This window comes from Thamnophis elegans, chromosome 6 (genome assembly GCF_009769535.1).
Source record: "Thamnophis elegans isolate rThaEle1 chromosome 6, rThaEle1.pri, whole genome shotgun sequence".
Classification (NCBI taxonomy): Eukaryota; Metazoa; Chordata; class Lepidosauria; order Squamata; family Colubridae; genus Thamnophis; species Thamnophis elegans.
Window position 1 is genome coordinate 20213 of NC_045546.1, and position 271735 is coordinate 291947.

General features: G+C 56.1%; 18 protein-coding genes across 21 annotated transcripts in view; 11 read left to right on the forward strand and 7 right to left on the reverse strand.

Annotated features, from left to right (window-relative positions):
• The first annotated feature begins 15024 nt into the window (after nucleotides 1–15024).
• DCHS1 (dachsous cadherin-related 1) lies at nucleotides 15025–47938 on the forward strand. The gene is made up of 21 exons (XM_032220070.1): nucleotides 15025–15221; nucleotides 17128–18945; nucleotides 25380–25568; nucleotides 25841–26072; nucleotides 26195–26431; nucleotides 26901–27905; nucleotides 28043–28230; nucleotides 28479–28575; nucleotides 29898–30055; nucleotides 30167–31004; nucleotides 31399–31638; nucleotides 32198–32323; nucleotides 33470–33679; nucleotides 33984–34847; nucleotides 35741–35854; nucleotides 41091–41302; nucleotides 41402–41556; nucleotides 42211–42341; nucleotides 42533–42819; nucleotides 43305–43443; nucleotides 43613–47938. The coding sequence occupies exons 2-21, from the start codon at nucleotides 17209–17211 to the stop codon at nucleotides 46162–46164; spliced, it is 9711 nt and encodes a 3236-aa protein (XP_032075961.1). The 5' UTR covers nucleotides 15025–15221; nucleotides 17128–17208; the 3' UTR covers nucleotides 46165–47938.
• Nucleotides 47939–54245: 6307 nt separating this feature from the next.
• On the forward strand, nucleotides 54246–60793 carry TPP1 (tripeptidyl peptidase 1). The gene is made up of 12 exons (XM_032219818.1): nucleotides 54246–54516; nucleotides 54649–54788; nucleotides 55229–55379; nucleotides 55476–55597; nucleotides 55724–55917; nucleotides 56068–56266; nucleotides 56542–56730; nucleotides 58197–58269; nucleotides 58539–58659; nucleotides 58847–59005; nucleotides 59116–59253; nucleotides 59433–60793. The coding sequence occupies exons 1-12, from the start codon at nucleotides 54311–54313 to the stop codon at nucleotides 59568–59570; spliced, it is 1830 nt and encodes a 609-aa protein (XP_032075709.1). The 5' UTR covers nucleotides 54246–54310; the 3' UTR covers nucleotides 59571–60793.
• A 1014-nt stretch (nucleotides 60794–61807) lies between these two features.
• Nucleotides 61808–62890, forward strand: TAF10 (TATA-box binding protein associated factor 10). The gene is made up of 5 exons (XM_032219983.1): nucleotides 61808–62042; nucleotides 62130–62323; nucleotides 62397–62461; nucleotides 62540–62654; nucleotides 62755–62890. The coding sequence occupies exons 1-5, from the start codon at nucleotides 61850–61852 to the stop codon at nucleotides 62842–62844; spliced, it is 657 nt and encodes a 218-aa protein (XP_032075874.1). The 5' UTR covers nucleotides 61808–61849; the 3' UTR covers nucleotides 62845–62890.
• Nucleotides 62891–63398: 508 nt separating this feature from the next.
• ILK (integrin linked kinase) lies at nucleotides 63399–69752 on the reverse strand. Its single transcript, XM_032219383.1, has 12 exons — nucleotides 69578–69752; nucleotides 69051–69216; nucleotides 68866–68961; nucleotides 68660–68756; nucleotides 66859–66942; nucleotides 66673–66758; nucleotides 66457–66566; nucleotides 66210–66337; nucleotides 64337–64458; nucleotides 64153–64252; nucleotides 63927–64057; nucleotides 63399–63847 (listed from the first exon to the last, which is right to left on the reverse strand). Exons 1-12 carry the CDS (start codon nucleotides 69664–69666, stop codon nucleotides 63698–63700), a joined length of 1359 nt encoding a protein of 452 aa, XP_032075274.1. The 5' UTR covers nucleotides 69667–69752; the 3' UTR covers nucleotides 63399–63697.
• Nucleotides 69753–69775: 23 nt separating this feature from the next.
• Nucleotides 69776–72357, forward strand: RRP8 (ribosomal RNA processing 8). 2 transcript variants are annotated; one of them, XM_032219385.1, is made up of 6 exons: nucleotides 69776–70146; nucleotides 70566–71016; nucleotides 71628–71757; nucleotides 71835–71941; nucleotides 72023–72119; nucleotides 72190–72357. In XM_032219385.1, the coding sequence occupies exons 1-6, from the start codon at nucleotides 69882–69884 to the stop codon at nucleotides 72310–72312; spliced, it is 1173 nt and encodes a 390-aa protein (XP_032075276.1). In that variant the 5' UTR covers nucleotides 69776–69881; the 3' UTR covers nucleotides 72313–72357. The 2 variants fall into 2 exon arrangements, with proteins under 2 accessions (XP_032075276.1, XP_032075275.1); XM_032219384.1 differs by having other exon boundaries at nucleotides 72023–72357.
• On the forward strand, nucleotides 72353–77214 carry LOC116510036 (F-box/WD repeat-containing protein 7-like). Its single transcript, XM_032219382.1, has 12 exons — nucleotides 72353–72564; nucleotides 72654–73127; nucleotides 73324–73409; nucleotides 73497–73635; nucleotides 73799–73933; nucleotides 74602–74725; nucleotides 74824–74960; nucleotides 75397–75510; nucleotides 75592–75773; nucleotides 75873–76098; nucleotides 76226–76436; nucleotides 76773–77214. Exons 1-12 carry the CDS (start codon nucleotides 72448–72450, stop codon nucleotides 77039–77041), a joined length of 2214 nt encoding a protein of 737 aa, XP_032075273.1. The 5' UTR covers nucleotides 72353–72447; the 3' UTR covers nucleotides 77042–77214.
• Nucleotides 77215–77271: 57 nt separating this feature from the next.
• DNHD1 (dynein heavy chain domain 1) lies at nucleotides 77272–129257 on the reverse strand. The gene is made up of 42 exons (XM_032219381.1): nucleotides 129131–129257; nucleotides 128851–129036; nucleotides 128391–128594; nucleotides 128144–128254; nucleotides 127652–127808; nucleotides 125409–125660; nucleotides 125094–125237; nucleotides 124847–124928; nucleotides 124282–124547; nucleotides 121554–121797; nucleotides 121307–121464; nucleotides 114181–114306; nucleotides 113491–113767; nucleotides 113270–113397; nucleotides 112731–112929; nucleotides 112457–112548; nucleotides 112139–112355; nucleotides 111749–111874; nucleotides 107696–107793; nucleotides 104596–107602; nucleotides 104370–104502; nucleotides 101364–101556; nucleotides 100972–101275; nucleotides 99155–100871; nucleotides 98851–99059; nucleotides 98114–98318; nucleotides 97383–97485; nucleotides 93979–94128; nucleotides 87620–87802; nucleotides 85770–86201; nucleotides 85255–85696; nucleotides 85030–85176; nucleotides 84711–84926; nucleotides 82849–83027; nucleotides 81262–82230; nucleotides 80999–81173; nucleotides 80831–80917; nucleotides 80491–80692; nucleotides 78753–78844; nucleotides 78510–78662; nucleotides 77714–78432; nucleotides 77272–77634 (listed from the first exon to the last, which is right to left on the reverse strand). The coding sequence occupies exons 1-42, from the start codon at nucleotides 129184–129186 to the stop codon at nucleotides 77290–77292; spliced, it is 13485 nt and encodes a 4494-aa protein (XP_032075272.1). The 5' UTR covers nucleotides 129187–129257; the 3' UTR covers nucleotides 77272–77289.
• Nucleotides 129258–130625: 1368 nt separating this feature from the next.
• Nucleotides 130626–132321, reverse strand: TIMM10B (translocase of inner mitochondrial membrane 10B). Its single transcript, XM_032219387.1, has 3 exons — nucleotides 132237–132321; nucleotides 132041–132136; nucleotides 130626–131913 (listed from the first exon to the last, which is right to left on the reverse strand). The coding sequence occupies exons 1-3, from the start codon at nucleotides 132273–132275 to the stop codon at nucleotides 131743–131745; spliced, it is 306 nt and encodes a 101-aa protein (XP_032075278.1). The 5' UTR covers nucleotides 132276–132321; the 3' UTR covers nucleotides 130626–131742.
• Nucleotides 132319–138462, forward strand: ARFIP2 (ADP ribosylation factor interacting protein 2). The gene is made up of 9 exons (XM_032219386.1): nucleotides 132319–132404; nucleotides 132766–132873; nucleotides 133948–134056; nucleotides 134377–134472; nucleotides 134616–134749; nucleotides 136319–136540; nucleotides 137115–137272; nucleotides 137364–137538; nucleotides 137645–138462. The coding sequence occupies exons 2-9, from the start codon at nucleotides 132775–132777 to the stop codon at nucleotides 137798–137800; spliced, it is 1149 nt and encodes a 382-aa protein (XP_032075277.1). The 5' UTR covers nucleotides 132319–132404; nucleotides 132766–132774; the 3' UTR covers nucleotides 137801–138462.
• A 3916-nt stretch (nucleotides 138463–142378) lies between these two features.
• LOC116510526 (FH2 domain-containing protein 1-like) lies at nucleotides 142379–150837 on the forward strand. Its single transcript, XM_032220124.1, has 10 exons — nucleotides 142379–143363; nucleotides 146505–146566; nucleotides 146654–146756; nucleotides 146839–146924; nucleotides 147008–147108; nucleotides 147311–147381; nucleotides 147600–147707; nucleotides 149568–149638; nucleotides 149793–150072; nucleotides 150223–150837. Exons 1-10 carry the CDS (start codon nucleotides 142974–142976, stop codon nucleotides 150769–150771), a joined length of 1821 nt encoding a protein of 606 aa, XP_032076015.1. The 5' UTR covers nucleotides 142379–142973; the 3' UTR covers nucleotides 150772–150837.
• A 13558-nt stretch (nucleotides 150838–164395) lies between these two features.
• On the forward strand, nucleotides 164396–173929 carry TRIM3 (tripartite motif containing 3). Of its 3 annotated transcripts, none has more exons than XM_032219887.1 (11): nucleotides 164396–164650; nucleotides 165144–165319; nucleotides 167807–168047; nucleotides 168298–168449; nucleotides 168558–168738; nucleotides 168990–169916; nucleotides 170002–170169; nucleotides 170550–170718; nucleotides 171458–171528; nucleotides 171919–172059; nucleotides 172744–173929. In XM_032219887.1, the coding sequence occupies exons 2-11, from the start codon at nucleotides 165189–165191 to the stop codon at nucleotides 172894–172896; spliced, it is 2334 nt and encodes a 777-aa protein (XP_032075778.1). In that variant the 5' UTR covers nucleotides 164396–164650; nucleotides 165144–165188; the 3' UTR covers nucleotides 172897–173929. The 3 variants fall into 3 exon arrangements, with proteins under 3 accessions (XP_032075778.1, XP_032075776.1, XP_032075777.1); XM_032219886.1 differs by lacking the exon at nucleotides 164396–164650 and having other exon boundaries at nucleotides 164982–165319; nucleotides 168990–169713; nucleotides 169813–169916; XM_032219885.1 differs by lacking the exon at nucleotides 164396–164650 and having other exon boundaries at nucleotides 164980–165319.
• A 10124-nt stretch (nucleotides 173930–184053) lies between these two features.
• HPX (hemopexin) lies at nucleotides 184054–188225 on the forward strand. Its single transcript, XM_032219578.1, has 9 exons — nucleotides 184054–184189; nucleotides 184432–184508; nucleotides 184900–185126; nucleotides 185287–185440; nucleotides 185569–185781; nucleotides 185986–186102; nucleotides 186401–186531; nucleotides 186773–186917; nucleotides 187923–188225. The coding sequence occupies exons 1-9, from the start codon at nucleotides 184125–184127 to the stop codon at nucleotides 188204–188206; spliced, it is 1413 nt and encodes a 470-aa protein (XP_032075469.1). The 5' UTR covers nucleotides 184054–184124; the 3' UTR covers nucleotides 188207–188225.
• A 152-nt stretch (nucleotides 188226–188377) lies between these two features.
• On the reverse strand, nucleotides 188378–191611 carry LOC116510150. The gene is made up of 2 exons (XM_032219579.1): nucleotides 190885–191611; nucleotides 188378–189624 (listed from the first exon to the last, which is right to left on the reverse strand). Exon 2 carries the CDS (start codon nucleotides 189614–189616, stop codon nucleotides 188462–188464), a length of 1155 nt encoding a protein of 384 aa, XP_032075470.1. The 5' UTR covers nucleotides 189617–189624; nucleotides 190885–191611; the 3' UTR covers nucleotides 188378–188461.
• Nucleotides 191612–207787: 16176 nt separating this feature from the next.
• LOC116510183 (amyloid-beta A4 precursor protein-binding family B member 1-like) lies at nucleotides 207788–210696 on the forward strand. The gene is given in 7 exon segments (XM_032219653.1): nucleotides 207788–207991; nucleotides 209465–209559; nucleotides 209950–210176; nucleotides 210178–210368; nucleotides 210370–210418; nucleotides 210420–210518; nucleotides 210520–210696. Coding segments are annotated over 6 exon segments (828 nt in total). The 5' UTR covers nucleotides 207788–207991; nucleotides 209465–209474.
• A 1723-nt stretch (nucleotides 210697–212419) lies between these two features.
• Nucleotides 212420–219664, forward strand: LOC116509993 (amyloid-beta A4 precursor protein-binding family B member 1-like). Its single transcript, XM_032219312.1, is given in 16 exon segments — nucleotides 212420–212515; nucleotides 213658–213714; nucleotides 213796–213876; nucleotides 214268–214331; nucleotides 214664–214775; nucleotides 214778–214797; nucleotides 214948–215008; nucleotides 215011–215068; nucleotides 215870–215984; nucleotides 217413–217497; nucleotides 217986–218069; nucleotides 218617–218732; nucleotides 218844–219020; nucleotides 219269–219326; nucleotides 219329–219367; nucleotides 219370–219664. Coding segments are annotated over 12 exon segments (1107 nt in total). The 5' UTR covers nucleotides 212420–212515; nucleotides 213658–213714; nucleotides 213796–213876; nucleotides 214268–214331; nucleotides 214664–214696; the 3' UTR covers nucleotides 219585–219664.
• Nucleotides 219665–220210: 546 nt separating this feature from the next.
• Nucleotides 220211–254153, reverse strand: SMPD1 (sphingomyelin phosphodiesterase 1). The gene is given in 12 exon segments (XM_032219654.1): nucleotides 220211–220970; nucleotides 220973–221128; nucleotides 221223–221285; nucleotides 221288–221328; nucleotides 221330–221362; nucleotides 222012–222088; nucleotides 222260–222318; nucleotides 222321–222430; nucleotides 224075–224555; nucleotides 224558–224834; nucleotides 226995–227489; nucleotides 253986–254153. Coding segments are annotated over 12 exon segments (2205 nt in total). The 3' UTR covers nucleotides 220211–220725.
• Nucleotides 254154–255436: 1283 nt separating this feature from the next.
• On the reverse strand, nucleotides 255437–261938 carry CCKBR (cholecystokinin B receptor). Its single transcript, XM_032219655.1, has 5 exons — nucleotides 261848–261938; nucleotides 260794–261045; nucleotides 260386–260638; nucleotides 258681–258808; nucleotides 255437–256641 (listed from the first exon to the last, which is right to left on the reverse strand). Exons 1-5 carry the CDS (start codon nucleotides 261936–261938, stop codon nucleotides 256103–256105), a joined length of 1263 nt encoding a protein of 420 aa, XP_032075546.1. The 3' UTR covers nucleotides 255437–256102.
• A 5068-nt stretch (nucleotides 261939–267006) lies between these two features.
• CNGA4 (cyclic nucleotide gated channel subunit alpha 4) overlaps nucleotides 267007–271735 on the reverse strand; it is a 9466-nt gene continuing 4737 nt past the window's right edge. Inside the window, exons 4-6 of the mRNA XM_032219656.1 lie at nucleotides 269786–270781; nucleotides 268477–268820; nucleotides 267007–267024 (exon numbers count right to left, since the gene is read on the reverse strand). Of these exons, the coding sequence (XP_032075547.1) occupies nucleotides 267007–267024; nucleotides 268477–268820; nucleotides 269786–270781 (1358 nt within the window). The remainder of the gene's footprint in view (nucleotides 267025–268476; nucleotides 268821–269785; nucleotides 270782–271735) is intronic.

Here is a 271735-nt window from a genome sequence, read left to right on the forward strand (position 1 = left end):
GAGGGGGGGGGGAGAATCCTGGCGTGGGTAACGTTGCCAGTTTCTCCAGTCTCTTTCCTCCTCCCCCCTTCTCTCTTCCAAAAATGTTTGACCCCAATAATCAGGTAATTCACTCCGCTGGGGTTTTCTCATCGGGCCCCGGTGCTGATAGCCTCTCCATTCTCCTTCATCGCCCCCTCTGCTTTCCCCACAGTACCTTTGGCTCCAATAGTCAGGGACTTCACTCGCCTGAGGTTTTCTCACAGCACCTGGCTCCAGCGAAGTTTGTGGAGGTGGTCTTTGGGTGAGCCCAGCATTCCAGCTTGTCTCTATCTCTCTTTGCCCCGCTGAAATTGACCAACGGGGTGGGGGGGAAGGTTCAGGCTGACTGGAAATTTGCAGTTGAAATAAATCTTCGTGCAAAGGTCGGTCAGACGGGCTGGGCTGGTGTAACGAAAGGTCGGGAGGTCCTAGTTCACTGGAATCCCCTCCAGCTGCGCCCTCTTCCTCTCTGGTCGGAGAAGACATTCTTTCCCTTCTCGGTAGACGTAAATCTCCTGGAAAGGGATATATTCAGATCTTGCTTCTTGTCAAGGCCCACTCCACTCCATAATTAGGAAAGAAGACTAAGAGACTCCATGGGTTGGAAATCCAAAGTACTTTTACTAATTATAAATGGTAAGCGAGCAGTAGTGAAGCAAGATCTGAATAATATGGCGCGAAAGCAATTGATATATAGGGAAACCCGTTCCCCCCCCTAGGATCAAAGCTCCAGTCCAATCATAAGTCCTTCAAATGTCAGGTGTGAGATAACTTCAAAAAGACAGGCCGAAGATGGAATGTGTAGGCCGTTGATGCAGGCGGGAAACACGTACGCATGCGTAATCCCACCGACTGGTACATCCTAGAACATTCCTCCAGCACATCAATTAAATCCCTCCCACATACACGCCCCCCCCTCCCCGTTTCATGGCAGCTGAAGCAACAGCAAAGCAGAAGCTGACAAGAACAGTCTGGAGATAAAGTTGATCACACCTGTGGATGCCCTTGACAGACCTGGGACAGGGCTGGTGCATCCATCCTTGTGCTCCTTGATACCTTTGACCACAGTATTCAGCTGCGGAGTTGGGAGAGCGAGGTGGTCAGATCCTTACTCGGTGGTCAGTCTCCGTCAGTGTGGGCAGGAGGGCAAGGGATCATGCCCATGGACCCTTATTTGTGGCGCCCCACAGATGTCAATGCTCTCCCCTTCTAGCTACATGAATTTGCTGGGCGAGCTCCATGTTTTTTATTCCCCAACTGTCTTGTAGGCAAGTTTAACCACCAAGTCCTGCCTGGTCCAACCAGTGAGCTGCAGAGGTGCCATTGCGACAGATGCCTGTGGAGTCCCCTTGGCCATGCCAGAGGCGTCGGTGTTGTCTTGCAAAAGGCAGCCGCTGCTTTCAGAAGGACATGGGAGGACACAGGGGTTGACATTTGGGGGCTGCAGAAGTGTTAGCAGTTTGGAATTCGATGAAGGTGAACTGCAAGATCTCCAATTAGTTTTACATTGCACGTCTGTCTATGATTGCCATGATTGCTAATGGAGATATTGGTTTGGCTTGACATCTGTTTTACGTAGAGTAATCTATTTTAGGTTCTTCAGCATCTGCTTTCATTTGGAGTCTATGACGCAAACTGAAACTCTCTTCAGGGCTGCTATGAATGTCACGAAGTTCTCTGAAACTCCAGCACCCCTTTTCCTCTTTCTGAAAGACACACTGTTTTGCTGCAAAAACGCAAATGTTATGCTTGGTAAAAGGCCTCAATCCATCAGCTCATCTTGGTTCGGATACTAGGAGGGTGGGAAACAGGGAGGCTCGCCATCCCTCCAAAAGAGAATTAGACAATGGTGGAGGGAAGGGCTGGCCAAAACCTACCCCTAGATTCTTCCCTTCAAATCGCATCTCTCTGGATTCCCTCTTCTGCTTCTCCCACCTGCTACGCTGACTTTCTGCTTTAAAATCTGATACGGTAGGTACCACATTTATCTCCCAACTGTATTATTTTTACGAATAACTCATGGCAGCAGATATCTCGCAACATGTGCCCGCTCCTATTTCCCCCCAACAGGAACAAATCTGAGAGGAGGGTTGGGCTGCGAGAGTGACTGACACAGCTGATCAAGCGGGAGTAGAACTTACCATCTCCCGATCTCTAGCCTGCACCTTCATGGCTAGACCAAGGTGCTTCTCGCGAGGAGGAAAATGGTAATTTTACCCCGTTTGCTGCTTCCATTTTATCCCTTTCTCCAGTTCTGTCCATTTGAATGCAGTTTAGAAAAATAATTTGCAGAAAGTATTGCCAAGAAGTTAACCCTGTCCTAGAATTCCATGAGTTGGAAAGGGCTGAGAGCAGCCAGTGCTCACTTGCAGGAGACCCTTCCCGACACTCACGAAGCCACTTAAAGGCAGCAACTGCCTTGGGTTGCAAGTGAGAAGGCGGGGAGGGGGGGGAACCCACCCAACTGTGGGGAGGAGGAAGCCCTTAAGACTAAATCAGTGAATGGATGACAGGGTTCCCCCCCCTCCCCTGGGCTTTTGAGGGGGGGGGGGACGATGACCTTTGTATCCTTTCAGATACAAAGCGTTTTCTACTTTATGAAATACCCGTTTGAAAAAATACTTGTTTCTTACATGTAATATAAGTGCAACATTTATTTATTACATTCACATGGCTGCCCCTCAAAAAATAGTACTTCTAAGCGGTATGCAAAATCACTGAAACAGCAAACAAACTAAAAACGATCACTATAAAATGATTAAAAACAAAATCATAAATATAAAATTATTAAAAATTGTTAAACATCACAATATTGTTAAATACTTAAATTATACGAACCACAATGCAGAGAAATTGAATATCAACCCATTGTGGAGCAATCTGATTTCCCGAGGTGGGGGACAGAACCCAGCCCTCCCATAAAGCCTGAAGGTCTCACCGGAGTTTGCGGGATTCCCAAGATATTAACGGATGGTGGAGCCAACCTGCCTGGGGCAAGAGGGTTCCGTAGGGCGGGTGTCGCGGCAGAGAGGACCCACGTCCTGGGACCCATCAAATGCAGGCCCCTTGCAGTGGGGACCCATCTTGTGCCTCCTCTGTCAGAGCCAGAACGAAGACTGGAGCATCCTCAGTTGCCAAGCGCAAGGCTGGAGCGCTTCCAGCGGTTTGTTGGGGGTGGGTGGATTGCGTGGAAGAGGCACCAATCTGATCAGCCCGCTTGGCAATGCCCTCCACCCCCGCGGCCAGTCAGCGGCCCGCCCTCTCCTCCGCCTCTGGTCCTCCGGATGGCGTCCCTTCTCATTGCAGCAGCCAAGCCTCTACCTCCGTCCTTCCCAGTGCCCACTGGTATGGCTGTTGGAAATGAAGGCTTTGGTTTCATTTTGTTAGTTCTGTAGGCCGCAAAATCTTAAGGTGGAAAGCAGAAGTAGTAATAAACTGAACTGAATGGGGCGGGCAGCCTTCTCCACACACGCAACACACACTCCCTAGCAGTTGCCTCCTCCTCCTCCCGGTTTCAAGCAACATTCAAGCCAGCCCAGGCAGGGCTAAGGGTCTCCTAGGCAGGGAGGTGGCCCAAAAAGTGCTCCCATTCAATCCACAGAAGGAGGGTGTGCATTTTCAAACCAAAAATAGGCACTAGGAACCCATCTGGTTCCACCCACCACCCATCCCTACATAGCCTCCAAATGCATTGCTTGGCATCACAGAGAGATGAGGGGTTTCATGGAACAACTGAGAAAGAGAGAAGACGTACTTTTTAAAAGCAAAGTTATAACCAGAAGCCAACACAGATCATGCCAAACAAATCTTATTACATTTTTTGAGAAAGTGACTAAATTAGTGGACCAGTGAAACTCGGGGGACAAAATATATTTAGATTTCAGTATTTGTCAAAGTAGGCCACAGCCTTCTTGGTAAGCTAAAAAAAATATGGGTTTGATAGCGTCACCATCAGATGGATTGTAACTGGTAAATTTAACATATAGACCTCAATGGAGCTACAGCTACATGGAAGACAATAAGCAGTGGGATAGCAGCTTCCCTCTTATGCTCAGTACTCTTCAACATCTTCATACACGATTTCGATGTGTATGGGAATAAAAGGGAAAGTCATTAAATTTGCAGGTGACACCAGGAGTAGCCAACACACCCCACAAAATAGGCTCAAGATACAGATGGATCTCGAGATACTTGGCCAGTGGGCTCTATAGCTAACAAAATGAAATTCAGTGTAGAGAAAAATAAGGTTTTACACTTAGGCAAGAAAATCAAATGTACATGTACAGATTAGGTGAAACCCGGCTTAATACTGGTAGCAGTAATTCTGAGAGGAATCTTGGGAGTCCTAGTGGACAATCACTTAATTATGAGCCAGCAGTTTGCAGCAGCAAGCAAAAAAGCCAGATTGCATAATCAGAGGGATAAAATCCAAGTTCACAAGAAGTGTTAATACCGCTTTATAGCGCCTTAGTGAGACCACACTTGGAATACTGCATCTATTTTTGGTCACCATATTATAAAAATATATAGAGGCTCTGGAAAGAGTGCAGAAAAGACAACAAACATGATTAGGGGACTGGATGCTAAAATATATGAAGAATAGTTGCAGGAATTGGGCTTGTCCAGCCTAGTGAAAAGAAGGACTAAGGGTGACATGATAGCAGTCTTCCAATATTTGAGGGGCTGCCACAAAGAAGAGTGCGTGAACCTATTCTCCAAAGCACCGGAAGGCAAAACAAGAAGCAACAGATGGAAAGTAATCAAGGAGAGAACCAACCTAAAACTAAGAAGAAATTTCCTAACAGTGGGAACTATTGCCTCTAGAAGTTGTGGGTGCTCCTTCACTGGAGGCTTTTAAGAAGAGACTGGACAGCCACTTGTCTGGAAGGGTGTGGGGTCTATTGCTTGTCCAGAGGGTTGGACTAAAAGACCTCCAAAGTCCCTTCCAACACTGTTATTCTATCTATACTGTTTCCTGCCAAGCAATGCATTCTGTCTTAAATGCTCACATACCAACTATGTAATGATATGTTCTATAGATTGTGTTATATCAACATCAAACTGATTGGTCTGCAGTTGTCCAGATCTTCTAATCTAATAGTTGTTATTGTGTAATCCATTGTCATTATATCTATCCCTTATGACTTCTCGAAAATGATATTTACGCTTTCTTTCCAGATCCTCAAGTTAATTCTTCTGGAGACTTAATCTCATTGTGGTAGCCACATGTTTTCTAAGAACCAGTATTGTGAACATACTATGCTTGAACAAATAAGTCTGCAAAATAATTTGTTTTGTATGATCAGCTGGGGTCAAGTGCATCCACAACCCTCAGTGGGTCTGTTCTGCATTGTGTCACCTGAAGGAGGCACCGCAATGGGGCTGGTCCTGAACGCAGCGGCCCAAGCATGATGGGCACGTCTCTGCTTCATGAGTTGCCAGTTGTTGTTTTTTTTCTGGGTGGAATTGAAGGTGCTGGTCACTATCTATCAAAGCCTACATGCTGCAGGGCCTGGTTTCTCAAGGAAATCTCACTCCCACAGCATCTGCCCTGCTGGTTTGACCTGGCAGGGTTGGTGTGATCCAGGCTCTGTGGATTAAACAAGGACCCTGGAAGTGCCCTTTCTTTGCTGCAGCACCTGCCCCCTGAAATGAGGCTGCCCCAGGTTTACATGACTCCCGCTGACTGGCATTTTCAGGGGCCCTGAAGATCTGACTCTTCGCCCAGGCCTCTGGCAAGCGTGTCTGACTGTTCTTTATTCCTTTCCCTCCCTCCCTCCTTCTGCCGTTCACTTGTCTTGTGGTGCTCTTGTGTTTTACTTTTGATCATTTTAAAACATTTTTAACCATTATAAACTATCCAGAGTCATTGGGAGTCAGGCGGCCTATAAATGTATTCTCATCCTGGAGCTTTTGATCCTTTGGCTAATTGTGGCCCTTTCTGGATCCACTGAAGATGCCTTGACAGATTCTGTGCTATCTCGTTGCTGTCAGTTCTTAGCAATTGCAACCAGAGAGATTATCCAACACAGTATGTTCCTGATCCTTCGAGTCTTTTGTCTCACACACAGACACACATACGCACCTTCCTCCTATCCAAGGGACTCATCCAAGGCTATTCTGCTCCTCCTGCCCATCACAGATGGCCTTGAACCCCACTCCCCAAAGGCTTGCTATAGCCATGTCCCAGCTGCATCCTCTGAAACAGAGCTGGCCCCCAGCTGCGAGGGGATGCCCGGTGGCAGAAGGGTCAGCCTGGGGCAGAGGAGGTGCGACTAAGAATGAGTGGGCCCAGATGGGTGCACCAGGAGCATCAGAGGAGATCCCTCCGATGAGGCCGAGGGGCCTTCGAGGATGAGTGGGGGGGGGGGGGGCTCCAGCTCAGCTGGCAACAGTCCCTGGAGTAGAGGCAGCTCCCTCTCAGTGCTGACATCATGTATCAGCACAATGTTTTGATTAAAATATTAGCACGAGAATATCTCCGTCAAGCACACTATCTGGCAGCTGCCCAGCCATCAGGGTGAGCCAGTTGGTGATTCCCAGTGAACAGCAAGCTTGTAAAGGGCTTTTGTGCAGAATGTCAAGGAGATAAACTGTGTGTGTGAATCTTTTTAATGAAACCAGGCCTCTTTGTTTTAGTGTGCAGGGCTGCCGCTGTCAGTCGCCATAGCTACAGGGTGAGCCTGGAAAACCAGCAAGAGGACATTTGGGAGACCAGGCCCCCTCCCCAAACGGCCACCTCCTAGAACTCCCTGGGCCTCCATTTCTTGCAACCGTGCCAGCTACAAATTATAGCCTGCTTCTCTCTACCCTTCTGAATATGAAGGAAGAAGCAGCCATGTTGGTGTCCTTGAACTGCATTCAGACGTTGCAGCCATTCCAGAGCGCAGAAGCGGAGGCTGCACTGGGCTCCCCCGTTGCGCTCCAGTAATGCTGCTCCCTTGCAAGTTGCACTGCTTCACAGGGCACTTTAAGGTGCTAGTTACCCCCCATTTATTTCTTCATTTTGGGTGCCTTCGAGTCAGCCTGAACTAGTTTTCTTGGTAAGATTTTGGAAGAGGTTTGCCATTGACACTTCTTTCTAGGGCTGAAGGAGGCAGGCCAAGGTCAACTAGCTGGCTGCATGCCCAAGATGGAAGTAGAACTCCCTGTCTGGAAGTAGAACTGACTGTCTGGCAAGTTGTCCCCTGTAGGGTTGGGCTATTAGTAGGAAAGTGAGTCTCGGGTTGGCTCTGCTCACCCCACCAGTTCTGGCAGGGAGGGCTGCTCTGAGTCCCCCCCCTCCATGAAGCAATGGCATTTTGCTGAATTCTGGAGTTGCACCTTGTCTATTGCAACACCTGCCCTGTACCCCCAAAAATGTGAACGGCCCTACCGGTTAGTCTTCCTTAAGGCACTGAAGGCATGGCGGTTCCCCCAGGCCTTTTGGCTGGGATGTTAACGAGCTCCCCAACTGGTTTTGTGCTAAATTGGGGTTGTTTGTTGACCCAGGACCTTGATTTAAGTGGATGACTAATTGATTATTTTATTGTTCTTTGGATTTAACTTTTTATATGCCACCAGAATCATTGCTGTGAGATGGTGGCCATTTAAATTGTTTAAATAAATATATGTTGAAAATATGCCACCTCTTAGGTCTTCAAATACTGTTTTTGAAACATGGAACCTGGGCCATTCCCTGTGGCCTCTGCCTCAGTGTAAATCCTCTGCCTTGGGCTGGTGCAAATGGATATAGCAGAAGACAACAACAGTGGAAGAACTTGCCAATCAAAGTGAGTTTTGAAGGAGTAAAATAAACTGAAAACGAATTAAAGTATGTCCTGACTGTTCCTCTTTAAAGGAGATATAAAACGCTTAAGGTATGAAAGAACCAGATTAAGTTTGAAAATACAATAGCAATAGCACTTATATACCACTTCACAGTGCTTTACAGCCCTCTCTAAGCGGTTTCACAGAGTTAGCATATTGCCCCCAACAATCTGGATCCTCATTTTACTGACATTGGAAGGATGAAAGGATGAGTAAATCTTGAGCCTGGTGAGATTTGAACTCCCGAATTGCAGGCAGCTGGCAGTTAGCAGAAGTAGCCTGCAGTACTACATTCTAACCACTGTGCCACCACATCCTGAAGACACAGTAACTCATGACAGAGGATCAGACTGGTTAGATATCTGATCCTGGGTTTTGTTTTCTCCACTTTTTCTATATTTTCTGAAAATAAGTGTGATTTGTCTCTTTTTGCTACATGGGGGGCAAATTCAAGAGCTTCACATTTTTGTAGGGTGCTGGTGCCACGGCGCAGCTGGGCCTGTGGTCAAGGCCTGTCTTCCTCCTGCCAACCCCAGCCTGGGAGGGAGACTAACCTCTATGAGGAGCCTTCCATGCTTGGCTGATTTCTATTCATGGATGTTTGGGGTGGGTTTCTCAGTCATAATTGTCCCAGCTTTCTTCTTTTTCTTTGAAGACGTTTTGCTTCTCATCCTAAGGCAGAAGCTTGTCCACCCCAAGGATAAAACGCCCAACACAAACTGAGCAACATGGTGTATGCAGTACAATCCAGTGAGCCATGTGTAGAATGGCTTTGGGGAAACAAAGCAGACACTTCATAAATGCATGGCACAATATAGGAGAACAAACCCATCAGGGCAACCCATCTGCATTTAAAATACCAAGGAAACACCTTTGAAGACAGCAAAGTCCACATTCTGGACCGAGAGGAATGCTGGTTTGAAAGAGGGGTCAAAGAGGCCATCTGTGTCAAAACTGAACAGCCCTCTCTCAACAGAGAGGGAGGGATACAATATCACCTGTCTCCAGTCTATAACACAGTCCTTTCAACGGTTCCAAGAAAGCTTCACACCCATTTGCACCACCCAGGTGATCCTAAGGACAAGGATGCAAATGACCAGTTGTCTTCAAGGAATATAAATCCTTCCATTCCCCACCATCCTGTCAGAGCTGAAGAAGCTTCTTGGATGAGAAGAGAAACGTCTTCAAAGGAAAACAAGAAACTCCAGTTGTCTCTTGAAAAAGCACCTTTGGGATAAGATAGGGCAACATTCACTTAGCAACAGAAATTTTGGGCTCAACTGTGGTCACAAGTGAAGGACTACCTGAACGTCCACAGCATTTTGCTAGTCCACTAATTTAGTCACTTTGTCAAAGAATGCAGTAATATTTGTTTTGCATGATCTGTTTTTGACAAACCTGTGTTGGTTTCTAGTAATAGCTTTGCTTGCTTTGAGGTGTTTGCAGATCCGTTGCTTAATTATCACTTCCAGGATCTTCCCAGGTACTGACGTGTGGCATTGGATGATCCTATTTTCAGCTCTTTTAAAATCTAAGACTTTGGTGTCACTATGTTCTTCTATTGCTTGTGTTTAGGTTATGTTGAATTCTAATATGACATGGTCGCTCTCACCCAAGGTTCTTGCAGTTTCAACTCTCTCTTCTTCTCTGTTTGTAAGTATTAAGTCCAGTACGGCTGTCCCTCTAGTTTCCTCTTCTACCTTTTAGACAACAAAGTTGTCAGCTAGGTTGGGAACCTATTGGATTTCTCACTTGGTGAAGAATTAGTTTTCCAATTGATATCAAGGTAATTGAAGTCCCCCATTACTATTGCAGTGTGTGTTTCCTACATATGTTTTTTAGTTGGTTGGCGAAAAGGATATCTATTTTTTTCTGCTTGGTTGGGTGGCCTATAGTATACCCGTATGGCCATGTCATTCTTTTTTTATTTTATGTTGACCCATATGCAACTTGGCAGTGATCATCTTCTCATGCTGGCTGTCCTTGTCAGTTCCTCTAAGGTACCTGTGGGATGTTGATAGTAGTAATCTCCAACTTTTCAAAATCTGCCCATTGACATACTTTAGCATAGCACCTTGAGGCTGGAATCTATTTCGGAATTCAAAGATTTGGGGAGACTTTATTTTTCTATCTCTTTTTTCATTTTGAGGTTTTTACAAATGTTGTTGAATTACTGTTTCTTGCTCTTCTAATAATTCTCGGAAATTCCTTCCTGAGGTCTTTGCCTTTCTTGCCTTTGGTTTCTCTTCAATTCTTGGACATTTCCACAGTTTGTTTGGATACTCAGTTTGCTTTCTCCTGTTATTCATCTTTCTTTTCCTAGCTGAAAGAGACAAGAAAGATAAATAACAGGAAAAAGCAAAACTGGAGGAGACGAGACAGCTTCTTCTTCTTTTTAATTATTTTTAAACAAACAAGAACAAACAAAAATGTAAAACACATACATCCTTCTTCCATTTCATATAGTATGTCATTTGATTACAAGATTTTGTGTGTCCTTTCCATGGTTACCACTCGCAATTATATATCAAGTCACAAATTGTTCATTTGGTAAACATAGATACATTATTGTTATGTGTCAATTTTTCAATTAAAATTATTATTCCTTAATTTTAAACAAGGTATTCTAAATATTGAATCCATACATACAACATTATTTTGCATAATAATTCAACTCCAATTATTATTCCTACATTTTAAACAGAATATTATATATATTAAAATCATACATCCATTTCATTGTTCTAATCTGTTTAATAATGCTAAACCTTTATAGTATTCCATGTATCATTCTATTATTCTTAAAATATAAAAAGTTCTCCCACTTTTCCCATTATCATGATTTTTTATCTAACAATTGATAAAACAAATCCCAAACCTTGTAAAATTGTTCATCTTCTTGTTCTCTAATTTCAAATGTCAATTTACTCATTTTGGCACATTCCATATTTTTTTAAATAATTTCCTCCTGCATTGATAATTTCTCATTTTGAGAATTTGTTGCAAATACAATTCTAGCTGCTGTTAAAACATTTACAATCAAATATTTCAAATTTCTATTATATATTTCTGGTATAATTCCCAATAAAAAAATATCTGGTTTTAAGTGTTTATATGTTTTTGTGTCATTTTCTCCAACCACATGTGAATCTTAGTCCAATATCTTTTAGCTTCTGCGCAAGTCCACCACATATGGTAATATGAACCTGATGTCTGATGACATTTCCAACACTTTTCTGATTTATTCTTGAACATTCTTGCTATTCTCGTCGGGGGTAGATGCCACCTGTAAAACATCTTATACAAATTTTCTTTATATGCTGTTGACATTGTCATTTTGTAACTTTGAAACCACAATTTTTGCCACTTCTCTAGTTCAATCCCATGCCCAAAATTTTCCCCCCAAGCTATCATAGTTCCTTTAACTTGTTCTTCTAATCTAACCTCCAGTAAGTGTCCATAAAGTTTTGTAATTACTTTTTCATCAGTACCCATCAAACTTTTATCTAACTCCGTCATTTTATCATAAAAACCTTCCTCTTTGCAATCCTTGTCATCTCTAGCTTGTATTTGCACATACGAAAACCAATTCATCTTTATACCTTCCTTTTCCAGTTCTTGCATAGATTTAAGTTCACCCTCTGCATTCAATATTTCACCATATCTAACTGTTTGTTCCCTTTTGTATATTATTGCGTATGAAAAGGCTTCAATAGTTGATAGGCAGACTGGAATTTTTAAATAATATTGTCTTTTAATCTTCTCCCAATTTAGTAGCAAGGCCTCCCGTAGGTAATGTCGTCTGAAATACCCCCGTGTTTTAGTTCCCTTGTACCATAAAAAGGCCATGCCATCCCAGCAATAGATCATGTCTTTCAAGGGTCAATAATCTGGTATTCCTTAGTGTTATCCATTCTTTAACCCACTGCCTGATGATATAGTTCCCAATTGGGTAGGCCCAATCCTCCTCTTATTCTTGCATCTTGTAAAATTTTTAGTTTTATTCTTGCTTTCCCCCCCTGCCATATGTACCTCAACACTATTTTACTTAAGTCATCAAAATAATTGGAATCGTCTGGAACAGATATAAAATTCTAGGTAAAATGTTAATTTTAATTGTAGATATTCTCCCAATCATGGATCTTCAGATACATCGCGATCTGTTGTTTGAGTTTACTATAGTATAGTTATGAGCCAAGGTGGCGCAGTGGTTAAATGCAGCACTGCAGGCTACTGCTAGATCAGCAGTTCAGCGGTTCAAATCTCACCGGCTCAGGGTTGACTCAGCCTTCCATCCTTCCGAGGTGGGTAAAATGAGGACCCAGATTGTTGTTGGGGGCGATATGCTGACTCTCTGTAAACCGCTTAGAGAGGGCTGAAAGCCCTATGAAGCACTATATAAGTCCACTGCTATAGTTGTCTTTAAGAGTGCTATTTCTTGCTGTTAAATATATCGCCAAATATTTAACCTTGTTCGTGACTTGCATCTCCAAGATTTCCACCAACTCTTCTTTTTGTCTTGTTGACATATTCTTTGTCAAGATCTTCGTTTTGTCGTTATTTATTTTTAATCATGCTACTTTCCCATATTCTTCTATTCTTTCTATCAATTTAGGTGCTGTTTCTAATGGCTCCTCTAGGATGAAGGCCAAGTCATCTGCGAATGCTTGTAGCTTGTATTCTTCCTTTTTGATTTTCATTCCTTTTATTTCTTTTCCTTCTCTGACATTCCTATTTAAAACTTCTAACGTTAAGGCAAAAAGTAATGGTGATAATGGGCAGCCTTGTCTCGTCCCTTTCTTTATTTCAATAGACTCTGCCAGATCCCCATTTATCATTACCTCAGCTGTTTGTTTATAATATATAGTTTGTATGGCTTTAGTAAATTTCTCACCAAAGCCCATCTGTTCCAGTTGTAACAGCATAAAGCGCCAATTCAGGTTGTCAAATGCCTTCTGAGCATCCAAAAACATCAATGCCAATTGTGACAGCTTCTTCTTTAAGCTCATTACACCGATTCCAAGCAAATCCTGATGTTCTTGTAGAGTATATGGCGGTTATATGCTCAAGACCATCTTATGGAAAGGGGCCAATTTTCCTTTTCCCCTTTGCTAAATTTGAAATGTGAACAGTTCATGATCAGCTCCACAGGCAGCTCCCTCGTCTAATTACGGTATTTTTGGAGTACTATAAGACGCATCTTTTCCCCCCAAAAAAGAGGGTGAAAATTTGGGTGCGTCTTATACACTAAATGTAGCCCTGCCCGGCCACCGGACCCCACCCTTTGGCCTCTGCCTCCCAGTTATTTACCTCCTTGCAGCAAATGGGAAAATCGGGCTTGCGGAGGTGGCAATAGACTATAGCAATCCCTGCAGCCTGAAACAGCTGATCATCTGGAAGCCATGCTGAAGCTGAAATTGAAAGTGAGATGGGCTGTTTACTGTTAGGGGCAAATTGCTGGGAGGCAATTTTTTTTCTTCTTCTAATCAGGCTAAACTGAAACACACTGTTTGCTATAAGGAGGTAAGACCAGGTGGGGGGTGGGGGGGGGAACCTGGGAGCTCTTGATGGGTGACATCTCTGCTTCACCTAGCTGTGAAGAGAGGAACAAGCGAGTGTATGTGTGTAAGGAAACTCCACCTCACCCCCCCCCCCCGCCCTGCAAGCGGTATCTTTGTTTCCTTGCTCTGGGAAAGAGAAAGAAAACATATCCTGGACCCCCAGCAAGAGGCTGTCACTGGAGGTGCTGCCAGGGACCCCACGGAGGCACAGAGCGGGTAACAGGTCCCTCTGTCACAATCCTAACCGTGTGTGTGTGTGTGTGTGTGTGTGTGTGTGTGTCGCTTTCCCTTTGCTTCAATGCCTGTTTGGAGTTTTGGACTGCAGAAAGGGCAGCTTCTTGTTGCTATTATTAGACATACATCCTGCCCTTACTTTGTACAACTCATGCATGGATAACACTCCTATCTTCCCCACAACCAACCCCACCCACTCCCACACTGAGAGGTGTACTGGACTGAGAAGGATTGGGCCAAGGTCACCCAGCCGCTTGGCTGGAGGACCCTTGAGTATTCATCAGGAAGCACCTCCCAGCACAGAGCCCTGGGGTGGGGTGGGGCTGAAATCCTGCTCATCTCCTGGCAAGGCCATAAGGGTATGGGCACTGGCTCCATTCTCTGCCTTCTGGAGATGCCTTTTCCATTTCCACTTCCCAGCCAGGGTCCAACCTAGGAGTAATTCGTTGTCTCCCAGCCAAGCACCAATCAAGGGTTGCAGGTTTCCCTAAGCCAGGGTTCCCCTGAGCCGTGGGCAGCAATCCATCCCCTGAGGGGCTGCCCAAGTAGCAGGCAGGACATCTGACCAGAAGGACAGAAGAGCTTTCAGAGAGCCGCAGAAGAGAGCAGCTATAGGGAGCCTCCGAGGGGCAGTCAGATTCGCATGAAGCCTTCCCACAAGCTCAACTTGGTTGAAAGGGCCAGGCCTTCCCGGGCTCAGTGAGGGGACTCACTGGCAGCCGCCAGCTCTCTCACCCCCTCTCTCCCTCAGGTTGTTTTGAATCTCTGGGCTGAAGCGCAAGATGTGGTTGTGTGCTGACTGGGGAGAGGGCGGAGGGACGGAAGGGGTGCTGGGTTTGGTTGTTCGAACTGATGGGTGGCTGCTAACATCCAGTGCGATGAAAAAGAAGGAAATAAGTAACATCTGGAGGCGAAATCTTCCCCTCGAAAAACAGGCAGGAGGAATTGCCAGTTTTCGTCCGGTCCTCGGGATCCACAACTACACATTACTGACAAAAAATGCGGCCGGGGTGGCGTCCAGTCTCCTTCCCTCACCGGCCCCACTCGGCTGCCCAACATCTAGCGGGCAACTTCTCCATTCAAACGCCGCCAACCGAAGCGAGGCGAGGAGTCAGCGGAGCGAAGGGGGAGGGGGGGGTCTGAGCATGTGATGCTGTGCGGCTTTTCCATCCACTCGCACCTCCGAGGAGAGCAGGCGGCAGGGGGCCCGAGTCTCGGGCTCCAGATGAGCCCCACAGCAGCTCCCTGGCTCCGAGGGCGCAGACCTCCCGCCGCCGCCCAGCCTCTCTTCTCCGCCGAGGAGTTGAGGGGTGGGAACTGACTGGCGGAGGGGGGGATGGAGGGGAGGGGGCGCGGCGCCACGGCGAAAGAAGGGCCGGGCAGGAGCGGAGCGAGCGGGCGAGGCAGCGCGGCTCGGGTTTCACTGGAGCCCCGCTCGCTCGTTCTCTCGTCGCTCGCTCCACGATTCTCCCACCCAGTCCGACTTCAGCCTCTGCCCAGCCGAACAGGCATCAAGCGGCGGCGGCCTCTCCTCGTCGCGGGACCGCGTCGCCGACTACAGGAGCGCCAGGCGGATGGCCAGCAAAGACGATGGACGTAGGTGACCGGGATGCCGGGACGCGTCCCCAGCAATCCGCCTTCGTTCGCTCGCTCGCTCGTGTTGCAGCCGGGAGGGAAGGGAAGCAGCCGCTGGGCTCTCCTGGGGACGGGCTGGGAGGAGGGGAGCAGGATCGCCCTCGGGCTCTGAGCTCTTCTCGCCCCGGGTCCAGCTTCGGCTCCTTCGGTCTCGGCCACCGCGGCAGCCTGATTCTTCCCTGCCGTCGGGTCCGTCATCGGAAGCGAAGCGCCGCTCGCACAGGCCCCGCCAAGGACGGGCTGGCGGGGGCTCACGTTTCACAGGCCGGCCCGGAACCGCCCCGGCCGCTCTCGTTCGCCCCCCGCCCCGGCGATCGACGCTGGGCTAATTGGAAGCAGCTGTGGCGCTGGGCGCCTCCGCGCCTGCTGCAGCTGAGGTCGCGCCTGGCCGTCCCCTCGGGCCGGCGGCGGCTGTGGCAGGGAGGGCGGGGGAAGCACCGGCGGCGGGGCTCCCGGGCGCGGAGATCAGCCCGGAGTGGCGGAGCCCAAGCCGCCATTTGCCCACCCGACGGAGAGGAGAGGCTACGCAAAGGTGCGGCCAGAGCTTCCCACAAAAGGCAGGCAGCGCTCTTTGCCCCCCCGCCGGCTGGTCTCCTCGGCTGCGGCGGGTCTGGCCGAGGAGGGGTGGCGGTCCCGCGGGCGGGGGCTTCGCGGAGCTCCCCGAACAAGAAGGACTCGCTGCTACGGCTGGAGGGGGGATGAGGACCGAGACGCGCCTCCCGATCTGGCTCGGGTGCCCACCCGCCACAGGCACGAGCTTCCGGCGAGAATGCCGGTCAGAGCCGGCTCGTCCCCTGGCTGCGGCGGCCGCGCGTGCCTGCTCTGCCGTGCGCCCTCCCCGCCTGGGCCGCCGAACCAGGAGGGGCGCGCCCTCCATCGGGCCGGAGCCTCCGCCTGGCCGGGCAGGCGGGGATTCTTTCAAGCCCGGCCAAGTATGAGCTCAGGCGCGCGGCTCTAGTCGCGCAGACCGCTAAGGCAGCTTTGCCCGGAGTGCGAGCCGCGGCGGGGCCTCCACGCGGGAGGGGGCGTGGGCAGCCCCTATTCCTGGGGCCGCAGCCAGCTCCGCTCCGTCCCCTCCCTCCCTCCCGCAGCCTTGCAGTGAGAGGGAGCGACGGCAGGGGGAGCGAGTTGTGGGCCGGAGCCAGGGAGCCGCAGACAAAGGGAAAGAGGGGCGCGCGCGCGCGAGCGCAAGGAAAGCCGAAACAAAGGGGTCCGTGGCCATGCTCGCCCGCCCGCCCACCGAGGGGCTTTGCGCGATCGCTGGAGTCCGGGCTGGCCGACGCGGGCTGCTGGGCCTCCGCAGCTGCGAGAACTACCGCTCTGTGGCTTCCCGCAGTCTGGCAGGCAGCGGTTCTGGGGGACGAGGGGGGTCTCCATCGCCACTTTCGCTGGCCGGCATGAGACGCCCCAAAGATCCGCTGCCTTGCGGCTGGAGCGCCTGGCGGGCGGTGTAGCTGGAGGACAGGCAGCCCTTTCCCCACTGCTCAGAGAGCCCAGCGCCCACCTTTCGGACATCCGGGAGGGGAGGGGGACTGAGTGCTACCTGCAACAGGGCCTGGCTCTAACCCAACAAGGCTCTTCGCGGTAATTAGTTGAGAAAAAGGGACCCCAAGCAGCTGCCCCCACTCCCCTACCCATCCACATATCTTCCCTAAGTAGGTGCCAGTCTTGGCAGATTAATTGCCTGGATCAGAATGGAGATACCGGGAAGGGATTTGGGGAGACGTGAGTGATGAATGAGGAGGAGGCTCACCCCATGTCCCAGTAGCCCATCAGCTCTTACCTCATTTGCTGTGCCCCTCCAAGTGCTGCATTCCCCCCCCCCAATCAACTCTGGTCCTGACCACCTTTCTTTGCATCCCTGCAGGATTAAGGTGCCTGTCCCCCCAAGTGGACCCCGCAGTTCTTCCCAGGCACCCTCCAAAAGAGCTCCAGGGGGCAGCTGAGGATGGGGCCACTTGCCCTAGTTTTGCTGCTGCTGCTGCTGCCGCTGCTTGGGGGTCGTTGCATGGCAGTGCCAGGCACTCTGGACCTGCAAGTCGATGAGGAGATGCCCACAGGCACCATCATTGGTGACATCAGTGCAGGCCTGCCCACAGGCACCACCAGCTATATGTACTTCATTTCTGCCCAGGAGGGCAGCGGTGTTGCCACAGATCTTGAGATTGATGAGAACACGGGCATTATCAAGACAGCAGGGGTGCTGGACCACGAAAGCCGTGACCACTACAGTTTTATTGCTGTCACCCCAGATGGTGCCACTGTGGAAGTCAACATCCAGGTAAATGATATCAATGACCATGCCCCCACCTTTCCTAAGCAGCGGGCTGCCCTCTTCATCCCGGAACACACCCACCCCGGCAGCCACTTCCCTTTGGATCCTGCCTTTGACGCAGACAGCAATCTGCTCGGCACCCAGGGCTACGCAATCAAGGCGGGGAATGTGGGCCAGGCTTTCCAGCTGGAGACGCGCCGCGGACCCAACGGGGTCTTGCACCCAGAGCTGGTAGTGAGCAGCATTCTAGACCGCGAGATCCGGTCAGCCTTCACCTTGCTTCTTGAGGCCTATGATGGCGGATCCCCCCCAAGGAGCTCCCAAATGACTTTGGAGGTATCTGTCCAAGATGTTAACGACAACGCGCCAGCCTTCAACCAGAGCCGCTACCATACGCTCATCCCAGAAAACTTGCTCCCTGGCAGCAGCATCCTCCAGGTCTTTGCCTGTGATGCTGACGAGGGAGACAATGGGGCAGTGGTGTACGAGATTAACCGTCGGCAGAGCGACCCAGATCAGTTTTTCACCATCGATGCATCCACGGGAGTAATCAAGCTCAACAAGGGACTAGACTATGAACTCCGGAAAGTGCATGAGCTGGTGGTGCAGGCCCGGGACAAGGCCATCCACCCAGAGGTTTCCACAGCCTTCGTTACCATCCAGGTCCGGGATTACAATGACAACCAGCCCACCATGACAATTATCTTCCTCAGCGAGGATGGCTCCCCACGCATCTCCGAAGGGGCTCAGCCCGGCCAATTTGTGGCCCGCATTTCCGTCTCTGACCCTGACTACGGAGAATACGCCAATGTCAACGTCTCCTTGGAGGGGGGCGAGGGGAAATTTGCTCTCACAACCAAAGATAATATCATCTACTTGATCTGTGTGGACCAAATGCTCGACCGTGAGGAGCGGGATTCTTACGAGCTGCGAGTCACGGCCACAGACGCTGGAACTCCCCCTCTGCGGGCTGAGTCGGCTTTCGTGCTGCAGGTGACGGATATCAACGACAATCCTCCTCTCTTTGATGTCCAGGAGTATGAACAGAGCGTCCCTGAGGTGGTTTACCCGGGCAGCTTTGTCCTGCAAGTGACTGCCCGTGACAAAGACCAAGGGCCCAACGGGGAGATCCATTACAGTATCTTGCACAACCACCACTCCCACTCCCACTGGTTTGCCATTGACCCGGCCACTGGCATCGTCACCACTGCTTCCGCCTTGGATTATGAGACCGACCCGCAGCCCCGGCTGACTGTGCTGGCCACTGACCGTGGCAAGCCCCCGCTCTCCTCTACTACAGTAGTCCTTGTCACCCTGCAGGATGTAAATGATAATGAGCCTGTCTTTGAAAGTAACTTCTACAATATTTCCTTGAAGGAGAACGTGTCCTCCGGCACCTGCTTCCTCCAGGTGAGCAAAGATCAGGACGCGGTTAGAAGCCACCCGTCTTGGGGGAAAACGGGCTTCCTCAGGGCAGGAGGGATGTCTTGGGTAGTAAAGGCAGCTTCTCAGCACATGGCTCCTGACTTTGCTGGCGCATGCAGAGGTGGACTCTGGATGCTGTTTCTGAAGCTCACACAGCCTCTGCTCGGCACTGCTGGACTGCCTCGGGCTGCTGGTTCTCCTTGGTGGAGATTCCCTGGCCGTTCCTCAGCTTCCTAGGAGCCACCGCTCACAAACGTTGGATGTGTAGATAGATAGATAGATAGATAGATAGATAGATAGATAGATAGATAGATAGATAGATAGATAGATAGATGTGTGTGTGTGTGTACGCATGCACGCGCGAACACACACACACGCACACTGTTTTAGACCGTAGAGGGATATGGTGCTTTGGGAGCAGTGGAAAAGTGATCGTGTTAAATTCATTGCCAGCAGATGTGGTGACCGTTACTCAGATGGTCCACAAGGGAGGCCGGAGCGAGTGGGAGTGAAGGCTTAGAAGGTGGAAGAGGCTGCTTCTCTTAAGGTAGCAGGACCTAAAGGTTGTGGGTGGGGACAAGACAGTGGAGAAGGGTTCCCTGCCCTCTGCCTCCAGCTCCATTATGGCAGCCCAAGGAGCCCAGCCTGCCAGCCTCCTGCCATGCCTTGCTGGTGGAAAGGACCACAGGAAGGAAACCTCGTTGTGTCAGTGTTGCATCCTCCGGCCTTTGGGGCACTGTTGATGCACGCATAATCCTCCCTTCATCCATCTTTGATCATAGTTTTAGTTTTTGAGATTTGGCTGGCCTCTTGGCCCTGCATTTCTGTGTTAATTTTCACAGTTAGATGGAATTTATTAATTTTAACCACCTTTGGTCTTCCTCAGTTTTATCTTTTGTTTTTTCCAATTGCAGAGTGTACCATGTGTTTCTTTTGTTTCCTTTGCTTTGTACCCAAGAAGAATGTACGCCTGGCCCCAATCCTGCACTTTTGGGAGCCAAATTTCTGGAACATCTTTCCCATCCCCTCCTCCCCCTCCCCTCTCCTTCTCTCCTCTCCCAGTCTGCAGCCCTCTCTCTCTCTCTCTGACACTCCCTCCCCCTCCTTGAGAGATTCCTTCTGCCTCTGGAGTGTATTTGGTGTTACAGGAAGGACTTTTTGGCTTTCCTGTGTAAATCCCTCTCCAGTTCCTTGTTAGGCAGAGGCCCAGCTACAACTGATCGCCAGTCGTGTGAGATAACCCCAGACATGAGCGTTGTTGAGCCCATTTATCTTGGCTTAAATGCCACAGTCGGGTGTTTGCTACTACTAGAATCCCTTCCCCACGTTGGGCTCAAGTTAGAAAGGATCCACCAGAGGAGGGTCACGGTGGTACAAAGCCTAGTGAAGCTGGTTCCTGACGAGTCAGAATCGGAACTGAATCTGCAAACAGCTGTAACCCAGGATCTTCTTTAACAAGCCAGAGTCATTTCTGCAGATGACAAAGCTGAACTTGGTTTCTTCCTCCAATTGTTGGTCCAGGGAGCCTCCTGCAAATTATGGCAGATAAAGGATGAGTTTCCTTCAGCATTTGTGGGAACCGTTTTGATTTCAAGGTTTTTTTTTATTTGAGAGGAGATTAAGGTATCTGTATGTTTTGTGGGGTGTGCATTTGGGGTATGTCACATTTTTGTAGTGAGCCGAGGTGGCGCAGTGGTTAGAGTGCAGTACTGCAGGCTACTTTAGCTGACTGCAGTTCGGCGGTTCTAATCTCACCGGCTCAGGGTTGACTCAGCCTTCCATCCTTCCGAGGTGGGTGAAATGAGGACCCAGACTGTGGGGGCGATATGCTGACTCTGTAAACCGCTTAGAGAGGGCTGAAAGCCCTATGAAGCGGTATATAAGTCTAACTGCTATTGCTATTTCTAATGGTAGAATATTCTCTGTGAAGACCACCTACCACAACGATAATACAACCGAGAACGGCATCTGCCTGCGAAAGCAAGCAAGGCCATGTTGGGGAACATATGGCCCCAAACAAACGTTTGGCAGACCTGCAGCTCCCCAAAATTGCACTGCCAAGGAGCCCAGATATCAGCAACAGCAGAACCAGTGAGTTGTCAGGAAGGCTGGAAGAAGGCTGGGAAGGGCAGCATCGCTGTTAGGGACAAATAGACCATCCCTGTTTCCTATTCCCAGCCTTAAAAACTCCTTTCAAATCCTAAATTTAACACTCAAGGGTCAAAAACAATTTAGTAACATCCCTCAAGTCCTGTTGGGACTATTGATTGGGAAGCTCCCCTATGACACACTGTCCACCCTGCTTGCTGTCCCTCTGTAGATGAAGCTTCCCCCCTCCAGTTTTCCCAGCCGAGGAGGCGTGGTGGTGGTGGCAGAGAGCCTGCGCTGGCCTTTCCCAGCCAACTTGCCTCCAATGAGCAACCTGGTTTTTTTTTGGGGGGGGGGGGAAGGTGGGCATCTTTGTCCTTTTGCTTTTTGCAGCGTTTAGAAGGATCACAGCCAAGATGGGGCTGCAAAAGGAATTTGGATTTCCCTAAATTGTAGTAGGAAGTAACCACATTTGCCAAATACCCCCTAGGAAAGCACACCCCTGTGTCAAAGAGGCACCACAACAACATGCATGTGCCCACTCTGAAGCTCCTTGCCAAACCCTTCTGGTGCCTCCTGAATGGAAGATTGATGGCACGACTCCTGTGCCAGGCCAAGGAAGGGCCAGCTTTTGTTGAAAGAGGCACTGAGCAGTAGATCCCAGAACGTCCCTGGGGACCCATAAAACCCCTAAAACCAGCCAGACGAACAAATGCAGGACTCCAAAAGAGGACAGTCCAAAGAGCACCCGAAATTTCCACCACCACCCCAAGAAGCATCCTCTGGCTGAGCTTCCACACACACACACCCCAGTTCCTATGTATGAACCATTTCTCAAGAGGTTTGCACTCCCTGATTCGGTCTCTTCATTAATTTATATTTATTTAGTTATCCAATTTATGTAGCCATCAATTACAGGGGGTGACTCTGGGTGGCAAATAGAGTTAAAATAGTAACAAACAGTAACGAACATTATACAGCCTCAAACACAGGCAGCCGAGAAACAACCTAAACAACTGTCCCGCAGGTGCTTCTCCAAGAGGCATCTGGACTTTCCGATTTTTCTTTGAAGACATTTTGCTTCTTATCCAGAAGCTTCTTCAGCTCTGATTGGATAGTGAGGAATGGAAGGATTTATACTCCTTGACAGACAGTCGTCACCGGCTGAAGAATGAGAAGCAAAAGGTCTCTAAAAGAAAAACCAGAAAGTCCAGATGCCTCTTGAACAAGCACCTGTGGGAGAACCGGGACCTGGATGAGTGAGGATCTCCACCGACAGCCCAAAAAACGTACACAACCGAGAAGCCCTTTAGAAAGAGGGCAATCTCCAATTCAACTCCCTGAGGTGGCTCCTGGCTGCGTTGACGAGAGTCCGGTTGCTGTGGAGCCACAGGGCACAGGGGTCATGGTGCCAGGGTACGATAATCATGGTGCCAGGCTACGGGAGTAGTGCCAGGGTACAAGGACCCAGCCCAAGAGGGGGCTGCATTAAGAGTTTTGCTGCTAATCCATCCTCCCTTTGCTGAATGAAATGGGCTCTCCTGCAGAGAGTTTGAACCTTGTCGTCTCCTCCTCTTCTTCTTCTGTTGCTGCTTCTCCCTCTCCTCCTCCTTCCCTTCCTCCTCCTCCTCCTCCTCCTCCTCCTCCTCCTCCTCCTCCTCCTCCTCCTCCTCCTCCCCCTCCTCCCTCTCCTCCTCCTCCTCCTCCCTCTTTGGTGTAGCTTCTGGTCCGGAGGCCTTCAGGCACACGGCTGGCTGTTGCAAGGGAGGCATCTCTCCAGCACCAATGCCGCTGCTTTCATTTCTCCCGGGGCAGCTTCCTTTTCTGACCCAGCCATGCAGGCCATCCGCTTCCTGGCTGACCCCAGAGGCCAACGGCCTGAAGCTGGAAGCTAGCCCTTCCTGAAATAGCCCCGCTGTTTTTAGCCACTTGGCATCTGTGCCAGGCCCAAGGAGGGCAGCTGCCAGAGAGGCTGGGCAGGGAGCCTGCGTGGGTTTGCTGACCACACTGGCGCCAGTGCTCCCACCGCTCTCGAGCCTGAACCAAAGCCAGATGTGGATCTGTGGCGTTTGCACATCTGTAGAGCGGGGCCTCTTGGGCAGCCTGCCATTCGGCGCCTCAGGGATGGGGTGGGCCAGGCCAGCAGGCAAGGTAGGAATTGCTGCTGGAGAAAAAGCTGCAAAATGTTTGGTAAAATGAGTCCGAGGCTGGTTCTTGCAGAGGGCAGTTGGGAGCCGGTCGCTCTTGCCCGACTAAGAGAAGTGGCAGGAAATCCGGGAAGGGGTGGGGGCGAATGTGCTGAGCTGGGAAAGGAAGGGCTCCCCTCGGAGCAATCGGTTCAAATGATTTCCGTAGGTTTTACTGCTATTAAAAAAACGGAAAGGCCCCGGGTGTCCTGCCAGAGGCTACTGTGAAAGCTGAAAAACATCCGGTTGTGCCCCACCGACCACGAACGTTGATGGGATGGCAGCAGAAGCTGAGAACTATTTACCGGCATGCCTAGAGAAAAATTTGGGGAGTTTTAAGGTTTATGTGTCCCATGAAAATGAAGAAAGCGAAATAATATTTGGTGGTTCTTCCAGTCACACAGGCACAGTAGGTCAACTTTTCTCTGGCTCTCCCTTGCAGGGAGCATAAATGCCCCGGCCTCCGTGCACGGGATGACCTTGCGGTCGGGGTGGGGGGTGGGGTTTGTTCCGATGGAAGGGCAACTTCAAGTCCTTCAAGTTGGTGGGGCAGCCCGGAGAACCGAGGCTAGCAACGGGCCAAGCCCCAGAGGGCCACCCTGGAGGTCACCGTTCCCGGGTCTCCTTGGCCTAAGGGGCCTCTGGTGGCCTCGTGCAGACGGCCTGGGACTGACCGGAGGGTGACCAGGCAATGGGCTGCCCTGGAGGCCCTTCTCTTAGCTAGGGCAGCTCTGCAGGAGAACGAGGAGGTCCCAGGCAGTTGGCCCTACCCTGATGAGCTCAGGAGAGCAGGGCCCAGAAGAGGCTGGCCTTTTCCTCCCGTCTCCCCCTGCCCCAAACAGCTCCCCCTACCCTCTCCCGCCTAGCAGTTGGGAGTGGCAAAAGGGTCGCTTCTGGATGATGGGCTTCCCCTGCCATCAGGGCTCGGAACCCTAAATGGCCTCTTTCCCCAAGAGAGCCCTAACCAGCAGTCCTCGAGGGGGGGGGTATGGCTTAGTGGGATGGGGAGTCCAGTCTGGGCCCTCCAAGGCTTATGCACAAAACACTGTGTGGCAAAAGTGGAGTGAGCTTGGGCTCCATAGACAGGAGGGCCTCCATCCCAAACCTCCTGCCTGGGGGGGTGGGGGGTGGGCGGGCTTCAGCCTCTATTCTACCAGACCAAAGCAGGTCTGCCCTGCGTTGCCCACAGGAGAGGTCCCATTGCAACCCCCCCTCCTCTTCCCTCCTGCTCCCCTCCCCCCCAGCAGAGACACGGGCTCCTTCAGGCTACGGGCTCCGTCCTTTCTAAGCAGGGAGGAATCCCCTCCGCTGAGCCTTTCTGGCAGGGGATCTCTTCTTGGGGATCGACTTGTCCAGGGATTTCTGGTGGCCTCCCATTCCAGAACCAGCTGCATCAGGTCCAGCTTCTTTCTTTAAGACAAAAATCAGCTCCGGGGGGGGGGGGGCTGTCAACTGCAAACTCCTATTTGTCCCTTTTGTGTCTGGTCTCCCTTCCCATGTTGTAATATTCATTCCCATAGGCTCCTTCCTGTCAGCTGGCCACGCTTGGGGGCTCCCTTCCTCTTCCTGATGGGTAGAAGCCCCCTCCCAGCCAACCCACTGGAACCAATGTGGGAAGGCTGGAGTGGGGGCATGAGGGGGCCCAGAGTGAGCGGACTGGGTGAGCCCTTCCCTCTTCAGATGCTGGATGCCTCCCAGAGTTCCTGGGACCTGGTCGCTTTCAGATGATATGGGCCCTGTGGGGAAAGAGGGGTGTCTGTGTGTGTGTGTGTGTGTGTGTGTTTGTGTGTGTCCCTGTTAGCAAAGTCCCTTGCTATAATCTGCATCGCTGAAGGAGCCCCTCCTCTTCCAAGTTATCTCAATATTGGAACGGAGAGGGAAACTCCCCTCCCTCCCCCATGCCCCCACCCCATTGCAAGGTGTGTTTGTGTGTGTGTGTGTGTGTGTGTGTGACAGAGAGAGGGAGGGAGGGAACACAGAGGCTGTCCTGGCTTGGGAGAAATCCTCCAGTCCTCTGATAGTTTTCCCAGCAGAACCCAGGGAGATTGGGGGGTGGGCACAACAAGGGTCGCTTAGCAAGGTGGGGCTGACCCTTGGCATCTTCCCATCTGGTGGGTCAGCGTGGTGCTTCCGCTTTTGCCACAGATCATGGCCACGGATGCAGACAGTGGCTCCTTGGGAAGCATCTCTTATACTCTGGGAACGGGGCTCGGCAGCCTGGTTCCTTCTGCGTTCCTTCTTGGCGAAGATACCGGCCAGCTCTGCACTACCCAAGGCCTGGACCGGGACGAGGGCCCTTCTGCCTACGATTTTACAGTCACAGCCGTTGACGGGGTGAGCATCCAGAAGGAGTTGAGCAGCTTCAGAAAGGCATTCTAGGCTCAGGGGTGAACCCCTCCGCAAAAGGCTTGTGGGGTACCAGAAGCGGGGTGTACAGAGGGTTCCTCAGAAACCCTAAAAGCTGTCAGCCGTTTCAGTACTTTCACAGTGCCAAGCAGAAGGCATAAGCCGGCACCCCATCAGAGGCCTCTGGAGAGCGCCACTAGGGCGGCCGAGAGCGGTGCTTCTCTTGGCATCTCTTCCAGAGGGTCTTTCCTCTCTCCCAGGGTGGTCTCAGCTCCACAGCCTATGTGAAGATCTTTTTGGAAGACGTCAATGACAACGCACCGGCCTTCTACCCCCTTGAGTACGCTGCCAGCATCAGCACCCAAAGCCAGCCGGGTTCTGCCGTTCTGCGCGTCACTGCCCAGGATAAGGACGAGGGCCTGCACGGGCGAGTGACCTACCGCATTGCCAATGGCAACATGCTGACCGTTTTTGCCATCAACCCTGATACTGGTACCGCATGGCAGGGAGCGGGACCTCTTGCTGGCTCTCTGGCAGGATAGGCTGCCAATCCTTCTTGCAAGGGAGCCTGGATCTCTTCCCATCCTTACAGCTTGCTTTCCTCCATTGTGCAGGTGTCATTTCGTTGCGGAGGCCGCTCAGTGGCAAGACCAACCTGTTGGTGCAGCTGGAGGTAGAGGCAGAAGACGGAGGAGGGCTGGCAGCCCAGCCAAAGGCTCAGGTCAACATCAGCATCGTGGCAGGCACTGTCTCCCCTCCGAGCTTTGAGCGGGTCCAGTATTACTTTACAGTCCCAGAGGATACCCGGCCGGGCAGCAGCGTGGGATCCATCCATGCATACAATGTCCAAGGTAAATCTTCCACACCTTGCTTAGTGAGCTTATGTAGGTCGCCCCCCTCTTTCCCAGAGTATTGGGGTGGGTGTCCATTGAGGAATCAGGAAGCTCCCATTCAGTTCACGAAATCTCCCCAGAGTAGTGCGATGAACCTGGCAGACAGGGGCTCCTAGCTGCTGCTCCCTTCCCCTGCTTCCAGTCCCATGTCCGACTTACAGGAAGCGACTCTCTCGTGGCAGAGTCCTGCCTGGCACAGGCTTCCAGAGGGAAGTGCACCTGAGCTGCTCCTTGTGTTTAATGCATGCGCTCAGTGCCATGTCTGTTCAGATGTGGTTCAAGTTAGCTCCCAAAGATGTCCCAAAGGAAAGGAAGCACTGGGAATGAGGAGACCTTTCAGGGAGGGAGGGAGGGAGATCAAGGGTGGAATGTGGAGAGTTTGGGCACTGCGACATTAGTTCAGTGGTGATCTTCTTCATCTCTCCAGGCCAAACGGACAGTGTGTTTTACTCCATTTCTTCTGGGGACCCCCAGGGCCACTTCTCCATTGACCCCAGCTCGGGACAGCTGCACACTAACCTGGCCCTGGACCACGAAGCTCAGTCCATTCTGATCCTGGAGGTCCAGGCCCGCAGCGGTTCCCCACCCGCATACAGCAGTGCCCGGGTGCAGATCACTGTCTCTGACGTCAATGACAACCCCCCCCGCTTCCCCTCATCCTCTGACTCCGTGTCGCTGCCAGAGGGGACAGCTCTGGGCAACGTTATCTACACTGTGCAGGCTGAGGACCCTGATAGTGGAGCCAATGGACAAGTGCACTTTGAGCTGGCCTCCCGTGGAACGGCTGTCTTCGGCGTGGAACGACTGTCAGGGAAGGTGCGGCTGATGGGGGCCCTTCATCAGGAGAGCCTCAGCCCTTACAAGCTTCTCATTCTGGCACAGGACGGAGGGACCCCGCGACTCAGTGCCACGTTCACCCTCCTAGTCCATGTGCAGACTGAAGACCAGCTGGGCCCCCTCTTTGATACCCTCACCTACCGAGTGGAAGTGCGGGAGGGAGTGCCGGTGGGCACCCATTTTTTGCAAGTGAGGGCCCTGGCCCGGGAGCACGGTGCCTTCTTTGCCTACCATCTGCGTGCAGATGGCGATGCCACCAGCTTTGGGATTGCACCTGACACAGGGTGGCTGCATGTGCGTCGGACTCTTGACAGGGAGGTGCAAGAGCTGTACGTACTGACTGTCTTGGCTGTAGCTGGAGAGGGCGAAGGGCGCCAGACAGGGACCAGCACAGTCCAGGTCACCATCACAGATGAGAATGACAACAGTCCTCGTCTGAGCGAGGAGCGTTACTTCTTCACGGTGGTGGAGAACTGGCCCGCTGGTAGCAGTGTGGGCCGGGTGATAGCCACCGACTCGGATGCTGGGTCCAACAGCCGCCTGACCTTCCGCCTGGTGCCACACGAGGGCCATTTCCTCATCCACACTCAGACTGGTGAGAGGATTCTGAGGGAGGGAGGGGGGGAGAACCAAGCCTGGATGTTCCCGCTGAGCAGCGTCTGTGTGCAAGTGAGGCTTTCCTGCAGAAGAACCGCCAGCCTGAAGGACTCTGTCCACCTGCTTTGTTTGCAGGTGAGTTGAGCATTCGGAAGAGCCTTGACCGGGAGCAGCAAAGCAGCTATCAGTTGCAAGTCCTGGTACAAGATGGGGGGACGCCACCCCGCAGCACCACAGGGACAATCTACGTCACTGTGCTGGATGAAAACGACAACGCTCCGGGCTTTCTGCATGTGGCTGAGGGACGTGAACTTCTCCTGCAGGTCAGGGGACTGAGGGGTCATCTCTTAGCAGGGGGCTCGGATTCTTGGGGATAGGGGGGAAACCCTGGCAGTTGGGTTGGGGGTCCGACCAAGCCATCCTAGCTTCTTTGAAAGCACTGAAGAGCAGGTGGGCTTCCTTGCACACCAACACGCCAGGTCCCTGGGAAACTGCCTTACTGGCCAGGAGGGCATGAAGAGGAGTCAGCGGTCAGTTCCGGCTCCCCATTTATCATCTTTCTGTCCATCAGGTTCTGGAAGATAAGCCAGCTGGGCTGCTGGTGGCCGCCCTGCAGGCCAAGGACCCAGATAAGGGTGAGAATGGAACCGTCTTCTACACGCTGTCAGGTGAGGAGTCTTAGTGAGCTTACCGTCTCAAGCAGTCTTCCCCACCACTGCTAGCCCCCAAGCATTGGGCTGGCCTCTGGGCGATGGAAGCAGAAGGAAGGGAACCGATGCCTGCTCCCTTATCATGGCCTCTTCTGCTTCGCCCTTGGTGAAGATGTCCGCTTGGGTAGGGGAGAGGCAAGTGGGTTAATCGCAATCCGGAAGGAGGGGAAGCCCCTCGCTGTGGACGAGGGAAGGCCTGAAGTGGTTCTGGGGAGGGAAAGCTTCCCATTGGCTGTCTGGAGATTTGGTCCAAGTGATGGGCAGGGAGGGTGAGATGAGATGTGGCCTCTCCCGGCAGAGCTCTCCTTCCAGGGCCAGGAGGTGAATGGCCACCAGCCAGGCTTCTCCCTTCCCTTCAGTCCCCTTCTCAAAAAGATGGGAGGGGGGAGGAGTTTTGGAATTGCAGCTCTAGCCATTGGGAAGCCAGCAGACCCCATCCTGGTTCTCAGGAGTGAAAGTGCCGGGCATCATGCAGAGGAAGAGGGTTTTAATGAAAGATCCCCTTTTGAAATCAAACCTCCTGATGTCAAATGTTTCTGATCAGAAGGAAGGCAGCCAGCCTGTCTCTCTGCTCTCCTTGCTTCCTCTCTTCCTGGCCTGATCCTGACTGGGGAAACGTGTGGAAGATCAGCCAGAAGCCTATCCGGTTCTTGCTTTGTCCACCAGTTGGCCAATTGACTGGCTGGACTCCACTCCCCAGTGACCCTGGGCTTACAGCCGCCCGGAGTCCTCCGGGAGTGGGCGGCATACAAGACTAATAAACAACAAGAGGCCCCTTTGGCTCCTTGTACTCATACAGATCGGGGGTGGGGGGCACACAGCAGGAATATTCCACCCATTCAAGGCTCTCTCTCCGTTTGGCCCCAGTTCCTCTAGGGCGCTTGGCTGACCTATTAGGCATCACGGGAAAAATGGCCCTTCCACCTGCTGCCCCTAAAAGCCACCAAGGGCACAGAGGCACAATGGCAGCCAGCATCCAAGGTGGCCTCCAGCTGAGCTGCCCCTTTGGTTTTTCCGAGCCTCCCAAGGAAAGCGTTGCTGTGCCCGTTAGAGGCAGGCGATGGTCACGTTTGCCCTGGCCCTGGAGCAGAAGAGGGAAAGGCAGGGATCCTTTCAGACTGGCCCTTTGAAGCGGCCCTTCTGGCTCAAGGGGGCTGCCATGGAGCTGGGTCTCGGGCACGGCCGCTTGGTCTCGCCCTCCTGATGGAGAAGCCAGATCCAGCCATTTCTTCCCCCGCTTGGCTTCTCCAGGTGGCCACATTTCCTTCCTTCCCTGGCAGGTGCCTGGGCAGAACACTTCTCCCTGCACGTGTCTACGGGAGAGCTGCGCACAGCCACCCCTTTGCGGCAAGCTGACCAGGGAGAATATCTTTTCACTGTCACCGCAAGTGACCGAGGCGCCATTCGCAGGAGTACAACGGCCACGCTGCGCATTCAGGTACATGCAGAGCTTCTAGGGAACCTGGTAGCCCTCAGTTCCTTGCTTGGAAGCTTCTCCTCTTCCTTCCCTAATGCTCTTCCTCCCCCTCCCTCCCCCCTCCCTCCATAGGTTGTCTCTTCCAGCCATGTTCTCCCCCGCCCTGAAACAACCGTGCTGACTTTCTATGCCATGGAGGGCCTGCCACCTGGCTCCAGCATTGGCTCGGTGGCTCCCCTGGAGCCATCCCCCCATGGGCAAGTAACCTACATGCTGGTGGGGGGGAACAATGGAGATGGTTTCTTTGTCGTGGACACTAGCACGGGTGAGATCTACTTGGCGCAAGAACTGGACTATGAAGCGGAGAGACGGCATACCCTGCATGTGAGCGTGGAGGACTCGTGGCGCGGTTATCCCAGCCAGCACCTGCTCCTGGTTGAGATCCATGTGCAGGACAGCAATGACCACAGCCCCACCTGGCCCCAGGACCCTCTCACAGTAGTGGTGTCGGAGAGCGCTACCCCGGACCTTGCCCTCTTCACTTTCCAGGCCCTGGATGGCGACGGTCCCGGTCCCAACAGCCAACTGCGCTATAGCCTCCTGCGGCAGGACCTCCTGCAGCCCGTCTTCCAGCTGGATGCCGTCACGGGGGAGCTGAGCCTGCAGGCCCCTCTGGACCGAGAGAGCCAGTCCGCCTTCCTGCTGGCTGTCATGGCGACAGACCAAGCCCACAATGTCAGCCAGCGCCATTCTGCCATCGTGACTGCTCACATCTTCATCATGGACGAGAACGACAATGCGCCTGAGTTCCTTTCTCCACCAAGAGTCAGTGTTCCTGAGGATCAACCAACAGGCTTTCTGGTGCTGCAGGTGGTGGCCAGAGACCAGGATATGGGCGAGAATGGGCGAGTCAGTTACTTGTTGCGAGCGGGGAACCCTGATGGCCAATTCCACCTCAATCCCAGCACAGGTAGGCAGCAGAAGTGGGCAGAAAAGGTGGAGCGTGTATTTCCCAGGGCTGGTCTCGGGGAGTGGCCTTTAGCGAAACGGTCCATGCCAGTGTGGAGTTCTCACCTTGGAGAACAGCCTGCCAGCCGTGAGAGCTGTTGGGAAACCACCTCAACTTCTCCAAGAACATAATTATTCCCTCACCAGGTTAAGTGTCCTTGCCCATCATGCTGGCCAGTTCAGTGCTTACAGTCTGAACGCACTGCCCTGTGCTGGCAAGTACTGCCAAGGGATACACCAGCCAAGGCCCTTTCTGCTATCAGTCCCCCTCCAACCGCCTGCCTCCTGGGGCACAACGTCTGCCCAGATGTGCAGAACAAGCTGCCCTGCTTTGTTCCCTCTTGCTCTCTTCTTAGGGGCATTGTCCATTGTGCGGGCTCTGGACCGGGAAGAAGTATCTCAGCATAACTTGACCGTGGTGGCCACAGATCACGGATCCCCACGGCACACCACTACACAGCTCCTGTTAGTGCAGGTGCTGGATGTGAACGATGAAACACCGACCTTTGAAAAGAGCATCTATGAAGGCCAGGTGGCTGAAAACCTTCCTGCTGGCGTTCCAGTGCTGCAACTCCATGCCACGGACCAGGACCTTGGTAGGAATCTCATCTGTCCCGGGAGATGGGAAAGGCTCAAAGACCGTCCCAGGCAGCAGAGCCACTTTCCTTGCCCAGCTGGGCCCTTCCTTGGCCCCGAGCCCCCGAGATGCCCCTAGGGGAGGCTGCAGGGACACCTGCTGCCCAGGGGACGTCCTTCGGCTAGACAGTCACAACATCCAAAGCAAAGTGTCGGATTTGGTCTTGAGCCTGTCAGCATATGTAGCAGGGTCCCCTGTGCTCCCCATGGGGAGACCGAGCAATCCAACAAGGAGATGTACCCTCCAGTGACCGATGAGGCCTACGTCCAGCTGCAGAGACTGGTCTTCCAGAGGGACAGAAGTCTCCTCTCGGCCACATGGTCTTGAATGGTCTCGGCTTAAATGGGAAGCACAAAAGGGCAAGCCATGAATCTTGGCAAAGCCTCTTCCCACCTTTGAAAAGGGTTGGTGGTCCTCCTTGCCTTGCAGTCAGCTGGTCCGTGTAGTGATGGATCGCTGTGATTAAGAGGGTTCCCACAAGCCTGGAAAAAGGAGACCCTTTCCCCTTTCCTGCACAGGGACCAATGGCCAGGTGACATACGGCGGCATCGCTGGGGATGACTTCACGATTGACCCCCACACAGGCCTGATCAGCACTCTAGGCCCTTTGGATCATGAGGAGCGAGCTGAACACCTCCTAACAGGTAATGGACCTCTGGAAGGAAGGCCTGTAGCGGGCTGGGGGGAGGTGTAGCTGTCCTCTTTCCTGGGTCCTTCTTCATTAGCAGGCTGCCCCCTCTTTTGGCAACAGAAGTCTTGACTGAAAGCTAGACTCTGTGAACAGGGACTGCACACCTGGCTTTGGATGGTCCTTGTGCACAAAACCTCACCTTTGTCAGATTAAATTCCCCAGTGCTAGAGGGGAAATTAGCTGCTCCAGACGGCATTTTCAGGGCTGCTTTCCCCCAATACAGGACTTGCTTTCCACCGCCTGCGTCTTTCCTTTGCATATAAGGAGATGCCCACAGCAGCATCCACCAAGGGATAACTTGATGCAGGGCCTGAGTGAACATAAACCATCATCCTCCCCACTGGCGCCCAAGGCAGCTGCCAGTTGAGGTGCACAGGGCTCTAACAGCAGGACATCAAAGTAATGTCTAAAATGACATTTTCTGTGTTATTTTGGAGTCTTTGGTGCTCTCTGAGCTTGCCGGTTTGCTTGCAAACATACAGTATTGTTAGCTGAGTAGATGGGGGGGGGGGGGTTGCTTTGGCTTCTTGCGTGTATACTGCAGCTTGCAATGTCAATATTTCAGGCGTGCATTTCTCCACTTGGTAGTCCCCTGATGTGACATTTTTTTCTGCTTGTTTGGTGTTAGTCCTTGTGTAACTGGATGTCAGCTGCTGCAGTGATGAGTTCTGGCCTGTTTGTTTCCTTCATAGCAGTGTGTGAATATGGGTTTATTTGTCTATAGGTGGCTGATTTGTCTGAATGCCAGATTTCCAGAAATTCCCCAGCACTTTTGGATTTGGCTGGCTCTAGGCTGGTCACAGTTTCCCAGTTTTTTCTTATACTCCAGTGCGTCTTATAGTCCGAAAAATATGGCAACTAATGATGTTTCCTAGTCTGGTTAAGGAAATATCTGCAAAGAGAGCAGAAGGACTTCACAGTTCAAGCTTGAGCTTCATGTATTCTGTTCTATTGGAGATAATTACTTTTGGAGCAGTTATTCTACTGGAGATAGTAAGCAGCTTTTGGTGTAGCTTCAGAGTTACCCAGCACAGAATTCTGGGGCAGAGAAAGTTGGGGCCAATATGTGCCGTGCCGACCCTTCTGTCTCTTCCTGCAGTGTATGCCCAGGATGGGGGCCTGCCCCCCCGCCAGGCCAAGGCCACCGTGCGTGTCCTTGTGGTGGATGAGAATGACCATGCCCCCGTCTTCCAGAATGATGCGTACTCTCTGGCTGTGCCAGAGAACCAGAGCCACGAGAAGCTACTCACCCTGCGTGCCACAGACCACGATGCAGGGGACAATGGACGCATCTCTTACTCACTGGCAGGTAAATGAGGAATGGGAGCTCAACGGCAGGCAGCATCCCACAAGAAACCCGGGATCTTTGGGCTGGAAGGTACGGAATTCTCACTATTCTTAGTTTTGTTGATGATTTTATTTGGGTATCATCTTCAACCAAGAATCTTAACCAGGTGGCACAATTTACAGATACCCTAAAATAAGTAAATAATAGATTTTTTGGAAACTGGACCTTTATGCTTGCCTTGTAATCGAGTAGTGTTTTGGGAAAATAACCCTTAGCCTTAGTCTTGGCCTAAGAGCTCTCAATGCCTCCATCCTTCTCTCTGCAGCTGGGGACCCCGAAGAGGACTTTGCTCTGGACCCTTTGACTGGCCAGCTGTCCATCGTGCGAGGGCTGGATCGGGAACGCAAAGCCACCTACATGCTGACCACCCAAGCATGTGACAATGGCTCTCCTGCCAGGTGTGCCAGCACAGCCATTGAAGTTCAGGTGCTAGATCTGAACGACAACACTCCCCACTTCCTGCAAGAGGCCTACACTGCAGAGGTGCCCGAGGACCTGCCTGTGGGAGCCCCCGTTCTGCAACTCAAGGCACGCGATCCGGACGAAGGCAACAACGGACGGATTTCCTATTTCCTGGCAAACGAGTCACTGGGAGCCTTCCAGGTGGAGCCGCAAACAGGCCGCCTGTACAGCACCCAGCCGCTCGACCGGGAACGTCAGGCCACCTACCGCTTCCAGGGCTTGGCCGTGGATTCTTCCCCTTCAGCCCCCAGGAGCGCCTCCGCAGCCATCATGGTCACTGTCCAGGATGTGAACGACCATGTCCCATCCTTCCCCCTCAGCCCACTCGCCGTCACCCTGCCCCGTCACACACCGCCCAAGAGAGTGGTGGCCACTTTGCGTGCAGAGGACCATGATGCTGGGGCCAACGCCTCCATCCTGTATCGTTTTGCTGCACCTGCCCCGGCCTTCGCCATCAACACGTACACTGGGGCCATCCAGCTGCTGCAGCCCCTGGGGAGCCTCAGCCAGCGCCAGCGGACACTGTTTGTCCTGGCCAGTGACCTGGGACATCCCCCCCTCTCCTCCATTGGCGTGGTGGTCATTCATCTGCAGGACGAGAGCCACCAGGGAGTGCACTTTCCACGCAGCACCAGCGATGTGGTCCTTCCTGAGAATGCTGCCCCAGGTACTGCCAAGGGCACAGGCCTTGTCTGCGAGTGGGGAGCTTTGGGGGGGGGGATGTCCCAAGTGGCAGACCGAGACAGAAGCCCAGCACCAAGCTGAGCTGGGATCTGGCTTGGCAGAATGGCTGCCGCCTCCCGGATATCTTGAGGCCTCTGCCCTGATGTGGAGGGAAGAGCTGATCCTTCTCACTCCAGGAGCCTCTGTAGAGGCATTCATGTAAGGTAGGTACAGGGTGGAAAAGAAAGAAATGGGGAAGAAACCCCAAGTTAAAATCCGATTCTTCACTTACAACTGTTTGTTCAGCAAGAGTTTGAAATTATGACAGCACTGAATGAAGGGACTGACCTGCCCAAAGTTAAAGCTGCTGCAGTGTCCAATTCAGTCGCTTTTTGGGTCCATCTACTCTTACGACCAACTGCAGGAATGCTGCAGCCCCCTCCCCCCCCCCGGGGACCTGTCTTCATCCCTATCCCCCCACTGGGCCCTGCAGTCCTCGGCCCTCCTTAGCAGAGCAGTTCTCTGTCGGGAAGCAGCCGATCTGCCATGCAGCCTTTCTGCACAGAGATTGTGTGGCGCCATCCCAGGAGTGGGTTCCCTTTTGTTGGGAGTGGCCGCAATTCAATTTTCCTGATTTACTTTTGGTGGTTGCTTCTTAGAGAGGTTCAGATGGCGGGTGGGACCTTTAGATCCACGGGTGTTACTACTGATTGACTGATTGGTTGATTTTCCAATTTCTTTCTTTTCCACACTGTACCTACTTTACATATGTTCCTTTTTTCTAGCTGATGCATTGTCCTCTGCTCCATGGAAGCCAGGTCACAACCCCCCCCCTCCCATGGGCTTTTTGCACCCCCATCCCTCCCAATTCCTGACTGATGCCAACTGTCCTTCCAGGCACACTGGTGCTGAGCACCCCGGCCAGGCACACCGCAGGATCATCCGGCCAGATCACCTACAGCATTGTGAGTGGCAACGAGAATGGCGCCTTCCGGATCCAGGCCGACTCAGGTACTGGGCAGGGCTGGGGGGTGGGGGAGTGCTGAGAAAGAATCTCTCCCTCCAGAGAGGAGGGCAGGGGAATCCTCCCCCGAGGGCATTTTCCGGACCAGGCAGCACAGGTCCCAGCTGAGAAGGAGCCAAGCTGCCCATTAGGGGCCCTGAGTGGCTCTGGGCCCCAAAGAGGGCAGAGAACTGAGTCTCTCTCCTGCATCCACATAGGTTTAGGTCAACAACACGCTACGAAGAGCATTGCCAGCAGGATTTATATCATTTATCCATGCATTAAGAAATCAAGCGGCCTTTGCATGTCCTGCAAATCCTGTTCTCTGCTCAGAGTTTCACCGTTTACTAAGAACATTAATTATTACTCCAATATTTTCAGATGGGATTCACTTCAGTCTTATGCTACTTTTATCGTATTCAGCAACAAACCTTCAACTTCGTATCAAATCAGCAAGCCCACAAGCAGTCCTCTGGCTTCCCCCATGGACATTTCCACGGAGGTGCCTTAATAAGAAAGGAAGCCTTGCATTGCCAGCCTTCAGGTCCATCTTGCTTGCCCCAGCAAGGACAAGTCACCCCTTGGGCAGACGGGAGGGGGAGGCTGGAGCACCTGTCATTGTCCCTAGCCAAGGAGGCTCTGGGGAAGGCAGTCACCAAGAGCTGCCAAAGTGGCATCTTTTCCTTCCGTGATGCCATTCTGCCAAAAAGCTCCCTCTCGGCTGGCTGGCCAGCACTCGGGTGAGCTGATGGCCAGGCACCCCCGCTCTCTGCCCTGAGCATCCATGGTGCTTGGAGGGCTACACTGCCATGTCATGTTTTGTTCAGAGCGGAATAGTCAAATGCCAGCTTCTTCCCCTGGTCCGCCTTCTTCTTCTTCTTCTTCTTCTTGTGCCATATCTGTCATCGGACGTTGGTGATCATTTTTGTCAATAGCCACATGAAAAAGTCCTGCCGAGTTTTGTCCAAGCCAGTTCCTTAGGTTTTGAAGCCATAATGTTCTTCTTCCATGATGTTCTGCCTTCACCCAATGAAATTAGAATCTGGCAGAATCAGGGCAGAAAAAAGGAAATGTGGTTTTGCACGATGCTTAGTTCAACTTTGGAATTCTTTAGTACAAGATTTGGTGCTCAAAGCAGCTTGATAGGCTTCTAAAAACTGTTGGACCGATTCATGGAAATGACAGGGATCAGAAACTGCCTGCCTGGATGTCCATGAGGAAGCCTCTGAGGGGCCCCTGCGGGAGAGCAGTGAGCTTCCTTGGGCAATCAGAGGCTCACTGGAGAACAGGCTGCTGGCCGGGATAGGCCAGGGGTCATATCCAGTGGGGCCCGGCTTCTAGGTCGTCGTCTTCTGCCCGGTCTCCCCTTCTAGCTAGCTCAGGTGAAAAGCAGAACCACAAAACCATGGTCCTCTTTTCCGCAGTTCTCCAAAGATCAGAGTGGAAAGTGGTCAGTGCCAGCTTTCCTGGCATGGCAGGGACGGGGCTGAGAAGCAGGAGACTGCACCACCGTGGCCAAAATGGAGAAAGCCCTTGAAATCCAGAAACGGGCTTCCTTCCCACCCTGAGATCCCAGCAACTGAAGGTGGAAAAGCTCTCTTAATCTCATGCTGCCCTTCCAGGCATTTTGCTGAGTTTGGCAGAAGCTCCGTCACAGGTCGGTTTCGCTCTAAGCAAACGTGTGGCCCGGTTCAGTGTAGGCTTTGATACTTGACCAAGGCTGCTTTGCCAGGCAGCCTGGAGCCCCCGGCCTGTTTGAGACACGTTGCCCACCCAGCTGCCTTTTGGCGTAAACACTCTGGACGCAGCACGGAGAGGGAGGGGGGCTGAATGAATCCGCGGCTTCCTTGAGGTCTTCAGGCTGGAAGATCTTCCTGAGCTGCTTGGCTGAGTGGCTGGAGGACGCAGGTAGGAGCAGCTCCCTCCAACCCTTCTGTCCCCCCCACAAAGGGTCACTTTTTCCACGTCTTCTCCGCTGGAACTATGTCAGAAGGGGCTTCACGTGATCCAAGAGTAAAGGCTGCATTTTCAGAACATGACAGTTCTCTTCTGTGCCATGCATGCACATACATGTGTGCTAGTGACCATGTATGATTAATACGTGTCTGACTGTGACACTTGCACCTTCCAAGAGCCCCCTGCCCCACCCTTTCCGGACTGGCTGACTTGGCTCCCCTAGCTGCTACAGCAGGGGTGTCAAATTCAATCACACCGAGGACGGCATCGTGGTTGGGTTTGACGTTGTGGTGCCAGGGTGGGCATGGCCACTCAACATCACTTGTGTCGGGGGCTCCTGTGGTGGTCCGAGTGAGCTCTGTTTTCAGCTGCAACAGCCTCCTGCAACCTTCTGCGAGTGAAAACCGCAGCTCAGGAGCTCCGTTTCTGCTGGCAGAGGCACCGCGGGCCAGTCCTTTGCTGTTTCCAGGGCGACCCCGCGGCCCTTGAGATCTAAGCACCCTGCAGGCTGGCTATGGGTCCCGGGCCTTGAGTTTGACACCCCTGCGCTAGAAAGAGACCTGGTGGGACATGCACAGAGAGGGACCCACCAGTGTCCCACTCTGGCCTGGAACTCTACCCAGGGCCCCTCCCTTTGAACCCTGCACCAACTATTTTATTTGGTGTTTCTAGCTCTTTTGATGCAAGACAGAGAGGAGATTCCTAGTTAGATGAACCAGATGATTTTCACTGGCCATCTGTTGTTTTCTAAACTCTGCGACCTCGGGGGTCACCTCTCTACCCTGCTGCTTCCAGAACTATCCCCCGTGGTGGGGGCGGGGAGGGAAGTTTTTGCGTGTGCACACATGGGTGCAAATGAGCCTGAGAGCAAGAGAAGAGACAGCCAAAGGGAGAGGAAGATGACAGAGGAGGCCTGAAGCCTAAGAGGCAGCTTTGAGGGTCATGAACCCATTTGGATCGTGCTGTTAAATGTGTGGGGGCCCCTTTACCTCCCTCCTGCACATCTTAAGCCTTTGGTCTTGAGCTGCTCTGCCTGTCCAGAGAGAACCTAGCGAGCTCCAGGCTCAGGAGCAGGAGAGGCCTTTGCTTCAACCCCTTCCCTCCCCCCTCCGGCTGGGAAGCCCTTTCCTCAGCTCCCTCGGCCGCACTTGCCTGCAGCCACGGGTCACTCATCCTGCTTGCCCAGATGGCTGTCAACCAATGTTCCCTCTAAGCTGCGCGGCCGCGCACATGGCAACAAAACACCGCGCAGCAGTTTCCGACTGCCGCGCAGTGGTTTTTGTGGGACGCCTTCCACAATAATAGGAGAGGAGAGCCAGCCAGGAGACAGCAATCAGTTCTAGGTCCACAAGGCAGAAAGTAGCTGACAGAAGGGGTGTGGGGGTTGGGGGAAGGCATGGGGCGGGCTCCCAGCAGCGGCTGCTCGGATTTGCCATTTGCGAGAGAGAGGGAGGGAGGGTGGGAGAGAGAAAGCGCGTGCATGTGTATCCCTCCTTCCTTCAGCCTAACACTCTCGCTGGCATCCCGGCCAGACGAGAGGGACTGCAGAGGGTCTCCTTGAGTCTAGGGCAGCGAGTCATTTGATGGGAAAGTCGCCTCTTGGAAGGAATGACCCAGCTTCGTCTCTCCTGCCTCTTCGCTTCTCCGTTTGGTCGTTGGGTGGCAGATCGAAAGCGGGAGCTTCCAAGAGGCAAGTTTCCCATCGAATGACTCGAGGAGACTTGAGGAGATCCTCTGCAGTCCCTCTCGTCTGGCCAGGATACCAGCAAGAGTGTTGGGCTGAAGGAAGGAGAGATTTTCTCTCTCTCTCTCTCTCATTTGTTAATGGGCAGACTTAGCACTTTGTTAAGTTTGCTTCTCTGTCTGTTGTGTATATATACATGTCTCCATGGATGCAATTGTGCAAGCATTTTTTTTCCTCTTTAAAAGAATTTTTGGATTTCTCCTCACCAAACCTTTAAGACTGAAAGAGTTAGAGTTGAAATATAAAGAGTATCAATCACCATACTGTTAGATTGATAGCCAATTATGGACTATTTTGATTATATCCTCCTTAGAAAGAATATGCTACTGTATGATTGAGAAAAAGATCAAACTTCATTCCATGGAAACCCAACAAAGTTCATAGGGAGGGGTTTCTTTCTACGATGGGCTTCTTGGGTCAACAGTGAATATCAATTATCAAAAATGTAGGTAGAAAGTTAAGCAGGCAATAGGCAATTACAAAAAGGGAAGCCAACTTTCTGAATTCTGTTTCTTTGCACTTAGTGACTTATAAATAGACTAATCTTCTGAAAACCTGACCTAAATTACTATATATTTTAAATAGCTGTAAAGCTATGCTGAAAAAGTTGTTCTCAAGGTATTGTGATAAATTTAATAAAAAGAAGGGAATTCTTGATAAACGTAAGGAGAAATGGGAATATTGGATAGTAAATGGACAAATTAAATTACCAATCAAAGAGAATAGTTGCACCTCAGTGTTGAAATGAGATGTTCACTCTTATTTTTTCCTCTTCCTCTCTTCTCTCTCTGTCTCTCTCATCCTTTCTTTGTCTCTCTTCTCTTTCTACTTCTTTTTCATTCTTCCTTCACTTTCTCTCTCCTTCTCCCTTCTCTCTCCTCTTTGTCTGTCTCTCTCATCCTCTTTCTCTTTGTCTCTCTTTTCTTTCTCTCTCCTTTTCCATTCTTCTGTCACTTTCGCTCTCCTTCTCCCTTCTCTCTCCTCCTTGTCTCTTTCTGTCTCTCTCACCCTCTTTCTCTTTGTCTCTCTTTCTCTCTCCTTCTTTCCCACTCTTCTGTCACTTTCTCTCTCCTTCTCTGTCTCTTTCTGACTCTCTTCCCTCTTTTTTCTTTCTCTCTCCCACTCTTTTATTACTTTCTATCGCCCGACCTGTCCCCATACTTATCTTCAATTGATCATGTTTGCAACAATTTACCTTTTCTAAATAGGCGCAGTTCCCTTACCGGATCCCTCGCTCACTCTCACACACACACACTCATGCACGCACAAAACCATTTTTCTCCATTCCAATTCAGATCCTATAAATCAATTGTTCTGTGAAACATCTGTGAAAAAAATTCAGGTGCTCAGGCATGAAAATGTGCCGCTCAAACACTATATTTTTCCGCACACACTGAAAAAATATTAGAGGGGGACCTTGCTGCCAATCCCACTCAGCTTCTGGCAGGGTTGGGCATGCACGGCCAAGGCTGCCCAGCCGCCCATCGGGATCTTCAGCGACCTTTTTGCTGGCCTGCAGCCTCGCCTTGTCTCCCTCCCTCCAGGGGTGATTTCTGTCTCCAACGCTGAAGGGCTGGACTTCGAGCTGCAGCCGCGCTTGCGCCTGGTGCTGCAAGCCGAGTCCCCCGCCTCCTTCGGTTTCATGGCCATCATCGTCAACCTGCAGGATGTGAACGACAACCAGCCACACTTCCAGCTGCAGAACTACGTGGCCTTCGTTGGGGAGGCCCAGGGCTACGACTTGCCGGTCATCCAGGTACTCTGGGGAAAGCAGGCGCTGCTCCTGGGGGCTGGAGGAGGAGTGGTGGGGGGAATCCTTTCTGGGGTGGCGGTGCTTATGCTTCTGTGGCTGCAGGTCGTAGCCAACGATTTGGATCAAGGACCCAACGGCCAGGTGGTTTACAGGATCAACCAGACGCAGCCCATGGATGGGCTCTACCGCATCAATGCCCAGACGGGAGCCATCACCACCGCAGCCATTCTGGACAGGGAGATCTGGGCCCAAACTCGGTGAGTCAGCCTCCTGCTTCCAGCCAGCCCCAGCAATTCTGCAGAAGACCTGTGGGGTGGGCTGCCTGGGAGCCAGCGGGCGAGGCTCTACCCAGTGGGCAGCTGAACCTTGGGCAGTCCACTTAATCAGTCAGTGTTGGGCTCAGGGAGGGTCCGTGGTGAGTCACCCCCCCGCCCAAACAAACCGTGCTGCAAGCTTAGGTCCAGGCAACTGAGCACTGCTGGGGTTCAGACCATGAAAAGGCGGTGGAGGTGTAAAAGGTGCTCCATTGCAAAAGCCATGCTCAGGCTGCCTGGCACACACTAACAAAGTACATGTTTCTCACAACCTATGCTGCCTGTAGCCCACCGGGGAAGGGGCTTCACAAAACCTTGGAAGAACTGCTGGCACAAAGCTTCGTAGCGGGCCAACCTGGGCTGGAGGGCATGGCAGAGTCTCTTTCCAAGTAGCAGCTCTGGGTGGCCCCAGATCCCAGAGAAATGGAGTTGGAACCCAACTTGATCAATGCTGTGGGTGAACACAACAGTGGACCCCTAGCTGAAAGAACAGTGGGGGTGGGGGTGCCATACAAGCCCTGGAATATGGACTCCTGGGGTAGCCTGAACTGGGCCTCCCAGCCCACAAAACCTCTCAGAGAGCCCTATTTCCCACAGGCTGGTGCTGACAGCGACGGACAGAGGGCACCCTCCCCTTGTGGGCTCAGCCACCCTCACGGTGGTGGTGATGGATCTCAATGACAATAGTCCCACCATCCCTGCACCCTGGGAAGTGCGGATAGCAGAGGGTAAGTGGTGGGAAGGAGGAAGAGACCCTGCCCAAGGGCCCCTCTGTGGCGACTGGAGCAGTCTTATTCCACTGGAAACTCACTGCACACCCTTTGGGCCTCCCTTTGGGCCCACACTTCCCAGAGATGGCTTACTGAGTCCCCTCGCAAAGCCCAAATCCCTTAATTGAATTCCTCCATTGCTCCTGCAGACACCTTGCTCGGCACTGAGATCACCATGGTGACTGGGAACGATGTGGACTGTGGACCGCAGCTCATCTACGCACTCTTCCTGGACAGCGGCAACACCAGGACCTTCAGCATCCTACCCTACGGGGGCCACATTATGCTAACAGAGCCTCTGGACTACGAGCAGCGTAGCCGTTACACCCTCACTGTGCGCGCTTCCGATTCCCATCATGAAGCAGAGGCCAACGTCACGGTGCTAGTGGAGGATGTGAACGACAACGCTCCCACCTTTAGCCAGGCGCTCTACCAGGTACCTGCCTTCCCACCTCTCCAGGTCCAAGGTGGCTCTGGAGAGGCAGTGGCCCACTGTCCCTCCAGCAGAGGCCATTTCTGGAGTGGCGATCCTCCCGTCCAAAGAGGGGAATGGCTAGAAGAAAGAGAAAAAGAGCAGCAGGTGGTCTCTTCTCTTCCCAAACTGAGAGCAGGAATGGAAATGGCTCTCCTCTGCTTGGGGTGGAAGGAGGTTTTCCTGTGCCCTCAAAAGCTTTCAGCTCCACGAATGGAAGCCTTAAAGCGAAGTAGCCCAGACAATAGAACCAATGGTAGACCACTAGGGTCAATAGAAGAAATGGGGTGTGTGTGTGGGGGCTTTGCGTAGTATCCAGCTTGGTCTTGAGAGCATCCTGCCCAGGGATGGGAAAGGGGTGCCCCAGCTGTTCCAGGAGTCATGCCTGATGCCCAGCAAATGCCAGTAAGTGGCAGCCAAAACAGCCATGTTTTGCACTGCCCCTGCAGGTGCTCGTCCCAGAACAAACCCCTGCCGGCACTCCCCTCCTGACTCTCAGCGCCACGGACCTGGACTCGGGCACCAACGGGGAAGTCACCTATAAGCTGCTGACAGAAAGCGATCTTGTGGCCATCCATGCAAACAATGGTATGTGCTCAGGGAGACCCCATGCTGGTTTGGGAGCAGGAAGGACAGTCCTAGCTTCCCTCATGTTCTACTGGGGGGTCCCGGGGTTGGGTGCAAAGGGCTGTGACCCCAGCCGCTCCCCCCAGGGTCTTCTCTCCAAATTCTGACTGTTTCTTCTACTGACTCACAGGAACCTTGTTCACCACCCAGCGCCTGATGCTGGAGATGGAACGTCCTACGATGGATTTAGTAGTGGAAGCTTGTGATAAGGGTCTGCCCAGCCTCTCGGCCTGGGCCTCTGTGCAGATCCAGGTCCTGGATGTGAATGACCACAGACCTCAATTCTTGAAGCCTCAGTACAACGCCTCTGTGACAGAGGACCTGCGTCCAGGAACGATCCTGCTGACCCTGCAAGCCACAGATGCGGATGTGACTCGGGACAATGCGGCTCTGGATTACACTATTGTGAGTGGGAACAGCGGCCATGCTTTCCAGCTGGAGGGCCACGTGGGCGAGGCCAGCGCCTTGGTCCTGATTGAACCCCTTGACTTTGAGGGTGTGGCCCTCTACAATCTCACTGTGGCAGTGGCGGACCGAGGTGTGCCCCAGCACAGTGCCATAGTGCCCGTGGTCCTCACCGTGCTGGACGTGAATGACAACCCACCTGTATTTGGCCGCTCTGCTTATCATATGGCTGTGAGTGAGAGCACCATGCCTGGCACAGAACTGCTGCGGGTGGCAGCCCATGACCCCGACTTGGGCCCCCATGGCCACGTGCACTACAGCATCAGCTCCGGGGACCCCGGTGGGCTCTTCCAGCTGCATCCGTCCTCGGGAGCACTTCGCCTGGTCAAGACTCTGGACTGTGAGAAGCGGACCCAGCACAGCCTGGTGATTCAGGCCTCAGATGGAGCCGGTGGGCATTTTGCCCTGGCCTCCGTGACTGTGGAGGTGAAGGACGTGAATGACAACCTTCCCTACTTTCCGATAGACATGCTGAGCACCAGCCTGAGGGAAAACCTTCCTCCAGGAAGCCTGGTCACCACCGTCCGTGCGGTGGACCCTGATGCTGGGGTCTTTGGGGAGCTGCATTATGCTCTTCTGCAGGCAGAGGACTGGGGTGCCTTTGACATCAACAGCAGCTCCGGGGAGCTCCATTCGCGCCTGCCCTTTGACTATGAGCGCAGCAAGGCTTTCCAGCTGCTTGTGCAGGCCACGGATGCAGGCAATGGCTCTGCGACAGTCACAGTGCGCGTCTTGGTCACAGGGGAAGATGAGTATGACCCTGTCTTCCTCAGCTCAAGCTTCCACTTTGATGTTCCAGAGGGAGCGCATCGGGGCCAAAGTATAGGGCACGTGATGGCCACGGATGAGGATGAGGGCCCGGATGGAGTAGTCCTCTATGCCCTGACCAAGCCATCCCCATTCTTTGAGATCAACCAAACGAGTGGGATCCTGTATCTGCGGATGGACAGCCAGGTGCCTTCAGGGGGGCCCACCAAGTCGGAACCACGGCAAATGGTCCTGGAAGTACAAGCCCACAGTCCCCTACGTGCCTCTCGGTCAGCCTCCACTCAGGTCACCATTGATGTGACGCACACGGCCTTTGGTTTGGTGCCCGATCTCAATTTGCTGCTGGTGATAGCGGTGGCTGCCTCGCTTAGCGTGGTGGTGGTGCTGGCCGCCGTGGCCATTGTGCTCGCTCTCCTCCGGTCACAGCAGGTCCGTGGCCATAAGGAGGCCACTTTGGCACACGTGCATAGTGGCTCCCTGCAAAAATTGGGCCACGCAGACCCAGCCCTGCCTGGTGGGGACAGTCTGTACAATGAGGCACTGCCTGGCTATGGCACAGATCCTGGGGGGGCCTACACCACGAGAGGGGGATCACTGGACCCATCCCACTCAAGCGGGCGAGGCTCAGCTGAAGCTGCCGAGGATGACGAGATCCGTATGATCAACGAATGCCCCCGCATGTCCAGTGTCACGTCTTCCCTGCAGGAGCATCTCGTGGCACGCGGGCCTGATTCTGGCATCCAGACAGATGCTGACCGCCTTTCTGACATCTCCTGTGAACCAGCCACGCTTGATGCCACCCACTGGTTCAAGAACAGGAAGGGGCCAAGTCTGCTGCTTCCTGGGCAGCCTCCGCAGCTCTATCGGGACGACGGCGGCAGCAGTGGGGCCTACCTGGGCTCTGGCTGCGGCCTCAGCGTCCCCTCCACAAAGGACTACACTTTCCCTGAGGACGGGAAGCCCTGTGTGGATGGCTCCCTGACCGCCATTGTGGCGAGTGACGAAGAGCTGCGTGGCAGCTACAATTGGGACTATCTCCTGAACTGGTGTCCTCAGTTCCAGCCGCTGGCCAGCGTGTTCACCGAGATCGCCCGCCTCAAGGATGAGAGCTCCCTGCGCAAGCCCTTTCCTGCCAAGCCCAAGCCCCGCATTGACCCCCCTCCCCTCATCACTTCCGTGGCTCACCCCGGGGCCAAGTCGGTGCCCCCCAAACCAGCGGTTGGCCGGGCCTTCCCCCATCTGTCCTCCCTCCGACGGTCCCCCATCAGCCACGAGGGCTCCCTCTCCTCGGCAGCCATGTCTCCCAGCTTCTCCCCTTCCCTCTCTCCCCTGGCTGCCCGGTCCCCCATGGTGTCCCCCTTCGGGATCTCCCAGGGGCCCACCGCCTCTTCCACCATAAGCATCGAGCACTCCTTGGAGGCCCCCGAAGAGGCGGAACTTCGCATTTAGGGCCAGCTCAGGAGTCGCCCCTGGCAGCAGCTGGGCACAGTGGCCTGAGCAGCAGCCCCGGGGGAGGATTCCAGCCTTGCCTTGGCTGGCTCTGCCCTGCGTGGGGTCCCTACTGCTCCCTGGCCTCTGGGGAGGGAAGCTGCAGATCGAGGGAGGCTTTTTGCGTGGGGCCTGCCTGTCAGTGGGCTCTACTTCCAAGAGCACATTTCCCTTGTGGCACATGGGCTGGGATGCTCTGCTGGCAGTCCAGCCTTGGCCGAGGGAAGGCCACTCACACCAACCCCACATCCCTGGGACTTTGGCCCTCGCCCCTTTCAGGAAGCAGAGGCAGCACGATGACCCGGCCCCCTCTCACGGCCACCCTGACCCCAAAGAAACCCCCCCCCCATTCCAATTCAGGAAGATTGTATGGTGTTCTGGAGTGCAACATGATGCCCTGCCAGTCCAGCCCTGCTGGCAGCAATAACTCTTTCCCAAAAGGTGTGGTGCGGACGGTGGGAATCAATGGTACTAATCGACATAGAGCAATAATAACGCCCTCTGGCTCCCCCCTCCCCCAACAGCAGTTTGGAGCGAGCGCAGGGCATCTGGGGAGGTGGAAGCAACCGCTTCAGAGGCAGACCAGGCTCCCTCTGTCTCATCCCAACGGACGTCCCGAGGAACATGGCCCCGCAGGAGAATGGGATCCTCTGGGTCCCTTCCTGATCTCTGCTCTGGGCTTCTGCTGGCCTTTCTACGCCCAAGGGCTCCGGTTGGAAGAGCCAAGGGGATGGGAAGGAGGGTGATGGTGGTGCAGATTTCCCTTCCAATGGTTGGTCCCCACTTCCTGCTGCCTCCAGAGGGCGTTGCACACTGAGCTCCGGGCTCTTCCTGCAGGGGATGCGATGGGGGTTGAATCCTAGAAGGGCTGATGGAGGTGAGGGGGTCCTGTATCCTTTCCACCTAAAGAACCCTTTTTCTGCACCTTCGCTCCTGTCACGCAGGCACAACCTGAAGTTGGCCAAGCTCATTTCAGCTTGCCACTCCGGTGGGGGGAGGGGAGGGGGGGGCTCTTATTTATTGTCCTGTTTTCTCTCTGTATCCTTTTGCGTGTGGCTGGACAGCCCAAGTGGTGGGCACTGCCCATCCTGGTCCTCCTGCTGCTGATAGGCCAGAACCCAAGTGCCAAGTTCTTGATATAATTAATGCCTTAATAATAAACCATGCCATGTAACCAGAGCTCTCGTCTCCATAGGTCGGAGTGGAGAAGCAGCTGGGGAGGCAGTCCAGCTGGGCTCCTGGGTCCCGGGGTGCCAGATGAGCCCACTTGCCCTGGGGAAGAGGGTGCCAGGAAGCAGAAGGACACCCTGGCTGGCACTGCTGCTGTGGACCCTCTTCCACCAGGAGCTCCCCTGCCCCGTGCTTTTCACAGGCGCAGCTAGAAAGCAACTTATTTTGGGCTTTGGGGGGGGGGGCATCTGGGAAAGTTCATTCAGAAAAAGACGTCAGGCTGAGACTGGAAAGCCAACGCATGTTGAATAAGAGGCGTTAAAAAGAAAATCTGTTGAACAAATAGCAATTTCCACATAGTCATCTGGTGAACGTAAAACACCAATCGATCACTTGAGATTTAATATAATTTTGCAGATCTTTGCTATCTAGCAACAATGGGTGCTGCTGCTGCTATTACAACTACTTACCATGTAAATGGAGTAAAATATTATTTATTTAATTATGCCGCCATCTCACTGCAAAGTAACTCTGGGCTGAGAAACGGAAACGTCCAACCGTAAAGCTTAAGATCTTAGGAGAGCAGATGAACCAGGGGGGCCTTTTTGAAATTCCTAATAAAAATGGAAGCCACAGGAGATGCCAGAATATGAAGGCTGCTGCCCAGGGTGCCAAATGGTCCAGAGCCAGCCAATCTGACCACCGCCTCCTCCTGTCGAGAATTGCCATGTGCCACCTGCAGGGCTGCCCTTGGAGGCCACCCGAAACCTTCAGCCTGGACAGTAATGGGTGCCAATCAATGTAATTGCACAGCACCCCCGTGGTGAAAGCTGCTCAAGGCCCCACTTGGCTTCAGAGTGTAAGGGGGCTGGAGCCACTGTTCGAACCCACCGGGTGGTGGCAAGGGTGATGAATATTCCTCCACCCTTACTTTGTTTGCAGAGAGCTACTCGACCCCGTTTCGGGTGACTTAGTAAATCAGAGGTTTCTTTAAGGGCCTCTGTGAGGAATATGCTAAACATCTGATGGATGAAATCACCCAGAATTTCCATGGTTCCCTGGGAGGGTTCTCTGGTGGCTGTTTGGCCACCTCTGTGTTAGATCCATACCTTTCCTGGCAGGTCAAAGCTGCCCAGGAAACAGGGGGGGGGGGAGAATATGTTCTTCCGTTAAGAGAGAGGAGGTGGTATGAAGAAGGAGGCAGCCCACTTCTCAAGGGGCCATTGCTTGATCCAGCCCATCTGGACAGTTGTTATCCAGGCTCCCAAGGTTGGAGAAGCTGGGTCACGCTAGTTCCAGGGGACTCCGGATGAAACAGGTTATCTGGGCTCAGACCAAGGTAGGGGACCAAGAGGGAGCTTGGATCATACTCTTGGACGACCTGCTAGGCGCGAGAAGGCGTAGTACTTGCAGCTTTGCTCTTGGCCTCTCAGCGACCTTCAGCATCAGCAACCACAGCATCTTTTTGGACTGGTTTTGGGGGTTGGTGGTGGGAAGCACCGTGTTGTGCTGCCTCGCTGTCCTTGGAAGCCAGTTCCAGGAGGAAGGCCCAGCCCACAGCCCCTCTTTTGTAGGGGCCGCAGGGCTCCACCCTTTCTCCCCTCCTGATTAAGACCTGCATGAGAGATGCTGGGGAGCAGCTCTGATGGTTTGGGGTAAAATATCACTAAGCCTGTGGAACTATTCCCCATTTTACATCTCTGCCCCAGAGGCCCAAGTGGTGCTATGGGCCTCCTGCCCCAGGGTGTGGTGGCTGAGGGGGCCTGGGTGAGGCACAAAGGGCTTCAGTGCCACTCAAGCACGTCTGGGTGACTTTTCCACCTTTGGTCTTGGATGGAGTGACATGGACTCAGACGGTGCGCAAGCTATGGATCCCGCCTACCAGTTGCGTTAACAACCGTGGATTGTAACATTCCTCTCAGCTGCGGTGCACATTTTAATTTATGTTTGCCACAAAGTTACTTCTTAAGGTGGATAATCATGCAAATTGAATAAAATAAATTGAGGATGCCAATCTTTAAAGCATTCTATGGCACAGGATGCGGGAGTCTTCGGGATCCCCTGCCCTCTTTTTCCCTCCATCTGCTAAGAATCCGTTCCTCTGGGGATCTCCCACAGGGACTCTCCCTTGGAGGTCTTTTTCAGTCACTGTCCCGCTTTCTGTGGAGTTGCATTTCCTCTGAGCTCAACGCTCTTGAATTTCCCAAAAGCAATTAATGCTGACAAGCGAGGCCTAGAGGGAAAGGCAAGGGGGTCGGCCAAACCTTTTGAACAAGGTGGCCACGATGGCCAGCTGCTAAAAGCCCAGGTATGCCAGGCAGCCTCATCCACTCATTGAAGAGGGCGAAGGCCAGAGAAGGAGTGTGTGCCAGGGCTGCATGCAGCCCCTTTGTATCTAAATTAAATGTTGTGAGGAATGCAGCCTCCGAAGATGGAGACATTGGATTTAAAGTTGCTGAGAGAACACCAACATCCTCAGGTATTCTGGAGATTGGTTAGCTAGAAGTGGGGAAGGCTGGTGAGCTTTTTTACTTCATGCTAACACAGAGGTGGGGAAAGCTTTCCATTTTCCCCTCAAACCCCAAAGTGCACATGTGGGGATAAGGGTAACGATAGACATTATGCTTTATTTATTCATATTGCATAGCCACGTCTTTGTGATGCTGAGCTCCTCACAGTTAAGACATCAAATCTTGCTAGGACACTTTCTCGCTTTAATTTTGGACGCCAGTAATTCACAATCTGCTCCACAGTTTGCAACAGGCAAAGTCCTGGCTGACAGAATCTGCTTCTCTTTCTGAAATGTCCATTGGACTCTAAGGTGGTTCCTACAGAGATGTCCATGTGTAGAGTCTACGTATTCTGATGCAGATGTAGCCAATTAACAACTTGGTCAACATACTCACCGTACTACTTACTGTCCTGTTCAATTTCCCCTGCGATCCCATGTTCCGCTGCCAGTTCCCTCTTAACAGCACCAATTTTTTTTCTTGGCGCTGCATTTGGTATTTGCCATAGAACTCTCCAGTATTTTCCTTTATTGCATTGGCAGTAGATGCCTGCGAAATGACCCTCGTGCATCATCACAAAATCTCCAGAACCATAAAGCCTACAAACTTCCATTTTGCCACCTACGTCCCTCTTGGCTTCTATGCACTCACTAAGAAAGGATTTTTTGAAATGACCATCAAAACATTAGTATTTCCTGTATCATTAACACGCTCTGATGATAAGGAGTTCTAGTCCTCCTCCCCACTGAAAAGAAATCTCTTCCAAACACCAGCAGAGGACTTTCACTTTCACAGCAGCAAGCAGCTTTACTACAGAACAGTTGAGCTAAGCCACGCCCAGGCTCCTTCCTGTCTCCTTGCTCACACAGCAAATACTGTTTGAGTTTCCAAACACCCCACAACTCTCTCACACATCGACAGGATGCTAGCCAGATGAACACTGATGGATGCTGGTAGGCAGAGGCAGATTTCCGCCCCGCCTTATTTTCCTCCTCAGTTCAGACGAATCTATTCCTTCTACTGTAAAACCAGTTAAAGGGAAAAGAAGCAAAAAACGCAGAAAAAAATTTACAGATGTGATTAGAAAAACACAAGTAAGGGAAGCTGCACACAAGTATCGTCAAACTCATCCTCAAGTAGACAGGCTGTAAAAAAAGTATACATCTAATAACCCCTACATTAATCAGTCACAAATGAGATCAATGCCTGGACTAATATGTATTTGTCTGGTTTTAAATAATATTGATTACTCCAGGGACAGGGTTGTCAATCTCAGACCTGTCACCCTGCGCTTGGTGCCGTGCTCTAAAGTGGCAGGACGAGAGTCCCAGGATGTGCTGCAGTGGCAGTAAAGTCCAGCTCCCACCCCTTCAGCCCTACCCTGAACGCTTACACAGCCTTCTCACCCATCGGCATCCAATGGCAAAGCACTTTCTTTCTGCTGTCAGGAAGTACAACGGACGCTTCCAAATGAATCTTTTGGAGCCAGAGAGCTGAAGGAGGGAAAATTTATGCCAACATTCAAAGTTCAGGGGCAGGTCTACCACAGGATAGGGAGTATCACGGCGGGCTCTCTCAGCAGCAGCCTTCATTTCTCCAGATAGGCTTTGTTGGCGATGATGACAATGAGAGGGACATCCGTTGTGGAATCTACCCAGGCATTAATCCACAACTGGTTAGCCAACTGAAGAAGTTGCTGCGTGAACACGTACAAGTACATCCTGGAACTTAAGGCTGCTGTTCGCTCTGTCCCCAGGGGCCACAAGGACTTCCAAGTGCTGACCAATGCCGATAGGAAGCCTTCTGGAGAGCACCGAGGTGGTTTCAATGCCCCCATGACATAGCGAAGCCCGGGAGTCCCGCCGACTGGTAATTATGTAACACTAACCTTCACTAGATGGCCACTACAGCTAGTCCTTGACTTACAACCACCATTGAGCCACAAATTTCAATTGCCAAGCAAAGTAAGTTGTTATGTGAGCTGTGCCCCAAGTTAAATGAATTGGGCTTCCCCAGACTTTCCTCGTCATAAGTTTCCAAATGGGCATCACATGACCCTGAGACTCTGTGGCTGTCATGAATATGAACCAGTTGCCAGGCACCCAAATTTTGATCACGTGACCTGTAACGGCCACAAGACCGAAAAAGCGTCCTAAGTCACTTCCCCCCCCCCGTGCCGTTGCAGCTTGTCAGTAAAGCGAATGGTTGTAAGTCGTGGCCCACCTGTGATCTCCGAGCAATAGCTGAGCACCTTTTTGGTGATCTTCTTCTAGAATACACTCGACACACCATTCCTTTATATGATTGCACGTCCTGAATGGTACATTATGTACTATAATTTTGCTCACTCGCTTTATTTCTAAAAAAAAAGTCAACGGTGTTATGCTTTCTTTCAACTTTGACCATTTCAAGTTATTTTTGATGCTGGCATCTCACAACTGGACACATCTGCACAGAGCTCAGTGGGCCTTTCACCGGTCACTCTCTGCTTGCAATTCCCTCCCCTTCCTTCCTTCCACGTCTTCAACTCCAGACCCCTCGTGGCTTCCAACCTGGGAAGCCCCAACATCTGCTACGTAAACTTATCTTAAAGGAAGACAGCCATCCAATTTTCTTGGAAACTGTCACCATGTGTAGGTCTCATCCCAGGTTGGATTTTAGACATTTCCCTCTTCAGCTGGATTGTCTATCCTCACATCTGCAGAGCCCCCCTGCCCTCACCCCCCCCCCCCCGTTGGTGGAGTAGCCCAAGGCTTCCCCCTTCTCCTTTGGGCTTAACCATCAACAACCGGCCATTGTTGTTGTCAAGGTCCATGAAGCTGGGAAGGGAATGGTGGCGCTGATCAGAGGGCACAGAACGGCAAGAGGGAAAGTTAATTCCTCGCGAGAGGGGGAGGTTTACTGCACAGCCCTTTCGGCAGTTCCAAGAAGGCTCCAGACCCATTTTCACCACTCAGGTGACCCTGAGGAAAGAAATAAACCTCCAAGGGGCCTCAACGACCTTCCAAAAGGACGCAAAGGACCAGCTGTCTGCAAGGAGTATAAATCCTTCCATTCCCCACCATCCAGTCAGAGTTGAAGAAGCTTCTTGGATGAGAAGCGAAACGTCTTCAAAGGAAAAAAATCCAGAAAGTCCAGTTGCTTCTTGAAAAAGCACCCTTGGGTCCTCGCAAGAGGGGAACAACATTCAAAATCGTGGCAAATTGGTGGACGTGGCTGCAAATAAGAGCCAATCCGTTGCAAACATCCAAAAACATAAATTGGGCAATATTTCTTGTGAAAAAGACCTTGGAAGAGGAGCTACTGGCAGCGCAATGAGTCCCCGGTGTGATGGGGATGTCGCAAAGGCAAGGGAAATATACTCGGCTGCAGATAAGCTTCAAATCTCAGGAACCAAAAGAGCAATTCCAGAGAGCCAATTCTCTCTTTTTGCACCAGGTCCCACCTGGTATAAACGGTGTCCCCATCCTCAAATGGGCCAGCTGGAAGAGGGCCAAGGCCGCCTCCATGGAGGCTCAGGCAACCTCTCCAGGGAAAGAGCCCCCCACAGGCCCCGTCTGCCAGAGAGGGACCCTCCTGACGAGGTCCAGGGAGGTGGGCCAGACGACAGCTCCTCCTCAGTCCTAGCCCCCTTTCACCAGACTCTGTCCTCTGCCCAGAGGCCCAAACCCAGAATTAAGGGGGAATTTCCTGTCTCCAGAGGTTGGGGGTGCCCCAACGCCGGAGGTTTTCTAGAATAGACTGGACAGCCATTTCTCCAGAAGGGCAGAGGGTCTCCTGCTCCAGCAGGGAGTCGGACTAGATGACCTCCAAGGTACTCGGTAGTTTGGAGCTGAGCTGCGGGTGGAAGTGAGAATACCTGGGAATAAAGGAGAAGCGCAACGGGGAAGAGCAACAGAAGGCCTGTGAGCTCTGCTTGGTGACCGGCAGTCCAGTCGCTCTCAAGCCCAGATGGATCCCGGGCGGGGCCTACCCGAGTCCTCCGGCGAGCCAGGCACCCCCGCCATCCCAGCGCTACGCAGGAGACGCCGATCCTCCGAGCCCTGCCCGCCTTCTCCGGCCACCGCGGCTCCCCGAGCGCTGCAGCGGAGCTTCGGGCTCCCTCTCCCCGGGAATGAACGTGCACCCCACCCCCCGCCGCAGCCCCGCAGGGCGCGTTACCGGAGGCGGGACGCGGGGCGGGGGGGCATCGCCGCTGCTGCCCGAAGGGGGGAACCGCAACTGCGGAAGGGGGACGGCTGCTCCGTTCAATGAGTTCCGGCCGAGCGACGGCTCCAGAGGCGGAGGAGCCTCCCCAGCGCCCGCCGACAGGAGGAGCCGGAGCCTCGGCGCAGCCTCTGAGAACGCGCAAAGGGCCGCCGGTCTCCGCCCCCCGCCCGCTCCGTCACCTGACAGTCGGCGCCTGACTCTGGGCAGCCTTGGCCAGGATGGCGCGGTCGGAGCCCCGGGAAGAGGCGAGAGCAGCGGCCGCCCACGGCGCTTGCCTGGATCCGCCACCCCGCCCCGGCTCGTCCGGCCGAGCCCGCTTGTTGCTGCTGCTGCTGCTGCTGCTACTCTGGCCAGCCTTCCTCCGCTCCGCCGCCGCCGCCGCCGCCGCCGCCGCCCGGGCTCCGGAGCCGGACCAGCCCTTCCGGTGAGCGAGGCGCTGGAGGGGGAAGCCGGGTGTGTGTGTGCTGCGGGCTTTGACGGCCCGGGACATCAGGCCGTTCCGGTCACACTGCGGCTGGATCCTTCCCGGCCCGTGACCGCCTCCGCCTCCTCCCAGGGTCCCCGACGGCTGGAGGTCTCTGGGCCGCGTGGCCCCCGCCGAGCAGCTGAGCCTGACCTTTGCGCTTCGGCAGCGGAACGTGGAGCGGCTGAGCGAGCTGGTGCGCCGCGTCTCCTCGCCCGACTCGCCCGACTCCGGTACCGGCTGGGGAGGAGGGACCTCCGCCCCCCTGTGAGAGCGGCTTCCGGCCCGGGGGCCCTAGAAGCGGGAGGGGGGGTCTAGTTGAGAAGGCTCGACCCCCCAGCCGTCGCCTACGCCTGGGGAAGCCGGGTCGTAGCCCCAACTGTGCCCCAGGAGGGCAGCCCGGGACTTCGCTTGTCCAGCCGGCAGCCGCCTCCTTCCTGGGGGTGGGGTCATCGGGGCTCCTTTCGGTTGGCATTTTAGAGGCCCGTCCAGCCTTGGACAAGCCCTTCCGCAGGGGGCACCGGAGTCTCTGCTGCCCTGCGGGGACTGCTCACCTGGGAGAGCTCCCCGAGGGAGCGGGGAGGGGCACAGCCCCCTCCCTTACCGCCTGTGGGCCCTGAGGGACAGGCCCACCCCCTGAAGGCATGTCTCTCCCCCCCCACCCTTTGCCTAGGGCACTTCCTCTCCCTGGCAGAAGTGAGTTCCTTCGTCTCCCCCTCCCCCCTGACGCTGGGCAGCGTGGAGAAGTGGCTGGCGGCTCATGGGGTCTGGGACTGCCAGAAGGTCAGCACCCTGGACTTCCTGCAGTGCTCGGTGCCAGCCAGGTGAGTTGGGTCGTGGCTGGGGAGGCCGGCCGGCCGGCCAGCCTGCAGAAGGACAGGGGGAGGGTCCGTGGCTGAGCTCTGGATTTCTGTCTGCAGCACTGCTGAGCAGCTCCTCCCGGGGGCCCAGTTCCACCGTTACGAGAAGGACGCTCGCAGGGTCATAAGGTCCCCTCTGCCTTACCTGCTTGATCCGGAGCTAGTGGACCACGTGGATTTCGGTAAGGGGCCTTTAGTGGGGAAGGACTGGGGCAGCCGAGCCAGGGACCCTCTCCTGACGTTTTGCTGGGAAGGGCTCGTCTGCCGTAGGTGACCACGGCCTCCTTTTCCATCTTGCCCCTTCTAAGTGGGGGGGCTGCACCGTTTCCCAGCCGAACGGAAGGTGGTGAGCCGGGCCTGGGCTGCAGAGAAGTCGCCATCAGGAGGGGACGGGCGGTCCAGCTTCCATTTGGGCGTGACACCGGCTGTGCTCCGCCAGCGATACAACCTGACCCACGTGGATGCAGGCAACTTCTCGCGCAACAGCCAGGCCTGCGCCCAGGTAGGGGCCCAGCCCATCTGCTGGGCATTTGGAGGGCAGGGGGCTGGCAGGCTCCTCTCGGGCCAGGCTTGGCCGTCTCTGTGCCCGGCGTGCTCATCTGGGTTCTGCCGAAGAGCAACCTCTGAGCCTCCATGGCTTCTTCCCTGCCAGTTCCTGGAGCAATACTTCCACCCGGCCGACCTGGCTGAGTTCATGCAGCTCTTTGGCAGCAAGTTCCCCCACCGCTCCCGGGTTGACCAAGTCGTTGGGCCCAAGGGCTCTGGCTCAGCTGGCATAGAGGCCAGCCTGGACGTGGAGTACCTCATGAGCACAGGGGCCAACATTTCCACCTGGGTCTTCAGCAATGCAGGTATTCTCCCCTCCCTTGGCCAGGGGCGGCTCTCTTGCCCAGCTGGGAACACCAGTGAGCACCTGCCAGAAGACGGTGGCCGTGTCTCCTGTGCCACTGCTGCTATGGGGGGTGAGGGGCAGGGGAGGAGCAGCAGGGGTCTGGCTGCCCTGTTTGGGCTCACCTATGTGCAGGGACCGGGGGGGGGGCAGGGGCTGTGGGGAAGGGGCTTTATGGAGGTGGTGAGGGTTGCCTGGTCGAAGGGCAGCTCCTCCTCCTCCTCCTCCTCCTGCCAGGTCGCCACGAGAGCCAGGAGCCCTTCCTGCAGTGGCTGCTCCTGCTCAGCAACACCAGTGGGCTGCCATGGGTCCACACGGTCAGCTATGGGGACGATGAGGCCAGCCTCTCTCAGGCCTACATGAAGCGGGTAAACATCGAGTTCATGAAGGCTGCCGCCCGCGGCCTGAGCATCCTCTTTGCCTCAGGTACGTGCAGCCCCCGCCCCCCCGCTCCCGAGGCTGGGGGCAAAGGGTCGCCAGCCCCATGCCCAGGTGCCGCTGCAGGGCAGCTGCGCCAAGGCGAGCAGTGGGAGGCAAGCCCTTACCAGGGTAGAGCTTCTGGCAGGTCACCTTCTCCTCTCCCACTGCCAGTTGGCCTGGGGTCCAGACCGAGGGGGGGGGGGTGTTTCCACACTGGAGGGGGTTGTTGGATTGATGGCAGACTACACTTCCCTTCCCACACCTTGTACCCTGCTTTCCAAACACCCATCGTTTTGGTTATCATATCTAGAGAGATAAGATAGGTAACTTTTATAGTCATTGTAAGTGTAAGCACACTATCACACATTAAAAATGAAATTCTGTTGCCTGCTCTCAAAAGAATTAGATTAGATTAGATTTAGATTTAACTTTATTTGTATGCCGCCCTTTTCCCTGAGGGGACTCAGGGCGGCTCACAATTCAAGGGAAGGGAAGGACAAACAAGTGTGTGGGAAGTGTGTGCTGTTTTTGATTGTGACCTGTCAAAACCGCGGTCCACAAAAGCGCGATCGACGAAAGCGCGTACCTGACGTCATCAGCAGCGCGACGAAAAAAATTGAAATAAAAATAAAATTAAAGCAAGCCGATTCACATAAAGGTAAGGGTTAGGGTTAGGGTTAGGTTTAGAGCGTTAGGGTTACGTTTAGCGTTAGGTTAAGGGTTAGGTTTAGGGTTAGATTTAGGGTTAGGTTAAGGGTTAGGTTTAGGGTTAGGTTTGGGGGGGTTAGGGTAAGGTTTTCGCTTTAATTTTACATTTTTCGATCACAGCGTGATGTTTTTGTCGCGCTGTGATGACGTCAAATGCACGCTTTCGTCGAGCGCGATTTTGTCCTCCGCGGTTTTGTGGTGGAACCGTTTTTGATAGGTTGGACTGTTTCATCCCTTTGTGTAAAGACAGATGCAAAACATGAGTTAAATAGTTCTGCTTTCTCCCTGTTGCTTGTCACCTTCTTGCCACTTTCTCCCAGCAACGGACCAATTGTTTCCTTAACTTTTTTCCTTGTTTTTAACATGTTGGAAGAAGCTTTTTGTTGTTGTTATTTTTTACTTTTGTGGCAAGCCTTTCTTCATTGTGAGCCTTAGCTTTCCTCCCTTCATCTTTACAGGCTCGGGCTATTTGCTGATATTCTGCCTTAGTTATGCCCCCCCCCCTTTCCACTTTTTACCCTATACACACGCACACACACACATGCACACACACGGTTTCATTGTGTTATTTTTCATTATTTTACTATCCTATTATTTTACTTCCGTTCACATTCTTTTCATTTTTTCCTTTGTATTGTTGTAAGCCACCTAGAGTAGCTCCACAGTGAGATGGGCAGCAAATAAATTTGACACATGGATTTAAAAATTAAGTGGACGGAAATGGAGGAGGAACGTGACAGGCTTACTTTGACCCCCTCCCTTAGGCGACTCTGGGGCCGGCTGCCGGACAGACGCGGGAGGAAAGCACGTCTTCCAGCCCAGCTTCCCAGCCTCCAGGTGAGGACCCGGGGCCCTCTGGAACTTCTGGGCACCCAGCCCGTTTCCTCTGAAGCGACCGGGTGGGCAGGATGCGGAGGGGTTGGGGGCTGCAATGAAGACCAGCAGAGCTTGATCTGCCTGGCTCTCGCCCGCCCTTGTCCCGGGACCCGCAAGGGCCTGCCCATCTCTGGTGTCCACTCCCGTCGGGTGGGCTCCTGTCCCCTTCCTGAGATGGGCGGCCCCAGTGCTTCCCTTGCCTTGGACCCAATGCTTCGCCTGCTTTGCAGCCCTTACGTGACAACGGTTGGGGGCACGGCCTTCCAGCAGCCTTTCCTGGTGGGCACTGAGGTGGCCCACTACATCAGCGGAGGAGGGTTCAGCAACGTCTTCCCTATGCCCGACTACCAGGTGAGTCAAGAGGCTGTGCTGCCGCCCCTCCCCCCCCTCCCAGCAGTGGCAGCCAGAGGCCCTCGGTTGCAAAGCGTAACAGCTGTGGCTGGGAAGTGGCCCACAGAGGAGGCCCTGGTGCAGCAGGAGGGAGGGAGGCAGTGCGCTGGAGGAGCAGTGGACAGCCTGACCCCTTTCCTGCCCACAGGTAACGGCTGTGAAGCGTTTCCTGGGCACGTCGCCTCGGCTGCCCCCGGCCAGCTACTACAACAGCACAGGAAGAGCTTATCCCGATTTGGCGGCCCTCTCGGACAACTACTGGGTGGTGACCAACCGCATCCCCATGCCCTGGGTCTCGGGCACCTCTGTGCGTATGCAGCCCTTCCTGCTGGCCTTCTCCCAGAGCCTCCGCTCCCTTTTTCCTGGGCCGGGCAGCGCACCGGCCCCTGGTGACCTTCCTGCTTCCCCCCATTGCAGGCTTCCACTCCTGTGGTGGGGGGCATCATTGCCCTGATCAACGACTGGCGCCTCCAGCGAGGGTTGCCTGCCCTGGGCTTCCTCAACCCTGCCCTGTACCGGCTCCAGGAAGGAGGGAACAGCACTGCCCTCTACGATGTGAGTGCCAGAGGGGTGCAGTTGTCAACCTGGAGGCAGCATGGGAGGCCAATCGCTGGCGGGAGGAGCAGCCTGTGATCTTGCTCTCTGCAACTAGAGAGAGAGGAGCGGGCTTGGCTGAGCGGGATCGTGGCTACGGGGCACATGCTCAAAGCCTCCCTTCCTCTGCCTCCCCCTAGGTGACCCACGGATGCCATCTGTCCTGTCTGGATGCTGCTGTGCAGGGCCAGGGCTTCTGTGCTGGCCCTGCTTGGGACCCCGTCACAGGCTGGGGGACCCCCAACTTCCCTCAGCTGCTGCGTGGCCTCCTGGGCTAGCAGGCCATGATGTGGGCCTTACTGGTGGCCAGTTTGCAATCAGGATGGGGGAGAGGGAATGGACAGGGTGTGTGGGTGTGTGACTGGGAGGCTACAGTGGCACATGGGGGGTGGGGTATCCTGCCCCAAGGGGGCTCCTCTTTTCTAAGTGGGAACCGTGTCAGAGGGATCTTCTGTCATGGACTAATCAATGCCCAGAGACTGGCCACTGCCAGCCACGCAACCCTGGGGTGGGGGTGGGGGAGGTTAGTATTGTGCAAAGTGCTTTGAATGCAGAATCCCAGAATCCTATTTCAGGTCTGAAATGTGATGCTGCCTGTGTGTGAGGCCCTGGGAGGCTTGCAACAGGGCCCCACCCTCTCTTTGAGCACAAGTGCCCCAACCTCCAGGCTCCCATTGGACTCTGGGCACTGCAGACAGTCTCTGGCCCATCTAGAAGCCTCGGGACTGGCCAGGGACGCTTCAGTTCGCACAGCAATATATTTGGTGCAAGAGGCTGTCCTAGGCCACCATAAAGCAATTCTCCCATATCCCAGGTCGTCACGTCCAAGCCCTGATCATGGCAGACATTCAGATATATAAGCCGCCTCGGACCCAGCGTGACCACATCAATCCCCGACCCCTGAAAGCAAGTTCCGCTGTCCAGTCATCTGCCTTCCTGCAATTTAAACCCCTGGCTTTGTGTTCTACGCACTGGAATAAAGGGCATGCAGGGCAGACTCTGCGATGCTCGGGTGCTCTCTGCTGCCCTGCTGACGCGTCTTCAGGCCAAGCCTTTCCACAGCAGAGCCTCCAGTGTGTATAACTTGAGAGCAAGCTCCCCCTCCTTCCACCACTGATGATGTTACCTAGTTTGATCAGGAAATGTCCGCAAGGAAACCACCAAGCCCCCCCCCCATTTCCACCAGCCCCCTCATCCTTTATCCTTCCAAGTTCTCTGAATCCTAAAATGCGTTACCCAGAGCTAAGCAGATCACCTAAAGGAGAAGCTGCAGATCACCCAAAGGAGAAGAATCAACTAAAATCTTGAGAAACTTATCGATTTAACCTAAAATTGCATTTGCCCTTTTTGCAACTAGTTCACACGCTTGTCTCTGGCTCCAAAGGTAAAGAGACTCTTTGAGTAGGAGGTGGGTGTTTAGTTATCCCACCCAATTTTGTATCATGTACAGACTTGAATAGTATTTTCTCCAAAACGATTAATAAAAATACTGAAAAATGAAGGGCTCCGACTGATCCTTTGAACTCTCTCGACTCCTCTTACACATTTTCTCAATTTGACGAGAAGCCACGGATGAGCATTTGGAAAAGCATTTTTAAGTCACCCTTAACGTGACTTAACGCTGCGACCGGATGGGTGGAAAATCGCACTAAATGCCCCCCAAAGAAAACGTGGATATCCCAAGTGCATCACGATCTTCAACCACTCCATTTCTCGATAACCGATGCCCAACAAGCCGCCCTAAATCGGGATCAATGGCGTAATCCGTGACGTCCTGCCCCTGGCCTTCACAATGCAACGGTCACTGCCTTATGGACGTTGACATTTACGAAGATTAAGTCCAAGTCAGTCCTTAACGAGCCATCCAGTCCATGTTCTATTAGGGGGTACTTGGCGAAAAGCTGGGCTGAGGTCGAGATACCGTCGGCGGCGGAAGGGATGGATGGGGAGCAGCTGTGGGGGGGACGGGGGGGGGGGGGGACACGCGGAAGAAGAGACGGAGCGATCCTGAGATGGGCCGGGGGAAGATTCAGGGCAGCCACGCCGGGAACCCCTGGCGGCTTCCATGCATAGATTCAGTCGGCAGGTTTTCCTTGGGCAGATTCTTCTCCATCGGGGCGAAGCCAGGAAAGGCGGGGAGTCCGCTGCACCTCCGCCGCCCCGTCTGCGGCCTTGAGAGAATCACCTCGGGTGGGTGGCTGGCCCGGCAAAGGGCTCTGGAAGCCACTGCGGCAACTGCTCCTCCAGGGCGCTCCCGGGGGCGACTTCTGCCGCCACTCAGCCTGGCCCGAAAGAGGGAGCCCTGCGGTCGCAGCGCCCTCCCCGCGCGGCCCTTTCCCTTCCCCGGGGCCGCTTCCGCGCGCCTCTCGCCAGGCGGCTCCCGGGAGCGAAGGGGGCGGGGCCACGCTCCAGCCGGACCTCCAGCCCCGCCCCCTCGCCCCGCCCCCTGGGCGGCGCTTCCGGAGGGGAGGAGCCGCGTCCGCCCTGCTTCCGGGAGGAGGAGGGGGGGATGTTCGGCACGCCTGCGCAGAAGCCGCCGCCGGAGCTCGCCGGATCCATGAGCACCAGCGGGGCGGGCGGTAGCAGCGGCGGCTGCGGCGGCGGGGGAGCCGGCCTGGGAGGGGGGGTCGCGGAGCCCGACCCCGGCCCCGCGGCCCTCCCGCCGCCGCCCCTCCTTGCCCCCTCCGCCGGGGAGGCGGGCGCCAAGGGCAGCCCGGGGGGGGCGGGGGGGGCGGCCGGGGGAGCGGCCGGTGAGTGGCGGGGCGGGCGGGGCTTTGGGGGGGGGAGGGCGCCCCCCGCCCGCCCGCCCGCCCGCCCTCACGCCTCCCTCCCCGCAGGTCTCGCCGCCGCCGCCTCCCTGGCGCAGCCCGTCGAGGGGCCGCCGCCGCCGCTGCCCAACGGGGTCTTCGCGCCGCCCGCGGGCGCCGCCAACGGGGACGCCAAGCCCGCCGCCGCCCCTCCACCCGGCTCGGCTTCGTCCGGCGCGCCGCTGGTGGACTTCCTGCTGCAGCTGGAGGACTACACGCCCACGGTGGGTGCCGGGCGGCGGCGGCGGCGGGAGTGGCCCGCTCCACGCCTGACTTTGCCCCCCCCCCCTCCCGCAGATCCCGGACGCCGTGACCGGCTACTACCTGAACCGCGCCGGCTTCGAGGCGTCGGACCCGCGCATGTGAGTGTGGCGGGGCTCCCGGGGTCCCTGGGCGAGGCCAGCGACCCGAGCCGACCCTCCCTCCCTCCCTCCCCGCAGCATCCGTCTGGTCTCGCTGGCGGCCCAGAAGTTCATCTCGGACGTGGCCAACGACGCCCTGCAGCACTGCAAGATGAAAGGCACGGCGTCCTGCAGCTCCCGCAACAAGAGCAAGGTGGGTGGGGAGGGGTCGAGGGGGGGATCCCTGGGGAGAGGGCTCTGACACCCCCCCCCCCTCGGCTGCTACTGCCGCCTCCTCCTCCTCCTCCTGGCAGGACAAAAAGCACACGCTGACCATGGAGGACCTGGCCCCAGCGCTGGCGGAGTATGGCATCAACGTCAAGAAGCCCCATTACTTCACCTGAAGGCCCCTCCCCCATTCCTCATTAAAGTCTCTCTCTTGCCCCCCTTCTCTTACTCTGGTTACTGGCAGGACCCCCAGCTTCCCTGCATGCTTCTGGCCTTGGGGGCTTTGTTACTGCTGCTGTACTCCCGGCTGGTGGGCTGAGGTGGTCCACAGGATGGGGGCACACCTGGCCAATGCTTCCATTAAGCACTAGCACCTTCTCCCCACCCCACCTCCCAGTGCCTGCCTGCATCATTACAAAACACAAGCACCTCCCCCAACCCCGCTGCTGTCCTCCCATCTCTCTTGCTGGCGGTGTCAAACCCCCCCTCCCCCCCCCAAAAAAAACCAACCTCAGCTTTTTGTTCTGGCACAGAAGCCAGGAGGTGCCTCTTCCCGGCTACCTGCTGGGGGGGGAGGCGCAAGAGCACCTCTCTGGCAAAAGGATCATGGCCACACAGGTCGGGGACTACTGCTCTTGCAAACGCGCCCCCCCTCCCCCCCCCCGTGTGGTTCAGAGGCAGCCCAGATTCCCTCCCTCCCTCCCCATGGAAGCAGTACAAAAGGCCCTCCTGCTTGAGTGACAGCTGTTTATTTGAGCCACAGGGGGCGTGGTCCTGGGCCTGTGTAGAAAAGATAAAAACTGTAGCATAGCCAAGTGGGAGTGCAGGGTGGTCTTGGCACCAGAGGTGGCCGCAGATACGGGGCGTGAAGGCAGCAGGGAGAGTGCAAGGCCGAGCAGCCCCCTTCAGGAGCCTGCCCTTGCCAGGCGGGCCTCCCCCTATCCGTACCATGCATAGGGAGCCCTCGCTCCAGCCCTTGGCTCTTCCTGAAGGCACTTGGGGTGAGCCGCAGGCTGCCGGACGAGCCCCTCACTTCTCCTGCATCTTTTCAAGAATAGGGACAATCATGTCAAATTTGGGGCGCTTGGCAGGGTCTTCGTTCATGCAGATCTTCATCAGCTTGCAAATATGAGGGGAGATGCCGGGGGGGATGGTGGGTCGCAGCCCCTCCAAGGCAACCTGCAAAGAGACACCAGAACCTCGCTGGGACCCAGCAGACAGCTGGGCAGAACCCTTTGGTCCTCCCGCCAAAGCTCACCTTCATGCCAATCTCCATGTTGGAGAGGTCGGCGAATGGCACTTCCCGGGTCACCAGTTCCCACAGGAGCACCGCAAAACTCCACATGTCTGCCGAACGGCGGTTAATCTCCTCGGCCTTCTTCTGTAGAGCTGTGAGGAGGGAGAGGGTTTGAGGAGCCGCCGCCTGGGAGAAGCTGTGATCAACTGGGGAAACAAAGAAGCACTTGCCCCCCACCCACACTCACCTTCCGGTGCCACCCAAGCTGGGGCATACATCCTACCCGGGCACTGGAAGGAAAACTTCACGTCCGCCATGCCAATCCTGGCTGTCATATCCTCGTCTATCTGTTCCGGGGAAGAGATGGGTGAGGCTGTGCTCTGGGGCCCCTCTGCCCAGTGCACCAGCCTCCCTGCCTGCCCCCAACTGACCATGATGCCACGGCTGTTGAGATAGTGGCGAGGGAGGAGAGGTTCCAAGGTGTGCAGGAAGGCCATTCCCCGCGAGACGTCCAGGGCAAATTTCACTGCCTGCATTTGGTCCACCACAAAATCTGGAGAGAGAAGGCAGGAAGGGCAGGGAACATCAGGGAAAGAGGACAGCCAGCTTGGGCAAAAGGGAGTTTGTGAGATGGAAACTTGGGACATCCCCCCCACCCACCCCGCCAAGCTGCTCTTATCCTGCCCAGGTGGCTTCTACGGTTTTTTGCCTCTAATTCAGTGAGGAGTCTGTGGCCTGCCCTGGGCAGAGGGAGGGAACAGGCATGCCCGAGCGTCTCTTCCGCAGTGGGAGAAAACCCCACAGGCAGATCCATGGGACCTGCGCCCCACGGACAAGCAGAGGACTGGGCAAAGAGCCTTGAGGAGAACGGACCAACTCGGGGCAGGATTCCCAGCCAGAGACCTGGAGCAGCCCAACCGCCTGGATGCCAGGAGCTCCTCTCACGACAGGTTCCCATCCGGCCATTCACCTCATCACGGGAGAAGATTTGGGGCCTCTCCTTGGACAGCAAGTTAAGCTCGCCCGCAGGGTGGAGTGGAGCCCCTGCTTCCTTCCTGTTGCTCAGCCCTTGCAACAGGCATCTAGGCTGGCAGCCACCCCCACCGAAGGCACCTCCAGGACGGGTGGCTGGGTGCCAAGTTTACTGGTGTTTTGGTTGCCTGTAAATAGGTCTGCACATGCGCAGAACATTACAAAATGCCAAAACATGCTGCGGCAACTGGTTCCGGTGGCGTGGCCAGCCTGGGTCGCTGCTGGTTCTGCGACCCAGGCCGACATTCCACCCCCCTCTGCTCCAGGGGCCCTTGGGTCCTCTAGCCCAGAGAACGCAGCTTGGCTGAGGAGCACAAAGCCAAGCCCAAAATTAGAACGGGTGAAAGAAAACGGGCAAAAGGCGCTGTCGATTTAGGTCTTGGCAGAGGTGCCCCGGCTGTTCGGGTCAATTGCCTGCTGGACTTTTCCTTTCGGGATTTGTTCTGAATTTCCTTCCTTCCCCTCCCCCTCTGTATTTCACTCTTTGAGAGAAACTTCCACAGCCCCTTTCTCTGAGCAGCTCCGGCCCAATGGGCATCCAAACATCACAGTGTTGACAGCTGCACTTTCACTGACAGTGGTGGAAAGGCTTTCCCATAAGCCAACAGGGTCACTTTGCACCGTGAGAAATTGGGGCTGCCGGTGCAGTGGGGTTATGCCCCCAAGACTGCAGAGGAGGAAGGAAAAAGGTTTGGTGGCCCTGGACCAGGGGTGGGTTCCTGCCAGTTCTAAGCTCACAAATCCACAGTGCCGTTTAGAACCGGTTCCAGTTCCCTCTGCCCGTCCGCACATCATCAAGATGAAGAGCGAGAGGAGGAATTCTGGGAGTTGAAGTCCACAAGTCTTAAAGCTGTCAAGTTTGAACACCCCTGGGGTTTTTTTTTTTTAGACCTGCAGGGACGACCAAGCAGGGTTAGTCGGGACGTCAATTGGGATGACGCACTGCACTCCCACAGGAAACCCAAATCAGGCCCCCCCCTCCCCGCCCATTCTGGCAACAGTGGGTCAAACATTCTTCAGGTTGCCCTGGGACAAGCTATTTTGATTTGGGGGAGGTTGCGTGGTGTACTTTGACATGGTCAGTCCACAGCTTCCATAAAACACGGCTCAGGCTCAACTTGGAGCGGTTTCTGTTTTGGGAACGGCCTGCGGCAAAGTGGCAAATGGTTTCATGCAGCCGGTCAGTGACTTTGGGCCCTCTGCTAACACCCCCCCCCCCCCCGCTTTGCTGGACTATAAGGAGCCACCACCCCAGCTGGTGGCAAGACTCACTAGTGCCTTCGTGCAGCACGTTGTAAAGGGAGCCATAGGGCATCCAGTGGGTGATGATGATGGGGTGCGGAGCGGGGGGCGACTGGCAGGCACCCAGCACCGGCAGCACGTTGGGGTGAGAGAAAATCCTGTGGGGAAGAGAGAGGTCAGCTTCAACACAGCCAAAGACAGGCCTGGTGCTGCTCAAGGGGCAGGGCAAAGACCCCCCCCCCCCCATTCCTGCCACCACTACCCCTGCCCTGTTCACCTGAGCTTGGGGTATTCCTCGTTGAAGTCCCGGCTCTTCCGGGTTGTCCAGTCGCGGATCTTGAGGACCTTGATGACGATGTCGTTCCCCTGCCAGCGCCCCTTCCAGAGCTGAAGGGAAGGGAGGGGTCAGGGCACTTGGCAAAGCCAGGAATGGGGAGCCCCCTCGCCATCTCTGATGGGAGAGGGTTAGGGTTAGGGTAGCAGGGAGCAGCACCTCTCCTGACTGGTTCTCGTTGAGTTTGTGGCCCAGGCTCAGCTGCCGGAAGTCAATCCCTGCCAGCTTATTAAGGGTCCCATTACCTAGGAACGAAGAAAGGAGGCGCGAGGGGGTGAGGACTCCCACCCATCCACGCTCTGGCCCAGAAGCCCCCTTGCCTCTCTCTAGAAAGCCATCTCTTACGTGGTCGAGTCCGCGTGGTGCCTTTCCAAAACGTGTCTTTGTAGGGGAGGCGGGTCAGGCTTTGGCCCGACTTCTCTGCACGCTCTGGAAGAGCAGAGGGAGCGGTCAGGGAAGACGGAGAGCAGCACCCCAGGGAAGGCGGCTTGATCCCCATTGCCTCTTCCGGCCATTCCTTCCACCACCCCTCCCCAAATTCACCCAAGGAAACTGGCAGGGGGAAGCAAACAGGCAGATGGATTGAAAGCGCTCTGGGGTTTTTGGGAACCCAGTTTTTTCCTTGGGACCAGGTGGAATGAACATGGGTGACAGACTCCTAGGGCTGGGAGGGTCCGACCCCCTGCTCAAGGCAGGAGACCCTATACAATCCTGGTCAAACTACCCGCGATGGAGGCCCCACAGCCCTGGAGGGAAGCTGCTCCACTGAGTAATTGTTCTGTGTCAGAAAATGTGTCTCTCTTTAACAAGCCTCTCTAGGTGTCGCTTCTTGTCCTGCCTTCAGCTGCTTCGGAGAACAAGTCAGTCCCCTCAAGCCCTGGAAGAGAGTCGCCCTGTCCCCCCCGTCCCCCCCCCCTCCGAATCCTCCTCTTGAATAGGCTGGGCATGCCCAGTTCTCTTAGTCGCTTCCTTTCTTTGCCGCCCCTGCCCCCTACTAGGTCAGCGTCCCCCTCCAGACTCCCCGTATGGATGTTTTCTAGGCCTCAGGACCTCAGAACTGGGCACGGCGTTCCTCGCTACTACAGTATAAAGCGGTACTAGCACCTGACATTGTCCCAGGATTGCGTTGGCTATTTTGGCAGCTACAGTACATTGCTTGGTCAGTGGTGATCCACCAGGAGATTTAGATCTGTCTCCTTAATAAATTATTTATACTTAGCACAAATTACTCCTCTAAGAGGATCTCAGTCCTCCAGGTCACAGTTGTCCCAAAGATGCTTTTTCAAGAGGCAACTGGACTTTCTGTTTTTTCTTTAATTTCGCTTCTTCTCATCAAAGAAGTTTCTTCATGTCTGAAGTTCTAAAGCAGTGTTTTTCAACCACTGTGCCATGGCACACTAGTGTGCCGTGACATAGTGTAAGGTGTGCCGTGGGAGAATTACTTTATATATAGTCAATATAGGCACAGAGTTAAATTTTTTTAACATTTTCTAATGGTGGTGTGCCTCGTGATTTTTTTCATGAAAAAAGTGTGCCTTTGCACAAAAAAGGTTGAAAAACACTGTTCTAAAGAACTGAAGAAGCTTCTTGGATGAGAAGCGAAATGTCTTCCAAGAAAGACAAGTAAGTCCAGCTGCCACTTCGGGACAACCATCACCTCGATGACATTGGCTTGCCAACGCTCCGCTCTGTGCGGGTGACAGGTCTTCCTCCTCAGAGGGGATCTGCTGCTGCCTATCTACCACAGCAGCTGACCTCCCCCCCCCCCCCCCCCCCGTGTCTGGGAAGGCAGGCAGCTCTCCGCCAGGTCACCCCACCTCCCTCAATGCCTGAGGGGCCTGAGACGGCATCGTCCTCAGCCCTGGCCTCTCCAAACGTGCCACGGGAGACCTGCCATCCCCGTCAGATGCTCCTGGCTCCAACTCCAAGCTCCACACCAAACTTGGGTTGCCTAAGTTTCGAGGCTACAGCCTGGCGACTTGCTTCACACAGGGGGCCACAGGGAAAAGAATCCCTCTTGGCGCCCACCTGCCTGCCGGGTTAATAGCAGGGCGGGTCCTTGGGTCAACTCCGCCCCTCCCGCCCAAGAGCAGCAGCCGCAGCAGCAGAAGGAAGAAGCCGGAGGTCAGCGAGAAGAGGAGCGCACCTCTCAGTGTGTCCCGCAGGGGCTCCTTTGCCTTGTCCAGGGGCGTCTCTCCATATTTGTTGCAGATGCTGACTAGTGCCCCGCTGGCCACCAGGTCCTGGCAGCAACAGGGAGGGAAAGTGAGGCAGGGAGGCGGCCCAAGCGACCCGGGACTACAGCCAGGCTCAGAGGACTACAGCCCTCCACCCCAGGAAGCCCCCACATACCTCTGCCACCTGCTCTTGGGCCCAGAAACAGGCGTAATGCAGAGGGGTGTTGCCATGCTCGTTGGCCGCGTTGATGTCTGCCTTGAACTGGATCAGCTGCACCGGGAGAGAAGAGAGAGTCGGGGCATCAGGACCGCCGCCGCCGCAGCAGCAGCCCCCGTACCCCTCCCCGTCCGGCACCCCACCTTCTGGACGATGTCGCGGTGCCCGTGGCTGGCGGCCAGGTGCAGGGGGGTGTCGTCTCCCCGGTTCATGACGTTGATGCGGGCGCCGCGCATGACCAGCATGTCCACCACGCTGGAGCGCCCTTCGCGGCAAGCCCAGTGCAGGGGGCTGAAGCCATGGTCGTCCCTGCGGGGAGGGAGGAAGCCAGGCAGGGAAGCGGCGGAGGCAGCGCCCAGCCTCTCCTCCCGCCCTCCTTCGCTCCTCCGCGGGCTGGGCGGGCAGCGCCAGCGGGCGGCCCTTAAATGGAGATGGGAGCGGGGCGGGGAGGCACTCCGGCCGGCCACGGCTTCCGTTGGGGCGGGGGTCTCGCGGGCAGCGCCCACCCGCGGCCAGGAACCCCCTGCAGGGTCTCCCCAGACCCCGACTCCCCCGACTCCCCCCCCCTCCCGGCCCCTCCGGCGGCTCAGCAGCAGCGCTCCCGGAAAGCGCCGCCAGCCCCGGCTCCCCCCTGCGCGGCCCCCGCCCGACCGCCCGCCCGCCCACTCACCCCTGGTTGAGGTCGTTCTCGGTGTTGTCCAGCCAGAGGCGCACGGCCACCGCATTGCCCTCGCGGCACTGCGTGAAGATGTCGTCCATGGCCCCGCGCCCTCCGCCGCCGCCAGCCGCCAGCCGCCTTCCTCGCCAGCTCCGGGTGTGGCCGCTCCGCGCCGTTCGCCCCGCCCCGCCAGCTGGCGGCAGCGGCCAACCGACGCGGCGGCGCCCTCCGACCGCCAGAGGGAGCGCGCGGGCCTCCCCGCGGCGCTGCCCGTTGCGCTAGTTCCGGCGCGCGTGTTCCGGCGGCCGCGGAGGCGATGGCGGCGCGGAGGAGGACGACTCTGGCGGCGGGCTCCTTGGCGGATCGGGCGTCGCTCCTCTGCCGGCAGCGCCTCCGGGCCGCCCTGCACCGGCGGCCACGGCCTGAGGTACCGCGCGGCCTTGCGGGCTCGGAGGCGGGCAAGAGAGTTCCCGGCGGCGGGCGGCGCGGAGACGAGGCGGCCGAGAGCGCGGGCGGCCACCGGGCGAGCCGCCGTTGCGCCCCAGTGCCCGACTGGAAGCGCGGCGCCCCGAGAGTGCCAGGTACCGGAGGCTCCGCCTCAAGCGAGACTCCGAGGGGAGCGAATCGCCTCCGCCAAGCGCGCTGCCTGCGCCCCGAGAGAAAGCTGCGAGAATCGGTCTGCCGCCCGAAGACCCGCGGCTCCAGGGGGAGCCTCCTCGGGGACTGGCCGCGGTGATCCGCTCAGAGGAGCCAGGCTGTGCAGCCCCGGGGATCCGGCGGTAACCAGCGAGCAGGCTGAGAGGACGGGAGGGCGCTGTGCTCTTCTGCCCCAGCCACACACACACACACACACACACACACACACCCCTGGATGCAAGGAGGGTCCGCTCCCCGCCGAATCAGTCGGCGGAGATCTGGGCTGCATGGTCAGGGGCAGGGGTGGCTGTGGTGAACCAACCTCTCGGTCCCCGTGGGCCTGATAGGAAGGGCTTCTGTCTAGGTGAAGGGGCAGCAAAGGAGGGCAGCCAGGCGTCCATCACGGGAGACGGAGCAGCCCAGGAGCTGAGGCAGCAGCTGACCAGGAGACAGTGGAGAAACCGGCAGAAGAACAAGCGGCGGCAAAACAACAAGTTCAAGGCCTCCAACGGCCAGCCTCTGGCGGCGTCTTCTGTGGCAGGCCACCCTCCTGATGACCATGGGGGCCTGGCCCCGGATACCAAGGCACCTGGCAGGCAGAGACCCTCCCTGAGGCAGCGCCTGGAGAACCGCCTGGATGCCGCTCGCTTCCGCTACATCAACCAGATGCTGTACACACGCTCCAGCCAACAGGCAGCCCAGCTTTTCCGGGAGGACCCCGAGGCTTTAGCTGTCTACCACCGAGGTTTTGCCCTGCAGGCGGCCTCCTGGCCCGAGCGGCCCGTGGAGCGCTTTGTGCACTATCTTCACCATAGGTCAGGGTGAGCTCAGTCCAGTGGGTGGTGGTGGTGGTGGTGGGGCTCCCTGGACTGCTGGAGAGGCCTGCCTGTGGCTGTTGTGATCTATGAGCTCTGGGCCCTGCTGTGGCTCAAGATGTGGACTTAGGTCCAGTTCTCCTTTGGGGCTCAACAAGCTCCCTTTCTGGTTTATTGCGGCCAGAATATTTCCTGTGTGACTGCTCTGTCCTGCTGTTAGAGGCTCTTTGGCAAATGTTACAAAACAGTCCTTGTCCCTTGGTGTGCCTGCTCGAAGGGCTTCTTCCTTTGGCAGGGAACCAACAGACAAGAGAACGTAAAGGAGCCTGTGGGACAAACGGGTTTATTTGGATACAGGATTTTTTTTTCGGGGGGGGGGGGGGGTGGGGGGTGGGTGATTGGAGGAACTCCTCTTAATATGAGTTAAACAAAATAAGACTGTTACTGCCCCCCCCTCATCCATGTGGCAGGCTTTCTTCTGAGAGAGGGGTGGGGTGGGGGGCCTTTTTGCCTCACTCCTCTGCCCAGATTCAAAACGGGGGGGGGGGGCAGGCTCCGTGGGGGTGGAGAGACTGTTCCGCCTGTGCTAACTTGCCGTCTCCACCCGGCAGACCGGCCTCCCTGGTGGTAGCTGACTTTGGCTGCGGGGACTGCACCCTGGCTCGTAGCCTGCCCAACCGAGTGCACTGCTTCGACCTGGCGGCCCTAGATCCGCGCGTGATCGTCTGCGACATGGCACAGGTAGGCCAGACGGGCCGGCTGCTCCCGCCGCCTCCCGCCCGCCGCCCCGCCCGGACAGGTCTTCTCGTTGCCCGCAGGTGCCGCTGGAGGACGCCTCCGTGGACGTGGCCGTCTTCTGCCTGGCGCTGATGGGCACCAACCTGCGCGAGATCCTGCAAGAGGCTCACCGCGTCCTTCGAGCCGGGTAAGGGCGGGGGCGGGGGGGGAGGCTGCTGGGCGGACTCCCAGGGCCGGCCGGGCGAACGTTCGCGCTGTTTCTCTGCAGGGGGACGCTGCTGGTGGCCGAGGTGGCGAGTCGCTTCGCGGACCTGCGGGCCTTCCTGGGGGCGCTGGCCCGGCTGGGCTTCCGGCTGACCTCCAAGGTAGGCGGGAGCGAGGGCGGGGTTCTCCCTGCCGCGGGCCCCTCTCATCGGCCTCTCCCTCCTTCCGCAGGACGTGTCGGGCAGCCACTTCTACACCTTCGAGCTGCGCAAGGCCGAACGGGCGGAGGTGGCGAAAGCGGCCGAGGAGCCGCGCGGACTGGCGCTGCGGCCCTGCCTGTATAAGCGCCGGTGACGTCGGGGCTCCCTCCCGACCAATAAAGGCCCGTCTTGCTGGCGAGTGGTGGCTCCTGTGTGGCTCTCTGGGAAATGTAGGCGGGGCGGGGGCTCTGCGCAGGCGCGCGGCGGCGGCCCGAGCGCGGCGGAGGCGATGTCGGGGTCCGGCTCCAACAGGATAGATGTCAACCGGGCCGGCGCGGCGGAGCTGGAGCGGGCGCTGGTCGGGATCGGGCGCCGGCGAGCGCGGGGGATCGTGCGCAAGAGGGAGGTGAGCGGCGGCCCGGGGGGCGGCGGCGGCGGCTGTTCCGGGGCGGGGGTCCTGCGGACGCCCGCCTGACCGCCTCCCGGCTCGCGCAGGAGCTGCAGGGCTTCGGCCGCCTGGAGGACCTACTGCTCGTCAAGGGCATCACCGCCCGGACCCTGGAGCTGAACCGCCAGCGCCTGACCTGCTCGCACCGGCCGGAGACTCCCGACGGCCCTCCGCCACGGCGCCCCGACGCCGCCCAAGGTTCTCCGCGCGCCGGCAGGGTGTCCGCGGGGCCGCGCAGCCTCGCCTCCCCTTCGCAGCATGTCGGAGGCGGCGGAGCGCAAGAACGGCGCGGGGAAGTCGCCTCCGCCGCCGCCTTCCGCGGCCCCGGAGGGCAGGAGCGCAGTCCTGAGCGCGGTGGCCGGCCCGGATCCCCGCGAGGCAGCGGCGAGTCGGAGGAGGAGAGCGAGAGCGGCGACGAGGCGGGCGGAGACGGCTACTTCTACTACACGGTGGACGAGCGCTGGATCGACTATGTGGAGCGGACGGAGGGCGGGGGGCTCCTCCAGCACTCCCGGCCCAAGGTAGGGAGGCCGGGGCCGGGGCTGCCAGGAGCCGGAGGGGCCTTCGGGGTTTTGCGACTTTGCAGCCTTGGCAGGAGCTTTGATGGGCGGCTGGGCGGGGGCGCGGAGCCTGCTTGCTTCGGGAGGGACCGGTCGGGCTCCTCCGTTTACCCCAAGTGGCTGGGGCCGCTGAAGTCCTGCTCTCTCCCTGCTGCAGATGAAGCGCAAGTCGGAGGGCGGGGCCCCCGAGGGCAGAGCTCAGTCCCCGGGGAAGAAGCTCTGCAAAAGTTCCGAGCCGGGCAGGTAAGCGCCCGGGGAGGGGAGGGGAGGGTGTGTGTGTGATGAGAGGCGGGAGTGAGGACACGGCGGCTGACCTGGCTCTCTCTCCAGGATGCTGGGCCCCTGCATCGCCCGGCCTGCGTCCACTTTTGGGGATCTCCGGAACGCCAAGGCCAGCCAGGCGCGATGCCGGCACGTCCCCCCCGTGGCTCCGCCCCTTGAGCTGCAGGACTGGTTACGCACTTTCCAGGTCAGCAGGTGGCGGACTTCGAGCAAGGGGGCCCATCGGAGGTTGTGGGGTTTGTGGGTTGCTGCATGAAAGGTTTTTAGCTGCTGCTGTTTGTAGAAATAGACAAGAGAACAAGCTTGTTCCTCTCTGTCCTTTTTCTGCTCCTCCGTGTACCCTTCCTCAGCGCTGGAGCAGCCCGGAGAAGCTGCTGGCCCTGGACGAGCTCATTGACCGCTGTGAGCCCCCTCAGATTAAGCACATGATGCAGGTGATCGAGCCCCAGTTCCAGCGGGACTTCATCTCGCTTCTGCCAAAGGAGGTGGGTGGCCTGTGTGGAAGGAGGCCTCGCAGGGTGTAGTTGGAGTGGGTTGTTTGGCACAAAGCAAGTCTTTTCACGGAAGGGGGAGCGTGAATGGCATCGCCAGAGAGTTTCAGGCAGTCCTACTGAAAGAGGAGAGCAGGAGCATAACTAGAAAAAAAATATAAAGTCTGGGGGGAGATGAAAGTAGAGCTTCGGTTCTGCTACTCACACAACGGACACAAGGAAATCAGGGCGGGCCAGAGACACCCCCCCCCCCCCCCGGACTTCTGCCTTCTGGTGATGGTAGCCAAGAGGGCTTGTGAGGTGGAGCCTGAAAGTGGCAAAAGCAGAAGGCAGTAGAAGCCAGTGGGCTGAGACAGCTGCAGGGGGTCGTGTCCAGGTAGGAGGCTGGACTCTGTTCCTGGCCAGGTCTCCTTGGCCACGCAGCAGACCTTCAGGGGGCATGGAGGGGCCTGTCCAGCTTTGCAGAGCCATCCGGAAGGGTCACCAGAGGAGAAACGTGGGGGTGCTGCACAGCACTGCCCTTGAGCAGTTATGGTTATTGGTATGGCACCTAGCTGGAGGGAAGAAGCTGCCTGGTGGGCTCCGGGTGGCACATGGCCTGAGTGCACCGACTGGGCTTTGATTGAACAGCCCCCACCTTACTGCTCTCCCTTCCCTTCCAGCTGGCTCTCTATGTCCTCTCCTTCCTGGAGCCTCGGGACCTGCTCCGAGCTGCGCAGACATGTCGCTACTGGCGCATTCTGGCTGAAGACAACCTGCTCTGGCGGGAGAAGTGCCGCGATGGAGGTGAGGTCCGGCTTCCGCCTTTGCTTTACTCTGCTGTTGCAGGGCGGACTCCCCCTGGCCACCCTTGCCCTGACGATGCCACCCTGGTCCCTGTGCAGGTATCGATGAGCCACTGAGCCTGCGTAAGCGTCGGCTGCTGAGCCCGGGCTTCATGTACAGCCCTTGGAAGCTGGCCTTTCTACGGCAGCATCGCATCGATATGAACTGGCGCAATGGAGATGCCCGCCCCCCCAAGGTACAAAGGGCCTCCTCCAAGATGGCTTTCACCCGACAGCCTCCTTTTTCATCTTGCTGGCACTGAGTCTGCCCTGGGGAATGTAAAGGCTGGGGAGAGGAGGCGGGATGGACTGCGAGGCCAGAGCCTGGCCTGTCTCCACAGCAGGAACATGGTCCCTTGAACCGGTCTTGATGCCCCTTGCGTACTCAGGGGGAGGAGCTGCCAGTGAGGAGGACCCAGAAGGGGGCAGGCAAAGAGAGGAGCCCTGGTTGCTCACCTCCAGAGATCTCATTCGTCCACGTGTAAAGATGGGAAACCCCGCTGTGGGCTCTGTGCTCACAGCCATTGGTCCTGGGGCTTGCTCCTAGCAGCAGAGCTTAAGGCGAGCTCTCCTGGACGAAGCCTCTCCATGTTTGGGGCTGAAGTTCACTTTTTTGTTCTATGCCCGGAGCAGGTCCTCAAAGGCCACGATGACCACGTCATCACCTGCCTCCAGTTCTGTGGCAACCGCATCGTCAGTGGCTCTGATGACAACACACTCAAGGTTTGGTCTGCCATCACCGGCGAGGTGAGCCCCAGTTCAGCTTCTCTGGCCGGGGAGGCCTTCCTCGCCCTGCCTGGCCCTTCTGAACCTCTGCTTCTCCCACAGTGTGTGCAAACTCTGGTAGGACACACCGGTGGTGTTTGGTCCTCCCAGATGAGGGACAATATCATCATCAGTGGCTCTACAGACCGGACCTTGAAAGTGTGGAACGCGGACACGGGTGAATGTGTGCATACGCTCTACGGCCACACCTCGACTGTGCGTTGCATGCACCTCCACGACACAAGGTAGGGGAGCCTGGGGCAGGAGAGGGGTGTCCAGAAAGCCGCTTTGGGTTTCCTGTGGTGCCAAACCCGAGGCTGAGGCTACTCCGCTTCCCTTGGCAGGGTGGTGAGTGGCTCTCGCGACGCCACTCTCCGTCTTTGGGATATAGAGACCGGGCAGTGCCTCCATGTGCTGATGGGACATGTGGCTGCTGTGCGCTGCGTCCAGTATGATGGGCATAAGGTGGTGAGCGGGGCCTATGACTACACGGTAAAAGTCTGGGATCCGGAGACAGAGAGCTGCACCCACACTCTGCAAGGCCACACCAACCGGGTCTACTCCCTGCAGGTGAGGTTCTCTCCCTCCTTGGCTTCTGGAGTCTCGTGGCTGGAAAAGGCTTGGGGAGGGTTGGGGGGTGTCAAGCCCAGCCCTCCAGAGCTGCTCATTTGCCACTTTGTCTCCTACCATTGGGCAGTTCGATGGCACCCACATTGTGAGCGGCTCTCTGGACACCTCAATCCGCGTATGGGATGCCGAGAGTGGCAACTGCTTGCACACCCTGATGGGGCACCAGTCCCTCACCAGCGGCATGGAGTTGCGGGACAATATCCTCGTCTCTGGCAATGCCGACTCCACCGTGAAAATTTGGGATATCAAAACGGGACAGTGCTTGCAGACCCTCCAAGGTGAGTGAGGCAGGAGGCCGAGACTGACAGAGCAAAGGTCTCCAGAAGTGTCCCGGGGTAATCTCCCCAGATGGAGGAAGCCTGCTCTCACATGCAGGGTCCAGCATGACGGAAGGCGGGCCCGAGAGCTGAGCATGGCAGCGGCTCCTCTGCAGGCTGCTTTGGGGCAAGTGCCAGTGGCATCAGTGGCTGCTCTTGCGAAGGGAGGGCTGCACGCCATGCCTGGGAGGAGCCCTGGCAGCTGGGCGTGGGAGAAGTGGGGCCATGGGGAGGGGTGGCTTCACTTGGAAGAATGACAGATGCACAGTCCCACCTTCCCCTCCCTCCCTTTTGCAGGGCCCAGTAAGCACCAGAGTGCAGTCACCTGCCTGCAGTTCAGTTCCAAGTTTGTCGTGACCAGCTCAGATGATGGCACAGTCAAGCTGTGGGATCTCAAGACGGGGGAATTTGTGCGCAACCTGGTTGCCCTGGAAAGTGGGGGCAGTGGGGGAGTCGTCTGGCGCATCCGTGCCTCCAACACCAAGCTTGTGTGTGCTGTGGGCAGCCGCAACGGCACTGAAGAAACCAAGCTGCTGGTGCTGGACTTTGATGTGGACCTGAAATAAGGGACTGGACTGTTTGGGGAGCCTGCGGGCCAGGTGGCCCCAGTGGGGGGCGGGGGGGGCATGTCCGAGGTCACCTTATTTATAACTGATGCAGCCTGTATGGCTGGCAAAGGGGGAGAGAGCACTGGGGGACTCTTTTGTACACACTCATAATATATGGCTTTATTTCTGTAGTTATGGTAGCAATCTCTACGAAGAGGGAGGTTTGGGACAGCTTGACCCCGGGATTTCTCCCTTGTGGTGGCTTCTCACCGCAGAATGCTGATGGCGTGAACCCGCTGCTGGGTGCACAGCTCAGGAGGCATCTTGGAAGGGAGAGCCAGGTGCATGACGACCCGCTGAATGCGGAGGTCCGGGGCTGCCTGAGGGGTTCCCAGGTACACAGGGCATTGATACTTGTCGGGGACAGAGGCTGCCACCCAGGGCTCTCGGGTGGCTTGTACCCAAACTGAAGGCAGCTGGCAGGCTTGTGCCGATTGGCTCTCCTGGAGATGGCCGCCATGGGCATTCCAGCCAGCGTGGTAGACCTCCAGGCCACCCAGGTAGAGGCCCTTCTCGGGGGCAATGCTGGGGGGCAGCAGGCTGGGCAACACCTGCAAAACCAAGGGAAGGGGTTCACAGCCAAGGCCTTGGGCCTGCCCCTCCCCACCCTGGCAACAGAGCCGCCCTTACCTGCTGGTCCAGGCGGAAGCTCTCCAGTTCTTGCTTCTTGGCCTGGGCCGTCTCTTGGAGCAGGGCCAAGAAGAGGCGCTGTGGCTGCTGGAAGGCTGCCAGCTGGTAGCAGACCACCGGCTCCCCCCCAACGGAGTGAAGGTAGCGGCACAGAAGCTCGCCCCGCCGCTGGAGAGTCCCCAGCCAGTCCTGCAAGGGCTCAGGGCCAGTGGGAGTGTAGGGGAGCCAGTGGCGGGGCAGCTGCTGCCGCTGCAGGGCCTGCAGGACAGCGGTGCAGCGTGGGGAGGAACAGGGCAGTCCTTGCAGGCACTGCTGGATGCAGGCCAGGTCCCTGCCCACCTGCTCCAGCACGGCCCGGAAGGCGCCCGCCTCCTCCAGCAGGAAGCGCTGTAGGGGGCGGGCTTTGGGGCGCGGCTGTCCGAGGGGTGGTCGCCCTTGAGCTCCCACCTCCCAGCCACATTGCTCCAGCTGCTTCTGCAGTTCCTGCACCACCTCCAGGCCTCGCTTGGCCACCTGCTCCAGCGTCGTCGGGGGCCGGCAGGTCCAGCAAGACCAAAGGCCCTGGGAGGCCTTCAGGGCCGAGAGCAGGGCTTGGCTGCGCCTGGCCAGCATTTGGGTCTGCAGGCTGCCGCAAAGGCCTACCCAGGTGGGGTCCATGGGGCTGGGCAGCTGCTCCATCCGGCCCTGGGTGGCTGCCAAGGCCTCATCTCCGAAGAGCCCTTGAGGGAAGAATGAGCAGATCAGGGCCGAGCCAGCCTGCCTTCTGTGGGAGAGGCTGCGCACGGCCACCTCTTACCTGGGCCTGTGTGGCCGATGACCGCAGCCAGGAGCCTCTGAAGGCCACAGCCAGGCAGCAGGTGGGAAGAGGGAGCCAAGCACTGCTGGCACAAGCTCTCCACTGCCTGCGCATCCCCCTCATCCAGAACGTGGCCTCCGTAGAGGATGGTCCCTGTGGGGAAAGAGAGGGACGGAAGGTGCAGCAGCCCCCCCCTCTTCGGGTGGGGTGGGCTGGTGGTCCCCAGAGGGGGCTCCTTCCTACCTGCCAGCTGCAGCTGCGCTTCCTCGGAGTTGTCTGCCATGCAGCTCAGCTTCTCAAGGGCCTTGAGGCCTGCCAAGACCTCCCCGTGACTCCTGGTGGGACAGAACAGCAGGGACCCGGCAGTGCTAGGCGGCCAAGGAGGAAGAGGAGCCGGCAGCACCAAAGGAACCGGGGGGGGGGGGGGGGGCTTTGTGGAGTGGGAGATCCCTGTCAGGCCTTACTCCTCTCCGGAAGTGTCTGGGGGCTCTTGAGAAGGCTTTGCCTGTGGGAAAGGGGAGGGAGGGCCTAGTCTGCACAGGGGAAGATGCCGTGGGGCCCAGGGTTTGTGCGCAGAGCCAGGCCCGGCTGCTCTTTCACCTGGGGCTAACCCTGGCTTTGCATCCCAGGGTGCTTGCCCTCCTCGGCCTAGATGGGCCCTTTGGCTGTGCAGCTGGGGCACAGAAGCTGCTTCTCCTGGGGAGTCGGAAAAGCCCCCCTCCCCGTGGGCGGCTCCAGGTGGGCGGTGGGCCCTGAGAAAGATATCCCCATGCGGGGGCAAAGGGGGCCAAGGGATTTAGTCAGGATTGGACGGTGGTTGAAAGGGGTTTTGAAGGAAGTCAGCGGCCACAACTGGGACCTGTCATTAAGTGAAGCGGTGGCTGATTGAAACCGTGACTGTCCCTTGTGGACCTGATTGCAACCTTCCTCCGTTCTGCAGAAGCTCTGTGGGGATTTGAGGGGAGCGCCTGAGAGAGAAAGGCTGAAGGGGAGACCCAGCTGAGTCTCCAGGGCGGCTTTTCCTGTGGTGTGGTGGAAAAGACAGAGCCGGTTGGGAACCCCGTTTTCTCAGACCCCTCCCTCCCTCCCTCCCCGTGGCTTCCAGAGACCGGCGGGGGGGCTTTAACCAGCAGCTTCCTTAGCCTTCAAAAATGCACAGGATGGCGACCCCGGAGTCAAGGGCAGTTGGCTGCCACTGGATGTCCAGACCCCCGCTTGGCCCGGCTTCCCTTCTGCAGAGGGGCTTCCTCGAGTTAGTTTTGGGCAGCCCAGCCAAGCAAGGGCACTGCCAGAGCGGGGGATGGTGGTCGGGCCCTCGGAGGGATATGCTCAGCCTGAAGGAAGGGAAAGCCAAGGGCTGCCCGTGGGCCACCTGAAAATGCTCTTCAAACGTCCGTAACACACAGAAGGCAGAAGAGGCTTGTTCTCCGTGGCCTCCAAAGGCGGGACCTGAACCCAGAGCTTGGAAATGAGGGGAGTGGATTCAGGTTTAGATGGACGTTAGGGAGGAGGAGGAGGAGATGGTCCTGCACAGAGCAGGAGGCTAGCTTCCCTTCTAGCTTTAAAATCAGAGATGGCGATTGTGTTACCAGGATACGAATTAAAGGCTGTTTTTAGAAGTGTCTTTCTGGACAAAACCCCAGACCGAGAGGGTCTGCAAGAGGAGAAGCCTTCTTAGGATGACTCACACTCACACACTCACACAGGCTGGCAAGGCCCTTTTGGCTGGCCTTGAAAGATAGTGGGGACACTGCCCACCTCCCTTCTGAGCTCTTGGTGCCCTGCTCCTTGGCCAGGCAGACAGACAGGGAAGAGGAGCCAGACGCCAAGATGACCCAGGGACGCAGAGACTTGAGCGGCTCCTGGATCCGCTCTAAGCACCACCATAGCGGTGACCTTCCCGCCACGTGGCAGGTGAGATCCAGATCTCCCTTCCTGTTCCCCTCCAAAAGCCCTATGGGCAGCCCCCTGACTGACTCACCAGAGGTAGGAGGCGGCCTGTGTCCACGGAGCGTAGTTCTGTCGGTACAGCAGGACCCCATGGAGGACGAGCAGCGAGAGTTGCTTCTCTGTGTCCAGGTTCTGGACCTGTCCCTGCAGCCACTGGTGAGTGTGGGCCAGGATGCCTTTTAGCTCCAGGGGCATCTCGCAGAAGAAGGTGGTGGCATTGCGGTGCACGGGCCCTGGGCACGTGGAGGAACAGAAGGGCTGATGGGGCAGGGGATCAGTTGGGGCGCTCGGCTCTTGCGGTCCACATCCTTTCCCCTTTCGTCTCTGGGGGAGCGCCTATTGCCCTGGCCCCTTCAGAAGAACAGCTATACCTGGCACAGAGTTGTGGGCATCGAGTGTTGTGATGAGCCAGAGCCGGAACTTGGGGTTGACTTCCAGGGGCCCCGCTCTGCTCAGTCCTGCACCGGAGAAGAGGGAGTAAGGAAGTGTCCTCCTGTGCTCGCCGTAAATGAGCTTCCTCAGCCCTTCCCGCCTCTGACCTGCTGTGGTAGTCAGTACCAAGTCCAACTGCAGCAGAACCTCAGGGTCCCAGCTGTTCAAGAGTTGGCAGTTGTCCAGGACCAGCCACTTCCCCTTCTTGGTGCAAAAGGGCAGCGTTTTCTGGACACGCTGGGAGGCATCTGGGGTACCAAAGGAGATGACGACCACTGTCCCCTGCAGGGCAAAACAGCCAGTGAGGGGCATGGAGATCCCTTTGGGGCTGCCCGCCCCTTCCCTCTCTTTCCTGCCAGGCTCCACTCACCCGCCGTCCCCGCTGGGCTGCCATCTGCTGGATCCAGAGCAAAGGATGCGTAAAGGAAACCTGCGATCTGGCCGGGGCCCTGACCAATATGATTGGCTTGTTGGCGCGGCTATAGGAGTAGGGATTGATGGCTGCCATTTTTTCAGTGAAAGACCAGCCCAATAAGCAGGTGGTAAGATCGGAGACCAACTGGCACAAGGCCCCGGGACATAGAATGCGCCAAAGGATGGCACGCTGGAAAGGGCTGAGGTGCGCATGGCTGGGGCACAGAGCCGGCCCCACCACCGTGGAGGGCAGAGAGAAGTACTCCTGCCACTGCACCGCCTTCTCGGCCAGAGAGGCCAGCAGTCCATGGAAGCCAGGAAGGTTCTCCAGCAAGATGCATTCCTCCCAAGCCTCTGCACTCACCCAGTCGGGGCAGGGCGAGCCGGGTTCCAGGGGCAGGAGGAGGGCCTTGGCAGCGGGGTCTTGCAGGCCATGGGTGAAGGCCAGCCACTCCAGAGGGCTGACGTCCCCCGCCACTCTCAGCATGGCCACGGCTCCCAGGAAGAAGTAGAGCGGGCGGTGTGCCTCCTGCAGGCAGGGCAGCGCCTGGGTGAGCAGCTGCCAGAGCACCATCCTGCTGAGCTCCAGCAGCCGGGCCTCCAGGGACTCCTGCTTGCTGGCCTCCTGGCGCTTGCCTGTGATCAGGGCTTGCCGCACGCGGCTGATGCAGAATTCGGTGGGGAAGCGGTAGAGTGGGTGAAGGCGGCCCACTTGCTGCAGCGCCTCGTGCAGCCCCACTGCCAGGCAGGCCACCGGCCGATACCTGCCACACAGCACAGCCTGGTCCTGGTACTGGGAGACCATGTTCCTGTGCGTGGCGTGCAGCGCTTGGATCTGGGTCTGGAGGAGATGCACAATCGGCATGAAGTTCTCTTCCTCCAGGAGCGACCGCTGCGGCTGTGAAATCAGGTCCATCAGCTCCTCCTGCAGGGAAGGCGGGCAGAACGGGGAGGAGGACATCATGGGGTTGGCCCAAAGGACTGACCAGGCTGGATCCCAGAGGGAAAAGGGCTGGAATTAAGAAGTGGCCCTTCTCTGTGCCGCCTGCCCCCTGTTCCCCGCTCAGCCTTCCAGAGAGGCCATCAAGGTCTGTTCTAAAACCAGTTGCCAGGCGGGAGGTGGCCGGGAGCCTCTGGCTGGCGCGTCCTGGCTGGGGAGAGGTTGACCAAGGCGCTGGGCTTTTAGTTTTTGTTTGGTGGCTTTATGGTCATGGTGAGCCAGCCAGCCAGCACCGTGTTTGAAGAAGGCAATAGCAATAGCAGTTAGACTTATATACCGCTTCCTAGGGCTTTCAGCCCTCTCTAAGCGGTTTACAGAGTCAGCATATCGCCCCCAACAACAATCCGGGTCCTCATTTCACCCACCTCGGAAGGATGGAAGGCTGAGTCAACCCTGAGCCGGTGAGATTTGAACCGCCGAACTGCAGAACTGCAGTCAGCTGAAGTGGCCTGCAGTGCTGCATTTAACCACTGCGCCACCTCGGCTCTACCTGTAAGGGTAGCCATACAAGTCTCAAAGATAGGCTTCCACCCAGGGAATCACCTCCGTGGCCTCCAGCTTGCCTTCCAGCTGCAAGATCCCGAGATACAAGATCTGCTGGTTCTTCCGGATCTCCGGGCGCTCCACGTGCAGCACTTCGCCCAATAGCCGGTCCTCCAGGGCCTCCCGGCTGAGGCTGAGGTCGATGAGGTTCAGCCTCTTCAGTAGCGAATGGTCAGCCTCTGCAAAAGAGAAGAGAAAGACGGGAGGGGTGGCCCACCAGCCCCCCCACTCTCCCCCCTTTTTGGTACTGTTGGTCTTGGGGTCTTCACCTCATTTTTCAGGATTTCCCAATTCTCCTTCAGGATTTCCATTCGTGGAAGGTGATTTCCAACTTTCCCCCAGTTTATGAAATAAATTCTCTTGAAAAGTTGAAATGTGACTCCCATCAGTCTGCCCTACTGGAATACAGGGAATCCCAGGAGCCACTTTTCACCCGGGCCCTCCCCCCCCCGCCCCATTCCCTCCCTCCCCCCTATCAGGGATAGGAAGGGGCCAGTCCCAGGCTTCCCGATTCACCTCATGGAAAAGCCCGCAGTCTGCTGACCCACCGGATCTCCCGCTGTGCTGCAGTTTGATTCACAGCTGATGGTCAGAGCTGAAATCCCCTCTCCCCTCCCCCCCTCCCCAAGGGCTTCTTGGATGCTTGTGAGATATTTGCAAAAATGCCTCAACCGGGTCACCCTTGTTCCTTTTTCCTTTAATGTTTACCCAGATGCTTCTCCCTTCCTCCTTTCCCTTTCTTCTTCCCTTGCCTCTCCCCCCCCTCCTCCTCCTCTCTTCCTCTTCTCCTTCTTTCTTCCACCTTCCTCTCCTCCTCTCTATCTTCCTTCCCTCCTCTTCCTCTCCTCTCTTCCTTTCTCTCCCTCCCTCCCTTCTCCACTTTCTTCTTTCCTCCTCTCCTTTCCCTTCCTTTTACCCTTACCTCTCCCCTACTCCTCTCTACCCCTTCCTACCCTCTCTCCTTCTCTCCTTCTCCCTTCCACCTTCCTCTCCTCACCTCTCCCTTCCTTCCACCTTTTCCTCTCATTTCCTCTCTTCCTTTCATTTTCTATTGTTGCAGGTCTCTCTCCCAGCTCTTAATTTATATTTTCTTGGGATGGTATTTCCGCAAACCCAAAAATTGTCGAATATCACTTCTCGTTCCTTTTCCTTCTCTCTCTCTCTCTCTCTCTTTTTTTTTTTAAAAAAAGAATATTTTTCTTTTTGGGACAAAGACAGACAACTCATAACACATAGAACCTTCTTCAATCACATGCAGCATGTCGTTTGGTTGCAGAGTTTTTGCGCATCATCTCCATAGTCCCCACTTTCAATTGTATATAAAATCACAAATTATCAATCTAGTATTTATGTATACGTTATCCAGATGCTTCTGACACGAGCGGTCACCAAATCCCATCCTGGGCAGGGGATCATTATGGATCGATCGTTCTTAATATCAAATCATTCTTGGCATAATGCGAATGTTCTATCAAGAACGATCCCTTTCGGGGAGGGGGGGGGGTCTGGTTTTTCTAAATAAATTACACCTTTCCAGCAGTATATTTTTCCACACCCTTCAGGGGTGGGGGGAGCCCCTTTCCCTCTCTGCACAGTCTTCCTTGTGGTGGACTGAACCTCTATGCCCACCACCCATTTCTGGCTATTTCTGTCATTCTCCTCTTTTACACAGCGGCTGAACTCCCAAATGTGACACTGGGTCGTGTATAAGAAAAACAAGCTGTTAAAAATATTGAAAAATATTCCATAATAAAAACAAACAGGGAAATCCTTTACGCAACTATCCATCTTCTCATCCACACCTAAACCTACCCAAATTCTGGGACAGCAATTTGGGTGATCCTGGTCGGTTCCTTTCTTACCTGCAACCAAGGATTGAAGAGGCAGCTCGGTGCACAGATACAGGGAGAAAGAGGGCGGGATGGACAGGTGCTCGGCCTCTGCTCCATCCTCCTCGGAGGCAGGGAAGAAAATTTTGCCCTCTGGGCAGCCCCTAAAGGATTCCTTCTCTATCAACTGCTGGAGGGCCGGACACCAGGGAACGTCCTTCTCAAAGTCCGTCAGAAGCACAGGGCTGCCTGCAAGGAGGAGGAGGAGGAGGAGGAGGCGCTCAGGGTCGCCCTGTCTGCCTCTGCCGAACTTGCCCCAGGCGCCACGAATCTTGTCCCGGGTCTTGCTCACCAAACTTGATCGCTGCCTTGAGGCTCTCCTCGAGGTCAGGGCTGGTCAGGGACAGGATTTCCACGTTGTCCTCTGGGATCTCATCGCCGCCCCCTTGCTCCACCATGTCCGGCACCAGATCAGACAGGGCCCGGGCCTGGGACTCCTCTGCAAGGGAGAGGCCGATGAGCACCGAGTCTGGGAAGGCCGTGTCGGAGGGGGGGGGGGCTCCCCTCATTCGCTCACCTGCTTCTAAAGAGGAAGTCATCAGCAGCCACGTCTGGGCCTGCTTGTCCGGATCCACCAAGAGAGGCCACCGGTGGGCCCGCAGGTGGACGCTGGAATGAATGATCATGGCAACGAGGCGGCTCTCAGCATCCTTCGGCTTGTAGAGCCGATCCCAGAGGCGCTGCTGCTGAGTCGAACTGAGCAAAGCGGCCACCTTCAGCGGCTTCTGCAGCGGGAGCAGGGGCGGGCCGGAGGGTGCCTGGCCCGGGCAGGACAATTCCTTCTGCAGGAGCCAGCTGACATCACAGGGGCCCAGAAGAACCTGGGATCCTTCGCACACGGCCTCCCACTTCTCCAGCAGCTCTTTCCGCCGTGGTGGAGCAAAGGCACCCAGGTACGAGATGATAGCCGAGCAGAGAAGGGCATTGCCGTGCACCGTTCTCTGCTGGCACTCCAGGTCCTGGGAGAGAAGAGGAGAGGCTAGAAGGCGGCCCTTTCCAGGAGAAGGCAGAGCCTCCGGCCTCAGCTGTTACCTTGGCTACGGCCGTCCAGCTGGCCAGGTGCTCAGCCACAGAGCTCTCCACTGTGCTGGCCTCCTCTTTGGCCTGCAAGGATTGCGTGAGCTGCTGAAGCAGCTTCTCCTGGTGCTCCTGCTTCTGCCTCAGCTCCCTGAGGCGGGCCTGGGTGGTGTCCCGCAGGTACTCCGAGTGTAGGCGCCGGTCACCCAGGCCGACTTTCTCCACGTTGATCTGGTCCTCGCAGGACTGCAGCTCCAGCATGGCCGGCTGCCACTCCTGCAGCGCCCACCGGTACCAGTAGACGGAGCAGATCCATTGATACAGAGCTGCGGCCGCTTGGCTGGCATTCTGGATGGCAGCCACAGACAAACCCTCCTGGCCAACCATTTCACCCAGAGCCTGGAAGAGCTCCGCGCCGAGAGTCTCCTTGGGGTAGAAGACCAGATCCTGGAAGGGAGAGAGGTCTGGGAGAACAAGTCGAGCCTTTCTGCTGGCCGCCCTGGGTGAGCCTGGGGTTTCCCTGGGCCCCGACGAAGTCAGAAAGGAGGTGACCCCTCCCAACATGGCAGAGAGGCCTCGGGGCCCCTATGGCCCTGCCTGGCTCGGAGGCAGGCCACTCCTTGCCCCAGGCATGGGGAAGAGGCCATCACACCTCTGGGGCTGGGCTCCCGGGGCCAGAGTGGAAGCAGTGAGCCCATTTCATTGGCAGAAAGGCTGCAGCTTTTCCAGGGCCTGCAGAAGGACGACTGTTGTACTGTTGGTGACATATGTGCTTGGGCCAGATGTTGATAGAGATGATAAAATGAGGGAGAGAAAATTAGATAGATGATAGATGGGTAATAGGATTTCAGTAGCCAACCAACTTGAACTGTTAAAAAAGAAGAGATAGAAACAGCCACCTCTAGTGATCCCTCCTGGGCAGCCTCTTCCGAGAAGGCAGCTGTCATCTCAGCCTCGGCGCCTTTTAGAGCAGGATCAGAATAACCAAGTAAATCTAGCTGGCTTCTCACTGTCCCCATAGTTGCCGTGGGTCGCACCTTCCCTGTGGCAAAATAGCCTTGTGGTGTCACCGGAGGGGGCGGAAATCCCCTCTAGAGAACAAGCATGGTGTGTCTGGTGTTGACCATGAGAAATTGAGGATGGCTAGCCAATCGGCCCTTAGGCTGTACATATTCGCTTTGTGGCACAGATTTATCCAGCTGAGTTGGATTCTAAATGCTTTTTCATGTGTGCGATTCATTGAGACTTATCCAGTGCCAGAGCCGGTGGGAGCAAAGGAAGGAGAGAGGCTGGACAGGAGGAATGAGGGGCCAGCCAGCGGAAGAGGACGGGGGGGGAAGGGAGCCATGCCTCCTTTGTGGGAGACCTTCACAGAGGGGAGGGCTACTGTGGGGGTCTCCCTTGAGCAGAGCTCATTCTCCTCTACGATTCTGATGTATGTGTGGCCGCTCTCTAATGGGGGCTGCTGGCTTGAAAGTCAGCCTGCGCCTCATGGTTGAAGGGCCAGAAGCCACATGGAGAGTCCCGAGCACTGACACCAACTGGGTGCTTGCCCCCCCCCCACCCTTGTTTTCAGCCCAGCCCTCCTCACTAGATTATTGTGGCTATGAAATAAAGGGAGCAAATCTAACAAGTAATCAAGAAATAAACTGCAATTTGCTTTCTCCGAAGAAAGTTCTTGTGAGAATCAGAAAGGACCAAGAAGGGCAAAGCTGCACACACCGGAAGGAAGGAAGGGAGGGAGGGAGGGAGGGAGGGAGGGAGGGAGGGAGGAAGTCTGCACGTTTCTTTGCAGTCTTTCTGGGCAACTTACATCATCAGCCAGGGCAGGATGGAAAGGGGGGGTCCAGGAGGGGGGGTCTCACCTGGTAGAAATCCTCCCTGTTGAGCAGAAGCTTGGCGCTCTCCCACCCGGGCTCCACCTGGAACATCAGGCAGAGGGGGTCGGTCACCTGGACCACCAAAGCGGGGGGTTGCCGGTAGCTCCGCAGCTCCTCGATGTCCTGCACTCGCAGTGCGGCCAGGGCAGCTTTGTAGTCCTGACTCACCTGGAAAGAAGTGGGAAGTAGATGGAAGGAGGAGCCACATTGCGATGTCACAACGTGTGGCCTTGATACTCCGAGACCACCGTTGACACTTTTGCCGCTGGATGGTCCATTGAGACCTAAACCGTCCCGTAGAGATGGTGATCAGGAAGACAAAGCCTTGCTGGTCTCAGGGATATAGCAAAATCCCTGATAGACCCAAAGGAAGTGCTTCAAGCCGGCACTAAACAGGCAGCCCCCAGGCTGATGAAATCAGAATGCTCCGGAATTAGTAATTAAATAAATTTATATGCCGCCCAATCCCGTAGGACTCTGGGCGGCTTACAGAAACAAGATAAAAGTTAAAAAAAGAAAGATAAACAATTTAAAAACAACACACCATACATTCCGTCTAGGTTGGGCTGGACCTTGTTCGTGAAGTCAACAGCCCCAGGCCTGCTGGAATAGCCAGGTTTTCGTGGCTTTTCGGAAGGCCGAGAGAGTGGGGAGGGTCCGGATCTCTAGGGATAGATCATTCCACAGGGCTGGAGCAGCTACAGAGAAGGCCCTCCCCCGAGGGGCCGCCAGCCAGCATTGTCCGGTCGACGGCACCCGGAGAAGGCCCAACCTGTGAGATCTTATCAGCCGTTGGGAGGTATGTGGCAGGAGGCAGTCTCTCAGATATCCAGGTCCTAAGCCATGTAGGGCTTTAAAAGTAATGACTAGCACAGCCAACAGGTGGTGTTCTAACGTCAGCTGCGAATCCAGGAGGACACCCACGTTGCGGACCCTCTCTGAGGGGTGTAAAATTTCACCCCCCAGGCTAAGGGATGGAATATCTGGACCATCGTTGGGGGGCAACATCAATAGCCACTCGGTCTTGTCTGGATTGAGTGCGAGCTTGTTTACTCCCATCCAGACCCTGACAGCCTCCAGGCACTGGCACATCACTTCCACCGCTTCGCTGAGTTGGCACGGGGCGGACAGATACAACTGGGTATCGTCCGCATATTGGTGGTATTTGATCCCATGCTGGCGAATGATCTCACCCAGCAGCTTCATGTAGATGTTAAATAGGAGGGGGGACAGGACCGAGCCCTGCGGCACCCCATATTTAAGGGGCCTAGGGGTCGACCTCTGTCCTCCAACCAACACCGACTGCGACCTGTCCGAGAGGTAAGAGGAGAACCACCGTAAAACGGTGCCTCCCACTCCCACCTCCCCCAGTCGTCGCAGAAGGATACCATGGTCGATGGTATCGAAGGCCGCTGAGAGGTCAAGAAGCACCAGGATAGAGGAATGTCCTCTATCCCTGGCCCGCCAGAGATCATCGGTCAGCACAACCAAAGCAGTTTCAGTGGAGTAACCAGGCCTGAAACCCGACTGAAAGGGATCTAGATAATCTGCTTCATCCAAGGTCCGTCGGAGTTGAAAGGCCACCACCTTCTCAACAACCTTCCCTACAAAAGGGAGGTTGGAGACAGGACGGTAGTTTTTAAGGATAGCTGGGTCCAGAGAAGGCTTCTTGAGGAGGGGTCTTACCACCGCATCCTTTAAAGGCTGCGGGAAAGATCCCTCCTGTAGAGAGGTGTTAACAATCCTCTGGAGCCAGCCTCGTGTTACCTCCCTGCTGGTCGAAACCAGCCAGGAGGGGCACGGGTCCAGTAAAGAGGTGGAGGCACTCACCGCTCCCATGGCTTTGTCCACTTTCTCAGGAGTGACAAGCTGGAACTCGCTCCAAGAAATCCGATCAAGGCCTACCCTTGGCATCTCTGCTGGTACTGTCCAAGTGGAGTCCAGGTCCGTCCGAATCTGAGCGACTTTGTCCGACAGAAACTGAACAAATTCCTCAGCTCTTCCCTGTAAGGGTTCCCCCGCATCCCTCCCTTTCAGGAGAGAGCGGGTTATCCTAAACAGGGCGGCCGGGCGTGATTCTGCGGATGCAATAAGAGCAGAAAAATGAGTACATTTTACCCCCCGTATCGCCACTAAGTAAGTCCTAATAAAGGCTCTTAGTTGTGTTCGGTCAGATTCGGAGTTACTGGCCCTCCAGCGTCGCTCTAGGCATCTCTTTTGGCGCTTCATCTCCCGGAGTTCCTCAGTAAACCAAGGGGCCCTCCTGGATCCATTGCTGCGGAGAGGCCGCAAAGGCGCAATCCGGTCAAGAGCCCCAGCCGCCGCTGTATTCCAAGCAGCGACCAAGGACTCTGTCAGATTGTGGGCAAGGGAGTCAGGTATCTCTCCAAGCTCCGTCTGAAATCCCAATGGGTCCATCAGGCGCCTGGACGGAACCACTTAATCGGCTTTGGTTTTCTACCAAAGAGGCAAATTAGAGACAAATTATACACGCAAAAGGCTTTTGATAACGTGAACTGGTTATTCATGATACAACAAATGGAACTAATGAACTTTGGCAAGAACTTTATTCAAGCTATACAAACAGTATACCACAAACAGCTAAGATAATGATAAATGGAGAATTGACAGATCCTATTGAAAAACAAGAGAGGTCCGAGACAAGGCTGTCCATTGTCACCGCTGCTCTTTGTCCTAACTCTAGAAGTTTTAAACAGAAGAATCAGAGAAGAGGAAGAAATAAAGGGAATGACTATTAAAAAAGAAGAATACAAGTTGCAAGCCTTCACAGATGACTTTGCCTTCATCCTCGAGGGGCCATTGGAATCTACACCTAAATTAATAGAATATATTGAGGAATATGGAAAAGTAGCAGGTTTGAAAATAAATAAAGACAAAACAAAAACCATGACAAAGAAGATATCAATAAAGCAGAAAGAAGAATTGGCAGAAATCTCAGAGATGCAAGTTACGAACAAGGTCAAATATTTGGGGATCTTTTCAACAGCTAGATGCAGTACCCTCAAAGAGGATAATTATTTTAGATTGAAGCAACAAATTGCAACGGACCTGGTGAAATGGCAAAATATCCAACTAGCAATGATCGGGAGAATTTCTACAGTTAAAATGAATATTTTACCTAGAATCCTATACTTGTTCCAGACAATCCTAATTAGGTTGGGAAAGGATACTTTGAAGACTTAAATAAAGTGGTGTTGAAATTCATATGGCAGGGGAAAAAAGCAAGAATAAAACGCAAAGTGTTGCAGGACGCTAAATCAAGAGGAGGGTTCGGACTACCTGATTGGGAACTATACTACCAGACAGCTAGTCTAACGTGGATTAAGGAATGGGTAATGTTAAGAAATGGTAGGGCTTTTCAATTTAGAGGGTCACGACTTGCTGTTGGGATGGGATGCTTTTTTATGGTCTAAGGGAACTAAAGCACACGGTTATTTTAGGAGGCATCATATAAGAGAGGCTCTGTTATTAAACTGGGAGAAGGTTAAGAGGCTACACTATTTAAAAATTCCAGTCTGGATATCAACCATTGAAGCTTTTTCATATTCAATAACATACAAGAAGGAACAAACAGTTACGTATGCTGAGCTATTAAATACAGAGGGTGAACTCAAATCTATACAAGACTTGAAACAAGGAGGTATTGAAGTTAATTGGTATTCATATGTGCAAATACATTCTAGGTATAATGAAGATCAAAAAAAGGAGTGTTTTTATGATAAAATGACTGAATTAGATAAAATCTTAACAGGTACCGATGAAAAGGTAATTTAAAAACTCTATGGCTACTTACTAGAGGTGAAACTCCATGAGGAACAAGTCAAAGAAACCATGTTAGCCAGGGGAAAAAACTTTGGGCATGGGATTGAATTAAGAGAAATGGCAAAAACTGTGGACTCAAAACTATAAAATGACAATGTCAATTGCATATAAAGAGAATTTGTATAAGATGTTTTACAGGTGGCATCTATCCCCATCGAGAATTGCAAGAATGTCCAAGAACAAATCCGAAAAATGCTGGAAATGTCATCAGACACCGGGCACATACTACCATATGTGGTGGACTTGTGCCAAGAGCCAAGGTGGCGCAGTGGTTAAATGCAGCACTGCAGGCTACTGCTAGATCAGCAGTTCAGCGGTTCAAATCTCACCGGCTCAGGGTTGACTCAGCCTTCCATCCTTCCGAGGTGGGTAAAATGAGGACCCAGATTGTTGGGGGCAAGAGGCTGACTCTCTGTAAACCGCTTAGAGAGGGCTGAAAGCCCTATGAAGCGGTATATAAGTCTACTGCTATTGCTATATTGCTATTACTTGTACCGAAGCAAAAAAATATTGGACTAAAATCCACATGTGGTTGGAGAAAATGATAAACATATAGATAGATTTAAAACCAGAACTCTTTCTATTGGGAATAATACCAGAAACAGACAACAAGGACTTGAAATATCTGATCGTGAATATTTTAACAGCTGCTAGAATTGTATTTGCCAAAAATTGGAAAAACGAGAAAGTACCATCTCAGGAGGAAACTATTCGGAAAATAATGGAATGTGCCGAAATGAGTAAGCTTACATTTGAAATTAGAGAACAAGAGGATGAGCAATATTATAAAGTGTGGGACTTGTTTTACCAATGGTTAGATAAAAAAACCTGGGAATGAATCTGTTTACGTATGTTCTAATAACTTTTTATTTTTTGTCTTTTTTTTATTTTTCCTGTTATGAAATAAGAGTACTACCTATATGATATATAAAGGACAATATTGTTGTTTTTTTTAATGTATAAGAGTGGGATGATAATTGTATGTAGTGTGTAGTGTGTGTATGTAGTGACCATTTCACATTAGAAAGATCTTTGTATATTAAACAGATTAATGATGAATGATGAGGAAGAATTGATATATACATGAATTGAAATACTTAACTACTATATGGACGAATAATTAATAATGGGAAACCATCCTTGGAAGTCTGGACGATTGGAGACATTATGGTCAATTGAAAATATGAATGCTTTATTATAAACCAATGGGAATTCTTTGTCCCAATCTTCGCTTTTTCTCTTTAGAGATAGGTGATACTATAATAGTTCAAAGACTTATTGTTATTTGATAGATAATTATGAATTTAGGGAAATAAGGATTGTTACAAATGAAATAATATTAATGGTAATCTGAACGTATAATGCTCAATGACAGCGAAGCATTTAGCTATGTTTAATGTGAACCAGTGATGTTAATCCTAAGTTTAAGAATTGATGCACAAAAACTTGTAACCAAACGACACGCTTGATGAAATGGAGGAAAGTTGTTCTTTTTTTCCTCTCTTGCTTTGTTTTTGTATGCGTTGTTTTGTTTAAAAAGAAGAAAAATATATTAAAAAAGAGGAAAAAAGTTTCTTAGGGCAATCTTCTAAAAGGAAAAAAAAAAAACCTCACCAGATGCAACACTTTCACTTCTCTCTCTTTCCGGAGCCCCCTCCAACTATGTCAGCCTGGGGGCTGCCTGTTTGCCGCTGGTTGGAAGCGCTTCCCTTGGGTCGATCAGGGACTTTGCGATCATGTCCCTGTGACCAGCAAGGTCTTGTCTTCCCAGTCACTGTCTCTTTGGGACGGTTTAGGTCCTGCCGGACCGTCCAGGTGCAAACGTGTCATTGGCGGATTTGGACTGTCGAGTCCGCACAATGTAACGTCGCAACGTTGGCTCCTCCTCTCCCAACATAATTAAAACAGCTGTAGTCATATGAAGGAGGAGGTGTGATGATAGTAATATATACAAATATATCTGATGTAAAATATATAACTTGATATGAATCATAGGTGATGACGGTGGAAGGGATGCACGAAAGTTCTTTGTAACCAATTGACACACTTTTTACAATTTGAAATGGAAGATGTTTTTATGGTGTTTGTTGTGTCTTGTTTGTTTGTGTTTATTCAAAAAAAATTATTTTAAAAAAAGCTAAACTGAAACCATGAAGAAATGTAGACAAAGACTTCCCAATCGTCGTGAAGGTATTTCCTGATTATGGAAGGCCAAAGAAGGGGCTCCACTGAAGAGACACTTGCTTGACACTCCCTGCTTCTTAGCCCTGGGGGAGGGGGGAAAGCCGGGAGCCCAGCCCTTCTCACCCATGCAGAGCCACCCCACACCCAGTGCCTGCCTCCCCACTCAGCCTGGAGGAACATCTGGGGCCGGGGTGGGGGGAGGAAGGAGCTCGTTTTAGATGTGAGGAACGCAAATGCACACACAGGCACCACCGCAGGCTCACAAACCCCGGAGCGAGCCAGCTGGAGACTGGCAGACCCACCAGCCCCAGCCGTACCTTCTTCATGGCCATCTCCTTCTTCTTCTCCAAATTGTCTTTTTTCTTGGTCAGGAAGTTGATGCGTTCCTCGAACTTCTGGCACTCTACCTCCTGCTGCTTCAGCACCTCTTGTTCCCTTTCCACCTCCTTCTGGCTCTGGGCCATTTGCTGAAGAAGGGAAAGAAGGGAGAGCGGCAGCCGGTCATCCTCGGAGCAGAACAAGGACTGGCAAAATCTGGGGCCACCGTACCCGGCGCCCCCCTTTTTTCATCTCAATACATTCTTTCTAGTTTCATAGAAGAAAGCTAATACCAATTTACAATGCAAATTGAGAAAAAGTTAGAAAATTTGACAGCAGCGTAACCTCATTCTTTTCTTTTTTAATTTATATTGAGAATTTTAGATAAGGTAAAAGATAAATTTAAAGAAAAGAAGAAAGAAAAAGGTACAAGAAAAAAGAGAACATTAAAATTATGAATACACTATTGTTGTTGAAATATATTTACCAGTATTCAGCTGGGGGGGGGGGGACAATTTATGTGATTGTTTCTTGGTTTTTTTAAGCACTTTTTTTTGGTCTTGTTTACTTTTGCTTTATTTTGGTTTCCCTTTTTTCTGTTGAAGTTTATATTTTAACTTTGGAAATAAAATTAAAATTTTATGAAATAAAAAACAGGAAAATAAAGTTACAAAATACGAAGACTTGCAACTGGTCCTTCAACAGATACGGACCAACACATCGTCTGCTCCCCCTCTTCATTTTGTGGAAAGGGTCCCGGCTGGAGTTATTGGGGCTGGGCCGAAGTCAGGCCAAACTCTGGGGTTGGCGCAAGGGTGACTCCCCCTGCACAGCCCAGGGTCCAGAGGCAGAGCAGGCTATCGCCATTATACGGGCCAGAGGGACCGCTCTCCCCTCGGAGGACCCGTGTACCTGGGTCACAGATTGTCTTGAGAAGCCAAGAGTAGCTCGCCTAGTGGGAGGCTTCTCCCAGCATCTCAGGGGGGGGGGGGGGGGGGAGGAAGGCCACGTTCACCAAGTTTTATTTTATCCACAAAAAGTCACCGTTACTCAACAAAAAGCAGTCAATAATCCAACTTTTGTCCCTTTTTGCTGACTATACAGTTTAGTAATCCAGCTCTGTCACAACCCCAAACAAACTTGCAATTGTGCCTCTGAGCCCTCGGCTGCAGTGCCTCTCGGCTGGCCGTTTCCTCCCTGGAAGCTCCTGGGTCTCCGCGTGAAGCTGACCGGACAGCCCCACAGCCCAGGAGGAGGAAGGGATCCTTGGAGCCGGCCCCAAGAGGTCTGTAAGGCACACAACTCAAACGGGGCGATTCTGAGTGGTGTGCAACAGAAAAATAAGCAAAAACCAAATCTAATTAAATCAAAACGTATCTAATATATAAAATATAAAATGGCTTTAATGAAAATATCCAAAAGGGGATTCAACTCGACTGGGACAAAAACTCCCCAACATCCGCAAGATGGAGGACTTTCCTGGCGAAGGATTCGGAGGAGGAGAAGCAGGGGATGCTCTGGACACTCCCAAGGCAGAAGATGAGCCCTCGGCTGCTCCCTGTGCATAACTGAACCACCAGCCAAACTGCGCCCAACCCTCTGCGGACATGCACGGGGGCTCCGAAGGATTCCGTGGGATTCTTTGCTTCCACGCGGTGGAGAGCTTGAGATGTGGCAAAGGAGGGGCTGCCCATCTGACAGCCTAGGCTCTCCAACCATGAGCCACCTCAGCTGCTGCGCTCACCCTGAGCCCGAGGCCACTTCTGTCTCTGAGACGGGGGGGTCGCCGAGGGCAGAGAGCTGTACCTCTATGCAAGGACAATGCAATGCCCTTGCCTGCTCCCGACTCCTGGAGCACAGCTTAGCCCCTCCTGCTTGCCTCTTGGGAGCGGAATCGGCCCGGTTTCCCAGAGGGAGGGGGCTCTGGAGCCCCTTGGGCACGGCTCCCCAGGTAGGCCTCTGTTGCGTGGGTCCTGGGGCGTCACAATGGAAACCTTAGACTAAGGTGGCTCCTCTGGTTCTCTGCAGGGACCGCACGTCTCCCATTTGCCTCTGTCTTCTGGGACTGGAGTCTGAGGAGGCCGTTGGAACAAAGAGAGACTGTAAAACCACTTTGCCTTATTACTTCCTGGACTCTTCCAGTTGCCTGTCAACTGGTAGGCAACATTGGAACAGCCTCCTGAATTCCCGGTGTGCTTTGTCTTCCCAGTTTATCTTGAGTTCATCGGCAGATCCTTCCTGAAACTGGCCAATCAGAGCAAGATCATCCCCCGGTCCACTTCTTTGGCCTACGATTATCAGCTATAAATTCATGACTCCGGAGATTTCAGTGCTTCCGTTTGCAAATCTTTTGATTTATTGTGCCTACGCTTTCTAAGTCACCCAAAGCAGCTCTACTCCTCTGCAGGGATTCTCTCCTTATCCAACAAGTGATCGCTGCCCAAAGGGGAGGCACAGCCCATTCGGTGGCCGCTTCTGACAGAACTCCAAGAACAAACTCAATCTTGCTGGCTGACTCACCATAAACAATCCACCCTGGGTTGGGAGGGTAAGAGACTGACCCCTCCTCCTCCTCCTCCAAGAAAGCCCCTCTACCCTAGGCTAGGCTTTCTACAAGAAGGAAGCAAGATGGGTTGGGCCAAAGGCTTGGAGTGGAACCCCCTGCCCTCTCTTGGACCTTGCAGGAAAGGGCGGGGCTCCCTGAGGGGCTTCTCAGCCAACCCAGAGGCTCCTGGGCATCAGGCAGAGCTTGTTAGTTGTGGAAGGGGGAGCTTTAAGGACTCTCCTTCCTGGAGGGCCTGGAGGGATCCTAAGGCTGGGCCTTGAATGGGCGGAAACTGGCCTTTCTTCTGCCAAGGGTCCAGTCTCAAAACCCAGCTGGTGACTCTGATTCGTGCTGGGGAAGCTTGGCAATAAAAAGTCTCCCGGAATCCCTGGGGATAACAGACTCCCTTCCGGGTGGGAGGCTATTGACCCCCTCTTTGGTAAGAAGAGCCTTAAACTTTAAGTTAATCGTTGAGTGGGAAGTTGGAACGAAGAAATCAAGGCACGGTTAGTGACACACGTCACTTTCTGTGGTTTGTCTAGCATTGTATACATACACATTTCATTGCTTCCTTCCCACCCAGATGCAGAACAAAAATCCTCCCCTCTCCCCAAATACGCTTCGTTTAGCTGCGTTTGTTCTCTTCCGGCTTCCTGGTCTGGATGCCCCCCCATGCAGACTGGATCAGTGAAGGAAGTCCCCTAGCGAAGGAAACACTTTGGAGAAATCATCTGGTCAAGAATTCTATTACCAGACAGGCAAGCCTTCCCTGCCGGAGCCTCTCCAGGACCTGCTTGGAGTCTCAGCTTGCTCTAAATTTTAAGCTATTTCTTAGCAAGCCATCATTTCAAAACTCACCTGTTTAATCTTGGTAAGTTTCTGCTGCAGGGCCCGGACATCCCGCGTGTGCTCTTGCTGCTTCTTGCTCACTTCGCCCATCTTCTGCAAGGCCAGCTTCATCCTACAGGGTCAAAAGGCCTTTCAACTCCTACTCTCAAAACGTCACACCAGAACAACTAGGCCCTAGGGCAGCCCCCCCGTTCCCCCCCCGAATGCCATCGGTCTTCTTAACAACTAATTCCCACAACACTGTCAATAATTTACTAAGACTGTATTACTATTATTCCCCTCTTCCTTCCTAGTATCTATCTCTCCCCACTTATGACTATAACAACGTTGCTTGTATCTTTCAATTTATGCATATATTTTTTATTTTCTTCCCTAGTACGATTTGATAACTTATTGGTAACCTTGACTATCACTAAGGGTTGTATCTTTTTATTACTGATGAATGTATTTTATTCTCCTTATGTCCACTGAGAGCATCTTCTGCACCAAAGACAAATTCCTTTTGTGTCCAATCACACTTGGCCAATAAGGAATTCTATTCTATTCTATCCTCTTCTATCCTTTTCTGCACTTCAGACATTGCAAGGCTAACTCTGAATGGCAGCAGGGAGGCATGGATGGACATGTTTTAAAAACTGTTCCGCACAACCCGAACTCCTGAACTTATTCTAGGCAACCTAGAGAGGCGGGGCTTAGAGAGGGTTTGGAGGAGCGTTGTGGTGGAGAGAAGGCAGACTCACCGTTCGGCTCTCCTGCTGACTTGTTCCTGCAGGCTGTCCAACAGGTAGACGTAGGAGTCCAGGAAATCCAGAAAGCTCTTGGGGCTGACGAGGGGCAGCCTGTCGGCCAGGGAGCAGGCGTAGTCGGCTGCCGAGGAGTGGATCTGGGATGCAGCCACGGAGATGTTGTGCAGCAGGTCCTTCTGGGCATGCAAGGACAGGGGCTCTGGCAGGCAAGACAGGAGGACACCTGTTCAGCGACCCTGCAAGCGTGGGGCAGGACCCCCTCCACACCTGAAGCCTCTCCCCTTTTAGTGCTCTCCCGTGTACTAAAAGAAGCCTTGAGGTTGCGGAGCACAGAGACCGAGACCGTGAGCATCTCTGGGGCTTAATGAAGGGGGAAAGCAGCGCTGGGGAAACAGGCTGCTCTGGGCTTTCCTGGCCAGGGTTGGGCTTCCAGCCGTAGCGGTTGTGGGCCCAAAGTTTCGCCAGCAGCTAATGCTGCCCTTCAGAGACAAGGAGGCCGGCTCAGGTGTGTAAGCAGACTACCAGTCTGTGGAGAGGCCAGCCAAGGATCAAGACTTCTGCTCTCTGAACCCTGAAGCTGAAGGTTGCTCCGCCCCTGGACGCTTTGCTTGGGGCAAGGAAGGAAAGGAGAGGAGGAGAAAGAGCACCTGCATTCTGAGCGCCCGCCTTGAAGCCAGAGAGTGGGGCTGAAGGCAAAGAAAGGGAAGGCCCTCTTTGGCTCTTTGACCAACCTCGGGTGAACCGTAGGGCACTCTTGAAGTGGCCCTTCAAGTGCTTGGAGGCCACCTGCAGCAAGGACTCCTGGTTCCAGTTCTGGTAGAGCTCCAAGGTGCAGAGCGACTGAGCCAATGCCGCGGCTGTGAGGGGTGGGAGCGCCAAGGACCCAGGAGCCCCCAAGAGCAGCAACACGTGCAAGTTGGAACGCACCAAATGGAAAAACCTGCAAGGCCAAGACGGGAGGGGGCTCTGAAGGCGCTCCTGCCCATTGCTCTGGCACAGAGACGCTTCCCCTCCCCTCCCCTCCCCCCTCCTTACTTCTGCAGCACGAGGTCCTCCCGCATGTTGCGCTTGATGCTCTGGTTCTCCTGCAGCATGGCCTGGATGACGGCCGTGGAATCGTCTGGGTTGGAAAGTCCAGGGCAGGTGCCTTCAGTCATCAGCGCCAGGACCTGGTGCAAGATGGCCACACTCACTCCTGAGTGCACCAGCACCATTACTCGCCTCCCCGTAATTCCAGCCTGCCAGCTTGCCGACCTCAGTAGCGCCAACGCCTCTGCCTCACTAGCCTTTGCTGGCAGGTTCACGAGCAGAGTGTCTGTGGCACGAGCGACCAGAGCCACCAGGGACTGCCGCCCAGTGCACCGGACAAAAGATACCAGGGCCCCGTGCCTGTCTGGGCCCCAAAGCAGACGGGCCAGCCGCACCACGCGCTTTAGGACATCTGAGCACAACAGGAAGCCAGGAGGCAGGCAAGAGTCCAGCTGCATCTCTAGGGTCCTCCAGAGCTTCTCTTGATAGGGATTGTGAGCAGTGGGGCAGTGGAAGTCAGGGCCCAGGTCCTTGCTGAAGACAATATCCGCTGGGGACTCGCCCTGCAGGAGCAGGTGATGGAGCGGCAGCAGTGGGCCACCACTTTCTTTCCTGCCTGAGCTGCGGCGCTTGACCCGCATGAGGAAAGACCGGTGGGGAGTGGCGTGAGACTCAGGCAACCTCAGTGGGCCGGGCCTCCCACTGCTTGGCCTCTTTCCCGCATCCGCTTCTTCGGGTTCTGTTTCGAGGGCCTCGGTTTCTGATTCTCCCAGGGCATCCACTTCTTCCCAAGGAGAGGGGTCCGGTGGGTCAAGGGCCAGGGCTGGGGCCTGCTCCACGGAGTCCCAAGAGTTCGGGTAGCCCATCTCCCCACTGTACGGGAACTCAGGCTCGGCTTGCAGAGTCCAAAGGAGATGGTCCTCCTCCCCCACAGAAGCTGTGGTCAGAGAGGATTCAGATGTGCTGCGAAACTGAACGGTGGTGCGTGTGTGAAGAGGGGAAGTGAGGGAGGGAGACACCCGCAGGACAGAGTGCTTGGCGCAGAAGAGAGTGGTGGCGGTTTCCAACAGCATCTGCTCACAGAGTCCCCGCTGCTGTTTTCCTCGCAGAGGGTCACAGAAGGTGCGCAGGCTCTCGTGCATCCAAAGTCGGAGGATCAACCGGGTGCTGAGTACTGCAGTGTACCCTGCGCCCACAGCTGGCCTCGCCATGGTAGAGGTGCGTCTGGAGCCTGACCCCTTGGAACCGTGGTCTTCCAGGGGGGTGCTCAGGTGAACCCCTGGACGGGGCCGCAGCAGAAGCATCCCCTTGATCACCTTCGCAACGTCATGCAGGGAGAACTGGAAGAGGCAGCAGGCAGGGGATGGGTGGAACCTTCTTCTCGCCGCTTCGTAAGTGTCCAGGGTGGCCTTGACCACGGCGGAGGCCAACTCGTGATGCCGGGTCAGCAGAGGGAATTTCTCCAGCCAAGTTAAAACCGTGCCAGTGTGCATGCTGAGCAGAGACTCCCTGTTCATGTCCGGGAGCACCACCGTGCTGAAAAGCCTGCCGAAACGAGGGCAAAGCGGAAGGCTGCCAGGGATTGGGACGGACAGCGTACCAAAGTAGTTGAAACCTGTGGCTGGGCACTGCTGCAGCTCCAGAGTCTCGGCGTGGTAGAACTGCTGGAGAGTGAGGGTCTGGCGCAGAGACTCAATCACAGGGCTGGTGCCTCGGACTGGATCTGGAAAGGAGACGGGAGATCATGGGACCCGGGCAGCATTTCCAAGCTCACTCCCCAACCTTAGCGAAGGGAGGGTGGAGAGGAGGGGAGGGGAGCTCACCAACAAAAGCCAGGTGCAAATCCTCCATCAAGAAGAGGAAGTGTGCTTTGCTGGCTGCACCCCAAGTGGGCTTGCCGGTGGGGAAGAGGCCTTTCTCCCGCAGGGTGGACTGACACCTCCTGTGCAGCAGCTGGCGCAGGTGCCCTGTGCTGAACGCCGGCGTGAGGAACACCCGGTGGAACAAGTAATTGGGCTGCACAAGCATCTCGGCAAAGGTGGATTTTCCACAGCCCGGCTCCCCAACCAGGAGAATGGGCTGCTCTGAGCCCAGGAGCATGTTCAGGACAAAAAGCACTCGCTCGTGCTGCAGAGGAGGAAGAGGAGGTCAGGGAGACGCAGGCCTGTGCCGCACATCCGAGAGGGGGAACGGGGCTCTCCGGATCCCACCGTACCTGGGGCAACACTGAGTAGCCCACAGGAAGAGCCTTCAGGTAACTGTGCAGGTAACGGCCGTTGAAAGGCCTCAGAGTGCCGTCCTCGGCCACAGGATACAGATCAAAAGCCGAAACTGCTGCAGGGAGGTGGATGGAGAAGCTGCTGTTGCGGAGGGCCCGGCGGACAAAGTGGTCAAAGAGAGGCCAATACCTATGGAGAGAGAGAGTGGGGGAGGCTGGCCATCCCTAGGGCTAGAAGGGAACTTGGTCTTAGTAGCCCAACCTCCTTTCCAAGGCATGGAGTCCTTATAGCACCCCAGAGAAATGAACGTTGAATCTTTTCTTGAAAACCTCCAGCAACAGAGCACCCGGAGCAACTCCAGGAGGCAAAGTGCCCCAAAGAGCCAAGGTGGCGCAGTGGTTAAATGCAGCACTGCAGGCTACTGTTAGATCAGCAGGTCAGCGATTCAAATCTCACCGGCTCAGGGTTGACTCAGCCTTCCATCCTTCCGAGGTGGGTAAAATGAGGACCCAGATTGTTGGGGGCAATATGCTGACTCTCTGTAAACCGCTTAGAGAGGCCTGAAAGGCCTATGAAGCGGTATATAAGTCTACTGCTATTGACCGTTCTCACTGTCAGGAAATCCTCCCCCTTCCCAGGCTGAATCTCCTTCTGAGAGATTGCTTCTTGTCCTGCCCTGAGGTGCTTTGGAGAATAAATGGATGCCCTCTTCCCTTCAAGTATTGGAAGGCTGCTCTCGTGTCTCCCCTGAACTTTCTCTTCATTAGGCTAAACCAGTGGTAGTCAACCTGGCCCCTACTGCCCACTAGTGGGCCTTCCAGCTTTCATGGTGGGCGGGAGGGGTTTGCTGTAGCTCTGCTTTATAAATTTTATAACGTAAAGTTACTTCCCTACTTTATAAATCGCCATTACTGTGGAACCAGTGGGCAGTTATAAAATTTTACTACTAACAGAGATACAAAAGTGGGCGGTAGTTATAAAAAGGTTGACTACCCCTGGGCTAAACAAACTCCGAATTCCCTTAGCCGTTCATTGTATGACATCCTCCAGGCCCCCAATCGCCTTTGTTGCTCTTCTCTGTGCTCTTACTAGGATCTCAGCATCTCTTGTGAATCATGGTGACGCCAGAAGTGGATGCAATATTCCAAGTTTTCAATTCCAACAATTTTAACCGACATAAATACTAACTCAATGGGAAGTGTGGGCCTGCTTATTTGGGATGACAGGGCTAAAGGTCTTTTAAGCCTGGAGGAGAATTCACAAACTGATTTGCTTTTTGCCACATTGTGCATGTGTATATGGACACGCATGAATATCTACCGAAAGTGTTCAGCAACCAATTTGGTGGATGTACTTGACTTATGGGAAGAATCAAAGCAGCGGGTGAATTTTCCTTCGAGCATTATACTGCGGTTGCATTTGCCAACTTCAGCTGGTTTTGAAAAAGCTAGGAGACGTGCACCCACCTACCCACTTTTAAAGCGTTCCTTTAAAAGCAGTCCCTCCCCTACTCACCCACCGGCCCTGGATCTGAAAGGCTGTTTTTAAAGCATTTTCAAAGACTGGCAGCTGCTTTTCATCCCACCACTCCACGGGCCGGATACTTTGCATTGCCCGCTTTGGAGAGTCCTTTATGGCTTGAAGTAACTGTTCCAACAAACTGCCCTCCAATGACCGGAAAGGTTCCGTCCCAGGCCAGCCTGAGCTCAGCCGCCCTCAGTCCCCTAAACAACAATCGGCACATAACGAAGTCCACAGAGCAGGAGCACGACGGTCACAAGGCAACGCCCAGGGGCTCCAAGTTTAGTACACCTGGCTGAGCGAGTCCACGGAGCAAACTGCAGTCCACAAGGCAAAGGCAAAAGGGAGTCCAAAAGCCGAAGCTAAGATCCAAGGCAAAAACTAGGCCGGGCAAAAGGTAAAAGGTGTGACTCAAAGCCGGGGTCACCTGAGTGGTTCAAATGTGCGTGGAGCCTACAACACTGTCCTTTCAGCAGCTCCAAGAAGGCTCCACACCCATTTGCACCACTCAGGCGACCCTGAGGACACAGACAAATCTCCAAGGGGCCTCAATAACTCTCTAAAGGGATGCAAATGACCAGCCGTCTGCAAGGAGTCTGAATCCTTCTGTCAAACTCACTTGACTCCATAGTGGCACCTGCTGACGTTCTCTGTGTGCCAAGGAGCAAGGGAGACGTGCCACCCCGTCAGACGGTCCTGGTTCCAACTCCTCCTCCACCTCGGAACCAGGCTCCGATGGGACCAGGACAGAGCACATAAGCTGTGGGAGGCCCTTGGCACTTTTCTGCCTCATCCACGGCTTTTCAAGGAGAGAGAGAGAGTGTGTGTGTGCCCGTGTGTGTGTGTGTGTCCTTGGAAAAGCTCAGCCGAGCCACTCGGGGCAGGAGACGAGCAGCCAAGAGCTTGCCCTCCCTTTGGCTGCATCAGACAAATTCAGCTCAGTTTCACCCCTCCTGGGTCTTCCAGGAGCCCCAAAGGGTTCCCAGAGGAACGCGGCCTTCTCAGTCACGGCTCCTGAATGGCCCCTTCACTCCTTGATGTGAAAACGTACTTTAAATTGGTCCTCCCTTTAGGAGACAAATGCAGCTAACTGGAAGTGCGTTAGCAGCTCTGAATGTGTTTTAACAGTGTGCAAAGCAGCTCAGGGACATTTCTCTTGCTTTCGTAAAAGGAAGAAGAGGAAATAAAAGTAAAGAGCTCCCACCGTATCGGCTCAGGTCACCCCAACCAGCCCATGGCATCATCGGGCCCATTCTCAAATTCCCCTGCTGAGAAGATGGAGGCCTTGGGGCGGGGCAGGGGGTGTTGTCAATGCCCAGGGATGGGGATGGCACCAGCTCTGGCCTGGGGCTAGCCAGGACGGCTGCCTTTCCTCCCAGCCTTCCCCCTCCTCCTTCCCCTGGGCTCCCCCACTCCCTGAACTCCCCTTCCTGGGGAAAAGGGGGCCAGCAGGGGCGGAGCAGAGAGGCCGAGGGCCCTACCTGGTCTGGAGGTGGCTCCCAAAGCCCCAAATGTAGGCGCAGACAAAGATGCTCTGGGCCAGCAGGGGCTGGTGGGTGGGGGCCTCTTCCAGGCTGTGCTCCTTCAAGCTGGGGCGCCTCCTGGAGCTGATTTCTGGAAGGGAGAAGGCGGGGGGGGGGGATGTTACCTGGGCTCTTTGTGGAAGAGCGCCCGGCCCCTTCCCGCTCTCCAGCAGGCCATCCTTACCTGTGACCACCTTGACAGCCGGCCGGGGCTTGACCTGGTCGCGGCGCATGTAGTGCTTGAGCAGCGCCTGGAAGATCTTGGCGAAGGCCGTGGTCTCCTGGACCCCCTGGGCCAGCGGGTGCTGGGGGTGGGCGTGGGGCAGTAGGGCCGGGCAGCAGTGCTGCTGCAGGAAGGCCATGGTGGCTGGGAAGAGCTCCTTGGCCAGGCCGTGCAGCAGAGCCAGCGTCTCCAGAGGGAGGCTGTACTTGTGCTGCGCGGGGGCGAAGGCCGAGGAGAGCAGCATCTGCCAGAGCTGGGAGCCCTCCAGGTGCAGTAGGGCGCAGTGGGTGCAGACCGAGGGGGGCATCTCCGAAGCATCCAGCATCTCAAAGAGGAAGCGGAGGTTCTTGGGGGCCTGCAGCCTCTGCCCGTTGGGCAGGCTGAGGAAAGACCTGGCGCTGAAGAGCAAGGAGATGGGCTCCAGCCATTCTTGGCAAGCAGCGCCGTCCAGCACCAACCACAGCTGGGAGCTGCCCTCGCCGGTCCCACAAGCGGCAGCCGAGGTGGCCGCTCGTTGCAAGATCTGGGAGAAGACCCCGTCCTGCCACAGGCTGCCTTCCAGGTTGCCCACAAACTCAGACACGCTCAGGGCGTTGGGCCACAAGCAGACAGTACTTACAGGCCGGAAGGGCGCCTTTTCCCGGGCACCCGGACCCTGCATGTCTGGCGTGGCATCACTGGCTGCCAGCTTACTCTGGGCCTTGGACAAAGTTCGCCAGGTGGTGGTCTTGCCACTTCCCGAGGGCCCCAGCAGAAGGATGCCGTTGGCCCCCTGCAAAGCCTGGGAGAGCTGACCGGCAGCCAGGAGAAGGTCTGGGTCTGGCTGCAGCTTGTCCTCCTGCAACTGAGCCACCAGGGCGCTCTGCAGCCGAGGGGGCAGCTGCTCGGAAGGGGGAAGGGAGGCACCGGGGAAGACTTCGTGGAGCAGCTCCCGCACATTGTGCAGCCGAGGACCCTCGGGGCCAGTCAGCAAGGGCGAACGGCAGAGAGCCTTCACCAAGGCGGGCTCCTCTTCAAGACCCAGGAAGAAGGCTGTCCGAGGAGAAGGCTTGGCTCTGGAAGGGGGAGGGTCTTGCCCTGCTGTGGGAGCAAACAAAATGTCGATGGCTGTCCCAATCACCTTCCGGATGAGGGAGGGGCTGCTGAAGTGGGGCCCGGGGCTGAGCATCCTCTCCAACCGAAGGAAACCACAGAGTTTCTCCGCCAGGTGGGTGGCCTCTCGGAAGCCGGCCACAAGTAGCATGACTTCCGCAAGTCTCGTTAGGTCAGGGGGCAGCACCGCCAAGGGGCGCAGGGCCAGGCACAGCTGCTCTGGAAGAGACTCCAGGGTGACCACGCAGCCATACGTCTCCCGCACACGCAGCAGCCTCCCCCCAAAAAGAATGTTCCCCAGCACTCGTGGCTGAAAGGGCTCGGCTTCATCGGTGCCCAGCTCTGGCATACCAACAGGCTGTGTCTCGCTCTCCTCTGAGCTCTCGGAGCTCTCGGAACCTGGGCTGGCTGGGGGGAAAACGGCCGAGGTCACCCTGCTCCCCTCTTGGAAGTTCAGGCACATCCTCTGCAGGTCGACCAGGCGGTGGCTGATAGCAGAGAGCACGGCGGGTTCCAGACGCTCGACAGACTCCAGCAGCAGCAGGGCCCCCGAATGCACTGCCCCACACAGGTGCCGGGAGAGGCAGCCGATAGACATTAGCCTGGTGCAGTGCAGCGGGACCAGGTGGCGGCCCAGAAACTGGGCCAGGCCCCGCACTGTGTGAGACTTGCCCATGTCCGACCGGCCCAGCAGGGCCCCGCAGCAGAACTCCTCCAAGGCTAGCAGGAGTCCCAGGAAGGTCCTGTCCAGCAAAGGGCTGCCCAGCAGCTGTGAGCTGGTGCCCAGAAACTCGTAGCCATAAGGGAAGCACCTGTCAAGGACTTCGGCCCAGCAGCCAGGAGGACTGCCCACCCAGGAGCAATTTGGAGGGAGCCCCAGTGCCCGGGCTTTCTCAGGCAGCAGGTGGACGCTGTACTTGAGGTGCCGGGCCCACTCAAAGTGGTGGACAGAGGCTTCCTCGCGCTTGAGCAGCTGGGAGATGATGTCACGTTGTCGGATGGTGACGATGATCAGGGCCCCCAGCAACATGCCCAGGTGGTCTTGCTCTGGGTCCCAGGTGTGGACACTGCGGTAATTCCGGATGTAGTGAACTAGGGCCTCCAGCTTCAGGCTAAGCCTGAGCTCCAGCCCCTTCCGCAGCCGTCGGTTCAAGAAGGCCTCTTCTGCCGCCACCCGCCACAGTGCCTCCTCGGCCAACAGCACGCATTGGGTGGGGAAGGTGTTTCCCAGCCCCGCCCAGCATTCGGCCACCAAGTGCAGGGGCAGTTCTGTGGGCCCAGGGCGCCGCTCAAAGGCCAAATCCAGCTGCGGCCTGAGAGCCAGGCGCTGTGTCACGCAGTCCTGCAGCTGGTTAAAGACAGACTCCTTCATGTGGTGCTCCAGAAAGCAGAGCCACTGGGTGGCTTTCCGGCCAAGGGGGACTGGGCTGCACAGCTGCAGCTTCTCGCCGTGGCTGCCCAGCAGGCCGACCACCTGCACCAGGGGCAGCTCAGCAGAGACAGCATCCAGGCTTTGCGAAGTTGCGGGCAGGAGCAGGTCCAGCTGGCACACCCCAGGGAAGCAGCGTTGGGACCAAGCCGAGGCATCTGCAGTTTCATTGGCTGTGGATAGCATGGCCACCAGTTCCTCGTTGCTCAGGAAGAACAGTCGGGGGAAGCTCATGCGAGTGGCCTCCAGAACGTAGTCCAGGGCCCGGATTAGGCCCTGTAGGTTGGCTGAGCCCTCCCGGAAAGCTGCCTGCAGTGCGGCCCCAATGAAGCGGCTGTCCCGGCTAGAGCCTGGCCCTAACTGGACACAGGACAGCACTAGGGGATCGTTGCACGTCAGCCGCATGACCTCCCGGAAATGGGCATCCAGTCGCTGGAACCGAGAATCCTGCAGGGGGGCATGGAAAAGGAGGATGGAAGAAGGGAGGAAATGGGCCCAGAGAGGAGTGGGGCAATCCTTCCAGGCACAAGCCTGACTTACCAGCTCTGAGCTGGGGAGGGTGATGTTCATCTCATAAAGAACGATGTTCAGGAAGACCCACTTCTGTTGGAAACTCACCCAGGCATACAAAAGGGACTCTGGATAAAAGAGAAAGACGAGGGGGAAGTAAGGGGAAGGGGATCCACCCATCACACGACACCCCAGGGTTTTTAACATTGATCACTGAGTAGACTTCTGGCTGGCCGTGTCGTCTGAAGAAGCTGCTTTTCTTTAGGGTTGAACCCCCCCAGGAGATAATTCTGGGGTGTGAAAGGGGTGAGCCCCCCTGCAACTCAGCGAACTCCGCGCCTGGGATTCATTCTGCTTCTCTGCAGAAACTAAGGCACACGTTCACCCCTTGCTCAACGTTTGATTTATACTTGAATCCAAAACAGGCAGAGCGATACCGGAGAACTTACAACTGTATGTATAAACAAACTTTAACTCCATTTTTCTAAAAATTCCTTCTATTAAACTAACGTGACAGAAGATAAAATGGCACCGAAGAGTCCTGAAGGCGGGGTTGTGCTGTAATGTTACAAACTACCACAGAGCTTAAAATCACTTAAAAATCACTAAATCAGCAGTGATTTATTAGCAAGCTGCAGAGTAATAATTGGAACAAGCGGTTTATCTGGACTTATTAATTGGGTGGAAGATAAGATTAACTGAGGAAATGGCTTCAAAGCAAACTAAAACAACAATGGCTTCCAAAAGCGCAGGGAGTTCCCCCACCCCAACAAGTAAATTACAGTCATTGCTATCCCCCCAACCCCCCCTCCTGCTGGAGAACCTTTAACACAGAAGTATTACAAAGAGTTTTAAATGATGCTTTAAAAGACCATGCAGCTGCGTTAGAAATTAAAATACAGGAGAAGGTCTCTGCTGCTTTTAAGGAGATCTCGGAAGAGGTTAAGGGGTTAGTTCAGATTCATAACCAAGAAATCATAGAAGATATTTTAGAAGCTTTTAAATGCTTATCTGGCTATCTATCTGTATTGGAGGAAAAAGTGAAAGAAGTTAATGAGTCCAATATTAATCTGGTAACTAGAATGGATGCGGTCCAAGGCAAGGTTTACGATGCAGAAAATGAAATCACAATGCTGCAGTACAGACATATGGAATTTGCTCTGAGAATAAGGGGTCTTAAAGAGAAAAATCAAGAAAACCTGATTTTTTCAGAAGCCTTTGATCAATTGATGGGCCGGTCAAGAGGGGACTTTGACTGGCAAATAGACAAGATATATCGTGTTAATTCATGGATTGCTAGACAGAAACAACTCCCAAGAGACATTATAGTGTATTTTGCCACAAGGGACATGAGGAATTTGATACTACAAAAGACTTACAAAACCAAGTTGCAGATTGCGGGCCAGGAGGTCATAGTTTTGAAGGAAATCCCACCAAAATGTTGAGATCTAGAAAAGACTATGCATTCTTAGTGGATGAACTCAAAAACTGTCAGTTACAGTTCAGATGGGAAGCTCCAGCCGGATTAGTGGTCAACTACCTGGGACAAAGATATCGTCTTAACTCAGTTTGGAAGGCTAGAGATTTTTACAGCAATGTACTAAAGGCTGGACATTCCCCGCCTCCAGGACCCAGAGAAAGGGAGCAAGAAGGACAGACCAGACAGCAAGATACTCAAGGATCATTGCAGGTGGACCAAGTTCGGACCCCTCTGGTGGAATTAGAAGGAGCCGAGGAGCAAAGACAAACGAGTGGTCACCAGACGTATGGAACAAGAACTAAAGAAGCAACAAGCTCTGCAATAAACTCACGTAACGGCCAAAGATTCTAGCTCAGAAGCGGTGGGAGGAGCCAGGCCAAAAGCCAAACTACAGGACTTCCAGATGGCTCTTAAAAAGCTTCAGGGAGCTAAAGATGATAACTAAATTCTTAACTTGGAACGTCAATGGCTTAAATTCACCACAGAAAAGGAAGAAAATAAATCATTATTTGAAACAATTCAAGAATGATATAATTTGCCTGCAAGAAACACATATTAGAACAAATGACCAGAAATATTTGATGAATGCAAGACTTGGACAACATTTTGTAGTCTTTGCCTCAGAGAAGAAAAATGGTATAGTTATATACCTAAGAAAGGATATGAAAGCTGGACTAATTGAAGCAGACTTTCAAGGAAGATATATTGCAATAGAACTATTATTAGAAGGGAAAAAATACTCTTAATGGGAGTATACGCTCCCAATCAACAACAAGAAAAATTCTACAAGATGCTCCATACCAAGTTAATACAATGGGACTATAGATCCTGCATATTAATGGGTGACTGGAACGGAGTTTTGGATACCAAGAAAGACAAGAAGGGTCTTTTGCAAAATATCCAAACGCGTGCGAAATTACCTAAATCTTTCTTCAATATGATGGATGATCTGGAGCTAAGAGATATCTGGCGAGAAAGAAATGCTAAAGAACAGGACTTTACATTCTTTTCTGATAGACATCAATCTTTTTCTGGGATTGATTTCATATTAACTACAAATGATTTGCTTTCCAAGGTAAAGAAGACGAAGATATGTTCCAGAGCCTTAACGGATCATAACCCGGTTTGGATGGAATTGGAATATGGGAAGGAATCTAGAAGGTCTTGAGGTTAAATGAAAATTTATTTCGATATGATAAAAATGCCAAATGAATGTAAAAAATTATTGAGAGAATATTTTGTTTTTAATATAAACAAAGGAACATCTATGGAAATGGTTTGGAATGCAAGCAAAGTGTACATGAGAGGAGGCCTAATAAATTTAAATAAGTTACATAAACGTAGACAGGGGAAAAAAAGGAAGGAACTAGAGGATTAAGAAGAAAGAGCAGGAGTTAATATCAAACCCAGGAGATAAGAAGATTAAAGAGGCAATTATCCTATTACGAGCGCAATTTAATATGCTGATGTTAGACCAGGTGGCTACTAATTTGTTATATGCTAAACATAATACTTTCTGCAATGCAAATAAACCAGGTAGATGGTTAGCATATATGACCAGGAAGAAACAAAAATCTCGTAATGTACAAAAAATATATTATAAAGGAAAAGAAGTTTATCAACAGGATATGATTCAAAAGGCCTTCCTTGAATTTTTTACAGGATTGTACATGGGTGATAAAATACAAGGCTTAGATATAGATAGATACTTGGACAAAGAAAAAATACCTATAGTTAAGGGTGAGCAAAGGGAGAGATTGAATCAACCAATAACTTCGGGGGAAATCCTCCAGGTAATTAAACAGTTAAAGGCTGGGAAAGCACCAGGCACAGATGGTTTGACCGCGGTTTACTATAAAAATTTTATACAAGGGAGACAAATGAGAAGTAATGTAAGACAAATTGTTAATATATTGGAGTATTGGGAAAGAATAACCAAGTCCCCGCAGCGCTTATATTTCTAGACGCCAAGAAAGCATTTGATCGAGTGAATTGGCAATTTTTAATGAAAACAATGCAAAAGATGCAAATTGGAGAGTATTTTCTACAATCAATCAATGCAATATGTCAGGAACAAACAGCACAAATGGAAGTCAATGGAAGTTTAACAGAATCTTTTAAAATCGAGAAAGGCACAAGACAGGGTTGCCCCCTATCGCCATTATGTTTATTATAACCCTGGAGTTATTGCTGAATAAAATACAGGGGTCAGATGATTTACAGGGAATTAAGATTAGGCACCAAGAATACAGATTACGAGCATTTGCGGACGACTTGGTTATAACTTTAATCCAATCAAGGAAATCTACCAAGGTTTTAATGAATATGATTAATCAATATGGCCAAGTATCTGATCACTGAGTGTGCAACTGGCCGGGTTCTCACAGCACACTGTACTTGGAACCAGGTCAAAAGAGGCCTCCTCTTTCACTGCTCGGCAGCCTCGGAGCCAGGCCAGCATCTCTTCCGTTCCTGCTGGCTTCCCCCACCCACACCCAAGAAAAAGGGATCCGGAGTGATGGGTACCCCTCGTGCACTGCAGATGCCCAATGGCCTCCTTCATTCTGCGAGCCCAAGGGTGCCCCTCTCTCCTGTTTCCTCACCAAAAGCATGCAGGATGGACGCCCAGCTTTTGGCCTCTTCCAGGATGTCAGAGGAGAAGGGAGACAGGATCATGTTCTGGAGGATTAGGATGCTCTGCTCCACAGCAGCCTTCAGTTCAGTGGTATCTGGGGGGCAGCCCAAGAGGAAGGGTGGGTGGTCTGGACATTTGGCCCAAATTAAGCACAATGTTCTTTCCCCCGCCACTTCACGTGAGGGGGAAGAGGGAGGGAGGTTCCCACCAGGAAAGAGTAGCTGACAATGGGCTTCCATGCCCAGAAAGGAAGGAAACAAGCAAAGCAGCATGAAAGAGCCTGGTGGACAGGTAAGAGGCCCCTGCTCCCCAGGTCCATGCTCAGCCCAAACGCTCATGCATCATTCAGGGGCCTCACCTGACAGCACAAAAGTGCCACTGTCCTTGGAGATGTACTCAAGCTTGGCCGTACGCTGGCGGCCGCTAATTGGGCGCCGGAAGCGTTCCGGCTGCGGTTCCTGGTACGGCACGTTGAGGATGAAATTGACGAGACGGAATTGCTTGGCCATCCAGGTCCTCTGGACACGCAGGAGAGTGTCTCTAGCATGGTGGCGGCTTTTCTCGTGGGCATAGACCTGATGGCCAAGGGAGAGGAGGGCTTCATCATAGCCCCGCCCAGCAGGAGCGAGCGGAGCGACAGGGTTTCCCCTGGCCAGTCATGTACCAAGCCACTCACCCTGAAGATGGCATCGCTATATTCCAGCAGCGGGTAGGAGAAGAGCTGGCCCAGAGTGAACTGCATATTCATTGGGCACTTGGCACCCATCACTGGAAAAGAGCAGAGAACAGCCTAAATCAGTCCAGCCCCACTCAACTCGGCCGCCTGCCCTCTCCGGCCTGGCATCTTCGCCACCAATCCCCCTGATTCAGCCACAGGCCCAGAGCCGTCCTCCGAGGCAATCTTTGGCCCCCTCCGCAGCACTCCAAGGTCAGCCCCACCAGCCCCTCACCAGCGAAGATCTCTTTCCAGCAGCCGACCTTCAGGAAGTGGCTCCCGAGCTTCAGCAGCAAGGGCAGATACTTCTGGAAGTTGGCAATGGCTGAGAGGCAGGCCTGTATGACGCGGTGGTGGCTGGGCAGAGAGCACTCTAGCCTGGCCCCCTCCTTCTGCCACTCCTCCGTCTTCTCCAGGGCCAGAGGGGCACTGAACTGCACGTGGGGAGATGGAAGGTGGGGGGGGAGGAGGTTGGCTGGGGCCATCAGGCACAGCTGTCAAAGCCGACTTCCTGACCCTTTCCATCCTGGCCGAGTTCCCTGACACAACTGAGCGGGCAGGTGACCGGCACACTTTGGCCAAATGAAATGATTTCTTGCCGCATGAAACCCTGACGGCTGACTAGGCTGGAATGGCATCCCGGCTCCAAAGGACCTTCAGGCGTCATTGCCAGAGGGGAGCTGGCACTGTGGATGCCAAAGAGCAGTTAAGTTTGTGGACACAGCGGGGAAGGGGCCAAACTCCAGCCGGCTGCGTCTCCGCCTCCACCTTCACCTTGGCGAAGGCCAAGCACTTCCACTCCTTGATCTGCTCAGAAACGATGCGGAACAACTGCCAGACATGGATGTGGATCTCGATGACCTCCTGCTGCCCGGTGAGGAGGGAGACGTCCGTGCGTCCTCCTGCAAAAGGCATCAGGAGACCCCTGACTCACCTGTCACATGCAGGGGAACCCCCTCCTCCCCCTGGTAGGACTCGGCTGGCAGCTGCCCCACCTGTCAGAATCCGCTGCGAGTGGCAGAGGTCCGTGACACGTCCCACCACAGCCTGAAACTGCTGCAGGATTCGCATCAGCTCATCCTCCATGACACGAGGGTTCTGGGTCGGGTCCTGGAAGCGGCCTAAGGTAACAGCGGTCAGCAGTTCCTGGAGCTCCCGAGTGGCTTCCTGGAGGGAGCTGCTGAGCTCAGCAATGATGCTCAGGCGGCGTGAAACGATGAAGTCGGAGACCTCCCGCTGCTGGTACGCAAAAGCATCCCAGGTGTCTAAGAGCTAGGAGGGAGAGATGGCTCAGGCCCTACATGGCCATCCCCGAAGGGATCAGGAGTCCCACAGGTGGAAGAGGAGGGGATGGCAGCTGTCATCCACCCAAGAATGATGGAGCCCACCATGGAGGCCGAATGGCTGCAAGAGAAGACGCATAGCCCCTCCCCCCTCCCGGAGAAGGAGCCAAGCAAGAATCTGCCGCTTCTGGCTCTCTCTCCCCCCCCCCCCCACTCTGCCCTAAAGGGGAAGACCAAGAGCTAGGGGGAGGTGCAGGGGGGGGAGGGAGGTGAAGAAAGGTCAGGGAGCCTCCACTCAGTCCCCCGGCACCTCTTGGAAAGCACGGTCTTTCTTTATTCCGGCAAGCTCTTCCCAATTGCTCAAAGGCCTGGCTCCACCAGGGTTCAAGAGGAGGACCATACCATGTTTTCCAGACTTTCTTCACTGGGGCTCAGAGGGCGATAGCACTGCTGGATGACCTCACTGAGAGCGCGCACATAGTCCACGTATTCCTGCAGCTCGGGCATCTGGCCTTGGTAGTGCTCCAGCTGCAGAGGAACAAACCAAAGCCACAACTCACAACTGCTACATTCCAATTCCACCAGTTAAAGCCATGTACAGAACCTGCCCCTCTTCTGCTGCAGCCCTGGGGGAATCTACCTTGGGATGGATAGTTCTGGAATTAGACAGTGAGACAGGGTAGAGTTGGGAGTAAAAGTTAGATTGAATAGTCAAATAGAGGGAATAAAAGACTTAAGGGACAAATGTGGGAGGAAAAATAAAAATAAAATAAGATTAAAGGTTCGTGTTGGGTAAGAGAAAATAAGAGTAAAATAATATTTTAATGAATATATTTCAATAATGTGTATTATTATTAGAACTATACAGGTTGTATTATTATTTTAGCAGTGTGACAGATATCAGGATAATATTTTAATATAAATGGATATGAAGAATTGGAAAAATAGATTTTGAATGACTACTAGTAAATATGTATAAATACATGAAAAATAGTGGAAAGTTAGAACTTAATGGGCGACTAGGTAAATATCTATAAATATATAATAATCTAAATATGTATTAATAGCAGAATTATATGGATTGAAGAACTGGAAAGAATATGAATAGAAGTACTCTAAATGTATAAATGATACTAAAATTGTATAAGGAGATATTGAATAATGGAAGAATGAAGGATGGAAATTTGATTTAACTAAGGAAATATAAACAACAAAATAGGTGGAAAACACGTCTTTGAATATTGTAGTGTTATGAAAGAGGGGAAGTTAAAATAGGGACAGAAAATAGTGGGGAATAATAATAATTATATATTACCATATTTTTCAGAGTATAAGATGCACCAGAGTATAAGACCTTAATTATATATATATATATATATAATTAAGTATAATTACCTTAATTTGGGGGCAGTAAAACAAGAAAAAAAGGCAGTCCACCATCCGCTCAAACGGATGCCATGATAAAGCTATCCTGTTGTATGAATATGTAGGGAAGAGGGTGGTGGATCTTAAACTGGGTGTGCAGAAGGCGGCAGATCTGAAACGAAGGCGTTCCAGGCAGCGGAGATCACAGCAACTGCCTTATACCTCCTGCGCTATGCCCACTTCACCGAGTCCCAACCCACATGCTCCCCAGGGCCGCTTCAGGCTCCGACCGAAGCAGCAAAAGCGCAAGGGTCTTGCTGGGAAGCACGACAATATGTTTGTGATATGGCTGCGTCCAGGAGGACCGAAGTGATGCATCTCTATCGGGCTTTGCTGCGAGAAAGCCGGGCTTTCGGTTATAGGTAGGAAGACAGGGGTGTCTCGGGAGTGAAGCCTTCAGTGCCAGGTCCCTCTTTTGCCCCCACCCCACCCCCTCCAGTTAAATGTGCATAGGGTGATAAGGTTTGCTTTTAAAGGACAAAAAGCTCGATGTCAAAATCCAAGTGGAAGTGGGACCCCCGCCGCCTGGAACCACCTGAAAATGCGATGCATGGAGTGGGTGGCTGGGGCTACATTTGGAGTATAAGACACACCCAGATTTTCACCCTCTTTTTTGGGGGGGAAAGGGTGTGTCTTATACTCCGAAAAATAGGGTAATATGTTAAAATATACAAAAGGATAGAAAGATGGTTCAGAAATGAAAGGTGATAATAAAAGGCACGTATAAATAATATGAAATAATGTAATATTTAGGAATAATAAGACTACACTTAGGTTTACTGAAATGTATGTTACCCAGTTACCACACCATTCATTCACTGATATGTATAAAGATTATAAAAAATAAAAAATTGGTTGGAAAAAAAAAATGAATCCCTCACAGATCTTGGATACTAATTCATTTTTTTTTAAATAAACTGAAGATGGCAAACAGATCTAATGTTTTTTTTATATGTCTTTATTATTTTTACAAATAACTCAAGGTGGTGAACAAATCCAACATACCCTCCTCCCCCTTTCATGTTCCTCACAACAACCACCCCGTGAGGTGGGCTGGGCCGAGAGTGGGGCTGACCCACGGCCACCCAGCTGGCCTTCGTGGCTAAAGTGAACTCTCCTTCCTCCCTGCCTTTCTAGCCTGGGGCTTTAAGCAGGAGACCAAAGGGCTTCTTTCTGCTGCTGATGGATGCCTACCAAGAAACAAGGCCATCCCTCACATGCCTTTGGTATAAAACTCTATACACGTGGGTGGGGGTGGGTGGGGGCCGATAAAAATATAGCAGGCAGCAAGGATTCTCCAAGAAGTCTCCTAGGTGGAATGGAGAAAGAAGAAGGTGCGGTGGGGGAGGGGTGTAAGCTACAGAGAACAACGAGAACCCAGATCTACTAGAGCGATAAACCTTGTATATAAAGTATAAATATGGAGGAAAGAAAAATGGTTACAATCAATATTAATGGACTTAACTCAGCAATTAAAATAAAGAAAACATTTCACAAATTAGAAAAGTTAAAACTTGATATAATCTGCCTACAAGGAGGACATATTCAAAAGAGACATGAATACCTACTAACCCAACCAAAGCTTGGGAAAATGTTTACAACACTGGCGAATTGCAAGAAAAGAGGAGTGATCTTCTATATTAAAGATAATATTCCAGCAAAATTAATCTATGCAGATGAAGAGAGAAGAATTTTGATGGTGGAAATTATGGATATAAAAAAAAAACACTTCTGATTGGAATCTATGCTCCTAATGAAAAACAAGATGAATTTTATAAAAAATTGCATAAAAGAATCTTGGATTTAGACTATGTTGATATTTGTATGATGGGAGATTTCAATGGCATTGTGAACCAGAACATGGACTACAAAACACACAAAACAACAAAGCTAAATAGAAAACTGCTTCCGAAATCTTTCTTCAGGATGATAGATGAAATAAATTTAAAAGATATATGGAGAGAAAGAAATGCTAAGAAAGAACAATATACTTTCTATTCAAATAGGCATTCATCATTCTCCAGAACTGATATGATATCGGCTTCAGCAGAATTGATTTGTAACGCACAAGAAATTGAGATCGGAGCAAGCACTACAATCCAATTACAATTAAATGGAAAGGCCAAAGGACAAGATCTAGATGGACATTAACTAATACTATATTGAAAGAAAAAGACTTGGTACAAAAAATGGAAAAAGAACTAGCCTTTTTTTTTTTTTTAAGAAAATAGGAAAGAAGATACATCAATGCAGAATCTTTGGGATACTAGAGGTCTGATAATAGACTATACAAGGAAGAGGAACTTAAAGAAAAGACAAATGCATAAAGCTTTAGATAATGACTACAAAATACTTGAAAGAGAGTTACAGAGATCGCCACAAAAAAAGATGTTAAAATAAAAATGGATATAATTAAACATAAAATGGATCTACTGGAAAAGTAAGAACTGGCACAAAGAATTAGAGGCTCTAAACAGAATTACTTTGAAAATGCAAATAAACCAGGCAGATGGCTGGCATATAAACTGAAAAAAGAGAGAGAAGCAAAGAAAATATTCCAATTAAGAGATGAACAACGACAAATTCAGTATGGAAACACTGAGAAAAAAAAATTATACAAGATTACTATGCTAAGCTCTACGAACAAGAGAAGGTGGAAGAGGAAGGAGTTAAAAAGTATTTACAGGATGGTAATCTTCCCCAGATATCAGATGAAATTAGAACAATGTTGGAAAGTAAAATAACAATGATGGAGCTAACGGAAGCACATAAAAAACAAAATAATGGAAAAGCCCCAGGTCCGGATGGACTACCTGTGGAATTCTACAGAATATTTGAAGAAACCTTGACTCTCCCACTCTTAGAAGTTATGAATGAAGTGATATCTGAGAGTAGAATATCGAAATCATGGTCAGAAGCATACATTGCATTGCTACCCAAGGAGGAGACAGATTTAACACAAAGAATTATAGACCAATTTCTTTATTAAATTCAGATTATAAGCTATTTGCATCTATACTAGCAGAGAAACTCAAAAAATATTTAAATAGCTTCATCCACTCAGACCAAAATGGTTTTTTACCCAAGAGACAAATTAAAGACAATATGAGAATGATTTTGAATACTTTGGAATATTATGAGGCTCATCCCGAAAAACCAATGGCTTTGATGTTTCTCGATGCACAGATGGCCTTTGACAACGTGAACTGGCAGTTTATGTTTCTAGAATTGGAGCCGATGAAATTTGGTAAGAAATTTATTCAAACCATACAAATGGTATATCATAAACAAACAGCAAAGATAATGGTAAATGGAGAATTGACAGATTCTATTGAAATAAAGAGAGGTACAAGACAAGGTTGCCCATTATCACCGTTATTCTTTGTCTTAACATTAGAAGTTTTAAATAGAAAGTTTAGAGAAGAAGAATAAGAGGAATGAAAATTAAAAAAGAATATAAGCTTACAAGCGTTTACAGATGATTTCGTTTTTATTCTTGAAGATCCACTAGAAACAGCACCCAAATTGTTAGAAATAGAAGAATATGGAAAAGTAGCAGGTTTGAAAATAAACAAAGACAAAACAAAGATTATGACAAAGAACATCCCAGCAAGACAAAAGGAAGAGTTGTCAGAAGCTTTCAGATTCAAATCACAAGCAAGGTTAAATACTTGGGGATATATTTATCACCTATATGCAGAACTCTTAAGGAGGACAACTATACTAGACTAAAACAACAAATTGCGACTGACTTGATGAAATGGGAAAATTTACAATTATCAATGATGGGAAGAATGAATATCCTACCTAGAATTTTATACCTGTTCCAGACAATCCCAATCAGACTGGGTAAGGGCTTTTTTCAAGAACTAAATAAAATAGTTTTGAAGTTTATCTGGCAAGGGAAAAAAGCAAGAATAAAACTCAAACTGTTACGCTAGAACTAGAGGAGGACTGGGCTTACCTGATTGGGAGTTATATTACCAAGCAACAAACTTGATATGGATTAAGGAGTGGATAACACTAAAAAACTCTTAGACTATTGAATGTAGAAGGTCATGATTTACTGTTGGGATGGCATGCTTTTTTATAGTATAAGGGAACTAAAGCACATGGCTATTTTAGAAGACATTATATAAGGGAGGCCTTGTTATTAAACTGGGAAAAGGTTAAAAGATTACACTACTTAAAAATTCCAGTCTGGATATCAACGATTAAAGCATTTTCATATCCAATAATATATAAAAAAGAACAAACAGTTAGATATGTTGAAATATTGAATGCAGAGGGTAAACTCAAATATATCCAAGAGTTGAAACAAGAAGGGATAGAAATGAATTGGTATTCATATGTACAGATACAATCTAGATATAATGAAGATAGAAAATCCAAAGGTTTTTACAATAAAATGACTGAGTTAGACAAAATTTTAACAGGTACTGATGAAAAAGTAATTAAAAAACTATACGGATATTTATTGGAGATTAAATTACAAGAACAACAAGTTAAAGAAACCATGATAGCTGGGGGGGAAACTTTAGGTATGGGATTGATTTAGAGAAATGGCAGAAACTGTGGTCTCAAAACTATAAAATGACAATGTCTACTGCATATAGAGAAAATTTGTATAAGATATTTTACAGGTGGCATCTACCCCCAACCAGAATTGCAAGAATGTCCAAGAATAAATCAGAAAAGTGTTGGAAATGTCATCAGATACCGGGCTCATATTACCACATGTGGTGGACTTGCATTGAAGCTAAAAGATACTGGACTAAAATCCACATGTGGTTGGAGAAAATGACACACAAATAAATAGACTTTAAACCAGAGATCTTTTTATTGGGAATCATACCAGAAATCTATAACAAAGACTTAAAATATCTGATTGTAAATGTGTTAAGAGCAGCCAGAATTGTATTTGCAAAAAACTGGAAAAATGAAACAATCCCAAAACAGGAAGAAGTTATTTGAAAAATAATGGACTGTGCTGAAATGAGTAAACTGACACTTGAAATTAGAGAACAAGAGGACGAGCAATTTTATAAGATATGGGACTTGTTTTATCAGTGGCTGGGGGGAAAAAACTTGGAAATGAAAAATGTTTTACTCATGTTTTAACTGAAGGAGTTAAATGAAAACACAATCATGCTGTGAAATAGATTAACAATGAAAAACTGATACATCTATGAATTGAATACTTTAGAATTTTTTGCTTTAAAAAGGATAAGGATAACAACGATTTTATGTATACTTGATAGAGGATTGGTGATATAATGTATAATCTTAAGAACATATTACAATATCTTGTTGATAAATAATTTTAATAAGGGAATAATTAAAAATTGGTATATATATGAAGTGACTATTTAGAATACCTTGTTGAAAAATGAAGGAATTACATCTTGGTTTGAAGGTATGATGTACAAGGACAATAATGAACATAAGCATACTCGATAGTTGATTGGTGGAATTATACATAATTGAAAACAGTGATATACAAATATAAATGGTTGGTAAATCGCTTTCATATTGGGATCTGTGATTATATAAAGATATACTGTTATTAAATAGACAATCAAGAATGTAAGGGAATTAGGTTTATTGAAAAAATAATAATATTAATTGTATTTGAATATACATTGTACAATGAAAGTGAGGTATTTAGTTATACTAGATGAAAAATCTGTGATTGTAAATGTATTTGAGAATATGGATGCAAAAACACTTGTAACCAAACGACATGATGTATGTAATGGATGAGATCATTTTTTTAAATATGTTTTTATTTTATTTTTATGTTTAAAAATAAAAAAATAGATTAAAAAAAGAAGAAGTCTCCTAGGCTAATTTTATTTACACGCGCAGACACACACTTCAGACCCAACCAAGGCTCTCCATCCGCGTCCCAACAGGCAACTTCAACTCACCCTCACATTCAAATCGGCATCTCTCCCAAGATCCCAAGATCATAAACACAACCCATCCCGCTTGCCACTGTGTCTTAGCTTGCTTGGTACAATGCCCTTAATTTCCCAGGCTGGCGAAATAGTTCTCGGGAGCCCCCGTGGGAAGGGAAAGGAGCCTGACGATCTCCACCTACCTTCTGCGAACACTTGGCAATGGTGAAGATGTCGGTGCCAACGTTCATGTACAGCTGCAGGACTGAGGCCAACTCGGCGATGAACTGCTCACTGCGCTCGGTGATCTCGCTCAGCAGGAGGGCCAGGATGTCTTCGTCAATGGAGGCCAGGAGGGGCACTGGGGGGGGGGGGGGAGAGGAAGGCAGGCTCAGGGGCGCCAGCAGCACGAGAGGCCCTCTCCCTCCCCTCACCCCAGGAAACACCTACGGATGTCCTGAAGAATGCCACTGCAGTCCACCAGGAAGAAGCGGTTGAAGGTGATGACCACCAGCGGCACCTTCTGCACCTGGACCGCCCAGGTGCGCAACTTGAGGATCTGATTCACGTACTCTTCTGCCGGCAGTCCCTTCATGCTCTCCAGCTGGCCGTCGCTCCAGCTGTGCACGTACTGGTAGATATGGCCGAGCCAAGAGTACTCTCGGCAGAGCAGCTGTGTCTCTGCCAGCCCAGCCTGTGGGGAGACGGAGCGCTCGGCCAGGCTCTTCGGGTGAGAGAGGCTCTCCCAGCGGAAGGGGGTTTCAGTGGGGAAGGAAGGCCTCCTGCATGCCAAAGCCGGAGCCAGGCGTCTCCCTTGGTTCCTGCGCCAATTCCTTTTGGGGAGGTGGGTTGGGTGTATTTGTGCAGAGGCAAACCATTGATAATTCCTTCTGTACCTAACTCCAGACTGGTCACCTATGAACCTACAGCCAAAGCCCCTTGTTGAAGGGGGAAGGAGCTCCTTTGCTCACGGCAACTGTTGCCCGGAGCTCAGAAGGAGAGCCAAAGCCCCCGTCCCCCCAAAGGAGGCCCACGGAGAGGTCGCCTGGACAGAGGGTGGACGCTGGACCCTCACAGGTGTGAGCAGGCAGGGGGAGAGCTGCTCAGAGGAGCCGCTATTGTGTGGGGCTTCCCTGAGAAGGAACGGAAGGGCATCTGGCTGCCCCCTTGGAAAAGAGCCTCTCAGCTTCTCAGGGAAGGCAGGCCCATGGAACGCTGGGACACTGTGCTGAGAAGCCAAAAATGCTGAGAGGAGAGGGAAAGGAAGGAGCGTGGCACGGGTTCAAACCTGCCAAGAAGACTTCCCATCCGCAGAGCTTCAGGAAAGGGGTCCCCACTGACATTGTTTTTATCATCTTCATCCTAGACCCCTGGATGAAAAGCAGCTGCCACAAGCCTCATGCCCCCTGTCAGCCTCTGCTTTGCTGCTGCTTCGGCTGCCATTGAAACGGGGGGGGGGGGAATGGTATTTGGGATGGGAATCATTATGTGCTGGAGGAAGATTCTAGATGCTGCCTGACCATCTTACTGCGCATGTGGAGGAAGGGAGTTTCCCGCCAAGGCTAACTGTCCAGCATTCCATCCTGGTGATGTCTTTTGAAGACATCTCCCACCTGACAGTTGGGTGAATTATAATTGGACTATAGACTGGGGGGCCAAGGGGAGGGGATTGAATTATACATGATATTCTTTGCTTTCGCGCCTAATTAACCAGATTCAGCTTCGCTTCGCTACTGTTAATTTCTAATTAGTAAAAGTACACTTAATTTCAAACAAATGGAGTTGAGTGGTTTCTTTCCTGATTATTAAATGAAGTCACACCTGACACCCCCAGGAAGACCACCGGACAGGCTCAACAAAGGACTCCTGCCTGGGCTCCAAAGAGGAAAAAGCGGGGGCTGCGGAGGGCATCCGGTTGGCCACCTAGTCAACCGAGGAAAGATGCCCTGGGGAATGGGATGGGAAGATTCCCAAGAGCCTGACGCCTCGAAGGAAGCTATGGAGGGCCTTGTCAGCTTCTGCATTGCTGTTGCTTCAGCTGCCATGAAACGGGAAGGGGGGGCGTGTATTTGGGAGGGGTTAATTGATGTGCTGGAGGAATGTTCTAGGATGTACCAGTCGTTGGGACTGCGCATGCGTATGTGTTTCCCGCCTGCATCAACGGCCTACACATTCCATCGTTGGCCTGTCTTTTTGAAGTTATCTCACACCTGACATTTGAAGGACTTATGATTGGACTGGGGCTTTGATCCTAAGGGGGGGGCACGGGCTATTCTATATATCAAATGCTTTCGCGCCAAATTAAGCAGATCTTGCTTTGCTACTGCTCGCTTACCATTTATAATTAGTAAAAGTACTTTGATTTCCAACAATGGAGTCTCTTAGTCTTCTTTCCTAATTATGGAATGGAGTGGTGCCTGACAGGCCTTCTGCTCTTAGGTAACTCTTGCTCGGTACCTGGACACAACACTACCCACTCAGCCATTTGTACACAGAGCTACTAGTCCTGATTGCGCCTCTTGAAGGGCTAGCTTCTCCTCCTCCTCCTCCTCCTCTTTTACTTCCTCTTTGACCACTTTGGGTGTCCAGGGAGCAGGGCCAGCGCTCTCTTCAAACTCTACAATTCTCAGCTTCAGAAAGCAAATGTTTCTCCCACTGACACAATTGGCAGAGCCCATTTTCCACTTCCCTGCGTTCCCAGGCTGCCTCCCTGGGCTGCCAGAACGGAGGAGGGGCTGAGGAAGAGGACCTGAGCCGAACAGGTAGGAAACTGTCGGGAGGCTTCCTGTGTTTCTGGGCAGCCAGTCCACCAGCCAGTGAGCCAGAGTCGGAAGGTCCCTGATGGGCAGGAGCCCCTCCTCACTCTCTTTGGGACACATTTGCCCCTCCTCTGCCCTTCCCATCCCTTCACTTTCGTTTCTCTTGTGGGCCCAGAACCTGATGAAACCCCCAATGCAGCATCTTCTCATCTCATCTCCTGGGCTGATGACTTCTGCCGCCTCCCTTTACAGAGGGCTGCTTTAGGCCACCTTCCCTCCTGCCAGAGGCGGCTGGGAGGCGGAGCCACTCGAGAGTCCTATCCCTTCAATTTGCTAAAACCCAAATTCCTCAGGTGGCAGCAGGAAAACATTGCCGAATTAGGTGAAGGGGCCAGCAGAGGCCCTCGAACTAGACTCACCATGAAGAGGTCCCGAAGTTTAGCCATGGCCGTCTGGATGATGCTGTCTGTGTGCAGGTCGGTCTCCAGCTGCTCACGAGACATCAAGGGGTACTCTGCCCGCAGCCGGTGGCCCACCACTTGAAGCCCACTGCAGGCCTTCAGGTCCAAACGATGCACCAGCTGAGCTTTATCACTGCACAGCACCGTCAACGACATCTGCTGCAGCTGCTCACGCAACCGGGAGATCTGATCATCCCCAGGGGCCGGGGGGGCCACGTCTCCAGCTTTAAGGAGAGGAAGGAAGGACCCAACGGCTGTTTGCTAAAAAGGCTCATTTTGTGCAAGGCAGCTAGAAAGAAATCTTAAAGCGATGGGTTGGATAAAGGACTGAAACACGGGAGGCACAGGAGAACCAGGCCAGCCCAGGGCAGCAAGCGCTCCTCATCTCTGTGGAGCTGAAAAGGACGCGGCCCTTTTTGTGCCACCGAGCAGAGGGGTTCCCTCCGGGGCATCTCTGCTCCTGGCTCAGAACCAGACCGTGCTGCCCCCAGACCCTCTTCCCACAGGCTCTTTGGCTCCCCACCTGCTTGGGAGGGCGGACGCTCTGTTTCAGGGGTCCTGGGGCCTGCTTGAGCTTCTGCCTTCTCACTTTTAACCCGGGTGGTCTGCAGGGCACAGAAAGTCAGGAACGTTGTGGGCTGAAGCCAGTTCACGTCAGAACCCACAGCCCCATCCCGGACACCCCTCGTGAGCCATCCTGCTTGGCGACCGGGGGGGGGGGGGCACACGGGAGACACTGGGCCAGAAAGACAAGGACCGCCCTAGCCCACCTCCAGGACGGTCTCCACCATTGTTTGCAGAGCCCCCAACAGGCAGTCTTCCAGCTCCCCGCTGGAGGGAAAGACTACGAGCTGATTGTCCGCACTGAACACCAGCTGCACCCGGAGGACGGCTTTCTGGGTGGAGCCATCGGCCTGCAAGGGAAGAGGTCAAAAGGCAGGTGAGAACACAGATGCTCTTTGGTCCTGGAAGCCGAAGAATGGGGCTTCCCGGGAGGTTTTACTCCATCTCTCTCCCCCCCCACACACACACATATGGGGGTCTCGTCCCCAATTCCTCTGCCCTCCGTGTTCCCTGAGGCAGACCTGCATGGTAAAATTGACAAAGCTGGAGGCTTCCTGGTGCATCACGGAGATGAGGGTCTGGCAAATGAGGAAGTTCACCAGCATGGCCAGGGTCCCCAGCATCTGCAACCAGGACTCGGCCTCTCGCAAGCGGCACTGCAGCCTCTCGAACTCCAGGCGCTGCTGGTACGGGGACTCCTTGGTGATGTACAACCGGTAGCCCTGCACTTCCGTCTGCAGCCCATGGACCATCTTGTAGGTGTCATCCCGCACCTGCCAGCATTGCACACAAAACAGCGGGACCCACTGACAACGGGTCCCTTTCCGGGCCCTTCCAGGGGCCCTTCCTCTCCTCAGATCCGGTCTGTGTTGCAGACCGAGCCTGTCGAGGCCAAGATGTAAGCCCACTTTTGCACACCATTCAAGAGAGACAATTAAAAAGCCAGGAAGGGGACCAAAAGAACACCCTCCCCCCCCCCCCCCGCTCTCCAACAGCCCACCCTGGAAGAAGCAGCAGCAGGGTTAAACACACCAGGCGGTTAAACACTCAAGCAGAAAACACTTTTCATCAAGGCACCACCAGGAGAAGCCCATCGGCCCTCCAAGGCTGGCTGGGCAAAGGGTGGTCTACAAACAGGGAGCCCACCCCACACTCACTACTACGGTGATCAGGTGGCTCAGTTGGGCAAACAACAAGCACAGAGAGCAGCAAGGAGATCATCGGCAACAGTTAAAGGCCGGAGCCTGCCTGCTATCATGAATCAGGCACTGAAAGGCCACTTCCTTCCGAGGCTTCTCTCGGCTTCAGAGAACCCAGCAGGCAGAAGAAGAACCACCGGGTGGGACAGGGCACCACAGAGCACTGCTCCACAGTGGACCTCTACAGAAATGAACCTGCCAAGGCTACCCGATGCAAGACAGGCGCTCGGGAGGAATCCACTGGCTAAAACCTCTCTCTGGTAGAAGCTGCTGGCTGCACTGGACCAACGGACAGAGTTTGGTGAATAGAGAAGAGAAAGGGCCGGGTGGGACGGGGCTTAAGAAGAAGTCAGTAAAAAATTAGTTGATTTTGGTGATTAATAAGTAGGAATTTAGTAACTCTTAGATTGTTTTAGATTGTTATTAAATGTTTATTCGTTAACAAATAATTAACTATAATAACAATAATGAAATGATAATGGATACAGCTTAATGATATATACATGTACTGGCAATCTAGGAAAAGAAACTTGGATATAAATTGCAAATTGTGACTTGGGAAAAAGACCTATAAATTTTATTAACAGATTTTTATTTAGATCTTGTTATAAAGGTGTAAGGTTTTTTTTTGGGGGGGGGGGTGTCTGATGATAGGAGATGGGACATAAATAGTAAATGATTTTTAGCCAATTATAATAACAACAGGGAAATGTCAATGCACATTATTTAACAACATATACATGCTATGGTATTGGCAAAAGTAACTTAGATATAAATTCTAAACAGTGAGTTGGGGAGGAAAAAGGGGGGAAGGTTTAGAAACTCTATTAATTGACTTTTACTTAAAAGATGCTATAAAGGTGTAATGTTATTGGAGGGTTTTTTGAAATAGCTAATGAATTCCATTATGTGGTTGTGTCTTTAAGTCTGAATGATTTGAGGTAAAAGCATGTTAAAATAATTGTAGCCAAATGAGAATTGTGGTACATTGATAGTAAGATATAAAAAGATTTTTGACTTAAAGTGTATAATCTAATATGAACTATAAGTAATGACTGTGGAAGAAATGCACGAAAGTTATCTGTAGCCAATCGACACGCTTTCTACAAGATGTAATGAAGGAGGATTCTCTTTTTGTGTGTTTTTGTTCAATTAAAATAAAAAGACTTTTCAATCGAGGGAGCTGCGTAAGGGCTTCTGTGTGTGCTGCTTTGTTATTTAGGGTGAACTGCTTTTTCATTCTTCGTTTCTTGGACCCGTATAGAGTGTGTGATCGTTACAAACCTACTAAAGTAATTAAATTAAATTGCCTCACTGAAATACTCTTCTCACATCAGCTCACAACCACTGACCAGGCTGCGTCGCCAATGTGAAATGTAGCAAGAGTTAAAATGAGATGGGTTTTCTTGGTTCTTGCAATGTAATCCAAAACTTTCCTTGAGAGAAAGAGGCAGAAGGGGTGGGGGGGTGGGGGTTGCAACGCAGAGCCTTATCTCGCCACTCCCCTGAAAACACCCCCTCCTCCCCCTTGCAAGAGCCCCCGTCCCACTCAGGCTGAGGCTCACCAGCTCCAAGATGGAGGTGCAGAGGGCGAGGAACCTGTGAAGGAACCCGTCTGCGTTGCTGTTCATCTGGGCCAGAGACCGCTTGAGTTCAATGAAGTTGTAACACCTGCTGGCGCCAGTTGGCAGCCAGTGGACGGATTGCAACTCCTGCAGGAGTCTAAGCAGGAAAGAGAGAAATCTCTGCAGAGGCCGCAAAACAGTGGAGGAACTCCTGTGGCCCCGGGGTCTCCTCACTGCCTTCTCCACAGAGGTCCTGACCGGTTCTGGAAAACCGATAGCAGAGATTTGGAGGAGTTCGGAGAACCGGTAAATGCCACCTCTGGGTGGCCTCCACCCCCCCCCCCCCTCTAGTCTCTGCCTCCCCAGTCCCGGCTGATCTGGAGGTTAATGGGGGTTTTGAAGTAACCTTCCCCAGCCACGCCCACCAAGCCACGCCCACAGAACCGGTAGTAAAAGAAATTGGATCCCACCGCTGCCTCTTGGCATCCCAACCTGGATATGTGGAGAAGTGCTGCTCCAAAATGGGGCACAGCTTGAAGCAACTGGAGGTTCAGCTTCTCCCGGAGTTTCAAGTATTGCAAATATTTGACGTTAAAGCACCACCTGGGGGGGGGGGGGGTGGGGGGGAGAACCAGCTGAGAAAGGCTGAGTTACCTTCTTCCTCCCAGCAACCCTCCCCAGAGCAGGGAGGAGAGGCACCCCCTAATCCCCCATCTCCACACCCCCCCAGGGCTCCTACCGAGTGAAGGCTTTGCGGACCAAGAAGAGGCGGAAGAAGGGGATGTGCTGCATCAGCTGCCACAGCCGGGCCTCCCGATGCCAGTCGCCCAAGGAAAGCGCCACGGAGCCCTCCTCGGGATGCACGCACAGCACCCCGAAGGGCGAGAAGACGTAGTGCTGGGGCTTGATCAGGTACCCCGGGACGGTCACTAGGTCGTAAGGCCTACAGCCAGGGCGGGAGGAAGGCCACGGAGGAAAGCCCTTCGCAACGCCCGTCTCCTCGGACAGGCTGGGCAGCCCCGGCCCCGCCAGGAGCCTCCGCTCCGCTCAGAGGCTGCAGCCCGCCGCCCCACGCCAGCCGGTGACGCCCGTGCCCAGCATCTGCGCGGGGAAGGCCAGCTGGCAGCCGCGTAGGTAGGGAGGCAAAGCCCGGCGAGCGGGGGCTCTAAAGGGGGCGAGGCTCGGGCGCCACGCGGTACCTGAAATGCCGGTTCGGGGCAGCGTTCAGGTAGAAGAAGCGGATCTCCCCCGCGTGGTATCTCCCGGAGAGGACTTCGGCCACTTGGAGCCCGCTCATCGGGGCCTGCCTGTCCGCCGGGGGCGCCGCGGCCGGGAGCCCGGGGGCCGGTGCGGGGCTGGCCACCTCGGCAGACTCCGGAGACGGGCTGCGGCAGGGGCGGGAGCGGGGGGTCAGTGGCCGAGGCGGCCTCCCTGCCGGCCTCGCTCCGAGCCCCCCGCTCTCCCACCGGCGGGGCTCACCGGGCAGCGCAGGCGAAGTCCACGGGCAGGGCGGCGGCCAGGGCCAGGGGCAGCATGCCCAGCCCACCCGCCCAGGGGGCTTCCAGGCGGGCCACCCGGCCGCCCACCGGCCCCACGCAGCGCTGCAGCTCCGGCAGGGAGACGGGGCGCGGGTGCAGCAGGCCGGCGGCGGGGGCGTCCAGGGCGGCGCGGAAGGGGCAGGGCAGCCCGGCGAAGGCCGGCTCCGGGGCGGCGGGCAGGCGGCGGGCCTCGGCGGCCAGGGCCAGGGGCCAGGGGGCCTCGGGGTCGTCTCGCAGCGCCGCGCGCCTGCTGGGGAAGGCCCCCCGCAGCGCCCCCCGCAGGTCCAGGTCGGCCAGCAGCGCCCGGCCCCCGCAGGCCTGGTAGCGCAGGGCGCGCAGGTAGGCGGGCAGCGGGGCGCGCCCGGAGAGCAGCCCGCGGAAGGGCGCGCAGAGCTGCAGCGCTTCCAGCAGCCGCAGCCAGGCGCGCCGCCCGCCGCCCCGCAGCACCTCCCGGCACACGGCCAGCAGCTCGGCAAGCAGCGCCTCCACATCCCGCGGCTCCGCCCGGCCGGCCTCCCGCAACTGCGTGGCCAGGCGCCGCCGGGAGGAGCGTGCCCAGGCCGGGTCCGGTTGCCGCGGGGAGGCTCCCGAGGGCTCCGAGGGCCGCGCTTCGGGGAGCCCCGGGACGGGCGGCTGGGCGCCGGGCGGCTCCATGGCGGCTGGGTCCGCGTTGCTAGGGACGCCCGCGGCGTCGCTAGGGGCGCCAACGGCCCGCCCGGCCGACGCGCCCCCCCCCCACGCGCCGCCAGAGGAGACGCCCCGAGGATGGAGGCCCCCGAAGCCCCGCGGCTTTAAAAAAGACCCCAGCACCCACCAGCACCACCACCTTAGTTTCCCCGGGGGGGGGGGGGGTGGGCTGTTTATACTAGTTGTTTGGGCATTCCTTGCATCCCACCCAGAATCCCTGGGGTGAGATGTGAGAGGTGTATAAATCTGATAAATCCATTTTCCCTGTCAAACATCCAGAGAAATCCGCCTGTATTCACATCTCTAACAGGACATCACAAGCCTTCCAAGCTTCTGTACATTTATCAAAACCCCGACTGGACATTACCCCACCTGGACATTCATTCTAGGGGTTCTTGCTGTGTTTAGCAACCCACCTTCAACTCCATATTCGTGCAACATGTTCCGCAGTACAAGCATGTTCACATTTTCTGTAAACTGGCAAAAGTACAATAAAATTTCTGTCTTGCATGGTTCCTCCATGACCTGTGGAGGAGCAAATATTTGGGCTGTGCATCCCATCCGGCATGTAGCTGTAGTGCCCTCCCCTCCCCACAGGTAGATCCCCCTCACCATCTATAAAGGTGAACATGTTGCCGTTCCCTCTAAGCCAGGTGCTGATCCCAGGGGATAAATACCACAACTGGTCCAATGTTTCTATACACAAAGCATGAAGTTCTTGCCAAAGGAGATGGGTTACTAGACTCAGAAACTGTATCGGTTTCTCTTTAATACAATCCAAAAAGCAAGACTGCGTAATTGCTGTGGAACTCCAAGTACAATGTGTATCCTGAAAATGAGGTAATTACTGAATTTAACATGTAATAAGAAAATCCAATCAATGGTGTCTTCTTAACCCAGGCCTCGCAATTAGACCAGACTAGAAAAAAGCAGTGGGAAGCCACTTTACCACTGTTGCCCCCACAACTGTATGGTTACCAGAAGCAAGGAAGTTTACCAGCTCAACACATCATCCAGAGGGTTCCCAGATGTTGAACATGGTTACATTAAGGGGTCACCTTTCCTAGATATGTTCAGGCTCCCTGCTGCAAAAGCCTCTACTGGAACAGATCTCCTCTCTGGATCCCCACCCTGCAGCTCTTCTAACAGAAATGCTGTGTGATGGGGCCTTCCATCGCATCCCCCATGCCAAGCGAGGGAGAAGGGTCTGGGTCCTGCTGCTGCTGCCGCCAGCCTCAAAGCAATGACCTCACGGGCGCCCTGAAAGACCACCAGCCCACAGGCCCTCCCTGTCACATTTGAAGCAAACGTGCCTTGGGGAAACCCAGTGCAGTGCTGTGGCTCAGGCCAGGCCTGCTTAACGCTCACCTAAGCATATCCAATTAAGCTTAGTGCTCTCCTGCGCAATGGAGTAGCAACACAGATCTCTGGGGCAGCCATTTCGAAGAAGCAAGGTCACCGGAGGCAGCCTTTAGGACAACCCACCCCACCTGCCCCAATTCTAGCTGGTCAAGAGTCCTCCTTCCAGCACCCATGGTCCTTGGCCAGGATCCTCCAGGTAGGAGCGGTTGATGATCTGGCCTCCACCTCGGCTTGGGAAAGGGAGAAGCTGCCCCTGGGGAGCAGGGCTGGGGGCAGCCAAGAGCTTTGAAGGCCGGGTTCCAACGGCCTCTGCCTGGACCAGAATGCTTCTCAGTCAACGTTTCTGCTCCCCAGGGTCCCCTTCGGTTGCCCTCCTGCCACCGCTTCTCCTCCTCCACAGGAGGGAGCCCGGGCGGAAGGAGAGCTGCGCCCGCGGGGCTCCCCGGAGGAAGGCTCTTCGGGGCCTCCGGGTGCCCCTCCCAAGGTGGGCGAGGTGCAGGCGGGTCAGGAGGCGTCGGGCCCCGGGAGGGCGGCGGGAGGCGCGGGGTCGTGTCCGGCGGCCTCGTAGTCGGTGATCCTGCGCTGCACCAGGGAGGGCATCAGCTGCACGTAGGCGGCCATCAGGCGGTGGTTGGAGCGCACCAGCTTCCCGGCGCAGCCGTCCAGGCAGGCCTCCTGCGGGGGGGAGAGAGAGAGAGAGAGAGAGGGGAGGGGGGCTCGCTCATCCCCCACCCCCATCGTGGACCTCACACACCCCCCCCCCAGCCTCTCCCCAGCCCCCCCCCCCCGGCCCCGGGCTCACCTCCTGGCGGGTGAGGGCGCGGTAGTTGAGGTCGGCCACGCAGCGCTGGAAGCAGAGCTCCGTCATCCGGTTGTAGACCAGCAGGAAGTCCCGCAGCTGCAACGACAGCAAAGCTTCAGCCGCCCGCCCGGCCGCCCGCCCTCCCGGGGAGAGGGGGAGGGGAGGCGGGGGGGAGGGGGAGGGGGAGGCGGCTCACGCTGCGCAGCTGCTGCGACTCCGGCGCGGGGTCCTCCATGCAGGCCGGGCGCTCCCCTCCGCTCCCCGTGACGCCACTTCCGCCCCACGACGTCGCTTCCGGTCTGCTTGCGCTGGGGCCGTCGCGCGCCCGACCGACGCCGGAGCCCCCGGGGCCGGCCCGCAGCGGGTGAGCGGTGCCGCCGGCCCCCTCCTCCCCGGGCCGCGGGCGGGCGGTCTGTGGCCTCCTGGGGCGGCCCCGTCCGGCCTTCTTCGTCGCGGCTCTTGGCCGGCCGGAGTTGCGGGCGCCGGGCGGGGCGGCTCCCCTGGCAGCGGCTCTCGCGGGGCGGGCGTCGGGGGGGGGGGCGGCAGGAGGCCTCTCCGCCGCGGAAAGCGGGGCCCGATTTGGACCGGACTCCGAAGCCCTCGGCTCCCGCACTTGCCCCGGGCTCAGCCCCCCCGGGAGGAACCGCCGCCGCGTCCTCCGCGGAAGAGACGGGAAGGGGGCCGAGGCCGAGCCCCTCAACCCCGCTCCCCCCGTTGCCCCCCAGGCACCCAGCATGAGCGAAGGACCGATGAGCAAGGCAGCCACCATGGAGATCCCCATCCACGGCAACGGAGACTCCAGGCGCTTGGCCGATGACGACGGCTTGGAGCAGGTGTGGAAGAGGGGAGCGTGGGGAGGAGGAGGAGACGGCGAGGGCAGAGGAGCTCCTGGCCCCCTTCGCCCTAGGGAGAGCGGCCTTGGGTGGGAGGGAGGCAGGGGGGAGCAGGAACCCACCCACCCCCTGCTCTGAGGTCCCCTCCTGCGGAGCCCTGGGCAGTCCAGAAAGGTGGGTGGGAGTTTGGGGAGGCCCCGGGGAGGGCCAGGAGTCCCAAAGGAAGCCCTCCAGGTCGCTTCTGTTTGGCCTCTGAGGAAAGCAGCCGGCTGAAGGTTTGCCAAGCAGAAGAGGGAGGGGACCCTCTGGCTGCCCAGAAGCCGCTCAGGGAAGGGGGCTCAGGCCAGAACTAGGAGCCAGTGGCCCAGGCGGGCACGGAAGCGGGCATTTCGTCTTTCCTGGAGGCTCCCAAACAGAAGGGAGGACATGGAATAACAGAGTTGGGAGGGACGTTGGAGGTCTGAAGCAGGAGACCTCTCATATCATTTCAGACAGGGGGTTGTCCACTGCTGGAGCCCCCACAGCTTCTGAAGGCAAAACCTTCCACTCATTAATTGCTCTCACTGCTGGGAAAGGCAGGGACCCCCACTTATCAGGGAGCGCTTGGGGGGGAGCAGAAGGGGGTCGAACTTGTTCAGGGTGCCGAATCCTCCAAGAGGCGGAGCTCTAATGACAGTCTTGTCCCTTTCAAAGGGACCAGGAGGTCCTTTGCAAAATCCTCCCCTGGTGGACCGAGCCCTGAGCAGGGGCTGGACTAGATGCTCTCTTGGGGGCATTCCAGTGCCGGCTGTAGAAGAACACTGCTGTGTGCCCTCCCGCCTGATAGCTTTGGCCCCACGGGCTGCCTGAAGGAAAACGGCCGGTTGAGAGGCCTGGGAGGGGGGGGGCAGTGGCTGAGGAAAGGGGGCCCTTCCTAAAGCTTGGCAGTTTTTCAGTGAGTGGCGAGATTCCCGTCATCAACAGGCCAGCAGCCAGAAAGGTGCCACCTTGTGTTGCCTGGGGTGCCTTGCGCCTGGCAGCCCTGTAGGGGAAGCAGCTGGCAGTTTGGTTCTCCCCCCCCCCCCCCTTCCTTAGGACCTGCAGCAAGTGATGGTGTCGGGGCCCAACTTGAACGAGACCAGCATTGTCTCTGGAGGTTACGGGGGAACAGCCGAGGGCATCGTCCCCACCAGTATCATCAAAGGTCAGCATTTGCAGGGACCGATGGGGCTGCTTGGGGAGGGGGGCGCCTGCCTGGGCATTGCCTGGTGGTTGGAGAGTGCTTGGAAGCCCCCTCCCCTGCGTAGGCAGCCATGTCCGTCTCCCCAGAGCTCCAGAGGTGAGAGGGAGGGGGGCGGCTTGGGGAGGGGATCTCACTGTCTCATGGATCCTTTGGTATGCAACCCCCCATCTCGCCTCCTCGTCTCCTTGACCATGTGTCACGCTCATCGCCCGCCCCCTTGTGTCCTCTCGCCCCCTCTGGTGCGGCTCCCCTGCCCTGCCTTCCTCTGCCCTCCATTTCAGGCTCCCTCGTTCCATCTCACCCTCCCCGAGGACCACTCATCTCCCCCAGCCCTTCGGCTGCCAGCCGCATAGCCAGCCAGGCTCCCGTGGCCACAGGTATTGTCCTGCGTGGGGGGGGGGGCAGGGAGGGGAGGGGGAAACCTGTGAGGAAATGGGGGCTTTGCAGCCCTTCCAGTGGGGGAATGTGTGAGAAGGGGGTCGCCGTCTTTCTGGTGGGCATCCTTTCTTGCCAACTGCAGGCTCCAACTTGCACCAGCCCCACCCCAACCCAGCCATGACCGGGGAGGAGGCGGCGGCGGCAGCTGCTGCCACACGAGGAGTAGCCGTGGAGAAGTTCGACATTGTCAGAAAATGGGGCATCAACACCTACAAAGTGAGTCCCCTTGGGAATGGGGGGAGGCACTGAATGGAGCCCCGGGCATTGCAGGGCTACCACTGGCTTTTCTAGCCCCCCGGGCCCCTTCAAGGGCCCCGTGGACGATCTCGAAGACGAGTCGGCTTGTGACGGCTGGTGGGGAGAGTTTACTCTATTGTCATTGCACCTCATAACCCGAAATTAAATGCCATCTTCGGTGTACGTTATAACTATAAAAATAAAGCGCACACACACGTATCATCCATGTTCCATACAAATGAATTGAAAACCTGATGTTGCGTTAATATTGCACTATGCAGTAAAACTCAGTATGGTTTCTGCCCTGGGAGAGCAGCTGTTCTTCAGCCTACTGTCTGTCCTTGTTTTTATTGTCCTGTACCGTCTGCCAGATGGTCATAGTTCAAAACGAGAAGGGTGCCCAGAATTAGGTGGATCTTTAAGAATGCTTTGAACTTTCTTAAGGCAGCGGGGGGGTTATAAAGCTCTTCCAAAGAGAGGAGGGGGCAACCCATGATCCCCTGGGCAATGGCGTTGACCCTCTGGAGCGCTGCCCTCCTCTGCCACTGGGCAATTGGCAAACCAAGCGCAGGTGGTTACAATACTCTCTATGGGGCAGCGATGGAAAGTCACCAGCAGTTTCCCCATCCGGGTGTTGTTTCCTGAGAAGTCTCGGGTGGGGTCACTGCTGGGCCCTTTTGACCAGGGCTGCAGTGTGAGCGCCCCAGGTCGGGTCCTCTTTTAAGACAACGCCCAGAAACTGAAAACTGCCCACTTGCGCCGCTCGGTCTCCCTTGGTAAGCAAGGCCTGGATGTCTGATCTGTTCCTTCCGTAGTCCACTATCGGCTCCTTGTCTTCTTGGCACTAAGGACCAAGTTATTGTCTCCACACCACGAAAACAACCGGTCCACCTCATCTCGATAGGCAGACTCATCCCCCCTTCCCCCCCCCCCAAGACCCCCAGTACTGTTGTATCATCTGAGGATTTAGTAATAATATTACTAGCGTGAGTGGGGAGGCCATCATGCACATAAAGAGCATGGAGTAAGGGACTCAACATGCAACCCTGTGGTGTACGAATCGGGGCTGAAGAGAGATGGTTAGCTGATCTGACCCTCTGAGAGCGGCCAGACAGGAAATCCATCACCCAAAGGCAGATTTTATAAGGAAGTCCAAGATCCATAAGTTTGGACGCTGGTCCATGGGGAAGCATTGTGTTAAATGCAGAGCTAAAATCTATAAGAACCACCTTCACGCAGTCTCTGGGCCTTGTGGGGTTATGTGAGGGGCTTCCCCGGATGCCTGTGGGGCCTTTGGGCGGGGGGCTTCTGCCCAGGCAGCTGTCCTGGGTTAGCTGAGGGCTGGGGGGGTCGCTCTCATGGTCGGGGTGTGACTCCCCCGCAGAGAGTCCTCCTGCAGCCCCCTTTCCTCAGTGCCAGGGAAAGGGCCCTTCCTCTTTATTCCCAGCCGTTCTGGTGGCTTCTTCTGGGAGGCACCCGGCCAATAAGGGCAAGAGGCCCTTTCCCGAATGCCACCCTCTCCTCTGCTCTTCCCCACCCTTGGCGCAGTGCACCAAGCAGCTGCTGTCGGAGCGCTTCGGGCGCGGCTCGCGGACCATCGACCTGGAGCTGGAGACCCAGATTGAGCTGCTGCGTGACACCAAGCGGAAGTACGAGTCCTTGCTGGGCCTGGCACGGGCCCTCACCAACCACTTCTACAGCCTCGTCCAGACACAGCATGCCCTGGCGGACGCCTTCTCGGACCTCAGCCAGAAGTCCCCGGAGCTTCAGGTGAGCGCACCCCTCCCGCCCTTCTCCTGGCAGACCTCCCTCCGTCCCTCCCTCGGTGGGCAGGCTTTCATCCCCTCCCCCCCCCCCCGGGGCCTGTGGCCTTTCAGAAGGCTGACTCTGCAGGGATGGGAGTGAAGCTTTTGGCTCTGGGAGGGCAGCACTTGCTCTGAGGAAGTGGGGGAGCTGCTGTTCCCAGGAGGAGGAGGAGGAGGCAGCCGGTGGGCTCTTCTTCCACCCCCCACGCCCCCAAGTGGCGTCTCTCAGGGAGGGCAGAGCCAGGCTTCCAGCATGGAGATAAGGCCCGGGGAAGGGCATGGCTGAGGGGGATGTGCGAGGTGGGAAGGCTAAAAGGGACTATGGAGGAGGAGGAGGAGGAGGGGGGCAACTTCCTCCCCTCCAAAGCACCCAGAGGGGGGGGGGGTCAAGAGCTTCACCCCCATCGTAAAGCAGGGGGCAGCCCTCCTTTTGAGGCAGAGCAGGTGCAGCTGCCCTTCCTTGGCAGGGGAAGTGTGGGGGGGGTCCCAGGTGGGGGAGGAGCTTCCTCGATCTCCTCCGTCCCTCCCCCCACTTGCAGGAGGAGTTCGGATACAACGCCGAGACTCAGAAGCTGCTCTGCAAGAACGGGGAGACCCTGCTGGGAGCCGTCAACTTCTTTGTCTCCAGCATCAACACCCTGGTCAACAAAACCATGGAGGACACCCTCATGACCGTCAAGCAGTACGAGACGGCCAGGTGGGTCCTTCCCGGGGGAAACCGGTCGGTCGGTCAGGGCAGGGCTGCCGTGGCTCCTCTGACCCGCCACACCCACCCACCCCTGGTGCAGGCTGGAGTACGACGCTTACCGCACAGACCTGGAGGAGCTCAGCCTGGGGCCACGGGATGCCAACACGCTCTGCCGCTTGGATGCTGCCCAGGCCAACTTCCAGGCCCACCGCGCCAAGTACGAGAAGCTGCGGGCAGACGTGGCCGTCAAGCTGAAGTTCCTGGAAGAGAACAAGGTGAGCCTGGCCGGCGGAGGAGGAGGAGGCGGGGGCGCGGCTGTGACCACCACGGGTGCCGGTGCCAGGCGGACACTGATCTCTGCACCCCCCTCCCCCTCCCCAGGTGAAGGTGATGCACAAGCAGCTTCTGCTCTTCCACAATGCCATCTCGGCCTACTTCGCTGGCAACCAGCAGCAGCTGGAGCAGACCTTGAAACAGTTCAACATCAAGCTGAAGAGCCCCGGGGCCGACAAGCCCTCCTGGCTGGAGGAGCAGTGAGCAGGGGGGGTCGTCGCCCCCCCTCCCGCCACGCTCCTCCCGCCCTTCACAGACTTGGACTCGGAGGGAGGGCCCTGCCGTGGGGCGCCCTCCCCTCTGGTGCCCTTCGGGGGCTTCCCATTCCAGGGGGGGGGGAGCGGGGAGAGCTGGAGCAGCCGAGCCGCCCCGTCCCTCCCTCCGCAATGCCCGGAGGCAGCAAGCACTTTCTTACTCTGAGGGTGGGGAGAAGGGCGCCCCCGTCGGTCCCCAATCAAGGGTCTCTGCTGAGGGCCAGGCCCGACCCGATCTTGGGCCTCCTCCCCCCCTCGGCCTGTTCTCCCTGAGGAACGTTCTCTCCATCCTGCCCCACGGGACCTTCAAGGAAGGCAGCTATGGGTCGGCTGGGTTGGACGTGCCGGGGCTGCTCTGGAGGTGCCCAAGATGTGAGATTGGCCCCCTATTTGGGGGGCCAGGGACCAAACACTTCCTGGCTCCGGCCCCTGGGGAGGGTGTGCGTGCGTGCGTGTGTGTGATGTGTGCGTTCATCATGGCCAGTGTCCCATATTGTGTTCCCTATGGGGGCTGCGGGCGGCAAACTCCGGCCTTCCACCCAGCCGGCCCCGACCAACACTCCAGCCCCCACCACCTCTGTAAAGATTCCCCAATAAATGGTACCAAATGGCTGCAGAAGTCTCTTTGCGGAGCCCAGGGCTTCCCTTGGCCCAAGCGGGGAATGGCACGGGGGGGGGGGGCAGTTCTGCCATCTGGTGCCACCCTGGCTAGCACAAGAGGGGCAGAGCTCACAGTCCTGCCTGCTGGTGGGGGTGGGGGCTTGGCTAAGCCCTCCCCCCCCCCGTTGTTTTACAACCAGCCAGGACGGGAGGGAGGGAGGGAGGGCGAGGATGCTACTGTCGGAGCCTGACTCCCAGCTGCCAGGGAGGAGGGGCGGGTCTCAAGTTGTGCATGGAGCCCCCCTCTTTGCCTGGTGGTTTCTCTGCCAGCCGTCTGCTGCCAAACTCTGCCCTGGGCTGCCTTGGCGGAGTGCCAGGCTGAGGTCCTGCTCTGATGCCCTTCCTGGGGCCTCAACCCAAGAGGTCAATCATAAACGGCATCCTGAAACCTCCCAGGGCAGGTCCAGGGCTGTGTGTGTGTGTGTGTGTGTGTGTAAGCACAACGGCTGTTTCACTTTTACTTCCGGTGCCCCGTTGCAGCCTCGGGCACTGAATGCAGCCAGCAACCCTGCATGTCTTCGTCCTGCGGGATCAGAACGGAGCTACCCCTCTCGCCTCTGGCGCCCCCCCCCCCTTTTCTCTTTCCCAAGTGAAGAATTCTGCACACCATCCTTGCTCTGACTACTGAGAAGAAGAAGAAGAACTTTGTAGGTTCCCTTTGACTGAATGTCTTGGATGGGAGCCAGTCAAGGAGAGAACCTGTTTGGGATGGAGGCATTTCTGTCAGGGAGAAGACTCAGTGGAACGGCTCCCCTCCGGAGGTGGTGGGTGCTCCAGCCTTGGGGGTTTTAAGAAGAGACTCGACAACCATCGAGAACGGTACAGGGAATCCTGTTGGAGCAGGGCGTTGGACTACATGACCTCCAAGGGGCGTCTAGTCTCTAGTGCAGCCGAGGCTTCCTCAGTCCTCCCAGGGTTTGTGTTTTGGGATTTAATCCTCCTTCACTCTCGCCCAGAGGCCAGTCACTTCCGCCTCTCAACGCCGCCCATCCCCTCCTTGAGCAGCGCAGGCATGTTAGCAGCCCGAAATCCCCAGAATTCAGAGGTTAAGTGCAGCATTTTTGCTTCTCACAACACACAGCACAACAATTTCACCATTAACGAACAAAGTGCACAAATTCATCTACTTGTGAATTTTAATTGTTGATGTATCATGTGGGGGGACACCTCCCCTTTTCTGTGTTAAACACAACTTTTCTTTAGAATTATCTTCAGATCCAAATTCCTGTTTGTGTCAGAAATTTAAACTTTATTGCATGCCGGATTCTTAGCCAAAACAGGACACTGCCCATGTAGAAATGCCCGTTCATAGCTAACACATTTCTACAGTCACCACAAGCCTGTGTGCTTATCAAGATGTCAAACATCGCACCTTGTTTTCCTGGGTGCAATTCCTGAATCCCTTCAATTTTGCATCTGCCCCCCCCCCCCCCCCCAATGATTCCACTCACAATTTTGAGCAGTCAACCTTCCGCCCTGTTCGTGCAAAGCCTTCCTGGATCAATGCAATTCATTTATGAACAGCACAAGAATCGGGCAACCTAAGAGCACAAATGGAACCCCCACCCCCTCCCCCCCCATGGTGAAATTAAAGTATTAATGGAGGTTGGAGGAGGGGAAGGCAGGGACAGGCCAGCCAGGCAGGCACAGCTAAATGTCTATGGAGAGTCTCCGTCCTCCAGGTCCTGGTAGTCCCAGAGGGGCTTTTCCAGAACTAAAGATGCTTCTGGGGAGAGCAGTGAAACCTCTTCAAGAAAAGAGCATAAGTCCAGTTGCCTTTTCAAAAAAAACTCCTTTGGGACAGCCAGCATTCTACTCCCAAAACTCTTGGAGCAAGAAGGGGCCAGGCCCACCCCAAAGAAACCCCAGCGACCCCCAACTAGGCAGGCCTCAATTAGGCTCTTGGGGCACCTGATCCTGGAGGAGGGTCCCTGGAAGGGAGCCATAAAGAGACACCCCCCCCCCAGCTATTCTTTGGCAGGAGGTGGTTAGGTCTGCTCACAGCTTGGGCACCCATTCTGGCTCCCTGCTAGCTTCCAAGCTTGTTTCTCATGAGGGACTTGCTGTAAAGCTGAGGGGCCAGGAGGCCCCCGTCATCCTGGGAACAGCCACCACCTGCTCCTCTTAAGTGTGTGTGTGGGGGGGGGGGTTGTCAGCAAGCTTTTCCTCCTCCAGACAGATCCCATCCCTCTTCACCTGTGGGCACGGCTGGGCTGGCAGGTCTCCAAGCTAAGAAATGCATCAGCCATCCGGGAGACTGCTGATAGGCTGCCACTGCCCCAAGGCCTAGCCATCTGCTCCCCACCAGTCTGTTTTTGGCTTGCAGACATACAAGAACAGGCGGTGGGCTGAATTGGGCCTGCAGGTTGCAAGTCGTTGACTTCTTCTCTAAATCAATAGAACAGTAAACTTTCCTCTTACAGTTTTGCTTACTGAAGAGCAAAAATCCAGTCATGATAGCCGTCTTCACATACCACTGAAGGGCTGTCAGAGGGCCTGGATTTATTCTTCATAGCCCCTGAGGGCAGGTGGAAGCTGGAGAGAGAGGGAGGGAGGGAGAGAGAGAGATTCAGATTCAGCCTGGAAATATGGAGAAATTTGGGTACTCTGTCACTGGAGGTTTTCAAGGAAAGATTGATCAGCCCTTTGTCTGGGATGATATAAGGATCCTGCCTTGGGCTAGAAGACCTCCAAGGTCCCCTCCAGGACTAAGAATCTATGATTCCATGGTCTGCACACTACCAGCCTGGCATATTGTACTCTCATTTCAATCGTGATATCCTTCAGCTGGAATTTTGCTGAAGGTCTTTGTGGGCTCACAAAACAAACACATCTCCATTTAGGCTTTGCATTCATTCTAGTTACTGTTCCATTATAGAAAAGGAAAATTCCTTGCATTATTCTAATTGCCAGGCACGGCTAGAGCCACAGAGTTAGACAAGTTGCCACGGCAGTGCATAAGTGACTCACGCCCTTTTAAACATTAGTCTAGTTACAGCATCCTCAGTCTGATAGTTTTTCAACTTTTTTTTTAGCATTCAGAACTTCCTTCCATGCATCTTTTTTCTTGGGAGACTAACATTTGCTTGGATTCCACTCTCTGAGGTGTTGCTATTATTCTGGTACAAGCATCCCGTGCATTCCATCCTCAGCCCAGATCCCTTTTCTTCTTCTTTACTGGACAACCCACCACCCCCCTTCGCCCACCGCCATCCTTCCAGGGGTTTCCTTGACAGACTCCCCAATCCCTTCAGAAAGGGCAGAGCTGCGACTGGACTAGAAAAGGTCTTAGAAATTCAGGATTAGGGAGATGTTCAGAGATGTGGCTGCCTTAAAAGTCCTCCACGTTGAACTAGTCATGACACATCAGGAATCGATCACAGAAAATGTTTTACAACATTTTGTACTATTCATAGAAAGTTTTATAACATTTTTCAACTCTATGGCTCCCAAATTTTGGATGCATGTGGTAAAATTAGCCCACTTGAGGCTAACCGTGGTTCAAAAATGTTGCAGGAGGCACCACCCTACAGCCTGGTTCAAGGTGACAGACAGGGGAGCTTGATAGCGTTTGGTTTCCATTCAGTTCTGCCCGGAGAGGCCTGGTTGATCTTTCCCTTTCAATCCTTCTTTGCAGTTTTCCTCCTGGGATCTCAGGACCCCCGTTTTCCTCTCCTGCCCACCATCTTCCTCTGGAGAAGCAGCTGCTTTTCCCAGCCTTTTCACTCCCTCCTTCAAGGGGCTTTCCTGCGGGCGAGAGACCCTCGAGAGGCAGAGAAAGCATCCTAGCCGGCCAGCCGGGGTCCCATACAGCCCACCGGAGGGGCCGCTCCTCTAACTGCTTCTCCGCGGGATCCGTCGGCCGCTCTTTGTCACCTGGGCCGCTGCCGGCCTTAGGAGAGCCTTGGGCCTTGTTCGCCGGCCAAGCCCCGGGGAAGCCGCTCGCGGGAACCCGACGCGAGCTTGGCTGGAGGTGTCAGCGGAGCTCCGGGGAGGGGGAGGGCAGCGGCCGGGCTAGACAGGCCGGAAGGTGACCCTCACAGCAGAGGCCAGAAAGGAGGCGGGCAGGGCGGGCAGGGCCGGAGGGCAGAGCGAGGTGGGGGAGGGAGATGCCGCCGCCGCCGCCCCGAGAGAAGCCCGAGCTTTGCCTGCCGCTTCCGCCGGACGCCCCCTCGAAAAAAGACTGGGCGCGGCCCTCCCCGCGAGCCCATCCTCCTCAAGAGGCCCCGGCGCCCTCGGACCCGCACCCCCCCCGCCCCGCTCCGCCCCGCCTCCCCGGGTGGGGGCTGGCGCGTCCCGAAGACTGCTGCGGGCCACCTCTGCGCTTCGAGGGCAGCGTGGCAGAGGCTCCTCCGCCGCGGCCCTTCGCCTGAGCGCCGCGCCCGCCCTCCGCTGGCCCCGAGGGGACGGCCTAAGCGCGCCGGGCTCTCCTGCCGCGCGCCCCACCCCCGCCCCTGCCGACAATGGTGACTATTGAGGGCGCGTCCGCCGCGGCCTCGCCGGAGGAGTGGACGCGGCCGGGACCGCCGAGCTCGTCCGTCTCTTCTCCCCGCACTTCCCCCGCGGGTCCTTCCTTGCCGCCGCCGCCGCCTCCCCCGCCGGCCGTGAGCCTGGTCGACGGCGCGCCCTGCGAGGGGGCGGCCGAGGAGCCCTCCGCGCGGCGCCCGGTCCGTCTCCGGAACTTCAACTGGGAGGCTATTCCGGCGGAGCGCATCCGCGGGCGCTCCAACCTCTGGACGGCGGCGCGACGGCGCGGCGACTGGACGCCCGACCGGCGTCTGCTGGAAGAGCTCTTCGGGCAGCGGCCGGAGCCGACCTGCAACGGCCTCCGGGCCTTCCCCGCGACGGAGCAGGTGAGGGCGGAGGCGGGCCGCGTGCTCTGCTGGGCAGCAGCGCCCTGGGCGGCTCTCTCTTCCGACGGCCGCTTCCTGGCCGCTTCACCGAGGGTGCGCCACGCAGGGCAGCGCAGGGCCGAGCCAGCCCAGAGAGTGGCGCGGTCTGGCAGCTCTCCCTCCCCGGCCAGAGAAGGGGAGTTGGGCGCAGCCCCGAGATTGGGTGGCGCCTTTTGGTGTCGCTTCTTGGAGCCCGAACCCTTCGCAGCCATTTCCCTTCGGAGTTGCTTCTTTCTGACTGAGAACGTTTGAAGCTTCCCGCCGCAAAGGAATATTTGAAAGGCGATAGAAATCCCGCCCCCCATTCAGCCTCTTGCGAGAAGAGCCCCGTGGCCCCCGAGGGACTCGCGCCAAGAGCCTCTTGGCTTCTCCCTCGCCTGGCCTTTCATTGCGGATCCTCTTTGGGCAGCTCAAGATAGGCTGGGCTGGGGGGGGGGGGAAGGGGGTCCTTTTGTCCTCAGAAGAGTTTTGCCAGGTAGAGGACTCTGAGCCGTGGGAGCTCACCCAAATCCTCAGAGCTTGGGGGAATCGGAGTCTCCTCTGGGGTGGGGTGCTGGTTGAAGCCTCCTTTGCTCAAGAGCCACCCGGGTTTCCCTCTGGAAGGCGTTGAAAGGCGGCTGAGGGGGGGGGGTATCAGTGGCCATCCAGCCTTGGGGGGACCTTTCCCATCGCTGGACTCATAGGACTGACCTCCCCTGATTCTCCATAGACTTTGTGGCCACATTAACACAACACGCTTAGTGCCCTTCTCTGGGGGGAGAGGGCAGTTCCCCCCAGCCTGCCCCCCCCCCCCATTGAGCCAGTGGTGACTTTCAAATTTTTTTGGAACCTACTCTGTGGGTGTGGCCTCCTTTGTGGGAGTGGCTTGCTGGCCATGTGACCTGGTGGGAGTGGCTTGCCGGCCATGTGTTTTCTCTCTCTTTCTCTCTCCTTCCTTTTGTCTCTCCCTTTTTTCTTTCATCTCTCTCACTCTTTTTCTTTTCTTTCTTTCTTCCTTCCTTTCTCTTTCTCTCTCTCTCTGTGAGTCTGTGTGTGTGTGTGTGTCTTTGCCTCTCTCTCCTTCCCTCCCTTCCTCTGTGTCTCTATGTGATTCTCTCTCTGTGTCTCTCTGTCTGTCTATCTGTCTCTGTGTGTGTATCTCTCTCCTCCCTCCCTCTGTGTCTGTCTCTCATTCCCTCTATCTCTCTGTGCCTCTGTCTGTCTGTCTCCATCACACACACACACACACATAGACACAGAAACACACACACACACACACATACTGTGGTCCCCTTGTTGAATGTTCCAATCACATTTGAAACACTGAACAACTGGCCTGTATTCCTGGTTTTTTGCAGCATTCTGCAGACATGGGAGCAAAATATATGGTTAAAAGTACCTGGCAGCGGCGTTCTTCCCTGGGGGACTCCGCAGAACATCCCAAGACCAATGCCACCACATCTGCCCTCTTTGCGGACAGGTCCTCTTCAGAAGGATGAGGCCCCACTGGTCCCCCTCACGTTCCTCGTGTTCCAGCCACGGCCCCACGCCGTGGAGCAACTCCAGAGCCCATCCGTGACCCCCGTGGAAAACATATGCGCGCGCACACACAGCCTGCACAATTACAGGCCCGGAGAGTGAAGCCTCTACACAAGCCCACAAGCGAATGAGAACAAGTTCTGAAGGCTCCAGGATGAGGGACGGAATCTCCGCCGTGGGCCAGTAAAGCTTCGTCCACCAGAGGCAGCAGGACCAAAGCCCCTCTCCCAACTGGCCCTCCCTCCCTCAGAGTGGGCGAGGGACCCGGCTGCCCCGCTGCCTCTGGCTTCCTTCCCAGACTCTCCACTCTCCGGGGCCGTAATTGTGCAGGCTGTGCATCCGTCCTTATGTTTTCCACGGGGGTAACGGATGGGCTCCGGAATCGCTCCGTGCCTTGGAAAACATAGGCGGGCAGCGGGGCAGCCGGGACAAGGCAGGGCAACCCACGCGGCTTGTTCAAACAGCAAAAGAAGGGACAGGAGAGGAGTTTGGCTGTTTGAAAAGCCCCGCTTGGAACTCCTCTCCTGCTCCTCCTTTGGCTGTCTGTACATGCAGTGCGGGTCGCACTCCCTTGTCTTTCATAGCCACCCCGTTAACAATTGGGGTGGGGATCCATGGAGAGGGACAAAAAATATCAATTTCTCCCCCCCCCCATTGGAAACGAGGCAGCTTGAAAGACAAGGCAGCGCCACCAAAGGACCTTCCCAGAGTTGCTTTTCTGAGCCGGGTCTACAGGGTCGGGGGCGGGGCAGGCGTTCCGGAACTTACTTCCGGGTCCGTTGACCAACCGGTTCGTGAGGACCGGTGAGGACCGGCAGCGACCCACCCCTGAACTGAGCAGCCTGTGCCAAAGCAGCAGATCGTTTTCTTGCCAGTTGCTTGTTTCCAGGAAAGATGGAAGCCTGATAGTTCCTTCGCTTAGAAAGCTGGGTCTTTCTGGTTGAGAAGAGCGAACGGCCAGAGGGTCCCTGGGGTGGGTGCTGCTCGTGGCTTTGTTAGTTATTGACCTGGGTTTTGATGCCACCGATGGGAGCAACGCCTGGCAGACAAAAAGAGTTCTAGATTAATCAGACCAAGCTGCCAAGATTCTCTCCCTCTCTCTCTCACCCACACCCCAAAATGTGGAGGGCCAAAAGACTTCACCTGGGTACTTGACAGGGGGCATGGAATGGCACTCTTTCAGCCGAGGGCTGCCTTTAACAAGGACGGGGTGGATGCCAGTTGGCAGAGAATGTATGCACGTATGTACAGTATGTGTATATTTAAAACATGCATATATGGCCACTCCTCTTTCGACCAACTCTGGGCGGCTCCCAGTGCAAAGTATTGGGAAGAAGATGCTGGCAGTTCTTCCAGGGGGGTGGGGGTGGGGGTGCTCCAGAGATGGAACTGAGCAGGGTCCAGGGCTCCTCCTCCTCCTCCTCCTCCTCCTCTTGTCTACCGCCAGGGGGTCTGCAGGGCAACGGGAGAAGTGGGGAATCCCTGCCAGGGGGTGGCACTCAAGAAGGGTTGCCTGGCTCTTTTCAAGAGGGCAAAAGCAGCCCCTGTTCCTTCCCCTCCCCTAATCTCTTTCCCTCATTTTAGGCCTCCCTTTTGGATGCCAAGAAAATCCTGAATCTAGGAATCTTCCTCAAGCAGTTCAAGAGGTGAGGGGGGAGGGGGAAGAGGGACCCCAGGCTTGCGGGAGGGGGGGGGGGAACAAGTCACGAGGAAGCTCTCCCTCCCCCCCCCAGGCCAGTTGAAGACATCGTGGCTGATATCCGCCATGGCACAGGAGTCCCTTATGGGCCGGAGAAGCTGCTGGAGCTCTTTAAGATGCTTCCGGATGGGAAGGAGGTGATTGGGGGCCTCGGGGGAGGAGCGGAGGGGCTCTTGCCCCCTGGACAGATTCGTGATTGCCGTTGTTTCTCCTGGGAAGGTGGAAAAGCTGGAGTCTTTCCAGGGTGACCGGAGCCGCCTCTCGGAGGCCGAGGTCTTTGCGCTACTTCTCGTCCAAGTGCCCAGGTGAGGGGGCTGGTCTGGGCATGGAGGGCGCCATTCTAAAAGTACTGCTGGACAGCCCCCCCACCCCCCCTCTTGTCTTCCAGCTACGCCCGTCGCCTGGAGATCCTCGTGCTGAAGCTGCAGCTGCTCCCCCAGCTCAGCGCCCTCCAGTCGGCCATCCAGACCCTGACCGAGGCTGCCCTGGGTGCGCGGAGCCTGGCTCTCTCCTCCCTACCCCCCTTGACCAGGAGGAGGTGCAACTGCAAGGGGCCTCTGTCCTCCGTGTGGGGGCCAGGCTGGGGCCCATCATCCGGGGAGGGGAGGGGGCCCAGCCGGGGCCTCTGCTTGGTCCTGCTGGGGCGGAGGCTGCCCTCCCCCTTGCTCAGCTCCCCTCCTACCTTCCACAGAGCTGCTGGGTTGCGAAGAGCTTCACGACCTCCTTCGGCTGGTGCTGGAGACGGGGAACTACCTAAACGAGGTGACCTCTTGGGGCTCCTCTTGGGGGCTCCTGGGGGGCTGTGGCTCTTGGGGACTCGGTCCCCTGAGGAAGCAGCTGGCTGGTGCCCCAAGTGGGGGAGGCATCTGGCCAGGCTCCGGAGAGCGTGGCTGCCTTCAGGCCTCTCGAGGGTGGGTGGTGCAGGCACCTGACCCCCTTTGCCCCCTCCCACCCTCCCTCCCTCCCTTCCCCTCCTGCAGGGAGGCTATGCCGGGTCTGCCTGCGGTTTTCACATCTCGTCCCTCCTGCGGTTGCCAGACACGAGAGGCAACCAGCCTGGCATGGACCTCCTTCACTTTCTGGCCTTGGTGAGGATTTGGGCCTGGGGCTGGGAGGGAGGGAGGAGCCCTGGGAAGAGATTAGAATACAAAGGGGAGCCCTGGAGGGGGGCAGGGTGACCCTCCCCCGTGGAGGAAGCTGTGCTGTGGCTGCCTTGAGAAGCTGCTCCAGGAGGTTGGTGGTTCTGGCCTTTAGGACTGGCCAAGAGGGGGCCGAAGACTATCTGGGATGAGTTTGACCCTGTGACCCCCGAGGGCATGGACAGAATTATGGGGAGACTCAGTGCTGCCACTTGTGTGCTGGACCTGTGTCCCTCTTGGTTAGTTTCGGCTTTCCAGGAGGTGACACGAGGCGATTACCAACGCTTCATTGAGAGAGGGGTTCTTTCCCACCGCCTTGAAGGAGGCGGTGATGAGGCCCCTCCTTAAGAAGCCTTCCCTGGACCCAGCCTCTTTAGCCAACTATCGTCCGGTCTCCAACCTTCGCTTTGTAGCAAAGGTTGTCGAGAGTGTGGTAGCACGTCAGCTTCCCCAGTCCCTGGATAAAGCTGCCTACCTGGATCCGTTTCAGTCGGGTTTCAGGCCCAGATACAGCACGGAGACGGCATTGGTCGCGTTGGTCAATGATCTCTGGCGGGCCCAGGACAGGGGCTGCTCCTCTGTCCTGGTCCTATTAGACTTCTTGGCGGCTTTCAATACCATCGACCATGGTATCCTACTGCGATGACTCGGGGGGGTTGGGAGTGGGGGGGCACCGTTTTGCGGTGGTTATCCTCTTACCTGTTGGATCGGTCACAGTCCATGTTGACTGGAGGACAGGGATCGGCCCCGAGGCGCATCTGTGCACAGTCACTCACGCCCTTGTCCTTTCTCACCTGGACTACTGCAACTCTCTACATGGGGCTGCCCTTGAAGAGCACCCGATTCAAGGTACTAAGTATCACCTTTAAAGCGCTCCGTGGCTTAGGCCCAGGGTACCTGCGAGACCACCTACTGCCACCAGTAGCCTCCCACCGTCCAGTGCGATCCCACAGAGTTGGCCTCCTCAGGGTGCCGTCGGCCAGACAGTGTCGGCTAGCGACCCCCAGGGGGAGAGCCTTCTCTGTGGGAGCTCCTTCCCTCTGGAATGAGCTGCCCCCCCCCCCCCCCGGAGCTTCGCATAATCCCCGACCTCTGGTTGTTCCGACGCGCCCTAAAAAGTTGGCTTTTCCAGCCAGCCGGCCTGGCCTGAACAGAATAAAATACAGGATTAATTTGGTTGTTAATTTTAATTTTTAAAATTTTATTGTAAGTATCAATTGGGGTTTTTTTATACTTTGTTTAATGTCCCTTTTAATTCTTGTAATATGTGTTTTCATTTATGTTGTACGCTGCCCTGAGTCCTTGGGAGAAGGGCGGCATATACATCCAATAAACCTCAACCACCTTCACCTGCCTCTGCTGGGGGGGAAGGGGGGGATGGGTTGCAGGGCAGCTTTTCTGAGGGGTGAAGTGGAAGGACCCTGGGACCCTAAAGGAACCCCCTTCCACGCCTTGGCCTGGCACTGTCTCGGGCTCTTAGGAGACGAGATGGGGTTTCCAGGCAGATTCAGTGCAGTGGGTAGGGAGGTGGGCAATCGCTCAAATGCGCCCTCCAGATGGGTCTCTTTTTTTAAAGGTCCTCTGGAAGGGGGAGGGGGTCCCCTTCTGACGCTTTTCATGGGGAGAGGTCCAGTGGGCTCAACCATTTCCAAATCCCTGCCCACATGATGGGCTGAAATGAGCATTAATCCTTCTGGGCCAAAGAAGGGGCTTGGGTGAGAGCAGGGGAAGGGGGCTTGGAGCAGACACTGCCCCCTCGGGTCTCGCCACAGGGGACGCCTTTTGCAGCTGCCTTTGTCTCCTCTCCAGGAGGCTGAGAGGAAGGACCCCGGCCTTCTGCACTTTCCCCGGAAGCTCCAGCACGCAGCCCCTGCTTCACGGTAAGGAAGGCGATGGAGGAGACCCTGGAGGGGGGGAGGCCGGATCAGACCCACCTTGCAGGGCCGAGGAGATGGGCAAGGCCGCTCTGCCTGCTCTGCTGCTGCCTGCCTGCCTGCCTGAGAACAGGCCCGTGACGGCTGCTCTCCTCGGCAGCATCGATGGCCAGGAGGTGGCGGCGGAATTGCAGAGCCTGGAGCAGCGTCTCTTGGGAGCTCGGGGGGACCTGGAGGGTCTGGGCTTGGAGGGCCAGATGGGGCCCTTCCTGCACACGGCAGAGCTGCGACTCGAGGCCGTGAAAGCCGCTCAGCAAGACCTCCAGTGGGCTACGGCCAGGCTCGCCGACTTCCTCTGCGAAGATCCCGAGGCCTTCCGCTTGCCCGAGTGTTGCGGCATCTTCCACGCCTTTGGGGAGCGTTTCCTCACAGCCATCGAGGTAGGGCTGGCCGGCCTGCCCCCCCCCCCGCCTCGGTGTGACTGTCTCCCCACCGCCAAGGGAGCGTGGGTCACAGAGGCCGCCTGAAAGGCTGAGGAGGGGGGAATTCTCTCACCTCTCCCTTGGGCTCCTCACCCCCCCCCCCCACAGGAGAACCAGGCCCGGGAGGCCGCCATGCACCGAGAGCAGCAGCGGAGGCAGCAGGAGCAAACCAAGCAGGCGAAGCAGAAGCGGCGCTCCATTGCCACCTGCTCCTCCCAGGATCCTGGCTTGCGGGACCTGGACCTGGATCTGCTTGCCCTCTGGACTCCCCCCTCTGGCCGCCGCAGCCGCCCCCCACGAGGTCCTCGCCCCTCTGCAGCGAGGCCCCAGCACCTCAACCGGCGCCACACCCTCACCGTGCTGTCCCCGTGCCCTGAGCCCCTGGAGGCTGTCCCCCAGCCCCCTCCCCCAACCCCCCCGAGCCGTAGCAAGAAGGCCGGGGGCTTTGGTCAGAGCCTCAAGGCCTTGTTCAGCAGCCCCCCAGCCCTGCCTGCCTCCGCCCAGGGCCCCCTCTCCCCCAGCACCTTCCGCCTGCCTGCCCTCTTCCAAGCAAAGGGGCCAGAGAGCCCCTCGTCCCCCACCTCCAAGGAGGTCTGTAGCCTGGTGGGATTCCTGCGTCGGCTTAGTGTCGGGGAGAAGCCCCGCAGCCCCTCCTAGTTCGAGGCTGGGTCCCTGTGCCCCCCCCCAGTCCTTCCTGTTCCCTCCATGTGGGGGGCCAGACAGGGGGGGCTGTTTTAACCTTCCCGTTTCTGTGCCTTGAGTGGTGTTAAGGGACCACTTTGTTTACATTCAATAAACCTTTTTCAACTCGACCTTTGCCTTGTGTGATCTGAGCCACACTCGCCTGCCCTGGCGTGGAAGCCCCAAACAAAAGCTCACCCCAGGGTCCTCTGGCCCAGGGCTCCACTGGGGATCTGAGGGTGTATCCTTGATGCTCAGAGGTGCATCAGAAATTCATAGTTTTTAATTGTAAAATCCTTTCTGAAATGGGATCCTAAGCAGCCCCCGATTGCCCGAGGCCTGGAAACGTTGGAGGGTGTTTGCGTGGCCTTGCAGCCCCTCCAAAGGGGGGGGGGGAAGCACGCCCTGTTCTCCCCTGCTTTGACAGGCTCCAGATAGGCCGGACAGGAGCAGGACCCCCAGGGCCTCGAGATCACAAATGAAATGCCACCCGTGACAGGCTGGCCATCATCCCTGTCTAGCTTCATCCTTCCTCCTCCGCCGAGAGCTGCTTGCAGGCGGAACAGCTTTCCCCTCTGGACCACCCCCACCCCCACCCCAGGAAGCTCGGGGAAGGTTCTTGGGAATCCCGCTTCCAAGAACAGCAGCCGCCACCCCAGCAATCCCCAAGTGGCCCCTCCAGTAGCGGCCCTTCACCTTCCCGCATCTCGCAAGAAGAGAAGTACAGCGCGGGGCAGCCAGGCGTCCTCCCGGCGGGAAGCGCCGCCTCTGCTCCGGGGCAGGGCTGGTCCGCGAGGGAGCCGGCGGCGGGGCCGGCCTTGGCAGGGCGGCGGCTTCCGGGCTGCCATCCCGAGTTCTGGAAGCGGGGAGCAGGCGCCGGCGCTGCTCGCTACCTGTGGCCTCTCGCGGCGGAGGCCTCTACAGGTGAGTCGGCTCGGCGCTCGGGTATCGGTCCTGTTCGTGAGGCCGGCGGTGGGCCGGGCGCCGGGGCAGTCCTGCCCGGGCTCTCCCGCCGGATTGCTCGGGAGCCGCAGGAAAGACGGCTGCCGGGCTCTTCGGGAGTGGCCGGGCAGGTGGAAAGCCCCCGACTGTGCGCGCACCCTCCTCCTCGCTCCGGCTGCCGCTGCCCACGGACGAGCGGGCTCGCGGGACGCCTCGGCGGCGTTTCTGGTCGCGGAGCCCCCGGAGCAGCAGGGCCAGGCGGGAAGGCGTCGGCCCTCGGGGCAGGTGCGCGGGTGGAGAAGGCGCAACTCGCCGGGCGAGCGGCACCAGTCGAGCCACATTCTCGCCCGAGGCCGGGCGCCTGCAGGAAGAGAACGGCCGGGGCGGCGTCCGCTTCTCTCGTCCCATGCTGCCCGAAAGCGCCTCGTGGGCCGGCGTGGCAGCTTTGGAAGGGATTCTGCGTCCGTCCGTCCCCCCTACCCTCGGCAGCCCAGCTCTGGGCTTCCCGCGAAACTGCATGCCCGGCGGCCGTGTCTCAGCCTTGCGTCGGGCTTCGGAAGGCGGCTCCGCCACAGCTGTTCGATCGCTAATTGGGCTGCCTTCCCGCTTTCCCCGAGGGGCGCCCGGCGTCGGGAGTTGCGGCGCTGAGTCTTGCCTCAAGACTGAGGCACGACCCCCCGATTGATGCGGGTGGCGGATCGTTTCCTCGCGACCGGGGCGATTTCTCTCCATGGCCACCTGTCCCTATTACCCCCTCCCCTCCCTCCTTTCCTTCCCAGCTGCGGCGCCTTCTCCAGAGAGCCGCTGGGTCTTCATGCACCGAGTCCAAAGGTGGCCTAATTGTTCTCCTGGCCACAGGCTCCCGGAGGGCCCTTCGTCCCGCAGGCTGAGCTGTTTTTTCTGGGTGTTGATCTCAGGAATCTCCTCCAGGGCCAAAAGTCAAAGGCGTCACTCTTCTTCCTAACTTCCTCTTCAGACTCCAACCTTTGCTTCCATAGAGGGTGACAGGAAGGATCAGGACTGGCAGGATTCTGGCCTGTGCAGCCCCAGAGCCCTCCCCGGCTGGTTCCTTTCTCCTGAAGGTTGAAAGGCAGAAGCATCCCTTCTTGCAGCTGTTGGGCTGAGCAAGCCCGTCCCCCCCCCCAACCTCCCTGGCTTCCAGCAAGGGGGAGAATTTCCTTACCAGGCCTGGGGAAGAAGGGAAGGGCTTTGGCTGTTTTTCATCTTGCTTTCTTGCAGGGTGTTTTTGTGAGAGGGGCCTCCAAAGTGACTCTGAAGAGTGTTTTTACTTTTGATACAAGGGTCCCTCTCTTCCTCCTGGGCTGCCCAGCCCATAATGGGGGAGTTTCCCCTCTAGAGTGCAGGTGAGAGAGTTGTTCTGACCTGGGCTTCCTGATACAGTAAAAAGCACACGCTTAGTCCCAAAACCCCTCTTTTTATTTAAAAGGCTGTGAATTACGTTCATTCACAGCCTGTAATGAGTCCCAATTAGTTCTCAAGAGTCCTACCAAAGGTCTTGGTAGGACTCTGCCAAAGTCTTTCGGGATAAGGCTGATAAGCCTTATCTTTCTTGACATGCTACCAAAGACTTAACTGGCAATTAGCTTGGCAAGGCCACACGGAGCACAGAGTCAGAACGGAGCTTCAGAAGGTAAACTGACCAGCATGAACCAAGTTGCTTCCTGCAAAGGCTCACTTTACGTCCTATAGGAGGGGCCAATCACCTCCAAGCCTTCCTCCCAAGTCGTCCCTTCTTGTTCTTGCCATCTGGCAACTAAGCGCATGAGTGCACTGGGAACAGGAGGAGTCTGTTCCTCTGCCTTGCTGCTGGCTGACTCTGGAGGCTCCAAAGGCAGCACATAACTCCTAGAAGGCTCCCTCTCTGCCTCTGATGTAGGGCCCTCCTCTGAGCCTTCCCCAGACTCCAGGACTGGCCCATGTTCCTCCCCAACCTCCTCGCTGCAGCTCTGCAGGCCGCTGGTGGACCAAAACAAGAGCAGAGCCCGTTCTTTTTGCCTTTTGGCCAAGCCATCACCGTAGCTCCCTGCCGTCTCTGCGACAGGAACACAGAGATAATGGCTTGTTCTTGCTCTTCCTGCCAACGGTGCCCAGGCTCAGGGATGCCACTCAGGAGCCCCAAGAGAGTCCTTGCCTACACCAGTAGTTGACGCTGGTCTGGCAAGATGGAAAGTAGCCGGGGGGGGGGGGGGCTCTCAGGTCCAAGGGCGGCGGGTTGGCAAAGGAACCAGCCCAGCTTTTCTCTCTGAACATGCTGAGCACCTCTTGGTCTCCACTCAGTGCCAGCGCCCCCTAGTGGCCATGGGGACGCTAACAGAACCTTTGGATTTTATTTAATTATCTATTTATTTACATCCTGCCTTTATTGTTTTTATAAAAATCAAGACGATGAACATCCCGCCTATGAGGGGCTGAGAGAGGGAGACTGGCCCAAAGCCAGCCAGCCAGCTTTCATGCCACGTCCTTCCAGGGGAGAAACAGGGGAGGGCAAGTTCTGTCTGCCTGCCAGCTAAAGACTTAGCCCGCTTGCGGGTTGGTTTATGACTATCATATTTTTTTTAAACCTAACTAGTTGTTGTAAATGAGTCTCATATTATTTTTATCCAAGGCCTCAATGTGATTAGTATCTATTTCCATCAGCAACACTTAAGGCACCAAACCTATCCTTGATTCTCTCCCCCGTTAAATGACACTCTTTGCGGAGTTCCATGGCTGGGGAATTTTATGAGTTGGTCCACGAGTTTTAAAGTTGGCCTAAAGTTTGGGAAAAGTAAAACCAGCCATGAAAAACTCCCAGAGTTGCCTATGATGGTCCTTTCAGTTTCATGGAGGGATTGAATAGCACTTCTCAGTATCTGGACAGGCGTCCTCCTGCAGACCTTCTCCCAAAACTAGGATGGCATTGAAAACAAGTTGCAGGTTAGAGAATACTTTATGCAGTGCTCATTTGATTGAGGAGACTCCCAGCTCAGGGATCAGCAAGCAGAGGAATGAATGGAATTCCAAGGGAGGGAGGGAGGGAGGGAGGGAGGGAGGGAGGGAGAGGCTGGGCTGACCAGGAAAACGTTGAGGGACAGCAACTGAGCCTTCAAACCCCTTTCCTCTTGGGGAAAAGCTTTATTGGCTTTTTTCCAATAAGCATCAATGATCTGGTGCTTTAATACCCACAAAAAATGATCAGTGTGGTCCTTCTGGTCAGGAGAGCATTTCCAAGAATTGAAGACCTTAAGCATTAGCAGGTTTTGGCTAAGCACTGGGCTCTGTTTGATAACTGCTTCTGTCAGGCTGTCTGTCAGCGTTACTCCATTCCATAATTAGGAAAGAAAACTAAGAGACTCCATGAGTTGGAAATTCAAAGTACTTTTACTAATTATAAATGGTAAGCAAGCAGTTGCGAAGCAAAGTCTACTTAATAAGGCGCGAAAGCGATTGATATATAGAATAGCCCATTCCCCCCCCCTTAGGATCATAGCTCCAGGCCAATCATAAGTCCTTCAAGTGTCAGGTGTGAGATAACTTCAAAAAGACAGGCCAAAGATGGAATGTCGAGGCCGTTGATGCAGGCGGGAACACTCACGCATACGCAATCCCAATATCTGGTACATCCTAGAACATTCCTCCAGCACATCAATTATCCCCTCCCAAATACCAGCCCCCCCCTTCCCGTTTCATGGCAGCTGAAGCAACAGCAAGGCAGAAGCTGACATCCGGCCGTCCCCCGGAAAAAGGCTGTTAGGCCTGTAAAAAACAAACGAAACAGACAAACGACAAACACAAAAAAAAGAGGGAGGGGGAAAAAGAAAGTCAAGGCTTGTCGGGATAAGCAGCATAAAAGTCTCGAAGTAAACGGGGAGCTCGAACATGGGATTTATCAACCCATTCAGTGTGGGAGGGAGGAAAATGTTTCCAAGCCACCAGGTATTGGATGCGATTACGGTGTTTGCGGGAATCAAGAATGGCACGAACTTCAAAATGACGTTCCCCATCCACTAGTAACGGAGTAGGCGGAGGTTCATCTGGGGGGCGCAAGTGGGAAACCCGAACAGGTTTGATGAGGTTGATGTGGAAAACCGGGTGGATGCGGTTGAGGTGTTTTGGCAATTGTAAACGAACAGAAACAGGATTGATGACCTTTACAATAGGGAAAGGGCCAACATATTTGGGCCCCAATTTCTTCGACTTCTGTGTAGTGTGCAGGAATTTTGTGGACAAATATACCAAATCCCCAGGGCGGTATTCATAGGGCTGAGAGCGTTTTTTATCTGCTTGCTTCTTATGGGCTTTATGAGCAGCGTCCAAAGTGGAAAGGGTCAACGGCCAAATGTGACTGAGGCGTTCACTCCAGTCCGCAATTGAAGGGACTTGCGGTTGGTCACTAGGCAATTCGGGAATAGGAACAAAATCGTGACCGTAAACGACCCGAAAAGGGGTGAACCCCGTGCTGGAGTGAACCGAGTTGTTGTAGGCCACTTCAGCATGTGGTAACAAGTCCACCCAATCGTCTTGTTGATAATTGATGAAGCAACGTAAATATTGCTCAAGAACAGAATTTGTACGTTCACAACCGCCATTAGTCTGAGGATGGTAGGTGGAGCTAAGGCCCTGGGCGGAGCCGATGCGCTTGAGAAATTCCTTCCAAAATTTAGATGTAAATTGGACCCCCCGATCGGAGATAATACGGTCGGGCACTCCATGCAAACGGTAGATGTGGGAAATGAACAGTTTAGCTAATGCCTTGGCGGAAGGAATTTTGTGACAAGGCACGAAATGAACCTGCTTGGAAAACAAATCAGTGACCACCCATATAACGGTATGCCCCTGGCTTTCGGGAAGCTCAACAATAAAGTCCATAGAAATCTCCTTCCAAGGGGCAACTGGGCGAGCGACGGACTGGAGCAGTCCTTGCGGCTTCCCAGGTGGTTTCTTGGCGGCAGCGCAAATGGGGCAACTAGCCACGTAAAGTTCAATGTCCTTTTTTAAAGAGGGCCACCAGAATTGTCGCTTCACGAGATGTAAAGTTTTTACGAATCCAAAATGACCCGCCAATCTGGAGTCATGAGCGTGGCGAAGGACCACGAGGCGGAGGGACGCGGGGATGTATAATTTAGCACCAATCCACGGTAGGTCGTCCCTCATGGTGCACTCGTCACGATGGTTCAGGAACCAGTCGTCGTGAGCAAGAGCTTTTTTAAGGTCAGAAAGTAGATCTTGAGGCACCTCTCTCTGTGCCTGGGTCTGTTGACGTGTGAGTACCGGAGCTGCCAGGAGTGGTTGGACGATAGTCAGTTTAGAGCAATTATATTGAGGTAATCTGGACAAAGCATCCGCCATGAAGTTCTTCCCTCCCGGGATATACTTTAGAGTGAAATTGAAACGGTTGAAATATTGGGCCCATCGCATTTGTTTGGGGGAGAGACGACGAGGCGTCCGCAACGCTTCCAGGTTCTTGTGGTCAGTCCACACCTCAAATGGGTGTTTCGCGCCCTCTAGGAAATGGCGCCACGTAGCTAGGGCCCAACGGACTGCGAAAGCCTCCTTTTCCCAAACCGCCCAACGTCTCTCCGTGTCAGTAAGCTTTCGGGAGGTGTACGCGCAAGGTTGCAGGTTACCTTGGTCGTTGGTTTGCAGCAGAATGGCCCCTACGGCGACATCACTGGCATCAGCCTGGACGACGAAAGGCCGGTCAAGGTCAGGATGCTTAAGTACTGGTTCAGCGGCAAAAAGGCGTTTAAGTTTCTCGAATGCCGCCTGACATTCCATGTTCCAGTCCAAAGGCCTATTAGGTTTAGGTTTTGGATCGCCCTTAGTCTTGAGCAAATTAGTAATAGGAAGAGCAATCTTAGCAAAAGAGGGAATGAATTGACGGTAAAAATTAGCGAAACCCAAAATTTTTTGCAATTGTTTACGAGTTTTGGGTGCGTCCCATTCAGTGACCGCCCTCACTTTCTCAGGGTCCATCTCAATGCCATCTGGTGAGATGCGATAGCCAAGTTAGTCAATTTTAGTTTGGTGAAACTCACATTTAGACAATTTGGCATAGAAGTCAGCGGCACGTAGTTTTTTCAAAACAGTGCGCACCAGAGCGACGTGTTGGTCATATGTGCGAGTATAGATAAGGATATCGTCCAAATATACGATAACTCCTTTATACAGGTGATCGTGCAAGATCTCATTAATAAGTTGCATGAAAACAGCAGGAGCCCCCTGTAGGCCAAAAGGCATAACTCGGAACTGGAAACAACCAAGAGGGCAGTTGAAAGCAGTCTTCCATTCGTCCCCTTCTTTTATGCGGACCCTATAGTAAGCTTCCCGGAGGTCCAATTTAGTAAAGATGCGGCCCTTCCCCAGCTGTGCCAATAAGTCTTTCATCAACAGGAGGGGGTAGAGGTTCTGAGTTGATACAGCGTTAAGATTTTTAAAATTACAGCATAGACGAAGAGAGCCATCTTTTTTTTCACGAAAAAGTACAGGGGCAGCCACTTTGGGGCGAGCCGGTTCAATGAAACCACGTTTCAAATTTTTGTCAATGAAAGAACGCATTTCCTCCATTTCCCTGGGAGACATGGAGTAGATCTGGGGTTTAGGGAGCTTAACCCCGGGTAAAATGTCTATGGAACAGTCAGTAGGCCTGTGGGGGGGTAGTTTGTCTGAAGATTTTTCGCTGAAGACTTCCTTAAGATCCCAATACTCTTTCGGAATTTTCTCCTCTCCTGCAATTCTCTCCTGCCCTCTAGCGGCCACTTCAGGAATGTCAGTTACAGGTTGTTCAGGAGAGCCCACCCCCACTGGAGGCACCCTGGAGCGGACGCGTAAGCGGCCTGTGCGCCAATTTATGTGAGGGTTCCACTTCCGGAGCCAGGGGATGCCCAAAATGAGTGGCCTGTCCATGCCAGGCGCGACCACAAAGGAAATTAGTTCAGTATGGGTACCCATTTTCATTTCCAAAGGCTCAGTAAAAAATTGGGCGCCCCCCCCCTGCAATAGAGCCGTCTATTTGGCAAAACACAATTGGGGTTTTCAAAGTGCGCAATTTGAGGCCCAATTTTTCCACCATGGCCGGATTGATCATGGATCGGGAACAGCCGGAGTTGAGCAAGGCCAGAAGGGTGGCAGGTGGTCCCTGGGGGGGTACTTTTAACTCAATGGGGATTAGCAGGGGCCCTTTGTTTGAACTCACCCAGTGAGGCGATGTGTCATCATCGGAATCTTCAGAAGAAGAGGAGTTGGCGTCCGCGTCTCCCTCTAATGGCTGGGCAAAAGGAGGGGGTTTGTTGTCCACAGCGAAGGCAGTTTCTTTTTTCTTCTTCTCTGAGACTCTGCCAGACTTTTCCTCACGTTTGGGAGGGGGTTGAGCAGAGATGGGCAATTTAGCACGACATTCGGGGGCGGTGTGCCCCAATTTACCGCAACGGAAGCAGGTTAACGGTCTGGAGAGGCCTGAAGGGGGCCCCCTCCCTTCCCCCCGTCGTTTGAAGAGGGATTTCCTGGCAGGAGGGGGAGAAGACTTCGCAGCTTTCTCCTTTCGCTTTTTTCTTTCTTCTTTGGCATAACGGAGCCTGGTGAGGTCGAGCTCAGCGTCTGCAGCATGTTCAAACCAAGTGACCAAACGCCTGGGCAGGTTACGATTGACACATTGCTGGTAAATGTCTTCATCTAACCCCGAAGCAAATTTGTCCAGGAGTGCGTCCTCCCCCCAGCCTCTCATGTATTGCGACAGACATTGAAATTCCTGGATGTATTGGGCGACAGGTCTATCGTCTTGCTCAAGGGTTATAAATTTCAATTTGCTTCGTTTCTCTGTCAAAGGGTCATCAAAGCGTTGGCGGAAAGCCTCCATAAAGCGGTTGAAATCTCCCGAGAGGGGGGAACCAGACATATGCAAAGCCGTGGACCACGTGGCAGCTTCAGCATCTAAAGATAAGAGAACCATCCGGACTCTCATGCCATCAGTTTCAAAATCACGGCCATAAATCTCCATATAATTAAAGACCTGCATAATGAAAGAGGCCAGGGTAGCAGAATCACCGTTGAAACGCACAGGCAGGGGAGGGATTTTTGCCATTCGGTGCCGTCGGGGAGGAGGGGCCCCGGGTCCAGCAAAGCCTCTAGCCACAGGGGGTGAAGCAGGCCTAGGGGGAGGGGGTGAAGGCGCGCGTGGAGTTTGTTGACGCCAGCTTCTCCAGCCTCTTTCATCTTCCCCCCTTCTTTCCCCAAAATACCTTTGACCCCAATAATCAGGTAATTCACTCCTCTGGGGTTTTCTCACAGCTCCAGTCTCCAGCGCTGGTTGTCGGGGTTGCCTTTGAGTGATCCCTGCATTCCAGCTCGCCTCTTCTTCTCTTTGCCCGACCGAAGTAGACCATCGAGGGGGAGGAAGGTCCGGCTGGCTGGAAATTTGCAGTTGAAATAAATCTTCATGAAGGGATAGGTCGGGGCCCTCTGGCTCGTGAAGCGAAAGTTCGGGAGGTCCGGCTTCGCTGGAATCCACGCCGCTAACGGCCCCTTCCGTATCTCTGATCGGTGAAGACATATCTCCCTTCACGGTAGACGTAAATCTCCTGGAAAGGGTTTAAGGTAGACTTTGCTTCTTGTCAGCGTTACTCCATTCCATAATTAGGAAAGAAAACTAAGAGACTCCATGGGAAGGAAATCCAAAGTACTTTTACTAATTATAAATGGTAAGCAAGCAGTTGCGAAGCAAAGTCTACTTAATAAGGCGCGAAAGCGATTGATATATAGAATAGCCCATTCCCCCCCCCCTTAGGATCATAGCTCCAGGCCAATCATAAGTCCTTCAAGTGTCAGGTGTGAGATAACTTCAAAAAGACAGGCCAAAGATGGAATGTGGAGTCCGTTGATGCAGGCGGGAACACTCACGCATGCGCAATCCCAATATCTGGTACATCCTAGAACATTCCTCCAGCACATCAATTATCCCCTCCCAAATACCAGCCCCCCCCCCTTCCCGTTTCATGGCAGCTGAAGCAACAGCAAGGCAGAAGCTGACACTGTCCGTCCGAGTGGGGTCCCATTAGGTGGGCCCTGGGGGGCGGGGATGCCTGGGGGATCTCCCCAAAGTGTGCCATTTCATGAGGAGAAAATCCAGGACAGGTTTGGTGCACAACCTTGGGAGTCCCTGATAGGCCCATTGCCTCCTGTCCTGATGTTGAGCACCGCAGTCGGATTTTAAGAGGGGGCTTGTCTGCCCCTTTGTTATTTCATCCCTCCGCATTGTCAGACCAAGTAAAGAAACCCAAGCAGGAAATGGAGGCCGGCACCTGCTGTTCCTGTCCTGGAAGGGCTGGATTGCCATTTCGAATGGAAGAATGGCAGGCGCCCATTCTGCAAACCGTTCTAAGGAGCAGGTTTTACTCCCAGCCTTAACTCTCCTCATCGCAAATGGCCAGAATAGGTGAAAAGCACCAGCCATTTAGTGCCAGCAAAATGGCTCATCAAGAGCAGAGAGGGCGTGGCACAGAATTGGGCTTCCAAGGCTCTATAGTCAGTCAAACAGCTGCTTGCTCCAGGGCTGGAAGAGCAGGGTGGGTGGGGGGCACGTTAAGTCAAAGCTTCCCTTGGAGGGCAGCGAAGGAAGGCTGCATCCAGGCAGCTCAGCCCCGCTCTTCAGGGTGGGCCACGTCTTCAGCAGCATGGCGGCCGATGGGTCCCGGTCTCGGCCAGGGGGTACATCTCAGAAAGGGAGAGAGGGGCTCCCAGTTAGGAATGCTTCCGATTCCCATGAGAAGACAGGGGGGTCTTGGCCCACGGAGGTTGGATGTTCCGCCTCTGCCATTCAATATAGGTGGGAATTGGGGGGGGGGGGGAGCAATATGGGAAGTGAAAGTTGCAATGGGATGCCCACTTGCCACCCTGCAAATGATCTGGGTTGCCCAGCTAGACAATTGAGTAGCTGCATCAGGGTCCATTGAGAGACCCCACCTAGAAGCTTCTGCCCACCCAGAAAAAAAACACAGACCACAACCAACAACAAAATCCTGTGCACAGCCTGGGGGGGGGGGGAGAGGGGTCCCCAGGGTCACAAGTACAGATGCAGGTGGGGCACCGCCCTGCGCTTCTTGGCAAACGAAAGAACTCGTGATCCAGACTTTCCTGGGTTTCTCTGCGCTCTTCTTCGCCTCCTTGGCCGAGGAGCTGCGGGGCGTCTGTTGGGTGTTGCCGGATCTCCTGTGACCGCCACCTGCCCAGCCTGGCTCCAAAGTAGCGCTCCTTTGTGAGGAAGGTCTCCCAAGGAGAGGGGCTTCCGGCAGGGCCGGGGCAGCCACAGACTTCGGCCTGTGGGACGCTTGGCGCAGCTGCCACCGGCTCAGACTTCCGATTTCACCGGTAACTCTCAAATCACCCAGCCTCACGTATTGCACAAATGCCGGCTATTTTAGAGAGTGACCGAGGAGCTGGAAGCAAAGCATAAAAAGGGGGAGAGTGAAATACCGTCGCCCCCCCCCCTGAGATTCCAAAGGCTACCAGAAGACCAACCAACCCCCGTAAACAAGAATCTGTGGAAAGAAGACACAGGTTGTTGTAGTGCCGGTGGTGCTCCACCACCACCCGGGGCAAAAGTTCAGCAGCCGGAACAGAAAATATTTCAGGCAGAAAAGGGGTGGGGGGGAATCCCCACACAACATGTTGAAGACACGGTGAATATCCAGCACATAATTTCCCTCTCGGATAGCAAGAGCCACGGCAGAAAAGAATTGAATTGAACCGGAGTTATAGGGTGGTGGTAGTGGTGGTAAATCAGGTCAAGGATCACCTTCGAGACCGCCTGCTGCCACATACCTCCCTGCGGCCGGTAAGATCCCACAGATTGGGCCTCCTTCAGATGCCGTCAGCCAGACAGTGTCAGCTGGCGGGCCCCCGGAGGAGAGCCTTCTCGGTGGCTGCTCCGACTCTCTGGAACCAGCTCTCCCCGGAGATCCGGACCATACCCACTCGCATGGCCTTCAGGAAAGCTGTAAAAACCTGGCTGTTCCGGCAGGCCTGGGGCTGTTGACCTCACTGTTGAGGTCCAGCCCCGACTAGAATGAATGTATGAGGGTGTTTGTCATTTTTAAATTGTTTTCTTTTATCGTTATGTGTTTTTTTAAAAAATGTTTTTGGTAAGCCGCCCGGAGTCCTTCGGGATTGGGCGGCATATAAATATATTAAATAAATAAATAAATAAATAAATAAAATGGAATTAGCTGAGAACTTAGTGAAATGCCAGGACGGAGGTGGCCCTTGTGAGGGGCCCGGCGCAAGAGAACCTGGCTCTGAAGGGCACTGTCTGGAAAACGGCTTCAGCAGCTGGGAAAGTTTGTTGGCACGGAGTGAAACCATCGGGCGAGGGATGGGGGCTTTCTGCAGAAGTGAGGGGAGGCTGCGGAGGGGTGACCTACATCCAGGCTCTGAGATTGATCCATTAGGGGGGCTGCTGCAGCTACACACAGCAGCAGCAGCAGCAGCAGCAGCAGGACAGATGTCCTTGGGAAGTGGATCCAGCACCACCAGGAGATGCATTTTTGGCTTAGGCTGGGTCCATCCAATGGAAGCCTTGCCTTGTTTGCAAATCCCCGGTTTTCGTGGCAATGCCTGGCAAAATGCTTTTTGAAATGAACTGCGGGCGGCGATGGCGCTTGGCAGCCTGGAGCCTGGTATTTTGTTGTCTGGATGCCCTGGATAGTAGGGGGGCTGCAGGCTTCGGCTGAACCCTGGCAAGGCTGAGTGGCTCTGGGATTTTGGGCCCTCTGGCCCTGGGACACACTTGGTGGTGCCCATAATGCCTTTCAGGTATTCATCCCCAGGGATGTGGGGGACAGGTGTGTTCCCCCGAGGAACATGCAGTCTTGGTAATGCATGGTAAGTGGGAAGCAGGGTCCCTGGTGAAATCTGCTTCAGACTGCGGAGGCTCTTTGTGGTAGGGGGAAAGACATCTGCTCAGAGGCCAGGGGTGCAGAGCCTCTTCCCGTTGGCTGGAACCGGAACGGGGGACCCATGGGGCTCTGATCCTGGGTGTGGAGGCCTTCTGGGATCACGGTGGGGCCCGTCCTGTTCGATTCCGGCTCTGGATTGCCAGGCCAGCGTGATGCCTCTCCTCTGCCTGGAAGGTTGAAGGGAAAGGTGCCCTGGCTGGACTTGGAGGAGGGCCTGGCCAGGGGCTTCAGGGAAGGAGGGCACCTTGGGGCATAAGGGCTGCCTGCCTGGGACTGAGGGGGGACGCCCCACCCATTCAGCCTGCTCGGAGCCCCGCCAGGCCGAGGAGGGCAGCAAAGGAAGGATTCGCGGGCAGCAGCCCCTCCGCCCCCAGAAGCGCCCCCGCTCCTGCCACGCCCCCGCCTGCTCTGGTACCCTCGGCCCAGAGGCAGTTCCTATGGCAACCACCATCCCGCGGCTCTCGCTGTGGCCGGGCTGGGCCGCCAGGGGTCTTTCCCCGCGCGGGCTGGGCCGCCTCGGAGGCGGGAGCGGGTCCAGCCCTCGCCGCGCCACTTGCTCGCGTCTCCCCGCTCGGGCACTGCGGAGAAGCCGCAGCTGCTGCAGCTCCGAAGCGGGCTCGGCGGGCACGACCATTCTGCGGCGGCGGCGGGGGGGGGAGCGAGGCGGGGCAGCGCGACCGTCCCGCCTCCTCGGCGGCCGAGCCGCACTCGGGCTGGGCGAGAGGGACGGGCGAGGGCGGCGCCGGGCTCGCTGCGGAGGGGGGCGGGCGCGATTCCGGCTGCCGCCATCCCTCCCCCCGCCGCCGCCGCCAGCAGTGGTTCGCTCCGGCCCCATCAGCAGAGGGGATGCGCTGAGGAGCCCAGCCGCCACCGGGAGCGCCGCCGCGGCCGCCGCAGAGGGAGATGCGGGCTCCGCGTCCGGGATTCCGCTGGCGCTGACGCCCCCTGGCCGGCCGGCCCTTGCGGTGAGCGGGAGCCGCGGCGGGCGCGCAGGCACCGTCCCCGCCCAGCGCAGCGGGCCAGAAGGGCGGAGGGGCCATTAGGCCGGCCGTCTCCGCAGAAGGGCGTGGCGGGCGCCCTGCCTCGGAGAGCCTCCCCGGCCCGGCCGCCTCCCCCCCGTCTTCCCTCCGGGGACGGGGAGGAGCCGCCCGTAGCTGCAGCCTCCGCGTCGAAAGGCCGGAAGCCCCGGGCGCGGTCGGCGAGCGGCCTCCTGTTCCTCGCGGCGGCGGCGGCGCCCGGAAGAGCCGGGGGGAGAGGCGGCGGCGTTGCTGCGGGGCCGGGAGGGCGGGGGTCGGCAGGCGGGCAGCGCGGCGCATGCTCGGGGAAGGGGAGGGAGGGGATGCGGCTCCGCTCTCTGCCGCCTCCCGCGAGAGGCAGCCCGGCGGAGGCGCGGTCGCCCTTGGTGCTTGGCGTGCGGCGGGGCTGAGGCCGGAGGGCCGCTTGTCTCTTCCCGGGCAGAGCCGCAGCCGCAGCAGCAGCGGAGGCGCCGCGCAGCCTCCCGCCATGGCCAAGCGCGAGTCCAGCTCCAGCCCGGTGGTGCGGCAGATCGACAAGCAGTTCCTGGTGTGCAGCATCTGCCTGGACCGCTACCACAACCCCAAGGTGCTGCCCTGTCTGCACACTTTCTGCGAGAGGTGAGCGCCGCGGCCCCGCCGTCTGCCCGGGGGGAGTCCCGGCCTGCTTCCCACCTCCGGCCTCCGGGTGGCCGCTGGGTCTGGCCAAGAGGCTCGCCGAGCGGATGAAGAATGGCGACAGGGCGTTGCGGGGATGGGGGGGAGCTATTCTCAACCCCCCTCCGCAGATTGCCCCCCCTCCCTCCGAGGGGGGCCCCAAAGCCTGCAGGCTGCCGTAAGGGCTGCGCTGGGTCAGGCGTGGGACTCGGGTGGCGCTGCAGCCTCGGTGCTTCCTTTGAGCCGCTGAGCGAGGGTCTAAGAAGGATGGGGGGGGGGGGGTAGAACCCACCCAAGCAGAATGGATGGGACCTACGGTGCTCTGGGCTCCCTGACAGGCATCTGTAACATTAGAAGGCAGGGAGGGTTCAGACAGAGCAAATGGGTTTCAACCCACCCTTTTTCCTTTGGAGGACATGAGGACTCCACTTAAGCGCACGGGTGTGCAGACCCTTCGCCCTGCGAGGTAGGCCAGCCCAGAATACGGCCGGGAGTCCTCGCTCTCTCTCTCTCTCTCTCTTGTAAGGGGACAACAGATTCTTGCAGGATGGAAATTATTCTTCACCCCCACCCCCGCCTTCCACTCTCCCCAAAAGTGTGCCTGTGTGTCTGTGTTCCCTTCCGAAATGTTCTGCCTCCTACCGGCCAAGGTCATTGGTACAAGCACAGCAGAGGGAAACTGCCAGGTCCCCAGAGGTCCTGGAGAGAGCGGGTGGTGGTGCTCCTGGAAGGGAAGCCTCTGGGCTGACCCACTCAGGCTCTTCGGCCAGTGATGAAGCCCACCCGTCTCCCTCCGTTAGGAGGACCCTGGAAGCTGCTCAGAGCTGACAGGCCTCTGGGTCTCCCACATGGTGGACTGTGGTGCTGATGTGGTCTCTGGCCCCCACGCCGATTCTTTGCTGGATTTGCCTGAGGCAGAATTTGCTAGCAGCTGCGCTGGTCCCTGCAGTCTCCCGAAGCCAAAATGGGCCCCTCTGCTTCTGCACTGGCCAAAGCTCTCCGCTGGGCTCCGCTGGCCAGAGGATACTTCCCGCTTAGACGGGTGCCGAGGCCTGGCCAAACCCCCTCCCCCCAGGGAAGCTGCGTCCACACCAGACCCGGAATTTGGGCCTTGCCACTCGGTCTGGGGAAGGGGCCCAAGGGTTGCTCCCCTGGTGCAGTGCCTGCCTCGGCCTTCGGGGCAACGGGGTCCTCCTCCCGATGCCAAGGCTCCTCTGTGGGCAACGGGCTGGCTCCCGGCGTTGGCTCTGAAGGCAGGTCCTGCAGAGCAGAGGGAAGGGTGGCGGCCGAGGCATTTGGGGAGATGCTTGCGGGTGACTCTTGGGGTCTTCGGTGTGACCCACTGCCGGTCGATTGTTCCCCACAAAAGGGGAAGGAAGATTTGCTGGGTCTCCTAAGCGGGTGGGGGAGGGGGGAGGAGACTCGAGAGTCCCAGCCATCCCCCTCCTCTGAGAAACGGAACCCACTTCCCTTTCGCCTTGCTGAGCGTTTCAGCTGCAGCTGCTCCCTGGCCTGGAATAGGAAGCCCCGGGCTCTGGTACAAATCCTGGCTGGAGCCTGAGCAGGACCATGGTCCTCTTTCCAGCCCACCCTGCCCACGAGAGAAGCTCCCCCCCCCCCCGCTTTCCATGCGGTGAGCCAAGGCCTGGAGCAGCTGGGCTCACTCTCTTCCGGCACCTCATGGAGAGCTGGAAATTCGAGGGTGTTCAGGCTGGCAAAAGACCTTGTGCGCTGATCCTCTGCCGGGTGTGGCATGGCCTTGTGGACAGGCACCATCTCCTGCACTGAAGCTGTAGCCTTATTGGGGGTGGCTGCAAGGAAGCGGAACCCGCTCGAGGGGTGGGCTGGAGGTGTCGAGGCAGTGGGCAGACCATGGCGGTTCATCCCGAACCTCTGGGGCCCACAGCTGGTTGGGGGAGCAGGCAGGCTGAATAGCAGGAGCCTCAAGCATGGGCCCAGCATGGGGAGGACTGCAGCAAGAGGGCCGGCTGGCTACTTGGGGCACCCAGTGCCTGCTCCCCCCTCCCCCAACTTGGTCCTTTCCGTGACCTGTCAAAAGCGCGAATGTCATAAGCGCGCCGACAACACCGCGGCGCTAAAACTGCGATTTCAAAAGCGCGCTGACAACAGCGCGCCGACCGAAGCGCAATTTCATTTAAGGTAAGATTTACAGTTAGGTTTAGGGTTGGGTTGAGGGTTAGGTTGAGGGTTACGTTACAGCGCGCTTCTGTCGGCGCCCTTTTGTCGGCGCGCTTTAGGGCTAATTAGTCGCTAATTCGTCACGCGGTTTTGTCACCGCGCTTTAGACACCGCGGTTTAGTCAGGCACGGTTTTGTTGTGTGCGCATTTGTAGTGGTCCTTTCAAGGGCTGGCTGTGGCTGAGGGCCCCGTCCGCTGCCTTCAGCCAAGGTCCAGTGCCCGTCCTGACTCGCCTTTTGCCCCCTTGGCCAGGTGTCTCCAGAACTACATCCCTCCCCAGAGCCTGACCCTCTCCTGCCCCGTCTGCCGCCAGACCTCCATCCTCCCCGAGAAGGGGGTGGCCGCTCTGCAGAACAACTTCTTCATCACGAACCTCATGGAAGTGCTCCAGCGCCAGCCCGACAATGCCAGCCACGAGGATGCCATCACCATGCTGGACTCCGTCAGTGCTGTGCCGGGCAAGCCACTCTCCTGCCCCAATCACGAGGGGAAGGTATGTGTGGGGCTGGCGCTCGTGGGGAGGATTGGTGGGAGTGGCTTTGGTGGCCCCTCTTCTTGCCCTCTGCCCAGAAGCTTTCCCTGGGCAGTAGGGGGGACGGGTGGGGGGTCCACATCTCCGCTTTCTTTTCCAAAACCAGGGGGGTTTCGGGGGGGGAGGGGGGGTTGCCCACAAGTCAGCCAGGCTGGCTGGGGATTGGGTCACAAAGGCCCAGGGATCACCAACTTCCCCCTCTGCCCCCCAGACCATGGAGTACTACTGCGAGGCCTGTGAGACGGCCATGTGCCACGAGTGCACCGTGGGGGAGCACCGGGAGCATGTGACCGTGCCTCTGCGGGACGTGGTGGAGCAGCACAAGGCCTCCCTGCGCCAGCAGCTGGATGCCATCAAGAGCCGGTATTTCCCCGGGTGGGCTGCCCACAACCGCAGATCCAGCTGGGGGGTTGGGGGCTTTTTACTCTGCTGCACAGCCCAGGCTCCTGAGGGTTCCTCATTTTCTCCCAGCCTGCCACAGCTGGCCGCAGCCGTGGAACTCGTGTCTGGGATCAGTCAGCAGCTGGCGGAGCGCAAGAACGATGCGGTGGCCGAGATCGGGAGCACTTTTATTGAGCTGGAGAAGGCGCTGGGACAGCGGAAGGGGTTGCTGGTCCGAGACCTGGAGGCCCTCTGTGGGGCCAAACAAAAGGTAAGCCCAGAGAATTTAGGGGGTCTCCTCTGGGGCTTGGCATCCCCCCCCCCCTTGCTTCCTCATGCAGCTTGAGAAGACGCATGGATGAGAGGATCCATGGGCAGAGCCCCCCAGGCCAGATGGGGTCAGGAGGGGGCTCTCGCCCTGGCCAGCACCCTCCCCCCCTGCTCTTTGGCAGCTAAAGGGTGGGGGTCCCCCCAGCCGGCTCCTTGGGGGGGCAGGGCTGAGACCCTTCTTCCCTGGCTCAGGTGCTGCAGGCCCAGCTGGAAGTCCTGCGCCAGGGCCAGGAGAACATCCTCAGCAGCTGCAGCTTCACCGAGCAAGCCCTGGACCACGGGTCGGAGATGGAGGTGCTGCTGGTGAAGAAGCAAATGAGTGAGCGGCTGAGCGAGCTGGCCAGTCGGGAGTTCCCCGAGCAGCCCCACGAAAACGCCCAGGTGGACTACGTGGTGGAGACGGAGGGCGTGCGCAAGTCCATCCTGAATCTGGGCGTGCTGCTCACCACCAGCGCCATTGCCCACAAGACTGTGGCAACGGGTGAAGGCCTCCGCCATGCCGTGGTGGGCCAGGCCGCCTCACTGACCATCACCACCAAGGACAAGGATGGGGAGCTGGTGCGCAACGGCAGTGCCTGCCTGCAGGCTGAGGTGGTGGCCCCTGACAACTGCGCCCTGGAGCACGAGGTGCAGGACAACAAGAATGGCACCTACGAACTGCTCTACACGCCGCGCCAGGAGGGTGACCACGTGCTTTCCATATGCCTCTACGGGCAGCCCATTCGCAGCAGTCCCTTCCGCGTCAAGGCCGTTAAGGCCTCTGACGTGCCCCCTTCCCCAGACGATGTCAAGCGCCGGGTGAAGTCTCCCAGCAGCGGCCACATCCGCCAGAAGGCCGTCCGCCGCCCCTCCAGCATGTACAGCAGTGGCAAGAAGAAGGAGAACCCCATCGAAGACGAGCTGATCTTCCGTGTCGGTCAGTGCCCGGGTGGGACGGAGGGCAAGGGAGCCACTGTAACCCCTGGCTGGCTTGGTGGGCCCCTCCTCACCTCACTCGGTGTCCCTCTCTTGGCAGGAAGCCGGGGCCGAGAAAAGGGCGAATTCACCAACCTGCAGGGCATCTCCACCTCCAGCAGCGGGCGCATCGTGGTGGCAGACAGCAACAACCAGTGCGTGCAGGTAGGAGCAGCTCCTCTGCAGGCACCAGGGTGGCTGCCCGGGACCCCTTCACAGGCGCCTGCTTTCTTCCTCTCTCCCCAACCAGGTCTTCTCCAACGAGGGCCAGTTCAGGCTGCGCTTCGGCATACGGGGACGCTCTCCTGGACAGCTACAGCGCCCCACGGGGGTCACGGTGGACCTCAATGGTGACATCATCATCGCAGACTATGACAATCGCTGGGTCAGCATCTTCTCTCCCGAGGGCAAATTCAAGGTGAGCATCTGGGGAAGCAGACACGGTTTACAGGACAGGGTCTCTGGTGGTCCCCATCGGGTCAGCCTGACCTCTGCTTTTGCCCAGTGGTGGGCCCGTCTTCTGGCTGACCCTCTTCAGATATGTTGAACTCCCATTCTCAGTGCTTGGAGCAGGAAGTGAGTCACGGGACTTGTGCTGCAACCCATGTTGGTTGGGGAGTGTTGGTCCGCTGATCGGCTGCAGTGGGGACTGTGGAAGGCTGCACACCCCTCGTGTCTGATCATTCCTCTGTAGGGGGGGGGGGGCTGCCAAACGATCAGAGGGGTCAGGAGGACCTGTTCCCAAGGCTGACATCCATGCCCCGGAGCTGGCACATGCCCGTATGCCTTTCTCCCCAGACCAAGATTGGAGCCGGGCGCCTGATGGGCCCCAAGGGTGTGGCAGTGGACCGCAACGGGCACATAATTGTGGTGGACAACAAGGCGTGCTGCGTCTTCATCTTCCAATCTAACGGAAAGCTAGTAGCCAAGTTTGGGAGCCGTGGCACGTCGGAGCGCCAGTTTGCAGGTGCTGCAGTAGTTCCTCTCCTTTGCCTCAGGCCCAGCTGGGAAGGGTTGGGAGGCCACCCTCGTCCTGCCCGTGAGAGTGTCGCATCGGAAGAGGGGGACTGCCCCCTGCCTCCTTCGTCTTTGCACTGTTGCCTTCCATTGCCGCCCGCGGGCAGGTGGACCCTTTCAGATGCTAGAAGCCTCCTCTGGATGCCCGGCAGAGGGTGGGCGGTGAAGCAGGCTCCTTCCTGCCAGCTTTGGGCACAATGTCAGGGCAGACAAGGGTGAGGTTTGTGCCCCCAAACAGCCCATTCCCCAAACCGGAGCAAGGGACGGCAAGTGCTCTGCTCTGCCGGCATTTCTACCGGGTCTTTGTGGAGGCAGTGCCCATTCGGCTCCCGCACGGAGCAGCCCGTGGCAGCAGCAGCAGCAGCCGCTCTCCTCGGGTGCACAGCCCGGCTGGGCTCTCCTGGGCTGCCTTTGGCCCAAGGCTTCCTGTGGCTGACCTGGAACCTAGGCTTCTTTTAAGCCTTCAGAGATTAGGGGGGTTTTCTGGACCAGACAGGCTGTTTTGGGGGAGGGGGGTTGGGGTGGAGAAGCCGGAGCTTTTTCTCTCCTACCTTCCGGCCCAGGAAGAGCGCCTGGTCTCCCTGCTCTCCGGTTTCCAGGCCCTTCCCAGGGGCTCCTTCCTTCCAAACTGCCCTGCTGACTGCAGCGGGGCTCCTGCTCACTGCTTCCCTCCCGTTTCCCTTGCCCAGGACCACACTTTGTGGCTGTCAACAACAAGAATGAAATTGTGGTGACCGACTTCCACAACCACTCTGTGAAGGTGAGAGGGAGCCCCCCCCCGTTCCAGGGGATGCTGGGGAAGGGCAGCTATGCTGTTGCTGCGAGGAAGGCTTGGCTGGGGCCCTCGGCTGCTCCTGTGGCTTATGGGCCTCCACACACCCCTCAGAACCTCTCCCGCCCTGGGGCTGTGTCTGGTGGATGAGGGTTCCTGGGCCCCATTGGCTATGGGGAGGCTCCATCCTTGCTGGGGGGCGTGGGGGGGGGGGTCAGGTCTTCTCCCTGCACCTTTGGCTCCTTTGCAGCAGCACCCCCCCCCCAATCACCCAACGGGCAGCTGGGGGCAGGGGCCGGACCAAGCCAGGCAGTCCCTCTTGTGGTGCCATGCTGGGCCTGGGAATCTCCGCCAAGCCGCCTCCCTTCCTGTCCTCAGGTCTACAGTGCAGATGGAGAGTTTCTCTTCAAGTTTGGCTCCCACGGGGAGGGGAACGGGCAGTTCAACGCTCCGACGGGTGTGGCTGTGGATTCCAATGGGAACATCATTGTGGCCGACTGGGGGAACAGCCGGATCCAGGTGCTTGATGGGAGCTTGGCCTCTTCCTCCTCAGCAGCCAGTCTGGGGGTGAAGTCTGAGGCCCCCCGGGGTGCTCTGGAGGGGCAGAGGGACTCCAGGGCCAGCTACCCTCCAGTTGCCTCTATAAAATCAGGGCTGAGCCCCTTCTCTCTTTCGGGGTCCTTCATTGGCCCCCAAGCAGGGGGTCCTAATGATCCAGTAGCCTCTTCCCAGTGTCCTTGAGCTACGGGGTCAAAGGCAGTGACTCAAACCCTTGGCCCTCGCTCCCGAGGATGGTGCAGCCACCGATGCTCCTGCTGCGTGGCCCTTCATGCCCAGGAGTGGCCAGTGTGTGGCACGGGGCTTCCCCTCTGCCCCTGGCCAGCAACACCCCACTCCTGCAAAACAGCCTTCAAAACGGCACGTTGCTCCCGGCTAGTGGGAGCGCAGGGCGACTCCTTTCAGGCCCGAACCTGACTGCATCCTGTTGGGGAGGGGCTGCAGCCCCCAATTATTCTTGTGACCCTTTCCTCCCACTCCTGAATGAGCCACGTGGCTTTTGAGACGCAGGGAGCAGAAGCACGGCCACTGGAGTCTGTGGGCAGAGAGGTGCCCTTCCTCTTGACTCACGGGATTGGCCGTGGTGGCAGCGCTGCCTCCCCCCCCCCCCCGGACAAGAGTTCAGGGCCCCCTCCTCTCTTCCAGGTCTTCGACAGCTCGGGCTCCTTCCTGTCCTACATCAACACCACGGCGGATCCACTGTACGGGCCACAAGGCTTGGCGCTCACCTCGGACGGACATGTGGTGGTGGCCGACTCGGGCAACCACTGTTTCAAGGCTTACCGCTACCTGCAGTAACCCTGGCGGGGCAGGCTGGAAGGGGGGGGCTCTCCGAGTCCCTTCTGGCCCGCCTGCTGGACTATGTGCTTGGGGGTGGGCTGGCCCTCCGGGTCCTCGACCCCACGCCAGGTTGGAGGCTCTGGCAGCTGTGTGTCAAGGTGCCAACAGCCACAACGGCAACTACGCAGCACTGGGACAGCTTCTAGGGAGCAGGCTGGGGGTGGTCCTGCACTCTCCCAAAAAGCTTCTCCACAGTGAGGGGAAAGAGCCTCCCTACGGGCACCACCATGCAGCTCTCGCTTTTATGACTCTGGGGGTGGGGGGTCTTGCCTGAGGCCCCCCCAAGTAGGAATCCCTTGGAGTCTCCCGGCTTCAGTCCCCCCCCCCCCCGCAATTGTCCCTTCCCTTGTTTTTTTCTGCACTTTATCATTGCCCAGAAAGGAGACGAAGCAGCCCCCCCCCCTCCTCTTAGCAGAAGGCGGACTGGTCGCCCAGCTGCAGGGACCGGGAGGGGGGCGGTGGGGGGGGGACCGGAGAGCGTTTCTGCCGTGCCTGCAGAGAGCAGCGAAGACAGGCTTCCAGCGGGGGACCCAGATGACGTCCCGGGAGCTTTAAGGTGGGACTCCGCAGCGAAGGCCAGGCCCCAGCCCCGTGGCCATGCGGGGTCACTTTGCCTACCCGCCACCCCCAGTCTCCCGTTTTCCTTCTGGGTGAATTTCTGGGCTAGCCAGCGATTCTTCTGGGGAAAAAGTCCTCCGGCCAGTCTGGCGCCCTCGCTACGTGGAGCCAAGAAGAGGGGTGGGGGGAGCAGCCAGAGGCCCCACGCGAGTCCCGTGCTTGGCGGGGGCTCGAGGGGAGGAAGAAGAGCTCTTCTGCGTAGGCGGGGAAGGGATGCAGGGCCAGTTTTCCCAGCCCCTCGACTCCCCACCCCGTCCGCCGATGATGCTCGACCCAGCTCAGCCGGTCTCCCCCCCCCCCACCGTTTGGCTGAGCAGCGGCAGCCACGTGCTAATAATGGAATTATGTACAAATAAAAGTATTCTGAAAAGAAGCCGCCTCTCCGCCGGGTCTTGGACTGGGGGGGGGGGGGAGGAGGAAGGGGCGCAGCTGCTCCTCGCCCAGGGCCGCCTCTGCCCCCCCCCCCGATGCAAGGACGGGGGAGGGGGGGCTGAAAGCCTCCGTCCCCTGCAGAAGACCCCCCCCCCCACCCCTCCGAAGACCCCCCTGGACTGCTGGGACCCCAGAAAGAAGCGCGTCCCTCCCCCCGCCGCCTGCCCTGCTTGGGGCTTCCTGCCGACTGGAGGGGCCTGAAGCGCCGGCTGCCCCCCCCCCCCGCTTAAGACCGCCCAGTGAACCAGCCTTCTCCCCCCCCGCAATCCGCTGCCGGGACTCTTGTCCGAAGGGGCGCGGGGCCTTTTCCTGCCCCGCAAAACCCTCCATTTCGCCCACCGCTTACGACAGCAGCCGGCCGGCCACGCCTGGGCTCCCAGCTCCGGCAGCCACGGGGACGCAAAAACACCCGCTCAACGGCCGCGACTCCGGGCTCCGCTGCCTTGCTCAGCCAAGGCCTGGCTCTGTCCGGCCACAGGGCCGCCCCGGCCGAAGCGCTCAGCCCGAGAGAGGCTTTCCCGGGAAAGCCCCGCCGGCAGCTCCCGCCGTGGCCGCCAGGGTGCGCACCGCCTCCTTGCAAGGGTGGCCCAGCCCGCCTCCCGCCCTCCCTGCAGTGCCCCCTCGCGGACGCTGCGGGCTTTCACTCGGCCCCGCCCCTCGGGCCTGGAGGAGAGCGTCACGGGGCGGGAAGGCCCCGCCTGCGTTCTCCTCGCCTCGGCAACAGCGCCTTGATTGGCCGCCGCAGCCGCCGCCTGACGCAAGGGGGAGCGTCACACCCCCCCCAGTTGCCCAGCGTGCAAAAAGGGGGCGGATCAGCGACTCCGGCCTTTCTGGCGCACAACCTGCCCATCCCCCAGCCTCTTCCCGCCACTGGCTGCGCCCTGGGAGGCAGCCCCTCCCTCCTCCGGCTTCTTGAGAGGGCGTGGCTGCGGCCTCCATGCCCCCCCCTCTCCCCGCCTTCTGCGCCTGCGCTTCCTTTAGAGCCAGTTGCCCCCCCCTCGCTAGCCCCTCCCCTCGGGGGAAGCGCCCGGGCGGCTTCGGGGTCCTCTTGGGGGGGGGGTCTCCCCGGGGCCACGGAGGGGGCTGCTCTGGCAGATCTCCCGGGGCTGGGTGGGCGCAGGCCGGCCTTCCTGCCCTTTCCCACTTTCTCGGCATAAAACGGGTTGGTCAGAAGTCGAGGCTGGGGTGGGGGTGTTGCTCTCCAGAGAAGCAACCGGGGAGGACCGGAGCCGCCGCCGCCGCCTCGGGACCCGCCGCCTCCTTCCCCGGGACAATTTCCCCTCATTGCCCCGCCTGCCAGAGGGAGAAGGGAAGCATCGTCCCTCTGCGCAGCAGCGTTGCAGACACCGAGAGGCTTCGAGGCGCCTGGGGTGCAAGGAGGCGTTTGCTGGCCGCCAGGTTCAGACAACGAGAAGACCCGCGTTGCAAGTCCTGAAGCGCCTCCCGTATGGAAACAGGCGTCCTTCTGCATTCTCCAAAGTGGCGCAACACGGAAACACTCAACTCGTTTCTTCTTGGTTACCTTGAGAGGGGGGGAAAAAAGCCTTATGAGTAGATGGGGGTCTCCCTTCTCCTTCGGGCCACGGGTGCTGCTGACCCCGGGTCTCTGTGCGAACCCTTTAGCCTTGTGGTTTGGGGCTTTTGGCACAAGGACATCTACTGGAACTTTTACTGGACTTCTGGGATTGAAGGACACTTTCCTGTCTTTTTACACTTTGTCCTGCTTTAGCAGTGGGGGAGGGGGGACGCTGGGGGCTCCTGAGGAGGAAACTGCAGGAGAGGGCAGAGGCCTCCCTTCTCTGGGAACCGTAAAGTGGGCAGCCCTTGGTATCTTTGCTGGGAACCAGGGATGGGCAGAGAGAGCCTTGCGCAACCTGGGACAATCCTGGAGATTTCCTCATAGTTGGAGGCCCCACTCGGCGGCTGCTGCCTCCTCCGTCCCCCACCCTCCACCTGCCAGCGGGGGTGGGGGTGGGGGGTGTTCTTGTTCTGCAAGGGGTGTGGGACACGATGTGCCGCTTCCTGGTGTTTCAGAGCTTCTGGGAACCTGCTCGCCCTCTGCAAACATTTGCCTGATCTCTGGATGTTTGCACAAGTTGGGTGAAAAAAATCCACCGAACTTTGATTCCCCTCTAAATCCACAGCTCTGGGGCAGCAGCATCTCCAGCCCTTGGGTGGTGGGCCTCTGCCCATTTTTATAAACACAACAAATGTTTCACTCTGTGTTTAAGACTGCCAGCAATTAGGGGGGAAATCCTCATTAATGCAGCGGAAGAGGGTCCTTGGATGTACTCCCCCCCCCATCTAGAGAAGTTGCTGCAGAGAATTATTAGTGCCCAAGAACATCACAGAGCAGCAGACTCAAATGATAGGTAGTTGTCGATTTACAACAGTTCGTTTAATGACCGTCCAAAGTTCTTGTCACGCCCCACTCCATTCCATAATTAGGAAAGAAGACCAAGAGACTCCATGGGTTGGAAATCCAAAGTACTTTTACTAATTATAAATGGTAAGCGAGCAGTAGTGAAGCAAGATCTGAATAATATGGCGCGAAAGCAATTGATATATGGCAAAGCCCGTTCCCCCCCTTAGGATCAAAGCTCCAGTCCAATCATAAGTCCTTCAAATGTCAGGTGTGAGATAACTTCAAAAAGACAGGCCAAGATGGAATGTGAAGGCCGTTGATGCAGGCGGGAAACACGTACGCATGCGTAAACCCCAACGACTGGAACATCCTAGAACATTCCTGCAGCAGACCTCCAGCACATCAATTAAAACCCTCCCACATACACGCCCCCCCCCTCCCGTTTCATGGCAGCTGAAGCAGCAGCAAAGCAGAAGCTGACATCCGGCCGTCCCCCGGAAAAAGGCTGTCAGGCCTAGAAGAAAAAACAAACAAAACAGACAACACAGAACAAAACATACAAACAACAAAGAAACAAGAGAGGGAAAGGAGAAAAGTCAAGGCTTGTCGGGATAAGCAGCATAAAATTTCCGAAGCAAGCGGGGAGCACGAACGTGGGACGTATCAACCCATTCCGTGTGGGAGGGGGGAAAATGTTTCCAAGCCACAAGGTATTGGATGCGATTGCGGTGCCTGCGGGAATCCAGAATGTCCCGGACTTCAAAATGACGTTCCCCATCAACAAGCAACGGAGCAGGCGGAGGGTCATCTGCGGGCCGCAGGTCAGACACCCGTACTGGCTTGATGAGGTTGATATGGAATACCGGATGGATCCGATTAAGATGTTTGGGCAATTGCAAACGAACCGAAACAGGATTGATAACTTTCAAAATCGGGAAAGGGCCAACATACTTGGGACCCAATTTCTTAGACTTTTGTGTGGTATGCAAGAATTTCGTAGACAAATACACTAAATCACCAACGTGGTACTCATAAGGCTGAGAGCGTTTCCTATCAGCCTGCTTCTTATGCGCCTTGTGGGCAGCGTCCAAGGTGGAACGAGTGAGGGGCCAAAGGCGACTGAGACGTTCACTCCAGTCCGCCACGGAAGGAACCTGAGGCTGGGCCGCAGGTAGTTCGGGGATAGGAACAAAATCATGGCCATAAACGACCCTGAAAGGGGTGAACCCAGTGCTGGAGTGAACCGAATTGTTATAGGCCACTTCAGCGTGTGGTAACAAGTCCACCCAATCGTCCTGTTGATAATTGATGAAACAACGTAAATATTGTTCAAGGACGGAATTAGTACGTTCACAGCCGCCATTAGTCTGAGGATGGTAGGCGGAGCTAAGGCCCTGGGCGGAGCCAATACGCGTGAGGAACTCCTTCCAAAACTTGGATGTGAATTGGACTCCACGATCGGAGATAATACGGTCGGGAACGCCATGCAAGCGGTATATGTGGGAAAGGAAAAGCTTAGCCAAAGCCTTGGCGGAAGGAATCTTGTGGCACGGCACGAAGTGAACTTGCTTGGAGAACAAATCAGTAACCACCCAGATAACCGTGTGCCCCTGGCTCTCGGGAAGGTCCACAATAAAGTCCATAGAAATTTCCTTCCACGGGGCAATGGGGCGGGCGACAGACTGTAGAAGTCCGTGTGGTTTCCCCGGAGGTTTTTTGGCGGTAGCGCAAACCGGGCAACTGGAGACATAAAGTTCAATGTCCTTTTTTAAAGAGGGCCACCAGAATTGTCTCTTCATGAGGTGCAAAGTTTTCACGAATCCAAAATGACCCGCCATCCTGGAGTCATGAGCGCGACGAAGGACCACAAGACGTAAGGAAGCGGGGATGTATAATTTAGCTCCAATCCACGGTAGATCGTCTCTCATGGTGCATTCGTCCCGATGGTTCAGGAACCAGTCGTCTTGAGGGAGAGCTGCTTTGAGGTCAGAAAGCAGGTCGTGAGGCACGTCCTTTTGGGCCTTGGTCTGGTGACGTGTGAACACCGGAGCCGCCAAGAGCGGTTGGATGATACTCAGCTTGGAACAATTATACTGAGGTAACCGGGACAAAGCATCGGCCATGAAATTCTTTCCACCCGGGATATACTTCAGAGTGAAATTGAAACGGTTAAAATATTGGGCCCAACGCATCTGCTTTGGGGAGAGACGGCGAGGCGTGCGCAACGCCTCCAAATTTTTGTGGTCAGTCCACACCTCAAAAGGGTGTTTAGAGCCTTCAAGGAAGTGGCGCCAAGTAGCGAGGGCCCAACGAACTGCAAACGCTTCTTTCTCCCAGACCGCCCAGCGTCGTTCCGTGTCAGTGAGTTTACGTGAGGTGTACGCGCAAGGCTGTAAGGTACCCTGGTCATTGGCTTGTAGCAGAACAGCCCCAACGGCGACATCACTGGCATCAGCTTGGACAACGAAGGGTTGGTTGAGGTCAGGATGTTTAAGAACTGGCTCAGCGGCAAAAAGGCGTTTAAGCTTTTCGAACGCCGCCTGGCATTCCATGGTCCAGTCCAAAGGCTTACCGGGTTTAGGTTTTGGGTCGCCTTTAGTTTTGAGCAAATTAGTAATAGGGAGAGCAATGTCGGCAAAAGAGGGAATAAATTGACGGTAGAAATTAGCGAAACCCAAAAATTGTTGCAGTTGTTTACGAGTTTTGGGAGCGTCCCATTCAGTGACGGCCTTTACCTTCTCAGGGTCCATTTCAACTCCATGAGGGGAGATACGGTAGCCCAGATAGTCAATAGTAGTTTGGTGAAACTCACACTTAGACAATTTGGCATACAAGTTGGCTGCACGGAGTTTTTTCAAAACAGTGCGCACCAGATTGACGTGGTGGTCGTGAGAGCGGGTATAAATGAGGATATCGTCCAGATATACGATAACGCCCTTATAGAGATGATCGTGCAGGATCTCATTAATAAACTGCATGAAGACAGCAGGAGCCCCCTGTAGGCCAAAAGGCATGACCCGAAACTGGAAACAACCAAGAGGGCAGTTAAAGGCGGTCTTCCATTCGTCCCCCTCCTTAATGCGAACCCTATAGTACGCTTCACGCAGGTCCAATTTTGTGAAGATGCGGCCCTTCCCCAGTTGCGCCAATAAGTCCTTCATCAATGGGAGTGGGTAGAGGTTTTGAGAACATATGGCGTTAAGGTTTCTAAAGTCACAACATAAACGAAGAGACCCATCTTTCTTCTCACGAAACAGCACAGGGGCCGCCACCTTGGGTCGGGCCGGTTCAATGAAACCACGTTTCAAATTTTTGTCAATGAAAGAACGCATCTCCTCCATTTCCCTGGGTGACATGGAGTAAATGCGGGGTTTTGGGAGTTTGACCCCGGGCAAAATGTCAATGGAGCAATCAGTAGGCCTGTGGGGGGGCAGAATGTCCGAAGATTGCTCGCTGAAGACTTCCTTAAGATCCAAATATTCTTTCGGAATTTTCTCCTCTCCTGCAATCCTCTCCTGCCCCCTAGCGGCTACTTCAGGAACGTTAGTGACGTCAGGTTGGTTTGGAGAGCCCTCCCCCACTGGAGGCACTTTGGAGCGAATACGCAAGCGGCCTGTCCGCCAATTTATGTGAGGGTTCCACTTCCGGAGCCACGGGATGCCCAAAATAAGTGGTCTGTCCATGCCAGGTGCGACCACAAAAGAGATTAATTCAGTGTGGGTACCCATTTTCATTTCCAAAGGCTCAGTAAAAAAATGGGCGGGCCCCCCCCCCGCAACCGATCCGTCTATCTGGCAAAAAAACAATAGGGGTTTTCAAAGTGCGCAATTTGAGGCCTAATTTCTCAACCATGGCTGGGTTGATCATGGACCGGGAACAGCCGGAATCCAGTAATGCTAGGAGGGTGGCAGGTGTCCCCTCAGGAGGAACTTTTAATTCAATAGGGAGTAGAAGGGGCCCCTTGTTTGAACTCACCCAGTGAGGTGAAGTGTCGTCATCTGAGTCATCAGAAGAAGAGGAGTTAGCATCCGCGTCATCCTTCAAAGGTTGGGGAAGAGGAGGGGGGTTGGTTTCCCCAGCGAAAGCCGTTTCCCTCTTTTTCTTTTCAGAGCCTCTGGCAGGTTTCTCCTCACGTCTGGGAGGGGGTTGGGCAGAGAGGGGTGATTTCGCCCGACAGAGGGGGGCGGTGTGCCCAAGCTTCCCACAGCGAAAACATGTTAAAGGTCTGGAGGAGCCAGAAGGGGGCTCCCTCGCGTCGCCTCGGCGTTTGGAAAGCGCTTGAGTAGTAGGAGGGGGGAGGGACTTGGCAGCTCTTTCTTTCCTCTTCCTTCTTTCTTCAGTGGCATAACGCAGACGAATTAAGTCAAGCTCAGCGTCAGCAGCATGTTCAAACCAAGTGATTAAACGCCTCGGCAGGTTACGATTGACACATAGTTGATAAATGTCAGCGTTTAAGCCTTCAGCAAATCTGTCCAGAAGTGCATCCTCCCCCCAGCCTCTCATGTACTGAGACAGACATTGAAATTCCTGGATGTATTGGGCGACTGGTCTATCGTCTTGGTCAAAGGTTAAAAACTTTAATTTGTTCCGCTTCTCAGTTAACGGGTCATCAAAACGTTGGCGGAAAGCCGCCATAAAACGGTTGAAAGGATGACGCGGATGCTAACTCCTCTTCTTCTGATGACTCAGATGACGACACTTCACCTCACTGGGTGAGTTCAAACAAGGGGCCCCTTCTACTCCCTATTGAATTAAAAGTTCCTCCTGAGGGGACACCTGCCACCCTCCTAGCATTACTGGATTCCGGCTGTTCCCGGTCCATGATCAACCCAGCCATGGTTGAGAAATTAGGCCTCAAATTGCGCACTTTGAAAACCCCTATTGTTTTTTTGCCAGATAGACGGATCGGTTGCGGGGGGGGGGGCCCGCCCATTTTTTTACTGAGCCTTTGGAAATGAAAATGGGTACCCACACTGAATTAATCTCTTTTGTGGTCGCACCTGGCATGGACAGACCACTTATTTTGGGCATCCCGTGGCTCCGGAAGTGGAACCCTCACATAAATTGGCGGACAGGCCGCTTGCGTATTCGCTCCAAAGTGCCTCCAGTGGGGGAGGGCTCTCCAAACCAACCTGACGTCACTAACGTTCCTGAAGTAGCCGCTAGGGGGCAGGAGAGGCTTGCAGGAGAGGAGAAAATTCCGAAAGAATATTTGGATCTTAAGGAAGTCTTCAGCGAGCAATCTTCGGACATTCTGCCCCCCCACAGGCCTACTGATTGCTCCATTGACATTTTGCCCGGGGTCAAACTCCCAAAACCCCGCATTTACTCCATGTCACCCAGGGAAATGGAGGAGATGCGTTCTTTCATTGACAAAAATTTGAAACGTGGTTTCATTGAACCGGCCCGACCCAAGGTGGCGGCCCCTGTGCTGTTTCGTGAGAAGAAAGATGGGTCTCTTCGTTTATGTTGTGACTTTAGAAACCTTAACGCCATATGTTCTCAAAACCTCTACCCACTCCCATTGATGAAGGACTTATTGGCGCAACTGGGGAAGGGCCGCATCTTCACAAAATTGGACCTGCGTGAAGCGTACTATAGGGTTCGCATTAAGGAGGGGGACGAATGGAAGACCGCCTTTAACTGCCCTCTTGGTTGTTTCCAGTTTCGGGTCATGCCTTTTGGCACGATCTTGCTTCTTGTCACGCCCCACTCCATTCCATAATTAGGAAAGAAGACCAAGAGACTCCATGGGTTGGAAATCCAAAGTACTTTTACTAATTATAAATGGTAAGCGAGCAGTAGTGAAGCAAGATCTGAATAATATGGCGCGAAAGCAATTGATATATGGCAAAGCCCGTTCCCCCCCTTAGGATCAAAGCTCCAGTCCAATCATAAGTCCTTCAAATGTCAGGTGTGAGATAACTTCAAAAAGACAGGCCAAGATGGAATGTGAAGGCCGTTGATGCAGGCGGGAAACACGTACGCATGCGTAAACCCCAACGACTGGAACATCCTAGAACATTCCTGCAGCAGACCTCCAGCACATCAATTAAAACCCTCCCACATACACGCCCCCCCCCCTCCCGTTTCATGGCAGCTGAAGCAGCAGCAAAGCAGAAGCTGACAGTTACGGTGGCATTGAAAAATGTGACTTTTTAACACTGATGACCGTTGCAGCTTCCCCCTGGTCACGTGACCAAGGTCGGAACACTTGGAAAGTGGCTGGCATGATGGCCGCAGTGCCCCTTTTGCAACCTCCTGACCAGCAGAGTAACACAATGGGTGTTACTAACAATCGCAGTGATCTGCTTAACGACTGTGGCGAGAAAGGGAAGCTGCTTTTGTGGCTGCAGCACCAAACCGCATTCCGCTTTCCTTTTGCTGAGGACGCCCATCCTAGGGCTCTGCCCAGGCCTTTCCTCTCCCAGCCGAGGGCCTCCACGCTTTGCCACATTTCATTCCGTTGCCTTCACCTCTTCGGCTTTTATTTCCGACTGGCAGGCCGATGGTTTCCCCGCCCAAGCGCGTCTCCTCTGCAAAGTTTGGTAGCTTTGCCTTCTTCCTTGGAGCCGTTTGCAATGATTCTGAAACTCCTCCTGGGACCCACTTCACGCCTCCATAGGACGGTTGCTGACGAAGGAGAGTCAGCCGTCGTAATAACCACATCCCCTCCGGGGCTGGGGGGGGGGAGGGGGCTTGTAATTTTGGCAGTCATCATTTCGCTTGTACCTAAGGGGGTCCCCTTAAACCTCCCATCCGGCACTTCTCGTCCTGTGCTCCAAGGCACTTGAGGGCAGGACAAGAAGCCACAAGTGGAATGTCATTAAAGAGAGGCCCAAGGTAGAAGGGAAGGAGGAATTTCCTGACGGAACAAGCGAGCAGTGGAACGGCCCGCCACCAGAAGGTAGGGGTGCTCCATCACTGGAGGTTTTGAAGAAGAGGCTGGGCGGCGAGATTTCAGGTTTCGCTCCCATGGAAGGGAAAACTTGCAAGGTTTGGGCCTGGATCCTTCCCTGCCCAGAGCAGACAGCCAGGCAGCCCCCTTCCAGGGAGGGCTGCCCACCCAGAGATTCTGGGGGGGGGGGGCGGAGGGGGGGGGTCACTTTCTGGAAGGCTTCAGCTCGGCAGGCAGCTGGGGGGAGAGGAGCGAGGGGGGGGTGGGAGGGGTGGGAGGGGCGGCAGGGGCATTCCTGAGCCTGGGCTCTTGTCCGCTGTGTACACAGAGCAGGTATGCAGAGCCTGTCCCTCCGGCTGTTGCCCTGGGCCAGCTGGGCTGGTTGGGAAAGGGAGCAGACGAGGCCCCTGTCCCCCTTCAGACCTCCCACTCAATGGGGCTGCTGAGCCCAAGGAAGCCTCTGCCCCCCCCCCCCCGCCCAGCTTCCTCCCCCCCAGGGTTCTGCATCTCCTCTTGTAGTAGCCCTGGGGTGGCTCAGGACAGGGGCCAGGTGGGGGGTGGCTCAGCTTCACCCGTCCATCGAGAGAGTCCCAGCAGCCAGGTTGACCTTTTCTTGCTGCTGCTGCTGGTGGTGGTGGGAACTGACTCTAGATTTTAGCAGCAGATCCAACTCAGCTGGGCAGCCTGGGGTGGGGGGAAGGTCTCGGTTTGGAGGGGGGGGTGTACCGCCCTCTAGGGAGGAGCAGCCACAAGGGGGGGGGCAAGGGGTGGCCCGGCTTAAGCAATGCGCTGGGTGCTTTCCCCTGTTGGGAAACATCTGGCTGCCCTGATATAGGAGGCCGGGCAGCAGGGCTGGGCCAGCAGTAGAGCAGCATGGGTGTCCTCTCTGCAGCTCTCTGCCTCAGCTGGGCCCTGGTGCTGGTGGGAACCCACCCCTTGTGAGTGGCTGTGGACCGGGAGGGCACGGGGAGGAGGGGACAAGCCCAGTCCTTGGAAGAGGCCGGGGGCTGGGCTCTCTGCCTTGGTGCTCAGGGGACCATCCGTTTTCCCTGAGTGATGGGACTTGTAGTGGGGCCCTTGAGCCAGGAGGATCTGGCTGGGGATCCCTTTTGGCCCTGGGGTCGTGAGAGGGGCCCCCTGAAAGACCAAACACTAACGGGGGGGGGGATTTCTCTGACAGGGGACACGGCGGCCATGGCAACAAGACAGCCGGCACCTGGCATCACCTGGGCTCGGAGCCTCCAGCCAACAGCACTGGTGGGTGAGCTGCCCCCTGGGCGGAAGAGAGCCTGCAAGCTGCTCTTTGCTGGATCCCACCTGCCCGCTCCAAATCTCCCTCTCCTTCCCTGGGGAAAGGAGGGGGACGAGGGCTTCCCTAGGGGGCCCATTGCACCCCACCCTGAAGTCTTCCGCCAGGGGAGCACTAAGGACTGGCCAGAGGAACTGGGGCCGGGAGGAGGGAGCTTCTGTGACTTTGATTCCCACCCTCAACTAGAGGAGTCTCCCAGTCCTGCGGATGGGGGGGGGCAGAGGGGGGGGATGCTGTGGAAATGAGCCTCCTCTGCAGAACAGGCTGGGAGGGGCTCCTGAGGAGGGGACCATCACTGAAGGGTGGGTGTGTCACTGCTACCTCCACTCTTGCGTCCAGAGTTAATACAGCGCTGTGCGGACGAGGAGGGCTTTGACGCTGTCACGCTGGATGAGATGGGCACCATGGTCTTCTTCAAAGGCTCTTTGGTCTGGAAGGGCTTCATGGGTGCTCCGCAGCCCATAGAGGACTCCTGGCCTGAGATCCGAGGCCCCGTCGATGCAGCCCTGCGGATCCACTACCACGACCACCCAGACGGCCTTCACGACAACGTTTTGCTCTTCCAGGTGCTGCCAACTCGCAGGCGAGCTTTGGAGGGGCAGCTGGGGCCACTGTGACAGTGGCTGTGACAGCGAGGGGCTGGCTGGCTTAGGCAGAGCTGCGTCCAGGGCACGGACGGGTGGTGGAGGAGGCTAGGCGAAATGGCCGTCTTGCATCCCCTCGTAGAGCAAGAAGGTCTGGGCGTACCATGAAGGGAGGCTGAGACTCGGCTACCCCAAGTTGATTGAACAGGAGTTCCCGGGCATCCCAGCCGACCTGGACGCGGCCGTGGAATGCCATCCGAAGGAATGCCCGTCCGAGACCATCGTGTTCTTCAAGGGTAAGAAAGGCTCCCACCAGGCTGGTCTCTGTGCGGCTGCTCCTTCGCTCGGGTGGCTGCTGCAGCCCCTCTCCTGGCCTCCCATCCCAGCCTCCTCCTGCACTGACCCACCCGCCGTTTCCCTGCAGCCCCAAATGTGTTCACCTATGACCTGAGAACAAAGGCGGTGAAACGGCGTGACTGGCCAGCCGTCTCCAACTGCACCGCAGCCGTGCGCTGGCTGGAGCGCTACTACTGCTTCCAAGGCATCCGCTTCCTGCGCTTTGATCCACTGCGGGGTGATGTGCCCCCCCACTACCCGCTGGATGCCCGAGACTACTTCATGCGCTGCCCTGGCAGAGGTAGGTCCCCTCGTGGCTACTGGGAAAGACACCGCTGAGCCCAGGACAGGGGCCTGGCCTGCAAGAGAAGGAGGGGCGCAGGAAAACTTTGGTCTGGGGCTCAGTCCTGGTCCCTGAAGGAGGCGGGGGGGGGGGGTGTTGCTCTTTCTGGCTGGGAGCCAAGCGGTAGCCTCTGCCTCACTGCCTTGCCCTGCACCCTGACAGGCCACGGGAGGGAGTCCCGGAGGAACAGCACGCTCTGGAGCATCCTCAACGCCTGCAGTGGGCGTCCTTTCCCGGCCTTCTCCTCTGACGATCCTGGGAGAATCTATGCCTTTCGCGGTAAGCCAGCAGGCCAGAGGCGGGTGGCAGGGGAAATGTTGTGTTCTGCAAAGGGCAGCTTAGCGGACCCCCAGTCAGGGAGTGTAGTGGGGGAGGTGGGGGAGTTTGGGCTGAGATAGCTCTAAGGCTGGGAGTTAAGGTCACCCTGGTCCGGGTGCTGTGCGGCCCAGCCAGGGGGCACGAGATGGCCTGTCTCCGCTTCCAGGGGAGGGTTGGGCTGGGGGCCCTCGTCCTGGGGGCCCCTCAGCCAAGGGCTGCTGGGGCCTCCAACTGCTGCCGGCTCTCCTCCTGCACTCAGGCGGCCATTACTTCCGGGTGGACTCTGTGCGAGATGGGCTGCACGCTTGGCTTCTGAACCACACCTGGTCAGGGCTGGAGGGGGAGGTGGACGCCGCCTTCAGCTGGGCAGACAAGCTCTACTTCATCCAGGTGAGCTGCCAAGGGAGGCTGGACTTTAATGTCCTTCAAAAGATCCGGGGCTCTGCCCCATCGCAGGGCACTCCCTTAGGGGTGGGCAGGCGAACGGTGGGCCACCACCAGAGCCACAGAACAGAACATGGGACAGCAAGCAGGGCGTCTTGGGGGGTGGCAGCCCCGAAGGTCAACTGGGGCGGGGGGTGGGGGGCATCTGAGGCTCCACAGCTGACCTTTCTCTCCCGCCTCCCTGCAGGGCTCCCAGGTTCTCATCTATAGAGCTGAGCACGGCTACAGCCGGGTGGAGGGCTATCCCCGGCCCCTGGTGGAGGAGCTGGGCGTGTCCCAAGCAGATGCTGCCTTCACTTGCCCTCACTCCTCGGAGCTCTTCGTCATCCAAGGTGCGCAACCAAGAGGGGGTGGATGGTGACTTTTCTTGGCAAGGGGGCTCAGAGGGCAAACCCTCCCATCCCTTCTCGGTCTAGCTAGGCCCCGACACCACTTAAACTTCCAAGCAGTCTGGGGTTGGTACTGCAAGTGGCCTCTGATGGGCTAGAGAAGGAGACAAGACCCAAATACTAAAGCAACCTTAATTCTAGTCCTAACCCAAAAGGCAGGTGAAGAGGCCCCTCTGCCAGGTATTGCCCTGAAACCGTGCCCTCCACCGGGGAAACACCGGGAAGCGACAGGGAGGTGCAGCCCTCTGTCAACCTTAGGTCCGACCTAAGCGTAGTACACAAAATTGTCTGCTACAATGTCCCACCTGCCAACGACTCCTTCAGCTTCAACCGCAAAAATTCTCGGGCAAACAATAGATACAAACTCAAGGTCAACCGCTCCAAACTCAGTGGCAAAAAATAGGACTTCAGCCACAGAGTGGCCAACGCCTGGAATGCTCCACCTGACTCTGTTGTTACACCCTCCGACCCCCATAACCTTAACCTCAAACTGCCTACCGTGGACTTCACCCCATTCCCAAGAGGTCTCTAAGGGGGCATGCATAAGCGCACCAGCGTGCCTTCCGTCCCTGCCCTGTTGTCCCCATTTATTCATCCCCTTTTTCTGCATTCATGTCCATGTTCATATTTCTACCTGTCATCTGGTACATCTGTGACAAACTAAATATAAAATAAGAATAAATAAACCCCTGGAAATCCTTCTTGGGGCTGAGCCAGATCCCATCCATGTTTTAGATTGGGGTCTGTGTGTGTGCAATGAAGCAGAAAGGAAACAGATGAGTGAAGGAGGGGCTTTGGAGAAAGGGAAAGGGGGGCACGAAAGTCAGGGGAAGACATGGGGACCCTTTCTGTTGGTGGCCAACCCCACCCAGCCTGGCATCCCAGATGAAGGCCCCCACTGACCACATGCCCCCTCCCTCCCTCCCTCCCTCCCTCCCTCCCTCCCAGGAAATCGCCTCCAGCCGATTGACCTGCTGCAGAGTCCTCGTCGCCCAGGGCCATCCCGCCTCCTCCCCCACCCACGCGTGGACAGCGCCATCTGCACCACCAAGGGCGTCTTCCTGTTCGTGGGGGCTGACTTCCACCAGTATCCGGACGTGGCTCAGCTGGCGACTGCTACCATCCCGGCGCCGGCCCAGAACACGGCGGCCGTCTTTTTCCGCTGCTCTCCCTCCGGAGCTGCCCCGCATCCTCCCCGGGGAGGGCAACGCCCCGGAGACCAGCCTCAATAAACCTCTTGTCTCAGCCGTGGGGCCAATTCTGCTCCGTTTGTTGTGGACTGTGGGGTGTGTTGTGTGTGTGTGTCGGCCCCTCGGCAGGGAGCGCCGCAGAGCAGCACGGGTGCGGGCTCGAGCACGACGCGCGGAGGAGACGGGTGGGCAGGAAGGGCAAAACGAGTCGGGTTCGGGAGAACAGGCTTTTATTGCGGGCTGCTTGAGTCGGCCGCTAGGCAGCCGGGGCCGCGGGAGCCCCCTGGCTTCTTGGGCTCAGGCGAAGATGCAGACGGTGCCCGAGGCCAGGCGGTGGTGGTACTCGTGCAGGAGGCTGGCGGCCAGCGGGAAGCTGCTCTTCATCTCCAGCTTCCCCGGCACCACCAGGAGGGAGACGCCGGGCCCCAGCCCTTCGGCCAGCTTCTGCAGCATGCGGCGGGCGAGGTAGCCGCGGGCGCGGGCCGGCTCGGCTTCCAGGCTGGCGTAGACCTCGGGCGGCGGGTTGGGCAGCTTCCACTCCAGCTCGCCGATCAGCTGGTTGGTGCGAGCCCTGTCCAGGGCCGAGGGGCTCTCCCGGTAGCAGGCCACCAGGCGGAGCCCCGCGCCGCCCCGCGCCGTCACGAAGTTGCCCTGGGCCAGCACCCCCCCGCCGCCCGCCTCCTCCGCCTCGCCCGCCTCCTCCTCGCCCTCCGCCCGCCAGGCCATGACGGCCCAGCAGAGCCAGTCGAAGCTCTGCTCCAGCCGGCGCAGGAGCGAGGCGGCCAGCTGAGCCGGGTCGGGGGAGGCCGCCTGCTCCAGGGCGCGCTCCACGTCCTCCTGGGCCTGCTGGCGGAAGTAGCCCTTGCACTGGCCCAGCGCCTCCTTCATGCGCTTGTGCAGCGCGGCCACGCGCGGGTCCCAGACGCCCAGCAGCAGCGCCGGGTCGCGCTTGCCCAGCCCCGCCTGGCACAGCAGGCACAGCAGCCCGGCGCCCAGCACGGCGTTCAGCTTCTGGCAGAAGAGCGCCATCTGCGGGCGGCGCGGGCGGTGGCGCTGCACGGCCTGCTCCAGCAGGGGGCGCTGCAGGGTCAGCGCGGCGTTGCCCTGCAGGCGGCGCCACAGGACCAGCAGGCGGCGCTCCAGTTTGTCTCGCGCGCAGCCCTGCGCGAAGAGCTCGATCTCCGGCGGCGCGGCGGCGGGCGGCGCCCGCACTGCCAGGCACAGCTGTCCGAAGACGGCGGCCACGCAGTCCTCGCAGGCGTCCAGCCCGCCCTCCTCCAGCAGCCCCGGGCCCGCCGCCAGCTCGCGTTCCAGCAGCTCCACCTCTCTGCGCACGAAAGCCAGCTCCTCGGCGCTGGCCGAGCCCTGCAGCTGGGACACGACCCCCAGGGCCAGCGAGCGCAGCGACTGCAGGAAGCCCACCGGCTCCAGGCACTGGGAGAAGAGCGCCATGCCGCGTCCTGCAAGGAGAGACGGGGGGGGGCTCAGCGGACCAGGGGCTGGAGCCCGGGACACCCTCCCCCCACCGCCCCCCTCCAGCCAGGCAGTCGTCGCTGCGGGTCTCGCTCCTTCCCCCGGGAGCCCAACTCCCTGACTGAGCTTCCGCTCGGACTCGTGTGGGGAGGACCTAGTTGGCCCGTTCGCTGGAAGCCCCCGGGGGAATTCTGGCTGTGGAAGGCCTGGGCCAGGGGGCTTTGGGGGGCTCCGTGGCGGCAGAGTCACCCCAGAGCAGCCCCCGGTCAGAAAGGAGCAGACCAGGCTGCTGCTGATGGGATTGGTTGGCCTCAGGGCCCCACGGGGGGGGGGGGGGGGCTAAGGGGTGGGTGGGTGGGTGCAAAAGAGGCAGAAAGGGAAGAGGCGGGAAAGCCCCCCCCCTCCCTCGTGGGACACCAAAACCCCTTTGATTCTCCGCATTCAACCTGAAAGGGAGCCTCCCCAGGCCTCAGCGGAGACAGGTGGTGGCTACTTATTACCACTTCATTGATGACCCCTCCCCCAAGAGCACAAGGCAAGTCCGGCTGAACTGAGCTCCTTCTCTGGGTGACCAGGGTGGTGACCACCTCAGCAACTCTGCCTCCCCCCCCCCCCCGGGGCCAGAGAGGAGGAGGACGGAGGGGCGCAGCTGCCCCAGGTCTGGCCAGCGCTGTGGCTCTGTTGGGAGCCTGGGCAGGACTTGTCCTCCGCACACCCTGCCCTTGTGCTGCCCTCCAGGGGAGGCAGGCAGTTGGCCGCAAGGGGAGGAGAGGCCCGCCCTCCCGGCCTGTGCTGTGAGATTGCCAAGGGCACCGAGGATTCGCCTCCTGAATCCTGCCAGGGGTCAGCTGGGCATGGGGGGAGAGGGGCAGGGCGGCCTGTTCCCAGGGCGGGGGGGGGGGGGCAAATCTCTGTCAAGATGGCTCAGAAGAAACTGGGTTTTCATCTTGGTCAGCCTGTACACCCCCCCCCCCAGGATGCAGTCCCAGGGATACATAGGCTGGCCTGGTGGGTCAACCCCCATCGGGTGGGGGTGGGGGAAGTGGACAGCTTGCTCATAGCCCAAAGCCCCCTCCTCAAGGGCAAGGGAGCCAAGAGTGGGACCCCCTGGGGCAGGGAGCTTCCCCTTCCTAACCTTCCCCCTCTCAGGGCTTCCCTTGGGATTCCGCCTGCCTCCTTCCCTGCTAATGGCCTCAGAGATGCCGCAGATGGGGGTTGGGCTGGGGAGGGGTCTGGCTTAGCCTTACCTGTTGGTTTGGCTCTTGCAAGCTTCCACCTGGACTGGGTACCTGCTGGCACCTGTAGCGTCCCTAATAAATCCCCACCTTATCTTGGCCCCGCCCGCCTGAGCCACGTGCTCAGTGGTTTTGGTTGGGCCTCACCCACCTGGACCCCCTCCACATTCTCTGGGGGGGGGGGAAGGGAGGAGGATAGGTGTAGTTCTGGAGAGAAGGTGACCAGCATGCCTTCTCTTAGGAGTTTCCCACCTCTGTTTTCTGCCTGTCGGTGGCTTTGCTGGTTGAGGCATCTTGAACCTTTCAAACAGCCTGTGCTTAGGGGGCTCTGCCCCGCTCTCTTCCTGGGAGGGAGGAGTCCTATTTATTTGGCTCTGTCTTGTCCCTTTCTGAGGCCCCCTCCCCACCCCTGAGGAAGGGAGGGGCTGAAGGCTCCTGAGTTTGCCTTGCTTGGCTGGTCAGTGCCCAGCTGCTCTGGTCCACTTGGCCCCGTTGAAAGGAGATGCCCGCCCTGCCTGAGCACAGCCCCAGAGGCAGCTCCATGCCCCCTCCGTGGAACCTTCTCTTTCACCGCACTAGGAGACGGCCAGCCAGAAGGCCAAGGGGGAAGTTGCAGGGAGGTGGGTGTTAACTGGCAGGCGTGGACTCTGGCACAGGAGGCCATGGGCTCTGGAGGTGCACAAGCAGTGGTGGGTTTCAAAAATTGTTCGAACCTACTCTGTGGGTGTGGCCTCCTTTGTGGGAGTGGCTTGCCACTCATGTGACCGTATGGGAGTGGCTTGCCACCCATGTGACCGGATATGAAGATGCCGACGACACTTGTCAGAACCACCTTAAATTACCTCACACACAGCACTGGCATGCAGAAGAATAGGATGTAAACTTGTTTTTTTAAAAGGCATCTTTGGTTTGCGTTAACACAACTTCAACACACGCAATGTTCTGATTGCACCCCAAACGCAGTTGTCATCCTTACCTTTCACACAGGCACTGAGTTTTATAAATAGGAGCATGATAGTGTAGAATAATCATATCCAAGGACCAGTGGTGGGTTTCAAAACACTTTGGAACCTCTTCTGTAGGTGTGGCCTGCTTTCCGGGTCCACTGGTGGAACCTCTTCTAACCCATTCGGTAGATTTGACGAACCGGTTCTACCGAATAGGTGCGAACTGATAGGAACCCACCTCTGTGCACAAGACCAGAGCCCCTTTGCCAGTGCTGGAGAAAGAGGGTGCAGTTGCCGGCTGGGAGGACCCAGCTGTGACCTGGGGGGGGGAGCAGCCTTGTCTCCCTCCTAGTGCTCTCTTGCACATGGCGTCGCACTTGCACGATCTCGGGGAGAGAAAAATTGATGGTGCCAAGTGGCATAAGATGGGGGCTGTTGCATTGTTCCTCTCGCTGGTCCCCTGTCCCTGCCTGCCTGTTGAGTGTCTTCCTCGCTGCACTTGGCACCCAGGCCGCTTTGATGCTCACCCTCTTAGCCCCTCAGAGCATCATAGCGGTCATGGCTGCAAAGGACGCTGTTTGAGTGGCACCCTTCTCAAGTTGGCCCAGGATTCGAAGGCTAAGCAGCCGGTTGCCCAGCCTGGCATGCAGACCTGCAAGATGTGTCATACCCGAGCCCTCCTGCCTGGGCCACAGCCTGGCATCCTGCTTACTCTCCTGCTTCCCTTCTGCTTTCTCTCGAAGGACTAAATGAAGAACTTCAGGGCGTTTTATGGATTTTTAATTCAAATGTGATTTTATTTTAAGTACATAAAACATTACTAGCGCTATTTCATTTTATTGTTTTATCATTTGCAATATATCCTCAGCAACTGAACTCCCGCCTTTCTCTGTTGCACACATTTCTTCTCTTCTGCCAAGATGCCCATTTTAAGCCCTAGGTGGGCATTTTCAAAAGTTTCATTCTTGGCTCCATGGTAGTTGCTGTAGACGCTCCCCCCTCCCCTTCTCCAAGGGTGCTCCTTTATTGGCTTGTGGCCCCAGGGGAGTCTCCTGGCCGTGGGCAAGAGGCCTCCGGGGACCCCGGGCGATGGGTGGGCGAGCTGTATGTCCATCATGTTTAGCAGCAGCTAGAGTGGCACAGACCAGGTACCCTCATTGCCTGCAGGAATGAGTGCCACTCCTGTGCCCTTGCCCCAGTGCGGCCAGGGACATAACTTTCTTTCCCAAAACTGGAGGAGGGGGGGAGGGGCGACCTGAAGCCTTAAATGCATGGGGGGGGGGGTGAATGACGTATGTAGCAGAAGCCACCCAACCAGGCAGAGGAAATAGATGGACCTTTTGCTATACGGTTAAGTCAGGGGCTGCAAGAAACTTGCCACTCCAGCAATGGGGATTTTGCCCTGACATCAGCTGGGAAAGACACTCCCTCCACAGCGAGTGGCAGACCAAAGAGGCTCCCGGCCTGCCTGGTTGACGGCTCCTGTTCCCCAAAAGGTAGAGAAAGGAACCGGAGGGTCAGCTGCACTCAATCCTTACTAACCGAGATGAAATGATATGAGGTGTGGAAGTCACAAGAACCTTGGGGGAGAGTGGCCACGTCATACTAGCATTCACCATGATATAATCCTAGGTAACTGAACAACGTCAGACGTTAAGAGAGCTGACTTCAACAAACCGAGAGGGAGAATCGGAAGGATTCTGTCCATGGAAATCCTCAAGGGAGATACTCGAGAAGCTCTGAGAAACGAAGGCCCAAGCAGAAACAATACCGCAGGGAAAGAAAGGAAGGGTTGCTCTGAGAAAACGAGGGATAATAAAAAGCACAAGCGTAAAAACTGGACTGAGGTGCCCAGAACTAGAACAAAGTATCGGCAGGGAGCCCCTTCCAGGTGGGCACACAGGCGGGGGGGCGGGGGGAATAGGGGGGGGGGACAGGAAATCTGCAGGGAGGGTTTCAGGAAAGCTAGGATACAGAATGAGCTAAAACTTGCAACAAATGCCCAAAATAACATTTTCTTTCCCAAATGTAAGGAGTAAGAAGGAAATCAAGGAAGGTGACGGGCAGCAGGGAGAAGGCAGAACTGGTTAATTTCTTCTTTGCGCCTCTTTTTACACAAAAGGGAAAAAAAATAGCCTAACCTACCAAAAACAGATAACCTCCAAAATTGTTGGAGACAAAAGAGAAAAGCCAAAAACAGGCAAAACATTAAGAAAACACGTTTGTACTTGAGATGAGTTCCACTCACCAAGGCCAGATGGTTTACGCATCCCAGGATTAGAATTGGGGTTTGCTAACCCCGTGGAAGAAAGACTCAGGATTCACAAGGGTCTCGAGCATTGAGCCCTAACCAACAAGGCGCAGCCCAGTCGGGAGAAAAGTCCTGCCACTTGGGCAAAAAAGCAAGCAAAGGAAGGAAAAAAAACAGGCCCGGAATAGGCAGCGCTGGGCTCAACAGGGGTAATTGCGGGAGAGATCAGGGGGTCCCAGCCACAAGTAGGAGCCAGCCGTCTGCTGCAGCAGCCAAAAAAGCCAAGCCAGACCTGGGCTGCATCAACAGAGGGAGAGCATCAAGTTCATGTGAAGTGACAGCACCCCTTTGTCCTTGCACTGGTGGGGTCACGCTGGGAACTCTGGTCACGGCGACAGAGAAAAGATCCTAGAGAGAGTGCAGAGAAGAGCAACCAAGAGGATGAAGGATCTGGAAGTTAAAACACGCAGTGAACCGTTGAAGGGACTCTCGGTATGCCTAGCCTAACCAAGAGAAGGATTTCCACTGCCTCAGAATGCTTCTCTAGAGGTTGAGCCTTTTACCTCCAGAGAAAAAGAAGAGATTGTGCCAGCAATGAAGAGTTTAGCATGGGGCTAATCGGAAGGTTTTGCATTTAAGGCTGGAGGCATTACATCTATGTAGCACAGCTTCTCTTGTTGCAGGTTTAACTATTCAAGACAATCGGCTATAAATGTTGGTGCCAGATGAATTCTAAAGCCAGTGAAGGGATATTTGAGCAATTTCTATTCATGATGGAATACATATTTGGACACAGTTCTATATATTTACACCCAAATACCTTTTCATTATAGGAGTTTATTAGATACAATATATTGACATATATCTTGCTATATCCATTATCCATAACACATTTATAACAATATTTTATGCTGTAATTTTTCTGAAAGTTTATCAATAAGAAAAACATATCAAATAGCATTCTTATAGAGCAACAGGATGGTAGTGTTCCAATATTTGAGGGGCTGCCCAAGAGAGGAGGGGGGTCAAGCTGTTTTCCAAAGCATCCGAAGGCCAGACAAGGAACAATGTATGGAAACAGATCAAGGAGAGATTCAATCTAGAAATAAGGAGGAACTTTCTGACAGTTGAGAACAATCAACCCATGGAACAGAAGTTGCCTTAGAGCCAAGGTGGCGCAGTGGTTAAATGCAGCACTGCAGGCTACTGCTAGATCAGCAGTTCAGCGGTTCAAATCTCACCGGCTCAAGGTTGACTCAGCCTTCCATCCTTCCGAGGTGGGTAAAATGAGGACCCGGATTGTTGGGGGCAATATGCTGATTCTCTGTAAACCGCTTAGAGAGGCCTGAAAGCCCTATGAAGCGGTATATAAGTCTACTGCTATTGCTATTGCTATTGCCTTCAGAAGTTGTGGGAGCTTCATCCCTGGAGGCTTTCAAGAAGAGACTGGGCTGCTGTCAGCTTCTGCTTTGCTGCTGCTTCAGCTGCCATGAAACGGGAGGGGGGGGCGTGTATGTGGGAGGGTTTTAATTGATGTGCTGGAGGTCTGCTGCAGGAATGTTCTAGGATGTTCCAGTCGTTGGGGTTTACGCATGCGTACGTGTTTCCCGCCTGCATCAACGGCCTTCACATTCCATCTTGGCCTGTCTTTTTGAAGTTATCTCACACCTGACATTTGAAGGACTTATGATTGGACTGGAGCTTTGATCCTAAGGGGGGGAACGGGCTTTGCCATATATCAATTGCTTTCGCGCCATATTATTCAGATCTTGCTTCACTACTGCTCGCTTACCATTTATAATTAGTAAAAGTACTTTGGATTTCCAACCCATGGAGTCTCTTGGTCTTCTTTCCTAATTATGGAATGGAGTGGGGCGTGACAAGAAGCAAGATCTGAATAATATCCCTTTCCAGGAGATTTACGTCTACCGAGAAGGGACATAATGTCTTCTCCGACCAGAGAAGAGGAAGGCGCCGTGGGAGGGACGGATTCCAGTGAACTGGGACCTCCCGACCTTTCTTTACACCAGCCCAGCCCGTCTGACCGACCTCTGCACGAAGATTTATGTCAACTACAAATTTCCAATCAGCCTGAGCCTTCCCCCCTACCCCGTTGGTCAACTTCAGTGGGGCAAGGAGAAATAGAGACAAGCTGGAATGCTGGACTCACCCAGAGACCACCTCAACAAACTTCGCTGGAGCCAGGGGCCGTGAGGAAACCTCAGGCGGGTGATTTCCCTGACTATTGGAGCCAAAGAGGCGATGAAGCTGAATGGAGAGATTATCAACACCAGGGCCCCGTGAGAAAACCACAGCGGAGTGAGTTACCTGATTATTGGGGTCAAACATTTTTGGAGGACAGGAGGGGGGAGGAGGAAAGAGACTGGAGAAGTTGGCAACGTCACCCACGCCAGGATTCTCCCCCACCCCCCCCTCGGCCTGTATCACCCCCTGCGGCTAGAGGTTTTGCTGATCAAAGGGGACCTCCCCCCCAGGCCCCCCCTCGACGACATCGGATGGCTAAAATTCCTCCCTTGCCTGTGCGTTTTAATGGTGCTTCAGCCACCCTTCCCTCCTTTCTTATGCAAGTCTTTAACTACATGGAAACATATGGGCGGGACTTTGAATCTGACACTTTAAGGGTCAGAATGGTTCTTTTATCTTTGGATGGTGACGCGGCTACGTGGTCAACGGCTTTGCATATGTCTGGTTCTCCCCTCTTGGGGAATTTCAACCGTTTTATGGCGGCTTTCCGCCAACGTTTTGATGACCCGTTAACTGAGAAGCGGAACAAATTAAAGTTTTTAACCTTTGACCAAGACGATAGACCAGTCGCCCAATACATCCAGGAATTTCAATGTCTGTCTCAGTACATGAGAGGCTGGGGGGAGGACGCCCTTCTGGACAGATTTGCTGAAGGCTTAGACGCTGACATTTATCAACAATGTGTCAATCGTAACCTGCCGAGGCGTTTAATCACTTGGTTTGAACATGCTGCTGACGCTGAGCTTGACTTAATTCGTCTGCGTTATGCCACTGAAGAAAAAAGGAAGCGAAAGGAAAGAGCTGCCAAGTCCCTCCCCCCTCCTACTACTCAAGCGCTTTCCAGACGCCGAGGCGACGCGAGGGAGCCCCCTTCTGGCTCCTCCAGACCTTTAACATGTTTTCGCTGTGGGAAGCTTGGGCATACGGCCCCCCTCTGTCGGGCGAAATCACCCCTCTCTGCCCAACCCCCTCCCAGACGTGAGGAGAAACCTGCCAGAGGCTCTGAAAAGAAAAAGAAGGAAACGGCTTTCACTGGGGAAACCAACCCCCCTCCTCTTCCCCAACCTTTGAAGGATGACGCGGATGCTAACTCCTCTTCTTCTGATGACTCAGATGACGACACTTCACCTCACTGGGTGAGTTCAAACAAGGGGCCCCTTCTACTCCCTATTGAATTAAAAGTTCCTCCTGAGGGGACACCTGCCACCCTCCTAGCATTACTGGATTCCGGCTGTTCCCGGTCCATGATCAACCCAGCCATGGTTGAGAAATTAGGCCTCAAATTGCGCACTTTGAAAACCCCTATTGTTTTTTGCCAGATAGACGGATCGGTTGCGGGGGGGGGGCCCGCCCATTTTTTTACTGAGCCTTTGGAAATGAAAATGGGTACCCACACTGAATTAATCTCTTTTGTGGTCGCACCTGGCATGGACAGACCACTTATCTTGGGCATCCCGTGGCTCCGGAAGTGGAACCCTCACATAAATTGGCGGACAGGCCGCTTGCGTATTCGCTCCAAAGTGCCTCCAGTGGGGGAGGGCTCTCCAAACCAACCTGACATCACTAACGTTCCTGAAGTAGCCGCTAGGGGGCAGGAGAGGATTGCAGGAGAGGAGAAAATTCCGAAAGAATATTTGGATCTTAAGGAAGTCTTCAGCGAGCAATCTTCGGACATTCTGCCCCCCCACAGGCCTACTGACTGCTCCATTGACATTTTGCCCGGGGTCAAACTCCCAAAACCCCGCATTTACTCCATGTCACCCAGGGAAATGGAGGAGATGCGTTCTTTCATTGACAAAAATTTGAAACGTGGTTTCATTGAACCGGCCCGACCCAAGGTGGCGGCCCCTGTGCTGTTTCGTGAGAAGAAAGATGGGTCTCTTCGTTTATGTTGTGACTTTCGGAACCTTAACGCCATATGTTCTCAAAACCTCTACCCACTCCCATTGATGAAGGACTTATTGGCGCAACTGGGGAAGGGCCGCATCTTCACAAAATTGGACCTGCGTGAAGCGTACTATAGGGTTCGCATTAAGGAGGGGGACGAATGGAAGACCGCCTTTAACTGCCCTCTTGGTTGTTTCCAGTTCCGGGTCATGCCTTTTGGCCTACAGGGGGCTCCTGCTGTATTCATGCAGTTTATTAATGAGATCCTGCACGATCATCTCTATAAGGGCGTTATCGTATATCTGGACGATATCCTCATTTATACTCGCTCTCACGACCACCACGTCAATCTGGTGCGCACTGTTTTGAAAAAAACTCCGTGCAGCCAACTTGTATGCCAAATTGTCTAAGTGTGAGTTTCACCAAACTACTATTGACTATCTGGGCTACCGTATCTCCCCTCATGGAGTTGAAATGGACCCTGAGAAGGTAAAGGCCGTCACTGAATGGGACGCTCCCAAAACTCGTAAACAACTGCAACAATTTTTGGGTTTCGCTAATTTCTACCGTCAATTTATTCCCTCTTTTGCCGACATTGCTCTCCCTATTACTAATTTGCTCAAACTAAAGGCGACCCAAAACCTAAACCCAGTAAGCCTTTGGACTGGACCATGGAATGCCAGGCGGCGTTCGAAAAGCTTAAACGCCTTTTTGCCGCTGAACCAGTTCTTAAACATCCTGACCTCAACCAACCCTTCGTTGTCCAAGCTGATGCCAGTGATGTCGCAGTTGGGGCTGTTCTGCTACAAGCCAATGACCAGGGTACCTTACAGCCTTGCGCGTACACCTCACGTAAACTCACTGACACGGAACGACGCTGGGCGGTCTGGGAGAAAGAGCCGTTTGCAGTTCGTTGGGCCCTCGCTACTTGGCGCCACTTCCTTGAAGGCTCTAAACACCCTTTTGAGGTGTGGACTGACCACAAAAATTTGGAGGCGTTGCGCACGCCTCGCCGTCTCTCCCCAAAGCAAATGCGTTGGGCCCAATATTTTAACCGTTTCAATTTCACTCTGAAGTATATCCCGGGTGGAAAGAATTTCATGGCCGATGCTTTGTCCCGGTTACCTCAGTATAATTGTTCCAAGCTGAGTATCGTCCAACCGCTCTTGGCGGCTCCGGTGCTCACACATCACCAGACCAAGGCCCAAAAGGACGTGCCTCACGACCTGCTTTCTGACCTCAAAGCAGCTCTCCCTCAAGACGACTGGTTCCTGAACCATCGGGACGAATGCACCATGAGAGACGATCTACCGTGGATTGGAGCTAAATTATACATCCCTGCTTCCTTACGTCTTATGGTCCTTCGTCGCGCTCATGACTCCAGGATGGCGGGTCATTTTGGCTTCGTGAAAACTTTGCACCTCGTGAAGAGACAATTCTGGTGGCCCTCTTTAAAAAAGGACATTGAACTTTATGTCTCCAGTTGCCCGGTTTGCGCTACCGCCAAAAAACCTCCGGGGAAACCACACGGACTTCTACAGTCCGTCGCCCGCCCCATTGCCCCGTGGAAGGAAATTTCTATGGACTTTATTGTGGACCTTCCCGAGAGCCAGGGGCACACGGTTATCTGGGTGGTTACTGATTTGTTCTCCAAGCAAGTTCACTTCGTGCCGTGCCACAAGATTCCTTCCGCCAAGGCCTTGGCTAAGCTCTTCCTTTCCCACATATACCGCTTGCATGGCGTTCCCGACCGTATTATCTCCGATCGTGGAGTCCAATTCACATCCAAGTTTTGGAAGGAGTTCCTCACGCGTATTGGCTCCGCCCAGGGCCTTAGCTCCGCCTACCATCCTCAGACTAATGGCGGCTGTGAACGTACTAATTCCGTCCTTGAACAATATTTACGTTGTTTCATCAATTATCAACAGGACGATTGGGTGGACTTGTTACCACACGCTGAAGTGGCCTATAACAATTCGGTTCACTCCAGCACTGGGTTCACCCCTTTCAGGGTCGTTTATGGCCATGATTTTGTTCCTATCCCCGAACTACCTGCGGCCCAGCCTCAGGTTCCTTCCGTGGCGGACTGGAGTGAACGTCTCAGTCGCCTTTGGCCCCTCACTCGTTCCACCTTGAACGCGGCCCACAAGGCGCATAAGAAGCAGGCTGATAGGAAACGCTCTCAGCCTTATGAGTACCACGTTGGTGATTTAGTGTATTTGTCTACGAAATTCTTGCATACCACACAAAAGTCTAAGAAATTGGGTCCCAAGTATGTTGGCCCTTTCCCGATTTTGAAAGTTATCAATCCTGTTTCGGTTCGTTTGCAATTGCCCAAACATCTTAATCGGATCCATCCGGTATTCCATATCAACCTCATCAAGCCGGTGCGGGTGTCTGACCTGCGGCCCGCAGATGACCCTCCGCCTGCTCCGTTGCTTGTTGATGGGGAACGTCATTTTGAAGTCCGGGACATTCTGGATTCCCGCAGGCACCGCAATCGCATCCAATACCTTGTGGCTTGGAAACATTTTCCCCCCTCCCACACGGAATGGGTTGATAAGTCCCACGTTCATGCTCCCCGCTTGCTTCGGAAATTTTATGCTGCTTATCCCGACAAGCCTTGACTTTTCTCCTTTCCCTCTCTTGTTTCTTTGTTGTTTGTCTGTTTTGTTCGGTGTTGTCTGTTTTGTTTGTTTTTTCTTCCAGGCCTGACAGCCTTTTTCCGGGGGACGGCCGGATGTCAGCTTCTGCTTTGCTGCTGCTTCAGCTGCCATGAAACGGGAGGGGGGGGGCGTGTATGTGGGAGGGTTTTAATTGATGTGCTGGAGGTCTGCTGCAGGAATGTTCTAGGATGTTCCAGTCGTTGGGGTTTACGCATGCGTACGTGTTTCCCGCCTGCATCAACGGCCTACACATTCCATCTTCGGCCTGTCTTTTTGAAGTTATCTCACACCTGACATTTGAAGGACTTATGATTGGACTGGAGCTTTGATCCTAAGGGGGGGAACGGGCTTTGCCATATATCAATTGCTTTCGCGCCATATTATTCAGATCTTGCTTCACTACTGCTCGCTTACCATTTATAATTAGTAAAAGTACTTTGGATTTCCAACCCATGGAGTCTCTTGGTCTTCTTTCCTAATTATGGAGTGGAGTGGGGCGTGACAGCTGCCATCCCTCAGAGATGGTGTAGTAGGGTCTCCTGCTTGGGTGGTGGGGGTTGGACTAGATGACCTCCAAGGTCCCTTCCATTCAGAATAACAGAGTTGGAATGGACCTTGTAGGTCCTCTAGTCCAGCGGTTCTTAACCCTTTTGAAAGAATCGCCCCCTTGAGCCATTGAGGAAGTTATCACTGTCCCCCTCCCTCAACATAACCTCTCAATCACAACACAGGGAAATAATTCTCCAATTTATGCAAACACATTTTTTGTTTTCTTAAAATTGTCATCAGGATGTATCAATGTAAATAATTTATTTCAAGTCTTTTTCCCATATCTCAACTGTGTGAAAAATTCTGATGCCACCCATCACTTTACTCCCAAACTTCGTGATACAGTATTTCATTATTATCTTATTTATTCAAGACACTAAATGCAACGACCACTGAAAACAAAATTCAATTGCAAGAAAATGAAATGCCTGAAAAAACCAGTAACATTTAATGATTTAATTACAAGTGAATTTTAAGACTCAAAAAGAAATATAAAAAGGGCATTAGAACAAACCGCAATGCAGGAACTAAGAATTTCAAAATGAAAACTCTTAAACTAAATTAATATTTGAGGAAAATATATATTCATGCACGCTGTAAAAAGGGTTAAAAAGACACAGAGATTTTTTTTTACAGAAGGAAGCAACAAAAATCAGAGCGACAAATTTAATGCCTTAAACTGAAGAAATATATATATCTACACAAAAGTTTACACGAAGAAAATTGAAACCATAAAACCGAGAAAATATAATATCAAACTGGATGCTAAAAAAGTACAATACAAAGAGACACACAAAATGTTTTACAGAGCAGAACAAGAATTCGAAACGAAGCCGAAAACTCAAACTGGAACATGAAATCCAATGCAAGCAAATACAACTATAAGAGCTGAGACAATTATTAACGAAGAAAATGTATGTACAGAAAAAGAAAAAAAAGAGAACATCAATGGCTGCCTTGAGCTTGGTGAGCTGACGCCAATTTCTTGATGTCTGGAACCATTTTTGCTAATCTCATTCTTAAATCGCCGCGCTCAGTGATCTTCAACATGTTCCTCGACTTAGAAAGGATCTGTTGGACGGCGCTGGAGCCCCTCTCCACTAAGTAAGTGGAAGGAAAGGCTAAAGTTAAGCAACTTAACTTCCTCCCACAATATTGGGTGAGTCTTCCTCATTTTCACCCAAAAAGCTTCGCAGCCGTAACTCTGAAAATGCGATTGGGCTTCACAGTCGTATTTCAGATCCGTCAGTGGCTCTTGCAGTTTGGGATGAAGTTATGCAAAGTCTGCTGTGAAAGGATTTAGCACCCAAGTGGGCACTTCCAGATTTATCAGATCCTAGAATCTGGTTTCCGTATCTTCTTTTAGTTGCTCTACATGGGGCAGCCCTTGAAGAGCAATTCTTAGCGGACAAAATTGCTCGGTTTCGGTCGGACTTGGACTCCACCCCTGCAGCTCCAGCCGAGGCACAGGAGGATCAATTTGAACAACTCTGGGTTGAGTTTCAAGACGTTACCCCCGGGGATGTGGACAAGGCCATGAGGGCTGTAAGTACCTCCACCTGTGTACTGGATCCGTGTCCCTCATGGTTAGTTACTAACTGCAGTGAGGTGACACGAGGCTGGATCCAGGCGGTTGTCACCGCCTCACTTCGGGAGGGGAACTTCCCCGCCGCACTGAAAGCGGCGGTGGTGAGACCCCTCCTGAAGAAGCCATCTTTGGATCCAGCTATCCTTAATAATTATCGTCCAGTCTCCAACCTCCCCTTTCTGGGGAAGGTTGTTGAGAAGGTGGTGGCCTTCCAGCTCCAGCGGTCCTTGGAGGAAGCAAACTATCTAGACCCCTTCCAGTCAGGCTTCAGACCCGGTTACAGCACAGAAACCGCTTTGGTCGCATTGACCGATGATCTCTGGAGGGCCAGAGATGGAGGACATTCCTCCATCCTGGTTCTCCTCGACCTCTCAGCGGCTTTCGATACCATCGACCATGGTATCCTTCTGCGACGACTGCGGGAGGTGGGAGTGGGAGGCGCCGTGTTGCGGTGGTTCTCCTCCTACCTCTCGGACAGGTCGCAGTCGGTGTTAGTGGGGGGGCAGAGATCGTCCCCTAGGCCCCTAACTTATGGGGTGCCTCAGGGCTCGGTCTTATCCCCCCCTACTATTCAACATCTACATGAAACCGCTGGGTGAGATCATTCGCAGGCACGGGATTAGATACCATCAATATGCGGACGATACTCAACTGTATCTGTCCGCCCCGTGCCAACTCAATGAAGCGGCAGACGTGATGAACCGCGGCCTCGAAGCTGTTATGGACTGGATGAGGGTTAACAAGCTCGTGCTCAACCCAGAAAAGACCGAGTGGCTGTTGTGTTTCCCTCCCAGAGATTCGACCAATATTCCATCACTCAGGCTGGGGGGTCAAATTCTACACCCTCAGAGAGGGTTCGCAACTTGGGAGTCCTCCTGGACTCACAGCTATCGTTTGACCACCATTTAATGGCTGTGACCAGGGGGGCATTCGCCCAGGTTCGCCTGGTGCGCCAGTTGCGACCCTACCTGAATCGGGAGGCTCTCACAACAGTCACCCGGGCCCTTGTGACCTCTAGGCTGGAATACTGCAACGTGCTCTACATGGGGCTGCCCTTGAAGAGCATCCGGCGACTTCAGCTAGTACAGAATGCGGCCGCGCGAGTGATTGTGGGTGCACCTCGGTTCACCCGCATAACACCTATCCTCCGCGAGCTGCGCTGGCTACCTGTCGATCTCCGGATGCGCTTCAAGGTGCTATTAGTCACCCATAAAGCCCTACATGGCAGTGGATCTGGATACTTGAGAGACCGCCTTCTGCCAATTACATCCCTGCGACCAATAAGATCACATAGATTAGGCCTCCTCCGTATACCATCGGCCAGCCAGTGTCGGCTGGCAACTACAAGGAGGAGGGCCTTCTCAGTAGTAGCCCCGACCCTTTGGAACGAGCTCCCCGTAGAGATTCGCACCCTCGCCACCGTCCAGGCCTTCCGCACAGCCTTGAAGAACTGGCTCGCCCGTCAGGCCTGGGGACAAGGATAATTCCCCTCCCGAATGATGAATGTATGTTGTTTATTATTTTATTATATGTCTTATCTTAATGTCTGTATCTCCCCTTCCCCTATTTTATGTGAGCCGCCCTGAGTCCCCTCAGGGAAAAGGGCGGCCTACAAATATTAATAAATCTCTAAATCTCTAAATCTCTAAATCTCTAAATTTGGAGACTTCAGCTTGTCCAGAATGCAGCTGCACGAGCGATCGTGGGTGCACCTCGGTTCACCCATGTACACCTATCCTCCGCGAGCTGCACTGGCTGCCTATTGGTCTCCGGATACGCTTCAAGGCGCTAGTCGTCACTTATAAAGCCCTTCATGGTATTGGACCTGGGTACTTGAGAGACCGCCTGCTGCCAATCACCTCCAATAGACCGATTAGATCCCACAGATTAGGCCTCCTCCGAATTCCATCCGCCGGCCAGTGTCGACTGGCGACTACCCGGAGGAGGGCCTTCTCTGTGGCTGCTCCGACCCTCTGGAACGAAGCTCCCCGTGGAGATTCGAACCCTCACCACCCTCCAGGCCTTCCGCAAAGCCCTTAAAACCTGGCTGTTCCGACAGGCCTGGGGCTAAAGAGCTTTTGCCCCCCTCCTCGAATGGTATGACTGTTGTATGTTTTTAAATTATGCATTATTATGCTTTGTTTTTTTTAATTTCTTTTTGTCTGTATTCCCCTTCCCTGGTTGAGTTGTGAGCCGCCCTGAGTCCCCTTCGGGGGAAAAGGCAGCATATAAATGAAATAAACTGAACTGAACTGAACTAGTTGCTTCAAGTGGCAGCAAAAAACGTCCCAATCTTCTGCTTGGAGTTGATGTTCTTTACCAAGGCTCGGGAACTGATACAGCTCCTGGAGACTCATATTGCTTGCAAGGAGGTCCAATTTGGAAATAAATGAGCAGATTACTCCTTTGGCCTTAAGAAAATTGATTTTATCTCCTTGCAGCTTTACATTCACTTCATTCAGCTTGTCAAAAACATCAGTGAGATAAGCTGCATCCAGACATCGAAGTTTAAGAGAACTGCTTAGACTTGGATCAATGAAATTCGACGACTGTGTCAAAAAGTTGGTGGAATCGCCACAAACACTTTCCATTTGAAAGCCACCTTGCTTCGGTGTTCAAAAGGAAATGTTCAAACTCCTCGTCATTTTAAAAGTCGGTTGTTCAAGTCATTCGACTTAATTTTATTCACAGCGTTAATGACGTAACGTATAGACTCGTGCAAATGGCCACTCAAATTTTTGAGACAAGGTGCTGTCTATGAACGACGCAATGCACAGTCGTAACTCCAGGTACAACCTATTTTAGATAAGCTTGAAATCCGCGATATCATCCAACCACGGATGCAGCTGCGTTGGTTGCACATGCCACGCCGTTTGTCAAAGAGATGTTTTTCTCATTAAAAAACTCTTCAACTTTTTGAAATATCAAAGAACCTTTTGTGTCGGTGGCTAAATTTCGAGCAAATAACATTTCTTCCCCAATCTCTTCATTTACGTTGATGAAATGGACGGAAGCCAATTAAACAAGGCTTCATTTTCACGAATCGTTGACTCATCAGCCTGCATCACGAATTCTGTACTTTCAAGGTGCCAATAAGCTTTCTTTCCACTTCAGCAGCCATTTCATCAAAAAAATTTTTTTGATACGGTGTCATTGCTCAAAGGAATCGATTGCGTGAAAGTGCTTGCGCTGGGCCCCAACATGGTGGCAACAATCTCTTTCACCGCTGGTAAAAATCAGCGTTTCTCCGATAGTGTGAGGTTTGCCACATTTTGCTATCAACAAAGATACTTCATAGGAACAAACGAGCCCCTTGTCGGCGTTGAGTGACGATTTTCCAAATAACTTCTCAACAGTGCTGCGACCCTCAAACTTGGCCTTTAAGGATTTGAAAAACAATAGCGGTTGTTGGCTTTATCCGAATGAATTCTTCCAAATGGTCTTCGATGAAAGGCTTCATCGCTTCATTTGAAAATGTTTTCTCCCAAAGAAGACAAAATGGAAACTGCACGTTGGAAGGAGATGGAATGAACCCCAATTTTAGGTATTCCGTCGAATATTGGCGATGCTTCCTCTTCTGGGCCATGTTGAGAGGTCTTCCAAATGAAAGGCACCAACTGCAAATTAAATTTTTGGCTGCACTGGAACCCTATAAAACACGCGTGGACGTCGATAACCTAGTTTCAACAGTTACGTTGACATTACAGCTGACACCACAGGGGCAGCCACTCAGCATGCGATGTTTCGAAAGAAGTGCTCACCATCACTGCATCACCACTCCATCACCACTGTATGGGTAGGGCGATAGAAGCTGCTGCACAACGCGCATGAAGATGAGCGATGCGTATTCACATATTTACAGAGTTCTGTACTGAAGCTAGCTGGAGGAACATTTTAAAACACAGTTCAATCCACTAATATCGAGCGATCTGACGTTTTGTACGACAGATATACAGCGGTTCACTGTACGAAAAAAGTATCAAACGTGTCCCCAAAACTTCTGGCTCCATCGCCCCCATATCACCCCACCTTCCGTTCCTTCGCCCCCCTTGTCACCCCTTTTCATTCCATTGCCCCCCTGAAAAATGAAAACGTCCCCTTGGGGGGCGATATCGCCCAGGTGAAGAACCGCTGATCTAGTCCAACCCCTGCTCAAGCATTTCCCACGAGGAGCCTCCAGCCTCTTCTTGAAAGCCTCCAGACTCTGCTCTTCGGAATGGGGGCTCTGGTGGCTCTTCTGGTACTTGAGGGGCTGCCACAGAGAAGAGGGGCTCGACCTGGTCTCCAAAGCACCTGGGGGAGGGACGGGAGGCAACGGGGAGGGGGGGAGATCATCAAAGACAAATCCAGCCTAGAAGGAAGGGGGACTTTCCTGACAGCGACGGTCCCTTCTTGGCCTAGGATTCTAAGGCCACAATCCCCCCCCCCCCCCGACTGGCACCTTCTCTCCTTGGTGCCCCCCACGGCTGCCCAGTTTGAGCCCAGGGCGCCTTCGGGGGATCTGGGGCCGCCTTTGGAAGATGAGCCCTGCCTGCAGCCCCTGCCTGCCCGGCCGAGAACCGGAGCCAGGCAGCTGGCAGGCAGGGGAAGCGGGCCGACGACGGTGGCTGGGCTGAGGTCGGCTCGTGCGGGCAAAGGAAGCAGGCGCCCTCTCCGGCCGCGCCCGTCCCGGACTGGGGAGCCGCCTTCGCCCGCCCGCAGCCCCCTCCCTGGCCGGCTTCTTGCCGGGCGCCCGGACCGCCTCCCTCCCTCCCTCCCTCCCGCGGAAGGTGCTGAGGACAGCGCCGCCTCCCTCCCCGCCGCCGCCTCCGGCCCTCCGCCTGCCGCCGCCGCCGCTCCCCCCGCCGGGCCAGCCGTCCCCGACCCCCTCCGGGGGGGCCGCTCGGTCTCGGAAGCGGAAAACGACGCCTCCCCCCCTCAGCCCCCCCCCCGCCATCTCCATCCTCCGAAAGCGTCGCTGCAGCTGCAGTACCCAGCGCGGGGCGGGCGGGCGGGCGGGCGGGCGGGGGCCGCGGGGTCTCCGGAGCGCCCGGCGAGGCGGAACCGGGTGCGGGCGGCCTGAGGCTGGAGCCCGTGGGGCGCGGGAGGGGCCGGGCAGGGCAACGGCCTCCCCGCCGGACCAAGCGAGCCGCGGCCAAAGCCTCCCCGCTGCCGCCCGGCCCCCTGCTCCCCCGGCCCTCCGCCGCAGAAGGGGGGGGGGGGCGGCCAGGAGGAGGCGGTGGGCGGAGAAGGCAAGGCGGCCGGGCCCCAGCTTGCGGCCGCGCTCTTGGCGACGCTGTCAGCGGTCGGGCGCAGGGCTCGGGGCCCCTTCAAGGCCGCAACGCAGGCTGGGGAGGGGAGGCCCGTGCGGAGGGCCAGGTGGGACAGGCAAGCGCCCCGGGCCCGTCCAGATGGCCTCTCTGAGCGCCAGGCCCCGGGGCGAAAGGGAGGCGGGAGAGTCAGGGAGGAAGCAGGAGCCCTTCCTGGGGGAGGGGGCTGCAGACCCTCCCGGGGCTCAAGGAAGTGGAACCCCCCCCCACCTGGAATGGATTGCGAGGGAGCCAGAGGGAGCCAAGGCGACCCAGATCAGCAAAGGGCTGGAGCTCCCTCCGTGGGTCCAGAATGGGCCGACTCACTCCGGGCCAACTCGCGCAATTGAACAATTTAATAATTTAAAATAATCAAAAAACATTTGAATTTTTGCCCTTCAATTTTCATTTTTCCATCCTTTTGCATCATTTCTTCAATGATTCTATTCCACCATTTCTTTCATATTCCTTTCATGTAAGTCTCGTCCCAGGGCAAGTTGCCAGGTGAGTCAGCCGCGGGAACTGTCCTAGAACCCCCCCCCCCCGTGGGTGCCAAGGGGGGGGGGGCTTCCGTCTCAAGTGCTCCCTGCTGCCTCTGGGCCGGAGAGGGAAGTCTGCTGAGAGCATCCTTGGCAGCATCTCCTGGCCCCAAAAAACGTCGGCTCGGCCCCTGGCAGGAGGGGGCCAGGGCTGGGCTGGGCTGGTGGGCCAGAGGGTGCTGCCACAGCCACTTACCTGGACTGCTCCCAAGAGAAGCAGAGCGCCCCAGGGAGGACTGACAGGCTCCCTGCTGCTTCCTTCCTAGGCTCCCAGCTGAAGGGGAGGAGGGCAAGGCCAGAGCAGCCCTCTGGTTCTGCTGAAGCCTCCCCCTCCCTCTCCCCCCCCCCCGGGCCCCTGTGGGCCATGGCAAGAGGCAAAATGGGCCTCACCTCACCCGGGAGGCTGCCCTTAAGGGTGGCACTTGGAGGCTCGGATTGGGTCCATCTCAGAGCTTCCCTCCAACCGCCAGGGGTGGGGAGCAAACGAGCCCTCCCCCACCAGCCCCCAGAGGAGACTCAGGAGAACAGAGCAGGGGGGGGGGGCCCTCTGGCTGGTCCTCTGCCCTGGGGCTGCCGGGGTGGACTGACCCCCTTGCCTCCCCCTGTTGCTCCCAGGAGCTGAATGTGGCCTGGCCTTCCTTGGACTTCCCCCCACCCGGGTTCCCCGGAGGCATGTAGCTACGCTCCTCTCCCTCCGGCCCAGATCGGTAAGCGCGGCTCAGGTCTTGCAGGAGTCAGGCCTTGACCTTGGGGGGCAGGAATGGGGGGCTTGTGAAGAGCAGCCCAGAGCTTTGGGCCAGCTGGTGCTGAGGATGGGATGGTCCTGAGGGGGTTCTCTGGGCCCCAGGACGCCTCCCTCCCGCCCCTCATCTTTGGCCGCTTTCCTTCCAGCAGCTGAAGGCCCAGCTGGGGCCACCCGAGGAGGAGTTTGGCTCCTTGCTCTCTACAGGGAGGGGGGGGGAGAGGCTACGCTGACCAATCGCAGCCAGCCATAATCAGGGCCCTGCTGGCCTAGGGGGACCCCTGCCCCCAAGGAGAGTGGTGAGGGGGCGCATGGGGGTTGCTCGCTCTCGTGACCGGCTGCTTCCGCCCGCCAGCCTTCCCCTGTTCCCAGCACCATGTCCACTCGCTGAGCAAGAGGAGCGGCCTGGCCAACGACAACGGCTGCCTGGGCCTGAGCCTGGCCTTGGTAGCCCCTCCGGGGGGGCCGGTCCTGCCACACAAGGGGCGCTGCGCCTACAGCTGCGGGGAGCTGCAGAGCATCTTGGGGCTGCCGCCCTCCGCGGAGGAGCCCTCCAACAGCAAATGGAGGAAGGAAGGGCAGAAACCAGCTGCGGCAGGCGGAGGAGCGTGGTCGCGACCAGAACCGCAACGAACTCAGCCTTCCCAGCAAGGAGCTGAGCACGCTGCTGGTCCCGCTGACGGGGCAGGAGGTCAAGGGCCCAGAGGCCGAGGAGGGAGTAGGAGGAGGAGAAGAAGAAGAAGAGGAGGAGGAGGAGGAGGAGGAGGAGGAGGAAGGCTCCACCCGTCCGGAGTGAGCCTGTGACTGAGTCGGAGCAGAGCTCATGAGTGGGCACTGCCTCGGGGGGAGCAAGGACGCAGCGCCAGCCTCCTCTTTGCCACCCGCAACAGCACCGCCAGCGACGAAGATTCCAGCTGGGCCACCCCTCAGCCAGGGCAGCCCCACCGGCAGCTCCCTGGATGAAGCCCGGTGGGTCCTGGGGGTGGGAAGCACAGCAAGGGCCATCCGTGACTTGCTGGGGGGGGGAACCCCCATGGCAGAGGCCACCTGCCTGGGCCAAGCAGAACCAGTGGCTGGGAGGGGGGTGGGCCATGCATGTTGAAACAGACCTTGGGAAATCTTCAGAGGGCAAGCGCAGAGGTTTCTGGGTTGGGGGGTGTGCTGGGCGCTTGGGGCTGCTTTCTAATATGCCCCCCCCCCCAGTCAGTTGGCAGCATTGCTCCTGCACTGGCTCAGCTAGGCTCCGAAGGCCCCCGGGGGAGCTGTGATGTCAGCACCCCCGCCCGTCGTCCCCAGGACTGCCCAGTGCCCAGCAACCATCCCTGGGATGCTGCTTCTGATCCTGCCCCCTGCAGCTGTGGCTGTCTCCAGCAGCCTCCCACAGGCGGGGGAGGCTTTCCACCCCCCCTGCTCTCGGCCCTGGGGGAGCCCAGCTGCTGCTGCTCGCCTTGCGCTGAGATGCACTTCGCCTTGGAGGAGGAAGGGGGGCTTGTCGGGCTGGACGGGGAGTGGGCTGAGCGATGTGGACTGGCGAGAGGCTGGTGGGCCCCGGGGCTGCAGGGGGGGGGGGAGGGCCAGGCCTGGGGCAGCTATTTAAATTATCCTGGGTTTAAGTCTGGAAGATTTATGTCAGGCTGGCAGGAACAGCTTCTGCTACAGGGCATGCATCCCCCCCACCCCCCTGTTGGCTGTGCTGCAGCAGCCCTTATTCCTGGGTGGGGAGGGGTGGGGAGGGGGTGCCAGTGGGCAGGGGGAGGGGCTAGGGGAGCTGGGGAGGCCGGAGGAAGGAGGCAGGGAGTATGGCGGGTGGGAGCGGGGTGAAAGGGAAATTAAGGATGAGATAATGCCATGACTGTACTTTTAATTTCTCTTTCTGTCTTATGCTGGGCGCAGAGAGGGGCAGGGGTCCTGAGGGGAGGTCCCATCAGCCACAGAATTGAGGAGGGGGCGCTTAGGGGCAAAACCCCTCTCTCCCTTTCTTGTGACTCTTGGCTGCAGCCCCTCTTGCTCTGGCTTGGCCCTCCCTCCCCCAGGGCTCTCAGCTGGCCTTGGCCTTTGGGGGGAGGGAGTGGGGCTCTTCTGCTGGGGTGGGGAGAGGGTGGCTAAGGAGGCCGGGGCTCTTCTCTGCCTGCCCCACTGCAGACCAGAGTTGCCCAAGAGGAGGCGGGAAGACTGGCGGGCTCCGGGGGGGCTTTGGGGCTCCGTGTGGAGAGATGGGCTTGGCGTGGGCAGCCAGGGGCCCCCTCCACCTGTGGGGATGGGACAGGGCTGGCAGGAGGAGTTGAGGGGACCCCTGCCTGCTTCCTCCCCAGCCGCCCTGGCTGATGGGCAGTTTGGGCTCCAGTAAGGCCGGAGGGGGTGGGGTGGGGGGTTTGGGGAAATAAGCACCGAGTCCATCATCCCCCCCTGCCTGGGGCAGCAGCGCCTGGAGAGCCTCGTGGCACAATTAAGCCCAGGCCTTGGATGGGGGCACGCAAGCATCTGCATGGGGCAGGGGGGGGGGCTGCCTGCCAAGGCGAGAAGCAGGAAGAGGGCCGGGGGGGGGGCAGGAGGGTCTTCCACGTCAGTCGAGGCTCCTTGCCGGGGAGGGGGCAGCGGAGGGGAGGGGGCTTAACATGTTTCTTCCCAGGCTGGGCTGAGCCTCCCCAGCCGCCTCCCTCCTGGGCTGGCAGGATTGGCTGCTTCCCAGCCCTGCCTGGGGGAGGCCTTTTCGGGGAGGCCAGAGCCGTCCAGGGACCCACCCGGCTCCTCCTCTTGGCAGAGTCCTTCTGGCTGTGCAACGCCCTGGAGACGACTCCGACCTCCCAGCCGGATGGATGAGGGTCCAGGACACCTCTGGCACCTACTACTGGCACATCCCCACCGGGACCACCCAATGGGAGCCCCCCTCGGCAGGAAACACCCCCACCCGGGAGACACAGGTGAGAGGCTGCGGGGGAGGGGCCCTCCTCGGACCCCTGGCCATGGGGGGGGCAGGGGTTGGACTGTCCTGCTGGGCCCCCTCAGATCTGAGGGACATCAAAGGAGCTGGGGATTTACTTACTTCGATTTTATTTTTATTTTAAATACAAAGCAGCAAACATCGGACAGTCCTTCCTCCTCCTCCTCCTTCCCCACAAACCCCTCCTCACCTTGCCAGGCGCATTGGGGGAGACACCCCGAGGCAGGACTAGAACTCCCAGTCTCCTGGTGATTGGCCCAAGTCACCCAGCTGGTTGGCTTTCATGCCTGAGGCGGGGCTAGGACTCCCAGTCGCCTGGTTTCCAGCCTGGGCTCCTGAGCCACCAGACCGAACCTTTGGCTCCGGGTCACAGCAGCAGCTGAAAGGTTACCCAGGACTGGTGCTCAGGAGGGCAGGACCGGGCACACCAGGCACAGGATGGCAGCTGCCGGGGGGTGCGTCTGTGTGAACCCAGCCAGGCCATGGCAGCCGGCACTTCCACTCTGTGGCCCCAGTCCAAGGAGGGCCCTGGCTGGCCCCTCTGCAAAGGGGGAGCCTCCGCACAGCTCCCTGCTCTGAGCAGCTGGTGTTTGTGTGTGTGGGTGTGCGCAGCTGGGAGCCTCTGGCGTTGCTCTTCCAAGGCACGCACACACACACACCGTCTCCCAAGGCCTCCGGCTGCATCCCCTCCCCCCAAGCGACTCTGGGTCTCGTGGTTGGCAGCTGTGGGGGGGGGCAGGAGGGTTTCCCTGGGACCCCCCTGCACAGTCGCTGTGGTTCCTGTAAGCCTGGAAGGTGGGAGATGCTCTTCCCCCTCACGGGGGTGGAGGTTGGGGGCGGCCCTTGTGCTCCTGGGGAGGCCTGGAGTGAGCATCCCCTCCCGTGGCAGCAACTCCCCTCTGCCCACACAGCTCTTTCCGGAAGGGAACGATGGGTCCTCTCCGGACCAGGCTGGGCATCCAGTGGACCCTCTGGGCTGGGCAGAGCGGAGCAGGAGCAGGGGGCTGCCAGAGGGCTTTCTTGGAAGCCGGAGGGGGGGCATTGGGGAAGGGCTGATGTGGGGAGCCTAGCAGGGACACAGCTGGGGGAGGGGTTCACTCTTCACCCCCACCTTCCCTGCAGCTCACCTGGATGGACTTTGGACAGACGGAGGCAGCTCCCGATCCAGACTTCTGGAAAGTGAGTCTGGGCCGGGGGGGGGGGGCGCAGGGGCAGGAGTGGTGGGTGGGGCGGCTGCTCCTAATGGCTTTGCTCCCCCAGGAGGTGCCGCCGGAGGGGGCAACCCCGACTCTCCGTGGATGAGGGGCCGCCCAGCTCAGCCTTGGCGTCTTCCGGCGTACGGTGAGTGTGTTTGGGGGGGGGGTTGTCCTGTGGCCCTGGGAGGGGCTCTCCCTCGGGGTCCGGCATAGTTCAGAGAGCCTGTGGAGGCCTAAGCGGAGATGGCCTCTGCCCGCCAACATCCCTGCACCAGAAGCCACCTGGCACCTCCCTTCAGGGCAGAGCAGGGAGGGAGGGAGGATGGGGAGAAGGGTTGGGGGGCACTGCCAGGCTGGGGGCCCACCCTGCCTCCAGGGCTCTTTCGGTCCCTCTTGGGGGCATCAGGTTGTGTCTGCACATCTGCCGCCTGTGGGGGGGTGTCTGGCCTGAGGCTCCTGGGTGTGGGTGGTCCCTGGGGGGCGGAGGGGGGCCGTGTCGAAGGGCAGCCCAACTGAGAGCCCCCTTTCTCCTCCAGATCTTCCCTGGAAGCCGGAGGGGAGGAAGCAGCCGGGCTGCTGGGACTTTCCCCGGGATCGAAGGTAAAGCTGCCCGGTGCCACGAGGTTGGCAGGCTCTCTTGGGCCACAGGCAGGGCGGCTTCTGAGCCCCTTGCAGGAGGAAGCCTCCCTCACCGCCCCCCAATTGTTGGGGATCCGAAGGCCTAGGGGAGCAGGAATTGGGCCGGGGCTCCACCCTCTGTGAGTGGCCTGAGTGGGGGAGGCTCCAGGGAGGGACACCCGGTGGTGCCCCCTCCTAGGCATCGCCCGGGCTGCCCCGGGTAACCCCGCTGCCACTTTCACCTGGGGGGGGGAGAGTTCCTCCTTGGGGAGAGCTTCCGCCCGGGACAGCCGTGTCTCCTCTGCTTCCCGCAGTGCTTCTCCGTCCACTCACTGGGCTGGGTGGAGATGGCCGAGGAGGAGTTGGCCCCCCGGAGCGCAATGGCCGTCAACAACTGCATCCGGCAGCTGGCCGGGCGGGAGCTGGCCCTGGGGGCTCCTGGGCGGAGGTGAGCGGCTGGCGGGGAGGGCAGGGAGCAGCCAGGCCTGGGGGGGGGCAGAGGCCGATGGGGAGCCTGGCCCGGCTGAGGGAGGGGAGCCCTGAGGGCCTGAGGGGGGTGGGGGACTGGCAGCTCTCCCCCTCCCTCCCTCCCCTGCAGGGCAAGGCCATGCTGCTGGTGCTGGAGGAGCGGCTGAAGCTGCTGGAGCCGCAGGAGCGGAGGAGCTGCACTGCCTGCCTATTTCGGCCATCTGGGTCTGGGTCGGGCGGGACAGTGGAAGGTAGGTGGCCGTGGTGCCAGGGGGCTGCTGGGGGGGCTTCCCTGGAGGATCCTTAGCCCAGGCCAGCTGACCCTCCTCCTGGGTGGGGCTGCTCCACAGGCCGGGGGCGGCTGAGCCCCCTGGGGAAGCGCGTGTCCCCCTTGAGGGGCATCTGGGGAAGCCCCAAGACCTCCTGCCTCTCAGGCTGGCCTGGCAGTGAGGCTGGGGTCTCCTCCCAGAGTCTGGGGGCTGTGCAGACCTGCAGTCCAAACCAGCCTGGACTTTTGCTCCCTCTGTGAGAGAGTCCCTCCCCCTCCAGTCTCGGGTGGGGTGGAGGCTCCCCATGGACGACACTGAATGAGGGGGGGGATCTTGTAGTAGCTCTGATGGCCGGATCTGATGGGCCAATCCAGGACCGAGGGGGGGGCAGCAGTTGGCCTCTATCTGGCGCCTTGCTGCTGCCACTGACTGGCTGCCCCCCCCCCCCCCGGGTCAGAGGAGAGCTGAGTGACTGATGGGTGCCTTCCTTGGGGCTCCTGGCGGCCCACAGGGGGGCTGACATAATCAGGGCAGTGGCGGGGGGGGGGGCGAGGCCCCCCTGCTAATCCTCTGGTGCCCCCCCTTCTCTTCCTTTGCTTCGCCCCGGGACCAGGGAGAGGTAAGCCCTGCACACCCCTCCCAGCCCCTCCGCTCAGCTTCCCCTGCTGGGAGGGACACCGGAATGGGCGCCCCCAGTGCCCGCTTGGCAGCCTCCCCACTTGCCAGCCGGAGGGGCTTTGCCCAGCGCTGACCTGGCACGCCGACCCTCTGCGTCCCCTGCAGGGCGTTTGCCTACGTGGCCCAAGACCAGCTGGCTCAGATGCTGAAGTGCCACGTCTTCTGGTGCGATGCCCCTGCCAAGAACATCGCCAGCAGCCTCCACGAAATCTGCTCCAAGGTCAGGGGCGCCCCTCCCCCACCGCCCCCCTTCATCGGGGGCCTTCTGGCCACTCGCCCCCTCCCTTCTGGCCCCTCCCTTCTGGCTCCTCCGCAGGGGGTCCTATGCAGCTCCTGGAAAGGGAGGCACGAGCGGAGGCCTCCCTCTGGGGCCAGGAACCGTCCTCAGACCCACTGCGTCCCCCCCCCCCCCAGTCCTAAGGCCATGGGGGAGAAGTTGCAGGATTGGCCCCCGGGGGTGACCTTTGAGTATTTGAGTATTTTATTAGGATTTATAGGCCGCCCTTTTCCCTGAGGGGACTCAGGGCGGCTTACAATCATTAGGGAGGGGGTGCAATTCAAAACAAACAATATGTGAACAAAATAAAGTAATAAAAACAAACTTGCATTCAACATTCAACACTCGGGTGGGGCAAATTAGAGACTTATCCCCAGGCCTGTTGGGATAGCCAGGTCTTAAGGGCTGCGCGGAAGGCCTGGACGGTGGTGAGGGTGCGTATCTCGACGGGGAGATCGTTCCACAGGGTCAGAGCTGCAACAGAAAAGGCTCTCCTCCGTGTAGTCGCCAGTCGACATTGACTGGCGGATGGGATTCGGAGGAGGCCCAGTCTGTGCGATCTTATCGGTCGGAGGGAGGTAATCGGCAGAAGGCGGTCTCTCAAGTACTCAGATCCACTACCATGAAGGGCTTTAAAGATGGTCAACAGCACCCTGAAGCGCACCCGGAGATCAACAGGTAGCCAGTGCAGCTCGCGGAGGATGGGTGTTATGTGGGCGAACCGTGGTGCGCCCACTATCACTCGCGCGGCCGCATTCTGAACTAACTGCAGCCGCCGGATGCACTTCAAGGGCAGCCCCATGTAGAGCACATTGCAGTATTCCAGCCTAGAGATCACAAGGGCTCGAGTGACTGTTGTGAGAGCCTCCCGATTCAGGTAGGGTCGTAACTGGCGGACCAGGCGAACCTGGGCAAATGCCCCCCTGGTCACAGCCGACAGATGATGGTCGAGAGTCAGCTGTGGATCCAGGAGGACTCCTAAGTTGCGGACCCTATCTGAGGGGTATAAAATTTGACCCCCCAGCCTGATAGATGGAACATTAGCCAAATTGTTGGGAGGGAAACACAACAGCCACTCGGTCTTGTCCGGGTTGAGTACCAGTTTGTTAGCGCTCATCCAGTTCTTAACGGCCTCAAGACCCTGGCTCATCACGTCCACCGCTTCATTGAGTTGGCACGGGGCGGACCGATACAATTGCGTATCGTCCGCGTATTGATGGTATTTTATCCCGTGCCTCCGAATGATCTCGCCCAGCGGTTTCATGTATATGTTAAATAGTAGGGGGGATAAGACCGAACCCTGCGGCACCCCATATTTTAGGGGCCTCAGGGACGATCTCTGCCCCCCGACCAACACCTCCTTTCCTCTAGATTGCGACAGAGCGGCACAGCGCCCAGAGTTCCCTCCGGGGCCTCTCCCTGGACCCTTCCAAGATGGTCGAAATCCCCTTCCAAGGTAGGGGAAGGGGAGGACGGGGAGGGCCAGGAAGGGGGGGGCTCTGTGTGGCAGCCCTCCCCTGGGGTGCAAAGCTCTCGTGTGGGGGGAGGGGGCCTGCACCCACCCTGGGGGTTTGGATGGGGGTGGAGCCCATGAAGGTTCAGGAAAGTCCTCGGCTTACAACCGTTGTTGAGCTTGGCAATTAAGGTTGTGTGAGTCATAGAGTGGGCCATCGTGCAACTGACCTGATTTTATGACTCATTGTGACAGCTGTAAAATGACCACAGGGGTCATTAAGTGGAGCCACTCGTCCCTCAAAGGAAGCGGCAGTTTTGCCCAAAGCAGAAAGGGGGGCCCTGGGTTCGAGGGCTGCTCCCAGAGAGCACTGGGGAGACCGGGGATGGGCGAAAGTGGGGGGAGGGGGTCTCATGATTTTGAACGGTCGCTAAGTCGTAAGTCAAGGACTCCCCGAGGTCTTTCCTTTGCTCCCCTTTTCTCTCCTCCAGTTGAGTTTCCAGCACCCAAAAGTGAATCGGTCCAGAAATTCCAGGTTTCCTACCTGGGGAGCATTTCCGTGGCCAAGCCCGTGGGTAAGAGTGGGTGGGGGGGGGGGACAGAGACCCCAAGAGGAGGAAGGGCAGCAGCAGCAGCCTTGACCGATTCCATCTTGACCCCCTCCTCTTCAGGCCCTTCCCAGCCCCTCCCCGTCTCTGCGTGCTCCTCAGCCCCTGGGCTGCCCCTCCCTTCCCCCCCCCTCCCTGCACAGGCCCCCTTGGCCAGGGGGGGGGGGCTTTCCTTCTGCTGCATTGGCCTCCACGAAATCTGCTCTCTGACCTCCGGCCTCGGCTTCCCCTAAGGCAGGAAGGCCAGCAGATCAGATCCCCTTTCTCCCCCGGAGATTGGAAGTCCTCCTTATGCAGCTCAGGGAGCGGAAAGAGCCCATGTGGGCAGCCTCCTTCCCATCCCCCCCCCGGGATCGGAGGCCCGCAGGGGGCCCCGGCCGGCCTCCTGGGTGGAGATGCTCTGCTGCTCCCTCGCCCGCAGCCATTCCCAGAAACCGGAACCATCGTCCTGGCTTAGCTGCTGCTGGGGCCTCCGAGGGCTTCATCACCCGCTTTGGCCCCTTTGCTTCCCCAGGCATGGAGGTCATCAACAGTGCCCTGGAGACGGCCCTGTCGTCCGGCAGCAAGGAGCAGTGGGCACCTGCCCAATTCAGCGTGGCACCAGCCACCCTCACCCTCACCCATCAGCAGGTGAGGAGGGCGTGCTTGGCGGGGGCAGCTGGGGACGAGGCCTTAAGAGCCAGGGATGGGAGCCCCCCCCCCGCTCTCTGTGGGTCTGTCCCGACTCCCGCCTTCCCGCAGACCGAGACCGTGCTGTGCGAGTGCCGCGTGCGCTTCCTCTCCTTCATGGGCATCGGGAAGGATGCCCGCTCCTTCGCCTTCATCATGGCTGCTGCCGCCGGCAGTTTCTCCTGCCACATGATCTGGTGCGAGCCCAACGCTGCGGGGCTGAGCGAAGCCGTCCAGGCTGCTTGCATGGTGAGTTCGAGGGGCTCCTGTCCCCCCCCCCCCGCTTGGCAGAGGCTCTGCCACGTTGCCAGCTCTCTGCAATCTGCTGACCGGCCATTCCTGCCCCCCCCCTCCCTGAGCAATCCATCCCACCGGTGCCTAACCTCCACCCCCCCCCTCGTCCATCCGTTCCCTGCTGTAGAAGGGCACTCACAGGGCATGGCTGGGGGATCCTGTGCCCTACGTGCCCCGTCACCCTCCTCATCCCTCCTTTCCAGCTCCGCTACCAGAAATGCTTGGACGCGCGGCCCCAGTCCACCGGCAGCTCCTGCCTTCCGGCCCTCCTGCCGACTCCGTGGCTCGCCGCGTGGGCTCCACGTCCGGAAGGGCATCCAGGCCCTGCTGGGGACCCTCCAACCCAAGCACCAGGGTCTCAGACGCCGTGAGCTCCAGGCAGGAGAAAGGGGCACCTGCCCACCCAGCCGGACCCTCCATGCCAGCCGTGCCCCTGGCCTCTGTCATCAGCCTCGCAGCGCCCAGCCTGCCCTCGTGCGCGGTGCGTGTGTTTCTGCATGGATGCCAGGGGTCTATTGACGAGGGCGGCGTGGATCTCCACGGGCGTCCACCTTCATGCCAGTGGGGGAGGAGAGGGAGGGAGGGCTCCTCTTTGGGCGGCTGCGGCTGCCCGGCCTGATCCCTCCCCCCTCCCCAAGCCCTGGAATCAGCTGCTGCCGAGGACCTTGCTGGCATCTGGCCTTGCGCGGGGGGGGGGGGGGGCTCAGGGCCCCAGCAACCCCCCCTTTGGCCCAGCAGCAGAGGGGGGGGGGAGCTGCTGCCTCTGCTGTTTGTCTTGTACTAACCCACCAATAAATTCTGTTCCCCCCCTCCCGTCCGTCCGTCTCTGGTGTGGTCTTGCGATGGAGGGAGGGGCTGCCAGCGTCCCTCTCCCTGCCCAAGAGGCTGCTGGAGTCCAGTCCTGGGGATGATGGGGGCCTGGCAGGGCACTGGGGGTCTGGGGTGCAGGGCAGCCTCCCCTCCCCCTCCCGGGATATGGCGCAGGAAAGGCAGAGCTCCCCCCTCCCTCCGGTCATCGGGAAGAGGCTGTGCCCTCTCTGCCTGTCCTCTGGGCTTGGGGGCAGCCAGCTGGTCACGCGTGGCCAGAGCATCCAGGCAAGCGGCTGATGTCTGCTGGGGGGGGGGGTGGCAAAAGAGGAGCCTTCTACCAGTGGAGGAAGCCATTTATTGCTGGGGGAAGGAGGAACTGAAGAGAAGGGGCGCCCCCTCCCATGCTGGCAGAGGATGGGCCGAAGAGTCTGAGAAGGGACCCTGCCCGCTTTTGCCTGGCGCCAGAGCAGCCCTGCAGAGGAGCCCTGGCAAGGGGGCCCCCAGCCGTCCGGCCTCTGCTCCTCCTCTGCGGATGGCACTTCATACATGGGGGCAGCAGGGGGGGCATGTCTTGCAGGCCTGCTTTCCATGCCCCCAAGGGTGGTGTGGTGGAGCAGGGGCGGAGGAGGAGAAGCTGCCAAGCAATGGGGGGCAGCAGCAGAGGCACAGGGCAGCCTGCCCCCCCCCATCTCTCAGAGTCTTGGGCCTTCTCCGCATCTGGGGGGTGCGGTGTGGAGGGCTGTGGGGCTTCTCTGGAACTCGAGCCCAAGGGAGCGCCGGAGCGAAGGGGCCCATGCCCACAGAGCCTGCCAGAGAGCAGGGCCACTCCGGGGCCTCGGCTTGGCCCCTGCTAGCAGAACCGCTGTTGCCGCCACCAGGCCTGGATTTCCGGGAAGGGCAGCTTGAGGGTCTGGCAGAGTTTGGGATCGGCTGCCCGGCCGGTGCGGAGCGCGCAGAGCGTGGCCTTCTTGCAGGCGTCCCCGCAGGGCTGGGCGGGCGGGTGGCCCTTGAACCGCAGGTACCAGAAGTGCTGGAAGAGCCGCTCGTCGGCCTGCAGGCGGTCGAGGAGCTGGTTCCAGTCCTGCGGGAAGGCCCGGGCAGCCCGTAAGTCTCCCGAGCCCCGTAGAGGCGCTGCCACCGAGCCCCGGCCCCGGGCTGGTTCGCCTGCGTCAGGTTCAGGATGAAGGTCTCGTGGTCAAGGACCATGTGGGAGCTGCCAGAGCGGATCCCGTCCACGTGGTAGATCCGGTACCCTGGAAGGCAGGCAGGCAGGCAGGGGTTACGGTCTCCGCCCAGGAAGGGCCCCTGCAGCAGACCCTCTGGGGGCAGAGGAGGGCAGCACTTCACCTGGGTTGAGGCTGATGTAGGTAGTAACGCTGGGAGCCAGGAAGGCGATGCCCACCGGACGGAAACGGTCTCCTCGTCGTAGAACATCTCAAAGCCGTCCAGGTGTGGCCAAAGACTGCCCGGCTACAGTGCCCTCAAACCTGCAGGGAGGGACAGGCCTGAGCCGGAACTCCCCAGCTTTGCCCCGGATGGGCAGCCAAAACAGGCTGAGCAGGAATCCCGGAAGATTGGGGGGGGGGGAAAGAGAAGAGGTGCCCCCAGGACCCCGAGCACTTCCAGTCCTAGGATTCCATGCCTTAAGTCTCCGGGGCTGCTCTGGGCCTGAGAAGCGGGAAGCCTCCCCCGGCAAGCCCTTCTGGGGGTTATAGAGGCTGTGGTGCACCTCCCGCACGAGGCTCTGCAGAGTCCCCTGAGCCGTGAGAATTCAAACCATGGCTGGCATTAGGAGCTGCTCCCCCCTCCACTTCAGGAATCACTCAGGAAACCACCTGGGGATTTGATGGGCTGCTCACCAGGCGAATCAGGGCAGAAACAACTGTCAGCCATGGCTGAGCCTGGGGCAGCTGAAGCAAAGTTAGTGATGGCGGGAGGGACCTGAGCGATGGAGGGGAAGGAGCCTGAGAGGACTTCAGCCCCCCCCTCTCCCCCCCCCCCCACGTGGAGCGACTGTGCAGGCTGGGACGGACAAGAGGCCTGCGGGAGTCCCTGCACTCAGCCTGGCACAAGCCCTTGCTCAGGTCCCATGCTTGGATGCCAGGCCGGGCAGAGAAGGCAGCTGGCGCTTCCTACCTGTTGATGATGTGGTAGTAATTCCAGCCCCAGCTCCGCAGGCAATGGGAGGGAGGGATGTGGCCAATGATGTGGACCTGCAGAGGATGGAAGGGGGTCAGTGGGGCAGCAGCAGGGCCCCCCCCTCTGGAGACGGGGGGGCTCGCTCTTTGCCCTGCCTTCCCAGGAGGCCACCCCATGCTCTGGAATGACCCGGCCAGGCCTGCCCCAGTTCCTGCCCGGCCCCACCCCCGCCCGCCCCGGCTCACCTTCTCCCCACTCTCCTCCGCCCTCTGCAGGACGCCCACCAGCCACTGGAGCTGCCCGCTGGGTCGGTGGAGTTGATCAGGAGCCAGAAGTTGGCCTCGGAGCAGAAGTTCATGTTGAGGGAAACCAGGCGGAGGCCCCGCCAGATGGGGAGGGTATAGAAGCCCCCCAACCTGCCAGGGAGAAGGCAGAAGAGTCCCAGGATGGCCGCCCTCTCAGAAATCCCGCCTCCCCCGGGCCCCTGCCCCTCTCCCGGGAGAACCCTTGGGGAGGCTCTCCTTCGTCCCATCACCGTCACCCAGAGCTCGAGACCCCCCCCAGTAATGGAGCCCCTGGGACTCCGAGCAGGCAGCTGTGATGACTGTGGACCTCAACTCCCAGAATCCCTGGGCCGCCAGAGCAAAGCCCGAATTCTGGGGGTTCAACTCCACCCTTCACGAAGCTGCCTCGGTCGCCCAGCTCTGTCTGTGTCCCGGGGCAGAGGCAGCCTGACTGGTGCCACGGGGCTTTGCCACCCGCCCAGGACCAGAACCCCTGAGCCAAGCAAAGGAGGCGGGGCTCCCGTCCCGATTGTAACCCTGGGGGCCTGGAGGGACCTTTCCGAGGGACCCGTGGCAGAATGCAGGCGCGCTCTGGGCCCCACCCCCCCCCTCCCCGAGAAAGCCGGCTCCCACTGATGAGGTTGCCCAGTTGGGGCCCTGAACCGTCTGCAAGGAAACAGCCAAAGCTGCGGGAGCCCCCGGGGGCCTTTCACACTGCAGAAAGGTTTGTAGTTACGTCCACAGAAGGGTCACAAAAGCAGGCCCTAGCTGCCCCGCAGGGCTGCTGTTGTGGGGGAAACAGCAGAGATATTAGATACGTCGGCGGCTGCCTTGAGGGGTTTATAAAAATAGCAAAGGTGGGATATAAATGAAATAAATAAAGGCAAGGGCAGAAAGGGGAAGAAAATATCACCTACAGCTGGTAAAGCAGGTGGCAACCGGTGGACTTCAACTCCCAGAATTCCTCTGCTGGGAGGTGAGGAATTCTGGGAGTTGGAGTCCAAGGTTGGATGGCCTTGTTCCAAAGCAACAGAAACGTAGCAGCCGCCACTGTGAGGCTCTACCTGGTGAACCTGGCAGCCCTAATTCTCATGCCTGGCAAAGCCAGATCTTTTGCTGAGCAGGAAGGAAGGCGACTGCCGGAGCGGCCGGCTGCTTTGCCAACCCCCTCCTGCCCAGGAAGAACCAGGAGAGCCGGTTGCACCCAGCCCAGCCAGCAGAGGCAAAACCAAGCACTGGATTTCCCCGGCCAAACAGCTCAGCCAAGGGACTTTGGGGGGGGGGGGGGGGAGGGGCTTACAATTCTAACATCCAGAATCCTGGACTTTGGCTCCCCCGGCTGGCCTTCCTCCCGGGGGGGGCTCTGGCTGTGGGCCGCAGGGGGGAGGAGGGGGGGAAGTGAAATAACCATCAGAGCTGCCAGAGGGAGGGAGGGGGGGGGGGGAGGAGGCCACTGGAGCCGGTGGCGACAGGGGTTTTATTTATTCTGATGGTGGCGGTGATGTCTGGGTGACTCCCAGGGCAGGTTCCTGCCAAGGCCACCTGGAAAATGGGGCAGGGCGGGTGAGGATCTGGTCCCAGCCTGGACCCCCACCCGGCCGTGACTCCCAGGTGAGTAGATCCTCTGGGTCGCAGGGCAGAGGCCTCCCAGGCCAAGCCTGCTCTGCCCCCCCCCCCGGGAGGAGTCCTCCCCCTGACGTCCCTCGGACAGCCTGCATTCTCCCCCACCCCCCCTGCCTTCCCGGGGGCCCCTACCCGCCAGGCCCCGGCTCCTACCTCAGGGTCTGCAGGGCTTCGGGGGGCAGCCACTGCTGCCAGGCATCGGCCATGGCATCGTACAGCCAGGCGGAGGACTGGTTTCCAGGCATGTAGGGCGGGGGGAAGGCATTGGCGGGCACCGTCTCGTGGTTGCCCACCGCCGGGTAGACGGGCAGCGGCCCCAGGTACTTCTGGATGAGGCTGGTGACGGTGGTGAGGGCGTGCAGCTGGTCCTGGCGCGTCTGCTGCCAGACGTTGTGAGCCGGGATGTCGCCCGTCCAGTAAGCGGCATCGAAGGGCCCCGTGGAGGCCAAGTGCTGCAGCAGGTTCTCCAGGGTGTGGAGGGGCAGGTCGCATTTGCTGTAGGAGCCCCAGTAGCCGGCCCCGGAGCCCCGCGGCTCCCCCCCCCGGCAGCAGAGGGGGTCTCTGCAGTCGGGGTCACTGCCCGGGGTGTACTGCCGGTCCCAGTGCAGGTCCGTCAGGAAAAGCAGGCGGGCCGTGGGGCGCCGGGTGGAGGGGGCACTGGGGGCCGCACAGGAGGCTTGGGGGTCTTGGGCAGGGTGATGTTCCAGTTGGAGTAGATGTCCCAGTGGCCGCACCGGGCGCCCACCAGCAGGCCGCAGATCTCAGCCGGGCGCAGGACGGAGCGGACCCAGGCGGTCATCAGGTCTTGTCCAAAGAGGTGGATGATCTGCTGACAGATCTCAGGGGGCGCCAGCTTCAGCGTCCTGCAGACCTTGACCGCCAGCTGCTGGATGTGCTCCACACTGGTCTCCAGCTGCCAAGCAGAGGGGTGGGGGTTAGCACCTGGGGGGTTGGGAGCCAGGACTGGAGAAGCACCCCGGAAATGTCCCGGCAGAGATTTAGATTTAGTTTATTTGTATGCCACCCTTCTCCGGGAGGGACTCAGGGCGGCGAACAACTCGGAGGGGAAAGGGGGAACATAGAACACACTACGCATGGTTAAAATACACAAAAATCACACAGCCATACCGTTTGAGAGGGAGGGAACTCATCACCCCCAGGCCTACCGGCACAGCCAGGTTTTGACGGCTTTCCGGAAGGTCTGGAGAGAGGTGAGGGTCCGGATCTCTGCGGGAGTTCATTCCAAAGGGCCGGAGCTGCCACAGAGAAGGCCCCCCACGGGTGGTAGCCAGGTGGCATTGGCTGGTGGACGGAACCCGGAGGAGGCCGACCCTGTGAGATCTAAGGAGAAGAGGGGCTGGGGGAATCTCCCTGCCTGAGGCCTCAGCCTCCTACATTCCTGCCGGGGTCCTCCTGGCACGGAGCCCCTTGGGGTGGGGGAGAGGCTCTGGTGCGGGGAGACTCCTCCATCCCTTGGTGTCCACCTCAACCACCAGGAAGCGTCGGAGGAGTCTCCTTGGGGGTAAGAAAGCCTCCGAGAGGCTACCTGGCTCTTCCCTGCAGCTGGCCATGCCCTCTGCCCCACCCAGGCCAGAAGTGAAGGGAAGGCCCCTCCGTGAGGCTTCCCCCATGGCCCCCAGCCCCTCTTAGCCCCCTCAGCGGAAGAGCAGGGCACGCACAGGGGCCACAGTTCTCCAGCTCCAACCCCAGTCCTGCTCCTGAGCTTGCCTGGGCCCTGGGAGCCAGTGAGCGGCCAGAGCTGCCTGGAGGGGTGCCAAGGAAACCTGGGGCCCCCCAAAGCCAGCCTACCAGGTGGGGAGGAAGGAAGGTGCCACCCAGCCAGCCGTGCAACCAGAGGCCGGTGCTTTGTGCCACGGCGGCTGCCTCTACAGTAAGGGGCCACAGTCAAGGGGCAGAGGGAGAGGAGCCCAGCAAATCCTCTGGGTCTCCTTTCCCTGCAGCAGAGGGATGGGGAGCCAGCTGGACAAGGCCTCCTCCCCTCCTCTCCCTCCCAATCTGGGGCTGTGAAAATGCTGCATGTAAAAGAGTTGGCAACTCTTTATTTGTACCCGCATCACTTTTGCAGAGAACTCAAAAGTTGCAAACCCCTCCTACTTTCCCATAAGCCCCGCCCTGTGTGGTGTGGTGGGTTAAAGGACCTTCTCCCGCCAGAGTCTCAGGCCTGGGAGTCCGGCCACCAACCCTGAAGCCAGCAGAAACTGAAGGGAAACTGAGGAAGGACGGGGGGGGGTGCCCTTTGGGGAGAAGAGGAGGGGGGGCAGCTCCTGGGAGGGGTCCTCTCTTTCCTCCCTCTCCCCAGGAGCTCCAGGTTGCGCCTGCGCACACAACACTCCCTGGCGGCAACCTCTGAGCTGTGTGGACTCAGGAGCTCCCTGGCTGTGTGCCCCCCACCCGCTGACCTTGCCCAGCCTCCTCCGCTGGCTTCCTCGCTGGCTGCCTGGCTCGTGACCCTCCGGGTGGCTGGGAATGGTCAACAAGAGGGGAGGAGGTCCCAAGGGCAGCCCTCCCCCAGCAGCTGCTCTGGCATGGGTGGGGGGGGAGAGGAAGGGGGGAGGATCTCATCGGTCTTGCAGCCCTTCTGACCCCTTCCAGGAGGTTTGGGGGGGTCGGAGGGAGGGAACAGGCTGGCACATGCCAACCTTCTCTGGACGTCCTGGGGACGGGGGGGGGGTAGGGGGGGTCCACGGACTTCTTCCCGGATCCGAGACTTCCAAAGCCTTTGGGGGGGGGGAGGCATCTCCCCAGCCTGTCAGAGGCGTCCCTGCCCGCTCTCCGCCCCTCCGCCCGGGGGCTCTCAGGGAAGCCGGCTCCGAGCCTCGGAGGGGGCCACGGGCGTCCGTCGGGCTCTGCCGACTTCCTGGCCTTCCCCCCGGCCAGAGCCGCCCCCCTCCTCCTCTCCTCCTCCTCCAGGGGCCACCGGGACCTTCTCCGGCCCAGCCCCGGAGGGCCCCGCTGCCACCAGGAAGCCTCCCGCCCGCCCGCCCACCCGGGAAGCCCCTTCGGCCACCGGGGGAAACGCCTGGGCTCCGGGGAGAGGGAGCGGGGCGCCGACCTGCATGCTGGCGTCCAGGGCGGTGAAGAGCAGCCTGCAGGCGGGGCAGCTGAGGTTCGTCCAGCCGAAGCGCGCTCCGGCCGCGGGCAGCAGGCTCTCCAGGGCCGCCCGGCTCTCCCGGGCCCCGCCAGCCCCGCCGCCGCCACCGCCAGCGCCACCGCCAGCACCAGCCGCACCGCCATCGCCCGGCCCGATCCGGCAGCTCAGCTCGCAAGACGGGAGCGCTCCGCCCGGGCTCCGCTGGCCTCTCCGGCTGACTGCCGCCCGCCGCCCGCCCAGCAGGAAGGCGCCGCGGAGGACGGGCGGGCGGGCGGGCGGAGCGAGGCCCGGAGCCTCCGCCCCCCAAGATGGCCTCCGCCCGGCTGGCCTCGGGGGCTGCGCGCCCCGCTCTCTGCCCGCCCGCCCGCCCGCCCGCGGCGGAGCCTCTGCAGCCGGAAGGGCCCCGAGGGGGAAGCCCTCCCCTCCCGGCCCCTCCCGGCCCAAGCCCCCGCCCGCCTCGGACCCCGCGGGGGAGGCAGGCAGGCAAGGCCCGGAGCGTCTCCCCTTCCTCCCCCCGACCCCCCCCCGCGACCCTCCCTTCGGCTCCTCGCAAGGAGAGCGGAGAGTCTCCCCACTTCGGGGTCCCGGGGGGGCTCCGAGCGGCCCCTTGCAGAGGCTCCGCCCGCAGCCCAGTTAACCTCGCTGGGGGGGGGATCTGGGGGGGGGGCTTTGCGCCCTGCTTATGGTCTGCAGCGGCTTGGGCCGACGGGGTGTGAGGGTCGTGGGTCCTTCCTTCGGGCGTTCCTTGATGGGGCTGCTGTTGGCCTGGGGTGGGGGGTGGGGGCTGCTTCCTCTGGGCCCTTCTGTGTCTTTTCCTTTCCTCCCTGAAAGGGAGGCGGCTGAAGGGCTGCCTGGTGGGAGCCCCTACCCCTCCTCCCTTGCCCAAGCGGGCTCCGGGTCTCCCGGCAGACAGTAGGTGTGGGATGCCTCTGCCAGGCCCAGATGTTTTTCACCCTTGCCTTTTGGTGGCTGGTGCCGGGGCAGGTGGAGGGGGGGGGGCTCCTGATAAAGGTTGTGGGTTTCTATTATCTTTCAACCAGTTGTGCAGGTCATCTTGTTTCCCTTGTTTTCTGGCGTTGTGGGTTGCTGCAATGCCTTTGTGTTCATCTGAATAATGTCCTTACACACCCGCTTCCTTTTGGGGTTGAGTTTCTGCTTTGGCGATGGGGCTCTGGGTGAGCGTGTGTGGTTTTTCCGTAGGCTCCCTAATTTGTTCCCTCTGCTGATGAGGCCGCCCAGGAAGCGCCGTGCGTTGTTGTTTCCTTCTTCCTTGTGAATATTCTTCCTTTGAAGGCGCTCTTGATTGCTCCGTGCGTCTCCTCCGGTGGTTCTTTTCCATTAGGAGGAAGGCGCCACCTGCATACCGGCCTACATAGCTCCACAGCTGCGTATTTCTGTTTGCGTGGGGGGGGGGGGCAGCCAGGGTTTCTAGATGCTGAGAGTGGGCGTCTCTCTGGTCGGTTGGCATCTGTGTCCATCCGTCTGAAAGCAGGTCGTGAGGCGAAGGCTGGTCAGGTCCACGACTCCGGGCATCTCGGTCTCAGGATGTGTAATGAGGTCAGGTGTGCAGTGCAGCCCTGTGGCTCCACGCAGGTGAAGAGGGCTGTGACGCCCCAGGAACCGTCATCTCAACTTCTTCTTGGCTCTTTCCTGGAGGCTTTGTGGGTAGAATATTCACTCTCTTCTAGGTGGCGTCCAAGGCCAGTCGGTCAGTTCTGTGGCCGTGGGGCTGTCTTGGGGTCGCTGGTCGCCAGACCGTTGGGTGGAAACCTAGGCCCAGTTTCTGTTTTGGGGGCATCCAGAGAATGGGAAGGAAGACGAGTCCAGGGCTTTTCCTTCTTCCCTCTGATGATTCGGCCTGTTTCGCTTAGTCTGCTGAGGGTTCCCTCCGTCAGCTGGTTCAGCTTCCACATTGGGTGTCTACTGGGACCCAAAGAGGGTCTCTCTGCCCTCCAGTAATTCTCTGGCTCTCTGTAAGCACTGCTGCGTTCTCTTCCTGTTGGGCCTGGTTGGACCTGGGTCTGCTGAGAGGATGGTGGTGGCTGCCTCCTTCTCCAGGCTTCGGAGGGGCTTGCCCTGCTCTCTGCTCCGGTGGGCTCTGCCTCACCGCCTCAGGTTTCCAGTGCTGCTTCTAAGGCGGCAACGAGCAACGCCCGTCCGTGGGGTTCCACCACAAGTCCGCGAAGCCCTTATCCGCGGATACATAAGCACGAAAACTAATTTGCGCCGTTCGAAGCGCTAAGGAAAAACACGACCCTACCCGCAATGACATAATCGCGGAGGGCAAATTTGCGCATTCCCAAGCACTCAGTACCCTAAACCTAACCCTAAACCTAACCCTAAAACAAACCCTAAACAAACCCCTAAACCTAATCCTAACACTACCTTAATTGAAATCGCTTTCTGCCGCGGCGCCGGTTTAAAGCGCCCTTCTGTTGCCGCGCTGTTGTCGCGGCGGTGATGACGCACGGTGATGACGTCGCGGCTTTAGCGACGCGATTTTATCACCGCTATTTTGACGAGCGCGGTTTTGTCGTGCCACGGTCCGTGGGGGCTTTGGGTATTCTGCGGCTGACCCACCGGTGGGTTCAGGTGCCTCCTTGCTGGGGCTTCAGTAATTTGGTTTGGAGTTTGGCTTTTCTGTATATGGGCTTATCTTAGAGACGCAGCCCTGATGGGGGCTGCCAGCCTTTCTGTGTCTTCTGAGGCAGGCCGTCCTCTGCCCCCCGTTGCTCCCTGGGGGTTGTCTGCGGTGTTGGGGGGGATTTATTTAGTCTGAGCATCCACAGTCCTTATCTGTGGATCCCTTTGCAGCCGCTTTGTTGAGCCAGTCTCCATCCAGACGTGCAGTTTGTGGGGGGTTTGCCTCTGGCCCTGGTGGGCCAGCCGTGTTGCCCTGGGCCTTGGTGCAGGAGGACCCTTGGGCAGCTTTGCCTGCAGGCGGATTCCTTCCACCGCTGTGGATTCTGAAGCGTTGGGTGCCCCCGCGTGGCTCCCATAGGAGCGCTGGCGATTGGCCTGTGGGTCCTTGGTGCTCTCAGCCGGGTCCTTATTTCCCACCAGTGGAGGAATGGGGGGGGGTTGCTCCCTGCTTCTGCCCTCTGCCTTTCCCTGCCAGTGTTGGGGGGGGCTTCTCCTTGGTAGTTTTTTTTATTATTAGGGGATTGTTTCTCTGCATTGCGCCTACCCTGTACGGAGCCCCCAACCCTCCCGTACAGGAAGGCTTTCTGTAGCCTGAGAAGCCACCCTGAGAGAAGATCCTTATCCCAGGGGCCGACAGATAAGAGCTCCATTTACTTTCTGTTGGCTGCACTGTCCCTCAACACTCTCGCCTCTGTGGAAGCACAGACTGGACTCTTTCCGGACTCTCTTTTCTGCTGCCCACCAAGAACTGGGTCCTTTGTCCCGTCTCAGGAAAAAGGTTGACGGCCACGATTACCTGCCATCGAGATCGACTCTCGAGGGGCCACATAGATGGATTTCCCCCCGGAGGACCATCTCTTGCCAACCTGGTCCCATCACCGCCGTAACTGAGTCCATCTGTCCCTTTTGAAAGATTTTTTAATCCTGCCTTTATTATTTTATAAATAACTCAGGCAGTGAATAAAACTAATGCTCCTTCCTGCAGAGCCCCTCCCAACTCTGTTTATTATGCATTGCTCCTTCTATTTCCCCCCCCCCCCCATAACCACCTTGTGGGGAAGGTTGGGCTGAGAGACGGATTGGCTTGTGTCTCTCCTGGCCTGGATGATTTACAGTCCTGTGCAGAGTGCCCAGGTGTTGGGCAAAAAGGCCATGAATTAAGAATGCTTTAAGACATCGGTGGTTTATTTTTATCAATTGACGGCAGAAGGACCTGGCGCAGATCCACAGGGGGGATCTGTGGTTGGTTCTCCCAGATGTTGGAGCCCCCTCAGAGGAACCTCGCACAAGGGTTTCTTTAAGAGTTGAGGCTGTTTTGAAGGCAAAGGGTGGGGCAGACCAAACATTGATTTGATTTGGAGTCTTCTGTTCATTTACTTTCCATTTTGTCAATTCATCAAAATGTGTCCAAAGGGGGATAATTTGTGCCCGGTCATTTGTGCCTTGAATGAGAAAGAGAGGAGGGCAGGGGCTGACTGAGGCCGTCCCATAAACTTTGGGCCTAGAATGAGACTTTATCTGAGGTCTCCCTTCTGCCCTACAGCCGCTGCATGGCAAGCTCTGCTGGGCTGAGCTCCGTTCGCTGGTTCCTTTCCTGTCGGAGGCCGGGGCTGGAAAGGAGAAGTCCTCCACCGCTCCAGGCAGGTTCCTCTTCCCATTCTGGGGTATTGAATCACAGCCCTGTTTTTCACCCTGTTCCTTAACTTCCACCCGTAGTTTGCAGCAGCAGAGATGGGGGAGGGCCTTGCGTGTCCTGCATGTGCCGCTTTCACAAACGCAGCTGCGCACGCGTGCAGGCGCTTGCCCACCACTTCTGCGGCCCTGTTCCGAACGGACTGCGGGCCAGCAGATGGCTGTGGACCGGGCCGTGGAGAGCCCTGCTTTACAACCCTTCTCCGCTCTGTGGCACCCGGGACCAACTTGAAGCTCCCAGGAAGAGCCAACACGGCTCCCCACTGCAGCCTTCAAAGCATGAGGGGACCAAGGCTTGAGCGAGTGGATGAAGCTCCACCCCCCCCCAAATAAACTCAGCCCACAGATTGAATGCAAAGGGGGGGACTGAACTGCCTTGTTCCTCTCCTTTGCCCCCTTCCGCCCACAGAGTGACTTCCTGCCCCCGTGAAGGTTTTGCCTGTGGGCCACAAGATGCTCTGGGGTTCTGTGTCTCTGAGCACTTCCCCTCCACCGCCCGGCACGATTTGTGCAACTGAAGGCCTTTCTGTCATCATGGAGCCACCAGGCCACACCCAGGCCAGGCAGGATTAGATTAGGATTAGGATTAATTTCAGTTATATGCCGCCCTTTCCCTGAAGGGGACTCAGGGCGGCTCACAATTCGGTCAGGGAAGGAGATACAAACAGGGGATAAAAAGACGAAACATACAATACACAATTTAAAAAGCACACAACAACCATACCATGCGAGAAAGGGGGGCAGAAGCTCTTTAGCCCCAGGCCTGTCGAACAGCCAGGTTTAAGGGCTTTGCGGAAGGCCTGGTGGGTGGTGAGGGTTCGAATCTCCACGGAGAGTTCGTTCCAGAGGGTCGGAGCAGCCACAGAGAAGGCTCTCCTCCGAGTAGTCGCCAGTCGACACTGGCCGGCGGATGAATTCGGAGGAGGCCTAATCTGTGGGTCTAGTGGAGGTGATTGGCAGCAGGCGGTCTCTCAAGTACCCAGGTCCATACCATGAAGGGCTTTATAAGTGAGGACTAGCGCCTTGAAGCTGCCACCAGCAACTCAATACTCGGCTTTCTGCCCCCCCCCCATGTTTTCCTAACATCCGCATGAAGTTTCAAAAGCGACCCACACTCTGAGTCATCCAGATGTAGACATGGTGGATCTCCTGAAACAATCCCCTCTGGCTGCTTCTGGAAGCCCCAAAGGCGGAGCTCCTGGGGGGCCTGGAGGGTTAACAGAGGGAAAACCTGAGTTTTCAGTTGCTGCCCTTCATGGCCCACCAAACCTGGCCATCCGCGGTGGTTGTTCCGATGCCAGATGACACAAACACACACACACACACACACGCACGTGTTGCTTTGCAGGCCCCCCTCCCCTTGGAGACTGTGGCGCTGAGGCTGCCCCGGCTTCCCCCCCCCCCCCCCGCATTCTCAGCTGCAGCCCCGCCAGCAGAAGCAGCCGCGGGCTCCTCGCCACAAGCCCAGCCTGCTCCGAAGCCGCTTCCTCCTCCTCCTCCTCCTCCTGCTGCTGCTGCTGTTCTGAAGAGGCCGAGGGGGCTCCGAGCGGAGCGCCCCAGCCACGCAGACCCCCAGGCTGAAGGCAGAAGGAGCCTCCCCACGCTTGGAGGGAAGCGGCCCGAGCGAAGGCCGCCTCCGGAGTGAAGAGATCGGGCCTGCCTGGCTTTGAGCCGAGCGGACGGGAGGGAGGGAGGCCGTCGGCGCCGGGGCTGAAGCAAAAGCTGCCGGGGCGCGTGGCGGATGTTCGGGGCAGGAACGGGCGGCTCCTCCGGCTCTGGCGTGGGTGGCCGCCCTAAACAACAAGGACGCCTCCCGTTTCTTCTCCCGCGGGCGGCAAAGACGCTGAAACGGGGCCCGGAGAACCCGCCGAAGCCCTGACGAAGGACGCTGCCAGGGACGCGCTCGGGGGGCGGACAAACCGCGCCGAGAAACGCCCAGCCGCCGGAGGGGCTGCGCGGGGCTCGGTGCCAATCCCAGCGCCCGCAGGTGCCGGCAGCCTTGAACGGGCAGAGCGGAGGCCCGAGAGGGGAGGCGCCGTCGCAAGGCCGGGAAAGGCAGCTTTCCAGGCGGCGTTTCTTCCGCTCCCTTGGCCAGAGGGGACCCGCGCTCCTTCAGTGCTGCTAAGGAGCTTGCAGGCGTTTACCCATACGGCCCTTCGCTCAAGGTGTAAATGCTGCAACTAATGAGTTACTAACAGGTGCAAACTGGTGGCAACCTGAAGAAAACGTCATTCTGGAGAAAGTCATAGGAGAGACAAACGGCCTGTGTAATTCAAAGGGTCGGCCTCCCTCCATGCGGGGGACAATGTCCGTCCAGTCTCCCCTCCTGGTTAGCCCCAACACGAACCGAGGGACGAGGCGTCCGATGACAGGGGTGAAGGTTTCAATGCTGGTGAGCCCCCAGGGTTCTCCTTACGTCCACTCACATTTTGGTCACCTATTGCATAGACTACTGCAATAATCTCTACCCGGGGCTGCCCTTGAAGAGCATCCAGCAGTGTCAAGTGATAAGAGGATGCAGCTGCATGGCCAGTCATGGATGCTCCTCATTGGCCACATTAGTTGCGCTGGTTGACCAGGACCTCCTGGCTTCCATCCACGGTGCTGATCAGGACTCACAAAGCCCTGTGTGGCACAGGACCCCTTTTCATCTCTGGTGACCCCTCCCCATCCTATCAGGCCTGGCAGAAGTAGCCTAATGAAGGGGAGACCGGCCCCTTCTCCCACTGTGTGACATCAAACCCCCCCCCCCCAAAAAAAACCCTATTCCCAAAGATCTCTGAATTCAGAAGGAAGTTTCAGCCTTGGCAGTTAACCAGTGGAACTCCCGGCCTCCAGGCCTTTCAGATGCTTCATCACTGGAGGCTTTCAAGAAGAGACTGGACAGCCGCTTGTCTGAAAATGCGTAGGGTCTCCTGCCTGAGCAGGGGGTTGTTCTAGATCAGTGTTTTTCAACCTTTTTTGTGCAAAGGCACACTTTTTTCATGAAAAAAATCACGAGGCACACCACCATTAGAAAATGTTAAAAAAATTTAACTCTGTGCCTATATTGACTATATATAAAGTAATTTTCCCACGGCACATCTTACACTATGTCACGGCACACTAGTGTGCCATGGCACAGTGGTTGAAAAAACACTGTTCTAGATGACCTCCAAGGTCCCTTCCAACTCTGTAATTCTGTGATTCTGAATCCGGATCCATCTGGCAGCCTCCTCTTGATCCAGAGAAAGGGGACCTGGCTTACAAATACTTTTATCCACCGGGAGCATCTTCTTCGCAACTTGAAAACAATTTTGCAGCTTGTGAAAGTGTTTTACGTGTCAACACATGTTACATGTTAACATAGCTTTACATGTGTTTGTCAGAGTTTTGATAAATATGCTGGGAAGCCTCACAATTTTGCTCTTGAGACGCAAAAACTATCCTTGAACATGGCTTAATGATGGTTCCTGAGCAGGCAGTGGCCAGTCCCTCCCCAGGAGTCAGAGCTGCCACCTCTCCTCTGCCCTTTCTGTACTCCGATCCCCAGATGCCCTTTAACATGGCCAAAGGCCTCTTTGGAGGGGATGGAGGCAGAGCTCCCGACTGTCGCTCGCCAGCTCCACACAGCTTCAGCTCCCCTCCCGGCCATTGCTGTCCGCCTGGGGTTTGCCACACAGGCAGGTAGAGCATCCCCAAGAAGCGGAGGCAGAGGCACGCCCTGTCCCAGGTGCCCTTGGGGGGGGAGGGGTTCTTCCTCCCTGGTCTGGGATGTCCTGAACTGGGGTGGCTCTCTTGGTTGGAGCCCTGGGGACAACCAGCTGAAGCCAAGAAGAAAGTCCCCTGGAGTTGTCTGGCTGGCCTGGCACAGGCCGAGCGTGCTGGGGCTGTTGTCTCAGTGGCAGCAGAAGAAGCCACCATGCAAGAAAGCAGCCGTTCTCCAGCCAGGAGCCCAAATGGGCAGCAGCAGAGGTGCCCCCCCCCTTCCCTCCTTGCTCTTGAGAGCCACGGGCCAAAGGGAGAGAAGGGAAGCCAGGGGGCCAGTGGAGATCGCTGGGATGCTGGGACACACTGGGATAAGAGATGGGTTGAGTGTCCCTAGGATGGGGGGGGGCATCTGGGAGGGGACGGGGCCAGCCTGATCCAGGAGATGGTCCATAAAATAAAGTGACCCCAATTCCAGGCACAGAATGAGAAGGCAGCCACTAAGGGGCACCTGAGTACAGGAAGCGGGTTGGGTGCCAAGGCCTCCCTGTGGGCAACAGAGTATGGGGAAGAGACCAGAAGGGCCGGATGTTTCAAGGCAGGAAGTCCAATAAAGTTACGTGATCCCGGACCCCAGTGGAGAGGAAGAGGTAAGTGGGACACAAGGGGTGAAGGGTGGAACTTACTCCAAGGAGGAAGGTGGCCTCATTTGTGGGGGAAGGGCAGCCCGGCTCTTCAGCTGAGAGCAGCCAGGAAAGGATCCAAGCAAGGAGCAAGGGGAAAGAGGCGGGGGCTCCGGCTGGTGGGCTCTGCCCTCCCTGCAACCAGATTAAAGCGGGTGAGGCTGGAGGGAAGGAGGTTGAATGGGAGACGCCCCCAGCCAGACCTCCGCTGGAAGCAGCCACTTGGCCAAGAAGGAGAGTCCTCCTCCCGCTTCCCCGTCGGGCCTTTTGCTGACTCTCTTGAGACCCAAGAATGGCAAAAGCCCCCCCCCCAATGACTCCGTTCTCTCTCGGCAGCAGAGGACTAAAGCGGGGGAGCACCAGCCTGAAGTCCACCACTTTGGGCTAACGTAGTGGCTCTCCCTGCTGGAGCATAATGGGTCTCCCATAGTGACGCACCCCCCCCCCAGCACCCTCAGCCAGCCGGCCGCCTCCTCCTCCTCCTCCTCTCCTCCTCCTCCTCCTCCTCCTCCTCGTCCTCATCCTCCTCCTCGTCCTCCTCCTCCCTCCCCCCCCTCCTCCTTCTCCTCCTCCTCCTCCTCCTCCCCCTCCACTCCTCCTCTTCCTCCTCCTCCCCCTCCTCCCCCCCTCCTCTCCCCCCTCCTCCTCCCCCCCCCCCCTCTCCCCCCTCCTCCTCCCCCCCCTCCCCTCCTCCTCCCCTCCTCCCCCCTCCCCCCTCCCCCTCCCCTCCTCCCCCCCTCTCCTGCCCCCCCCCCCCCCCCCCCTCCCCTCCCCCTCCTTCCCCCCTCCCCTCTCCCCCCGCCCCTCTCCCTCCTCCTCCCTCCCTCCCCCCTCCCCCCCCCCCCCTCCTCCTCCCCCCCCCCCTCCTCCTCCTCCCCCCTCCTGCCTCCTCCCCCTCCCCTCCTCCTCCCCTCCCTCCTCCCTCCTCCTCCCTCCCCCCCCCCCCCCTCCTCCCCCCCTCCTCCCCCCCTCCTCCCTCCCCCTCCTCCTCCCCCCCCTCCCTCCTCCCCTCCTCCCCCCCCCCTCCTCCTCCTCCTCCTCCCCCCTCCTCCCCCCCTCCGCTCCCACCCCCCCCCTCCTCCTCCTCCCCCCCCCCCCCCCTCCTCCCTCCTCCTCCCCCCCTCCCCCTCCTCCTCCCCCCCCCCCCCCCCCCCCTCCCCCCCCCCCCCCCCCCCCTCCCCCCCTCCCCCCCCCCTCTCCCCCCCTCCTCCCTCCCCCCCCTCCCCCCCCCCCCCCCTCCTCCCCTCCCCCCCTCCTCCCCCCCTCCTCCCCTCCTCCGTCCCCCTCCCTCCCCCCCCCCCCCCCCTCCTCCCCCCCCTCCCCCCTCCCCCCCTCCCCCCCCCCCCGCTCCCTCTCCCCCTCCCCATCCCCCCCCCTCCCACCCCCTTCCCCCCTCCTCCCCTCCTCCCTCCCCTACCCTCCTCCCCCTCCTCCTCCCTCCTCCCTCTCCCTCCCCCCCCCCCCCCCTCCCCCTCCCCCCCCTTCTCTCACCCCTCCCCCTCCCCTCCCCCCTCCTCCCTCCCTCCCGCCCCCCCCCCTCCCCCCTCCCTCCCCGCTCCCTCCTCCTCCTCCCCCCCCTCCCCCCCCCCCCTCCCCCTCCCCTCTCTCCCCCTACTCCTCCCCCTCCTCCCCCCCCCCCCCCCCCCCCCCTCCTCCTCCTCCCTCCCCCCTCCCCCCCCCCCCCCCTCCCTCTCCTCCTCCCCCCCCCCCTCCCCCCCCCCCTCCTCCTCCCCCCTCCCCCCTCCCCCACCTCCCTCCCTCCTCCCCTCCTCCTCCCCCCCTCCCCTCCCCTCCCCCCCCCCCCCCTCCTCCTCCCCTCCGCCTCCCTCTCCTCCTCCTTCCTCCTCCTCCCTCCTCCTCCCCCCCTCCTCCTCCTTCCTGCCCCCCCCTCCTCCCCTCCTCCCCCCCCCTCCCTCCCCTCCTCCGCCCCCCTCTCCTCCTCCTCCTCCCCCCCTCCTCCTCTCCTCCCCCCTCCGCCCCCTCCTCCTCCCCCCCCCCTCCTCCTCCTCCCCCCGCCTCCTCCTCCCCCCTCCTTCTCCTCCTCCTCCTCCTCCTCCCCCCCTCCCCTCCTCCGCCTCCTCCTCCTCCTCCTCCTCCTCCGCCTCCCCCTCCTCCTCCTCCTCTCCTCCTCCTCGCCGCCTCCGCCCCTCCCCCCCCCTCCGCCTCCCTCCTCCCCCCCTCCTCCTCCCCTCCTCCTCCCTCCTCCTCTCCTCCTCCTCTCCTCCTCCTCCTCCTCCTCTCCCGCCCCCTCCCTCCTCCTCCTCCCCCCCCTCCTCCTCCTCCTCCTCCTCCCCTCTCCTCTCCCTCCTCCGCCTCCTCCTCCCCCCCCTCCTCCCTCCTCCTCCCCCCCCCCTCCTCCTCTCCTCCTCCTCCTCCCCCCCCTCCTCCTCCTCCCCCTCCCCCTCCTCCTCCTCCCCTCCCCCCTCCTCCTCCTCCTCCTCCTCCTCCGCCTCCTTTCCTCCTCTCCTCCCCCCCCCCTCCTCCTCCTCCTCCCCCCTCCTCCTCCTCCTCCTCCCTTCTCCTCCTCCTCCTCCCTCCTCCTCCTCTCTCCTCCTCCTCCCCCCCTCCTCCCTCCGCCCCCCTCCTCCTCCTCCTCCTCCCCCCCCCCCTCCTCCTCCTCCCCCCCTCCTCCTCCTCTTCTCCTCCTTCCCCTTCTCCTCCTCTCCCCCTCTTCTCCTCCTCCTCTTCCTTCTCCCCTCCCCTCCTTCTCCTCCCCCTCCTCCTCTTCTTCCCCTTCTCCTCCTCCCCCCTCTCCCCCTCCTCCTCCTCCTCCTCCCCCCCTCCTCCTCCTCCTCTCCCCCTCCTCCTCCTCCCCCTCCTCTTCTCCTCCTCCTCCTCCTCCTTCCTCCTCCTCCCTCCTCCCTCCCTCCTCTCCTCCCTCTCCTCCTCCTCCCCCCGCCTCCTCCTCCTCCTCCTCCTCCTCCTCCTCTCCTCGTCCTCCTCTTCTCCTCCTCCCCCCTCCTCCTTCTCCCCCTCCCCCCTCTCCTCCTCCTCTCTCCCTCCTCCTCTCCTCCTCCTCTCCTCCTCCTCCTCTCCTCCTCCTCCTCCTCCTCCCTCCCCTCCTCCTCTCCCCCCTCCTCTCCTCCTCTCCTCTCTCCTCCTCCTCTCCCCCCCCCTCCTCCTCCTCCTCCGGGTTCTCTGCTGTCCCGGAGCAGGAAAAGGGCTCAGCATGGGAGTCACGGGGCTGAGGAGGCCAGTCCCCACCAGGCTTGGCGTTTCTGGCTCCTGCGAAGGGCAGAAGAGGCTGGGCTGTCCCCCCCGGAGCCTCTGCGCTGTCCCCCAGGTGGCTCTGCCTTCCCTCTCCCAAGAGAGACCCTTCTTCTCCTCCCAGGGACGAGGAGAGGGTCTGGAAAGGCACAGAGCAGCTGCTCCAAGGAGGACCCGGGACTGGCAGCTGTGGCCCCTGGCGTTCCCGCTCCATGCCTGTGTGGTAGCTCAGCCTGTCTTCCCCCCTCTTTGCCTCTGGCATGTAGGCAGATGTGGAATCAGAGGCTTCACCCTTGAGCGGAAAACACTGGTCCTTGTGGACCCCCTGCAATACCTGGCATCTCCATAAGAGGGCATGGCAGGACCGCATCCTGCTGCTTTGGGAGGCTGGCCCATCTCCTCCCTTTGGCTTCCGTGTACTGGATCTCTCCCTCCCTCCCCCTCCCTCTCTCCCTCCGTGTGTGTGTGCGCACACACTAAAATTGCTCTGTGCATGCGCATAAGCAAAGAACAAGACGGCAGCACCTCTGGCGTCACCCAGAGAACCGGTTCGGGGGCCTGGCCACACCACAAACCGGTAGGAGCCCACCACTGGTGTGTTCTTTCTCACTGGCTTCGTTGGGACTCCCTTCTTTTGATTGCCCCCCCCCCCCCCAGAGTCTTTGGGAGTTGGACAGCAACCGCTTATTATTATTGTGTCTGACAGCTGCCTGTCATTCTTAGGCGGCCTTCGTTTCTTCATCCAGTTCCTGCCAACAACATGGGATGTCGCAACGGATTGGCGAAATCTATGTGTGGATCTGAGCACTTTTGCAATAGACAGATGGAAATTTTGCAATGCCCAGATTTTCTAAGTGCTGTCCAAGAGTTGTTGGCATGGGGCTCAATATGCCGATGACCACAGGGCCACCATGGGTGCTTCATGCCACAAACCCTCCCATTTCCCTTCCTGCTCCACTTTCATAGTCCCCCCCTGTGGTTGCCGCATCAATTATCCACAGTTTCCGCTTTTCAATCACAGTTGAACCTGGGGTGTTATGAGCCAAGATTCTAATCAGTTTATATTCAGAAATCCCACAATATTTTAACCTGCTAATTTTGGGCTGGTTTTTCAACTACTACATTCCCACCAATTTTTATTACTGGCACATGATATTGTAGATATTCCAATGACTCATTTTGGTGACTGCGTTACATCTTTATAATCAGTTTGCACAATCATTTTGTGCAAGCAGAATTTACAGTCTACGTTTTTTTCTGCTTCTTTGCACAATGTGTTCTTTGAATCATCAGGTGGTTTTTCAGTTCTGTCCTTGAGTAGATCGGTTCGAAAAACTTGCAGCCAAAATCAAGCCTTCCCTTTTTTTTTTTAGCGTTCCAGTTGTGAACCATTTTCAGATTTTATCTTTATCAATTTCCCTCCAGCCTTTTGTAGAAATTGATCGTCTAATGCTTTTACTTGCCAGCATTCTGAGTTTTGATTACATTATTTTGATATTCCAGTTTCTTGCTCATTCAGTAAGTTCCAATTTTTAACTTACATCAGTGCTTAAAGAACGTGGCTGTCTCTTACACAGTTATCCAATGCACACTTTTCTTCTTCTGTGGTTTCTTTGATGTGAAGCACACGTCTGCCTCTGTCTCTGTGGGGCTGGTATAATCTACCCATATGATCCCTACTGGGATGTAACGCATAGTGAATCGTCTTCGTGTCTCTTTGGCTGGTTCAGCTTCTGCTCAGTGAATAATCCCAGCAGCGTCTCATATTTGAGATGTGGCCCAAGTGTTGGCAGCTCTGATGGTCTTTCTGCTGTTCCTCTCTGTCTCGAGCACTTTTGATTTGATTTGATTTTGATTTTATTAAACTTGTATGCCGCCCTATTCCCCGAGGGGACTCAGGGCGGCTAACAAACCAAATAGGGAAAAGAGGGAGTACAAAAAACAAAGGAGACAAAACAAATACAGAAAACAATTTAAAAACTCATCAACAGCCGCAGCAAATTCGAGTGGGGCTGGGAACTCATCAGCCGGAACAGCCAGGTCTTAACGGCTTTGCGGAAAGCCTGAAGGGTGGTGAGGGTCCGAATCTCCACGGGGAGATCGTTCCAGAGGGCCGGAGCAGCCACAGAGAAGGCCCTTCCCCGGGGGGTCGACAATCGACACTGACTAGTTGATGGAATCCGGAAGAGACCTAATCTGTGGGATCTAATTGGTCGTAGGGAGGCAGAGGTGGGTTCCTACCAGTTTGCACCAGTTCGGTAGAACCGGTTCGTCAAATCTACCGAACCGGTTAGAAGAGGTTCCACCAGTGGACCCGGAAAGCAGGCCACACCTACACAAGAGGCTCCAAGGTGGGTGTGTAACGTCCCGCAGTTATCTACACATTAATAATGATCTAGTAATATTTCCTTATACATTTTAGGGACCTTTCCTTACATAATTGGTGTTTTCTTCCATACTTTTGGATTTCTAATTTCTGTTTCCGTGAGTTGGCAACTGCTAAGACCAGAGGAATGCTCTGTTCCCGTGGAAGAAAAGTCCCAGCCAGAGAGAGAGCAGCGCAGCCGGAGTCCCTCCTTCCAACCCAGAATAGGGGACCCCGTCTCCACATTCCATCCTCGGTGCAGGTGGGTGGGTGGGTGGGTGGGTGGTAGCTGGCAGCTGGGTCGATTCCTGGGGTGGGGGGTGTGGGTGGGAGAAGAGCTTCTCCTCCTCCACCCCCCCCCCACAAGAGCCAGGATGAAGAGCTTATTCAGACCCCAAGGTCAGTGCATGAAGGCACCATGGATACTGTTCTGGCACTATGGCAACTGGTGGCCAGAGGCAGGCAGCCTTAGGAAGGAGGAGGGAGAAAGGCCGCCTGTGCCCAGGGGGGAGGCGGGTGATCTGCTCCTGCTCCGGTTGAGCTCCAGACCGAGATCAACTGCTTGGGGGGGGGTGGTGCCACTTTGCGGCTTGCTCTCAGTGGGAGGGAGGTGCATGGCCGTGGGGTCCTGGTGAGACAGTAGCTGGGGATGACCAGAAGGGGATCTTCTTCTTCTTCAGTGGCCCCACATCTACTCCAGGACCAGCAGTGCAGCCTTTTGCTTGGCCCTGGCCCTGCTTAGGGGGTTTCTCTTCCTAAGGGTCAGCGGGGCTGGGGGGCAACCAGGGTGTTAATGACCCCATCAGAGAGGGGAGGCCCTGCAGGTATCGGACGGGAGGGCCGCATGAGGAGAAAGCATTGAAGGGGGAGGAGCAACAGCCAGCTGTGCCAGCTGTGCCGGCCAGGGCTGCTCCTGGGCAGAGGTGGCCTGGCCCACAGCAAATCAGGGCCCCAGAAACTCTGCATGCGCATCAGTGACAAAGCCCACATCTTAGATGGCAACTGTCAGCCCCCCCGATGGGTCAGGCCAGGAAATGAACTCCTGCACAAAAACGGCTTCTACTGAGATGGCTTCTAATGGTAGAATCCTCTGCTGGGCCTCTTCTCCCCCCCCTCCTCCTGCTGTCCTCGTCTTCCCCCCCCCCCGCCCATCAGTGAATCAGGGAGGCCCCTCCCTGTCTGAGCTGCCTCCCAAGGTTACCTGGTGTTCTGGACTTCCAAAACAGTCGCTGCCCAGCCTGGTCACGGTGCCCCCCCCCTTCCTGTCAGGCGTGGAGGGGGGTTGGATTTTATTCTCACCCGCCCAGCAAAGAAGACGAGGAACTGGTCCTTTCCGTGCAGGCATCAATATTTGGTATTGGTATTGTTTATTTGTATGCCGCCCTTTTCCCTGGGGGGAATATATGAATATTCACCCGTGTAACCCAAGCAACAAGCATGGAGTGCCGGATGTTTTCTGACCCTGTTAACTCGCCACAGTGACCGTCAGACAAGAAGGGAACATCAGATGCGAAACTCGACCTGCAACACCAGGGGAAGCCGGCCGGCTGCCTTAGTGCGACCCACAGGAGGCCCAACCAGGAGCAACCCGAGGGAGGTCTGCCCTGCTCAGTGGGGCAGATCAGGGGAAGGGAAGCCTCACTCTTGGGGTCCACTTATTCACCCCGTTGAGCAATGTAAGGCAGGGGCTGTGTCTCTACGCAACCCCCACGGACCTCAGCCTGGGGCTCCCAATTCCCTTTGATTGGGGGACCCCTGCAAAGGAATCTGACTCTGGGAAATGACAGATCTCCCTTGGGTCCATCCTTGTTTAAGGGGAGGGGGCTTCCCCCCAAACCTAACTCTCTGTCTTGGTTAGAAAATATGTGGGGTGGGGCCCTTCCAATCAAATTTCTATTTTTTATATTCCTTTTACATCTCAGTGTGTGAATGATGTGGTAACTGGGTAACATACATTTCAGTACACATAAACATAGCATTGTTATTCCTAAATATTACATTTCATTTGTATGTCTTAACATATTAATATATAATTATTATTTCCCCCCCCACTATTTTAACTTTTATTCCCCCTTTCGTATCGCTATAATATTCAAAGACATGTTTTCCACCTATTTTGTTGTTCATATTTTCTTAGTTAAATCAAAGTTCCATCCTTCATTCTTCCATTATTCAATATCTCCTTATACAGTTTTAGTATCAATCACAATCATTTATACATTTAGGGTATTTCTATTCATATTCTTTCCAGTTCTTCAATCCATATAATTCTACTATTATTACATATGTTTAGATTAATATATATGTATATATATTTACCTAATTGCCCATTGTTAAGTTCCAACCTTCTACTGTTGTTCATATTTTTATACATATTTAGTAGTACAGTCATTCAAAATCTATTTTTCCAATTCCTCATATCCATTTATATTAAAATATTATCCTGATATCTATCATACTATTAAAATAATAATCCAACCTGTATAGTTCTGATTAATACACATTATTGAAATATATTAATAAAAATATTCTTTTATTCTATTTTCCCTTATCCTTCATCTCTTACCCACATCCAAACCTTTAATCTTATTTTCTTTTTAGTTTTCCTCCCATATTTGTCCCTTAGGTCTAATCTTTCCTCCCAACTCTCCTAACACTTTCTCACTGTCTAATTCCAGAACTATCCATTCCACCTCCTATCTCTTTTCCCCCAGTTCTCTTCCTGTTTCTCCCATTTCCCTTTTTAGGTCTTTTACATTATTTCCCTCCTTTTTTTTTTAGTTCCTTAATCACTATTCATTTTGGCAACATCTCCTCCTTGTTATCTTCTTCTTGCTGATTTCTCTCCACTTTCCCCCTCTGTTTCTTCTGAGAGCTCCATTCTTTCTTCCTTGTCCTGATCCTTGTCCGTTATTCTTTGTATTAAATTTCCCAATTTTTGGTCTATATGATCAAATATTTTCTCAATGCTTTGAAAAGCTCCATTTTGTTTAGGTTCTTCTCACTTCCGTCTTGTGTTGCGTCTGTGTTTAGTCAATCTCTTTTTTAAATCCACTGTCCAGAGTTAATTAATTCAAAAAGCCCAAACTTCCAAGTCACAATTTTAAATATCTCATCAATAGTCAGTCCAAGCAATTTGAATTCACCAGGAGGTTATCCAGGCCTCTTCAAATTCCCTCATATGCTCAATAGTATTCAGTGATGTTTAAGGGCTCTTAACTGAAGTCCTTAGTTAATAATCAAATCTGTGGTGGTCTTAAGAGTAGGTCTGTATTTAACAGATATTTCCAGTCTTTTTGAATAGTTATTTCCAAACTTGCATATTTCCCTTTTTGTCAGCAGATGGCGCACTCACTTCTGTCTGCTTCAACCTCTCTGAAACTATTGTTAATAGTTCCAATTTTAATTATTTTAAAATTATAAGTCCAATAGTTGAGCAATGTTTGTAAAGAGAAATTTGTGAGTTTAATTCCAGTATTTTAAAATGCTCTCAATACCGCATCTTTTAGCTTTGAGAACCAAGTTTCTATTTATTATTTTAAAAGCATTTTTTTCCTTCTTCAATTCTCCAGTATTTTTCCTCTGTGCTCATTTGCAGCTTCAACAAATCCCTTTAAATATGCTTCCCCCTTGGATTTCTGGGGTCAACTTCCAATAAAAAAATATTTTGTCACCCAGATCACATTCCATTCACTTTCTCCATTCCAGCACAGTCCTGCGTATTCAGGGTGTCTCCAGCTTCATGGCGGCCATTTTGGCTGCCGCTGCTCCTCGTCTTCAGATGAGGGGGCTTTCCAAGTCAGGGAGGAGAGATGCAGCTCTCGTCTACCTGTCAGACGGTCCCCCTTTACTTCACCACCCCTTCAGGGTGGCTATAGTCTGAATTTGGACCCTCTGACAGGGAGAGATCTGAGTTGACTGCAGAGTTTGCAGATCAGGCTTCCGAAGGCACCAGAAATACAACCGGAAGTCTCAAAATATGTGGACAAAATAATGGGAAGGCCTCGGGACCAGATGGCCTACCAGTGGAATTTTATAAAACACTAGAGGGATCCTTGTCTCTCCCTCTTCTAGAAGTTATGAATGAAATAATGGTTGAAAGCAAAATACCAAATTCATGGTTAGAAGCATATTTTACATTGCTACCTAAAAAGGAGGCAGACCGTACATGAATTAAGAACTATAGATGGCTTCCGGATTGGGCGGTGTCTGTGGGAGTTGTTTTGTTTTTAACAGCTCCGGACCCTTGGCTGCATTAAGCTGTCTAAACAGCATCCATCAACTGTTTGACGGTTTGATTACCTCTCCTTCGGGCATAGGAGTAGAGGTGAGAAGCTGTGTTTGGGAAGTGCTCCATTCAACCCCTCCCAGAACATAAATCTGGGGGTGGAAGGTGTGAGCCACCCTATAACTCAGTGAATTCTCCGCGCCAAGGACTTTTTCTGCTTTTTTGCAGAATGAAGGCATACGTCCATCCTCAGCTCAATGATTGATTTATAACTGATTCCAGCACGGGCAGACAAATGTATTACAGACTTTAACTCCATTTTTTTTTTTAAATCCTTCTGCTTAACTACCTGGCAGAAGACAAAGACAAGATGGCGCCGATCAGCTTTGTAGGTGTGGTCATGCTGTGATGTTACAGATTTTCACGGAGCCCAGACCATCTAAAGATCATTAAATCAGTAGTGATTTATTACTAAACTATATAGTAATTACTGCAACAAGTGGCTTGCCTGGATTTAGTAAGTGGGTAGAGAAGATTAAATGAGAAATGGCCTCTAAGCAAAAAATAAACGCCTCGAAAAGCGCTGGTAATTCACCTGCTCCGCCATCTAAATTACAGTCATTACTCCCCTCCCAACCCCCTCCTACTCCTGCTGGGGAACCTTTGACTCAAGAAATACTGCAAAAAGAATTCAGTCAGGATTTAACTGAGGCTTTAAAAAATAATGCAGCTGTGATGGAAATTAAAATACAGGAAAAGATCTCTGTTGCTTTTAAGGAATTGTCAGAAGAAGTTATGAATTCGGTCCAGATTCGTAATCAAGAAATTAGAGACGATATTTTGGAGGCTTTTAAATGCTTATCTGGCTATGTATCAGGAATCGAGGATAAATTGGAAGAACTTAGTGATTCCAATATTAACCTGGTAACGAAAATGGATGTAGTCCAACGCAAGGTTGATGGTGCAGAAAATGAAATTAAAATGTTGTAGTACAGACAGATGAAATTTGTTTTAAGGATAAGGGGCCTTAAAGAGAAAAACCAAGAAAATTTGAAGCAGATCTTCTCAGAGGCTTTTGATCAATTGATGGGACGGCCAGGAGGGGATTTCGACTGGCAGATTGACAAGATATATCATGTTAATTCCTGGTTTGCCAGACAAAAACAACTCCCAAGGGACATTGTGGTGTATTTTGCCACGAGAGATACGAGGAATTTGATATTGCAAGAGTCCTATAAAACCAAGTTTCAAATTGGGGCTCAGGAGGTGACTGTTTTGAAGCAAATACCACCCAAAATGTTGAGATCAAGGAAAGATTATGCCTTTTTAGTGGATGAGCTCAAAAACCTTCAGTTACAGTTCAGATGGGAAGCTCCAGCTGGATTAGCAGTTAATTACCAGGGACAAAGATATCGTCTTAACTCAGTATGGAAGGCTCAAGATTTTTATAATAATATACTGAAGGCTGGACATCCCCCCACCTCCAGGACCCAGAGAAGGAGAACAAGAAGGACAGGACAGACAGCAAGATACCCAAGGATCATTAAGGTTGGATCAACTTCCTCTCTCAGAACTAGAAGGAAATTCCAGTCTGGATATCAACCATTGAAGCCTTTTCATATTCAATAATATACAAAGAGGAACAAACAGTTAGATATGCTGAACTATTAAATTCAGAGGGTGAACTTAAATCCACTCAAGATTTGAAACAGGAAGGAATCGAAATTAATTGGTGTTCAGATGTGCAAATACATTCTAGAAGTTATTTTAGACAAAGAAGGGGAAGAGCCAAAAGAAGTGAGAGAGATAAGGGCAACAAGAAGCACACGACCTAAATACACATAGAATTATGTCGGGAGAAATCAAGATTCTATCATTGTATATCAATGGTCTAAACTCACCCCAGAAATGGAAAACAACCTTTAATAAACTAAAACATTCGAATTATGACATAATTGCAATGCAAGAGGTTCATATAACTAAACAACAGATCCAGATCTTAGAATATCCCAGATTGGGTAAACTTTACACGGCATTAGCTGATCAAAAGAAAAGAGGAATAGCACTATATGTTAAAGACACGATCCAGACTAAATTAATTTAACATGATGAGGAAGGGAGAATATTAATTGTAGAAATAATGTTAAACCAAAAAAAGGTGTCACTGGTTGTAATATATGCACCTGATGAAGGTCAGGAAAATTTTTATTATAGACTACATAGCATTATTCGAGAGATGGGAAATGAAAACATTTGCTTAATGGGTGATTTCAATGCTATAGTTGACCAGAAATGGGACTACAAAAGTGGAAAGAAGAGAAAAGGAGCTAGGAGAACTTTGCCGAGGTCATTCTTCCAAATGGCTGAAGAAATTAATATCTATGATGTATGACGAGAAAGATGCCCAGAGGGAAAGCGACATACCTTCTACTCGAATAGACATGAATCCTGGTCAAGGTTAGATGTGGTCTGGATGTCGATGGAGTTAATCTCGGAAGTGAAGGAGACAGACATAGAACCCAATTTATGGGCTGACCACAATCCCATGAGGATTATATGGAAAAAAACAAAAGGACAGTTATCGTTGGTTACTCAATAGAACAATACTAAAAGATCAGGAATTTATTAAAAGAGTTAATCAGGAACTAGAATTTGTATAAGATGTTCTAAAGGTGGCACTTATCCCCAACAAGAATAGCAAGAATGTCTAAGAACAAATCTGAAAAATGCTGGAAATGTCATCAGACGCCAGGCTCATACTACCACATGTGGTGGACTTGTATTGAAGCTAAAAGATATTGGACTAAAATTCAAATGTGGTTGGAGAAAATCATACATAAACACATAAACTTAAAACCAGAACTTTTTTTATTGGGAATCATAACAGAAATGTACAATAAAGACTTGAAATATTTGATTGTAAATGTTTTAACAGCTGCTAGAATTGTATTTGCAAAAAAATGGGAAAAATGAGAAAACACCAACACAGGAGGAAACTATTCGGAAAATAATGGAATGTGCCGAAATGGGTAGACTTACATTTGAAATGAGAGAACAGGAGGATGAGCAATTTTATAAGGTACGGAATTTGTTTTACCAATGGTTGGATAAAAAAAAACCTGGAAATGAAACTGTTTATTAATGTACCACCAGAAAGTTATAGTCATTTTTATGAAAGTTTTTTTTTGCTATGAAATAGAGTTTGATCATATGATATATAAAGGAAAATAATGTATTCAATGTATAAGAATGGGATGATTTGAATCCTATGTATAATTGTAAGTATTGACCATGTTATACCGGAAAGATTTTTATATGTTAAATGGACTAATGATGATGTAATGAATAATTGATACATATATGAATTGAAATGTTCAATAACTACTTGGATTAGCAATGGGAAACTATTTCTGGAATATGCCACACTATAAGTATTGTATACTCTAATTTGAACACATAATGCTCAATGATAATGATGTATTTAGTTATGTTTGATGGATAACCAATGATCTTACTTTTAATTGTAAAAACTGATGCACAAAAGTTTGTAACCAAACGACACGCTTGACGAAATTGAGGAAAGTTTTTTATATGTGTTGTTTTGTTTTTGTTGGTTAATATGTGGACTTTTAAATGTGTGCGCAGTGGCTGGGGAATTCTGGGAACTGAAGTCCATACATCTTAAAATGGCCAAGGATGGGAAACATTATTCTACATTTTTATTTATGTATATTTCATGTTTTTAGACCATCTATCATCTCCTTCAAGGAGAATACATAATCCACAGAGCAGGATTCTTACTGATTTAGAGCAAACTGGAGTATGGGATGAAGTTATATAGAAACTGGGAAATGGAGAACTTTGTTCTGGTTTTGAAATACTTTGGAATTACCTTTCCCAGCCAGGCTGACAGAGTCCATTTATTTAAGCAGTTTATGTAACCACCCATCTTGTGAGGGTGACTCCGCTTGGAGCACACAGCCAACAGAATGGAATTTAAAGTATTAGAAACCTAAATTATGGATACACAAATCCATCACAAAAGCTTTTAGAGAAGAGAGCTCCAGGTTGCGCTGCCAGGGGCACCCAGGGTCCTCCTCCCTCCGGGGGTCTCTGGCCTTGGAGGAATCCTGGCTTAGGCCAAGCTGCAATGGCACAAACCAGAGTTTCTTCTCCTGCTAAGCATCTGCAGGGCTTCTCTTTGAAGGCCGTGGAGAAAGTGGAGCAGAAAGAAGCAGAGCTGGGACTCTGCAGCCACTGGAGTCCAAGAGGGGCTTCTCTCTGGATACCCTCGGCAGGACGGGAGCGACGGATCAAGGCACCACCCTGACTTTCTGGCCCTTCCGTTCCTGGCTTTGGGTTGGAAAACACTCTTGCTGACCCTGGAAGCTGCCCAGAGTCACTTTGGATAGCAAGATGGGCGGCATTTAAATTAGATGGTTAGCTAGATGAATGATAGATGAAGATAGGTGATAGACAGACAGACAGACAGACAGATCAGTTGTTGGGTGGTTGGGTGGGAGGTAGACAGACAGCTAGACAGACAGAGGATGGATGGATGGATAGGTAGATAGAGATAGGTACTGTAGATAATAGACGACTTGCGTTGGGGAATGGATGTGAGAAGTGTGAGGGTTTTTTGGACCTCTTGGCTATTTGTTTGTTTTATTGTTTTATTAGTTTTGTATGACGTCCACTCCCGAAGGACTCCGGGCGGCTTACAATAAAACAGGGAAAGGGAATAAATAAGACGATACAACAATTTAAAATACCACAGCATTCACAATTGAGGTGGGGCTGGATGCTTCAACAGCCCCCAGCCTGCTGGAACCGCCAGGACTTAATAGCTTTACGGAAGGCCGGGAGGGTAGCAAGGGTCCGGATCTCCACGGGGAGCTCATTCCAGAGGGCCGGAGCAACAGCAGAGAAGGCTCTCCCCCGGGGAATCGCCAGCCGACATTGGCTGGCAGATGGAACCCGGAGAAGACCAAGCCTGTGCGATCGAATCGGTTTTTGGGAGGTAATTGGCAGAAGGCGGTCTCTCAGGTACCCAGGTCCGATGCCATGCAGGGCTTTATAAGTAACGACTAGCACCTTGAAGCGTATCCGAAGACCAATAGGCAGCCAGTGCAGCTCACGGAGGATAGGTGTAACGTGGGTGTACCTGGGTGCACCCACTATCGCTCGCGCGGCTGCGTTCTGGACAAGCTGAAGTCTTCAAACACTCTTCAAGGGCAGCCCCATGTAGAGCGCATTATAGTAGTCCAGTCTTGAGGTGATGAGGGCATGAGTGACTAATCGAAGGGCCTCCCGGTCCAGGTAGGGCCGCAATTGCTGCACCAGGTGAACCTGGGCAAAGGTCCCCCTGGTCACAGCCGACAGATGATGTTCTAAAGTCAGCTGTGGGTCCAGGAGGACTCCCAAGTTGCGAACCCTCTCTGAGGGGCGTATAATTTCACCCCCCAGGCTGAGAGATGGAACGACGGGACCATCTTTGGGAGGGAGCATCAATAGCCACTCGGTCTTGTCGGGATTGAGCGCCAGCTTGTTCGTTCCCATCCAGACCCAGACAGCCTCCAGGCACTGGCACATCACTTCTACCGCTTCACTGAGTTGGCACGGGGCGGACAGATACAGCTGAGTATCGTCCGCACACTGATGATGTTTCTGAAATGGCTGCATGAGGGACTTTCCAAGTTCTTTTCCAGATTGGGGGAGGGGCCTCTGACCCCTCCTGGAGGGGCCGTTGTTTTGGAGGGGTGGCCCTTCTGTTGCCCCAGCTGCTCTTTAAGGCTCTCTAGAAACGGCAGAGGGGAATTCCTGGGCTGAAGGACCATCCCTGGTGGCTGATCTTGTGATTCTTTCCATCCCCAACTTGAAGGGGTCTGTAGGGGATCCGCAGTGGAGTTATTTTCTTTCAGGGCCAGCGCTTGTCACTTGCTTTGTCCCCCGAACAACTGAAGCACACATTTGTCACCTCCCCCCTCCCCTCTCTCACACACAGCCTTTGCAGGCACAAACTCCTTTCTGCTCCTCTCCCCACGCAGACGCTGGTCGCCCTGTGGTGGTCTGGGATCATCCCCGGTCCTTGGCTTTCCCGCAGTGGCTCCGCTCTTTTATCCCCCGGATTGGCGGCAGAGGGGGCAATTTCTCCCCCATGGTCTCTACATCCCGCCGCCCACCCTGGACGGCACCCCTGTCCACGGTGCTGAATTCAGGGTGGGGGAGGCAAAAGAGCCCCCGTCCGTGGTGCTGAACGCCGAAGCATTATTTCCGTTTTTCTCTTCTTCCTTCCATTGATGGAACAGAAGGAGATTGTATAGCAGGCAGCTCTAGCGCCCTCCTCTGATAAGTGGTCTCAAGATGACCCCAAGGCTTCCTTCTTTTCTTCCCTCCCTCCCTCCCTCCCTCCCTCCCTCCCTCTTTATAATACTTAGATAGTCTCTCATCTTATACCAAAGTCATAGCAGCTCCCCATTTATCACCCACCTAGCTTATTTTGGCAAGCATTGTTAGTTTCTCCTCCTCCCACCCCGGCTCCCCCGTCTGTGCCCATTGGTTTTTGCAGTGACAACTGAGTCCAGACGAGAATGTGGGGAACAGCAGGTTCATTGCAGCAGGTGGGGGCCTGAGAGGCTTTGAAGAGGCCATCAGATTAAAGACAGTTCTGGCTCTTTTCCATTCTGGTGCAGGTCTTGGAAATTATGTTTTATTTTTAAAAAAGGAAGATGGTGGAAACAAAGGAAGTGGGCTTGAACAATGTTTTGTTATCTGTCCAGGCTTTCTAACTTTTTATTTTCCTTCCTTCCTTCCTTCCTTCCTTCCTTCCTTCCTTCCTTCCTTCCTTCCTTCCTTCCTTCCTTCCTTCCTATCTCCCCCCCCCTCTCCTCTCTTCCTTCTCCACCCATCTCAAATACATGATGGCTCAATGTGCCCTCACACCTATCAAATACATGATGGGGGGAGGGGGCTGGGCAATTTCGCAGCAACTCCTAGGCTTCAAAACGGATGATGATGATGATGATGATGATACGTGCGATGGTAAAATGTCTCCACATCCTGAACATCGGAGCTCTTGGGATCCTCCCTCTGCAGCTGCTCCAGTTTGTAACTCTCCTTTCTGAACCACACGCCCAGAAGTGGACCCAGGACCCCAAAGGGCTTTGCCCAGGACGGAGTCTGGATCCACTTGATGAGCTGCTTTCATGACGGTGTTCCTGCTGTGATCGGATGATGGGCAGGGGGCCAGCTGCTGCCCCTGAGGGTTCTCTGGCTGGGCCCCCGTCACTCGGGAGGGTCTCTCCCAGAAACCCAGGTGGTCTCGCCTCCTCTAGGCAACTCTCCCAGCTTCTCCCTCTGCCCAGGCTGCCCCGGGGGGATCCCCCCTGTCCCTTGGCCACTTACACCTTTCCCCCACTTATTCCCATGTATCCTATTTAACCCCACGATGCCTACGGCTGCCCTCTTGCTCTGCCACCTGTCACCGAGGCCCAAATGACAAAACTACTCCGCTAACCGAAGAAGGGATCTCCTCCACAGCCAACCAGTCATGTGCCTGAGGGGCCCCAACGGCCCATCGGCTGCGAGGAGAGATGAAAGGACGGGAGCCGCCGACCCCTGAAAGGCCCGAGGCCGCCACCAGTCCATTATCGCCTTGGGAAGAGCCAGCGAGTCAGGCCCATCCGGGTATTTGGGGAAACGCTTCCAGGCTCCCCTGCACGGGAAGCGGCCGTGGAGCTCCACAAGCATTCGGGCCAAGGCTGGGCTGGCCCTCTCAGCCTCCGGGTGCATCGAGCCCGTGCTGCTGTCCTCCAGCAGCCAGCAGGGGGAGCACCTGCCTTTGGCACCCACCACAGCTGCTTGGGGAGACGCCCAGGGTCAGCCGTCCAATAGGGGGGGACAAGGGGAGGAGCAGGCGGCACCCGTCTCATTGCAGGACTGGGGCCTCCACTGAAGCCAAGCAGTGGCCTTTCCCAGCAGCTTCAGGTACCTGCTGAAGAGAGAGGAGGGGAGGCCGGACCCCCCCCCAGCACTGCCAAAGTTTCAAACTCTTCTCTGCCCAGCTGGAACTAAAAAACGGCTTCCGCATCCCCCCCCCAACTCCTGCAGGCAGCCTAGAAGGCCAGCAGGACTGAGGGTGGCTGTGAGTTCCACCAGGGGGAACACAAGGGCCGCCCTCTGGGTGCCTCCACCCCTCTCCCAGCCCTCCGTAAGGCAGCCCCAGGCCTGGTCTTCTCCCTTCGCTACAGGATCCAGCTAAAGCCCTTCCTTGCCAGGTCCTCCCTCCCCTCTGCTCTTCAGGACCCCTCCCCCTCCAAATGCCTTTCCTCCTGCCCAGCCCTTCGTTGCCCCTTGCAATGCCTGCTCCTGGGAGGGTCAGCAGGAAAGGGCCTCTCTCCCCCTTCCCTCAAATGGCAGCTGGATGCCCAGGAAGGCAAGCGCCTCACCTGACAGGTGACCGCCTGAGTGATAGCTGCCAGGAGGGAGCCTCCAACCCCATCATCCCCAGCGTCCAGGTCCTTCTTTCCTCCTCGCACCCGAGGTTTGGCCTCTGGCCCTTCACTGACGCTTTGCCAGGAGTGGGTGGGCATGCCAGGGTGCATTGGCGGTGCCATCTGTGCACAATGCCTGTCCTCTGCAGAAGGGGAAGTAAACCAGGCGCCTGGACTGCCGATTCCACCTCCCTCGTTCTCTGCTGGAGTCAAAGAGGCCAACGTGGTGCCCCCCCCCCCCGGCCTTCTCCTCCGAACTGCTCTCCCTGGTGAACCAGCTTCCTTGTCTGCCCCCTGAAGCTGCCACTGCCAGGCCGGTTAACAGGCAACGCTCGGTTACACACACGATCCCCACGGGCATTGGCAGGCAATGCCAGTCGCCACACCCCATCCTCCCCTCCCACAATCGCTCAGGGCCCGGCTGCCATGGACCCTCGGGGGGGCTGGAGAGGAGAGAGAAAAGTTCCCTGCGTCTCCCCCAGGAGAGATTTCACGGCCGGCCGCTGGGGACGGAGGGCAGCTGCCTGCCAGAGCCAACAGCCTTCCGTGGCCCTTCAGAAGGACAACAGCTTCCCTGGACTGGATGTTGTAGGGCGGAGGGGGGGGGGGCGAGAGCAAGGATGGCACCTCAGGGCAGGAAGAGTGGGGGATTTGGGCACTTGGGGATGCTCAGTTCTGGCTACCCCATACAAGTACTCCTTGACCTACAACGGTTCGCTTAGCGACCATTCGAAGCCACTAGAGCACTGAAAAAGAGTGACTTATAAGCTACCAACGGCCAGCTGGGGTCTCGCCAACCAGGGAGTGCAAAGGGGGATTCTCCCTCCATCTGGGCCCCAAAGCCCCTGCAAACTGGGGGTCCTAGGCTTCCTTTGGGGCCCCACTTGCCCAGGGAAGAGCCGGCCAGGTGCAGATGCCCAGGGACTCCACCGGCAGACCAGCAAGGCCAACTCAAAGAGCCTATCCGGGGGAGTGGGAGGGGGGGGATTGCCTCCTTCTGCCCAGGCGTCTCTCTTCCGAAGGGGGGGGGAGCAGGTGGTGGCAGCAGCCTCAGTCTGCCCTTCCTGGCCTGGGGGGATTCGGTCGGCCAGCCTAGTAGGGGCCGAGGGCTGCCCATCCACAGGGCCCTGGAGCGGCTCCGTCTTCTGGGCTTGGAGGGAGGGGGCTGCGGGTGTGGGCGTGTGCAGGCAGGGGGGCCCTGCTTTTGCTCCTGTCCCTCTGCAGGAGGCTGAGTCAGAGGCCGGCAGCCGGTGTTTGCAAGCAAAGGTGCAGAGGGGGGGGGGAGTGGACGGGGGAGGACAGAAGGCAGCCCCTCCCCCCAGGCTCAGCCTCTGCCAGGGACCCAGATCAGCTGCTTCCATCTGCGTTGGCAACAGGGCCATTTCAAGAATTTTATTGCACAGAAAGATACAGAAAAGGCCCCCATTTGCCCCCCACCCAAACTGACGGGAGGGGTTCTTCCGCTGGTGGACAGGGGGGCCCACAGAACCCCCAGCCAGACTCCTCAGTGGGGGGGGGGTGGAGGCAGGGGCATACAGCTATGCAAAGCAGGTGCACGGGGGTCTCCAGGAAGGAGGGCTGGGGGAGGGGAGACCCTCAAGGCCAAGACGTTGCTGCTCCTTCTCCAGATGGGGAACAACAGCCCTGTGAGGGAGGCCAGTGGTCCTGGGGCCCTTAACCCCCCCCCCCCCGCAGCCCGTGGAACTCATGGCTGATTCCACGTTTGCCTCTTGCCCCGGGCAGCACCCAGGCTTTGCTGCACTCCACAAGCAGGATCCCACCCCCAATTTTGCACCCCTCAGTTGGGCAATTGGGGGAGAAAGGCAGGATAGCAATTGAGGCCCTCGGGGCAAGGGGGTCCCAGGGAAGAGGAGGGGGCCAGGGGGGTGGGCAGGAGACAGCTCTGCCCAGCCATTCACCTCCCCCCCTTCAACAGAGCTGCTCCCTCCCAGGTTTTCGAGCCCCCCGGAAACTCCTCCTCCGCAGCCTGGGCGAGGCAGGGGGCGAGGCAGGGGAGGAAGGAAAGGCCGTGGGGTTTGGGCCCCCTGGACGTGGGCCCGGGCAGGAGAGCCTCAGTGCTCGGGGAGGGCTATGCTGCTGACGGTGGTGTAGCTGATCTTGGAGAAGGAGGCGCCGGTGGCGGTGACCTCCTCCTCGGGGGCATGGGGTGGTCGGGACCAGCAGGGCGTGGCGCGGCAGGCGAAGGTGGTGGCGAAGGCCTGGCGGAAGCGCTTGTTGGCGAAGCAGTAGATGAAGGGGTTGACGCAGGTGGAGCAGTAGCAGAGCAGGTGGATGAAGGAGATGGGGGTGCCCGAGAGGGTGCGCTGGGCGGCATTGGGGTCGAAGGCCTTCCAGATGTTGGCCACGTAGATGGGCAGCCAGCACCCAAAGAAGACTGCCACGATCACCACCAGCATCCGGATGACCCGCTTCTTGGCCAGCAGCTTGGACTCTGAGCTGTTGACGCGTGCCCGCTTCCGCTTGGCGCCGTCCTCCGGGCTCAAGGCTGGCAGCTCCATTGGGCTCTCGGTGGGCCGGGGCACCTGGACGTAGCAGCCGTCACCCTCGTCGCAAGAGGCCAGGAGCTCCGCGGTGGCCCCATTCTGCTGGCCTGAGGGAGGCAGAGAGAGAGAGAGGCGCCTTGTGGGGGTTGCTGGGCCCCTCAGAGGCTCCGGGAGGTTCAGCCCAGGGTGCCCGTCAGAAGGGGGGGAAGCAGAAGACCGGATCCTCCCGGCAGTTCAGTGCCCACAATCTTTCCCTGCTGGCAGTGCCCATGATTCTGTTTGGGGTTCTCTAGGAAAGGGGGCCAAATGGTGGTTGCTGGTGAGGGAGCGGACACCTGAACGGAGACCCCCCCCCTCTTCCGCAAGAGCAGGGAGGCAGAGCCAGCTGTCCCAGGACGAGGGGGAGCCTGGGAGGTTTCCAGGGTTGCACCCCAAACGTAGCAGCAGCGGCTTCACCACCCTCGTCTGCGTCATGGAGAGTGACGCCCCGTTGGTGTCCTTGGCAGAAACGGTGCCAGCCCCTCCGCTCTGCCTCCGTCCCTGGAGGGTCCCTGAGCCCTTCCCCACCCCGAAGGCAGAGCAAGAGGCTTCTCCTCCCCTCCTCCCGGCCAGGCAGCCGGAGCCTCCAGGGGCTGCTTTGAATGCTGCCCTCCACAGGCCATTTGTGACCCACGGCAGAGACTCACCAAAGAAGGCTGGAGGTTTGTGCTTTTTTTGGCAGGGGTGGGGGGGGGAGCCCAAATGGAAGCCTTCGCTTTTTATGCCCTGAATTTTCTCTCCTTGGTTTTGGTCCAGCACTCAAACCTGCCAAGAATGGCTTAAATATGGATTCCTTCTTCTATAAGGATCTGGTCCCACTGCAGCCTCAGACTTCTTGGGCGTCACTTTATGGGGTTACATAAGCCGTTTATAAAAGGGCGCAGCCGGACGGGACCATGAAAACAACGTTCGGCTGAGCCATGGGCCCATCGCAAGGCCTTCCCTCGGACCCAACCTTGATGTTTGCTTGCCTACAAGACTGAGGAGCTGGGCTGAAAGCAGTGTTGGAATAAAGGTATATTACATCTACTACATCCCCACCATCTACTGAACTGGTATCTATCCCCAGCCCAGTTTCACAGTTCCTGCTGCTTTGCCCAATGAAATGCCTCAGCTTGCAAAACAGAACAGAAACAGAACAGCAGAACCGGAAGAGGCCTCGGAGGCCTCCTGGTCCAACCCCCTGCTCAAGCAGGAGACCCTCGACCGTTTGAGAGAGGGGGCTGCTTTATTAAGCACCTCCCGTGACGGAGCACTGCCAGCGTCTGGAGAGAAATTCCACTGGTTAATTGGGATGGCTAACCTTTTTCATCACCGTCTGCCAAACTGCGTGCCGGAAATGGGGAACGCATGGCCTCGTGGGCCTTTGTGTGCGCGGGAGAGCCGAAACCCAGAAGAGCAGCATTCCATTGCGCGTGTGCATGCCGGCACCCAAATTTCCGCTTTCCAGCACAGGTGCGCGCCTAACAACAGCTGGCCATCGTGCATGTGCACAATGGAAACCCAGAAGTTTGGGTGCGACGGAATGCTACTCTTCCAGATTTCGGTGCTGCCGTGTGCACGAAGGCCGGCTGGCTGGCTGGCGCATGTGTGCACACCGGAATGCGGAAGAGGAGCCAGGGAAGGCCACGCACCCCGTGTGGGATGGCTCTGCATGCCACAGGTTCACCAGCACAGCGTTAGGGAGCGTCTGCTGGGTTTGGGCAGGTTTTCTCTTTGATTAGTTTCCATCCGTTGCTTCTGGTCCCGCCTTCCGGTGACTGGCATTTCCCTCCCCTGGCGTCTATTTTGGGCTTTCAGAAAAACTGCCCCCATAGTCAGCCCCCAGTTCACTTAACAGTCAGGGTGGCCGCCCCATTCGCTTGCAACCGAAAAAAGGTCATAAACCTGGGTCAGCCCCATGACGGCTCTGATCAGTGGTGGGGTTTTTTTCCTACTGGTTCGCTTGTGCGCGCACGATGCTCCTATGCGTGCGCAGAAGCGTCCAGGTGGATGGGCAGAGTCTCCCGCTGCTGCTCCTCCTCCTACCAGTTTGCCTGATCCGGGCCGAACTGGGATGAACCCACCCAAGGGTCCCTGTCCCCAGCCTCCTTGGCCCATTACCCACCTTTGGCCTCACGGGAGAGACCCATCTCAAACTGGATCCCCCTGTAGAGCTCAGAGGAGATCAATCCATAAGCCAGGATCATGACCAGCCCCGGGACAAGGAAGAGGGTGATGAGCAGCAGCAGGTACCTAGCAGAGGAAGGAAGGAAGGAAGGAAGGAAGGGAGGGAGGGAGGAAGGAAGGGAGGGAGGGAGGAAGGAAGGAAGGAAGAAAGGAAGGAAGGAAGGAAGATGGGGAGACCACAACAGCCCCTTCTTCATCTGAACAAGACCCACCACCCAGGAATGGCCCACGCAGCCCTAAACCCCGGGAAAAGGTGGATTTGCAGGAGGTGTTGGAGAAACAGGCAGCCACCCGCATTAAAACCCTTCAGGCTCGGCAAGTGGGGCCAAAGGAACGGCTGGGCCTGGCCTAAGATTTGAGCAGGGTCTTCTCTGGGCTGGGACCCCCCAAAGGCCAGGTGGGTGGGGGATGAACCTGCGGCCAAGCCCCTCCCCTGCTTGCTCCACGCACTGAACCCGTCTCCCACGCTGGGCAATCTCCCTCTCTTGCTGGCCCTCCCAGGCAAGCCCCCTCCCCATGGGGTCACCCTCACCAGACCACCACGGCTAGCTGGCCGCCCCCTCCCCCAAGGGAGCCCTTCCTCAGGGGTGAAGGGTTCAAGGCAGGAAGAGGGGGAGATGGAGCCCAGCCCAGAGAGAGCCTCTCCTAGGACTTGTCGGATAGGAAGACGCGTCCCTGTGAACGTTTCCATCCTCTTGAGGAGGCCGTTGACATTTGCCCAATTTCTGCTCCTCTGCCTGTAATTCCTCCCCCCCTCCGTCACCCAGGTGCCCCTCAAAGCCACAAGCCAGGAGACACAGAAGCCCCTCCAAGGGCCCCTCCCTCCCACCTGCCCCGTCTCTCTCCTCCACGCGGAGTCCCCTAGTCCCTTCAGAGAGCCACACAGAGAGACGGACACGGCCCCAACTTGCCCGTGAAGTCCTCCTTGCCCATGACTGTTGCCTTATCCTTGCCCCCAGCCCCAGTTCCCAAGGAGGTCTATAGGAAGCCCTTGCCAGCCTCAGGATAAATGCCCAGGTGCTGCCCCCCCGCCCCCCTCTGGCTCTTGGGCTGGGCAGAGCTAAGGATGGTCCTGAGGCCAACACACACAACCACATTTCATACAAAGTCGCAGCCTTCAGTTCCATGGCAGAAGCTGCCCCGCCTAATAATGGATGCCAGTCCCTGCAGGCCCAACGCAGGCCCATCGGCCACAGGGTGCCAGAGGAAAGAGTGGCAGAGGCGACCCAGCCTAAGACACAGACTCGGTTCTTCAGTCTTACACCAGGAGGAAGAATGGCCGCTTATGGCACCTTCCACCCTAACCTTCATCCCCCCCGCCCCCCGATCTGCCCAGCCCAACCACTGGGGGCTGCTGCTGGGGGCTTCCGTGGTCCTCGCTGGCCCTGAGCGGGGCTTGGGCAGAGACCTGGCAAAAGCTGGGCCTCCCCTGGCCCGTCTCCTCCGAGTCGGCCTGCTCAGCTGGTGGCTCCGATTGGGCCAAAGGGGCCCAATCCGACAAGGCTCCCAGCGGCTGCCTCCGAATGCCGCCTGGGGCTCCACGGGCAGCAGAGCAGCCCTCCTGGCCAGGCAGATGGGCCCCCGGAGGAGCCCTGGGAGGCGGCCCCATCCCCGCACGGTCCAGCCTGGCCCTCCCCACTTACCAGGCCTGTCTGATGTGCGCGGGCCAGTTGTGGATGCACTGGGTGCGGTGGGGGTGGATGGGCTCCGTCTGGGTGGTGCTGTAAACCGGGTAGGGCAGCATCAGCAGCGCCGAGAGCACCCAGGTGGCGGAGATGACCCGGTAGGCATGGGAGCGGGTCTGCCACACACGGGACTGCAAGGGCCTGCAGATGGCGCTGTAGCGCTCAATGGCGATGGCCACCAGGCTGAAGGTGGAGACGCTCACCGACACCCCTGGGAGAGGGAGGGAGGGAGGGGGGGGGAAGGTCAGGTGGCACCCGACGGGTCACCCGCTGCTCTTTCTCCCCAGGGGGAGGGGGGGGCCAGGCCCTGCAGCTGCCAGGCAAGGGGGCAAGGGGACCCCCACCCACCCAGGCTGAGTCCCTCACCCATCAGGTAGGCCACGGCCTTGCAGACGACCCTCCCGAAGACGAAGTCTTCCATCAGGTTGGGGATGAAGGTGAAGGGCAGGCAGAAGAGCGCCACCATCAGGTCACTCAGCGCCAGCGAGAGCAGGAAGGAGTTGGTGATGGTCCTCAGGCGCTTGTTCCCTGCCAGCACCGCGATGACCAGGGCGTTCCCACACAGGCTCAGCAGGAAGATGACCGAGTAGAGCAGCACCCGCACTGCCAGGGCCAGCTCTGGGGGACAGAGCAGGGTCAGAGGGCCAGGCCGGTTGCCCCTCCGCCACTGGGGGCAGAGGCCGACCCGGCAGGAGCTTCCCTCCCTCCCTCCCTGGTAGAGCCTGGGCCACGACCACCCCTGGCCTGTGCTTCCCCCAGGCAGGACACTGGGTCTGGTGCCCGGCCTTGCCCCCCTGACCCCTGTGGCCCCCAGGCCCTGCTCCGGGCATGCTGGCATGCGGCTGGGACCCTTGGAAAGCAGAAGGCAGGCACGGTCCAGGCTCAGGAGATTAGACCAAAGCCTAATCTGGCTTCCCCGAAGGCCCCAGACTGGGGAGATGCTGGTGTGTGTCTCTGGCTGGCAGCAGCTGGGGTTCCTCTGGGGAGGGCATGTCGGTTCGCGTTCGGGACACTTCAGAACCCACCCAAGGACTCGGGTCAGCCGCAGCGCCAGGCAGCAGCTCAGCGTGTCCAGAGCTGCCCCTCCCGGCCGCCCTCAACCTTCCCCGGCGCCAGAAGGCCATCCGCAGCCCGGGTAAAGGACTGGGGGGCGGGGGCGGCGCTCTTCATATGCGCAGAGGCCCTTCCAGGACCGGGAGAGCACAACGGGGCGGCCGGAGAGAAGTGGCTCCTGACCCACCGCAGAAGCCTTGCGGGAGTCCGGGCGCCTCTCCGGGTCGCCCAGCCGCCAGAGGAGGGGGCGAGCGGCGGGGTTCCCAGCGCTGCCTCGAGGGCTGCCGGCAGGAGCCAGACGCGCCTGGGTCTGGTGGCGAGGCGGCGGTCAGGGCGCGGAACTGGCCGGGGCTGCGGGGAGCCTCACCTCCGGACCTGCGGGGAGCCTCGCAGCCGCCGCCGGTGCCGTTCGCGGGCCGGCAGAGCAGCGACGCGTTGAGCAGGCGCGGCTCCTCCATCGTGGCAGGCTCAGTCCGGCCGTCCATGAGCGACGCTCAGCTCCCTCCAAGCCGCCCGTCCATCCCGACGGGGTCGCCGAAACGCAGCCCCGGGTGAGACCCGCCGCCGCCGCCGGCTCGGCTTCCTCTGGCTGCCACGGGAGCCTCGGCGCCGCTGCGGGTTCTGAGCAGCGCCGTCCGCGAGTCCCTGGACAGCGCCCCCTGACGGCGGCCGGGGGGTCCGCCACGCCCAAGAGGGGGCCCCGACGGCGCCGGCGCTCGCTGCCCCTGCTGCGTGGGACAGGGGGCTGAGCCGAGTGGCGCAGGCGTGGCGGACGGGCGGGCACGCCCCCGTCACCCAGGTCCCGCTCGTCGGGCAGGACGGGCACGGGGCTTTGGGGGCGGCCATGTGCAGAGTGCTGGGGGGGGGGCGAGGAACCTCGAGGCAGAAGGCAGCTAGGCGGGATCCCGGCCTTAGCCGCCCCATCCCGTCCCGCGCAGAGGCGCCCCTTCTTTTGGAGATTGGGGAGGGGGGGGTTAACAGCAGCCGCTGCTGCCGGGGCCTCCGTCAGGCAGGAGAGTTTCCCAGCAGCGGCCGCCTTGCCAGGCACGTCCTGTTTGCTCGGGACCGCGGAACCGCGCGGCCGGTGTTGACACAGGTGCTGTTTACCTGGCCACGGCGGGAACTGCGGAGCTGCACGTTACCTGCAATGAATTCCGCCTGACCCTCCACACTCGGGGGCCCCAACCTAAACAGGGGCTCTGCGCCTACCGCCCACCCAGCCTGGATCCCTGTCCCTCTTCCTTCTCCCCCCACAGAGTATCTGTGGAGCCCATTCCTGGTCCTGGATGCTGCTGGCATTAACCATGGATGCAGGAAATGCAGGGGGGGGGGCGCCCTCCGGCTGCCATTCCTGCCCTGCCTGGCTCTGCTCTGGCACTGGGCGTCTGTGGTGGGGCGGAGGAGAGGGAGGCCGCAGCTTCTCCTCCCCTCTTGGCGTTGCACTCCGAGGCCCCGAGGAGCCAGGCGGTCCCTGCGTGGCCACCACGAAGCTTTGGCTACCTGTGTGCATCTCGCTTCTCCGCACTCGTGCAATGCAGCCAAGCTTTTGGCCCACGGAGGCCATGCAGCACCTCCGGCGGCACTCTGGGCTGCCTTCGGGACTTCCGTGCGCCTCTCTGCTTCTGCCACGAGAAGCTCAGCCAGTGCCCCCCCCTCCACGTGCCCACGCCTCCCCTCCAGCCGCCCGTGCCTTTCTTCCGGAAGAGCGGATGCCCTGTTCCCTGTGGTGGCCCCCGAGGCTCCCTCTCCCTCCCTGGGCTGCCCTCCAGCCGGGCTTGGGCAGGCGGGGCCCCTCGGCCCTTCGCCTCTGTGGGGTCTGGTCCCACCTGCCTCCTAAGCCGCCTATTCTGGCAGCTGAGGCCGGTTCCTTCATGCAGGCAGCAGATCCTCAGGCCCCAAAGGAAGTGAGCAGGCTGGGATTCCTCCAGAGACTTTGCCCCCAGACGAAACCTCTGGAGTCTGTTAAGCCAGCGGAGCCACTGCGCCTTTGGTTGGCCCTGTGGCACAAGCTGTGTGGAGGTGGCCTCATCTGGGCTTCTGCTGCTCCCTTTTGAGTGCCGGCCATCCAACAGGGCCACCACTGGCCCAGAGGAGTCCAAAACTCCTCTCCCCTCCTCCCTCACTGCAGCTGGGAAGCCCCCTGGCCCAAAGGGAGCTTAGCAAAGGCAGGCCAGGAGGTCAACCCTGGGACTCTTAGCCTCTGGGTGGAGTCGTCTGTGTGTGTGTGTGTGTGTCAGGGGGGGCTTCCTTAATTAAGCACCACCTGTGCCCCACAAACAGCCCACAGGGGGTCTTGACCAAAAGCCTCTCAGACTTCGGGTGGGGGTCTTTCTGGCAGGGAGGGGCAAGGCTCCTCTGTCCCCATGCCTCCCCCCCCCCCCCAGCTGAGGATGCCAGGGCTCCCAGCCCCACATTCTGCCCCAGCTGGGTTATTCCCAGCCTCCCTCCTGTCTCCAGGGCTGCTGTGGGGGATCAGGCGTCTTTTTCTTTTCTTTAAGTTTTTTTTTATGTTCTAAACAAACAAAAACAAGCATATAACATAAAAACATCACCAATTACATGTGTGTTTATCGTGTCATTTGGTCACAAACATTTGTGCATCTCCGCTTTCAATTGTGTATAAAATCAGCAAATATCAGCCCAATATACATGAGAACGTTGTTATCATTGTGAATCATATATTCCGTTTACTCTTATAATCCCTTCCTTTCAGGGGTCTTTTTCTGATTGGGCCCCAACTGCATCCCCAGGCAGCACCGGAGCGGCTGGGCGTTTCAAGGCCTGGCACGTCAGCCCTCCCCCCTCCCCCCCCGCTTTGCCAGGCGATAGTTCCGTGTGCCTCCTGCGTATGTATGTGGGTGGGTTCTGCTTTGGCACAGGACGATGTGTGCCGGGAGGCAGGGACAGAGGGGAGGCGGGACACGAAGGGGGTGGCAGAGAGAGAGAGAGAGAGATGGAGAGAGAGGGGTGCCCACTCGGGGCCCATCGCCTGCTGTGGTTCACGCTGGGAGCTCCAGTGTCCTTCGGCTGGCTTCCTCTCTTGGCCCGCTCTTCAAGCAGCGGGGAAATCTCTGCCTGCCCCCTTGCCAGGGAAGGTGGGGCTCTCCTGGAAAGGGTGGAGGGCTCCCTCCATCCCAAGAAAGCCAAGGGGGGGGCTCTCCCCTTCTGCCTCTGAGCATCCAAGGACCCCCCTGCTGGTTGGTGGGGCTGGCCCCCTCTTGGCCAGCATCCCCCTGCCTTAAGCCAGCCCAGGCGCCCAAATCTTTTTGGTGCAAAGCGATTTCCCTGTGTACAAAGGGGGTGGGAGGGGGGGGTCCTTGGGAAGGGGGGGGGGCTTTGAGGCACAAGTACCTCTTGTGAAGGCAGGTTATGAAAACTAAGGAAAAATGCTGCTGCCCGTCTTACATGTCATCTTAATAAGGGGGGGGGGAGCTTCGCCTGGTGCCTTCCAGTAAATCCTTTGGTCAGTGGGGGGGAGGGGGCTTCTCTCTGGCCGTCCCCGTGGATTGACAGACTCAGGTTGGCATAATGCCCATCTCTGGCCTGAGCACGGCTGCCTCCTGCCTCCCCCTCCCAATGAAGGATCTCCGAGGCAGGGGAGGGCGAGGGACTCTGGGCCGTTCACCATCTTATTTCTTTGGGGTCCGCTGGCGAGTGTCCACGCTGCCCCCATTGGGAGATGCCCAGCTGGCCTTGCCTTCTCACTGGGGCAATGGCGGCCAGACAGCTTTACTGGCTGAGGAACCAGGGGCTGCTGCTGCTGCTCAGGGAGGAGGAACTGAGGCTGCCGAGAGGCTGGGCTGGACACCCCCCACCCCATGAGGGACCCCAGGGGGTCTCGACCAAAGCAAAGAAGCCCCAAACTCTCAGCTCCTCCGGGGAGACCAGGCTCCAGAGGAAGCCCACAGCTGCTCTGGCTGCGAGGACGTTGGAAATCGGGTGATGCCCTTCCTCCTGCTGCCCCCCCCCTCTCCACTTCAGTGAATGACACTGTCCATCCAGACATTGAGAAATGTTTTCCCCTGGTTGCCTTGGCAACGGCGCTTGCATCTCGCCACCCAGGTCACCCCGAGACAAAGGAGCGGGCAGCCGAGGGGCTCTGTGGGGACGTCTCCTCTGCGGAAGCCTCCGGCCAAAGGATCTCTCTGAGCCCTTCCATTTGACTGCAGGGCGGCCATTGCTGTCTCCGTGTGTCTTCATTCGTACCCCCGAGAGGCCACCTGGCCCCAGATGACGAGGGCAGGAAAAGAAGCCCCCCTCCCTCCCCCGATGGAAGCCCCTCCGGCCCCTCCTGGTGTGCCTCTGGTCCCCCTCAGTTCACGGGGGGCTCCTGGCCTTCCTGGGAGCTCACCAAGAAGGCGGATTTGCTCAGAGGCCAGGAATCGAAGGGGTCTCCTCCCAGCTGGAGCCCGGGCCTTGCGCCCCCCCCCCCCCAGGCAACCTGCAAGGGGAGCAGCCCAGGGGAGCAGAGAGAAGGGCGCCCCGCTTGCTTCCCTCCCTGGGACGGGACTGGTGGCCACACGGGGCTCCAGGCCTCAATTTATTGGATCCCGGTTAAAATGCAGAGAGGCGGAAGAAAGGGGAGGAGGGGGCTGGCTGGAGGCTAAAACATACCAAGGACAGTTGTGGGATTTAGGGATGTCTGGTTTATTGGAAAGACAGACTGGTGGAGGCAGGAAATTGGTCTTCCAATATTTGAGGGACTTCTACAAAAATGAGGGGCTCAACCTCTTCTCCAAAGCCCCCCGAAGGCAGCACAAGAAGCAACGGATGGAAACTAACCAAGGAGAGAAGCAACACAGAACTAAGGAGAAACTTTCCGACAGTGACAACAATTCACCAGTGGGACGGAAGTTGCCTCCGGAGTTGTGGATGCTCCGATACGGGAGGTGTCAGACGCGAGAGGGGTCTTTCCTTCTTGGATTTCAGGCCGGCCATACTAACCACCATGGGAAAGTGGGAGGGGGGATTATGCAGAGTACGGGAGATATGTAGCCATAATAATATTCTCCTTAGAAAGTCAAGGTCCTTTTTGCCTCTGCACCTGGCCAGATACGGATGGGAGGAATCTGTCTTCGTGGCACTGGGAGATGGGACCATGGGATGGACTTGGGGGGGGGGCAGGATCTAGAACTTTCAACTGGGGGGGGAAACCTGGAAGCTTTCAGATTTGGGTTTTCCCAGATGTGCCAACATGACATCTCTCATAAAGTGGAACTTTGAGGAAACACAAGTCTTGGAGTTTTATTTGGTTGGGGGTGTTTTTTGGGAACCCTGACATTAACCCAAATCTCATTTAAAAATACTTCACCAGCTACCCCAAACCGTGGGGATCTGTCCGGGGGGGGGGGTCCTGAGCCCCAGGGTGATAGGAGGCTTTTAAGAAGAGATTGGACAGCCAATTTTCTGGAATGGTCTGGGGCCTAGGCCGGCGTCTCCTTCTTGAGCAGGGGGTTGGACTAGAAGACCTCCAAGGCCCCTTCCAACCCTATTATTCTATGTTCTATGACTTGAAGACCATTTAATTCATGACTTATTTGGAACCTTCCAAGAGAAAAAGAATCCCCTTTTAAAAGAGAGGACCTGGAATATAGATTGTATTTCTTTTTTATAGTTTGGGCAACAAATAAACTTCAAGGTAAAAGGTGATTGGATGAGGAACAGTCATCTGTCCAATTAGATTATGAAAAGTTAGAAATCTAATAATATGAAAGCATCAGAACTGAGAGGAACATTGTATCCTGAATTAAAAGAACCGCTTGCAAAGGAAACAGAATTGGTAAAGATTCATTCTCAGGGCTTGGTTTGTTGAAGCTTGGAGACGGCAGAAAACGAAAGTATTTTATTGACTCTGCATCAGTCACTTCGGCCAAAGAAAAGACTTTTTAACGTTCTTCTTGAAAGTTAAGGCTAAGAAAGTTACGTTACGGCAGGTTACTAGCAGAAGACATGAAAGGGGAAGAGAAAGGAGGCCAATTAAACCACCGGAAAGCCCCCCCCCCCCGTCTTGGCCACGCCTTCTGCTCCAGCTCCTCCCACCCTCACCTGCCCAGGTGGCCCAGGGCTGCTGAGGGCCCGCAGGGGACTCTCTGGACTTCTGGCCTCCACCTTGCTCTGTCCAGAGCCTCCGCAGGGGGCAGCAGGGAAAGTGACCAGGGCCAGAAGGGATGGAGACCTGCGGGGGACGGGGGTGTTTGAAGGCTGTCCTGGAGCAAATGGGAGGAATTATTTGCACTTGGTCCGGAAGACAGGCAGAGAATGGCGGCCGCAGTCAGGACGGTGGAGGAGGCTGGCCCTTGAAGAGAGGCCCTCCATCAGGAATGCCACCCTCTAGATCAGTGTTTTTCAACCACTGTGCCGCGGCACACTAGTGTGCCGTGACATAGTGTAAGGTGTGCCGTGGGAAAAACACCTGCCTATAGTCAATATAGGCACAGAGTTAAATTTTTTTAACATTTTCTAATGGTGGTGTGCCTCGTGATTTTTTTCATGAAAAAAGTGTGCCTTTGCACAAAAAAGGTTGAAAAACACTGCTCTAGATGACCTCCAAGGCCCCTTGTGAGCCTTACGTTACATGACTCCACCAAGGCCCTGGGGCTGCAGGCACCTTCATTGGCTGCCCCTCTCCAAGACCCCATGCAGGAGCCCTGGGGTAACTCTGGGCCCTCTGTCTCCCCCCCTCCCACTCAGGAAAACAGGGAGGGAGGGAGGGAGGCAGGCAGGAGGGATGTGGTTGTTGGCTCAGGATCTCCCCCCCCCTCGCCCAACACGTCCTGCGTCCAGGGACCGTTGCTCTGGGTTCCTCTTCCAGCTAGCCCCCCTTCCTGCCCCCTGCAGCCGAAGATCCCCGATCCAGGAGGGCCCTGCCCTAAAAACACCCCCCCCCCCAGCAGAAGCTGCAGTCCCAAGGCCGGCTGGTGAAGGGGCCCAGGGGGACTCCTAAGCCTCGGTCCCCTCCTCTGTGCCCTCCCCCTTCCCCTCCCCTCCCTCCCAAACCTGCACCTGCCACTCCAGGCGCTCCAGGCGCAGGGCGATCTTGAAGGCGCTGGACTCCAGCCCTGCCAGGACACGGGCCAGCTTCGTCTGCAGGACATCCAGCCCGTCCTCCAGGGCCGTCGTCCGTCGCTCCTCCTCCTCCTGCTTGGCGATCTCGGCCGCCTCAGCGTTGACATCCAGCTTGTTCATCTTGAGCAGAATCTCCCGGCCCTTGGCCTCCAGCACCGCCTTGGCGTTGGGGAACTCGGCCAAGACCTCCTTGAGGTCCTCCTTGGAGAGGCAGAAGAGGTCCGAGTAGCCGATGCTTTTGATGTTGGCCGTACGGCGGTTCCCGGACTGGTTCCCTGAGGGGCGGGGAAGCAGGAAGAGTCAGGAGAGGCTCCTGCACATCCCAAGACTGCAGCTGATTGCACCTGAGCATACACCTGAGCAACTGAGGAACCTGGTACATGCAGTACAGTGAAGTGAGCCGTGTGGGATCTGTACATTGGGGAAACAAAACAGCCACTTCACGAACGCATGGCACGACAAACCCATTCAGATTCAGCAGTCCATCTGCATTTAGGAGACAGCAAAGTCCACATTTTGGGTAGAGGGGACCACTGGTTTGAGAGAAGGGTCAAAGGGGCTATCTATGCCAAAATTGAATTGACAGAAGGGGAGGGATACAACATCATCTATCTTGATACAGATAAACTTCCAGGTGGCCTCAAGGACTCCGTGAAAGAATGCAAATGACCAGCTGTGTGCTAGGAATAGAAATCCTTCCATTCCCAGCCATCCAGTCAGAGTTGAAGCAACTTCTGGGGTGAGAAGCGAAACATCTTCCAAGAAAAAAACAGACCATTTGCCTCTTGGGGAAAAACCAAACACCTTTGGGACAACCGGGACCTGGATGACTGAGAACCTCCAGAGACGTGGGGAGACTCGAACCAGAGTCCGAGAGAGGCAGTGATCATTGAATCTTGCAGTCCTCTCTGTGCTTCATCCCCCTCCCCCTTGTGCCTGGGATGGGCCACAGCAACGCAGGATGCTTCCCAGGCAGGAGGGGAAGGCCGGAGACAGCACAGGATGGAGCTGGGTGTGTGAAGAGGAAGAGATTTAGGGCAGCCCAGGATCTCCCAAGATAAGACACTGTGAAGAGGGAGAGTAGAAAGCTTTGAGTCTGGCAAATACAGGCAAATGACAGACTGGATTTTTCCCCCTCGTCCTCGGGCCAACTGGGAGTTCTCAACTGGGGGGGTGGTCTGTCTGCTCCTCTGCAGCTCATGGGATACCCTGGGGGGGGAATCCCTCCCCCGCTCCTCACCTTTGATGCTGATGATGCTGATCTCTCCAAAGTACAGCCCCTCCCCCAGCACCGCGTACTGGGTCACGCCGTCGTCCGCCACCACGGCCAGCTGCCCTTCGCGGATGAAGTACATCTCCCGGCCGATGTCCCCCTTCCGGCAGACGTACTCCCCGGGGCTGTAGACCTGCGGCTTCAGCTTGAGCACCAGCTCCTCCAGCAGGCTCTGCTCGCAGTTCTGGAAGATCTGGACCTTCCGGAGGGTGGGCAGGTGGACGCTGATGGCCACCTCCGCTCGCAGGCGCTCGGGCAGGTGCTGGAGGATCTGCAGCTCGCCGGTCATCTTCTTGTTCATCTGCAGGTGCTGCTGCCACTCGACCACGCGGTGCTGCAGCTGCCGGCTGACCTGCCGGGAGTGCAGGTAGTCCTTCACCAGGTCGTAGTTGGGGTAGAAGGCCTTGTCGGCCAGGTTCATGTTGGAGATGACGGACGTCATGCTGCCCATGATGGTGGCGAAGCCCATGACGGCCAGGAGGAAGTCGATGGCCATGAAGAGGAACTCCTCCTCCCGCTGGGGCATGGGGGTGTCGCCCACCGTGGTCAGGATGAGGGTGGAGAAGTAGAAGCTGTAGAGGTACTGGCGGAGGAGCCGGTCGAAGCCGGGCAGGCTGCCGTTGGGGCAGACCCACTCGTCCGCGCCGAAGCCGATGAGGCCGGAGAGCGCAAAGTAGACGCAGCTGTTCCAGTGGATGGTGACGAAGACGTAGAGCATCAGCTTGGAGATGCGGAAGGAGTTGGGGTGTGCCGTGCGGGTCTCGATGCGGTCGAAGGCCTCAAACAAGCGGGGGCTCCGCAGGAAGCGGTTGGCTCGGACCTCCGGCCTGCCCAGCCCCACCTGCAGGTAGAGGAGGTCGGTGGGCAGCACGGAGAGGAGGTCCCACAGGAAGGCCGAGGACCAGCGGTACCTCCGGGAGATCTGGGCGCGGTCTTGAATCAGAAACCCTTCTTTCAGGAAGCCTGGCAGAGAAAGGGGGGCATCAGCATGGGGTGGGGGGGGGGCAGGAGAGGTGCCTGGCAAAGGGCTGGAGGAGCCCCTCTGCTTCCTCCCTTAAACGGCTCCCCCCCTCCACGGGTCGTGAGCAGGTCCCTCAGAAGGAAGTCCCCGGGCGGCCTCTCCTGCCAGCAGCCTCTGGCGAGGTGGCTTGGAGAAGCCAAGGCGGTGCACGGGGGACCCCCCCCCAGCTGGCTCCTCCGAGCAGCTGGGTCTGCTCAGGTAGGGGAAAGGCCAGCCCTCTGAGGAAGGGAGAGTCCCTGCCTGCCTTGGTCCAGCTGGAGTGGAGGACTCTCCCTAGCCCCTGATCCAGTCTTTGGAGGGGGGTTCTGGAGAAGGCGGTGGGGCTGCAGCTGGAGAAACAGCTGGGGTGAAGTCACGGGACAGGAGCCACCTTGGTCCCCGGGTAACTACTGCCCAGCACGTTGGGGGAGCATCACTCCTGGCCCCTTGTGGTCGGGCAGAGCCCCGGGATCAGGGTGGCATCCCAGTAGGCCAGCAGCCCCAGGCGGGATGGCCTTCTGCTCCCTCCATAGTGGGCAGGGCTTGTCTGGAACACCTTCCCCCCCCCTGGTTCTCTCTTGGTCTCGCCAGCCGTGATGGGAGCCGGCAAAGCGTTCTGAGTTGCCCAGCAACCCCCCCACTGGCTCACCCTGCGGGGCTTGGTGGCCGGCTGGGGCAGGGAGGCTCAGCGGCAGCAGAACCGCAGTGAGGTCTCCCCCCCTGGTCAGCAGCGGGGATCTGGGCCCACTTCAGCCTGGACCCTCCCACTGGAGCCCCTTTAAGACCCGGGGAGGGAGGGGGGCTGCGTGGGGATGGGGGGGTGGGTGATTTTTTACATTTTCTGGACATGCAGCCCCCCCCCTTCCTCTTTGTTTTTGCTGGCTTTGTATTTCTGGCCTGTGAAAGGGCGCCCTCTG

Excerpts from the sequence above, each read along its gene's own strand:
- DCHS1 (XM_032220070.1), top strand. The coding sequence starts at position 17,209 with ATGGGGCCACTTGCCCTAGTTTTGCTGCTGCTGCTGCTGCCGCTGCTT. Across the intron at positions 32,324-33,469 it reads AGCTGAACACCTCCTAACAG|TGTATGCCCAGGATGGGGGC; the intron begins GTAATGGACCTC and ends CTCTTCCTGCAG. Across the intron at positions 33,680-33,983 it reads CATCTCTTACTCACTGGCAG|CTGGGGACCCCGAAGAGGAC; the intron begins GTAAATGAGGAA and ends TTCTCTCTGCAG.
- TPP1 (XM_032219818.1), top strand. The coding sequence starts at position 54,311 with ATGGCGCGGTCGGAGCCCCGGGAAGAGGCGAGAGCAGCGGCCGCCCAC. Across the intron at positions 55,598-55,723 it reads AGTGGACCACGTGGATTTCG|TGGGGGGGCTGCACCGTTTC; the intron begins GTAAGGGGCCTT and ends GCCCCTTCTAAG. Across the intron at positions 59,254-59,432 it reads ACAGCACTGCCCTCTACGAT|GTGACCCACGGATGCCATCT; the intron begins GTGAGTGCCAGA and ends GCCTCCCCCTAG.
- TAF10 (XM_032219983.1), top strand. The coding sequence starts at position 61,850 with ATGAGCACCAGCGGGGCGGGCGGTAGCAGCGGCGGCTGCGGCGGCGGG. Across the intron at positions 62,043-62,129 it reads GGCGGCCGGGGGAGCGGCCG|GTCTCGCCGCCGCCGCCTCC; the intron begins GTGAGTGGCGGG and ends CCCTCCCCGCAG. Across the intron at positions 62,462-62,539 it reads GAGGCGTCGGACCCGCGCAT|CATCCGTCTGGTCTCGCTGG; the intron begins GTGAGTGTGGCG and ends CCCTCCCCGCAG.
- ILK (XM_032219383.1), bottom strand. The coding sequence starts at position 69,666 with ATGGACGACATCTTCACGCAGTGCCGCGAGGGCAATGCGGTGGCCGTG. Across the intron at positions 69,217-69,577 it reads GAGAACGACCTCAACCAGGG|GGACGACCATGGCTTCAGCC; the intron begins GTGAGTGGGCGG and ends CCCTCCCCGCAG. Across the intron at positions 64,459-66,209 it reads CGTGCTGCACGAAGGCACTA|ATTTTGTGGTGGACCAAATG; the intron begins GTGAGTCTTGCC and ends TTCTCTCTCCAG.
- RRP8 (XM_032219384.1), top strand. The coding sequence starts at position 69,882 with ATGGCGGCGCGGAGGAGGACGACTCTGGCGGCGGGCTCCTTGGCGGAT. Across the intron at positions 71,017-71,627 it reads GTGCACTATCTTCACCATAG|ACCGGCCTCCCTGGTGGTAG; the intron begins GTCAGGGTGAGC and ends TCCACCCGGCAG. Across the intron at positions 71,942-72,022 it reads CACCGCGTCCTTCGAGCCGG|GGGGACGCTGCTGGTGGCCG; the intron begins GTAAGGGCGGGG and ends GTTTCTCTGCAG.
- LOC116510036 (XM_032219382.1), top strand. The coding sequence starts at position 72,448 with ATGTCGGGGTCCGGCTCCAACAGGATAGATGTCAACCGGGCCGGCGCG. Across the intron at positions 73,934-74,601 it reads TCTCGCTTCTGCCAAAGGAG|CTGGCTCTCTATGTCCTCTC; the intron begins GTGGGTGGCCTG and ends CTTCCCTTCCAG. Across the intron at positions 75,511-75,591 it reads GGTCTGCCATCACCGGCGAG|TGTGTGCAAACTCTGGTAGG; the intron begins GTGAGCCCCAGT and ends CTTCTCCCACAG.
- DNHD1 (XM_032219381.1), bottom strand. The coding sequence starts at position 129,186 with ATGCTGCCCCTGGCCCTGGCCGCCGCCCTGCCCGTGGACTTCGCCTGC. Across the intron at positions 101,557-104,369 it reads GGGAGCCACCTCCAGACCAG|GTATTGGCCTCTCTTTGACC; the intron begins GTAGGGCCCTCG and ends CTCTCTCCATAG. Across the intron at positions 99,060-99,154 it reads GAGGACCTCGTGCTGCAGAA|GTTTTTCCATTTGGTGCGTT; the intron begins GTAAGGAGGGGG and ends TTGGCCTTGCAG.
- TIMM10B (XM_032219387.1), bottom strand. The coding sequence starts at position 132,275 with ATGGAGGACCCCGCGCCGGAGTCGCAGCAGCTGCGCAGC. Across the intron at positions 132,137-132,236 it reads AGTCGCAGCAGCTGCGCAGC|CTGCGGGACTTCCTGCTGGT; the intron begins GTGAGCCGCCTC and ends CTGTCGTTGCAG. Across the intron at positions 131,914-132,040 it reads GCGCCCTCACCCGCCAGGAG|GAGGCCTGCCTGGACGGCTG; the intron begins GTGAGCCCGGGG and ends TCCCCCCCGCAG.
- ARFIP2 (XM_032219386.1), top strand. The coding sequence starts at position 132,775 with ATGAGCGAAGGACCGATGAGCAAGGCAGCCACCATGGAGATCCCCATC. Across the intron at positions 136,541-137,114 it reads AGAAGTCCCCGGAGCTTCAG|GAGGAGTTCGGATACAACGC; the intron begins GTGAGCGCACCC and ends CCCCACTTGCAG. Across the intron at positions 137,273-137,363 it reads AAGCAGTACGAGACGGCCAG|GCTGGAGTACGACGCTTACC; the intron begins GTGGGTCCTTCC and ends CCCCTGGTGCAG.
- LOC116510526 (XM_032220124.1), top strand. The coding sequence starts at position 142,974 with ATGGTGACTATTGAGGGCGCGTCCGCCGCGGCCTCGCCGGAGGAGTGG. Across the intron at positions 147,708-149,567 it reads TCCTTCACTTTCTGGCCTTG|GAGGCTGAGAGGAAGGACCC; the intron begins GTGAGGATTTGG and ends TCTCCTCTCCAG. Across the intron at positions 150,073-150,222 it reads GTTTCCTCACAGCCATCGAG|GAGAACCAGGCCCGGGAGGC; the intron begins GTAGGGCTGGCC and ends CCCCCCCCACAG.
- TRIM3 (XM_032219885.1), top strand. The coding sequence starts at position 165,000 with ATGCTCGGGGAAGGGGAGGGAGGGGATGCGGCTCCGCTCTCTGCCGCC. Across the intron at positions 170,170-170,549 it reads CTCCCGAGGGCAAATTCAAG|ACCAAGATTGGAGCCGGGCG; the intron begins GTGAGCATCTGG and ends CTTTCTCCCCAG. Across the intron at positions 172,060-172,743 it reads GGGGGAACAGCCGGATCCAG|GTCTTCGACAGCTCGGGCTC; the intron begins GTGCTTGATGGG and ends CCTCTCTTCCAG.
- HPX (XM_032219578.1), top strand. The coding sequence starts at position 184,125 with ATGGGTGTCCTCTCTGCAGCTCTCTGCCTCAGCTGGGCCCTGGTGCTG. Across the intron at positions 184,190-184,431 it reads CTGGTGGGAACCCACCCCTT|GGGACACGGCGGCCATGGCA; the intron begins GTGAGTGGCTGT and ends TTTCTCTGACAG. Across the intron at positions 185,441-185,568 it reads GACCATCGTGTTCTTCAAGG|CCCCAAATGTGTTCACCTAT; the intron begins GTAAGAAAGGCT and ends GTTTCCCTGCAG.
- LOC116510150 (XM_032219579.1), bottom strand. The coding sequence starts at position 189,616 with ATGGCGCTCTTCTCCCAGTGCCTGGAGCCGGTGGGCTTCCTGCAGTCG.
- CCKBR (XM_032219655.1), bottom strand. The coding sequence starts at position 261,938 with ATGGAGGAGCCGCGCCTGCTCAACGCGTCGCTGCTCTGCCGGCCCGCG. Across the intron at positions 261,046-261,847 it reads GGCTCCCCGCAGGTCCGGAG|AGCTGGCCCTGGCAGTGCGG; the intron begins GTGAGGCTCCCC and ends TCTGTCCCCCAG. Across the intron at positions 256,642-258,680 it reads TCTCTCCCGTGAGGCCAAAG|GCCAGCAGAATGGGGCCACC; the intron begins GTGGGTAATGGG and ends TGCCTCCCTCAG.